The sequence below is a fragment of the Xenopus tropicalis genome, chromosome 3 (genome assembly GCF_000004195.4).
Source record: "Xenopus tropicalis strain Nigerian chromosome 3, UCB_Xtro_10.0, whole genome shotgun sequence".
Lineage (NCBI taxonomy): Eukaryota > Metazoa > Chordata > Amphibia > Anura > Pipidae > Xenopus > Xenopus tropicalis.
In genome coordinates this window covers 140960987-141198882 of record NC_030679.2, presented here as the reverse complement: position 1 = coordinate 141198882, position 237896 = coordinate 140960987, and the positions used below count along the sequence as shown (strand labels likewise).

General features: G+C 47.6%; 9 protein-coding genes and 1 pseudogene across 23 annotated transcripts; 7 read left to right on the top strand and 3 right to left on the bottom strand.

Annotated features, from left to right (window-relative positions):
- The first annotated feature begins 19961 nt into the window (after nt 1-19961).
- On the top strand, nt 19962-20059 carry LOC116409871 (annotated as a pseudogene).
- A 3209-nt stretch (nt 20060-23268) lies between these two features.
- nanos3 (nanos homolog 3) lies at nt 23269-24451 on the top strand. 2 transcript variants are annotated; one of them, XM_004919168.4, is made up of 2 exons: nt 23269-23745; nt 23821-24451. In XM_004919168.4, exons 1-2 carry the CDS (start codon nt 23329-23331, stop codon nt 24280-24282), a joined length of 879 nt encoding a protein of 292 aa, XP_004919225.1. In that variant the 5' UTR covers nt 23269-23328; the 3' UTR covers nt 24283-24451. The 2 variants fall into 2 exon arrangements, with proteins under 2 accessions (XP_004919225.1, XP_004919224.1); XM_004919167.4 differs by having other exon boundaries at nt 23269-24451.
- Nucleotides 24452-28759: 4308 nt separating this feature from the next.
- LOC100497605 (RpoE superfamily containing 100497605 [Provisional]) lies at nt 28760-46357 on the bottom strand. Its single transcript, XM_018092562.2, has 7 exons — nt 46274-46357; nt 42076-42107; nt 37216-37412; nt 34810-36735; nt 30702-30814; nt 30254-30325; nt 28760-29161 (listed from the first exon to the last, which is right to left on the bottom strand). Exons 2-7 carry the CDS (start codon nt 42095-42097, stop codon nt 29074-29076), a joined length of 2418 nt encoding a protein of 805 aa, XP_017948051.2. The 5' UTR covers nt 42098-42107; nt 46274-46357; the 3' UTR covers nt 28760-29073.
- Nucleotides 46358-46386: 29 nt separating this feature from the next.
- cc2d1a (coiled-coil and C2 domain containing 1A) lies at nt 46387-65022 on the top strand. Its single transcript, NM_001126913.1, is given in 30 exon segments — nt 46387-46531; nt 47974-48103; nt 48200-48300; nt 49154-49222; nt 49567-49698; nt 49802-50096; nt 50717-50835; nt 50922-50994; nt 51075-51143; nt 51272-51340; nt 52092-52222; nt 52894-52966; nt 53221-53372; nt 53613-53700; nt 54228-54400; nt 54496-54615; nt 56068-56126; nt 56707-56823; nt 57531-57604; nt 57722-57780; nt 58766-58817; nt 58895-58994; nt 60217-60307; nt 60842-60973; nt 61256-61308; nt 61389-61449; nt 61544-61670; nt 63008-63084; nt 63281-63328; nt 64556-65022. Coding segments are annotated over 30 exon segments (2922 nt in total). The 5' UTR covers nt 46387-46474; the 3' UTR covers nt 64577-65022.
- A 4703-nt stretch (nt 65023-69725) lies between these two features.
- Nucleotides 69726-86223, top strand: dcaf15 (DDB1 and CUL4 associated factor 15). The gene is made up of 13 exons (XM_031899471.1): nt 69726-69912; nt 71855-71952; nt 72805-72940; nt 73405-73511; nt 73625-73746; nt 73921-74079; nt 75182-75589; nt 76113-76204; nt 76305-76433; nt 76506-76591; nt 84159-84263; nt 85467-85582; nt 85698-86223. Exons 1-13 carry the CDS (start codon nt 69826-69828, stop codon nt 85751-85753), a joined length of 1701 nt encoding a protein of 566 aa, XP_031755331.1. The 5' UTR covers nt 69726-69825; the 3' UTR covers nt 85754-86223.
- Nucleotides 86224-92604: 6381 nt separating this feature from the next.
- On the bottom strand, nt 92605-111366 carry rfx1 (regulatory factor X1). 7 transcript variants are annotated; one of them, XM_031899466.1, is made up of 21 exons: nt 110905-111295; nt 107589-107779; nt 106458-106564; nt 105455-105538; nt 104989-105087; nt 104704-104769; nt 103887-103976; nt 102801-102895; nt 101141-101456; nt 100728-100909; nt 100479-100598; nt 99471-99586; nt 99279-99397; nt 99094-99194; nt 98852-99003; nt 98641-98738; nt 97180-97329; nt 96710-96918; nt 96212-96365; nt 95780-95825; nt 92605-94165 (listed from the first exon to the last, which is right to left on the bottom strand). In XM_031899466.1, the coding sequence occupies exons 2-21, from the start codon at nt 107755-107757 to the stop codon at nt 93999-94001; spliced, it is 2640 nt and encodes an 879-aa protein (XP_031755326.1). In that variant the 5' UTR covers nt 107758-107779; nt 110905-111295; the 3' UTR covers nt 92605-93998. The 7 variants fall into 7 exon arrangements, with proteins under 7 accessions (XP_031755326.1, XP_031755324.1, XP_031755329.1 ...); XM_031899464.1 differs by having other exon boundaries at nt 92605-94168; nt 110905-111293; XM_031899469.1 differs by having other exon boundaries at nt 92605-94168; nt 101366-101456; nt 110905-111291.
- A 13016-nt stretch (nt 111367-124382) lies between these two features.
- Nucleotides 124383-127857, top strand: rln3 (relaxin 3). 2 transcript variants are annotated; one of them, XM_012953479.3, is made up of 2 exons: nt 124383-124741; nt 127344-127857. In XM_012953479.3, exons 1-2 carry the CDS (start codon nt 124561-124563, stop codon nt 127625-127627), a joined length of 465 nt encoding a protein of 154 aa, XP_012808933.1. In that variant the 5' UTR covers nt 124383-124560; the 3' UTR covers nt 127628-127857. The 2 variants fall into 2 exon arrangements, with proteins under 2 accessions (XP_012808933.1, NP_001116073.1); NM_001122601.1 differs by having other exon boundaries at nt 124561-124741; nt 127332-127627.
- Nucleotides 127858-129681: 1824 nt separating this feature from the next.
- On the top strand, nt 129682-175809 carry il27ra (interleukin 27 receptor subunit alpha). 5 transcript variants are annotated; one of them, XM_031899461.1, is made up of 16 exons: nt 129682-129749; nt 154444-154894; nt 155276-155366; nt 155523-155640; nt 157974-158018; nt 164093-164259; nt 164439-164584; nt 168090-168246; nt 168390-168457; nt 170240-170426; nt 170510-170704; nt 170876-170977; nt 172786-172938; nt 173128-173274; nt 173732-173928; nt 175409-175809. In XM_031899461.1, exons 2-16 carry the CDS (start codon nt 154883-154885, stop codon nt 175547-175549), a joined length of 1926 nt encoding a protein of 641 aa, XP_031755321.1. In that variant the 5' UTR covers nt 129682-129749; nt 154444-154882; the 3' UTR covers nt 175550-175809. The 5 variants fall into 5 exon arrangements, with proteins under 5 accessions (XP_031755321.1, XP_031755322.1, XP_031755323.1 ...); XM_031899462.1 differs by lacking the exon at nt 129682-129749 and adding an exon at nt 151180-151335; XM_031899463.1 differs by lacking the exon at nt 129682-129749 and adding an exon at nt 151180-151522 and having other exon boundaries at nt 154562-154894.
- A 5374-nt stretch (nt 175810-181183) lies between these two features.
- Nucleotides 181184-213541, bottom strand: palm3 (paralemmin 3). Of its 3 annotated transcripts, XM_018092560.2 has the most exons (7): nt 213443-213541; nt 206257-206437; nt 188213-188264; nt 187331-187411; nt 186335-186456; nt 184668-184734; nt 181184-183083 (listed from the first exon to the last, which is right to left on the bottom strand). In XM_018092560.2, exons 2-7 carry the CDS (start codon nt 206343-206345, stop codon nt 181446-181448), a joined length of 2049 nt encoding a protein of 682 aa, XP_017948049.1. In that variant the 5' UTR covers nt 206346-206437; nt 213443-213541; the 3' UTR covers nt 181184-181445. The 3 variants fall into 3 exon arrangements, with proteins under 3 accessions (XP_017948049.1, XP_031755318.1, XP_002940662.1); XM_031899458.1 differs by lacking the exon at nt 213443-213541 and having other exon boundaries at nt 206370-206411; XM_002940616.5 differs by lacking the exons at nt 206257-206437; nt 213443-213541 and adding an exon at nt 205908-206083.
- Nucleotides 213542-225499: 11958 nt separating this feature from the next.
- Nucleotides 225500-237526, top strand: misp3 (MISP family member 3). Its single transcript, XM_031898246.1, has 4 exons — nt 225500-227441; nt 232276-232755; nt 236483-236562; nt 237176-237526. The coding sequence occupies exons 1-4, from the start codon at nt 225500-225502 to the stop codon at nt 237263-237265; spliced, it is 2592 nt and encodes an 863-aa protein (XP_031754106.1). The 3' UTR covers nt 237266-237526.
- Nucleotides 237527-237896: the final 370 nt, after the last annotated feature.

Genomic DNA, 237896 nt, shown 5'->3' with positions numbered 1-237896 from the left:
GTGACCTGCCCTATCGAGATCTGCCCGATTTCAGGTCCTTCGTTGGTGCCCATACACGGGCAGATAAGCTGCTGAATCGGTCTAAAGGACTGAAATTGGCAGCTAGAATTGGCCCGTGTATGGCCAGCTTTGGTCTGGAGGGGCGGAGTCAGCAGGTTTTATTGGCCTGTGTAGCTTGAAGACAAAGGACTAACTGCCCCTCAACAGTGCCATAGCTAAAGGTGCCCATACACGGGCCCATTCTAGCTGCCCATATCCATCCTAATTCAGCAGCTTATTGGCCCGTGTATGGGCACCACCGACGGCCCTCCCCGACCTACACCTGGCCTGAAATTGCCCTGTAACTGCACCGTCACTGTGACTCCCCACAACGTGACAGAGGGCCCGGAGACTGACCCCCACTGGTTGGGAGCGACTGCAGCTCTGCTTTCCCCAAGCAAATACCTGCTTTCCGCTTGCCCTTTAAATAGCTATCTAAAGTCAATATTTGAATAGTAATTTTAGATTCCTGCTGTTATACATAGTAGCTGAGGCTGAGAAAACACCCAGTGTACACGCTGAACCTTACACAAAGAACCCTATTTAAAGTAAATCATGACAAAATACTAGGGACACATCAGCAAATATTGGTAAATAGTAAAATCACTTCCCGCCGCCCCATCATGGCACAGGGCTACAGTGGCTACCTGGCCAGTACTGCAATGGCCTAACCAGTAAAATACCAGCTAGGGCCAGTATTACACATTTACTAGCAATGTAGCTGCTGGTAAAAGTGTAATAACTTGTCCTCCGCCCCCAACTCGCTTCCTATGCCCTCTCCCGGCTCCCTTTTTAGCCTGCCCCCTCCCTTTATTTAGGACCCATCAAAGTCATGCCCGCCTCCATTTAAATCACAGCTCCGCCCCCGATGTCACGGACCCACCCCCTGCTCTGTCCAGTAAAAAGATTGAGGTAAGGTAGCAACCCTACAGAGGCAGTGGCGGTTATATGAAAATGTGCATGCATTTCTATCAGTGGGAGCAGCCATGTTTGTGCTCGTAGGGTCACATCGCCATAGAAGGCCACAGAAGTCAATGTAAACGTAGGAAAGTCTGACAGCAGTTGAGTGACTACAGGCGGAGGGTCCCACCCTACGAGACAAGCACCTACTTCCCCCCCGACTTGCTAAGTTTAGGTCTGTACACTGGATATTACATCATTTAGACATTAGAAGCAATGGGAAACTCCAGCCTCTCAAAAACTGCTGATTTCCTTTATGAGTCATTAGTTTGGCCCAGTGGCCAACAGATTTCTATGCCCTCCCCCCCGCCCTTGGTGCTAATGACTGAATTAGATGCCATTAGCAGGAATGTGCCATCGGTTGTCGCCTCAGCCACTCTTGGCCGAGTTAGCAGCTTATTGGCCCATGTATTGGGCCATAATCACGGCCTTCACACCTGACTAGGGCTCGATAAGATATTAATAGGGAACTTGGGAAATGTTATTGGCCAATGGCCACATTGGGCTGTGGATGTGGCCATCTTTGAAAAGGGGCAAAGATCTGCCTGTTTTTAGCCTGCTTTAGGGGTAGACTGGTGGATTAGAAAGCAGCCAATCACAGTGAGTCCTGCCATTGCCAAGCGTTAGTGGGGACCTTAATGATAAGTTTGCCTTTGGCACTCCCTACATTCCATGACTTCATTGTGACTTCTAGGTGCATGTCATTCACTAAATGTCCCGTTTGTCGGCATTGTTACAGCATTCTGAGGAACACAATTATATGTTTCTTACACTCGTGTACAGGGCCAATGGAATATCATGATGCAATCATATCGAATAGTTTGTGCAATACGTATTTCTCCTGTAATGTAATGGTGTGGTAACATTCTCTGCATTCTGTATATTTCTGCACCCAGGAGGAGCGTCAGAGTGTACTGAGGGGATTAACCCAGCCTAAACTATGCTTATCATTACTGTAAACTCTATCCAACCTGCCAGGCTATAATATTCATAGTAACATAGTTGTTCAGGTTCAGTACTGTAAAGTCCACTTATCCTGCCAGGACTCAGTACTGTAAAGTCTATCCAACCTGCCAGGGTGTAACATTTCTAGTAACATAATTGTTCAGTACTGTAAAGCCTATCTAACTGGCCAGGGTGTAACTTTCATAGTAACATAGTTGTTCAGGTTCAGTACTGTAAAGCGTATATAACATGCCAGGGTGTAACATTCATAATAACTTAGTTGTTTAGGTTCAGTACTGTAAAGCCTATCTAACCTGTCAGGCTGTAATATTTATAGTAACATAGTTGTTCAGTTTTAGTAGTTCAGGTTTAGTACAGTCTACCTAAAAAGTCATGTATCCTGCTAGACTGTAATATTCATTGTAACATAGTTGTTCAGGTTCAGTACTGTAAAGTCTTATCTAACCTGCCAGGGTGTAATAATAATAGTAACATTGTAGTTCAGTTTCAGTAAAGTCCATTTATCCTGCCAGAACTCAGTACAGTAAAGCCTATCTAACTGGCCAGGGTGTAACTTTCATAATAACATAGTTGTTCATGTTCAGTACTGTAAAGCGTGTATAACCTGCCAGGGTGTAACATTCATAGTAACATAGTTGTTCAGTACTATAAAGCGTATATAACCTGCCAGGCTGTAACATTCATAGTAATATTGTCGTTAAGGTTAGTACTGTAATGTCTTACTGGCCACAGTGTAACATTCATAGGAACATAGTTGTTCAGGTTTGGTACTGTAAAGCATATAAATCCTGCCAGGGTGTAACATTAATAGTAATATAGTCGTTAAGGTTAGTACTATAATGTCTATCTTACTGGTCATGGTGTAACATTCATAGTAACATAGTTGTTCAGTACTGTAATGCTTATATAACCTGCCAGGGTGTAACATTCATAGTAATATAGTTGTTATGGTTAGTACTATAATGTCTATCGAACTGGCCATGGTGTAACATTCATAGGAACATAGTTGTTAAAGTTAATATTGTAATGTCTATCTTACTGGCCAGGGTGTAACATTCAAAGGAACATAGTTGTTCAGGTTCAGTACTGTAATGTCTATCTAACTGGCCAGGATGTAACATTCATAGGAACATAGTTGTTCAGGTTCAGTACTGTAATGTCTATCTAACTGGCCAGGGTGTAACATTCATAGGAACATAGTTGTTCAGGTTCAGTACTGTAATGTCTGTCTAACTGGCCAGGGTGTAACATTCATAGTAACATAGTTGTTTAGATTCAGTACTGTAATGTCTATCTAACTGGCCAGGGTGTAACATTCATAGTAACATAGTTGTTAAGGTAAGTACTGTAATGTCTATCTAACTGGCCAGGGTGTAACATTCATAGGAACATAGTTGTTCAGGTTCAGTACTGTAATGTCTATGTAACTGGCCAGGGTGTGACATTCATAGGAACATAGTTGTTAAGGTTCAGTACTGTAATGTCTATCTAACTGGCCAGGGTGTGACATTCATGGGAACCTAGTTGTTCAGGTTCAGTACTGTAATGCCTATCTAACTGGCCAAGGTGTAAAATTCATAGTAACATAGGTGTTCAGGTTCACTACTGTAAAGCGTATATAACCTGCCAGGGTGTAACATTCATAGTAACATAGTTGTTCAGGTTCAGTACTGTAATGTCGATCTAACTGGCCAGGGTGTAACATTCATAGTAACATAGTTGTTCAGGTTCAGTACTGTAATGTCTATCTAACTAGCCAGGGTGTAAAATTCATAGTAACATAGTTGTTCAGGTTCAGTACTGTAATGTCTGTCTAACTAGCCAGGGTGTAAAATTCATAGTAACATAGTTGTTCAGGTTCAGTACTGTAATGTCGATCTAACTGGCCAGGGTGTAACATTCATAGTAACATAGTTGTTCAGGTTCAGTACTGTAATGTCTATCTAACTAGCCAGGGTGTAAAATTCATAGTAACATAGTTGTTCAGGTTCAGTACTGTAATGTCTGTCTAACTAGCCAGGGTGTAAAATTCATAGTAACATAGTTGTTCAGGTTCAGTACTGTAATGTCTGTCTAACTAGCCAGGGTGTAACATCTATAGTAACATAGGTGTTCAGGTTCAGTACAGTCTGTCTAAGAAGTCACCTTCTGTAAGTCCTTGACATGAGTAGGGATTTCAGTTAAAAAACAACTAATCCTCAGGAAACGTTTCTCCACCAGAGCCAAAACACTGACAGGCTTTTGCCTGGAGCTGCTCTCCATGTTGGGACTCGTATATTTACATACAACACAAGGGTCCCAGTTCTTATTATGTGCTAGGGAAACTGGCTGGCTGGAGGTCATAGTGCCACCTACAGTAATAATATTGTTTTAGCTACCAGGGAAGTTGACTTATAACTAAAGCTAGCCAGACTCTGGACAAACTGGCCAAACTTCTGGTGGACCAACAATTAACAGTCCATTTGGCCAGTAGGGTTAAGGCCCCCATATACGTTGAGATTCGCTCGCTTGGTGAGGTCGCCAAGCGAGCGGATCTTCACCCGATATCCCCACCTACGGGTGGCCGATATTGGGGAGCGTGTAGGTAAGAAAAAAAATAATTTGATGGTTTGGCCGTGGGGCCAAACGAACAAATGATATTGGTGGCAATGGGGCAGTCGGTTCGGGGACCGCATCAACAAGCCGATGCGGTCCCCGATCCAACTGAATCTTTTAACCTGGCCGATCGATATCTGGCCAATTTTAGGCCAGATATCGGTCGGGCAGGCCCCTCGTTTCTGCCCTTACACAGGCCGATAAGCTGCCGAATCAGTCCAAGGAACCGATATCGGCAGCTACTATCGGCCCGTGTATGGGGACCTTAAAGGTTGCCATACTGGGACCAATTCTAGCTGCTGATATCGGTCTCTTAGACCAATTCAGCAACTTATCGGCCCGTGTAGGGGCACTAACGGCGGGCCTGCCCGACCGATATCTGGTCTGAAATCAGGCATATATCGCCCAGGCAGGTTAAAAAATTTCGTCTGATCGGGCCGGCATCAGCTCGTTGCTGCGGTCCCCAAACCGACTGCGCCTATTACCATCATTCTAATTCGACCGAATTAGCCGTAGGTGGGGATATCGGGAGAAGATCCGCTTGCTTGGCGACATCGCCATGGCCACCATATTTGGCCTCCTTAACTGTATGGGTCGGCCTGTGTATGGCCACTAACACAAAGACTAGCTAAAGAGGTTTGTAGCACTGCTGAAAAGACAGTATTCCCTTCAATCATAACACATCCAGCCCTGGCATTTCAAAGACAACAAGGCCCAAACACCACCACACCATATCCCCAATTAAAAGTGGCCCCTTTCTGGTATCTGCCAGAATATCCAGACTGCCAGCTAAGGCCTGACCACATTCCCAAGAACAGCAAAGCCAACAAGCCTAACGCCCCCATATTCCCACCTCCAGAATCACATCCCTGGCCTAGTAATGGAGAGAGAAGCCTTGATGTCAGCTTTCCTGATTATGTTGGCATTTGGAGGATGTTTTCTTTCCTCTCTCCGCAGCCAGAAGTGGATATCATCAGCTAATCCATCGTGCCTTTACTGGTTGTGTGGCACTGTGATTGGCCAAACCTAGATTTGCTATTTTCCCCTTGCTCTTGCCTAGAGAACGAGTGAATACATAGGAAATATTTCGTAGGAAAGGAATGCAGCTCTGCGGTCACTTTCATAGCTGCGCGCCCTTAGCGGAAAGTACGTTTAGTATCTGCATGAATGTGGGGGGATACGTGATTCCAGAATGAATCCCACTGTGTTTAAAGCCTGAGTCAAACAATGATCAAAGTATGTAGGGACATGCTCACAGACCTTTGAGCCCCCAGGGGAAACCAATTAGTTTCAGAGGGCCACAAATTACCCTCAGGGATCAATGATCTTCAATTAGTGGCTCTCCAGCTGTGGCTGGACTTCATCCATCATCCCACGACAGGCAAAGGCTGCAGGCCCCTGCTCAAGCCCAAGGGCCTGGCTAATGTTTCCTTGTCAACTCACTGTTCAGCCTACATCCTTTGCTACAAGGCTGGTTCTGGAGAGCTTTCAAGAGGAACTCGCCCTGACCAAGATGTTTCTTCTTATTCACAAAGAGCAGCATGAAGACCATGGGAGTGAGATGACTTCTAAAGGCAATAAGGAAAGTGTGAAGACCAAGCTTGGACCTCAAGTCAACCCAACCTTGGGTGTAGATTTTGTAATATGAAATATAATCAAAGGATTCATGGTAAAGGAGTCCTTGTACCTCTAAATTATATTTCCATGCATCTCTAGCAGCCATAGGGAAAGATTGAGATATAGGTGTGACCTATTTGAGGAAGAGAAGGAGCTTTCCAGAACCCTCAGTGATGTCTAGAAACCAACATGGACTTTCGTGTTTTTATCTAATAATTTTTCACATTTTGCCTACTCTGTGTTACTCCTGTAGACCACACATTGCCCTCATACCATTATACCTAGAACTTATGTTCTCTACCAGTGTGGAACCAGACTGGGTGGCAGTGGTTAGCAGAACTGGCAATACTGAAATCAGTATGTAGACATTTCCCCACCAAGGTACATCGTTTCTGTTGCTAATTTCAGTTTGAGACCTATGGCTAATGTTTCCTTGTCAACTCACTGTTCAGGCTACATCCTTAGCTAGAAGGCTGATTCTGGAGAGCTTTCAAGAGGAACTTGCCCTGACCAAGATGGTTCTTCTTATTCACAAAGAGCAGCATGAAGACCATGGGAGTTAGATGACTTATAAAGGCAATAAGGAAAGTGTGAAGACCAAGCTTGGGCCTCAAGTCAACCCAACCTTGGCTGTAGATCTTGTAATATGAAATTGTCAAATGTAACCAAAGGATGCATCTCCAGCAGCCATAGGGAAAGATAGAGATGTAGGTGTGACCTATTTGAGGAAGAGAAGAAGATGTCTGGAAACCAACATGGACTTTCATGTTTTTTATCTAATCACGTTGTTTTACATTTCCGTGTTACTCCTGTAGACCATATATTGCCTTCACTTTTAAAGCATACCATTATACCTAGAACTTCTGTTCTCTACCAGTGTGGAACCCGACTGGGTGGCAGTGGTTAGCAGAACTGGCAATACTGAAATCAGTATGTAGACATTTCCCCACCAAGGCACATTGTTTCTGTTGCTAATTTCAGTTTGTGACCTATCGCCACACCCAAGGCTCCTTCAGGCTGATATGGTTACAGGCACGGGTTCTCCTGGGGACTTGTCCAAGGACATGTCCAACACTATTGTGACTGATCTGCTGGGAGGCCCATTTATATGCTTGGTGACCTCGTACACGCTCCAACAAATACAAGTTCAATCAGGCCACACAAGGACAAATGTGGATCGTGTAGTTTATCTCCGAGTTTTGTCGTAGGTACTCGGCTCCAGGAAACAAAGTCACGTTGGCACTGGCCAAGTATAACGTTGTGTTTCTAGCTACATCAGGTTGGGTTTGAGTCTAATTGAGGGTGTTTAGAAATCCTAATAAACCTGCTGGAAAATAAATCCACCCAGTGGAGCTCAGGTTGCAGTGACTCACACCTATTCAAACCCCACGCTTATAATGGTGGAGATGGAAACACCTTTGAATGGCGTCAGTCTTAATCCGCACATTTTAATCCAGAGGAAAGTAATAACAGGGTAGGCCCTACCTGCCAGAACTCCGAGCTGCTAACTGGTGGGTATTTCCTCACAACTGGAAACATTTATCCGAATTAACAAAAAAAAGGAATGAACCCAGGAAAGCAAAATATTTCCTGGTCATTGTTCTCTTGTTTCTAGTGAAGTAAAGGTGAACTGTTATTGATACAAACTTGCATGAAGACTATAGCAGAGGCCATTGTGGGGGTCAGTTAAGGATCAGCCTAAGGGGGTGCTTGTTTTTTCCCCCTGGGCTTCAGTTTTGGCCCTACTAGAGGGCTGATGAACAAGACTAAAGATCTCATAGTTTCCCACAACGATGTTCAGATGAAGGCCACCCTATATGGTCCATAGCTTTATGCAGTTTCTAATTAAGTAGTCCGTACCACACCCTGAAGTTTTCCCCTGCAGGCAAGGTTGCACGACCAAAGCGATGCGTAGGCCTTTCCACCAGCGATTCGTATTGTTGCCAGTGAAAAAGGCATTTCGGAGAGATTAGTCACCTGCGGTAGCAGAGCCTTAGGCCAATGTCCCACGGAGCGATTAAGTCAGTGCTGCTCTGCAGGGTGGCAATTGTTTATTCATTGCTAGAAGAAGACCAAAGCCAAAAGGATAGGAAGACCATCCAAGCCAGCTGGACCTGCTTCACTGGCCACTGCTCAGAGTGAAGAAGTTACCCATACCCAAACAGCCCCCCAGCCCGCCCAATAAATAGTGAGTGTCTATGGCACCTTACAGCAGCCCCTCTGGCATTTGCCTGAACCCACAGATTGCCAGTCCGGGCCTGATTTTCAGTACACAGAGGCCCAAACAGCCCCCCCATAGGCCCAATAAATAGTGAGTGTCTATGACACCTTACAGCAGCCCCTCTGGCATTTGCCTGAACCCACAGATTGCCAGTCTGGGCCTGATTTTCAGTACACAGAGGCCCAAACAGCCCCCCATAGGCCCAATAAATAGTGACTGTCTATGGCACCTTACAGCAGCCCCTCTGGCTCAACCATTCAACATCCTTATTTCACCCTCCATCACTATAAAGGTTTCAGAGCGTATTTTGTACTCAAGCCAAGCCATTCAGAACACATTGCTTTCCAATAGCCCTATTTATTCCTTGCAAGAGTGAGTGAGCTTTGGACTTCCGTCCCTGTAATCTATATGACTATGGCGTGGGCGCAGTTATCCGCACTGATATGGAACCCATTGGCTGATTTAGCATAGAGTAACAGGGCCAGGAGGCGGGTAACAGGTGCTCTAAGCGCATTCTACTTCCACAGAAACATAGAAACAGCCTTGGATAGACAACAAGACAAATGTCACCTTGATGAACCAATTGGGACGGCTGTTGTTGGAGTGTATGTCTGGTTACTAAGTGACGGCAGCAGACTGTGGTCAGGAGTCAGGAAGTCATTGTGAGACCACAAGAGCGTCAGTAGCTCACTACAGATCATCGTTTCCCATCCCGGACCCCCCCCCTTCCCTTTACCCCAGGCACCCATTTCTGCAAACTGTCACCCATCTAAGAATCACTTCCCTTTTCTACAATAGATGTGGCAGATAGCAGGGTCTCGCAGAGCCTTACAGTGCGGTGTTCTGGACTTTTCTATTAAGTGCCCCTTGTGCCGATTTAGCGCCCCACCTTTCTGCGGTGCCAATGCATGGAGAATGCCTGGCGATGAGATAGCCGCAGATTTATTGGCCGGAGGGAAGTGCTTAGCTAAAACTGGCACATTTGGGGCTGACTCACGGCTGAGCAATGTGGCACGGAGTGACTCACTCCTTGGGTGGGGACACTACCCCCACCGGCCTCGCTCACAGACAAATAGTAACATAAGAGACCCACAAATACACACAGGCAGACAGGGCTAAGGCCATATGCATTTCAGCCATTTCTAAGCTCCCCGGCGGTTGCCAGAGCAGGATTTAACACTTTGTTATACGTCCCGAGAATGCTGTGGGCAACTGATCTATGCAACCAGCCCTGGAATGACAGGAGCCAGTTAACCTGCTAGGGCTGGGAAAGAAAGGCGCCCAAAGAACAGGGCCAACCTACCAGCTCCGCCATATTTTCTTTCTGCCTATGGTGGGGGGTTGCCCACTGGTGTCTATATAAAAAATGGGGCACCCCTTTCCTTTGTGATTGTTGCAGGCACATAACATGTGTCCAGGGTCAGACTGGGGTGTGCTAGGACCACAAAAGCTACTACCCAGGGGACCCCCACCCCCTCAGGGGCCCCTAAGCACCCTCTCATGCACCACCAGCCCCAAATCCCCCCCCCCCTGTAATTGTGGGAGGGCAGCAGGAATCAACAGGTGGGGGATCTGGTCTAGGCCAGGGCCCACCAGGTTTTTTCCCGGTGTCCCATCGGCCCACTTTGATCCTGCCTGTATTAGGCCTGGACTGGGATTCAAAATAGGCCCTGGCATTCCAAGTACACAGAGACCCAAACAGCCCCCCCAGCAGCCCAATAAATAGTGAGTGACTATGGCATCTTACAGCAGCCCCCCTGGCATTTGCCTGAACCCACAGATTGCCAGTCCGGGCCTGATTTTCAGTACACAGAGGCCCAAACAGCCCCCCCATAGGCCCAATAAATAGTGAGTGTCTATGGCACCTTACAGCAGCCCCTCTGGCATTTGCCTGAACCCACAGATTGCCAGTCCGGGCCTGATTTTCAGTACACAGAGGCCCAAACAGCCCCCCCATAGGCCCAATAACCTCTGGCATTTGCCTGAACCCACAGATTGCCAGTCCGGGCCTGATTTTCAGTATACAGAGACCCAAACAGCCCCCCCATAGGCCCAATAAATAGTGAGTGTCTATGGCACCTTACAGCAGCCCCTCTGGCATTTGCCTGAACCCACAGATTGCCAGTCTGGGCCTGATTTTCAGTACACAGAGGCCCAAACAGCCCCCCATAGGCCCAATAAATAGTGAGTGTCTATGGCACCTTACAGCAGCCCCTCTGGCATTTGCCTGAACCCACAGATTGCCAGTTTGGGCCTGATTTTCAGTACACAGAGGCCCAAACAGCCCCCCCATAGGCCAAATAAATAGTGACTCTCTATGGCACCTTACAGCAGCCCCTCTGGCATTTGCCTGAACCCACAGATTGCCAGTCCGGGCCTGAACTGTATCCCATGTGCTTATGGGGGGGGGGGGGGGCACACACAGCAGTAGCTGAATCAGTAAGCTCTTGCTATAGAGGCGATGCAACCGGACTCTTGTGCCTAAGGGGTCCCAGGAGCACCGGTAATTAGATCTTTTACCAAAGAAGAAAGGAAAAGCTCCTCTATAAAGAGGCATTTACACAATACCTTGTGCTGGGGGTGAAATTGTGCAGCTGGGGTGAAATTAAAGAGCAACTCCAACCCAAATACTAAAAAAACAAAACCTTATTCTAAGCAACTATCTGATACACATTCATTATTGATAACTCTCATTGGTCCCTGCCCCAGTGGAGCTTACACTCTAACCCCTATCACTCATTACAGGAGCCAGTTAACCTTCCAGGGCTCACGTATTCCCACCTGGATTTTTCCCCACATGTAGCACAAGAGCAAGGGTCTCCAAAATGATCTCAGTAACTGCGTTCTGTGGATCTGGCCAGTACTACACATCCATTGTATTCCCACTATTTTTATTCATCAGACATAAAGAGATGTGCTGTGTTCCAGTAAATCTGCCCTAGAATACGTGTAATTGCCATAATGTGCCATCTAGTGGCCACATTGGCAAATTGCAGTTGTTACTGTACCCGCTCATTTAGACTAGGAGCTGACTTTTTTTTTCTAGACTTAGTATGTTGCTATTCTGAAACAATTTGCAATTGGTCTTCATTTTTTTACTTATGTGTGTTATTTTAATGACTTAGCTTTTTATTCAGCAACTCTCCAGTTTGGAATTGTAGCAGCTATATGGTGGCTAGGGTCCGAATGACCCTAGCAACCAGGTATTGATTTGAATAAGAAACTGCACTATGAATAGAAGAGGGTGTGAATAGAGAGATAAGTAATGAAACTTAACAATAACAATTAAACTGTAGCCTAACAGAGCAATAGTTATGTGGCCGCCGGGGTCAGTGACCCCTATTTGAAAGCTGGAAAGATTCAGAAGAAGAGGGCAAATAATGTAAAAAACGATACTGGCGATTCTATAACATACTAACAATATTCAAACCTGTCCGATCGACTAAACGACCAATTGCCGTGGAAGGAAAATGATCGGGGATGATAGTAATATATATTATAAGCACTTGGAGGGGAGAGCGGGAATTGCCGGCGGACAGGGGGGTTTAGGTGGAAAATAACTGCTTGAAGTCATGGGATTTTCAACAGAAAATGAGTCAGAAGAATTAGTCACGGGGGGCGGGGTGCTGTGTGTGTGAAGATTAAAAAAAAAATGAGTCTATTAAAGGCACAAAACCAAATCCATAAGTGCATAAGGCATCTAGTGTAACGTTGCTGGCAGTTGGAGCGTGCATTACATGTATGTGGCCACAGGGGGAGCCCTGGCTTTGTTTCTGAGGATGTGAACACATACTTGTTGGGCACAGAGGTTCATAATGAATTTTAACCAGGCTCACTTAGCAATAAGGAGTTACTCACTTCAGTGGAAAAACCCATCAGTTAATAAAGCTTCTCCAGCAGAATCCTGCTGATGGCAGATCAGCAGATGGGCTGGCAGTGGGAGAGGGGGTGTGAGGGCCCCCTAGGGTAGCAGCCCCCGTGGGCCTCACACACCCCAGTCCGACCCAATTTCTGGGTCTGCTGCTGCATGAAGTGCCCACAGCAAAACAGCGCCACACTAGTGTAAAAGAGCAACTGCGCTGGCACAAGTGACATCACTACTTAATGATTATAATGTATGACATCACTACGCACTATTTATAAGAATACAGTTTACAATGTACCCATGGCTTACATACTATATAAAGCAGAAAAACGCTTATACTGCATTGAGGTCCCCATAAACGGGCCTTTTCTAGCTGCCGATATGGGTTCCTTAGACAGCTAATCGGCCCGTGTATGGGCACTACCGACGGGCCTGCCCGACCGATATCTGGCCGATTTCAGGCAGGTTAGAAAATCTAGTCGGATCGGGGACCACATAGGCTCGTTGATGCAGTCCCCGGACCAACTTTTCCTATGCCCCCAGGGCCAAACGATCGAATTATCCTGGATTCTCCCGATATCGCCCACCCGTAGGTGGGGATATCGGGAGAAGATCCGCTCGCTTGGTGACATCGCCAAGCGAATGGATCGGCCCGTGTATGGGGACCTTTACACAGATCCTTGATAGAGAAACCTGGGGGTACTTGTGGATAATAAACTTGGCTGTAGGGGTAGCTGTAGCTTAGGGGTATGGATTCCAAGGATAAAAGGGTCATTCTTTCCCGTTACAAATAATAATAAAAAACAGAAATACAAGAGTATTGTAGAACTGATACCTATATTGGCTAACAATAAAAATACATTGCAAGCTTTTGGAGCTCTAAGGCCCCTTTGTCAGGCAAAATACAAATGAAAACTGGAATGGCACAACATTTATACTGTTATTTAGATCAGAGAGAAGTGTTCAGGAGCAATAAATTAGGAAGTTACAGATAGATAGAGATAACTTGTGAAGATAATAACAGTAATTCATGTTTATTAGGGTGCGTTGTAAATAGCCCAGGGGTCTGGATTCAGTCAGGTCAGATAGTGGGGCATGAAACCTGACCCCAAATTAAGGCCCTGTCTTAAGGTCCCCATACACGGGCCAATTGTAGCTTCCGATATGGGTCCCTTAGACTGATTCGGCAGCTAATCGGCCCGTGTATGGGCACTACCGACGGCCAGATCTCAATCGGGCAGGTTAGAAAATCTAGTCGGATCGGGGACCGCATCGGCCCGTGTATGGGGACCTTTAATGTGTTGAATAACTCCATACATTTGAATCCATAGATCCTTCTTTCTCGTTCTGTTCCAAAGTTCCCTTTTAGAATTAACACCTTCATGTCCTAAAGCCTGTGCTCCTGATTGCAGAAGTGTTGTCCCACCGGTGTATCACACGCTTTGGTCTTGATCTTATGTCTGTGATTATTATTATTAACATTTATTTATAAAGCGCCAACATATCCCGCAGCGCTGTACAATAAGTGGGTTTCATACACTGGACATACAGAGTAACATATAAGGCAACCAATAACCGATACAAGAGGGGAAGAGAGCCCTGCCCAAAAGAGCTTACAATCTACAAGATTCATCCTTGTGTGTATCGATTGGGCAGGTTAAAAGATTTAGGGCCCGATTCACTAAAGTGCGATTTAACGTGCGCTATTTATAGCGTGCGCTAAAAATTTTATTGCGTCTTAATTTTCGCGATTTTTCGCACGATTCACTATAAGCATACTTGCGCTTTTTTACGCGCGGTATTTTATGCGATAGTTTTGTCGTGATAAATAGCATGCGCAGTATTTTCCGCATGCATGCTATTTATCGCATGCGCTAATTGTCGCGACATTACGCAAGCGACAACCGGCAGCATAAAACTGGCGACATTTTGCCCTGGGAGAGCACAGAGTGCTAGAGAGGTGCTGTGTAAATGTTTATTTGCAAAAAAAAAGCCCAAAAACCAATAAAAATATATATTGGCGTGTACGGCTAACATGGCGTGCGTTCATTTGCGCGACTATTTATATGCGGCTACAAGTGATGAAATGTTTCGCCAGGCATGGATTTGCAGTGAATTTTTGGACGTGTGGCGAATTTTTCTGCAGCAAATTTTTTCATGCGTTTCGCAAAACCATCCGCCAATGGCAAAACGCATAAAAAAACGCGAAAATTCCCCGCACATCCAAAAATTTGCTGCGAATCCATTCCTGCTGAAACATTTCATCACTTGTAGCCGCATAATGAACGCACGCCATGTTAGCTGTACACGTCAATACTTTCGTAAAAATTACTGTATTAAAAATGACCATTTCCCTGCAAACTGGCGGCTGCGTCACTCTGGGGGAAACACATACTTGAATAAATAGCACTGCAAAGTCCATATTTTATTGGCAAAAGCTCATTTACTGTACTTTTCTATAATTATTATACCTAGTAATGTATTTTGTGCGACTAAAGATTTACCTTTATAGTACTGTATATTTTGGCGACTAAATATCCACCGCTATAGTACTGTATAATATCGCGACTAAACATCCACCGCTATAGTACTGTATAATATCGCGACTAAAGATTCCCCGCTATAGTACTGTATAATATCGCGACTAAACATCCACCGCTATAGTACTGTATAATATCGCGACTAAAGATTCCCCGCTATAGTACTGTATAATATCGCAACTAAATATCCACCGCTATAGTACTGTATAATATCGCAACTAAACATCCACCGCTATAGTACTGTATAATATCGCGACTAAAGATTCCCCGCTATAGTACTGTATAATATCGCGACTAAACATCCACCGCTATAGTACTGTATAATATCACGACTAAATATCCACCGCTATAGTACTGTATAATATCGCAACTAAACATCCACCGCTATAGTACTGTATAATATCGCGACTAAACATCCACCGCTATAGTACTGTATAATATCGCGACTAAACATCCACCGCTATAGTACTGTATAATATCGCGACTAAATATCCACCGCTATAGTACTGTATAATATCGCAACTAAATATCCACCGCTATAGTACTGTATAATATCGCGACTAAACATCCACCGCTATAGTACTGTATAATATCGCGACTAAATATCCACCGCTATAGTACTGTATAATATCGCAACTAAACATCCACCGCTATAGTACTGTATAATATCGCGACTAAACATCCACCGCTATAGTACTGTATAATATCGCGACTAAACATCCACCGCTATAGTACTGTATAATATCGCGACTAAACATCCACCGCTATAGTACTGTATAATATCGCGACTAAATATCCACCGCTATAGTACTGTATAATATCGCGACTAAATATCCACCGCTATAGTACTGTATAATATCGCGACTAAACATCCACCGCTATAGTACTGTATAATATCGCGACTAAATATCCACCGCTATAGTACTGTATAATATCGCGACTAAACATCCACCGCTATAGTACTGTATAATATCGCGACTAAATATTCACCGCTATAGTACTGTATAATATCGCGACTAAACATCCACCGCTATAGTACTGTATAATATCGCGACTAAATATCCACCACTATAGTACTGTATAATATCGCGACTAAATATCCACCACTATAGTACTGTATAATATCGCGACTAAACATCCACCGCTATAGTACTGTATAATATCGCGACTAAACATCCACCGCTATAGTACTGTATAATATCGCGACTAAATATCCACCGCTATAGTACTGTATAATATCGCGACTAAATATCCACCGCTATAGTACTGTATAATATCGCGACTAAACATCCACCGCTATAGTACTGTATAATATCGCGACTAAATATTCACCGCTATAGTACTGTATAATATCGCGACTAAACATCCACCGCTATAGTACTGTATAATATCGCGACTAAATATCCACCACTATAGTACTGTATAATATCGCGACTAAATATCCACCACTATAGTACTGTATAATATCGCGACTAAATATCCACCGCTATAGTACTGTAGAATATTGTGACTAAATTTTTACCACTATTGTACTGTATATTTTGGCGACTAAATTTTTTACCACTATAGGATTGTATATTAGTAGCGAAATTCCATACATGCCAAGACTTTAGTGAAATTTCGTAAAAAGACACAGAATTGAATAAATAACACTGTAAGTCCATATTTTATTGCCAAAACCTCATTTACTGTACATTTCTGTAATTTTTCGCCTGCCTGTAGTAGGAGTTAATTTTCGCATAGCCTAATGCGATATTTAGCGCGCCTAAGTTATAGTGAATCATGCGATCGTATTCTTTTCAACACATGCATTAAAACTAGCGCATGCGGTCGCGCAAGAAATCTGGCCGATTTCAGGCCAGATATCGGTCGGACAGGCCCATTGGTAGTGCCTGTACACGGGCCGATTAGCTGCCGAATTGGTCTAAGGGACCCATATCGGCAGCTAGAATTGGCCCGTGTAGGGGCACCTTAAGAGCCTGGCTAAAAACAATTGATTTTTTATTTTGATGTGGAAGGAAACTGTCCCACCTAAGATATGCTGGACGGCCTGTTGGATTTTGGTATAGAGATGTTTGTATGATTCCATTTTTGATGTATATAGTGGTATCCAGGGAATTGATGTGTGAAGAGGAATGGTTAAGTGTAAGGTTAATGGTGGGATGAAATTGGTTGAATCTGGTGGAATGTCAATAGTTCCATTTCTGATGCTGTCCATATTATAAGTACCGTATGTCATCTATATACCGTAAATAGGTCGACGGTCTGGTGTTGCAGGAAGCCAGGAAATGTTCTTCTAACTAAGCCATAAACAAGTTTGCATGCTGAGGTGCCATTTTGCTTCCCATAGCACTTCCCATCAGTTGGAGGTATATGGCATCTCCCAATGAGAAGTAGTTGTGTGTTAGTATAAATCTGATTGGCTGTAAAGTTGCCATTGTGGGTATATGAGATTTTTCAAGGAAATACTGGTAGGCTGCAATACCATCTTCATGTGGTATGTTGGTATAAAGAGACTCCACATCCATGGTAGCAAGGATGGTGCCCTATGGAAGTGGACCTATGGTAGCCATGGTAGTTTAAAAGGTCAGTGGTGTCCAGTATGAAACTGGATGTTCTCTTGACAATTGGCTTCAAAATGTTTTCTACCCAGCAAGATATGCCCTCAGTTAATGTTCCAATACCAGAGATGATGGGTCATCCTGGGTTCCCTTCCTTATGTATTTTGGGTAAAGGTCCCCATACACGGGCCGATTCTAGCTGCCGATATTGGTCCCTTAGACTGATTCGGCAGCTAATCGGCCCATGTATGGGCACTACCGACGGGCCTGCCCGACCGATATCTGGCCTGAAATCATCCAGATCTCGATCCGGCAGGTTAGAAAATCTAGTCGGATCGGGGGCTGCATCGGCTCGCATCTGATGCGGTCCCCGGACCGACTTTTGCTAAGCCCGTCATTATAATTCAATCGTTTGGCCCCAGGGCAAGTTTCTTTGTATATTTATGAGTTGGATCCTCTTCCAGCCTTTTATAATATGTGGTGTTAGACAATTGTCTGTTGGCTTCTTTTATGTAATTGGTTGTGTCCAATATTACCACAGCACCCCCTTTATCAGCTGGTTTGATTATCAAGTCTTTGTTGGTGTTCAAAGCCCATATAGCATTTTTCTCCTGGATACCGATATTGTAAAGCTGGCCATACACGGGCAGATCCGCTCGCTTGGCGATGTCGCCAAGTGAGCGGATCTTCACCCGATATCCCCACCTACGGGTGGGCGATATCGGGGAGGCATGTAGGCGAATTCAATCCTTTGGCCCTGGGGCCAAACGATCGAATTCTGCACGCGGCAATGGGGCAGTCGGTTCGGGGACCACATTGGCTCGTTGATGCGGTCCCTGAACCGACTGCCCCATTGCCGCGTGCAGATCCGACTGGATTTTCTAACCTGGCCGATCGATATCTGGCCAATTTCAGGCCAGATATCGGTCGGCCAGGCCCCTCGTTTCTGCCCCTACACGGGCCGATAAGCTGCCGAGTCGGTCCAAGGGACCCATATCGGCAGCTTCTATCGGCCCGTGTATGGGGGCCTTAAGTCAACTTCCTTTGCTTGGCTAGTATATTACATATAACTCTAACTCTCTCTGATCTAACAGTATAAATGTTGTGCCATTCCAGTTTGTATTTTGCCTGACGAAGGGGCCCAAAGCTGGCCATACACGCACTGATAACCTAGTTTCGTACGATATTCGGTGTGTGTATGGCATGTCGGTGAGTCGACCGATATCGCAGGATGCTGCTGACTCACCGATCAGGCCGGTTAAAAGATTTTGATTGGGCGCCATAGAAGGCGCCTAAGCAAAATCTGCCGTCAGGGCTGAATCAGCAGAAGGAGGTAGAAATCCTATTGTTTCTACCTCCTTATCTGCCGTTTCAGTCCTGAACGGTAGTGTTTTGTGATTTCCCGTTACAAGACACAGGTAAGGCCCAATCTAGTTCCTTTTACCCAAAGAAAAAAAGAAGCCCCAGACTGTGATGTCTTCCTCTTGCTAATTGTATCTAAAAAGCAGTAATTAAGAGATTAAAGAAATTGAGTGACCAGAAAAGGAAATATGGTCCAGAGAGTGGGGCTGAGATGTAAGGATTGTAAGGAGTGGGCCCTTGGCACCTCAGCCCGACACTGCTCAGCACATTGGTACCACTGCTGGCGTCGGCGCATCTCCCCCCATCACGGCTGCAAGTAGGAAGCGTAGTATGTGGTAGGGTTGAGGGGGTTTGATGTTGGCCCGGTGGGCCCCGGACACCCCAGTCAAACCCTGCTACCATTGGCACGTGCAGCTGGGCACTACAATGTTACATACATAGTTACATAGGGTTGAAAAAAGACCAGTGTCCATCAAGTTCAACCCATCCAAGTAAACCCAGCACACCTAACCCACACCTACCAATCTATACACTCACATACATAAACTATAAATACAACCACTAGTACTAACTGTAGGTATTAGTATCACAATAGCCTTGGATATTCTGATTGATCAAGAACTCATCCAGGCCCCTCTTAAAGGACTCGCGAGTCTTTTTCGGTGATTTCCGGAAATCGCCCTGCCGCGTCTGCCATCCCGCCGGCGACTTACATGTTCGCCGGTGGGATGGCAGGGGTAGGCAACTCGGGGAGATTAGTCGCCCGCGGCAAAACTCCCTGTTCGCGGGCGACTAATCTCCCCGAGTTGCCTACCCCTGCCATCCCACCGGCGAACATTCTGTGAGAGCAGATGGTTAGTTATCACTATCTGGGCAATGTTTGTTCTTTGATAGGAACATCCAAGCTTGCAGGAACCGCACCCTGACTCAGGCTGATACTGACCCAGCCATCTGATCCCGTACTGTGACAGTTAGTTTTTTATTTCGATGATAACTGCCCTTAAAAGCAAATGCCAGGGAACTGATTGTTATTCATTATATATTCTGCAGGGCTTCACAGAGATTATACAATGAAGCTTACAATCTAAGGGCCCTACCACATTTATCAGGAGCCAATTAACCTGCCTATTATTCTGTGGCTCCTTCCCTAGCACCCTTCTATAAATGATATGCTATTATGCAATTGTGCCCAGGGCATGGCATGGATATTGACTTTGGGTAGGGAAAGAGTTTGCTCCGCTTCTCGGCCTTTTGGCTAAGATCAAGTGTAGTATCTGTTCGAAGCATGGGGGGGATGCGTCCTAGCTAAAGGATGCATAGAGGAAAATCCCCCTACTGCCGAGGCAGAGAGGCACTTGATCCTCTGGCCAGAGGGCCGGATTGCATATTGAGCCTGAGTTGAAGTGCCCCAGGCCTTGCGAACCTGGGGCAGGTCACTGCACTTTTATGAATTTTACCCTACCCCTATTTATTTTTCACGCACTTTTACACTTTTGCACTTACTAGGATTGGGTGCTTACCCCTCGGGGCTGCACTAATCCAGGGGAGGGATGTGTGGCCTTTTGGCTCCTTCTCTCCCTGAAACCGGCCCCTGGAGCGGGCGCAAATCGTTGATGGGACTTCTTCGGAGGTCCACTGGTGTCCGGACCTCTTCTCGGCTTCGGCTGGGAGGGGGATGGATAAAGGGGCTCCCCTAGCTTTGCGGCGAAGGGAGTCCGAAGACCCTTGCCTCCTGCTGTGCCTTTTGGCCGGGGAGGTCGGGGATAAAGGGGTCCACCGTAGCCTTCGGGTGAAAGTGGACCTGAAGACTCCTTTTCTATGCTGCGCCTTTTGGCCGGTAGTCTCGGGGTTTTTGCAGACTAAGTCTCTTTTGAGACTAAGTCACAGGCACCCTACTGCACTATGTGTTGCACTTTATTGTGAGCACTTTTTTTGCACTGGGTGTAACTTAAAGCACGCTCAGGCTTAAGGAAAAAAAAAAAAAAAAGAGTTTGCTCCGTCTGGCCAGAATATTCCTTTGGACAAATGATAGATTAGAAATGATTCATTGTTACACAGTAATTGTTTCTTTTAGTCCCCCAGCTATTGATAAACTGCATCTCTCAACACCCCCTCAACAGAGGCCTTCAGGCTCTGGGTCCAAGTTGGCAGCTTTAATCGCTCATGTATGACCAATACAGCAATTTAAGCCTTGCCCAACTGGGTTTTTACACTTACCCTGATCTTGCCCAGTTATTTGGTCAGGCAGGCAGGGATTCAAAATAGGCCCAGGCATTTCAAGTACACAGAGACCCAAACAGCCCCTCTGGCATTTGCCTGAACCCACAGATTGCCAGTCCGGCCCTGATTTTCAGTACACAGAGGCCCAAACAGCCCCCCATAGGCCCAATAAATAGTGAGTGTCTATGTCACCTTACAGCAGCCCCTCTGGCATTTGCCTGAACCCACAGATTGCCAGTCCGGGCCTGATTTTCAGTACCCAGAGGCCCAAACAGCCCCCCAGCCCAATAAATAGTGACTGTCTATGGCACCTTACAGCAGCCCCTCTGGCATTTGCCTGAACCCACAGATTGCCAGTCTGGGCCTGATTTTTATTACACAGAGGCCCAAACAGCCCCCCAGCCCAATAAATAGTGACTGTCTATGGCACCTTACAGCAGCCCCTCTGGCATTTGCCTGAACCCACAGATTGCCAGTCTGGGCCAGATACATGGGCCGATAAGATAAGCAACAGTTTATGCAACTACCCTTTCCTAGGTTTATGCAGCCCACACTCTGGCAAGGAAGGTGTTAATAGGAAAAAAGATAGGGCTTAATACTAAGCAGTCTGAATGGGGTGAGGTTAGTATGGAATGTGCTTGCAAGGAAGGGTCTGGAAGGCAACAGGTTGACACCATACAGCCTGAGAAGGATGGGGTTAAAACTGTCTCATTTGGAAGGAAAGTGCTGTTAGAGAAGGGGTTAATACCATGCACTATAAAGTTACGGTCCGCTCGTTTAGCAAGGTCCCCAAATAAGTAGATCTTCTCCCGATACCCCCACCCAAGGTGAGTGCTTTAGAGCCAAATGATCTAATTAAAATGGCGGGCATAGACGCCATTGGACCAAGGACTTTCCAATCTGATGGGAAAATCAGACCTGCCTAATTGAGATCTAGTCAATATAAGGATAGATGACAGTCAGGTAGGCATGTTGGGGTGCCCATACACGGGCAGATAAACTGCCCCTATTGAGATAGGATTAGTAGTGTCTGCTCTGGCAGGATAGGCATTAGTATTGTCTGGACTAGTGTAGCAGGACAGGAGTTAATAAAGCCCATTGTCTCCTCTTGGCTTTTCTCACCATACTCTGCCATGTCATTCTCAGTCTACTGTACCATTTATTGCCCCCCCCCCCCCCATCTCTCCTTTTCTAATCATGCTGTCTCCCACCTTGCCCTGCTCTCTCCCACCTCACCTATCAGCAGCTGGCAGTGTTGGGAGCTGCAGTTCAGCAGCATCTGCATAGCAGCAGGTTAGTTTTCTCTGGTATAAGGGCTGTGAGTGGGAAGCACCACAGGTCAGCCAGCACTTGTGATTGGTCTTCAGATTTTCAGTAACTTATTGCTGGTTCCAGGAGACCCACAGTCCTCTGCTACCAGGGGTGCACAGTGCTCTGATTCCAGGAGACCCTCAGTCCTTTGGTTCTAGGAGACCCACAGTGCTCTAGTTCCAAGAGTCTCTGAGTCCTCTGGTTCTAGAAGACCCACAGTGCTCTAGTTCCAAGAGTCCCTCAGTCCTCTGGTTCTAGGAGACCCACCGTGCTCTGGTTCCAGGAGTCCCTCAGTCCTCTGGTTCTAGGAGACCCACCGTGCTCTGGTTCCAGGAGTCCCTCAGTCCTCTGGTTCTAGGAGACCCACAGTGCTCTGGTTCCAGGAGACCCTCAGTCCTCTGGTTCTAGGAGACCCACAGTGCTCTGATTCCAGGAAACCCATGAATCCATGGAAATACCCTGGACATGGGAAAAACTTTAACAGAGGGCGAGACGCACACAAGATGGCGACAGTTGGTAAAATGGCAGCAACAGGTCAGTATGGTGACAATAAGACAAGATGGCGACCGTAACAATTTATATCACTGACTCCAAACCTGCAGCCATTGAGTTTCTGAATTACTCACCAAAAAAATTACAAAACAAAATGGATATACTAATGTATATTTCTATTATAGCACTTTAGTAAAGTAGAAGTATATCTATATATATAATATATTATTATGCAGGAGAACCATGAATAATAAGGGTCACAACGTGGATTGTCCCACTATAAGGGTGTTGCTTACAGACAGCACGTACCTGGCAGAGACAGGTTAAAAAGTAAAAAGTTTTCAGTATCCTACACACCCCCCCACCCCCAACTGGTCTCTCCCCTCCAGACAGGTCTGTCCCTATCATTGACTGGCTAAAAGTATATTGTTTGAACCCTCTGGGAGGAGTGACTGTGGGTGATGGAAGGAGGGGACAATAAAAGAGCAGCCCAGAGCTAAAGCTGGGGTTAGACGGCTGCAGACCCCCGAGAGAATCACTTCTACTCCTTGACCCCTCGTGCCAAAAGCAGGAGACACTATGAGTTCCTTCAGCATTTGGAAGGATTACCTTGGCCTGAATGCCCTGGTGAGACAGTTGGCACTAGAGGAGACTGCCGCAGATCCTGAGGTGCCAAGCACTGGGGCAGAGACAGAGGTGCCCATGCATGACAGACCGCAAGAGGTGCCATGGAGAGGCAGAGAGATGCCAAGGGGTGGCACAGAGACAGAGGTGCCCATGCATGACAAACAGCAAGAGGTGCCATGGAGAGGCAGAGAGATGCCAAGGGGTGGCACAGAGACAGAGGTGCCCATGCATGACAGACAGCAAGAGGTACCATGGAGAGGCAGAAAGATGCCAAGGGGTGGCACAGAGACAGAGGTGCCCATGCATGCCAGACAGCAAGAGGTGCCATGGAGAGGCAGAGAGATGCCAAGGGGTGGCACAGAGAAAGAGGTGCCCATGCATGCCAGACAGCAAGAGGTGCCATGGAGAGGCAGAGAGATGCCAAGGGGTGGCACAGAGAAAGAGATGCCCGTGCATGAACATAGGAGAGGCAGAGAGCAAGAAGTGCTAAGGAGCGGCACAAAGAAAGTGGTGCCAAGGAGTGGCAGTGAGGAGGAGGTACCAAGTAGCCGTGGAGACTGCCAAACAGACAGTACAAGGCTGTTTGCATCAAGAAAACCAACCCTCCAAGCACGTGGACGGGACCAAGCTACGGTATCCCCGGTGTCAGAAGAGTCCGTCGCAGGGTGCACTTTCTGCAAGCATAACGGAGAGTCCAAGCACATATACAGCAAGCACAGCCTGAAGGATAAACAAGGCCGGGTGGTGTGCCCCATCCTGCGCAATTATGTGTGCTCCCAGTGTGGCGCCACCGGGGATACCGCTCACACTCGCCGCTTCTGCCCACTCACCCAAAAGGACTATTGCTCTGTGTATCAGGGCACTCTGCGCAATGCGGCCGGTAAGAAGAACAACAGAAAGGACTGAGGAGGGGTTGGCAAGGCCTGGGTACCCTGAGCACTGAGAGACATTATATTAATAATATGGTTCCTGTTACAGACTTCTAGTTATTGCTCTGTGACTTCTGCTCTGTCTCAGTTACCGTTGCACTTTTCTTGTTATTTTATTTTTGTTCAGTAAAAGTTTTAATATTTCAGCCTGAGAATCCGTTATTCTGTGGGTCAGTCCCAGGAGAACTAAGGGAAAGGTAAAATAAAACTGTATTTATATGTAAGGGTTAATATTACGTGCCTAGCACCCTTCTATAAATGATAAGGTTTTATGCAATTATGCCCAGGGCATGGATATTGGCTAAGTTTTGGGTAGGAGAAGAGTTTGACTCTGGTTCCTGTCTGGCAAGAACATTCCTTTGGTTACAGTATAGATTACAAATGATTCATTGCTATACAGTGAATAGTAGATTTGTTTCTTGTATTCCTGATAGGCCAGGCCCCTAATTGTTGATAAATTGCTGGTAGGGGATGCTGGGATTTGTATTTTAACAACCAGAGGACTGCAGGCAGAGCATCCCTGTTTCTTTAATTTCTTTGGAGCCCCAGTTTTTGTACATTGTTCTGGGACCTCTCTTTTCTATGTCCTGCCCTGGGTTTATTTGTATTTGTTATATTTCATGGTATAAGTTGCCTTAGCTCATAACAAGGTTACAGATATATAGAAACATTGGGGTAACAGTCACCCAGCTATAGTTCCAGGGGTACCCAGGGCACAAATAAGCACTCACCCCAAATCCCCCCCTAACTGGCCTTCAGGCTGGGCCCCCTTAGCCCATAACAAGGTTACAGATATATAGAAACATTGGGGTAACAGTCACCCTGCTATAGTTCCAGGGGTACCCAGGGCACAAATAAGCACTCACCCCAAATCCCCCCCTAACTGGCCTTCAGGCTGGGCCCCCTTAGCCCATAACAAGGTTACAGATATATAGAAACATTGGGGTAACAGTCACCCTGCTATAGTTCCAGGGGTACCCAGGGCACAAATAATCCCTCACCCCAAATCCCCCCTAACTGACCTTCAGGCTGGGCCCCCTTAGCCCATAACAAGGTTACAGATATATAGAAACATTGGGGTAACAGTCACCCTGCTATAGTTCCAGGGGTACCCAGGGCACAAATAAGCACTCACCCCAAATCTCCCCCTAACTGGCCTTCAGGCTGGGCCCCCTTAGCCCATAACAAGGTTACAGATATATAGAAACATTGGGGTAACAGTCACCCTGCTATAGTTCCAGGGGTACCCAGGGCACAAATAAGCCCTTACCCCAGATCCCCCCTAACTGACCTTCAGGCTGGGCCCCCTTAGCCCATAACAAGGTTACAGATATATAGAAACATTGGGGTAACAGTCACCCTGCTATAGTTCCAGGGGTACCCAGGGCACAAATAAGCACTCACCCCAAATCCCCCCCTAACTGGCCTTCAGGCTGGGCCCCCTTAGCCCATAACAAGGTTACAGATATATAGAAACATTGGGGTAACAGTCACCCTGCTATAGTTCCAGGGGTACCCAGGGCACAAATAAGCCCTCACCCCAAATCCCCCCTAACTGACCTTCAGGCTGGGCCCCCTTAGCCCATAACAAGGTTACAGATATATAGAAACATTGGGGTAACAGTCACCCTGCTATAGTTCCAGGGGTACCCAGGGCACAAATAAGCACTCACCCCAAATCTCCCCCTAACTGGCCTTCAGGCTGGGCCCCCTTAGCCCATAACAAGGTTACAGATATATAGAAACATTGGGGTAACAGTCACCCTGCTATAGTTCCAGGGGTACCCAGGGCACAAATAAGCCCTTACCCCAGATCCCCCCTAACTGACCTTCAGGCTGGGCCCCCTTAGCCCATAACAAGGTTACAGATATATAGAAACATTGGGGTAACAGTCACCCTGCTAAAGTTCCAGGGGTACCCAGGGCACAAATAAGCACTCACCTCAAATCCCCCCCTAACTGGCCTTCAGGCTGGGCCCCCTTAGCCCATAACAAGGTTACAGATATATAGAAACATTGGGGTAACAGTCACCCTGCTATAGTTCCAGGGGTACCCAGGGCACAAATAAGCACTCACCCCAAATCCCCCCTAACTGGCCTTCAGGCTGGGCCCCCTTAGCCCATAACAAGGTTACAGATATATAGAAACATTGGGGTAACAGTCACCCTGCTATAGTTCCAGGGGTACCCAGGGCACAAATAAGCACTCACCCCAAATCCCCCCCTAACTGGCCTTCAGGCTGGGCCCCCTTAGCCCATAACAAGGTTACAGATATATAGAAACATTGGGGTAACAGTCACCCTGCTATAGTTCCAGGGTACCCAGGGCACAAATAAGCACTCACCCCAAATCCCCCCCTAACTGGCCTTCAGGCTGGGCCCCCTTAGCACATAACAAGGTTACAGATATATAGAAACATTGGGGTAACAGTCACCCTGTTATAGTTCCAGGGGTACCCAGGGCACAAATAAGCACTCACCCCAAATCCCCCCCTAACTGGCCTTCAGGCTGGGCCCCCTTAGCCCATAACAAGGTTACAGATATATAGAAACATTGGGGTAACAGTCACCCTGCTATAGTTCCAGGGGTACCCAGGGCACAAATAAGCACTCACCCCAAATCCCCCCCTAACTGGCCTTCAGGCTGGGCCCCCTTAGCCCATAACAAGGTTACAGATATATAGAAACATTGGGGTAACAGTCACCCTGCTATAGTTCCAGGGGTACCCAGGGCACAAATAAGCACTCACCCCAAATCCCCCCCTAACTGGCCTTCAGGCTGGGCCCCCTTAGCTCATAACAAAATTACAGATATGATTATAATTTGTGGAAGCAAATAAAACATCAAGGGACCGATCATTTCTTAAATGTACTGTCCCTCATTTAAGGGGTGGTTCTCCTTTATGTAAAGTTGTAGTATGTTATAGAATGTCCCATTCTTAGCAACTATGCAATTGGTCTTCATGATTTATTGTTTATAGTTTTTGAATTATTTGCCTTTCCTTTCTGACTCTTTCCAACTTTAAAATGAGATTCACTGACCCCGGCAGCTAAAACCGATTGCTTTGTGAAGCTACATTGTTGTTATTGTTACTGTTACTTTTTATTAGTTAGCTTTCTATTTAGGCCCTCCTTTATTCATAGTCTCATCTCTTGTTCAAACGACTGCCTGGTTGCTAGGGTAAATTGTGCCATAGCAACCAGATAGTTTCTAAATTACCAAACTGGAGAGCTGCTGAACAAAACTCTAAATCACTGAAAAACCATAAAAAATAAACAATGAAGACCAAATTTATCACGCATGTATAATGAACTTTACTGTAGTCACTTAAAGACAGTATATGCAAGTAGGATAAGGGGTTAATAGGGAAACTAGGGGTTAATAACACGCAATCTGAATGGGATGGGTTAGTACTGTATATGCTTGAAAGGAAGGTTCTGGAAGGTGGTGGTGGTGTTAGAACTGCATGTTATTGTCTGGTCTGCTAGAGAGAAGGTTAATTATATGCAGCCTGATTGAAATGGGATTAGTAGTGTCTGTTTGGGCAGGTTAGGGTTTAGTATTGCCTGTTCTGGTCTGGCAGGGGAGGGGTTAATGCTGTATAGATTCTTGTCTCCTCTTGTCTGCCATTTCATCCTGTATCTCCTTAATCCTGTTCTCTTCCCTCCTCATCCTTCAGCTGCTGGGGGTGCTGGGAGCTGTAGTTCAGCAATCTACATCAGGGCTGGAACTAGGGGTAGGCAAAAGGGGCAGCTGCCTAGGGCGCAACGATTGGGGAGCACCAGGCAGGAGCCTCTCTTGCCTACCCCTAGTCTGTGCTCCGTTTTCCGTTTTTGCGCGTAATGACAAGCGGTGGGGGCAATTAACTATATATGTAATCAGCATTCTGTGACAGGCAGATGATCCCCAGGCAGTAAAGACCCTCGTTGCTTGCCAGAAAAAAACCTCAGTCACTATCTGAGCCAGTGTGCCAGTAAGTCATAGAGGTACATTTCAGGGAAAGCCCTGTTGTGCTTTAATTAGTCTTAGAGAAATGATTCACTTTAAAGTTCCTACAAATTGTTCATATATTTTACTAAAATAAGCAGGTTTTTTCAATGCAGGACATTTTTTTTTTGCAGGCTGTGTCCTGCAACATCTAATTTACCTAATTTAGCAGCTCCCAGTAGGTATCAGAATAGCACACAATAGTAAGAAATCCAAGTCCGGCTTGGGACTCCTCCAGTTACATGGGAGTAGGAGAAACAATAGGTTAGCTGAAAGCAGTTCTAATGTGTAGCGCTGGCTGAAAGCTCAGACTCAGGCACAATGCACTGAAATGGCGCCTACACATCAATATTACAGCTAAAAATACATTGTTGGTTCAAGAATAAAATGTTAAAGTGAATTATTTGCTGTGTAACAGTGTCATTTAGAAATAAAAAGTACCCCATAAAAATCATGACAGTATCCCTTTAAGGTAACTGAACTCTTTAGTGATGAAATTGGGGTTTAGATCCAGGAGCTACACCTGCATTTGCACCCCCTACTCCCTCTTAAATACGCCATTGATTCTCATTGCCTACTGATTGGCCTTTTTTACTGTTACATTGTTTTTGAACTTTTTAATGAAAGGATTCAATAAGACATACAACGAATAGTCTAATTGCAAACTAAGGCAAACAAATAAATAACCGAAAGGTGAACGATACGCGTCTTACAATTTAGAATAGAACGTAATGTAAATGAACAAATACGAAGTGAAATACCACGACTTTCCCTCAGGTGTTACATGTCCCTGCGTCTCTTTCCTCCTGAAAGTGTTGCTTTCCCTTTCCTCTGCCTCAGGTCCCGATGTATAGTCATAATCAGCCGGCTACAGGAATGAGACAGTGTGTTCTTATGTGATTCTTGAATAAAGTCAAAGTTAATGTGACCATGAAACAAGACTAGAGGACATTAATTAGTGCTCATTTCATTATTCCAGGTGGTGGGAATAAAAAGATACAAGGGGAATAAAAGCTGCTGACTCTGCCCTTCTGGACCTAGTTGGCAGCTTATTGGCCCACGTATAGTACCAGCCTATAGGCCCATGTAACCAATATATGACCAAAAATCAGATATTGATTGGGCATATTCAATTTTGCCATGGGATTGAGGATCACATTTGATTGATGATGCGGTTCTTGTCCAAACTGCCTGTTTAGCAGCAGTTATGATTCTCAAGGGGGGCATATTGGTGAAAGATCCACTCGTTTGGCAGTCTTGCAACGAGCAGATCTTAACGTGTATGGGCAGCTTAAAGGTCCCCATACACGGGCCGATCCGCTCGCTTGGCGATGTCGCCAAGCGAGCGGATCTTCTCCCGATATCCCCCACCTATGGGTGGGCGAAATCGGGAGAATCCAGGCTAATGCAATTGTTTGGCCCTGGGGCCAAACAATCGAATTATAACAACGGGTATAGGCAAAGTTGGTCCGGGGACCACATCAACGAGCCAATGTGGTCCCCGATCTGACTAGATTTTTTAACCTGCCCGATCGATATCTGCCTGGTTTCCGGCCAGATATCGATCAGGTGGGCCCGTCAGTAGTGCCCATACACGTCCCGATTAGCTGCCGAATTGGTCTAAAGGACCGATATCGGCAGCTAGAATCGGCCGTGTATGGGGACATTTACGCTAGTGCCACAGGGGGCTGATTCTTTGCCTACATATTAACTGAGAAAGGCATGTTTCTCAGGCTTTATACTGATTTATTCAGGCCCTTAAGGACTTCTTTTGTGGCAAAAACTAAATTTTTTTAATGCCAACCTTATCAATAAAAGGCATTGTTTGCTCTATCCATAGGCTCATTACTGGTTTTCACAATAATAACTCACCACTAAAATCTTAATATGTTTTTCAGCCCCCAATGAATTTCAAATTCAGTATGTATTCATATAATGACCCCCTGTGCCTCTTCCTTACTTGAGATTTGACAGCTCGAAGATCAGTCCCTGCACAACAGGAGAAGCATCTTCTTCCCTGTCTTCCTCCTTTCTGTTAGAGATACATACAGCAAAAATAATTAGTGATAATTAGGTGCTATGTATTCTTTGTTCATTAAATATATCTGTATATTACTATAAACTGGTTTTGAACTAAACACATCCCCCTTCCAATGGTTTGGTGTTTCCCTCTCCTTTTGCTAATCAATAGGACCCTTCTTTGCGGTTCATTGGGCTTATCCATTCACCAAGCTTTGGGTGGTTATAGAAGGAAGGAAACAAAAATAATACACTGTATAATAAAACACTGACCAATCTCCAGTTTAATTATGACGGTATGAGATCCCTTACCTGGAAAACCCCAGGTCTCAAACTTTCTAGATAAAAGAACCTGTTACCACCTGTAGGATGATACAATAACTACTCACTCTGCATCACTCCCTGGTTTTACAGCACCAAAGGTTGGAAGAGACCCAGCTTCACAATGATTTCCTTGGCTACAGTGAGTGCTTGTTACCAAAATAGACTCCTTCTTTATGTTCTACAAATAAAAAAAATATAGTTATATGCAATGCTTTATTAACGGCAAATGGGGACAAAATAAAACAATACAAATAACAATAGAGGGCGCTAAACAGTTTAGTACTAGAGATCATTGCCCGCCTCAACAAACATTCTCAGTGAGCTTTTATTATGTGTGAAGAAAGTACAGGATTTGTATGGGGCGGACACTGGGCAGATAAGTACAAATCCTAGCTTTTTCTTTAGTTTTACATTACTAAGCATATCCATAGCCCAACTCCCCCTTGTCCAAGGCCCAGCCAGTAAAAGTCCAGTCTGATAAATGCCTTGATGATTTGCTTCACTACACAACTGTTATGTGCCCTGTTTTATTGCTGTGTCTGGCACTGCCTTCTAAATTACTTAAGTGCTATTCCTTGATCAGATAACCAGGAATAGGTGTAAATCTACTTATGCCTGTGGTGCATGCTGTCCTTAGGAAATTAGTTGTGCCCTAAATTATGTCACTGGGGGGGGGGGGGGGGGGAAGAAACTGATAAATGAGTTGCAACTCGCAGCAATTAAAGCATCTGGGAGGCTATTTGCTGCCCCTTCAAGCACTCTGGAACCGATGTGCCCAAGCCCTTTGAGAGAGAACACCTCTCTGACCTGTACTGGGTCTCCAGTCCACACATGCTCAGTCACATTGGTCAACATACACGCTAGATGCAAATTTATATCACAGAAGGGGGTCAGATAAGACCAGGGTTGGACTGGGGGGTGAAGGGCCCACCGGGTCTACTGCCCCAGGGGCCCTGCAGGTGCCCCCCACCCAACGTCCTCCCCCGAGTGCATCAGGACAGGAGTGGCCGGGCAGGGGGATCGCCGCAAGGGTCGGGTCTGGGTCGCCGGGGCCCACCGGGATTTTTCCCGGTGTCCCGGCGAGCCAGTCCGACCCTGGATAAGGCTTATAGTGGACGTGGTTGGGAGCAAATATTTCCCTTCAAATATGGCTGCTGTACCCACAGGCCAATATAGCAGTCCTGTGATAAAGCAGTTAATTTAACCACTATGTTTATGGGAGTTTTCTTTTCCACTCACTGTGGGAGGAAACTAAAGCACTGTATGAAATCCACACAAACATGGGAAGAACATATAGACTCCATATAGTGCCCTATAATGCAATGCTAACCCTCTGTGCCAAAATAAGAAGTCCATGATACCTAAGAAAAAGTAGACCCTTTATCTTAATCAGCTAGGGGTCTATATGTTGGGCACCTCCAACCGGAAACCATACGCCCCATCAAGAGTGCTCCTTCAAGGCATCTTGATTCTGATTACCCTTGTATCCCCTGCACCCAACTAGGCAGGAACATGCACAGTAAACTCAGTAAAAATACTACACTGCCAAGATAGTGGCACTACACAGTGATTGAGCTCAATGGATCGTGCCTAAGAAATTGGCACCTCCAGTGGAAGTTGCCTGCAGGAGGAAAGTTTGCGCAACTTTGGAATACTGAATGATGGCCTTTCATCCTAGTGTCACACAAGGCACCATATGGATGGATCAGGGAGTTATCTGTCGGTATATTCTTCGTGTAAAGCGATTTCTTCCCACACTTCAAAAACACACACACGTTGATAGGTTAATTGGAACCTGATAAAGTTGACCATTGTGTACCTGTGAGAGGGACCATTTAGGGCAAAGACACACACAGCGATTAGTAGTCACGGCGACTAATCCACACAGCGGTGCAATTAGTCGCAGCGAGTTTCATAATATTCTGTGGCAGTAAAGTAGCCACTATTAGTCGCTAAAAGGGGTGAGACACACAAAGCTACTAGTAGCGGCTACTAAAATAGACAAAGCTGATCATTTACTGATAATAGAAGTCAATAGAAGTCACCTGTGGAAAGCCCTTCACGTGGCTTCAGTTTCTGAAGTCTTTGGATTACCGGTGGAAAGCCTTTTCGTAGCGGTTACTTGCCCGCAATAGCAGAGATCTATCGCAGGCAAGTAACTCCCTTGGACCGATTCGGCAGCTAATCGGCCCGTGTATGGGCAGAACAGAGCGGCCTGGCCGACCGATATCTGGCCTGAAATTGGCCAGATCTCGATCGGCCAGGTTATAAAATCCAGTCGGATCGGGGGCCCCATCGGCTCGTTGTTGTGGTCCCCGAACCGACTGCCCCATGGCCGCAAATGTAATCCGATCGTTTGGCCCCAGGGCCAAACGATCGGATTATTTTTTTTTAAAGCCACTTGCTACCCGATATCGCCCACCCGTAGGTGGGGATATTGGGTGAAGATCCGCTCGCTTGGCGACATCGCCAAGCGAGCGGATCTTATAGTGTATGGGGACCTTTAGGCCAATGACACAGGAGATTAGTCGCCCAACCCCACAATTAATCTTCTTTAGCAGTAATGTCCTCTGAATGCTCTCCCACCGGCGACAATGTAAATTGTAATGGAAAAACATATGCATCGTTGCCTCATGAGGATAAGCTGCCTAATTGGTCTAAAGAACCCCAATGGGCATCTTAAATCTGCCTGTGTATGGCCACCTTTGTGTACATTGCAAGTTAAATAATTACCACATATAATGAACACTTGAATTGCTGACTTACTGGTCTTTATCTATTTCATAGAAATAAAGCAAGCATGATAAGGGACATGATAGATGTACTTTTTAACAAGCAAGAACAATGGGTGTTGGGCAACCCTACTTCATTTACAATTACATTTCTATTCTACAATGCACAGGTATTGTGGGTGTGCAAGGGTTAATAGCCAACAATCCCCTGGGTTTTTTATCTTTGTGAAGTAGAGCAATGACTCTAAAATCACTGAGGGGGTGCAAAATATTAGGTACCCCCCTCCAGGGTAATTTTAATAGCTTACCTGATACCCCAGGCCAGGGCTCCTGTGCTTTTGTGTTAGCACAATGGAGCAATCTTTATTATTATTAACATGTAGTTATAAAGCGCCATCTTCTTCAGCCCAACACGTGCAGTAAAAAAACTGTTTTTTTGTTCAAAGGCAGGCTTTTCAGGAAGGAAGAAGCAGAAGAAGTTTAGCCCCCCTATTAGTATAACTTTGCTTCCCCTTTAATAGTGTTTATTGGGATAATTAAGGGGTGGTTCAATTTTTAGTTAAATATTAGTATGTTATAAAATGGCCAATTCTAAGCTATTTCAGTTGGTTTTCATTATTTATAGTTTTATTTGTCCTCTTCATCTTTCAAATAGGGGTCAATGACCATTGTAGCCAAAAAACTATTGCTCCCTGAAACTACAGTTTAATTGTTATTGTTACTTTTTAGTACAGGTATAGGACCCATTATCCAGAATGCTCGGGACCAAGGGTATTCCGGATAAGGGGTCTTTCCGTAATTTGGATCTCAATACCTTAAGTCTACTAAAAAATCAATAAAACATTAATTAAACCCAATAGGATTGTTTTGCATCCAATAAGGATTAATTATATCTTAGTTGGAATCAATTACAAGGTTCTGTTTTATTTCTACATAGAAAAAGGAAATCCGTTTTAAAATTCTGAATTATTTGATTAAAATGGAGTCTATGGGAGACGGGCATTCCGTAATTCGGAGCTTTCTGGATAACGGGTTTCCGGATAAGGGGTCCGATACCTGTACTTATTTTTCTATTCAGGCCCTCTCCTATTCATATATCAGTCTTTTATTCAAACCACACCCTGGTTGCTAAGGTCATGTGGATCCTAGCAACCAAAAAGCTGCTGAAACTCCAAATGGGAGAGCTGCTAAACAAAAACTGTAATAATTAAAAAAACTACGAATAATAAAAAATAAAGACCAATTGCAAATTGTCTCAGAATATTACTCTCTACTACAACATACTAAAAGTTGAACAAGCCCCTTAAAGTGACCAGAATCACAATTATCAGAGAATAAGTGGCACATGTTGAGTTCACAAGCCCTGTTGCTGGTTTAATGAGCCCATCTGGGGATGTTTATAAGACATAGAGGTACATTTCAGAACAATAATAATAACTACCTGTTCGGGTTCATACAAACTTTCATCCAGTGCTATCAAAAGCTGACTGTCTGGGAAATCATGTTCTCTTCCTGACACTGGAGACTGGGAAGGCCGGACTACTAAATGTGATTGGTGAGATATGCACCCTGGGGCATGTGGTGTTAGATTTGAAGAATCGCACCCCTCTTTTGAGTCTTCTAGAGCTAATTGGTTGAGTATTAGCTCTGAACTTATTGCCTCTGAATGGGTACTTTTCATTCTTGAGGGCTGGAATGACTCTGTGAGTTCCATCTGGAAGTTCTCCTTTGGTATATGTTTATTGTGCCCTGCAGAATCATGGTCATATCGTTCTGAGTTGCCCTTTTGTAACCGCCCTTTTGGAATATTTTCTTGTAAATGATTATTCTGCCACTCTAACTGTGAGGCATGGCCTTGTAACTGGCAGTCTTTCCCATGTAACTGAGAAGAGACCTCTAAATTGTGCCCTTCTAATTGGGTGATATTTTTCTGTAACTTAGTATCATGGTGCAGGGATGGCTCTTGTAACTGGGCACTTGGCTGCTGAAAGTGAGGATTGTGGCCCTGAACAATGGGACCCTCTACATTCATCTGCAACTGGTTATCCCTTTCTTGTGAACAAGATTTCATTCTTCGTAAGGAGTGAAATTGGGGGTCATTTATATTTTCTGGATTATCTTGTTTTTGCACTTTAGGGTTTTGCCATAGTGAATTCTGGCCAAGTCCCGGTAATAAGGGATTCTCTGTGTGTATGCGAGGCTCTGCACACTGTAACTGAAAATCTTCTTTCTGTAGTGCGGGATCCTGACCCTGTAAATGCTGACCCTCTATATGTAATTCAGGATTCTGGGATAAGGGATCCAGATGGCAGAATTGAGGTTCCTGACTGTGTAACAGAGAGTTATTTTCTTGTAACTCAGAATCAAGTTTATTTAACCTGGGATCATTTTGTTGCAAGGTGTAATCATTGGTAAGTGGGTTGCCCCCCTTTATTTCTAACTGGGGTTCCTGCCACTGTAAATCCTGCCTTTGCAAGTTGAGATCCTGTTCACATACAGATGGCTGCGGATCCAAGTCCTTGTCTTGTAATGTGGGATAAGGCTCGTGTAACTCAGAATCCTTCAGATATAATTTCTCATTCTTCTTTTGTGAATCCTGCAAGAACGGATCAAGTCCTTGCACTGGGGGAATGCTCCTTAGCGAATCAGAAGTTGCTTCTTGGAAACGTATATCCTGGTTCTCCAAAGGACAACTGGGAAAGTGGTGGTTTAAGTCACTTTGTGAGGGGGAATCTTGTTTTTGCATTTGTAAAACATCTCTTTGGAATAAAGTGGCCTGCTCTTTTAATGGAGATTCATTTTCACAGCCTACAGGTTCATGCTTTGCTATTGTCTCACATACATCTTCTTGTAATTGCTCATAATTAAAATCTTCTCTGGCAAGAATCTGTACTGTGCTGGTCATAGCCCCGTCCTGTTCCCCAGAATTCCACCCAGCAGCATCCCTTTCTTCACAGTAGCCATTGGTTATACCAGTAGTCTCACTTGTATGGCTCTCCCTGCACTGGTGTTCCTCAACAGGAGGGGCTGTTATTTGCCCACCCACAGCTACAGGAACCAACAAAATGTCTATCGTCTTGGAACAGAGCATACCATTGACCAGTAAAATTGTATGTTCTTCCCTAACTGGTGATGTGGGTTTAGAAGTATGCATTATGGTGTCAATGGAATTAATCCCAACAGAATCGTGCTCTGTAATAATAGATGGCTGACTAGTGTCTTTCTCCACTTCTTCATGTGCCACTGTGCTGTTTTCCACATTAGTACCTGGTATATCTATGTGCGTGAAGGTTGAGCTCAGTGGAGGGCTAAAAGATAGTTGCTGCTGCTCCAGAAGTGAAGCATCCATCACGCATGAAGACTGCTCCTAGGATAAGAACAGAATTTATTATCAACTTGATAATGTGCCCCTCAGACTTAAGGTCCCCATACACGCTGAGATCCGCTCGCTTGGCGAGATCGCCAAGCAAGCTGATCTGCACCCGATATCCTCACCTACGGGTGGGCGATATCGGGGAGCGTGTAGTTAAAAAAAAAATAATTCAATTATATCGAATTATACTGGTGGCAAGGGGCAGTCGGTTCCGTAGGATCGGGGACCGCATCGGCTCGTTGATGCGGTCCCCGATCCTACGGAATTTTCTAACCTGGCCGATCGAGATCTGGCCAATTTCAGGCCAGATATCGGTCGGCCAGGCCCCCTTGTTTCTGCCCCTACACGGGCAGATAAGCTGCCGAATCGGTCCAAGAGACCCATATCGGCAGCTACAATCTGCCCGTGGGGACCTTTAGATGCACAAAATGACCCCTGTGAATGAGCAACAATTTTTTAAATGAAAAAACTTACCAAGACCACTGGAGGACCATCTATCTGTGAAGTGTCTGGCATTTGCACGCCTTGCAGTGAATTGCCCGTAAATGAGATACTTGGACTCTCAGTGTCAGAATTTTGTAGCTTTGGATCAGTCCTAGGGTTGCAGAAGCGCTGCTTTGGGGGATTCCAGCCTCTGTTGCCTTGCTTGTTCCTTCTCTCAATCCCAGATCCTGCCACATAACAGTAATGGTTACAAAAACACAATCCAGTGCAAACCAGTGCAGCAGTGTGCCAGAAGTGCACGCAAAATGAATAAGAGAAACATGAACCCCAATTTGCACCTAGAAAGAAATGCAGCTTTACAAATACAAATATTTGACTGTATGTATATGATTCTGTTTTATGTTAAATAAATAAATATATTAAATAAAGGATGAAAGGTACAAGGGCTCATTGACTAGGGATGCATTGAATCCAGGAGTCAGCCAAGATTCCTGGCTGAACTGAATCTGAATCCTTCACGTGACGAGGGAAGCAGTTACAATGTTGAGAAGGCTAGTTTTAGCGGTGTCTGTCTTTTAATTTCTCTGCTGTTCTCATTGCATTCTCCACCTAGCAGCAGCATTTAGAATAATTGATAAATATTAATATTGACATTTTCTAGCTTGTGTTAAAAATTATAATTTGATAAGGAGAACAATGGGAAGGGAGCAAGATAGCAGCTCCCAGTAGGTATCAGAATAGCACTCAATAGTAAGAAATCCAAGTCCGGCTTGGGACTCCTCCAGTTACATGGGAGTAGGAGAAACAATAGGTTAGCTGAAAGCAGTTCTAATGTGTAGCGCTGGCTCCTTCAGTTTTTAAACTACTGATATGATGAATTTATTAGAAACAATAAGATATCTGCTAAGAAATAAAGTCAGTGAGCAAAAAAGAGTCACTCGACATTTCTTTGATCAGTTATCAGATCAACATCACATGTTTAGTTCCTCTAAAATTATAAGGTGTTAATTCTGAAAGGGAACTTTGAAACGGAACGAGAAAGGAAGATCTATGAATTCAAATGTGTGGAGTTATTCAACACATTAAGTCAGGGCCTTAATTTGGGGTCAAGTTTCATGTCACACTATCTGACCTGACTGAATCCAGACCCCTGGGCTATTTACAACGCACCCTAATAAACATGAATTACTGTTATTATCTTCACAAGTTATCTCTATCTATCTGTAACTTCCTAATTTATTGCTCCTGAACACTTCTCTCTGATCTAAATAACAGTATAAATGTTGTGCCATTCCAGTTTTCATTTGTATTTTGCCTGACAAAGGGGCCTTAGAGCTCCAAAAGCTTGCAATGTATTTTTATTGTTAGCCAATATAGGTATCAGTTCTACAATACTCTTGTATTTCTGTTTTTATTTTTGAAAGCTCAGACTCAGGCACACTTTACGGCTGCGCTGCAAGTTGGAGTGATACCCCCCCTCCCCCCCAGCAGCCGATCAGCAGAACAATGGGAAGGGAGCAAGATAGCAGCTCCCAGTAGGTATCAGAATAGCACTCAATAGTAAGAAATCCAAGTCCGGCTTGGGACTCCTCCAGTTACATGGGAGTAGGAGAAACAATAGGTTAGCTGAAAACAGTTCTAATGTGTAGCGCTGGCTCCTTCTGAAAGCTCAGACTCAGGCACACTTTACTGCTGCACTGCAAGTTGGAGTGATATCCCCCCCCCCCCCAGCAGCCGATCAGCAGAAAAATGGGAAGGGAGCAAGATAGCAGCTCCCAGTAGGTATCAGAATAGCACTCAGTAGTAAGAAATCCAAGTCCGGCTTGGGACTCTTCCAGTTACATGGGAGTAGGAGAAGCAATAGGTTAGCTGAAAGCAGTTCTAATGTGTGGCGCCGGCTCCTTCTGAAAGCTCAGACTCAGTCACACTTTACTGCTGCGCTGCAAGTTGGAGTGATATCCCCCCCCCTCACCCCCAGCAGCCGATCAGCAGAACAATGGGAAGGGAGCAAGATAGCAGCTCCCAGTAGGTATCAGAATAGCACTCAATAGTAAGAAATCGAAGTCTGGCTTGGGACTCCTCCAGTTACATGGGAGTAGGAGAAACAATAGGTTAGCTGAAAGCAGTTCTAATGTGTAGCGCTGGCTCCTTCTGAAAGCTCAGACTCAGGCACACTTTACTGCTGTGCTGCAAGTTGGAGTGATATCCCCCCTTCAACCCCAGCAGCCCATCAGCAGAACAATAGGAAAGGAGCAAGAAAGCAGCTCCCAGTAGGTATCATAAAAGCACTCAATAGTAAGAAATCCAAGTCTGGCTTGGGACTCCTCCAGTTACATGGGAGTAGGAGAAACAATAGTTTAGCTGAAAGCAGTTCTAATGTGTAGCGCTGGCTAAAAGCTCAGACTCAGGCACAATGCACTGAGATGGCGCCTACACACCAATATTACAGCTACAAATACATTTGTTGGTTCAAGAATAAAAGTTTAAATGGCAGGGAATTATTTGCTATGTAACAGTGTCACTTAGAAATAAAAAGTATCCCTTTAAGGGCCAATGCCCAAAACTTTGGACTTTTTTTCCTTCGATTTGTGCCTGTGTGTTATGCACTGATATAAATTGCAAGTACTATGGTGCAGGGACTTCCTTTCTACTTAATCTGTTTATATTTATACTTATATATTATTATGATAGTCCTCCCTGTGTGTACTTTTCTATACTGTAGAATCTTACAGCGCTGCGTATCCTAGTAGTGCTTTATAAATAATGTTATACATACATAAATACAGTTTTTAAACTACTGATATGATGAATTTATTAGAAACAATAAGATATCTGCTAAGAAATAAAGTCAGTGAGCAAAAAAGAGTCACTCGACATTTCTTTGATCAGTTATCAGATCAACATCACATGTTTAGTTCCTCTAAAATTATAAGGTGTTAATTCTGAAAGGGAACTTTGAAACGGAACGAGAAAGGAAGATCTATGAATTTTGGGTCAAGTTTCATGTCACACTATCTGACCTGACTGAATCCAGACCCCTGGGCTATTTACAACCCACCCTAATAAACATGAATTACTGTTATTACCTTCACTAGTTATCTCTATCTATCTGTAACTTCCTAATTTATTGCTCCTGAACACTTCTCTCTGATCTAAATAACAGTATAAATGTTGTGCCATTCCAGTTTTCATTTGTATTTTGCCTGACAAAGGGGCCTTAGGGCTCCAAAAGCTTGCAATGTATTTTTATTGTTAGCCAATATAGGTATCAGTTCTACAATACTCTTGTATTTCTGTTTTTATTTTTGACACTGGCTAACACGGTACTACAGTTTTTGTTTTGTTAGTTCCTCAAGAAATTAATTTTGGGTTTAGTGTTATCAGTGGGTCAAAATGACCAGCAGGTGGTGCTGTAGTTCAGTTTTGATGGCTGCCCCCATAGGCCCAATAAATAGTGACTGTCTACTATGACATCTTACAGAAGCCCCCTGGCCCTTCCAGTCCGGGCCTGATTTTCAGTACACAGAGGCCCAAACAGCCCCCCATAGGCCCAATAAATAGTGAGTGTCTATGGCACCTTACAGCAGCCCCTCTGGAATTTGCCTGAACCCACAGATTGCCAGCCCTGGCCTGATTTTCAGTACACAGAGGCCCAAACAGCCCCCCATAGGCCCAATAAATAGGGACTGTCTATGGCACCTTACAGCAGCCCCTCTGGAATTTGCCTGAACCCACAGATTGCCAGTCCGGGCCTGATTTTCAGTACACAGAGACCCAAACAGCCCCCCATAGGCCCAATAAATAGTGACTGTCTATGGCATCTTACAGCAGCCCCTCCGGCATTTGCCTGAACCCACAGATTGCCAGCCCTGGCCTGATTTTCAGTACACAGAGGCCCAAACAGCCCCCCATAGGCCCAGTAAATAGTGACTGTCTATGGCACCTTACAGGAGCCCCTCTGGCATTTGCCAGAACCCACAGATTGCCAGTCTGGGCCTGATTTTCAGTACACAGAGGCCCAAACAGCCCCCCATAGGCCCAATAAATAGTGAGTGACTATGGCACCTTACAGCAGCCCCTCTGGCATTTGCCTGAACCCACAGATTGCCAGTCTGGGCCTGATTTTCAGTACACAGAGGCCCAAACAGCCCCCCATAGGCCCAATAAATAGTGAGTGACTATGGCACCTTACAGCAGCCCCTCTGGCATTTGCCAGAACCCACAGATTGCCAGTCTGGACCTGATTTCCAGTACACAGAGGCCCAAACAGCCCCCCCCATAGGCCCAATAAATAGTGAGTGACTATGGCACCTTACAGCAGCCCCTCTGGCATTTGCCTGAACCCACAGATTGCCAGTCCGGGCCTGATTTTCAGTACACAGAGGCCCAAACAGCCCCCCCATAGGCCCAATAAATAGTGAGTGACTATGGCACCTTACAGAAGCCCCTCTGGCATTTGGCAGAACCCACAGATTGCCAGTACGGGCCTGGCTACCGTCACGGTACCTCTATGGTTTCCTCAGTGACATTTTCACGCCAAACACCGGAACTGACCTGAGCAAACACCAGATTTAATGGTAGACAGCAAAGTGCATGGGCACTATTTAGATGAATTATTTTAATTTTACCTGCAGTTAAAAATGTAGACATTAATTCTTTTTTTTGGGGGGGGGCTAAAATGATTTTGCTGTGGGGCCAGCATGTACCTTCAATCTCCAGCACTTCCGATTCATGGTAACCAGGCGAGTACTGGCAGTTTGATCGCTACCACCAGTAGCAGTGATCAAAATGCCACCTTTGCTATTGCCATAGCCATTAGGTTATCACCATGTTGCATGGATAGGACACAGATTATCATTGCACAAGTAGTATGCACAGATGGATTCTCACTTTGGTCTTTTTTTCTCTTCATTCTTTAAAACCTGAAAAATAATTGGAAAAAAATGTGAATGTTAACATTTTATAAAGCTCCTTAATGTAAAATTAGCATTTTACATGATGCAGGCAGTGATAATATTAAAATAGCAATAGTGCTCTCTGCTAGTCCTTCGCGGAACCAATTTCCAACCTGACCAGGACCTGAGGCCCGGACCTGCATTTCTATCCACTTGGACCCACTGCCTTTCCCACTGGGGGGCAAATTAACCCTTTGTGGGCATGGGATGGTGGCAGGATACCATTAGTTAAATTAATAGAAACAGAAGTGCTGTTGCTGCAAACCGGAAGTGAGATTTTAAAAAAAGTTGTAAAAAGGGGTAAAATATAGATAATATGAAATAATAATAAGAAATATGAATAAAAATAAGAAATATAGATAAGAACCGCAACCCGCATCTGGAAATCCTACCCAAAACCCGCAGGGTAACCTTTTTTCTTGTGGGTAACCCGCGGGTACCTGACCTGCTGCAGCAGTGCTTTATAAATAAAGATATAAATACATACATACATACTCTCTGCACTAGCCTAGCCCCTCCTTGGCTCTGTAGGAGAGTAAAAAAGGCAAGTGTGTAAGCAAGGGGGTAAACAAGGCAGCATCAGGAAACCCACCTCAGTGTGCTATGGGGGCCATAATTGCCCCTGTTTTTTTTTTTTTTAAACAATTTGATTTTCTATTCTGTCTCTGCCGGATGAAAAATATGTACAAAAGTATTGTACCTAATTATGTTACCTGCCTATTACAGTATGTTGGCACACCTTGTAATTACCAGAACTGCCTATTTAAACCACTCCTATCTGCCAACACAGGTGCCACTACATCATACAACTGCCAGGTATGCTTGTCCACCCCTTTAATACTAGCCATATATTGAATCCCCATCCTGCATGGTTAATAAGCAATTAATACAGATCCTCGTGCTGCATGGCTGCACATATATCAGTTCAGTCAGCATGCAACTAAATTAATTGCTAATTAGCCATGCAGGATGTGGATTCAATTTGTGGCTGGTATTAAGGAATGCACCGAATCCAGGATTCGGTTCGGTTTTCGGCCAGGATTCGGCAGGATTCGGATTTGAATCCGAAAAAGCATGTGACTTTTGTCACGTAAACACGGAAGTTTAGATTTGGTTCGTTATTTGGGTAATTTCTATCTAACATAGGGCCGAAACCAGGGGTAGGCAGAAGAGGTAAGGGCCTAAGGTGCAACGGTGTGCTAGGGATGTATCTCTTCTATCTTTCTACCCCTAGTCTGGGCCCTCAGCCCCCTCCCAAAACTTTCCGTTATCACCCCACATGCATGGTGCCAGAGGTCCACATGCGTGGAACCCAAGGTGCCCTCATCCCCCCCCCCAAAACTCTGTGTTGTCACCCCACATGCGTGGAGCCCAAGGTGGCCGGACGGATATCGGCTACACATGCCTGCACCCGAGCGTATTCAATGCTTCCCAGTATAGACACAAGTAGAAGTTTTTTCAAGCGTAGGGGCGTATACTCTGCAAGCGTTTTTTGGCTTGCCGAGAATATACAACATGTGACATTAGCCTTATTGTACAGTGGAGGTCATAAAGTGCAATTAGACTTTTCCCAAACTTAAGGGGGCCCTGATTAGGGGCACAACCTAGCCTATTTAAACCACTCCTATCACTGCCAACACAGGTGCCACTATATCATACAACTGCCAGGTATGGTTGTCCTCTCACCCCTTTAATACCAGCCACATATTGAATCCCCATCCTGCATGGTTAAAGGAACAGTAACACCAAAAAATGAAAGTGTATAAAAGTAATTCCAATATAATGTGCTTTTGCCCTGCACTCTGATACAACTGGTGTGTTTAAATCAATACAAAAGTTTTTTAGTGAAAAAAACAAACATTTATTGGCTCAGAAGATTTAACACAAATTCAAAAAAACATAAGCCATACTATACCACAGTGGAAAGGAAAACCCAGTGCCTCATGGTACCCACTCTCCTTCCTAACGCGTTTCGCACCATTGGGTGCTTCATCAGAGGAAGTCTCTCCTCTGATGAAGCACCCAATGGTGCGAAACGCGTTAGGAAGGAGAGTGGGTACCATGAGGCACTGGGTTTTCCTTTCCACTGTGGTATAGTATGGCTTATGTTTTTTTGAATTTGTGTTAAATCTTCTGAGCCAATAAATGTTTGTTTTTTTCACTAAAAAACTTTTGTATTGATTTAAATTATTTAACATTCAGGACCTTTTGGTGAATTTAACTTAAGTTTTTCTGCTCAATTTATTTTTTCTTAATTACTAATTTAAAACTGGTGTGTTTGCCTCAGAAAGCCTATTAGGGTGAAGACACACACAGCTACTAGTAGCAGCTACTTGTAGTGGCTACTAAAACAGACAATGCTGATTATTTACTTATAATGAGGCAATTCTCAGTATTGTCTATGGCAGGGGATTTTCTGGGGTTTAGTAGCCGTGACAAGTACCTGCTACTAGTAGCTCTGTGTGTCTTCACCCTTATAGTTTATATAAACAAGCTGCCCTGTAGTCATTCAAAGGAGATAAAGCACAGGTTACATAGCAGATAACAAACAAACGCCCATTATAATCTATAGAGTTTACCTGTAATCTGCTATGTAACCTGTGCCTTTTCTCCTTTGAATGGCTAAACAGTAACTTGTTTATATAAACTATAGCATACCTCCCAACATTTGAAAAATGAAAAGAGGGAGCAAAAGGCAATTTTTTTGACCACGCCCACTTTGTGGCCACGACCAATTGCCACACCCCATTTTTAAAATAGTTAAAATAGTGCCCACGATGGCCCAATAGACAGCACCCCCATACAGTGCCCCCTATACACAGTGCCCCATTTGCCCCCATAAACAGTACCCCCCCATAGACAGTGCCCCCAATTGACCCCATAGACCATGCCCTCAATTGCCCCACAGACAGTAGCCCCCATAGAAAGTACCCTCCATACACAATGCCCCCATAGAAAGTGACCCATACACAGTACCCCCCATACACAGTGCCCCCATTCACATTTCCCCCCATACACAGTAGCCCTCCTTACACAGTGCCCCCCCATACAGTGCCCCCCATACACAGTAGCCCTCCCATACACAGTAGCCCTCCTTACACAGTGCCCCCCCATACACAGTGCCCCCCATACACAGTAGCCCTCCCATACACAGTAGCCCTCCTTACACAGTGCCCCCCCATACACAGTGCCCCCCATACACAGTAGCCCTCCCATACACAGTAGCCCTCTTTACAAAGTGCCCCCCTTACACAGTGCCCCCTATACACAGTAGCCCTCCTTACACAGTGCCCCCCATACACAGTACCCCCCCATACACAGTACCCCCCCATACACAGAGCCCCCCATACACAGAAGCCCTCCTTACACAGTGTCCCCCCATACACAGAGCCCCCCAATTGCCCCCATAGAGAGTACCTTTAATAGAAAATTCCCCCATACATAGCGGCCCCCATAGATTTCTTGCGGCTCCTGCTCCTTATTCGGCTCCTCGTACGGCGGCAACAGGACCTTTTTGTTAAGGTTGCGCCCGTGCGTATGTGTGACGTCACACGTACGCAACCTTATAAAAGGAACTGTCGCCGCCGTACGAGGAGCCAAATAAGGAGCAGGAGCCGCAAGAAGAGAAGGAGCCGGAGCGCGTCCCGCTGGCCTGGATAGTTTAATGAATGTTCTGCATTTCCGTAATGCGGGACATTCATTGAACAATCCAGAACAGCGGGACGCGCTGTAAAAACCGGGACTGTACCGCGAAAAGTGGTACAGTTGGGGGGTATGCTATAGTAGGTATACTGAGGCAAACACACCAGCTGTATCAGAGTGCAGGGCAAAAGCACATTATATTGGAATTACTTTCATTTTTTGGTGTTACTGTCCCTTTAATGCCATTATAACATTAACAAGGTAGAACAACAACAAAGTCATTTCTAGTTACTGCACTGACCAATTTTTTAACATTCTGAAGCCCCAATTCAGCTTTCCCACATGCTATAAATGAAGCATGTCTGAGAGAGATACTGGAGCGTTAATATGCTATATGTGAATTAAAGCTAATTGTACAAAGCAGCTATGGCTAATGTGGAGGTGTTTAGACGAGCCCCCTGCATATAACCCCCAGCGCTGTTCTCAGATACCATTCGCTCGATGGAAATTGCAATTTTCCCGCCCAAAGCCGCAGAGACCGTCGGAACGATCGGAATGCGGAAGTGCGCGTTGCATGGCGGGAGTTGTAGTTCCCCCGCTGTCACGTCAGATGCGGACGCGGAAGTGTTATGGTTACAGCAGAGCTGCCTTCTCAGTCGGGATAATCGGATTGTATCTCTGCTGGGGCAGCCATGAGCGGTCGGAAAGAAGTCCGTGGGGGAGGAAAAGGGGCTCCGGCGGCCAAGAGGGTGAGAATCAATGTTATTCCTGTGTTTCATTTATACACAGATTTTTACTTCTGCTGTAGTTTTTGGGTCAATGGGTGAAACAAGCAGGCTCCATGACTAATACAACTCCCTGATATACAAAGTTCCTGGTTGCTATGGGTTACTACACAAGTGGCCAAAATCAATTTATACCGTCCCAAATCCCTTCTGTACAGCAACTAGAATAGCAGTGCCCGACCTGCCCCGTCCCTCCTGCCCCGTCCCTCCTGCCCCGTCCCTCCTGCCCCATCCCTCCTGCCCCTTCCCTCCTGCCCCTTCCCTCCTGCCCCGTCCCTCCTGCCCCTTCCCTCCTGCCCCGTCCCTCCTGCCCCGTCCCTCCTGCCCCTTCCCTCCTGCCCCGTCCCTCCTGCCCCGTCCCTCCTGCAGTGCCCAACCTGCCACGTCCCTCCTGCCCCGTCCCTCCTGCAGTGCCCAACCTGCCACGTCCCTCCTTCCCCGTCCCTCCTTCCCCGTCCCTCCTTCCCCGTCCCTCCTTCCCCGTCCCTCCTGCCCCGTCCCTCCTGCCCCGTCCCTCCTGCCCCTTCCCTCCTGCCCCATCCCTCCTGCCCCGTCCCTCCTGCAGTGCCCAACCTGCCCCGTCCCTCCTGCCCCGTCCCTCCTGCCCCGTCCCTCCTGCCCCGTCCCTCCTGCCCCGTCCCTCCTGCCCCTTCCCTCCTGCCCCGTCCCTCCTGCCCCGTCCCACCTGCAGTGCCCAACCTGCCACGTCCCTCCTGCCCCGTCCCTCCTGCAGTGCCCAACCTGCCACGTCCCTCCTGCCCCGTCCCTCCTGCAGTGCCCAACCTGCCACGTCCCTCCTGCCCCGTCCCTCCTGCCCCGTCCCTCCTGCCCCGTCCCTCCTGCAGTGCCCAACCTGCCCCGTCCCTCCTGCCCCTTCCCTCCTGCAGTGCCCAACCTGCCCCGTCCCTCCTGCCCCGTCCCTCCTGCAGTGCCCAACCTGCCACGTCCCTCCCGCCCCGTCCCTCCCGCCCCGTCCCTCCCGCCCCGTCCCTTCCGCCCCGTCCCTTCCCTCCCGCCCCGTCTCTTCCCTCCCGCCCCGTCCCTCTCGCCCAAACGATGGAAAAAATGTGTACTGTATTTTTCTTCATAGAAAAATAAGTCATCCCCTGAAAATAAGACCTAGTGCATATTTTGGAGCTTAAAAAAATATAAGACAGTGTCTTATTTTCGGGGAAACACGGTATTTAGGATTACCCAATGGCACAAACTAGTTAAAAAGTATATTTATATGAAAATGGTTTATTTAGATGAAGCAGGGATTTACATATGAGCTGTTTATGCAATATATTTTATAGAGACCTACATTGTTTGGGGTATAGTTTTCCTTTAATTAATACAGTAAACAAATAAAGTTTGATCCTTTTATTTATGTATCAATGGGCAAAGCTTTCTCTTGCTTCCTGCAGCCCCCTTTCCTGCTGGGAGGCTTCCCCACCGATGACGACGATATTGAGGACGATGGAAGTTTGGAAGCAGAACTTCTGGCTCTGACTGGTGGCCATCAATCTAAGGGCAAGGAAAAGCCAAAAGGGAAATGTGAGTGCAGAACTTATACATAAGAATAAAGGATAATAATAATGTAATGCAGAATTGGTGGCTGATAGTCCTTCTCATATGATTTCCTTTCTCAAGCCCCTTTGCCTATGGAGGCTATTGAAAAGATGGCAGCTCTGTGTATGCAGGACATCGAGGATGATGATGGAGAAGAACTGGATGACGATGAAGACTTGTTGGTAAGGCCACTGCATGTTATTCCTACCTGTATTAGGGTGAAGGCACACAGAGCTACTAGTAGCAGCTACTTTTTCATGGCTACTAAACTCTAGAAAATACCCTGCCATAGAGAATACTGAGAATTGCCTCTGCTAAAACACACGAGGTAGAGGCAATTATCTTTAAATAATCCGCATTGTCTGCTTCAGTAGCCACCACAAGTAGCTGCTACTAGTAGCTCAGTGTGTGTTCACCCTTAGGGTAAAGACAAATAGAGCTATTAGTAGCAGCTACTTGTTACAGCTACTCCTATGTAATTGGAGGAGTCCCAAGCCGGACTTGGATTTCTTACTGTTGAGTGCTATTCTGATACCTACTGGGAGCTGCTATCTTGCTCTCCTTTCCCATTGTTCTGCTGATAGGCTGCTGGGGGTGAGGGGGAGGGGATATCACTCCAACTTGCAGCGCAGCAGTAAAGTGTGCTTGAGTCTGAGCTTTCAGAAGGAGCCAGCGCTACACATTAGAACTGCTTTCAGCTAACCTATTGTTTCTCCTACTCCCATGTAACTGGAGGAGTCCCAAGCCGGACTTGGATTTCTTACTATTGAATGCTATTCTGATACCTACTGGGAGTTTCTATCTTGCTCCCTTCCCATTGTTCTGCTGATCGGCTGCTGGGGGTGAGGGGGGGGGATATCACTCCAACTTGCAGCACAGCAGTAAAGTGAGACTGAAGTTTATCAGAACACAGGTCACATGGCTTTGGCACCCTAGGACATGAAGAATATGGCTAGCCCCATGGGAAAAACAGATTACAATGCAGGATTCTGCACGGTTTTCCTTTAATGATCTCTCACTATAATTCTGTTGCAGGCAGAGTTGGATGAGGTCTTGGGAGATGAAGTTGAAGAGAAGCCCAAGGTTGCAGCCCCTCCTCCACAGGTCAGGTTATAGTTTATTAAATACTATTTCAATATTTCTCTGATTATTAATCATTTCACCTGTTTATTTTATTATTGTTATTAGTCGTTCCCACATTCAAGTCTTATCTCTCCATCCTTCCTGGCTTTATACATAAAGCATGGCCTCCTTCTCCCTGCTAGGTCTAGTTCCTTGCTCTTCTTTCCTTTCGTCATATCATAGCTTGGCCTCTTTCTCATGATGGGATTTGGATTTTGCCCTTATTCTGTTGTGTGGATCTTTTTCTTTGTCCTTATCCCTAACTGTCTATATACGCTGTTCATCCCACCCTTTGCTTCATGCTCACCATTTACAACCTTCTTCAGGCCGCCCCATCTTCCGAAAGGGGGATGGAGGGTACACTGACTGAGCGTTTGGCAATGTACAAAGATGCTCTAACTAATGCCAAACAAGGAGGAGAATCGAGCAAAGCCAGGAGATATGAGAGAGGTGTAAAGGTGAGATATGTTTCAGGGTGGATAAATAAGTCACTTACGGCAGTGGGTGCAAGTGAAACTTCACTAGTGTGTATGCAGACTTATCCTCTCCTCTCTCCCACAGACATTAGAAGACTTGATCCGTTCGGTTCAGAAGGGCAAATCTGTATCTCCAGAGGACATTCCTCCTCCAGTGGCTGTTGGAAAAACAGAGAATGCGCCAGTTACTGCTCCAGCTGCACCCTTGTTAGATCAGCCCCTAAAACCTCAGCCAGTGTCTCCCGTGCTCCAGGGGCCCCCTAAGCCCCATGCACCCCTAAGGCCACCTCCCCAGGTGCCTGCTAAACCTCAGACGCTTCCAAAACCTGTGAGCTCACCAGCAGCAGTACCATTACCTGCTCCCGCTGCCCCAAGCCCAGGTCAGCCATGACACTTTTGTGTGGAAGGGTGGTGGTGCATTATATTGGAGGGGTGGAGGTTGGAGATAGGTTAGATCTGTTGGTTAAGGTGCCTATATCGGTCCTTTAGACCAATGCGGCAGCTTATCTGCCTTTGTATGGGCACCAACAAAGGACCTACCTGAGAAATCGTCCAGATCTCGATTGGGCAGATATGATTTTTCTGTCTGATCGGGGACAGCATTGGCTTGTTGATGCCGTCTCTGATCCAACGGCACCTATGCCCACCGTTTTCATTTGATCATTTGACCTGTGGGTGGGCATATAGGAAAAAGATCCGCTCGTTTGTTGAACTTGCCAAGCGAGTGGATCTTCCAGTGTATGCCCACCTTTAGCCATACACATATAAGATTTTTAAGGCTATGGGGCAGTTTTATCAAATTGTGAAGCTCACCACAGAATAACCCATTTTTTATTCCTGTATTCATCAAATGGCGGACTGCAACTTTCATTCACTGATAAATACGCTTCTAAAAATCCCATAGGAACTTATAAAGAGTGGGTGATTTTTTCTGTGGTGAACTCTTATCTCACATTTTGATAAACCTGCCCTCACTTGATCATGTTCCCTGTCCCCACAGGGTCAGATGAAGACAGGGCACGAGTCCTGGAACGCCAGAGAGAATATAAACTGGCAGCTCTTCAGCAAAAGCGTGAGGGGGACACGGAAACGGCAAGCAAGTACTACCGCATCGCCAAGGTAACCCTCCCGAATATTCAATCTCCGAGTCTCTTTCCCTCATAATCACAAAACTCTAAAATGAATTTCCTTTTTTTCAACTGCAGTCCCTGGATCCAATGCTTTCGGCAATGGACTCTGGTGATAAAGTGGATATAAAAAGCCTCCCCCCGCCACCAGGTAACAACAGAAGAAACCTGCTAGAGGGATTTGCTGATCTCAGCCAATCAGCATTTGACATTGTGTAACTTCTCTTGCAGACAAGATGCTGGTAAATAAACCATTGGCAGCTCCAACTTCTGAAAATGCCATGCACACTACATCCTCAGGTAAATGTTGCATCCTTCTTGTTCCATACACTGGTCTGAAGCTAATAATTTCCTGGTTAATGTTCCTTTTCAGGCATCTCTGGTCTGCATACTTCTGCCTACATAACTTTTCTTAACTTCTCTTACAGACAAGTTGCCTGTCAATAAACCAGTAGTTGCCCTGTCTCCTGTCAATACAGGTCCCTCTCCATCATCAGGTGAGTGCTAGAACCTTCTCAGCCCTGCACATTGACAGAATGCATATAATGGAACCCAAAAATCAAATTTAATCAGGTAGTTTACCTTTAGATTTACTTGTAGTATGATGTAGATATTTATATTCTGAGCCAATTTGCAGTTGGTTTATATTTTTAAACAATAATAATTTTATCAATTATTTTCAACAATAATAATTGTAATAATATATATTATTAATTGGGGGTTTTGAGTTATTTAGCTGCTCTCCATTTTGGAATATTAGCAGCTTTCTGGATGCTAGGATCCAGGCAATCATGCATTTATTTATACCTTAATTATATCCACGGCCGGCCACTGTGTTGGGCCGCACAGGGCAGGATTAAGAAAGGGAGGGCCAGATTGATGGGCAGTGTGAATATGTGATAAACAAGGTACAAACTATAGTCACATTGACAGGACTAGGCCCTGATTTCATTATCTCTTCCATTTTTTCTTTTCTTAAAAACTCAATACATATGGTTTAATTACTCCTGAAAACACTATTATACCTTTAGTTTCCTTTGAAGTGGCAATGTTGATTTTGATGTGTATTAATAATGTATGTAAGTGTGGTTACTGATTCAGAGTGTTGTCTGAACTGCCATTGCCTTACACTTCCCCACGATCCTCCTGTTGTTTTATAATCTTTTTATTCCATGTTTGTGTTATTGTTTTGGATTGTCTTATCCTTTCTGCATGTTGGCTTAGTTATGTCATTATCCTGTTCTACAGATCTCCCTCCACCCCCACGAGACACCCTAGAAGCTCTGCAGCAGAGGATGGATCGATACCGCAGTGCAGCAGAGCAGGCAAAGGGCAAGGGAGATGACCGCAAAGCGCGCATGCATGAACGTATTGTGAAGGTAATGGACTCACAGGGACATGGGACATGTCAACGGCAAAAATTATTTTTTGCCTAATAAAAGAAAACATAATTCTAAACAACTTTCCAATATGAGTTAATTAAATATTATTGGTGCTTTTAAAGTTATTTGTAATTGCTATTGAAAGCAGCATTTGCTGAACTCCTGGCTGTTTCTTTTTAAACAATGTTGCAAAGCTCAGTCTCCTTCAGCAAGTGAGGTCTGTCAGGCTTCTGCCTTGTTTTATATGCCAGAGCCACCGGGCAGGGAAAAGAAAAGGACAGGCAAGCACTGCTTTTAATAGCAATTATATATACAAATAACTCAAAAACCAATCATTACAAATATGCAATGAATGTATATGGCAAAGTTGCTTAGAATGCTGTTTTATGGCAACCTTTAGGCTTGCTTGCACAGTATGTTGAAGTGGTAGTTTACCTTAAATGTAGCTTTCTATTCAGCAGCTTCCCAATTTGGTATTTCAGCAACTATCTGGTTGCTAGGGTTTTGTTTACCCTAGCAACCAGGCAGTGGTTTGAATAAGCAAATGGAGTAAGTGTAGTAGAGGGACCGAATAGAAAGATAAGTAATAAAAGACAACTGACCAGACTGTCAGTTGGGTTTTGTATGCTGATATTTCTGAATATGTAATATGTTTTGTCTCATCACAGCAATACCAGGATGCCATCCGCAGCCACAAAGCAGGGAAAGCGGTGAATCTGGCAGAGCTTCCTGTTCCACCAGGTGGGTTTAGTGAGCCCATAAGGTGTCTGTTTGCAGCCAGATTTGGGGATGGACTTTTCAGGATTGGTCGCTGTAGCATTATTTGTTCTGTTTATCCCATGCATCTATCCCAGCCATATCATTAATATAATTTTTGGCCAATCACATATTACCGGAGGCATCGGCACAATTTCCCACAGCCATGGGACTCTTTTTTTTGTGATTTAAGTTGGGTATTAGAACTTCTTTTTTTTTTTTTCTTTTTCCTTTCATAGGATTTCCTCCAATTCAAGGATCTGACCCATCAGCACAGGAGCAAAGCATTGTGGGAGTTTTGGAGACAGCCATGAGGCTGGCCAATCAGAAAGAAGGAGATGGCGACGACGACAGTGACGAAGAGGGTGAAAAGCCGACAGAGCCACAGAAGGTCTGTTTGTCATAATCTTCTCTCTGTGCTGATCTTTCACTGATGCTGATGAGGTTTGCATGAATGTATGTGGGGAAATGGAAGCCTATTATGGGGTTTATCTTTTTATAGGTAAATGTGAATTTAAAGTCACAGTGACTACAAGTTTTCTGCTCAGCTTCCTCCACCAGCACTGGTCCTGCTATTGACCTTCATTATATCCTATTGAGCTCTAAAATCTTGTCTTATGTCTCATTTCAGCTTTCTCCACATCCCAGGCCAGCAGGACAACCTCCGCAGGCAGCACCCAAGGCTACCCCTTCTAAGAGTCCCAAAATGTCTGGAAAAGGTGTGTGTTGCAGTTCATCCACATTCTCCTTCATTTACTTCTCTGGTTTTTCCCCCTTTGATTCCTTCTTCTCTGTTACTTCTTATGATGTAAAGGTTCGTATACCTCTATTTTTAACTCTTGTTTGACGCAAGCAAGGAGTGAATAGGGGGAAACAAGAAGTGAATTTTGACAAAAGTACTTTTAAAGGAGAAGGAAAGGCTAATAAAGAGTTAATCCCAAGCTACAGGCATACCTTCAGTTCTCTCAATAGTGCCCTTAAGTCTCCCCATATTTCGCCTTCTAAAATGACCAGAAGCCTCATAATTGGCTCAGATAACACATTCCTAACGGAGGGGGAGTTCTTAGCATTCTTATGGGAGGGGGGAGCATGAGAGAGGAGAGAGCTGTGCAGACTCGGGCACAGGAAAAAAGGAGACAAGAAATCCTGTGTTTCTTTTGATAGAGGACTTTCTGTGAGTGCTTATGGCTGTATTTACATAGACCTTTCTGGTAAAGCTTACTTCTCACCCTGTGTTCTCTTGTAGCACAACAGCAGCTTGACTTTCTGGAGGGAAGACGGAAGCAGCTTCTGGCCGCTGCCCTTCGCTCCAAACAACAGCGCGACCTAGAGGGGGCCAAGAATTTCCTTCGCCAATCCAAGGGCCTGGACCCCATGATAGAAGCAGCGCGCGGAGGATTGCCCGTAGATATCACCAAGGTAACAGTGGTCCTGACTCAGAAGCCCCACGCGGCTCTGTCTGCACAATATTCTCTCTTCAGACCCCGACTGATTTCCGATGCTGATTTTCTCAGGTTCCTCCTGCACCCATAAATGAAGCGGATTTCAGCCTGGATCAGCAGAGGAGAGGGGGAGGAAGTCTCAACACTGAGAAGTACCAACAACTGATGGAAAAATTAAAAGAACAACATGAGGTAAGGTGAGCTTTGCAATAGGTCCCAGGCCAGAATGTTCCCATTATGTAGGGATGCACCAAATCCAGGATTCGGTTCAGGATTCAGCCAAGATTCGGCCTTTTTCAGAAGGATTCAGAATTGAATCCATGCCTCTGGCCAATCTGAATTCTTAAAATCATGTGATTGCACCGAATCCACTATTTTTGGATTCGGCTGAACCCCAAATCCTTTTGTAAACAGGGGCGCTTCTGCCATGAGGCGAGTTGAGAAACTCGCCTCAGGCGGCAGAAGCGCCCCAGTTACAAGGGGCGGCAAAAAGCCGCTCCTGGTAACTTTAAGAGCCGAATTTCCGGTTTTTAAACAGGAAATTCAGCTCTTCTAGTGCAGAGAGCGCAATTGCGCTCTCTGCACTAGCGATCAGACCGCCCCCGGACCCGCTCCTGCGCTGGGGAGCGGGGGGGGGGTGGCATCCAGGAGGGGCCCAAACGCCCCTGTTTGTAAAAGATTTGGTTGAATACCGAACCAAATCCAAATCCTAATTCACATATGTAAATTAGGATAAGGAAGGGTTAAAGAAAAATCATGTGATTTTAAAGATTTGGTTTCGTTTCAGCCAGGAGCGTGGATTTGGCTGAATCCAAGTCCTGCTGAAAATGGCCGAATCCCGAACCAAATTCTTGATTCAGTACATCCCTAACATAATATTTAGTTTGGTATTCAGCCAAATCTTGCACAATGGCTCCAGAGGGAAAATTACACATACAGAAAAATATATATGTATGTATGTATGTATGTAGGTATACATATAAAGCGCCACAAGGGTACGCAGCGCTGTACAATCTTACAATATACACAGTTACACACAGGGAGGACAAGTGTTATAATAAATACAATAAATAAATATATAAATACACAGGGAGTAAGTGCCATGTGGTATGAGACACAGTAGGAAGGAGGTCCCTGCCACATAGAGCTTACAGTCTAAGTGGTATATATAGTAATCAAACCCCTTCCCTGCCTTAATTAAAAGCAATCAATGTATAACACATCATTAACCCTACCACATTGACTGACAAGTTGCATATATACAGCTCTAATACTATTTCAATAAAGAGTCATGATATGAAACATCCACATTATGGGGTTGCATAGAATGGAGTTATTAAAACAAAAAAAAGCAATAGATAAACAATCAGTCTATAAAGCAAATACCACATATAGAATTTAAACATGACAAGTCACAACATACTGTAATTAAGGGAGGGGCGGGGTTTGATTACTATATATACTGCCTGTATGTGTAATTTCCCCCCTGGAGCCTATGATTAAGGGCTGATTAAGCATGAAACGCGTTAGGCAAGCTTTATGGGGTGGCTACTGTTTTTAATGGATTCATATATTTTAACTAACATATTGAGTAGTATTTAATAGCAATGCCCAACTGACCCCAGCTTTCTGTCTCTCTCGCAGATGTGCGTGTCTTATTCCAGGCAATTCACTCACTTGGGAAACATCACCGAAACGGCAAAGTAGGTTCTCACTAAAGCCTTCTGCCTGCTTTCTCCTTGTCATCCTCAATTCTGTATTTTAGTGTTCAGTGTTGTTCCATTACAGCGGTAATTCACCCTTAACTTCACTTTTAGTATCATGTAGACTAGAGAGTGAGAGATGATTTTGCAATTGGTCTTCGTTTTTTATTTGTTGTGGTTTTTGAATCATTTAGCTTTTTGTTCAGCAGCTCTCCAGCTTGGAATTTCAGTAGCAATTTGGTTGCTAGGGTCAAATTTATCCTAGATACCAGGAAGTTGCTTGGATGAGAGACTGGAATATATATTCTAGGGGGACTGAATAGAGAGATCAGTAATAAAAAAAAAAAGTAGTACTAACAATAAAATTGGAGCCTCAGAGAGGTTTTATGGCTGCCTGGGTCAGTGACCCCCATTTGAGAGCTAAAATGGTTCATTGTGAGTAAAAAAAAATTGATTTATGAACCATTAATTAATAATGAATGAACTGTCTTTTTCTGTTATTCCTCCTCCAATAGGATAATTACATAGGAATACTAATTTTGTGTGTGTGATTTCCTTTGTGCTCTCTCTCGCCCCCTAGGTATGAGAAGTTAGCAGAGGAGTGCATGAAGTACATTGAATTGCTGAAGCAGGCTCATTCCAGGGGTCTCCCTGTGCCTGGCTATCACTTTGAAGAGAGAACTATTAACATCATGAAGTGAGTATGAACATTCCCTGCCCTGGGCTCTTGCCTGATATCTTGTATGTCATGTCACTTCCAGTCTCGCATGTCTGTGGGTCGGGTGGTAACCCATTGAAGGTGCAATCTGTGTAGCGAGTCTTGGGAAGGGCCATAGCAGGGTGGTAGGTGCAGGTTGGGTAGCAGGTCTGGGGAGGGGCCATAGCAGGGTGGTAGGTGCAGGTTGGGTAGCAGGTCTGGGGAGTGGCCATAGCAGGGCGGAGGGTGCAGGTTGGGTAGCGGGTCTGGGGAAGGGACATAGCAGGGTGGTGGGGTGCATGCTCTTTAGCTGCCTATCTGCCCATTTTGGTTGCATGCTCTTTAGCTGCCCATCTGCCCATTTTGGTTGCATGCTCTTTAGCTGCCCATCTGCCCATGTTGGGTGCATGCTCTTTAGCTTCCCATCTGCCCATGTTGGGTGCATGCTCTCTAGTTGCCCATCTGCCCATGTTGGGTGCATGCTCTCTAGTTGCCCATCTGCCCATGTTGGGTGCATGCTCTCTAGTTGCCCATCTGCCCATGTTAGGTGCATGGTCTTTAGCCGCCCATCTGCCCATGTTGGGTGCAGCTCTTTAGCCGCCCATCTGCCCATTTTGGTTAGAAGGTGCATTTAGTGGGCTTGGTCTAATGATTCTTATACCTTAGCTGCTTGATAGAATTTATCTCCCTTACTTCCCCCCATATAGGATCTTCCCAGAGCTCAGCAGTTCGGATCTGGTTGTGATCGTAGCCAAAGCAGTCAACCTGCCAATACCCTCAGGTACTTACTCTCTCTATTTTTTTTTTGGGGGGGGGGGCTGTTTATGTTTCACACACATTTTTTTTTCTTCTAAACTCTCCTCCCTGATCCCTGTCTCACCCCTCACTGTATTTTCAGGATCATCCCCCCATGATATGGACACTTTTGTTCGCTTTGAGTTTGCCTATCCCAGTATGGTGAGAGGGGAGCACGGAATGGATTGGTGGGGAGTGGTGTATAAAATATAGAGCTGGTTCTCTAGAGCACATTGCGTTGTACCTGCAGCACGCTTTTATCTCTCATGTCTGTCCCTCATGTTCTCCAGCGATAAATATTCTGGCACTTAAAGGGATACTGTCATGATATTTATGGGGCACTTTTTATTTCTAAATGACACTGTTACACAGCAAATAATTCCCTCTGCCATTTAACCTTTTATACTTGAACCAACAAATGTATTTGTAGCTGTAATATTGGTGTGTAGGCGCCATCTCAGTGCATTGTGCCTGAGTCTGAGCTTTCAGCCAGCGCTACACATTAGAACTGCTTTCAGCTAACCTATTGTTTCTCCTACTCCCATGTAACTGGAGGAGTCCCAAGCCGGACTTTTATTTCTTACTATTGAGTGCTATTCTGATACCTACTGGGAGCTGCTATCTTGCTCCCTTCCCATTGTTCTTTTGATCAGCTGCTGGGAGGGGTGGGATATCCAAGGTCACATGGCTGTGGCACACTGGGAAATGAAGAAGCTACCTTGGCACTTCTTTTCTTCTCGCCATTCGCTGATACTGCTCACAGATCCATCCTGTTGATCCAGTCCTATAAGTAGAGCTTCTGTTAACCTCTCCAACCACCCTGTATGTTTGTTAGAGAAGAAATACTACTCCCAAAATCCCACCGAAGTCCTTTGATAGGGGGCAGTGCTGTTCAGGCATCGGCCCAACAGGCAGCGAGGGTCTTTCATTTCATCAGACTCATTTGTCCAGGTTCTATGATGCTACATCTGTGTTTATCAGTTTGCCCTGCTTCTCATTCAGCCATTGCTTTGATTGGCCACATTCATTGCAATGCTGAACTGCATTTCCATGCCCTGTATTTTCCATGCTGCTCTGTGCAACCTTCTGTCGGCTCTGCACCTAGTTGGCTGTGCCTTGGATAACGTTGCCTTGTCTCCTATTCCAGGAGGAGGCCCAGAAGGACAAAACAAATGTGATAAAGAGCAGCAATTCCCCAGGTGAGAGTGCTACAGGTACAGGCACACTGGCGCACAGTCAGGAGGAGATATTTAATGCTGTGTCTTTCTAATTGCAGTGTTTAAGGAGAAATTCACACTACATATAAACCGAAATCACAGGGGTCTCAAGAGAGCTATCCAAGCGAAGGGGATCAAATTTGAGATCATTCAGAAGGGGTAATTATTCACCAATGCACTGTGTCTGTGTGTCCAAGGCTTTTATTCCAGGCACTTGATTGTAAGCTCTTTTGGGCAGGGCTCTCTTCACCTCCTGTATCGGTTATTGATTGCTTTATATGTTACTCTGTATGTCCAATGTATGAAACCCACTTATTGTACAGCGCTGCGGGATATGTTGGCGCTTTATAAATAAATGTTAATAATAATCATCAGGGCTGAGCTGCAGGGATCATGTGGCTATGCCCATTCCCCATGGCTCCTTTTCCATGTTATCACCATTGTCAGGGCTGAGCTGCAAGGATCATGTGGCCTTTTCCCATAGCTTCTATTCCAGGTCGGTGCCATTGTCAGGGCTGAGCTGTAGGGCTTCCCATTGTTTCTGTATCATGCAGACATCTTCTGTAGATGTGACTGTTGTACAGGTATGGGATCCCTTAATTACGGAAAGGCCATTTCCCATAGACTCCATTATAAGTAAATAATTCTAATTTTTAAAAATGAATTCCCTTTTCTCTGTAATAATAAAACAGTACCTGTACTTGATCCCAACTAAGATATAATTACCCCTTATTGGGGCAGAACAGCCCTATTGGGTTTATTTAATGGTTAAATGATTCCCTTTTCTCTGTAATAATAAAACAGTACCTGTACTTGATCCCAACTAAGATATAATTACCCCTTATTGGGGGCAGAACAGCCCTATTGGGTTTATTTAATGGTTAAATGATTCCCTTTTCTCTGTAATAATAAAACAGTACCTGTACTTGATCCCAACTAAGATATAATTACCCCTTATTGGGGGCAGAACAGCCCTATTGGGTTTATTTCATGGTTAAATGATTCCCTTTTCTCTGTAATAATAAAACAGTACCTGTACTTGATCCCAACTAAGATATAATTACCCCTTATTGGGGGCAGAACAGTCCTATTGGGTTTATTTAGTATTTAAATTATTTTTAGTAGACTTAAGTTATGGAGATCCTTTATTCAGAAAACCCCAGGTCCCGAGCATTCTGGATAACAGGTCTCATACCTGTATATATATTCTGTCCCAATCAATTTCCACTGTCAGGGCTGAGCTGCAGAGATCCTGTGACTATGCCAGTAGGTTCTGATTTTGTTAGTCACCCCTGAATAGCAGTGTATCCGGAGCTTATAGTGTTTGTGTGCATTGCACTATATTTCACCCAGTTCAATAACTTTGTGACTATGTCACCAGGGGTCTTTTTAAGTCAGACCGTCTGCTGGGGACTTCACTTCTCAAACTGGAAGCTCTGGAGGGCAGCTGCGAAATCCGGGACATAATGGAGGTACTTGCCATGTCCGTGATGCTGGTTTATATTGCCTTGTCTGCCCCTTTAAGGTGACCATACACGTGAAGATCCGCTCGCCTGGCGAGGTCGCCAAGCGAGCGGATCTTCTCCTGATATCCCCACCTATGGGTGGGGGCCAAACGATCGAATTATATTGGCAGCAATGGGGCAGTTGGTTTGGGGACCGCATCAACGAGCCGATGTGGTCCCCAATCCGACTAAATCTTTTAACCTGCCCAATCGATATCTGGCCAATTTCAGGCCAGATATCGGTCGGGTATGGCCGTCGTTTCTGCCCCTACACGGGCCGATAAGCTGCCGAATCGGTCAAAGGGACCCATATCGGCAGCTACAATCGGCCCTATATGGCCACCTTTACTCCTGTTACCTTTTTATCATTATTCCTCCTCTCATCCTTATTCTGCTTTGCCCTTGACCTCTCTTTACTGCATTACTGTGCATCTCCTGCACCCCCAGGCTTTCTCCTTCTTTCTCTGCTCACTGTTGTGTGACAGGATATTTCTCCCTCAGGTGATGGACGGTCGCAAAACCACAGGGGGAAAGCTAGAGGTGATCGTCAGAATCCGGGAGCCCCTCTCATCGCAACAGCTCAGCAGCACCACTGAGAAATGGCTGGTTATAGACCCCATCACCTTGCCTCCGGTAATATGGCCGTAACTGTAATCCTTTTACAAACACACCCTTATTATAAATCCTATAGTCATTTGTGTATCAATAAATACAGGACACTTGTTAAGAAAAAAATGTGCAAAATCTATTTAAAGCCCATTTAGCAAACCCAACGCGTTTCAGCCCCCAAGGGCCAAAACGAGATGGGTTTGTTAAACAGCTTTGAATAAAGCTGGTGCGCCATCCTAGAACTTGTGTCTTTTGTATATTAATAATGTCTGTAGCCTGAACCCCTCATTGATTGCTTTTTCGCAGGTATCTGCTCCAAAACCTAAACAGACAGCTCCAGTAAAACCCACAGGCGGAAGGTGAGTGCGGTGATGTTATGAGTTTGCATTGCGGCCCCATATACACACACAGACACTCACCTCCCTCTCCTATGTTTCAGCACACAGAATCTTCACAGTCTGACTGTTCTGGCATACGAGAAGGAGAAACTGGAGAAAAAGGTCAGTGTTTCTGCGCCGGACCTGGAACCAGAACCATGAACTTCCTCTCTCCCCTTGTTCCCCACTGAGTCCATCTTTCTCTCTCCCGGACCAGATGCATTCGTACAAGCAGCAGCACCGTGCAGCCCCTGATGACCTCGTTGGGCAGATTAATGATATTACCCGGCGCAGCCAGCAACAAATACAGTTTTTGAGGCAAGGTGGACCTTCAGCTCGAGCCGGTGAGAGGAGACCGTGTACCCTGATGTTCCTGTATTCCCCATTCTGTCTCCAAACAATCACTTTTTCTCATTGCAGCTAGGGTTGTTATCTTTTTTTCTTTTATTACTGACTTTAGGTTGGGGGGACGCAGGTAGTAACATCACTTGGGGGCGTGAAAATAGCCATGTTAGGCCAGTGATCCCCAACCAGTTGCTCAGGGGCAACACATTTCTCACCAACCCCTTGGATGTTGCCCCCAGTGGCCTCAAATCAGGGGCTTATTTCTGAATTCCTTATTATTATTTATAAAGCGGCAACATATCCCGCAGTGCTGTACAATAAGTGGGCTACATACATTGGACATACAGAGTAACATATAAAGCAATCAGTAACCGATACAAGAGCTGAAGAGAGCCCTGCCCAAAAGAGCTTACAATCTACAAGGAGAAAGGGTTGAGACACAAGGTGTGGGTTGCATAAAAACTATTTGTACTGCCAAACAGAGTCTCCTATAGGCTGCCAGTCCACATAAGGGCTACCAGTTAACCAATCACGGCCCAGTGAACTTTTTTTAATGCTCGTGTTGCTCCCCGGCTCTTTTTACAATTGAATGTGGCTCACGAGTATAAAAGGTTGGGGATCCCTGTGTTAGGCAGAGGAATGGGTGGATGGGGGGGAATAGGCGGGGCAGAAGCTGGTCTTTATATAAAAGGGAGGTATCTGTGGCAGAGAGAGTTGGGGAAGGTAGGGATTATAGAAAGGGTTGCCACCCTTAGGCTGATGCCACACCAGGCGTATGGCGCCATACGCTCCTTCCTGTGCCTGCACGTGAATGAATGAGACTTTGCATTCTCTTGCGTTTTTATGCAGATATCGGCTACATGTGCCTGCACCCGAGCGTATTCCATTCATTCCGGGTAGGGGGCATATGGTGCGTATGGCGCATATTTTCGTCAAGCGGTTTTTAGCTTGCCGAAAATATACACCATACGCCTGGTGTTGCATCAGCCTTACAAAATTACCGGAAGCTATATTGCTGCTAAATCTGTGGCATCGACCCTAGCTGGCAGTTTGGTCAGATACTGGCTGGGTGGCAACCCTGATTGCTGCAAACAATTTCCTTACTGTATCTCCCATTTTCATTTCCAATCACAGTCTTTTTTAGGCCTCAGTCCCCAAGTCTCTTGTAGCTTCTGCACTCTCTCTCCAGTACCTTCATATCTCCATCTTGTTGGTTTTGCCCTTGGCCAACCAAGTTATTCCCTCCTGATGTCCATTATTCCCTCCCCCTTTAGCCTCCCCACCATCTATATACTTCTGCCTGCCCCCTTTTTAACCCTGTGCCCCTCTCTCTCAGAATATGTGCGCCAGCTGGAACGCTACCTTCAGTTTTATGGGGACGCTGCACGGCGCCTCGGACAGGAGGGGAATAGGGTAAGTGATGGTACTTGGCTGCCAACCAATCATTTGTTTATAAATGTTTTCCAATGGATTTTCAAGATAAGTAAATCAAGTTTACGCCCCTGTAGAGATGCTTTGTGACTGTACTCATATTTAGAACGTATTTCCCCTTTATTAAGGCATGAAACATTTCCTGTGCCTCATTTATAACGTTCTTTTGTTTTCTTAGGAGGCGGCCAAAGATGCACTATACAAGAGGACTCTCGTAACCAGTGAGGTGCGTAGCCTGAGGTCAGAGCATTTTTAGACGGGAAACAGATCTAAACCTTCCTCTAGCCAATCACAACATTCTTAAACCAGTCATAGGTTTAAATAATTCAGTACACATTCAGAGGACTATTAAAAGGGGCGTGTACCTAACCATATACCTGTATGGCAGAAGCTTAGGTTCCTGATGCAGGAAGCATCTCCTGATGTGGGTCACTGACTGGTTGCTAAGCTACACTGCACCCTAGCAACCAGATAGCTGCTAAAACGCCAAATTAGAGAGCTGCTGAACAAAAAGGCAAAGTATTAGTATTAGAATAGTGATGTGCAGGTCGAACTCCTCCTGGCCCTAATCCGTCCAGTTCCAGCCCCAAACCCTACCCTACCCGACAAGTCCCCTCTATTGATAGACCCAAGCTGGACCTGCCCATCTCTGACATCACGATAGGGGCAGGGCAGGCACGCTGCTATAAACTGAACTATCCAGAAGCCGTCAGTCTTAGGTCGTGGGTAGGGAGAGCGGAAGGAAGAGTTCAACCCAAACTTACCTGCCACTTTCAAAGGGTGTGGTTTACCTGTGGGTCGGGCGGGTTTGGGCCGGCCCGCACATCACTATATTACAACTAAAGGTTAATTTAAAGGTGAACCACCCCTTGAAGATAACAAAAGCGATTAATCTGAGCTGAGGAAGGTCCCTCCTGTTACACATTCATGATATTAGAAGTGTAAAACTGCTCATATCATGAAAATATTGAATGTAAATTTAAAAGAGCATTCTCACATTAAGTTATATAACTGGGTATATGTGAAAAAGGCATTACAATGGCCACAGATCTAGCAGCCAATCAGAAAACTATTATAATAGGCACAGGGCTTGACCACCCTGGAGCCAATAAGAGCATTAGACTGACCTCTATCCAATCGGAGCAGTAGAATGTTCTTTTTTTCAAGCATCTAAAGAACAATGCAAAGGAAAATCATATGAAAGGAAGTGCATATCATTTGTTTTTATCTTTATTTAGCATTACAATGGCCACAGATCTAGCAGCCAATCAGAAAACTATTATAATAGGCACAGGTCTTGACCACCCTGTAGCCAATTAGAGTGTTAGACTGACCTCTATCCAATCGGAGCAGTAGAATGTTCTTTTTTTCAAGCATCTAAAGAACAATGCAAAGGAAAATCATATGAAAGGAAGTGCATATCATTGGTTTTTATCTTTATTTTGGGTCACAGCTGCATAAATTTAATCAATGAAGGATGTTACCGTTGGCATGACGATGGATAATGATTCTGGTGCCTTACTGCTTCTATATCGAATCACTCCTCCATACTTGCTGCTGCCTTTCCTGCCTTCGCCGCCTCTGTCGCCGTCTCATATGGAGCGTTGGACAATCAGAACCAGTTCAGAACTTTATGACTGATACTGACAAAACACTACCAAAGAAACCAGCATTGTGAGTGCGCGTAGGTGACCCGTCTGTGCGCTTAGTTTTGAGTGTGAGTGTGAGCCGCTGTCCCCTCCCCTCGTTTGCTGTGTGTGTGCCTCAATCCCAAGTCGTAACACCAGCACCATAACCGCTTCATTGTGCTCCCCGTATGCGATTGAGTGCAATCCTGCTTGGGATGGGAACGGTTGGGTTTGAGAAACAAATGGGGATTTTGTTATTAGAGACTGAGAATAAAGAACTTTAAATGGTTAACACCCCGGCCAAGGGAGCTGTCATTTTAACCCTCCCATAGCCATGTTAATGTCTGTGCCTGTGCCTGTGTCTGTTATGGTACATATATAAATATACATTTCCTTGTATATTCTATGTGCCGGTCTGTCATTTAACATAACTAACTTCATGTGCTCAGTGTATGTCTGCATAGTGGTGCCTCGGGAAGATGGGGTTCTAGGGGCTGGCAGTGGGGGCTATTATTTGTATCTGAACCCTTCGGCAGATGTATTAAGGTGGCCATACATTGTAAGATTTGCTTGTTTGTTGGGATCCACGAATGAGCAGATCTTTCCCCTATATGGCCACCTAAGGTAGGTGATATTGGGCTAATTTGGCCCTAGGGTCAAATGATCACATTGCAATGACAGAGGTAGGAGTGGTCAGAGCAAGGACTGCATCAGTAAGCCGATGTGTTCCCCAAATCAACTAAAAAATCAAACCTGCCGATCGACACTGGTTGATTTTTGGCCAGATGTTGGTCAGTAGGGCCATCAGGGGTCCCCATACAGGGGCAGATAAGCTGCTGAATCGGGGGTCCCCATACAGGGGCAGATAAGCTGCTGAATCGGGGGTCCCCATACAGGGGCAGATAAGCTGCTGAATCGGGGGTCCCCATACAGGGGCAGATAAGCTGCTGAATCGGGGGTCCCCATACAGGGGCAGATAAGCTGCTGAATCGGGGGTCCCCATACAGGGGCAGATAAGCTGCTGAATCGGGGGTCCCCATACAGGGGCAGATAAGCTGCTGAATCGGTCAAGCCTTTAGAAAAAAGAAAGCCAACAGTTGCACCTAGGGTCCCTGCACAGGACCCCTTTGCCAACCACACCAATCAGATACCCCCCAAAGTAGGCTCTGCCCCCAATACCAGCAGGTTGGCAGCTGGCATATCTGGCTGCTAGACTTGCTGCCCCTTGCTCTTTGTTAATATCAGGCTTCTATTCTCCTTGCAGTCCTTTTCCAATATGCTGTCTAGTTGCTAGGGTCACTAATCCTACCTACCAGATTAGGGCCATCAGTGCCAGAATAATGACCAGGAAGAAGCTTAAAATGGCCCAATGCTATATTAGGTTACTGGCGTGAATAAGGCAGCACAGAAAGATCAAAGACCAACTGCAATCAGACCACAAGTATACTCTTGCTAGGGATACGGAAAATGAACTACCTCAGACACGTATCTGTATACACTACATCATGTTGTTGTACTACAACTCCCAGTATCCCTTCTGATTGTTGTAGTTCTGCAGCCTCCAGGGACTAGTTTGCCGCGCCGTCACTCCACACCCAGCAAAAGGGAAATGTAAATATAACCTACAGTAACTGATCATTTATATAAATAAACTGATGCACTAAGACTGTTAGAATATATATACGATTCATAGGTGCTGTAGGGCACAGCTGGAATATATTTATATATGGATAATTATAATAAATACATTCGGTAGAAACTACCTGTATATTGTGCACTGGCAATTGGTGTTTATAAAGGTTTTTTGCCAACCCAAGATTCCTTTCAGTATCTTTGTTTAGTAGACCAGGCCAAACCTAGTAAATGCCTACCAGGCAGCACGACGGCATGCCAAAGCCCCCAAATCATCACATGGTCGGTGCTGGTTTTGGGCACTTGGCCAGCTGAAATACAATAACTAAGAATGCGTAAACCAGGTAACTTTTTAAACGGGGCCAATTCATGGTCCCTCGGACTGTTGGGGGGCTGGACTATAAGTTGGCCTATCACTGGCAGTGGCCCCTAAATACTCACAGCTGGGCCAAGCCACAAAAAAAATCTTCGGAAAGGGCCCCCCACCCACTCGCAAATAAATACTGCTCTCCTACCCGAGAGCCAGCGGGGAGTGGTAAGTATTGGGGAGGGGGTTACGAGTGATGTGCTGGGGCAGAGGAGAACGCCAAACGCAGGTACTAGCTAGGGAGGAGGCAGCAGGGGTGGGGGGCCGGGTAAATAACTGTGGGGCCGTATCTGGCCCGTGGGCCGTAGTTTGAGGACCCCTGGCGTAAACCTTCCTGTGACATCAGCAATGGGGATCTGATGAACCAGCCATGGCCGAGCGCCTCTCCCACTGAGATAGACAGATATACTGGTAAGTAATGGGCATAAAACCCACAGTCCTTTTTCATTCACTGTGAGTGTGCCAGCTGGAGAAAATGGCAGGGACCGTAAAGGGACTGTTAACCTATTAAGGACTCTGCTCCAGAAGGCAGACTGGCATGGAAGTGTAAATATTCACCTTTTGAAAAAATAGTTTTAGGCAAGAAGCTGCTGCACCCCAGGCAGGGTACCCAGGCAGGGTACCAAGGGACAGTCATCAGGGGATCAGGGCCTTTTGGCTCAAAGCCCAACCACTTTGTTGGAATTCTATGTGCATTGGAACTGGGGCGATATAAATAGGCGTGCAAAGTATAAATGGTACTTAGGCAAAAACCTGCACCCTACCTAATGCCCCATGAAAGATACCCACAGATGGCCCTAGTGGGCATCTTTCATGGGGCATTTCTAGGGTTTGAGGCCCAGCCCTGATGCCAATGTTAATAAAACAAAGCAGATAGGAAGGCCAGTATTTTATCAGAAGACTCTTATTTAGGTTTAGTCCTCTGGTCCTGCAAGTAGTTCAGGCCCTGATAATATAATAGAACACTTTATATACAGTGAGACATAGCAATACCATACCCAGTGGGACGCTATTCCCCTGCACGCTACTGAGCATGCTCAGGCCCAGACTGGCAATCTGTGGGTTCAGGCAAATGCCAGAGGGGCTGCTGTAAGGTGCCATAGACACTCACTATTTATTGGGCCTATGGGGGGGGCTGTTTGGGCCTCTGTGTACTGAAAATCAGGCCCAGACTGGCAATCTGTGGGTTCAGGCAAATGCCAGAGGGGCTGCTGTAAGATGCCATAGACAGTCACTATTTATTGGGCTGGTGGGGGGGGGGCTGTTTGGGCCTCTGTGTACTGAAAATCAGACCCAGACTGGCAATCTGTGGGTTCAGGCAAATGCCAGAGGGTTTGCTGTAAGGTGCCATAGTCACTCACTATTTATTGGGCCTATGGGGGGGCTGTTTGGGCCTCTGTGTACTGAAAATCAGGCCCAGACTGGCAATCTGTGGGTTCAGGCAAATGCCAGAGGGTTTGCTGTAAGGTGCCATAGTCACTCACTATTTATTGGGCCTATGGGGGGGCTGTTTGGGCCTCTGTGTACTGAAAATCAGGCCCAGACTGGCAATCTGTGGGTTCAGGCAAATGCCAGAGGGGCTGCTATAAGGTGCCATAGACACTCACTATTTATTGGGCTGCTGGGGGGGCTGTTTGTCTCTGTGTACTTCGAATGCCAGGGCCTATTATGAGTCCCAGTTCAGACCTGGGCACGCTCCTGTGCTGCCAGCCCATTGACTAAACACAAGGCAAAGCTCACTGGCAGTTATGTAATACAAGTCGGAGAGTTACTGGTGGTAATGCCCTGTAGCCCAATTTCTTAACCTTGAGACAAACATTGCAGGACTACAACTCCCAGCATGCTTTGACCCTATCTTGAAGCCTTCTGGGAGCTGTAGTCCAGCAACATATAGCGACCCAAGGTTCAGCGATGGATTCCTTTATACTCTATAACCCAGCAAGGGTGGATCAGCTTGCACTTATACACACTGTATATACAGAAGCAGAAATCCCAGGAAGATGTATTACAGGGAAAGAGAAACTGCCCCCAAGTCTCAGATGCTGGGCACCATATGGGCAAGTGTATTCCCCTAACCAGTCCCATGGGGGCCCCTTAGTAACCCATGTGGGCCCCTTAGTAACCCATGTGGGCCCCTTAGTAACCCATGTGGGCCCCTTAGTAACCCCGTGGGCCCCTTAGTAACCCATGTGGGCCCCTTAGTAACCCCGTGGGCCCCTTAGTAACCCATGTGGGCCCCTTAGTAACCCATGTGGGCCCCTTAGTAACCCATGTGGGCCCCTTAGTAACCCATGTGGGCCCCTTAGTAACCCAGTGGGCCCCTTAGTAACCCATGTGGGCCCCTTAGTAACCCATGTGGGCCCCTTAGTAACCCATGTGGGCCCCTTAGTAACCCATGTGGGCCCCTTAGTAACCCATGTAACCCATGTGGGCCCCTTAGTAACCCCGTGGGCCCCTTAGTAACCCATGTGGGCCCCTTAGTAACCCCGTGGGCCCCTTAGTAACCCATGTGGGCCCCTTAGTAACCCATGTGGGCCCCTTAGTAACCCATGTGGGCCCCTTAGTAACCCATGTGGGCCCCTTAGTAACCATGTGTGACTGTAAGAAGCACACAGGTGGGCCACTATGTGGAACATTCCTATATAACAGCTGACAGGAGGAGAGTTGCTTATTAAAGGGTAAGTTAACCCCCATAGACATACACTTTTGCTCAGTGTGAGCACAATAACTGGGACACAGGGTTTGGGTTGGAAATCTATTCAGCTCTTTTCATTACAAATCCGTATTCTTATGTTTTGCTATAATTAAGCACAAAGGGAACTATTTGTTTCTATTGAAAGTGCATTTCTTGTTCCCCCGAGTGGGTCCCGCACTCAACTGTCCCTGAGGTGCAGCGCATTAGGACTGGTCTCCATGGTAACTGTTTCCCCTGGGCCTCTGCGCATTCCTATTGGCTGTTAGTTTATCCAAGAGGGCGAAGGGGCGGTTTGACAGCGAGTTAGTTTGACCAATCAGAAAGCGACGTAGGAGGAGCCGTGGCCTGGCCGGAAGAGGGGGTGTGGTTTGTTGCCGGAAGCGAAGGCACCGGCGGAGGAGATGGCGCCGAGCTCGAAATCCGAGCGGGGCGGGAACCGGAAATGGGGCCCGAGGGACCATGTAATAAGGCAGTTGGACCGAGTTAAGGTACCCGAAGTACAAGGGCTTGGGCTGGGGAACCTTCAGTCGCTGTGAGGCGAGTGGGGCAGGGGCAGCTATGGGACTCACTGGGCGCAAAGTGGCTGCTGTTAGTCTTCTGCTGAGTGAATGGCAGTCTGAGCTGTAGGGCACAATGCCCAGGCAAGGTGGGGTTGGCTTAATAACCAGTGTAAGCACTGCGGGCCCCTAGCAATGTGTGAGGCCCAGGGGTCTGAGGGGGAAAAAATAATTACAGGAATCAGACATGTTTATACTGTAGCACTGCTGCCTGCAACTCCCAGCTCCCCCCGTCTGTCAGGGCTGGGGATAGGCAAGTGCTAGAGTCAGGGCTGGGGATAGGCAAGTGCTAGAGTCAGGGCTGGGGATAGGCAAGTGCTAGAGTCAGGGCTGGGGATAGGCAAGTGCTAGAGTCAGGGCTGGGGATAGGCAAGTGCTAGAGTCAGGGCTGGGGATAGGCAAGTGCTAGAGTCAGGGCTGGGGATAGGCAAGTGCTAGAGTCAGGGCTGGGGATAGGCAAGTGCTAGAGTCAGGGCTGGGGATAGGCAAGTGCTAGAGTCAGGGCTGGGGATAGGCAAGTGCTAGAGTCAGGGTGTGGGGACAATACAATAACCAGGGGGGGGGCAACCTGCCAATGTTTGGGTGCTGGGAGTTGTACTGGAGGATAAGACATTGCATTAAAAAAAGTAAAAAATAAATAAATACATACACACAATAAGTATATACCGCCCCTTATGGGAGAAGCATGGTTTGTGTTGCTCTTGAGGCGGCACAGGGCTGTCCAACTGTTGGAGGATACTGGGAGTTGTAGTTTCATACCCATCAGAGGGCTGCAGATAGGATTATAGATAATTGCCCAGCTGAGACGCCTTTTGTTTTGGGTGAAGAGACCCCCCGTCAGGCACCGGGTCCCCAGCAAGTTCCCTTAATGTGGGGCAGGGGCACATACGTGGAATAATGCTGAGCTAAAGCCCCCTTCCCCCCAGCAGTGGTGCCACACGTGAGCTGTACAAATAGGGACCAACGATGCAGCCTGCCTTGTACCCTCCCGTTACCTTTCCCTGTCTCTCCTGTGCCATGTCACCCCTGCTTGTGTGTATTCTAGTGCCTTGTTTTACTGCTCGCTCTTGTTGCAGTTGGTCGCACTCCATGCTAGCGTGTGTTAGTGTATGTGCAGAAGGACATGGGTGCTGTGTACATCTAATGTTGGAAACTAGGGGTGCTACTATATTGTAAGTTTGTTCTAAAGAGGCTTATAGAGTGCTTAGTGTGCAGGGGGTTCCCTAAAATAAATATATATTTCATAATGTGAGAGTGTTACCCCCTGAGTAGAGTGGGGGGGGGGGGGCTACAAACAGGAGCTTGTTGGAAATACAACATGTTGGATCTGTTATCCAGAATGATTGGGGCCTGGGGTTTTCCTAATATGGATCTCTATACCTCTCATATAAATCCAGTGTATTGCCACCAAGAGGATCAAGGTATTGTTTAATTATTACAGAGAGGAAAGGAATTCATTTTTAAAAATGAGAATGATTTGCTTCCAATGGAGTCTGTGGGAGATGGGCCTCCTGTAACTTGGAGCTTTTTGGATAAGGGCTTTCTGGATAAGGGATCCCATATATTAAGACCAGCCTGAAGAGCACTATTTGTTTTACTTCTGCGTAGATAGGTCCTATTTAGACTTCATGGAAACGGCACCCTTAGTGGCCTGAGATAGTCAGGGATATATTACCAGGGCCTGTTCCAGTATAGAATGGTGCACACTCAGTGTTTGAGCCAATACTCCCAGTATCCTATGAGCAGCCCAACTGGTGGGGGATATTAGCCTACAAGCCGATGCTGTAAATATGTCTCTCTTCCCAGTGAGTGAGCTGATAGGAATGAGCCTGCTGGGCTGTCTCTTACAGTGACTCTCCTTTCCTTTCTCCAGATCACAGGTCAGTTGTCTCCGCGTCTGTTCCGGAAGCTTCCTCCCCGACTTTGCGTATCTCTGCGTAAGATTGTGGATGAGGAATTCCTGCAGAAGGGGTAAATGTTTGCCTGTATTATTGGGTTAAGGTGACTTTTAGTTTGTTATAGAATGGCCTATTCCTAGCAACTTAGCAATTAGTCTTCATTATTTATAGTTTTTTAATTATGTGGCCTCCTCTTCTAAAGTTTTACAGTTTTCAAATGAGGGTCGCTGACCCCGGTAGCCAATAAACTATTGCTCTGTGAGGCTTAAATTTGTAATGTTCATTTTTATTCAGTCCTATTCTCTCCTATTCATATTACAGTCTCTCATTCAAACCACTGCCTGATTGCTAAGGTAAACAAGACCCTAGCAACCATTTGCTAATATTCCAAGCAGAAGCTCTGCTGAACAAAAAAAGCTAAACTCAAAAGCCACAAAAAATAAAATATGAAGACCATCTGTAAATTGTCTATGTCATACTCAAAGTTAATTCAAAGGTGAACAACCCCTTTAATACTATTATTATTGAATCTGTTTTCTGTATTGATATAGTGCCACACATTTTCCGCAGCGCTTTACGGAGATTATACATTATTCCTATCAGTCCCTGGCCCAGTGGAGCTTACAATCTAAGGTCCCCTAATCATGAGCCAATTAACCTGCCTGTGTGTTTTTGGAGTATGGGAGCAAACCAGAGTACCTGGAAGGAACCAACGGGGGAATGGGGGACTTCAAGTAACAACTACTTACAAAAGCAGCCATATCAGGGAAAGACCATGGACATGACCTATAGGGAGCTTTTAATGTACATTCATATTTTGAGAAGTTGTTATATTTGTGTCAGTATCACTTTAAGAAAAAGTGATTGCTGTTCTGTCTCTTCTTCCTATTGGTTCTCGCAGTAAGTCTGTGTTTCCTTCCTCCAGTCACATCTTCCTGGGTTTCTCCAAGTGCGGCCGCTTTGTGCTCTCCTACACGAGCGATTTCCTGGATGACTATTTCTCCTCCTTCTCCTATCATCTGTACTGGTGGCAGTTCAACGTTCACAGCAAACTGCGCCTGGTGAGTTACATGCTCCATAGCCGACCCGCCGTATACTAAGCATTTCTGTACATACCTGGAGTAGACTAGAGGCAGATCCGGCCTCTGCTCACAGCAATACGGCTTCAACAAGTTGCATTTTAACATCTGCTTCTGGGCTGCTCTCTTTCCCATGGTCAATCCAGGGGCAGAGCTTATTAATAAGGGTTCACATGGGAAACAGAGCATCCCCGGGGCAGGACTTACAAAAAAAACAGGGCTTTGTATGCTGATAACTACTTGGGGAGCGTTGACTCAGCAGCCCAGGGGTGAGTAAAAATTGGGGGTACGTTATATTTCCTTATTGGCCACAACAGGCACCGGGAAACACATTGTTGCCACAGAAGCAAAAAGACCTTGGATGTGTAAAATCAGTGGCGCGGGCGCATTCTGTTCCTTCTACCTGTGGCAAATAAAGGGTTAATCGAGCAATGCTTCCTTCCCAGGTACGACAGGTGCGCCTGTTCCAAGATGAGGAGATTTACAGCGACCTTTTCCTGCACGTGTGCGAGTGGCCCAGCGACAGCTCCAAGGTTATAGTATTTGGGTTCAAGTAAGTTTGATTTATGCGTTGTCATAACCTGGCCACGCCCCCACGCTGCCCTTGTGTTCCGCCCACCTGAATGCGTCGGGTTAATTTTGTCTATCCCCCCCCCCCCATTTCAGCACCTCTGGGAACGGGATGCTAATGAACATGATGAGCGATGAGAATCACCGCGATATTTATATCAGCACCGTGTCTGCGCCACCTACCTCCCCCTGCACAGACTGCAAAGAGTCACAGATAGGTACGTAGCCTCCTTATTTCCTTTGCTGTAGCTGTTTTTGAACTACAACCCCCAGCAGCCCCCTGGCAGCCATTTGTAGTTCAACAACAGACAGTGGCCCACTGATTGGACATTCCCGCAGCCAATCCCTTGCAGTGGTGCCTGTGGCTGATTAGTGTATCTGTTCCCCTGTAGGCTCCTGTCTCTCACACAGCTTTATGCTCCACACCAAGTACCAAGTCGTCTACCCATTCCCCACCTTCCAGCCGGCGTTCCAGCTGAAAAAGGATAATGTTGTTCTTCTGAATACCAGCTTCTCGCTCGTGGCCTGTGCCATATCTGTGCATTCAGCAGGTAATTGCTGCCAGCCGGCACCCCCATAATTGGGTAACAGTCTTCCTCCTATGAATCATGTGTCCCCTTGCACATTAACTTGTACTTTGGGCACTAGTTCCCTAGTCCAGCGACCAATTAGATTTTTGCTTTCGTTATTCTCAGCTAACTACGAATTAGTTGCTAGTCCAGGGCATGATCTTACCCACCTTACTACATATGCCCTGTGATTGCTCTAGGTATTATGTATCTGTATATAATATATACAGATACATAATACCTAGAGCAATCACAGAGTTGCTATATATACAGTTTACCCTTAGTAGTGTTACTTTAAGGCGAGGGGAAGTCATTTAGGCATTTTACTGCCAATAGATTCATCACAATAGTGCCACCTAGAACCCTATATTCTGCAGAAAGCTTTACCATACCTAAATAAACAGCCCTAGAAGCTCCCTCAGTTTGTTTAAGCAGCTGCCATTTTAGCTTGGTCTCAGTAGCTTCCTGCTACAGCTCAGATCATACATTCTTATGGGAGGAGTAGTAAATTCTTATGGGAGGGGGAGCAGGAGAAGGGAGAGAGCTGTGCAGACTTGGGCCCCTGGAATAAAGGATATTTCTGAGAGAGGAAGTCCGACACAGAAGAACATGTATACACAAAAGTAGACAAGAACTCCTGTGTCAGCCTGACTGACATCTAGGCTAACATTGGCCAGATCTCGATCAGGCAGGTTTGATTTCCCGTCAGATTGGCCCATCGGCGCCTATGCCCTCTGGTTTATTTTGATTAGCCCGATATCGCCCACCTGAGGCAGGTTTATTGGAAGAAGATCCGAGCGGATCTTACAGTGAATGGCCACCTTAAGGGTCCTAGGCCTAGAGCAACAGCCAAAATTGTCTAAGCGGTGGCATTAGCTCCCCTACCTGCCGTGCACGTAGTTACCTCACAGATCCGAGAGGCCCATGGTAGGGATAGGGTGGGAGACACTTGTGGCACTAAAAGGGGTTGGGGGATAATATATAAGTGGCAAGCTGGCTATATATTAGGGCAAAACAAGGTATAACACCCCCCCCCCCACCAGTAAGTAAGACCCCTGTCTCACTGATTTTTTCCATATTTCAGGAGAGGCGGAACCCAACCAAATACTATACAGCAAACAGAGCCAACCGCACAGACACCCCAGCTGCTCTTTCCCCTCCAGCCCCAGCACCCTCTCCCCCAGCAACCACTCGCCCCTTCCCTCCCCTACCCCACCCGGGACACCGCCGGCCGTCACTCGCGCCCGAGAGTTCGTGGCTGGCATCTTCCGCCGCGCCAGAGAAGCTTCCGGCGTCGAGTTGCAGGATAAGGGCGAGAGTCCTGGCACAAGCCGAGAGAGTCCCCCCCGAGCCTCATTCCCAGACTCCCCGGTGTGTCATCGTCCTTCCAGTGAGGGGGCGACACGCTCCTCCAGCCACCCTGAAGAGCCAAGCTACGTGAATTACACGCGGTTCCGGTATATCTTGGGGGAGGCAACGGAATCTGATAGCGGTGAGAATTTTAGCAGGGGTTGGTTGGGTATGGGGGGGGGGTCACTGTTGGAGGGGGGGGGTCACTGTCGGAGAGGGGAGAGGTCACTGTCGGAGAGGGGGGGTCACTGTCGGAGGGGGTGGGGGTCACTGTTGGAGAGGGTGGGGGTCACTGTTGGAGAGGGTGGGGGTCACTGTTGGAGAGAGTGGGGGTCACTGTTGGAGAGAGTGGGGGTCACTGTTGGAGAGGGTGGGGGTCACTGTTGGAGAGGGTGGGGGTCACTGTTGGAGAGGGTGGGGGTCACTGTTGGAGAGGGTGGGGGTCACTGTTGGAGAGGGTGGGGGTCACTGTTGGAGAGGGTGGGGGTCACTGTTGGAGGGGGTGGGGGTCACTGTTGGAGGGGGGGTCACCGTTGGAGAAGGGCGAGGTCAGCGTTGGGGGGGTCACATTTGGAGAGTGGGGGCTTCACTGTTGGAGAGGGGGGGTCATCGTTGGAGGAGGGGGGGTCACCGTTGGAGGGGTCACTGACGCTGTCCCTTTGCAGAGTGCGAGGATGACAAGATATCGCTGCCTTTCCTGGTAACTGATATAAAGGGGAATCACTTGAAGCCCCTGAATGAGAAGTCTTCCTTCCAGGTAACACTGGGCTCTGCTGCGCTCCCTTCTCTTACCCCCCCCCCCCCCCCCCCATGGGGCTTATTTCTCATTTACCCGCTTGGCTCTGACCCATACGCAGGGGCAGCACCTCAGCGTGGAGCAGCTGACGCTGGATTTCGAATATGTCATCAACGAAGTGATAAGGAACGATGCCTCCTGGTCCCGCCAGTTCTGCTCCTTTAGTGACTACGATATTGTTATACTGGAGGTGAGAGAGCGCGTCCTGCATTAACCCTAGCACTGCCATCTGTTTCTCTGTTAACCCTCTCCTCTCCTTCAGATGTGTCCTGAGACCAACAAAGTGATAATAAATATTGGCCTCCTTCTGCTTGCATTCCCGGCCCCAGAGGAAGAGGGGCAGCTCAGGTCAGTGAAAATAATGTGGCTTTGTCTGAGGGCTGTTCCTGCTGAATTGTGCTTAGTACAGGGGAAATTTTTGTTTATTGAGTTCTTGCATCCTAATACAATAAAGCTTAAAATAACATAACAAATAAGCAAAAGCATTAAATAGATTTACATGCAGTAAACATAATTAGCTTATCCTATAAACGTATCCGCTTGCTCTGTGGGCAACTGTACAAATGTTACAAAGCTGATGTATAGTTGCACCTGAGCTATACAACGCTGCTCAATTTCCAACTTTAACTCAACTTCAATGAGCGGCTCAGCCTGGCTGGGTGCCACTCTACTATAAACAACTATATACACAAAACATGGCTCTGACTCCAGGAAGGCAAAAGATTGGGCTACTCACCTAAAACTGTATGAAGCCCCATCAGAAAAATACGACGAAGGCAAAAATCTAAGGGGGGTGAAAAGAACTAGCCCAACACCAAAGAGACATCAGAATTAGCAAGAGACTCACGGTGGGTCAAACTGAATGCCCCTCCACAGACCCTTCCACCTTGCTTCATCCATCCTTTGTCTCTCCAAAGAGCGTATCTTCCCGAGCTCACCCAGTACCATATCCACCACCACTGGACAGGGGAGGACTTCACGCCTGAGAGAAACCTTGCACCGTGTGTTCCAGGTGTAAAAGCGGACAACAGAGCTGACTAAGAAAAGAGTGCCCAAATCATACCCCCTGTGTCGCTTGAATGCCCCATAGGCCCACTCCTGGTAATTACAACCAGAGAGGCAAGGAATGCCCAAGGCAGCAGAGACTTGTTTGTAAACATCTATGTTAAAGGGGCACTGAAGCAAGAAGTGGTCCATCGTTTCCACTTCCCCAGAGCATTCCTCTCGTGGGCAGTCACGGTCATCAGTGCGTCTGTACTTCAGATTCCCATTAACATAGAGCTTCCCGTGGAAGGAGCGCCAGACGACATCCCTGAGCTTCGGGGGAACCCTTGGGGAATTGACTAAAGAGAGCCCTGATCTCAACACCTCGTCTGGACAGTCTTTCAGGGCCAGTGATGCATGAAAGTAGGAACCCAAGACTCTCCTATCGATGTCCCTTCTTGGAGAAGCCCTGATCTCCCCAACAGACACACACCACCGCCTCATCACCTTCAGACTCACGGCAACATAAGGCGGGAGAGGGGCATGAGGAGCACGCACGCTCTTTACCAAGCCGCCTCTCTTCCAACACTCAAGAAAAGGAAGGGCCCAAACTCTGAAGATCTCCACCCACAAAGGAGGCTTCTCCAACAGGAGGTTGTTATAGTTATACTTAATAAAGGTGTTCACGAAGAACACAACGGGGTTCACCATACCGAGACCCCCCTCCTTCCTTTGTAGGTAGGTAATATTTCTTTTGATGAGGTTTGTCTTATTCCCCCATAACAGTTGGAAGAAGAGACCTTTGATCTTAACGTAGAAAGCTTCTGGCAAAAGGCACACATGGCTGAGATACAAAAAGATTGGAATCGGGTAGGTTTTGATAAGATCCACCCTTTCTCTGAGGGTAAATTTCAACCCTTTCCACCGGTTCACCAGAACAGATGCGGTTTCCAACTTGCCCTCCCAAATTTGCTTGGCATAATCGCCATGGCCAAATTCGATACCAAGAATTTTAATTTTGGGCTGGGCCACTGGGAAGACATCCGGAAGATCGAAGGCAGGATCTCCCTTCCCCATCCAGAAAGTTTTGCACTTATTCTGATTAATCAAGGACCCAGAGGCCCTTGAGTAGTCCCTTAGCACCCGTGCCACAGTCTCTGCCTCCTCCCCACTAGACACGACTACTGTGACATCGTCTGCATAAGCGGAGACCTTCAGGGCCCTCCCGGGAGACAGAGGAACCCCTGCTAATGCATCGCACTCTATCCGCCTTATGAGGGGATCAATGGCAAATACATAAAGCAAAGGGCTCAAAGGACAGCCCTGTCGGACCCCAGAAGAAACCCCAAAGCTCTCCCCGGACCAACCATTCACAAGTGGGAAACTCTCGGCCCCTTTATACAAAATCTTTAGCCAATTAACAAATTTACCCGGAAGACCGTACCTGTCAAGGAGCAACCAGAGATACTCGTGGTTTACCCTATCAAAAGCCTTTGACTGATCCAAAGTCAGCAGATACTTACCCCACTCGCAGATCCTGCACCGCTCTAGGACCTCCCGGATGCCAAGGACAGCGGAAAAGGTGCTGCGGCCCTTCACTGTGCAGTGCTGAGAGGGGGAAAGAAGCCTTTCTGCAAAAGGAAAAAGGCGGTTGAACATGACCTTTGCCAGAATCTTTCGGTCTGTATTGAGAAGAGCGATGGGGCGCCAGTTCTCAACCTTAGACTGGTCCAAACCCTTGGTGAGGAGAATAAGAGCTGAGTGTCTCATAGAGGGAGGGAGTAGGCCCTCTTCCAGGGTGCTATTGAATACCTCTGTGAGACGAGGGGCCAGGACATCAACAAACTGTTTATAAAATTCGGCTGTGAAACCGTCAGGCCCTGGAGACTTTTTGAGGCCTAAGCCTTCAATTGCCTTCCTGACCTCCTCAACTCCAATCTCACACTCCAATTCGTCAAAAGAAATATTCTCATCTTGCAGAATAGGGGTCTCTTCCAGAAAGGAAGACATACTGGCCCGGGAGAGCCCCTGCCCCTTCAGGAGTTTAGCATAGTAGTTCTTAACAACTCTGAGAATACCAGGGACCGAAGTCTCTAGCACCCCAGCCTCATTTTGCAAGCCGTGTATGGACTTGCGGGAAAACACTTCCCGGCAGTTTTGGTAAGGGTCGGGCGAGTGGTGCTTCCCGTAGTCCCTCTCCAAAACCAGGGAAGAGTACCTGTCATACTGATACTCCTTCATGAGGGCACGGACCCTGGCAACTTCCCCACCTTGGGCCCCATCAGACACCAGTCTGTCTAACTTTCTCCTGAGAGATTGGTAGGCACGATCTTTATCAATTTGTATCTTGTTTGCTAGGCCTCGAAAGAGTCCTGCTGCCCTCTTTTTGACCATCTCCCACCACTCCGCCTTAGTGTTGCACAGATCTAATAAGGATTCCTGAGCCTGAAAGAACTCCCTGAAGGACTGATTTACACACTCCTCCCCCAGGAGGGCCGAATTCAGGCGCCAAAGACCCCTTCCCCTCTGAGGGGACTCTGAAACATTCAAGGACACACTCACCATACAGTGATCGGAGAACTCCACGGCTGTCACCTCAGGAGGAGACACTATGAAGTCCTGTTTAACAAAAAACCTGTCTATCCTACTTCTACATGTTCCTCTATAAAAAGTGAAACCCGTGCGGTCAGGGAAGTGGCGAATGTGCACATCCTCTAGGCCGGCCTGACTAACTATGCTATTCAGGTAAATGCTATCGTAGCCCAGCCGACCTGCGGCACCTCCCCTATCCATAGGCCTAGTCACGGTGTTAAAGTCACCGCCAAAAATTATCGGCCGGGCTGTAAAAAGAAAGGGCTTAATCCTGCTAAACAGGTCCCTCCTCGCCTTTAGGGTCTGAGGACCGTACACATTAATAAGGCGAAGATTCTGCCCATTCAGCAGGACGTCTAAGACCATACATCTGCCCATCTCTACCTCAATCACCCGTTTGACTGTTACCTTACTGGTCTTAAAAAGGACCGCCACTCCGCTGTACATCTCGGCCGCAAGAGACCAGTAAGAAGGACCGTGCACCCATTCCTTCTTGGCCCTATGGAGCACCTGAAGATTGCATAATCTGGTCTCTTGCAAAAATAAAATGTCTGCCTCAACTCGGGAGAGAAAAAAGAAGGCCGTGTCTCTTGCACCTACAGACTTAACGCTCGCGACATTAATGGTCACGACGCGTATCGGAGGGGGAACAGCCATTTACAGGGTGATTAAGATGAGGAGGTTTCCACCCTCCTTTTTACCTTCCTATCATCGTCAGAGCATTCCCTCTTTGCAGAGAGACCAGATGGAAGCTTTTCAGCTTCAGCCGGACTTATGTACTCAAATTCCGAAGAGGAAGAGTTGGCGTTATCAGACCGTGCCAGCTCCCTGTTTAGCTCCTCCTCCTCCTCCAACTCTGCCCTCTCCCCCCAAGATAAAGGAGCAAATCTGTTTACAGATAAAGGAAAGGGATCAGCCCCCTCCTTTGCATGGGCACCCTCTGCCCTTTCCTCTTTCTTCCTGTGATTCCCCCCACTCGAGTTGGTAGCCTTTTGTTTGGCCAAGGTGGCTTTCTGGGGTTCGCCTACTTTAACCCAATCCCCCAATGTGTTGTTAGCCACACTAGGCCGCTCAGAAGGGGGGGTCTCCTGAACTACCCTTTGGGACATTAGTGACCGTCCACTAGGTTGCCCTCTCCCTCTGCCCCTTCCCCGTGTTGCCCTAACGGATGTGAAGGACTGCGGGGCCTGGGAAGACTGCAGGGCCCGGGAAGACTGTGGGGCCTGGGAAGACTGCAGGGCCCGGGAAGACTGTGGGGCCTGGGAAGACTGCGGGGCCCGGGAAGGCTGGGGGCCCTGGGGAGGCTGGGGGCCCTGGGGAGGCTGAGATGAATTATGGGGGATGAACGGGTCAGGATCAGGCACAGGCTGAGCTTCCCCAACCACCTGACCCTGTGTGGCCTCGGACTCCAGCACCCCCATTTCCTTGCGGTATTCCTCCTCAATGCTTTGCCACGACATAGGACAGGAACCATACGCATGGCCGAGCTCTCCGCACAAGTTGCACCGGATACTTTTGGGACAGTGCTTTGCCACATGACCTACGCCAAGGCACATGGCGCATTTCAGTACATCGCAACTAATACTGAAATGCCTGGTGGAGCCGCACTTCCAACATTCCCTGGGCTGCCCGGGATAAAAGCAGCAGACTAAATCCCGGCCAATGTATGCGGAGCTGGGGATGTGCTGGGTGACATTGCCTACAGTGCGTAGGCGCACCTTAGCCTGCCAGCCCCCCGTCCATATCCCCCTGTACCCAAAGTCCCTCTCCAGCTCCCCTATCACATCCCCATACCTTCTCAGCCAGATCTTAAGGTCTGCGGGGGGGATGGACTCGTTCTCTATGAGAATGGTGACCTTGCAGACCCCAGGCCTAGACACGGGCACTGCCCGAAACCCCTCCCACATCCCTGTGGCATCCCTAAACTTTTCCCAGAACTCGTCTAGCTCCTGGGGCCTCATGAAGCTGATGGTATAATCTTTGAACACTTTGTTATGCACAAAACAATAAATATCATTTGCAGTGAAGCCCATATCACAGATCTTATCAACAACAATATTTCCTTCAGGCAAGGGACCCTCCCCCTCCCACTGCAACCGCACCACATTCCTGCGCCTCCCCGAGTCTGCGGGGTAGATCCTCCCACGTCGGGGGTAATTCCCCACTGCAGGTTTGTCACTCACACGCGCCCCACTCACTGCCACCTTCGCCACATTCACACTGCCAGGCCCTTTAGCCTTGCCACGGACAATATTAGCAAAGCTTTGGCCACTCACTCCCGCCACCTCATTCACTGCACTCACACCCGCCGCTGTGGCATTAACTGCACCAGTTGGGTCATTCACCCCTGCACCCACAGCTCTTGTACCTGCACCCACAGCACTTGTACCTGCACCCACAGGTCTCGTACCTGCACCCACAGCACTTGTATCTGCACCCACATTCACCTCTTGCACAACAGCATTTGACCCTTGCACAGTTGGACCCGAGCCCCCCAACACTTTCCCCCCACACACATTTACACCCACAGAATTCACATTCCCAGTGCACTCACCAGCCTCAGGCAGTCGCTCACCGATCCCCTCACTGCAGTCACGCCCACGCACACTTGCACCATTGGAAATGGCAGCAGTTGGAATTGCTGAACTACAAGAGTCCGCTGCAGAGTCTTTTGCAGCCGCCTTCTTCCTGCCAGATTTAGGAGCAGGCTTGGTCTCCTTCTTCTTGTTTCCCTTTCGCTGTTCCTCCTGCTGCTCAGCGACTGCAGCTTTGCCTTTATGGTTCCGCTCCGAGTTGTTCCCATCACAACTGGCTTTTTCCTGGTCTGGGAGAGACACAGTAGTGGATGTAGTGGCCTCTGGCTGCTGTGAGATGTCACCCTCAGGGCCCGCTTGTTGTTCTGCACCGATGTTTGCAGCAGTGTGGCAAACTGACTCCCTTTCAGCCATTTTCTGCGCCGGCTGCCCTGCATTCCTCCCAGATGGCAGATTCTCACTTTTCCCTGCTGCAGCCACATTGGCATTTGCTTTTTGTGCCCAACTGGCCAACGCAGCAGGGGCTGACTGCACCCCAACATCCTCAGCTGACTGAGGGGCAGCCTGGGAGACACCCATAGACATGGGCTGATTTTGGGGTGAGGGCAGGACAGGGAAATCAGATTCTGTGTAGACAAAGCTACTTACTTCCAGCTGCTGTTTCTTTTCCTTTGCTTTCACCTTTTCCTTGGGGTCAATATCATCAATTTCTTCCAAAGAAAAGATCATTTTTTGCGGCCTCAGGGAGCAAGGAGACTCCACCTGCCTGATCTCCCTTAGGAGGCCCGGTGTACCTGAGGGGGTACCAGTGGGGGTACCAGTAGGAGTGCCAGTGGGTGTTCCTTGGCACTTTGGAGCTGGCCGGTTTGGCTGGAGGGCCCCAGAGCTTTCAGGCTCCTCATCGCTGGACACCTCAGTAATGGCTCTGCTTCTCAGCGATGCCCTGTATTTTTCCTCCTGGCGCCTCTGCTCCATCTCCCGGAACCGCTCGGCATTATCAAACGATTCTTTTACCGCACCGATTCCCTTGCCAAGGAAGTCCAGCTCCCGCTCCAGAGTGCGCTGCTTGTCACACAGGGCAGCAATCTCTACCTTCTTGCGGGGCCGGGCCAGACTGTAGGCCTTAGCGCACTCATACCTCTTGGTCTTTATTAGAGATTTCAGAGCCGCAAGCTCAGCCCTTTCCTCCTTAAACTTCTGAATTCCCTTGGCCAGATTTTCCTGGAATCCCGGTTCATGCGGCAGCATATCAGGGTTAAACCCCGCAACTTGCACTGGGGACTCCGCTTGGGGCCCCTCAGAAACTCCTCCTTCTGCAGAAGCACCCCGAGGCCTAGGTGACTCAGATGAGGCCTGGGGCTTTCCTGGATCAGCATCCTTGGGCGCACCACACCCTCCAGGGCTACAATTGCTCAACGAGCACCACACAAACTGCGATCAGCACCCAGCAGCACACACGGTCAGGTGAGCACTAGTGGGCGGTTCCTGCTGAATTGTGCTTAGTACAGGGGAATCCCTATGCTGCCATAGTTTTATGGTATCTCTCTGTACAGGCTATGAGCAAACTTAGGGGGCTGTTCCTGCTGAATTGTGCTTAGTACAGGGGAATCCCTATGTGCCATATTGTTATGGTATATCTCTGTACAGGCTATGGGTGAGACTATGCTGACAGATTAGGCCATGTTCAGTAAACACTAAGGCATAGCTTACCTGTATTTATATGTTTTATTTACCAAGCTAGAAACATTCTTTCTTATTGGTTGGCACAACACCCCATTCACTCTGATTGATCTGTCACTTCTCAGGCCCAAGACCTATCACACCAGTCTGAAAGTGGCGTGGGATTTGCACACCGGGATCTTCAGCACCCTCAGTGTGGGCGACCTAACCGAGGTCAAAGGCCAAACAAGGTGAATCAACCTGTACTGTTGTCATGTGACTGCCCATGGGTCATTTACTGATACATTAACCATTAAATAAACCCAATAGGGCTGTTCTGCCCCCAATAAGGGGTAATTATATCTTAGTTGGGATCAAGTACAGGTACTGTTTTATTATTACAGGGAAAAGGGAATCATTTAACCATGAAATAAACCCAATAGGGCTGTTCTGCCCCCAATAAGGGGTAATTATATCTTAGTTGGGATCAAGTACAGGTACTGTTTTATTATTACAGAGAAAAGGGAATCATTTAACCATTAAATAAACCCAATAGGGCTGTTCTGCCCCCAATAAGGGGTAATTATATCTTAGTTGGGATCAAATACAGGTACTGTTTTATTATTACAGAGAAAAGGGAATCATTTAACCATTAAATAAACCCAATAGGGCTGTTCTGCCCCCAATAAGGGGTAATTATATCTTAGTTGGGATCAAGTACAGGTACTGTTTTATTATTACAGAGAAAAGGGAATCATTTAACCATTAAATAAACCCAATAGGGCTGTTCTGCCCCCAATAAGGGGTAATTATATCTTAGTTGGGATCAAGTACGGGTACTGTTTTATTATTACAGAGAAAAGGGAATCATTTAACCATGAAATAAACCCAATAGGGCTGTTCTGCCCCCAATAAGGGGTAATTATATCTTAGTTGGGATCAAGTACAGGTACTGTTTTATTATTACAGAGAAAAGGGAATCATTTAACCATGAAATAAACCCAATAGGGCTGTTCTGCCCCCAATAAGGGGTAATTATATCTTAGTTGGGATCAAGTACAGGTACTGTTTTATTATTACAGAGAAAAGGGAATCATTTAACCATGAAATAAACCCAATAGGGCTGTTCTGCCCCCAATAAGGGGTAATTATATCTTAGTTGGGATCAAGTACAGGTACTGTTTTATTATTACAGAGAAAAGGGAATCATTTAACCATTAAATAAACCCAATAGGGCTGTTCTGCCCCCAATAAGGGGTAATTATATCTTAGTTGGGATCAAGTACAGGTATTTCATTTAAACATGAAATAAATGGGGTCTCTGGGAGACGGGCTTTCCATAATTTGGAATTTTTTGGATAACGGGTTTCCAGATAACAGATCCCATACCTGTACTGATATTGTACAGGTATTGGAAAGTCGCTTAGAATTATATTCCCCCCCTTTCCCCCCAGCGGCAGCGTGTGGAGCTCCTATCGGAAAAGCTGCGTTGACACCGTTATGAAATGGTTGGTCCCAGAGAGCAGTGTGCGATATGTGAATCGAATGACCAATGAGGCTCTTCATAAAGGTGGGTGGAGCTTAAATGAAGGAAATGTGGGTGGGGGGTAAGGATGAAGCGACTTTAGAATGAATGATCATGTGACTTACTGATTTGCCCCCCTGTTGTCCCTCTGCCCCCCCAGGCTGCTCCCTCAAGGTGCTGGCGGATAGTTTACGATACACTTGGATTGTGCTGTAACCCGCCGCCGGCGTGCGATTGGCCAAACACTACCTCTGCGCAAGTCTCCCGGTGCATCTCGTTACGGATCCGGCGGCAGGAGGTCCCTAGCCCCTCCCCCGTTACGCTGCCATACACAGACTTGCCCCTCCCCCCCTCACATCGCCATTCAGAACGAGGGCCGGGAAGCTGCTTTTTCGCAAGGATTTTGCACACCCTGTAACAGGATATGGAAAGGGTTAAAGCCTGGGGGTGGGCGGGGCCTGTAAATGTTTCCTGTGGAGGTTTATTTAACTCTTTTCCTGCTGCGGGGCCTGATCTGTGGCAGTGTCCTTATTATTTTTGTCTGACTAGAACAAAGCAAAGTTATTTTTTAACAGCATGTGTATATAGAATGTCCCCCCCCCCCCCCCCCCCCCCCGTCTGTTATTGTTCCGCGCAACTGCCGCTTCCTGTTTGTGAAAATAATAAAAACTTGTCATTTCAGATAATGCGTTGCACATCCCAACCAAGGGGCAGAATCGGGTCCAACAAGACCCTATTTGTTCTGCTCATGTTGAACTGGGGCGCTGCGGCTGTGTGGGCTTTGGTATTTCATGCAGAACAGTCAAAGTATTTTTATTTTACTCTCAGCCCCGCCTTCTCAGCCTTTCAGACCAATCAAACTTAGTGCAATTGTTGGATGGTTCCGTGTAACTGAGCTTAGATATATGGGCACGGGTTGGATGGTTCCGTGTAACTGAGCTTAGATATATGGGCAAGGGTTGGATGGTTCCGTGTAACTGCCCTTAGATATATGGGCAAGGGTTGGATGGTTCCGTGTAACTGAGCTTAGATATATGGGCATGGGTTGGATGGTTCCGTGTAACTGAGCTTAGATATATGGGCAAGGGTTGGATGGTTCCGTGTAACTGCCCTTAGATATATGGGCAAGGGTTGGATGGTTCCGTGTAACTGCCCTTAGATATATGGGCAAGGGTTGGATGGTTCCGTGTAACTGAGCTTAGATATATGGGCAAGGGTTGGATGGTTCCATGTAACTGAGCTTAGATATATGGGCAAGGGTGGGATGGTTCCGTGTTATTCAGCTTAGATATATGGGCATGGGTTGGATGGTTCCGTGTAACTGAGCTTAGATATATGGGCAAGGGTTGGATGGTTCCATGTAACTGAGCTTAGATATATGGGCAAGGGTGGGATGGTTCCGTGTTATTCAGCTTAGATATGTGGGCATGGGTTGGATGGTTCCGTGTAACTGAGCTTAGATATATGGGCAAGGGTTGGATGGTTCCGTGTAACTGAGCTTAGATATATGGGCAAGGGTTGGATGGTTCAGTGTAACTGAGCTTAGATATATGGGCAAGGGTTGGATGGTTCCGTGTAACTGAGCTTAGATATATGGGCATGGGTTGGATGGTTCCGTGTAACTGAGCTTAGATATATGGGCAAGGGTTGGATGGTTCAGTGTAACTGAGCTTAGATATATGGGCAAGTGTTGGATGGTTCCGTGTTACTGAGCTTAGATATATGGGCAAGGGTTGGATGGTTCAGTGTAACTGAGCTTAGATATATGGGCAAGTGTTGGATGGTTCCGTGTAACTGCCCTTAGATATATGGGCAAGTGTTGGATGGTTCCGTGTAACTGCGCTTAGATATATGGGCAAGTGTTGGATGGTTCCGTGTAACTGAGCTTAGATATATGGGCATGGGTTGGATGGTTCCGTGTAACTGAGTTTAGATATATGGGCAAGGGTTGGATGGTTCCGTGTAACTGCCCTTAGATATATGGGCAAGGGTTGGATGGTTCCGTGTAACTGCGCTTAGATATATGGGCAAGGGTTGGATGGTTCCGTGTAACTGAGCTTAGATATATGGGCAAGGGTTGGATGGTTCCATGTAACTGAGCTTAGATATATGGGCAAGGGTGGGATGGTTCCGTGTTATTCAGCTTAGATATATGGGCATGGGTTGGATGGTTCCGTGTAACTGAGCTTAGATATATGGGCAAGGGTTGGATGGTTCCATGTAACTGAGCTTAGATATATGGGCAAGGGTGGGATGGTTCCGTGTTATTCAGCTTAGATATGTGGGCATGGGTTGGATGGTTCCGTGTAACTGAGCTTAGATATATGGGCAAGGGTTGGATGGTTCCGTGTAACTGAGCTTAGATATATGGGCAAGGGTTGGATGGTTCAGTGTAACTGAGCTTAGATATATGGGCAAGGGTTGGATGGTTCCGTGTAACTGAGCTTAGATATATGGGCATGGGTTGGATGGTTCCGTGTAACTGAGCTTAGATATATGGGCAAGGGTTGGATGGTTCAGTGTAACTGAGCTTAGATATATGGGCAAGTGTTGGATGGTTCCGTGTTACTGAGCTTAGATATATGGGCAAGGGTTGGATGGTTCAGTGTAACTGAGCTTAGATATATGGGCAAGTGTTGGATGGTTCCGTGTAACTGCCCTTAGATATATGGGCAAGTGTTGGATGGTTCCGTGTAACTGCGCTTAGATATATGGGCAAGTGTTGGATGGTTCCGTGTAACTGCCCTTAGATATATGGGCAAGTGTTGGATGGTTCCGTGTAACTGCCCTTAGATATATGGGCATGGGTTGGATGGTTCCGTGTAACTGAGCTTAGATATATGGGCATGGGTTGGATGGTTCCGTGTAACTGAGTTTAGATATATGGGCAAGTGTTGGATGGTTCAGTGCAACTGCCCTTAGATATATGGGTGGGACGGTTCCATATTATTGAGCGGTGATTTAGAACTTCTGAGCTCTCTAACTCCAACCTATTTAGACAGATCTGAATCATTAATTTGTGAGTGTTCACCTTACACCTCAGTCGTGGAACCCAATATGTATGCACCCCAAGGCTTGGGGGCCCAGTAGGCCCTGAGCTGCTAGATCACAGGGTGCCAGCATGTAACACATAGACCTTATTAGGCCAATGGCACACGTGTGTATGGTGCCAGCCACTTGAGTTGCTTGAGGTGGTGGGCCCTCATGGAGTAAACCGGTACCAGTCCCTTTTTGTGGAATCAAGTGTGAAACCTTCACTTAACCGTGACCCATCTGTTAATAAAAGGAAGGGGGGGAGTAGGAAGGATGTTCCCACCTCAGTCCTAATCCTCTCATTGGCTCTTGGGAACTGTCACAACACAATGAGGATTATGGGGGTGCTGTGAGTGTGGAACTGGGGTGGGCTGTAGGCCTGAGGAACCCATCCATGGTACTGTTACACACCTTCCCCAAGGTTTCCACCTGGGATCCCCAACAGTCTCTGAGAGTAAATGATTGAGGGACCGAGTGTGTGAATCCCAGGGACTGAGGGCTCTCAAGGGCTGCCATTCAGTTTAGGGGTTCAGGCTTTGAGAATGGTATCTGAGTTCCCTCATGATGAGGGTTCGGGGATAGACGCCCTCTAGAGACGATACGGGGTGGGTTCAGGGACAGACGCCCTCTAGAGACGATACGGGGTGGGTTCGGGGACAGACTCCCTCTAGAGACGATACGGGGAGGGTTCGAGGATAGACGACCTCTAGAGACGATACGGGGAGGGTTCGAGGATAGACGACCTCTAGAGACGATACGGGGAGGATTCGGGTATAGACTCCCTCTAGAGATGATACGGGGAGGGTTCGGGGATAGACGCCCTCTAGAGACGATACGGGGAGGGTTCGGGCATAGACGCCCTCTAGAGACGATACGGGGAGGGTTCGGGGACGGACGCCCTCTAGAGACGATACGGGGAGGGTTCGGGGACGGACGCCCTCTAGAGACGATACGGGGAGGGTTCGGGGACGGACGCCCTCTAGAGAAGATACGGGGAGGGTTCGGGGACGGGACGCCCTCTAGAGACGATACGGGGAGGGTTCGGGGACGGACGCCCTCTAGAGACGATACGGGGAGGGTTCGGGACGGACGCCCTCTAGAGACGATACGGGGAGGGTTCGGGGACGGACGCCCTCTAGAGACGATACGGGGAGGGTTCGGGGACGGACGCCCTCTAGAGACGATACGGGGAGGGTTCGGGGACAGACGTCCTCTAGAGCCGATAAGAGGAGGGTTCGGGGATAGACGCCCTCTAGAGATGATTCGGGGATAGACGCCCTCTAGAGACGATACGGGGAGGGTTCGGGGATGGACGCCCTCTAGAGACGATTCGGGGACAGACGCCCTCTACAGACGATACGGGGAGGGTTCGGGGACAGACGCCCTCTACAGACGATACGGGGAGGGTTCGGGGATAGACGCCCTCTAGAGACGATACGGGGAGGGTTCGAGGATAGACGACCTCTAGAGACGATACGGGGAGGGTTCGAGGATAGACGACCTCTAGAGACGATACGGGGAGGGTTCGGGTATAGACTCCCTCTAGAGATGATACGGGGAGGGTTCGGGGATAGACGCCCTCTAGAGACGATACGGGGAGGGTTCGGGGACAGACGCCCTCTAGAGACGATACGGGGAGGGTTCGGAGATAGACGCCCTCTAGAGACGATACGGGGAGGGTTCGGGGATAGACGCCCTCTAGAGACGATACGGGGAGGGTTCAGGGACAGACACCCTCTAGAGACAATACGGGGAGGGTTCGGGGACAGACGCCCTCTAGAGAGGGTTCGGGGACAGACGCCCTCTAGAGAGGGTTCGGGGACAGACGCCCAGGGTTCGGGGATAGACGCCCTCTAGAGACGATACGGGGAGGGTTCGGGGATAGACGCCCTCTAGAGACGATACGGGGAGGGTTCGGGGACAGACGTCCTCTAGAGCCGATACGGGGAGGGTTCGGGGATAGACGCCCTCTAGAGATGATTTGGGGATAGACGCCCTCTAGAGACGATACGGGGAGGGTTCGGGGACAGACGCCCTCTAGAGACGGTTCGGGGACAGACACCCTCTAGAGACGATACGGGGAGGGTTCGGGGACAGACGCCCTCTACAGACGATACGGGGAGGGTTCGGGGACAGACGCCCTCTAGAGAGGGTTCGGGGACAGACACCCAGGGTTCGGGGATAGACGCCCTCTAGAGACGATACGGGGAGGGTTCGACGATAGACGCCCTCTAGAGACGATACAGGGAGGGTTCGGGGACAGACGTCCTCTAGAGCCAATACGGGGAGGGTTCGGGGATAGACGCCCTCTAGAGACGATACGGGGAGGGTTCGGGGAGGGACACCCTCTAGAGACGATACGGGGAGGGTTCGGGGACAGATGCCCTCTACAGACGATACGGGGAGGGTTCGGGGACAGATGCCCTCTACAGACGATACGGGGAGGGTTCGGGGACAGACGCCCTCTAGAGACGATACGGGGAGGGTTCGGGGACGGACGCCCTCTAGAGACGATACGGGGAGGGTTCGGGGACGGACGTCCTCTAGAGCCGATACGGGGAGGGTTCGGGGACAGACGCCCTCTAGAGACGATACGGGGAGGGTTCGGGAATAGACGCCCTCTAGAGACGATACGGGGAGGGTTCGAGGATAGACGACCTCTAGAGACGATACAGGGAGGGTTCGGGGATAGACGCCCTCTAGAGACGATACGGGGAGGGTTCGATGATAGACGACCTCTAGAGACGATACGGGGAGGGTTTGGGGATAGACGCCCTCTAGAGATATATATAATTATGCTCTAATATTTTACTGATACGGGGGGGGGGGGCAGCAGCACTCTACACTGCACTGTAGGATAGGAACCAATCAGCAGCTAGCCTGACCTGATAGGGAACTGAAGCCTGTCTGTGCTTGTGTGACTGCATTGGCTACTCCCCTCCTACTGTGATTCTGGCCTTCATTTGAAACCCAGACAGGGACCTGAGAGGATCTATAGGGAGCGCCAATAAAGGGGCCATTGTTACAGAAAGGGTTAATGTTTAGCCCAAAGGGAAACCAGCACCTTGTATTATTCATAATTGCCTACAGGATGAGAGTGGTGATTCCTTTTGTCTTTTTAAAACCATTTGTCTTTTTAAAACAGACAGTGTATCTTGGGGGGGAGCCATGGTCAAAGTTTTTACTGCCCCCCATCTTTCCATCTTGGGATAAATTACATAAAATCTGTCTGTGGTTGGCAGATAAACATTGTACATTCTGAATAAGGGGTTGTTCAACTTTTAGTTACCGTATATACTCGAGTATAAGCCGAGTTTTTCAGCACCAAAGTGTGCTGAAAAATGAACCCTCAGCTTATACTCGAGTCCCTCCAACTAGTACCCTCTGCTACCTGATTCCCTGTGTGCTCTTCTGTGCTCCGCTCCTTCCTGGTTCCTTGCCCCGCCCCCTGGCGTGACCTCACACGCTCCCTGCTTTCAGCTCCAGTGTCTGTGTCTAATGGGGAAGGGGAGCCTTTAGATAAGATTGATAGATCCTAATTTTATTGGAATTTATTTGATTACTGAAACTTAGCAGTAGCTGCTGCATTTCCCACCCTAGGCTTATACTCGAGTCGATAAGTTTTTCCAGTTTTCTTAGGTAAAATTAGGTACCTCGGCTTATACTCGAGGATATACGGTAACTATCAGTATGATTTAAAGAGTAATATTCCGAGACAATTTGCAATTGGTCTTCATTTTTTATTATGGTTTTTTTTCATTTCACTTTTTCTTTAGCAGCTCTCCAGTTTTGGAACTTCAGCAGTTATATGGTTGCTAGGGTTCAAACTACCTTAGCAACCAGGGAGTGGTTTGAACGAGAGACTGATATAGTTATAGCAGAGGAACTGCCGAACAGAAAAATAAAACTGGAGCCTCACGGAGCAATCGGCTTTTGGCTGCCGGGGTCAGTGACCCCCATTTGAAAGTTGGAAAGAGTTGGAAGAGGAAGGCAAATAATTTAAAAACTATAACAAAATAAATGAGGAAGACCAATTGAAATAATTAATCCCTTTAATGGCCAAGTCCCAAAATAAATCAATAGTGGCTGTAATTCCCACCCTTTCTGAACTGGGAATGTTTGTGCAGACCACTCAGGACCTGTACATGGGGGGGGGGGGGGTTCTATGAAAGCTGATTGGAGCACATTCCAGGCCCCTCCCCCTGTTCCCATGCCAGGGCAGGCCTATGCAAGGGACTAGGGGGCAAGAGACAGTTACCTACCAACTGCAATGAGACCATTGGTCAGCGCAGTACAGAACACAGCAAAATTTATTGTGTTATTTAAGAAATACTACAAAAGGTTAGAAAAGCGCTCAGGTGTCCTTCCCTCTGTGCTCCTCCTCTTCCTGCGCTCCCCCTTCCCTCTGTGCTCCTCCTCTTCCTGCGCTCCCCCTTCCCTCTGTGCTCCTCCTCTTCCTGCGCTCCCCCTTCCCTCTGTGCTCCTCCTCTTCCTGCGCTCCCCCTTCCCTCTCTGCTCCTCCTCTTCCTGCGCTCCCCCTTCCCTCTCTGCTCCTCCTCTTCCTGCGCTCCCCCTTCCCTCTCTGCTCCTCCTCTTCCTGCGCTCCCCCTTCCCTCTCTGCTCCTCCTCTTCCTGCGCTCCCCTTCCCGTTCTCACCCCACAGCACTGACACAAAACTAAGCTTTAAAGCAGTTTGGTTGATCCCACATACAGAAGGGTCCCTCAGTACAGATGCTTATAGGACAGTTGGCTGGACAGACAGACGGGTAAAGGCCATAATGCGGGGGGGGGGAGGGGGCCGCAGCCACATCACAACATCCAATAATCAACAACTTCTTCAGGGGTGAGAATGATGCCCGGCGAGTGCGGACTGGCGGGGGAGCGTGACGGTGACACGGCGGGACTGGAATCTGGTTAAGGCATTGGACGAGACTGATGTATTGTTGCTGTGCAGGATCTGATTGGTTCTCGCCCCGCGGTGCTGATGCAGCAAGTTCAGATTTGGCAGCGCTTGGGTTCCGCGTTACAGCAATGGCACTGGGGTAATGCTGGTGACTTGGGCAAGCTTGGCCACCCCGGGAGATGCAGTCCTATTGATATAGATTTCTGTATATATACACACATATATATATATCATAGCCACGTAGAGCAAGGGTTGCTACGGAGACAGTCCCATGACTACACAATCCATAGGCCAGTGTGGCAGTATAATGTTCGTGGGTGCAAATGTGGTTATGGGCGTATACACCAATGCACACCATGACGAGACTGATTGGCACAATGTGAGCCTCTGTGTGCCCCATCCAGGCGGGTATCTGCCCTTGGGAAACAAGCAAGCTCTGCAGCTAGCAGATTCTCTCAGCGGGAAGCTCAGTAGCGCCCCCGGAACCACAAGGCTTTGGTGCTGATTGGGCGGGCGGTTGGCCGGTTAGGAGGTCGGAGGCACCTGTACAAAGATTGCTTGGGAGTCGCTCCTTGCCAGCTTAGCGGGAGGCTCCAGCGAATCAGAACCCAAAGCACCGGAGGGGTCACTCATGGTGAGGGGCAAGTCATGAGTCAGATCTTCATCGCTCTCATCCTCCTCCTCCTCTTCTTCTTCTGTTTAAAAGGTACATTAGTAATGGCACAGCAGTCAGTACATACAGAGTGCAAAGTGGCATCAGGGCAAGGGCATTTATATCTATCTGCAACTGTATTTGCACTGGAGTTAAAGGGGAAGTATACCCATTTTTGAAGGCTGTATGTTCCATTTATTTTCCCAGAAGCCACAGTGGAACAGCTGTAGGGGGGTGGGTTGTTGTTTCGGTGTCTGTGGGACATGCTATATGGCAGCTCCTACTCACTGACATAATCGGGAAGCTAGACCAAACTTTTACATTTAGCTTACAACCTGGGAATGTTTTGGCATTAACGCAATGAAATCACACACACACACACTCTCTCTCTCTGTCTGTCTCTCTCTCTGTGTCTGTCTCTCTCTGTGTCTGTCTCTCTCTCTGTGTCTGTCTCTCTCTCTGTGTCTGTCTCTCTCTGTGTCTGTCTCTCTCTGTGTCTGTCTCTCTCTGTGTCTCTCTCTCTCTCTGTGTCTCTCTCTGTGTCTCTCTGTCTCTCTCTGTGTCTCTCTCTGTCTGTCTCTCTCTGTCTGTCTCTCTCTGTCTGTCTCTCTCTGTCTGTCTCTCTCTCTGTCTCTCTCTCTGTCTCTCTCTCTGTCTGTCTCTCTGTCTGTCTCTTTCTCTCTCTCTGTCTGTCTGTCTCTCTCTCTGTCTGTCTCTCTCTCTCATAGAGACAGGCAGGAAAGCACAAACCCACACACCCCAAGATGGCACCGTGCAGCCCACACACCCCAAGATGGCACCGTGCAGCCCACACACCCCAAGATGGCACCGTGCAGCCCACACACCCCAAGATGGCACCGTGCAGCCCACACACCCCAAGATGGCACCGTGCAGCCCACACACCCCAAGATGGCACCGTGCAGCCCACACACCCCAAGATGGCACCGTGCAGCCCACACACCCCAAGATGGCACCGTGCAGCCCACACACCCCAAGATGGCACCGTGCAGCCCACACACCCCAAGATGGCACCGTGCAGCCCACACACCCCAAGATGGCACCGTGCAGCCCACACACCCCAAGATGGCACCGTGCAACCCAAACACACCCCAAGATGGCACCGTGCAGCCCACACACCCCAAGATGGCACCGTGCAGCCCACACACCCCAAGATGGCACCGTGCAACCCAAACACACCCCAAGATGGCACCGTGCAGCCCACACACCCCAAGATGGCACCGTGCAGCCCACACACCCCAAGATGGCACCGTGCAGCCCACACACCCCAAGATGGCACCGTGCAGCCCACACAGCACAAGATGGCACCGTGCAGCCCACACAGCACAAGATGGCACCGTGCAGCCCACACAGCCCAAGATGGCACCGTGCAGCCCACACACACCCCAAGATGGCACCGTGCAGCCCACACACCCCAAGATGGCACCGTGCAGCCCACACACCCCAAGATGGCACCGTGCAGCCCACACACCCCAAGATGGCACCGTGCAGCCCACACAGCACAAGATGGCACCGTGCAGCCCACACACCCCAAGATGGCACCGTGCAGCCCACACAGCACAAGATGGCACCGTGCAGCCCACACACAAAGGGACGGCACAGAGATACCAGTGATACAAGGAACTGGTGCATTTACCTTTGTCTTGGTCCAGTGTGCGCAATGCGTTGCCCGGGTTTGCAAACTGCAGAATAAATAGATACAAATCTCATTACTGTCCCCCATTATATACTCGCCGCTCCGATACCAAGGGAATTAGCTCCTCTCGTGAGAGTCACACAGAACCTGGGTCAGTGCTATCTGTGGGTTCTGACTCTGGGTTACCCATAGCCGCCATTCAGCACATCTCTCTGTGCAGTTGGTCCCTCCCATACAGAACCTGGGTCAGTGCTATCTGTGGGTTCTGACTCTGGGTTACCCATAGCCGCCATTCAGCACATCTCTCTGTGCAGTTGGACCCTCCCATACAGAACCTGGGTCAGTGCTATCTGTGGGTTCTGACTCTGGGTTACCCATAGCCGCCATTCAGCGCATCTCTCTGTCCCTCCCAGCCCTGATTGTTGCACTCACCTCCCCCATGACAGCGATTGGTGTCTCCCCGCGAGCCTGTGCCACGCGGTGCTCTATCAGGTAGTACATGTACTCGTCGTACAACAGCCGGATCAGGTGGAAAGACCCAAAACTGGCGGCGCTGCGGAGGGTCAGATCCCTTATCACCATGGAGCTGGGGGTTGGAGGGAAATAGAAATACATGGATGTCATCTGTGTGCCACTGAGTTTGCATAGCCCACTCCTCTGAGGTCCAACATACATACAGTATTATATATATATATATATATATATATGTTTCGGCTGCCACTGCAGCCTTTCTCTTTGAAACGTTAGATGTAACTTTGTAAGTAAAATAAATTTTGTTTTTCTTAAGTCCTGTGAGTGCGTTACCTTCCATTTTTGTACACATTTTGCATGTCTTGGACTGCACCCAGGCAATTATGATTGCCTTATCGTGAGTGCCTGTTACACCACTGAGGAGTTCTAATATATATATATATATGCACAATGGCGCACCTGTAGAAGGACCACTTCAGTAGGAAGAGTTTGGCCGCCTTGGGAAATCCTGGGCTCCCCTGGTAAGGTTTCAGCACCTGGGAGACGACACTATCCAGCCACTCTGCCCATTGCTCTAGGGAGCTCTGCTGCTGTAGCGTCAGCTTGAAGTCCTGCTCCAGCCTCTGTACCACCCGGTCTGCACAGCGGCACACCCACGAGGCTTGTTCCTGAGGAAGGGGGCAAGGAAACAAACATGGAGGGGAACCGAGGGGGAGAGATATTCTTACAAGGGCCTATTAGAGGAGGAGTTACAGATATGAGGGCAGGGTATATTAGAGGAGGAGGAGTTACAGGTATGAGGGCAGGGTATATTAGAGGAGGAGGCGTTACAGATATGAGGGCAGGGTATATTAGAGGAGGAGGAGTTACAGGTATGAGGGCAGGGTATATTACAGGAGGAAGTGTATGAGGAGAGGCTGTACGGTTACCTGCACGTTGGTGAAATCCACACGGTTGAGATCGCTGAGCATTTGGTTGATCTGGGCAGTGTTCTGCAGCACGGCGCGGGCAGCCTGAGCAAGGTGATTCAGAGACGTGTATCGCCGCAATGTCTGGGCAAAGGCACTTGCAGCGCTGGCCTAATAGGTGCAACAGGGAAGAGAATGTCACTGGCCAGAAAACAAAGGGTTAAACATTGCCATTGGGGAGCCCTTGACTAACTCCTAGCAACAGTTCAACCTCAGACACATACTGGGGGCTTCTCCCATGCACAGACTGTGCTCCCCTCTGAAATAAAGAGCAACTGTTGTGTCCAGGTTGAACTACCCACTGCTGAGCACTCCTCCTGGGCAATGCTTTATGCCTTCTCCCCAGCCAGCCCAGCCTATGGGTGAGTGTGTATGCTCTGTAGTAGGCATATCAGCCTATCGTGTAAAACTCTGCATTCCTTAGGAGAGCCAATGAGCTTGTCACAACCTGACATAGGGGGCACACAGGGCCTGTGTATGAGAGTCAGTGAATCGGTCCCATAATCCAACATGCACAGGCTCTGTGTGCCCCCTATGAGAATCAGTGAATCAGTCCCATAATCCAACATACACAGGCTCTGTGTGCCCCCTATAAGAGTCAGTAAATCAGTCCCATAATCCAACATACACAGGCTCTGTGTGCCCCCTATGAGAGTCAGTAAATCAGTCCCATAACCCAACATACACAGGCTCTGTGCGCCCCCTATGAGAGTCAGTAAATCAGTCCCATAATCCAACATACACAGGCTCTGTGTGCCCCCTATGAGAATCAGTGAATCAGTCCCATAATCCAACATACACAGGCTCTGTGTGCCCCCTATGAGAATCAGTGAATAAGTCCCATAATCCAACATACACAGGCTCTGTGTGCCTCCTATGAGAGTCAGTAAATCAGTCCCATAATCCAACATACACAGGCTCTGTGTGCCCCCTATGAGAGTCAGTAAATCAGTCCCATAATCCAACATACACAGGCTCTGTGTGCCCCCTATGAGAGTCAGTAAATCAGTCCCATAATCCAACATACACAGGCTCTGTGTGCCCCCTATGAGAATCAGTGAATAAGTCCCATAATCCAACATACACAGGCTCTGTGTGCCTCCTATGAGAGTCAGTAAATCAGTCCCATAATCCAACATACACAGGCTCTGTGTGCCCCCTATGAGAGTCAGTAAATCAATCCCATAATCCAACATACACAGGCTCTGTGTGCCCCCTATGAGAGTCAGTGAATCAGTCCCATAATCCAACATACACAGGCTCTGTGTGCCCCCTATGAGAGTCAGTGAATCAGTCCCATAATCCAACATACACAGGCTCTGTGTGACCTGGAGAGTCAGTCCCATAACATACAGCTTGTGTGCTCTTTGTGAGAGCCTCAGTCGCTTGAGCAGTCGCTTACAGGCAAGAGACACTTCCTACCTTAACCCGCACCATCTCCTCGGGTATGTTCATCATGGCGCTCGTCAGCCAGCTCTCCAGGCTCTTGGCAAAGTTGCGAATAGCTTGTGTCAGGGCACCTGAGGGAATACGAGGTCCCTGTGTGAGTGCCATAAGCCATACAGTTGGTGAGCCCAGCATGCACCTCTAGAAGGGTGTGTGTATAAGTTTGGGGAGGGGGAGTTGCACTTACTTGGTATGGGGCGCAGTACATCTGGGATGAGCGTTTCCACCAGAACCTGATAGAGGAGATGATCACAGTCTCTGCTCCATTTAAGCAATGGCTCATACTTGGAGAGCAGCACTAGGCAGTCCTTGGGCAGCCGCTTCTCTGCTTCATCGTCTCTGGAGAGAATGAGGGGAACACACAGGGTAACCTCCTGGCAATGCCCTGCTACGGTACAGCTCCCACTACGGGCTCACATTGGTACTTACATTGTGCTGTCGCTGTGCTGCGTCTGGTTGAACCTCCAAAAGGTTTTCCACAGGGTCTCTACCAAGGTGAACTGCAAATTCACAACCACATCCACTATAGCCTGTGAAATAAAATGGCCGTTAGTAAACTGTCGGCTGACCCTGGGCACCGAGGCGGCACTGTAGCTAAGGCATATGCTGGTTACCTCGCAGTGCTCCCTGTACAGTAACTGGAAAGCCTTCACATTGGCCAGAGTCACGCCATCAGGGAGCGGCTTCCCCTGCAAATCCATCTCTGCAAACTCTGGAAGTGTCTTTGAAGCATCTGCAAGAGAGGGAGAGGTAAAAGGGGACAGGCCAAATAAAGCCAAGCTCATAGCCGACCTTGGGCAACCTACCTAAAAACTGCTGGTACTGCTGCACCTGAGCGCTGATGTCAGACAGACCCGACGCTTGCTGCTGGGAGCCCCCCACCCCGTTACTCATACCTTCCATCTTCTGCACGGTTTTTAGCCTGGGAAAGAAAGAGCTTTCCAATTATTCAGCATTTGGACAGTTATTTGCAAATGGCTACAGTTTAACATGATGAAGACATGATGAAGACGTGAAGATATTTTGAGACAGTTTGCAATTAGTCTTCATTTTCTATTTTTTTGTGGGTTTTTAGTTACTTAGCATTTTGTTCTGAAGCACTCAAGTATGGTACTTCTGCAGCTATCTGGTTGCTAAGGTCTTTTTTTACCCTAGTAACCAGTCACTGGTTAGGCACCGGACCTAAACACGCAGAAATGACATCATGTGTTCCTATGTCGCAGAGGTGACGTCACTCCTGCAGTGTGACCTGGCCCCCTGTTCCCTTTACCTCCCCAGCTCCATCGCCAGATTTCCTAAGGAAATTTGGGGTGGCGGCTGGAGGCATATTTAAATTTTATTTAAAAATGAGATATCTAATGTATAGGCACTTGAGCACCCCCCTAAAGCCTTAGGCACAGGCCCTGAGGAGAAGGCCCGAATAAGAAGTAATAGAAGAATAGAAATAATAAGTAGCAAGAAAGATGAAATTGGGGTCTCACAGTGCCATCGTTTTTTTGGCTGTAGGGTCGGTGACCCCTATTTGAAAGCTGGAAAGAGACCAAAAAGGAAGACAAACAATGAAAAGAAACATAAAAAATATTATATTATATTATATATATATATATATATATATAATGAAGACCAATTGCAAAGTTGCTAACAACAGAACTTCTATAAGGGAAATAAGGGAAAATGCCATAATACTACAAGTAGCTTCAGGGGGTACACACTGCATGCCAAGGGTCTGTGGGGGGGTGCACAACCTTCAAGCACAGGCAAATGGCTTGGAAGTGTGAGAGAAATGGAAGTTGGGTGAAAGCTGGGACTACAACCTCTGTTTCTGGGAGAAGGGCTGCTGGCGCATAGCGAGGTGCTGCTGGTCCTCCATCAGGCGCAGAAGTGGGGAGCTGGCTTTGATTCGCAGGCCGTAATAGTGGTACTTAGAGTTCCCCCTGCAGGATACAAATAACAGCACTCAGTAACATATACAGAACACGGCTCTTTCTATAGATGAACACAGGACTGTGTATAGGGAACACAGACTGTGCACTGGCTCTGCCTAGGGACACTGTCTCGCTCACCTCGTGCCCAGTCGGCGGGTTCTCAGGCCCATGAAGACCGAGCGGATGAGCTTCCCGAAAGAGGCGGCATTTACAGGCTCCAGTTTTTGCTCCTGGCAGTGCAGTAAGTAGTGGCAGTACAGGGTGCTGCGGGGCAGGCTCACCCCCTCTGCCGTCTCGTAGTTATCAAGCAGCCACTGTACCTGTGGGACAAGGTGAGACACCGTTAGGGGCAGGGTGGCACAACAGCAGCAGGGCAGGAAGCAATGGAATGGGAGAGGATTGGATAGAGTGATGTATTGAACTAACAGGGGGATGAACAGCTGTACCAAACTCTCTCAGGACACAATAGTCCACACATTTATTATGGGGAATAGGAGGCAGAGACGTTGATGACGAAGAAGGGGCACACAGACGAGTGAGAGTGGCCTCACCGTGGCTGGCGAGGCACGTGTGGTATGAGAGTAGGACTGGGTAGAGCTGCCCATGATAAATCCACCCTGGATAACGTAGGTCCCCGTTCCTGATCCACTACCACCTCCTCCAGTTCCACCTGAGGCCGCGGACTGGGTGGTGTTGGTGAGAATCTGCCCCCCAGACACATACATGGGCACCGATGGGCTGCTGGCCAAAGCTGGGGATGAGGTGGGAGAGCTGACCTGCCCTGTGGCTCCCTGCGCCTCGTAGTATGTAGATCCCGTAGCCTGGGTGTAAAGGGGAGTCTCGGTGTAGGGGTAGGACCCTGATCGGCTGCAGGAACACAAAAATACACCAATCAATCGTCCGCATTAGAATAAATAGACACAGTGCTTGCTGCTGCGGAGTGCAGCCATGTCCAGCCATTAAATGAGTATGATACCTGTACAGCAAGTAGGCCAATGTCTATAGCCAACCTGCGGTACATTTGTACAACTCCCAGCATGCCCAACAATGACAGCAATGGTGTTCTATTAGCATCACAGCAATGTGCACAACTATTTCCCCAAAGGCTAATAGAACATTAGGCATTTTCCTCTGACCTCTGCCAGCTGCTAAGAGCACACATTATTGGCTGAAATGTAGTCATGGGAGGTGGCTGCCAGTCAAATCACCATCAGGCGGAATGCTTAGTGTGCCATTAGCCAGAGGGTACTAAGTTTGGCATTCAGGGTTTCCCCAAATGGTTCTTAAAGGAACAGTAACACATAAATATTTAAATACCTTATACTCCACAAAACATCTCTAATAATAGGCCTAGCCTTTCCCCCTTGCCTTTTTTAAATGCTTCATGTAGAATTTTAGTTACGAGCTGCTCCATAGCAGCACGGTGAAAAGGTGACGGATGCTTGAATTCCTGTGTGCACTGACCCGGAAGCTGTCTTCGCATCAGAGGACCTTCAGCACTTTTTATCAGCGCCTGTAGTTTAAATTTATGTTTCTATTTCTTCAGACAGTTTAGGGGGTAATGTTGCGGTCATAAATTTAAACAAAGAAGCATAAGTGCCGAAGGTCCTCCAATGCAAAGACAACTTCCCGGTCAGTGCACACAGGAATTCAAGCACCCGTCGCCTTTTTGCCGTGCTGCTATGGAGCAGTTCCTAACTAAAATTCTACATGAAACATTTAAAAAAGGCAAGGGGGGAAAGGCTAGGCCTATTATTAGAGATGTCTTGTGGCGTATAAGGTATTTAAATACCTTATAGGCAGCATTGGATCGGAGCCAATACGGTCCCCAGTCCGTTGGAAAGATCAAACCTGCCCGATCGAGATCTGGCCGATTTCAGGTCAGATGTTGGTCGGGGAGGCCTGTGGTTCTTGCCCATACACGGGCAGATAAGCTGACAAATGGGTCTAAAGGACCAATATCGCCAGCTAATATCGGCCCGTGTTTGGGCACCTTAAGGCTGGCATTCAGGGCTTTAACTGATGGTTTCAGGCTTGGTAGTACGGGTTTATTAGGGTTGGTTTATACAGATATACTTAATGATTTTAGCACTGACATTTAGGGATTTCTAGCATAGTATATTTATGGTTTTACAGAACGATTTTAGGTTTGGTATTGGTTACAATGCAAACACGTGTGAGTGTACAGATGCAGCTTTATGTCACACTTACATGGTGCTGCCAGTGTATGTGGCGTCGGTTCCCTCCACATATTGCACCTGGCTGGGGTATACGTGTTGCACCGGGACTTGCTGCAGCTGCTGAACCTTAGAGCAGAAGAGAGAATACTGGTTATACACAGCATGCTCCCATCAAACATGGAGGATTATCTTCTAGGGACCCAGAAAGATGGAAACAGACTAATAAAGGATAAAATGTACAGGTTGAAGATAAAAGATGCAGACTGGTGGACAGTATTAAAGGAACAGTAACACCAAAAAAGTAAAGTATATCAAAGTAATTAGAATATAATGTACTGCTGCCCTGCCCTGGTACAACTGTGTGTTTGCTACAGAAAGTTTATATAAACAAAGCTGCTGTGTAGCCCCGGGGGCAGCCATTCAGAGGAGAGGCACAGGTTACATAGCAGATAACAGATAAAACACTATTGTATTCTACAGAGCTTATCTGCTATGTAACCTGTGCCTTTTCTCCTTTTTCCAGTTTGAATGGCTGCTCCCGGGGCTACACAGCAGTTTGATTATATAAACTATATTTTGTAGCAAACACACAACTTTTACCAGTACATTATATTTTAATTACTCTCATGAACTTTCATATTTTGGTGTTACTGTTTCTTTAAGGACAGATATAAAAAAAAAAAACAAAAAAAAACCCCATAACATTTCTGGGGGTTTAATTGCCTTTTATATAGATTGTAAGCTCTATGGGGCAGGGACCTCCTTCCTCTTGTGTCCTCGACTCTTAACTTATTGCAGCTGTATTTATCTTGTTTATTATTATCTTATTAACACCCTGTTTGTATGAATGTATCCTACTGTACAGTGCTGCGTACATAAGTAGCGCTTTATAAATAAAGATATACATACATACATACATACATACATACATACATACATACTCTACTAATGAAATGTCCACTAATACATACAAAACCATCCCATACTCAGTTTAGCCCAGCTGAAGCTGGACTCTCCGCAGTCCCTCCTTTGCACCTCCCTACCTATTCCCAGCCAACACACACAGTTCTGACTCCGCAAACATGCACTCGTGGTCTTGCGCAGACCCTGAAAGTACCTCGGCTGCCCCTTGGACATGCTGAAGAGCCTGGACTGTCAGCTGATGAACGGGGGAGGATTTCTGAGGATTCGCTTGTACGACCGATCGCTGTGAGGGAAGGAGAGAAGAGCCAAATAAGAACAAAATGAAGACTGCACAGTGCTAATGGGTGGCCAGGTACAGAGAAGCACAAGTATGAGATAATAACCAATCAGACTCCAACTAACATACTAAAGCCATGCATTTCAGTTTGAGCCTCAGAATAAGGGCTAACATTAGCTCTCCTTGACTTTTTTTTACGGATATTAGCAGTTTTACACTACTATTACTAGTTTTACACTACTAACTTTGAGCTGCTTTGCCTGGGCCAACAGAGGGTTAAACAGAGGGTGCAGACAACACTCCTACTGTGATTTAATGGAACACCCTGCATTCCATTGGCCTAAGGTGGCTTTAACTTGAGAAGGAAATAGGGAACTTTCAATTGGGGGTGCACTGAATCCACTATTTTGGGATTCGGCTGAACCCTGAATCCTTCTTGAAAGATTAGTCTGAATGTAAATTAAGCCACAAAGAACCGCGTGTGTAAAATTCAATTTTCGTGTTTATGTGACAAAAAGTCACATCATGTTAAGGATTCGGTTCGGCCAGGACCATGGATTCCGCTGAATCCGAATCCTGCTGCAAAAGGCGAATTCCCAACCGAATCCTGGATTTGGTGCATCCCTAGGTTCAATCAAACATAGGGGTGAAGTCAGGAGGCTAAGGCGTATTTTTACAGGAACAGGGTGGGCAATGAGAATGGTTCAGGTGCAGGGGGGGGTTGGTTGCTCACCTCTTGTTGCGTTCCGTGGAGCTGCAATGGCTGGGCTTGTCCTGCCTTCAGAGATGGGCTGTCCCCCTGGAACACAAATAAGCTTTATACCCTTATGTACCCACAAAGAATTCTTATAGAATCCCCAAGAGCTCTAATATGCAATCAGGCACCCTGGGATTCCTACAGTGAGACTGAGCTAATAGAGGTGCCATGACAAAAAGCAGCTTTATACCCCCAACTACTAGCCCTTTTACTCCCCAGGGAGCTATCTCCCAGGGACCCCACTGTGTAGATTGTACTCACATCAGGAGGGGAGTGTGCTGGCTGCTGCTGCACTGTGTGTACTGTTAGGGAGACCTGTGCTGCCTTAGTGCCCTGAGGGGAGCTCTGCACCACCAGCCGCTGACAGAGAATAGAAAGGAGAATCTGAAGTTAGAGGAGAGTAAGACCCCTGTGCAGTGGCGAGATATATATATATATTTACATACATACATACAGCATGGGGTGGAGGGGGGATTACACAATAACCAAGGTCTGCCCTGTGGAGTCACTGGGCAGGTCTGCAATGCAGTGCAAAGCCACTGCGCAATGGGAAATGGCTCTGAAACATGCGAATAAGTGCCGGCAAACTCCACGATTTCAGTTTCATTTGGGGATATACTGACAGGTGGTGTTTCTTTACACAAATACGGCATGCAAAGCACTGCAGGCCCTTCCAGAATGGATGGGAAGAGAGGTGAGAGCGCATCATGGGATGTAGGTGACATACTTGCTGGGGTACCGATGATCCAGCCAGCTGCAGAGGGGAGACTGCAGTGACCTTGGGCTGCACCCTTGCTTGGACCAGCAGCCTCTGTGTGCGTGAAGAGACAGATTTAGAGACAGCAGAGAGCAAGCAGCCCGCAGGAGAGATTGCAAGAGAAAGAAAAGGAGGCTCAGTGAAAGCCTAACAGAAAGGAACAACATGCAAGAGAGATTATTGGGGGGCAGAGCAGCAGGCAGAGGAATGAATGAGCCGCAGAGCGTGCAGGGGCTTGAGCACAACAAACCCACAGGTATGGTACAGAATGGCCAATTCTAAGCAACTTCTCAATTAGTCTTCATTATTCATTATTTATAGTTTTTTAATTATTATTCTTTCCAGCTTTCAAATGGGGATCACTGACCCCACAGACAAAAACTATTGCTCTGCAAGGCTACTATTTTATTGTTATTGTTACTTTTTATACCTGATTTTTTCAACTTAAGTCCTCTCTTGTCCATATATCAGTCTCTCATTTAAACCAATCCCTGGTTGCTAAGGTAATTTGATTTTTAGCAACCAGATATCGGCTAAAACTCCAGACTGGAGAAAGATGCTGAACAAAAAATAAAATAACTAAAAAAAAAAAACTACAAATAATGAAAAAAGAAGAGCAATTAATGTACTCTCTACTTCATACTAAAAGCCAACTGAAAGGTTGACAACCCCTTTAAAAAGGAGGGAGCAACAATGTTGGGGGGCAAGGAAATATGAGGGAAAGACAGATCATTGGACTTGGTTGGCAGAACAGGCATGGCACACAAACTAGGGGAAAGCCATGGGCATACCCCACAACAAATCCCCTTCTCCAATATGGCATGGTAATGGGGCACAGAGACAGCTAACAATAGGGGAGACACACAATAACTAATAGACAGAGAGCATATAAAGCATAAAGCAGGGATACCCCACCTTATGGGGGCCTTATATACACATCTCTGCACCCCAATTTCTGCCCTTGCATCAGTACCTGCTGTGCTGCTTGCACTTGCTGTACCACCTGTGTCGGCACCCCGGTTGTGGGTGTGGGGGTTCCCCCTGGGCTGAGTTCCCCGTCACTGCCTCTCACGGACCCTTCTGTGTGGGGATAAAGAAGGCAGAATATTAGGCTGATAGTAGCAGTCAGTAGCCACAGTCCTAATGTACTGTCTCTAGTTACATTGCAGGGATCCCCAACCATTTATACCCACAAGCCATATTTTAATGGAAACAGTGTTGGGGAGCAACACAAGCATGAAAAAGATTCCTGGGGGGTAACAATAAGAGTTATAATTGGCTACTTAATAGCCCTTATGTGGACTGGCAGCCTATAGAAGGCTCTATTTGGCATTATACACATTTTTTATGCAGCCAAAACTTGCCTCCTTACCAGAAATTAAAAAATAAGCACCTATTTGAGGCCACTGGGAGCAACATCCAAATGGGAATGGGAACAAAGAGGAGAAATAGATGGAAGAATAGATGCTTGCATGTAAATAAAAGACACTAGAGGTGGCCATACACGCACTGATAATATCGTACGAAACCTCGTTTCGTACGATATTCGGTGCGTGTATGGTATGTCGGCGAGTCGACTGATATCGCAGGAAACTGCTGATATCGGCCGACTCGCCGATCGGACCAGTTTGAAAATTTTGATCGGGCGCCATAGAAGGCGCCTGACCAAAATTCTCCCTTCAGCGCTGAATCGGCAGAAGGAGGTAGAAATCCTATTGTTTCTACCTCCTTACCTGCCGATTCAGCCCTGAATGGTGTGTGGCACATCTGACCGATGGTCGCACGAAACATCGTCAGATCGCCATGTGTATGGCAAGCTTAAGAGAATAAAGAGGTTGGGTGAGGAAAGGAGGAAAAATAGATTGGAGAGTGGGCCTATGGTATAAGGTTTTCTGGTGGGCCCCTGAGGGCCCAGTCAGAAACTGGCACCATATGTTTGGGAAACTTGAGCCCCATTCACACGCTGTTGTACTGCAACTCACAGCCTGCCATGTTTGCACACAAGCGAGACAACATCCTTCCTGCCCCCACTATATAACATGCAGGCCCTTGGGCAGTGGCCCTTCCTGTTTGTTTGTGCTGCTGCAGTTTGTAGGATACGCACCCGAAACGGTCACTACAATGTACTGCTGCGCAGAGGGAGTCTGGGCTCCTGACGCCTGGGAACTGCCGGAGGGGGTGACTTGCAGTTCTGCCACATACTGCTGCGGGGTGCCCTGCGTGGCGGCAGGGGCAGCTGCCTGGAGCTCTGTCACGTAGGCTTGAGTCGCCATTATGGGTGCTACCCAGGTGGAGCTAAAAAAACAAAAAAGAGGATCACAAATGAGCTTTTAAATGATCACTTCCATGTATCCATTATCTGGCATAATGAACAAAAGAACTCTTCTTTTAAGGGTGCCGACACACAGAGCTACTAGTAGCAGCTACTTGTCACGGCTACTAAAACAGACAATGCTGATCATTTACTGATAACTGTCTCTACGTGTGTTTTAGCAGAGGCAATTCTCAGTATTGTCTATGGCAGGGGATTTTCTGGGGTTTAGTAGCCGTGACAAGTAGCTGCTACTAAGTTGCTCTGTGTGTCTTCACCCTAAGAGTATCTGCAGCAGCACTGGGCTACTGTTCCCATACAGAGGGCCACTTATCCACCATTTTACATGTTTATGGGGGCCAGGAAATAAAAAGACAACACTGACACCCAAAGAGGTCAGTGAGGCTCTGCCGGCCATAGCAATATCTCCAGTTGGACAGACTTAATCTAGAAGAAGCTGGAAACGTTTTTCCAAAAAAATAAAAAACACAATGTTAACACACTTTATATGCTGGTGTCAGAGTTCCTTTAATGGGAAGAAATGAAGGAAAAAAACACAGCCCTGTTTATTAGTTCCAGTTAAACAAAGGTGCGGCTTGCAGTCTTTCCCTTATCCAACTGTAAGCCTCCAGGCTAAAGGTTGTGAGTGTCAATGCCTCTATACAGGTATGGGACCTGTTATCCAGAATGCTCGAGACCTGGGGTTTTCCAGATAAGGGATCTTCCCATAATTTGCATACTTACTAAAAAATAATTTAAATAGTAATTAAACCCAATAGGATTGGTTTTGGCTCCAATAAGGATTAATTATATTTTAGTTGGGATCAAGTACAGGTACTGTTTTATTATTACAGAGAAAAGGGAATCATTTAACCATTAAATAACCCCAATAGGGCTGTTCTGCCCCCAATAAGGGGTAATTATATCTTAGTTGGGATCAAGTACAGGTACTGTTTTATTATTACAGAGAAAAGGGAATCATTTAACCATGAAATAAACCCAATAGGGCTGTTCTGCCCCAATAAGGGGTAATTATATCTTAGTTAGGATCAAGTACAGGTACTGTTTTATTATTACAGAGAAAAGGGAATCATTTAACCATTAAATAACCCCAATAGGGCTGTTCTGCCCCCAATAAGGGGTAATTATATCTTAGTTGGGATCAAGTACAGGTACTGTTTTATTATTACAGAGAAAAGGGAATCATTTAACCATGAAATAAACCCAATAGGGCTGTTCTGCCCCAATAAGGGGTAATTATATCTTAGTTGGGATCAAGTACAGGTACTGTTTTATTATTACAGAGAAAAGGGAATCATTTAACCATTAAATAACCCCAATAGGGCTGTTCTGCCCCCAATAAGGGGTAATTATATCTTAGTTGGGATCAAGTACAGGTACTGTTTTATTATTACAGAGAAAAGGGAATCATTTAACCATGAAATAACCCCAATAGGGCTGTTCTGCCCCAATAAGGGGTAAGTATATCTTAGTTGGGATCAAGTACAGGTACTGTTTTATTATTACAGAGAAAAGGGAATCATTTAACCATTAAATAAACCCAATAGGGCTGTTCTGCCCCCAATAAGGGGTAATTATATCTTAGTTGGGATCAAGTACAGGTACTGTTTTATTATTACAGAGAAAAGGGAATCATTTAACCATTAAATAAACCCAATAGGGCTGTTCTGCCCCAATAAGGGGTAATTATATCTTAGTTGGGATCAAGTACAGGTACTGTTTTATTATTACAGAGAAAAGGGAATCATTTAACCATGAAATAAACCCAATAGGGCTGTTCTGCCCCCAATAAGGGGTAATTATATCTTAGTTGGGATCAAGTACAGGTACTGTTTTATTATTACAGAGAAAAGGGAATCATTTAACCATTAAATAAACCCAATAGGGCTGTTCTGCCCCAATAAGGGGTAATTATATCTTAGTTGGGATCAAGTACAAGCTACTGTCCTATTATAACAGACAATAAGGAAATCATTTTTAAAAATGCTAATTATTATATTAAGGGCTCTGGTACACGGGGAGATTAGTCGCCCGCGGCAAAACTCCCTGCTCGCGGGCGACTAATCTCCCCGAGTTGCCTTCCCTCTGCCATCCCACCGGCGAACATGTAAGTCGCCGGTGGGATGGCAGACGCGGCGGGGCGATTTCGGGAAATCGCCGAAAAAGCCTCGCGAGTCTTTTTCGGCGATTTGCGCGAAATCGCGCCGCCGCGTCTGCCATCCCGCCGGCGACTTACATGTTCGCCGGTGGGATGGCAGAGGGAAGGCAACTCGGGGAGATTAGTCGCCCGCGAGCAGGGAGTTTTGCTGCGGGCGACTAATCTCCCCGTGTACCAGAGCCCTAAAGTGGAGTTTATGGGAAATAATCCAGAACTTTCTGGATAATTGATTTCCAGATAATGGGTCCCATACCTTCATGGGAATCAGGCAGTGAAACATACATTGGAACAGGGCCCCTAAGTCAGTGAGGGCAGCCTATTATCTCCCATATATAACTGTATATAATGATTTACCAGCAATCTCTATCTCTATACCAAGTGTATGACAGATTTAGGGCCAGTGTGAGAGATCAAGGGGCCTCAGAAAGAGTTTATTTCATAGGGGAAAGTAACTTGTAACCCTCCAGTTCTTTTAAAACTACAACTCCCATAATGCTAGTTGCCATGTAGGGCAGCAGGCTGGATACTATTGATTGGTACGGCAAGGGAATGTAGCCAATCTTATATAAATGCAGAACCAACACTGATCAGTCTGTTTATTCTACTCCCCCCCCCCCGCATTGCTCCCACTTGGTACCCTCTCAGCGCCACACCCACCTATTGGTTTCACCCAACCGCCAATCGAACTGGTAACCATAGCCACCGTTCTATTCCCTCCCCATCCATTTCCATAGCGACGCGCAGCCCGCAACCTCTCTCCCGCTCACAGCAGGCGCCGCCATTTTGAAAAGGGGGCGGAGGGTGGAAAGACCGTTTGACGTAGCCATAACGACCGAGGGTCACCCGTTCCCCCTCCGCCATAAACCCCTCAGTAAAACACATGCGCGTCTAGTCCGCTCTCTTGTCGTTGTCGAACGACTGCTCACTCACCAAAGCACACGGCTTCACTTCAGCGTCACACCTCGGGTAGTGCCCCGTTCCGCAAGGAAGTGATTTGTACACAAATAATAACGGGACGGGTTGCCCGTTAGTTGAAGGTGGGCCAGGGGGGGGTCCCGAGTTGCTGGTCGTTGTTGTTGTTGATTCTTGTTGCCGGGGTTCTTGTCGCCACGACTACCGTGGCTATGGCCGCTCCGTCCCTCACCCGGGCAACTGTTGCTACCGACCCTCCCCCTTCACTGAAGTCGTCAGTAAAGGTCCGAGAAGCAGCGGATCAATTGGTTACTGTTGACGTCCATCAATAGAGAGCAAAGCTCTAATTGGATGGCAAAAACGTCTGTCAGATATGTGGGCGGTCGTAATAGGGGCTCGGCCGTTCCCTGTAGGAAAGCGTACATGTCATTCTGCAGGGAAATTGTTGTCATTGGTTACATGGCCAAGTAGTATCGGCCCTCTTGATACCATGGAAACCGCTGCCGCCTCTCAACCGCTGATTGGGTTACTGGGATTCCTGTCAGATCCCCATTCGTTAGAAGGAGCTGTCAATTACACAAGGGCGTGTCGGTTGGGGGCACTACGCATGTGCTTGGCGCAGGGGAAACTGGGAAATGTAGGAACCATAGTAACCGGAAAAGCGTCTAGAATTACACGAAAGTGCGGGCAGAGGCCTGAAACTCATTTTGTTGACTTAGTTGCCCTTTATATGCCAAACTAGCAAAGTGTGTTGAATTATTTACTGGCCAGAACCCTAGAGAAATACTGTCATGGGAAAACATGTTGACATAAGTTAATAGAGCTTCTCCAGCAGAATCCTGCATTGTAATCTGTTTATTTTCGAAAACACAGATTTTTTTATGTTTAATTTAGAAATGTCACATGGGGCTAGCCAAATTCTTTATTTCCTAGGGTGTCACAGCCATATGACCTGTGCTCTGATAAACTTCAGTCACACTTTACTGCTGTGCTGCAAGTTGGAGTGAGATTCCCCCCCCCCCACCCCCCCAGCAGCCGATCAGCAGATCAGCAGATCAATGGGAAGGGAGCAAGATAGCAGCTCCCAGTAGGTATCAGAATAGCACTCAATAGTAAGAAATCCAAGTCTGGCTTGGGACTCCTCCAGTTACATGGGAGTAGGAGAAACAATAGGTTAGCTGAAAGCAGTTCTAATGTGTAGCGCTGGCTGAAAGCTCAGACTCAGGCACACTTTACTGCTGCGCTGCAAGTTGGAGTGATATCCCCCCCTCCCCCCCAGCAGCCGATCAGCAGAACAATGGGAAGGGAGCAAGATAGCAGCTCCCAGTAGGTATCAGAATAGCACTCAATAGTAAGAAATCCAAGTCCGGCTTGGGACTCCTCCAGTTACATGGGAGTAGGAGAAACAAAAGGTTAGCTGAAAGCAGTTCTAATGTGTAGCGCTGGCTGAAAGCTCAGACTCAGTCACACTTTACTGCTGCGCTGCAAGTTGGAGTGATATCCCCCCTCCCCCCCAGCAGCCGATCAGCAGAACAATGGGAAGGGAGCAAGATAGCAGCTCCCAGTAGGTATCAGAATAGCACTCAATAGTAAGAAATCCAAGTCCGGCTTGGGACGCCTCCAGTTACATGGGAGTAGGAGAAACAATAGGTTAGCTGAAAGCAGTTCTAATGTGTAGCGCTGGCTGAAAGCTCAGACTCAGGCACAATGCACTGAGATGGCGCCTACACACCAATATTACAGCTACAAATACATTTGTTGGTTCAAGAATAAAAGGTTAAATGGAGGGAATTATTTGCTGTGTAACAGTGTCATTTAGAAATACAAAGTACCCCATAAAAATCATGACAGTATCCTACTGAAAACATTGTCACCGAGCATCATTTTTCTGGCAAAGACAGTAAAATACTGGCCAGGTGGTACCCCTATATAGTACTTAGCAGGACCCTCCCCCACCAGGGGCCCCAGATATTAGCCTGCTGGTCACTGCACCCTGAGTGGGGGCCTTGCCAACAAGCAAAATGGGGCCCTGGTGAAAAAAAAGCTCATGCTATGCTCAGACCCCCTAGGAACAGTTATAACAAAGCCAGGCCCGCTCCACCACGTGCCCAACCCTATTTCCAACCCATAAATTGTTCTTTTCCATTTCTGCAACGGTGGGAGGGGGGCCTGTTACTGTGAGGGATTAAAATCAGGGAGACTCCGGATAAAGACCTGTAAGTTGACGTGTGTGCACTGATGGCGGCCATGGCTGGATTACTATCACCCTGATGAGAGGGGGTTACTTGACATCTCACCAGCACTCAAATAAGCCAATGTCATACCTCCCAACATATTGAAAACGGAAAGAGGGACAAAAATAAATTGCAAATTCATTTGGCCACGCCCATTTTTGCGACCACACCCCCTAAATACCACTCCCATTTGACTAAATTTGGCAGGTTATTTAAAATTTGAACACATTTCTGGGGGTTTTGGGGTCCTGTTTTATGTGTTATTACAGTTTTGCTGAAAAAGGTGAAATTGCCCTTTAAGCTGCAAGTCTCGGTTCCCCCAAGAGACCTGTTTAGCTTATTAGTTACAATTGTATCTCAGTGCAGGGGGGGCTCTTTACCTTTCTGGGCTCTGCCAAAAGCTACTTATTTAATTAAATGTGAGAAACAATGTATCCAAGTGCCAGGGGACTCTCGTTAAGATTTCTGGGCTCTGCCAAAAGCTACTTTTAATTAAATTTGTATCTTTTTTAGCTTCAGAGCAGAAGATCAAAGGGAAATGAGGGACTTTTCAGTAAGAATCCGGGACTGCGGTTTGGGCTGTCAAAAGAGGGACTGTCCTGCGAAAATCGGGACAGTTGGGAGGTATGCAATGTTAAAGTACCGCTATGGAGTCTATGGGAGATGGCCTTTCTGGAGCTTTTTGGATAATAAGCTTCTTATAGGGATCCCATACTTTTACTAGAAATGGCCCTAGATATTACCACAGTATTTCAGGGCTTTGTGGCCAGGGCATAACTGCGAGTAAAGGCCTGGAATGGGATTCAGGCCCTGGCATTCCAAGTAGGCACACAGGCCCAAACAGCCCCCCATAGGCCCAATAAATAGTGAGTGTCTATGGCACCTTACAGCAGCCCCTCTGGCATTTGCCTGAACCCACAGATTGCCAGTCCAGGCCTGATTTTCAGTACACAGAGGCCCAAACAGCCCCCCCAGCAGCCCAATAAATAGTGAGTGTCTATGGCACCTTACAGCAGCCCCTCTGGCATTTGCCTGAACCCACAGATTGCCAGTCTGGGCCTGATTTTCAGTACACAGAGGCCCAAACAGCCCCCCATAGGCCCAATAAATAGTGAGTGACTATGGCACCTTACAGCAGCCCCTCTGGCATTTGCCTGAACCCACAGATTGCCAGTCTGGGCCTGATTTTCAGTACACAGAGGCCCAAACAGCCCCCCCATAGGCCCAATAAATAGTGAGTGTCTATGGCACCTTACAGCAGCCCCTCTGGCATTTGCCTGAACCCACAGATTGCCAGTCCGGGCCTGATTTTCAGTACACAGAGGCCCAAACAGCCCCCCCATAGGCCCAATAAATAGTGACTGTCTATGGCACCTTACAGCAGCCCCTCTGGCATTTGCCTGAACCCACAGATTGCCAGTCCGGGCCTGATTTTCAGTACACAGAGGCCCAAACAGCCCCCCATAGGCCCAATAAATAGTGAGTGTCTGTGGCACCTTACAGCAGCCCCTCTGGCATTTGCCTGAACCCACAGATTGCCAGTCTGGGCCTGATTTTCAGTACACAGAGGCCCAAACAGCCCCCCATAGGCCCAATAAATAGTGAGTGTCTATGGCACCTTACAGCAGCCCCTCTGGCATTTGCCTGAACCCACAGATTGCCAGTCTGGGCCTGACTGTGCCTGGAAATACACTACAGGAAGTTGGTATCTATCAGTAAGTCACGGTAGAAATTACTACAGATTTCTTTAGTAAATGCCAGACATTTGTGGAAACAAGTTTATTCAAATATTAAAATAAAATAAAAAACACTTTTAGTGCACTTTTTACCCTGAAAACCATCAGTATGGTTGCTCTGCAATGAACGGGAGCTGACAGGGCGCTTCCCCATAGGCTGAATACAAAACAAAGCACCTTGAAGCAGCCTAGATATATTTACTGAGTGATATTGGCTCTTTAGGGCATATTTCTAGTAATTTCTGCGGCTATTTCACACCTTTTTGGCTTCAAAGTGAATGCTGAGCGCAGGAAAGTGTCTGTAAGCGTTATTGCCTGGTGGGCTCACTATTTATAGCCCCCCGGGGCTCTTTGTTCTCCTTGCCGGGGAGCGACACACGCAGAGACACACACACTTCCTACACTCGTATCATGCACATAATCTGTGCCGCTACTCCCACAGTAGAAATTATACTTACTGGTTTTACTTACTATGGTTGTTGGCCACCGACCAGCAGTGCTTGTAGCTTCTCCATTTTGTTTGGTTGACCATTTTCAGCCTTAGGGCAATAAGGTTCTACTCCCAGACAGTGGCCAAGTAGCCATCTTGATAGGAACAGGGTCGGACTGGGGGGTGCAAGGCCCCAGAGGCCCTGCAGGTGCCCCCGCCAGCCGCGTCCCCTAATCCCCCCGCAGGGGCCCCCACCCGACATCCTCCCCTGAGTGCAGGTAAGTTTAACACGTCAGGGGAGGAATGGTTGAGCAGGGGGATCGCCGGCATGGGTCGGGACTGGGCCGCAGAGAGAAAAATCCGACCCTGAACCTTCCTAAATAACCCTTTGTGTCCTGCTGCAGCTCACTGAGAGAGGTTTGTCCTCCATAGGTAGGACAGGAAGAAACACCTCCGCCCTATCTGTTCCACTGTCCTTCCATGTCCTACCTTGGGCAATATTTGGTACTTTAGGGTGTATGTTTATGATAAATGTCAGCAAATTCATTGGGGGAATAGGCCCAGACTGGCAAGAAATGTTCTTGTGAGCAAACTCTCCTGTCCTTGTTGCTTAACTGTGGCAGTTCCATTCGGATCAGAACAGACAACATGATAGTTGTCCAAACATGGTGGGATGAAGAGCCAGAAAACGACTGAATTAGCCGATATCGCTCACCCCTAGGTGGGGATATCGGAAGAAGATCCGCTCACTTGGTGACCTTGCCAAGGGAGCGGATCTTAGCATGTATGGCCGCCTTTACATGGGTCATGGATCTAATAGATCTGTTTGCCTCCCAGGAAAGTAAGGATGATGTATGATGTAGATGGATGTATGTATGATGTAGAGAGTGCTATTCTGAGACAATTTGCAATTGGTCTTCATTTTTTATTATTATTTAAATTTTTGTTCAGCAGCTCTCCAGTGTGGAGTTTCAACAGCTATCTGGTTGCTAGGGTCCATATTACCTTAGCAACCTGGGAGTGGTTTGAATGGGAAATTGATATATTTATGTTGAGGACACACGGAGCTACTAGTAGCAGCTACTTATCATGGCTACTAAAACAGACAATGCTGATCATTTACAGATAGCTGTCCCTACATGTGTTTTAGCAGCGGCAATTCTCAGTATTGTCTATAGCAGGGGATTTTCTGTGGTTTAGTAGCCGAGACAAGTAGCTGCTACTAAGTAGCTCTGTGTGTCTTTGCCCTTATAGGAGAGGACGTGAATAGAAACATTTGTTATATAAAGTAACAATAGCAATAGAACTGGAGCCTCACAGAGCAATAGTTTTTGGCTGCCGGGGGCAGTGACCCCCATTTGAAAGCTGGAAAGAGTTGGAAGAAGTAAGCAAATAATTTGAAAAACTATAAGACATAAACAATGAAGACCAATTGAAAAGTTGCTTAAAATTGGCCATTCTGTAACATACTAAAGGTAAACCAACCCTTTAAGCTGCTAATCCTATAGACAGATTCAGCAGCTTATCTGCCTGTGTATGGGGCCCTACCTGACAAAAATCAGCCAGGTGTCGATTGGGTGGGTTTATTTGGATCAGGGAAGTAATTGGCTCATTGATGCGGTCCTCACTCTGCACGTTCCTATCTGTTATTGTCATTCAATAGTTTGGCCCTAAGGCCAACTGAATTAGCCCGATATCGCCCACCTTAGCATATCCGAGAAAGATCAACTTGTTTGGTGATTGTGCCAAACAAGAAAATCTTATAATGTATGGCTGCCATTAACCTATAGCAGGGCTGTCCCACTGGCGGCCGGCGGCCCGCGGCCCCCCTCTGTCTGGCCCCCCACCTGTCTGGCTGCTGTGACTGCTTACCTTTGTGTAAGCTTTAAATAGTATCAGTACTGAGATTAACTGGCCCCCTACACTGTTCACACCTCAGATTCAGGCTGAAAACCCCTGTATTTTTAAACACGCAAGCCCCTGTGTTTTTCACACCTTTTAGTGTCTGCATTGTTCATCCCCTGCATTGGTCACACCTCAGGCCTAGGCTGTAAGCACCCACATTGTCACCCTGTTCACACCTCAGGAGAAGTGGAGCTGTGCTGCTGTGCCAGCATTGTGTCACTGCCTGTATGCTGCCTGTGTATGCCATACTCTGCCTGCCCTATGCTGCCTGTGTGTGCCATACTCTGCCTGCCCTATGCTGCCTGTGTGTGCCATACTCTGCCTGCCCTACCCTGCCTGTGTGTGCCATACTCTGCCTGCCCTATGCTGCTTGTGTGTGCCATACTCTGCCTTCCATATGCTGCCTGTGTGTGCCATACTCTGCCTGCCCTACCCTGCCTATATGTGCCATACTCTGCCTGCCCTACCCTGCCTGTGTGTGCCATTCTCTGCCTGCCCTATGCTGCCTGTGTGTGCCATACTTTGCCTGCCCTACCCTGCCTGTGTGTGCCATACTCTGCCTGCCCTATGCTGCTTGTGTGTGCCATACTCTGCCTGCCCTATGCTGCCTGTGTGTGCCATACTCTGCCTGCCCTATGCTGCCTGTGTGTGCCATACTCTGCCTGTCCTATGCTGCCTGTGTGTGCCATACTCTGCCTGCCCTATGCTGCCTGTGTGTGCCTTACTCTGCCTGCTCTATGCTGCCTGTGGGAGGTGAACCTGGCAGGGGTTTGTTCTGGAAGTTTGTCAGCATTTGGAAATAGCCATTAAATGGTCCCTAAGGTGTGTAATTATATGCTGGGGGTTGCTGTGCTATCCACAGGGGAGGAGGCATATGGATTTAGGGGATGGTCTTAAAAGCTCTTACATGGGTGTGCTTTAAAGTGGGTGCGGTTTAAAAAAGGGGAGTGTTAAAAATTGGCTTCCATTATCGGCCCTTCACCATGTAGGCTAGATAAATTGTGGCCCTCGGTACCACAGAAGTTGGGCAGCACTGGCCTATAGCAATTTCATCTTATTCACAGAATCCCTCAAATCCCACGAAGTGAGCCTAGTTACCCCGACTCTGATCCTTATTGGCCAAGGGGGACATGGTTTTCGATGCAGATGAAATGCCTGATTAAGCTTTTTAGCTGGCGGGACCCGTCTGTCCACGGGGGTGGGGGGGTAGCTACCGCATATACTCGAGTTTAAGCCGAGGGTGTCTTTTTAAGCACATTTTTGTGCTCAAAAACTTGGCTTATACTCGAGTATATACGGTACTTGTGTCAAATGGTGCTCCGTGCACTTTCCTATAGTTGTGCTCAGCGCTGCTCAGTTGCAGTTGAGACAATGTTAGGTTTTTATTCTTTTGCAGTTTTTGATTTATTTTTATTTTATTTTTGTTGATCAGCTCTCCAATTTGGAATTTCAGCAGCAGCAGCCGATATCTGGTTGCTAGGGTCCAATTTAACCTAGCAACCGGGCAGTGGTTTGAAAGACAGATAGAAATATGAGTAGAGGAGGGAAATAGAAAGATAAGTAATAAAAGGTGACGATAAAAATAAAATTGGAGCCTCACAGAGCAATCATTTTTGGCTCGGGGACCTGGAAAGCTGGAAAGCGGAAGAAAGAGAAGGCAAATAATTCAAAAACGATAACAAATAATGAAGACCAATTGAAAAGTTTCTACTAAAAGTTAAGCTGAAAGGGGACCTTTCGTGAAACCATGAAACCCTAATGCATTGAAAAATCTGAGCTGTCAATCATTTTTAATTACAATTACTTTCATTTTCCATTTAGCACTTCCTAGATATCACCTAGATGCCAAATGCATACAATTTCAGGGGGATACAAAGCTTTGCCTTAATAATACTGTACACAAAATGGCACCGGCCTGCTGGCTGTGACTGTAAAGGGGAAAAACATCAAATAGTTTATACGGTATAAGTAACGTTTATTTTGCTCAAATAAAATGATAAAAGGAAAAGGATTTGGAATAATTTTTTAGGGTGACAGGTTCCCCTTGAAGATGAACCCACCCCTGTAATAGACTGATGAAGGTGTGTGCAAAGCATTATGGGAACTGGAGTCTCAGCGAGGGCAGATAATAGCAAGGGGCAGACTGGCGCTACCTTCAGATGCTTGGAATATATATACAATTATATACATACCGTATTTTTCGCCGTATAAGATGGGAAAAGTTGGTGCGTCTTATATGGCGAACTGCGTCTTCCTCTATGTGCCGCAGCTCTCTGCTGCATCCTCGCTTTTATAAGGTTGCGCCCGTGCCTACTGACGTCACACACACAGGCGCAACCTTATAAAAGCACAGAAGCAGCTGGGAGCCGCGGCACAGAGAGGAAGACATCATGGGAGCCGGAGGCCACTGAGGGGAGGTTAGGGGGGAAATGGAAGGTGCTTGGGGGGGCCCTGGGGGAAGCTGAAGAATGCTGGGGGTGCCGTGGGGGAGCTGGAGGATGCTTGGAGGCCCTGGGGGAAGCTGAAGGATACTTGGGGGGCCCTGTGGGAAGCTGAAGGATACTTGGGGGGGCCCTGGGGGAAGCTGAAGGATACTTGGGGGGGCCCTGGGGGAAGCTGAAAGGATACTTGGGGGGCCCTGGGGGAAGCTGAAGGATACTTGGGGGGGCCCTGGGGGAAGCTGAAGGATACTTGGGGGGGCCCTGGGGGAAGCTGAAGGATACTTGGGGGGGCCCTGGGGGAGCTGGAGGATGCTTGGAGGCCCTGGGGGACTCTGAAGGATACTTGGGGGGGGCCCTGTGGGAAGCTGAAGGATACTTGGGGGGGCCCTGGGGGAAGCTGAAGGATACTTGGGGGGGCCCTGGGGGAAGCTGAAAGGATACTTGGGGGGCCCTGGGGGAAGCTGAAGGATACTTGGGGGGGCCCTGGGGGAAGCTGAAGGATACTTGGGGGGGCCCTGGGGGAGCTGGAGGATGCTTGGAGGCCCTGGGGGACTCTGAAGGATACTTGGGGGGGGCCCTGTGGGAAGCTGAAGGATACTTGGGGGGGCCCTGGGGGAAGCTGAAGGATACTTGGGGGGGCCCTGGGGGAAGCTGAAGGATACTTGGGGGGGCCTGGGGGAAGCTGAATGATACTTGGGGGGGCCCTGGGGGAAGCTGAAGGATACTTGGGGGGGCCCTGGGGGAAGCTGAAGGATACTTGGGGGGGCCTGGGGGAAGCTGAATGATACTTGGGGGGGCCCTGGGTTGATATAAAATATTTTACTACAGTATTTGGTTCAGAATCTTTTTTCTCTAGATTTTCCTCCTTTAAAATTGGGTGCGTCTTATATTCCGGAGCGTCTTATAGGGCGAAAAATACGGTATATATTGAATGTATATTTGCTTACAACCCTTTTACGTTTAGCTCTGCAGGCAGCATATAATAAGGAGAAAGAGGAGGCTCCATGTTTATGGGGGCACAATGCCATGCTATAATATATATTACAGGTTTTACTGCCCACGCCATCATCTTAGCATCCATTTTATGACTTGCCATTGTGTCCCGACACCGTCACCTATTGTATTGTGTCCCCATTGTGACGTCGACTCTCATTAGTATTGTAATTAGCACATTCAGGAGCCATTGTTTTTTTTTTTTTGGGCCTCAGGGGCGTCCGCTGGTTAAATGTCCCTGTGCGGCTATTAGCCACCGCGTCAAAGATAGGATCCCAGCGGTGACAGATGGAGCCTTTTGTCATGAAAATGTTAGGGCAGCGAGGAGCAGGGATGGCGGCGCTATCAGTGGCTGTTCGATCCTATCACTCGCCCGCTGACATTATACCAGACAAAGGACGCCGTGTCCCGGCGAGGAAAGCTAATGGAATAGAGATTAGCAAAGTTCAGGCCGTGCAAATAGATTTGTATAACAATTCCGTAATGATAATGAGCGCTGCTCCGAATTGCGCCCGTACGTAAATGCGTATCCATTCCGAAAGATCAGCTGCGATCTGTAATCGCCGTAGCAGCGCAACGGGCATAAAGGGTAACCGAGAAAAACCGGCAGGAACTCCGGATAAACAAAACGTCTTGAGTAGCTGAAAACCAGTATAGTGTATTTAAACTTACACATAATGCTATAAAGCCTGACGCGTTTCGTACCTAAAACAGTCATAGGCTGAATAACAATCCACAAACACATATTATTTAAAGCAAAAATAGGCAATTGTATTGCAAGGAGGTTGACCAATCGCAACGTACATATAATTAAAGTTACGGTACGAAACGCGTAAGGCATTATGGCATTATGTGTACGTTTAAATGAACTATACTGGTTTTACTTCAACTTGTTGAGCACCCAGACCCTCCACCACCACAAAGAGTTCTACCTAATTCACCGAGTACTCGGTTTTCTTTATTTTTTGGATCTTTCCATATATATTGCAACAGGGTAACTTAGCACAGGGGCCACATTCTCTGCTAAGCACAGGGGCCACATTCTCTGCTAAGCACAGGGGCCACATTCTCAGCTAAGCACAGGGGCCTCATTCTCCGCTAAGCACAGGGGCCACATTCTCCGTTAAGCACAGGGGCCACAGTCTCTGCTAAGCACAGGGGCCACAGTCTCCGCTAAGCACAGGGGCCACATTCTCTGCTAAGCACAGGGGCCACATTCTCCGCTAAGCACAGGGGCCACAGTCTCTGCTAAGCACAGGGGCCACAGTCTCCGCTAAGCACAGGGGCCACATTCTCTGCTAAGCACAGGGGCCACATTCTCTGCTAAGCACAGGGGCCACAGTCTCCGCTAAGCACAGGGGCCACATTCTCCGCTAAGCACAGGGGCCACAGTCTCCGCTAAGCACAGGGGCCACAGTCTCCGCTAAGCACAGGGGCCACATTCTCCGCTAAGCACAGGGGCCACATTCTCCGCTAAGCACAGGGGCCACATTCTCAGCTAAGCACAGGGGCCACATTCTCAGCTAAGCACAGGGGCCACATTCTCTGCTAAGCACAGGGGCCACATTCTCTGCTAAGCACAGGGGCCACATTCTCTGCTAAGCACAGGGGCCACATTCTCTGCTAAGCACAGGGGCCACATTCTTTGCTAAGCACAGGGGCCACATTCTCTGCTAAGCACAGGGGCCACATTCTCTGCTAAGCACAGGGGCCACATTCTCAGCTAAGCACAGGGGCCACATTCTCAGCTAAGCACAGGGGCCACATTCTCTGCTAAGCACAGGGGCCACATTCTCAGCTAAGCACAGGGGCCACATTCTCTGCTAAGCACAGGGGCCACAGTCTCCGCTAAGCACAGGGGCCACATTCTCAGCTAAGCACAGGGGCCACATTCTCTGCTAAGCACAGGGGCCACATTCTCCGCTAAGCACAGGGGCCACATTCTCAGCTAAGCACAGGGGCCACATTCTCAGCTAAGCACAGGGGCCACATTCTCAGCTAAGCACAGGGGCCACATTCTCAGCTAAGCACAGGGGCCACATTCTCTGCTAAGCACAGGGGCCACATTCTCTGCTAAGCACAGGGGCCACATTCTCAGCTAAGCACAGGGGCCACATTCTCAGCTAAGCACAGGGGCCACATTCTCCGCTAAGCACAGGGGGTGTCGCACCTTGCCCACTCAAGCGAATGGGAGACAGAAGCGTGGGGGTCATGTGGTTCTCTGAAGGCAGAGAATATACCCCTCGTGCCACAGCCCTTATACACAGTGCTAATATTAGCACAACAATCAGTGGCGTAGAGGAAGCAGACGCGGCGGGGGGGGGGGGGGCCCTGGGTACAGGGGGGGAGGGCGCAGGGTCAGCTTCCTCTACGCCACTTTTCTACAAAGAAAATATACGTGCCCACTGCTTTCCTGAGCCGGCCCAACACACGCGGGCATGGAGCGGGGATTGTTTGCGTGGGGGCCTGGCAGCACTTCGTTACGCCGCTGACAATAATACCCAGAACTCAACCTCCTTTGCTAAAGTACCTGCTCCCTAATGAGAATAAAATCATTCCTACAGAGCCGGGGTCCGACTGCCCTGCCAGGGTACCGGGCACCTTCCTGGTGGGCCCAGGCCTGAGAGAAGTCCCATTAACCCTTACTTATTCCCACCATTAGCCTATATACCCTTTATATGCCATTCAGTGCCAAGGCCCGGTTCCACTCACGCCATCAGCACGCAGCAAGCATTGATCAGTGTGTTCAACATGTGAAGCTAATTTAGCTCTGGAGTCAGACTGATACAAATGGATGAGGGTTTGCCTTGGCGTTGGAGTTGGGGGCCATTCCAACCACTTATACTTACATAGGAGGGCCATTGTAGCATGGGGGGGGGGGGCAACTGTGTTGGCCCACCTATCTAGGGCAGGGTCATACTCAAGCATACACAGGAGTCACCTACCTGGGAACCCTCGGCAGTGGTAGAGACACCAGGACTTACCAGAGTAATAAACTTCATATAGGGCTTTGCCCTAAGGGTGCAGGGACACGGCGGGGACATCTTGGGGAGTGCGGGGCCCCTGGTTCGGCAGCCCCAGTGGGCCCTGCACCCCCCCAGTCCAACCCTGTGTGCATCATAGTACTTAGATTGTAAGCTCTACGGGGCAGGAAGCTCCTTCCTACTGTGTCTCATATCACATGGCACTTACTCCCTGTGCATTTATATTATTATATATATATATTTATTGTATTTATTCTAACACTTGTCCTCCCTGTGTGTAATTGTGTATATTGTAAGATTGTACAGCGCTGCGTACCCTTGTGGCACTTTATAAATAAAGTTATACATATAACAAATGCAAAGCTATTGGCTGAGCCCACTCATACAGACTCCTTGCAGATAGAGCCCTGGCTGGAATCAAACTTAAGACCCCAATGCTACATTGATCTCCCCCTCCCCCCAAATCACTAGGGGCAGTTATGGTCACCTCCACCTGATTCTAATAATAATGCGCCCCTAGTGGCCAAACTGCCAGGAGCAATGGTAGAATACCTGCTTGCCTTACTAAGCAGTTACTTTTGCGCAGGGACATGGGAGAAGCATTAGCACATACATTACTTTTTCTACCCGCCATGGGGGTCGCTATAAAGTCCCCCCTTGAGTCACTCGCCATACGCACAGATTTTGTACTTGTGGGGGTAGTTTACTGGGAAGTGATGCTCTGAGGGTGTCAGGGTGATGGCACCCAGTGACGAGCCTGGAATAATTGCTGCCTTATTATGCTGCAGAAAGGTTATCTCTCCTCTCAGAGGCTGCTCCGGGGAGGGGGGGCACCGAGTAGGGTCCTTATCTCCCCGCTCAGGCCCCCACGGTCAGCTTATAAGTGGACGGTCAGCAGCCACTGGGATTCACTTTCCTCGCTCACTGCCTGCCCAGTAAGAGCCTGGCATCATGCAGCGCGTGGCTCCCGCCCTTCTCGTGGTCCTGTGGCTCCTAGCCTGGCACAGCGGCACCCAGGCCACCAGCAGAGTCCCCACGTTTGGGGTGAAGCTCTGCGGCCGAGAGTTCATACGAGCCGTTATCTTCACATGTGGGGGTTCCCGGTGGAGAAGAAACGAGGCTCTGCAAGCAGGTAGGGGGTCTTACACAACTTCCTAAGGGGGTTATTGGGCGTGGGCAAAACTGTACCCAAAATCAGATAGAGCCCAGGGCAGACCTGCTTCCTACAGGGTTCATCCCTTTCTTCGAAACAATGTAGCAGAAGTCAATTCTCCTCCAGGTATGTTATTTCAGGAGTCACAATCAGCAGTGCAGAGAAGTGAAAATGGGAAATTGGGAAGTTGCTCAGAATGATATTTTCTTTCATTAGGTTCCCCTTTAAACATCCACTACCGTCCAATCATAATGTGAGTTTCATTGTTTTGTAGGGGGTCAAACCACCCATTTTGGGGGCTGTGACTGGTGAGGTGCAGCCCAAAGAGATGTCGCAGTTTTCATTTTTTTCACATTTCTTTTTTTTTGCCATTAGATATTGTGCTACTTGCCCTTTACCCTGGCAAAGGTACGACCAACGCCTTAGATTCTACCAACTCAGGGTTTTGTTTAGATTGGCAAGATTGATAGGCACCAGCATTTAAAGGGTTAAAAGCGCTCCAGCTTCCTATGTGCAGGATAAATATTGCAATGAAAGTGTTCTGGCAGCTTGAGAGTTAAGAGGGCAACCAACTTTTGGACTGGCACCCCTGACGCCCTGTAGATAGGGTGGGCTGCTGTACAAGGGTCAGTACCCGCTGCCCCAGCAACATTGCCCCCTAAGAGCAGCGTTGCCCACGGTTTAGTGCCCCCAACTGTAGGCAGTGCTGTATGCAGAGCAATGAGCCCCTTGCTAAGCCTGCTTAGACTCCCCCCCAGACATGCATTTGGTACGTTCCACCTGGAGCTCCCAGCATGCTCAGCCAGGGGAGGCTGCCTTATCTACCCCCTACTCCCACTGAGATATAACACGGGCTCCTGTTAGTGATATGGTAATAGTAACAATCAGAGCCTTTGTGTGCAGCTATTTAATGAGGAGATCTGTATCGGGGGCTCAGGGTGGGTTAGGTAGATAACACTTGTGTGCAGCTGTTTGTTTGTGATTGTGCGCCCACACTCAGCGCTTTGTCCGGTGCATCAATCTGGATATTAGAAGTCACTGAGGGGTTCTGTGCCCATATAAAGGCACAAGGCTGCAGGCTGAGTTATACAGGGAACTCTGAGTATCACTCATGTATTATAAGGGATAATGTACCCCCTACTGTAAATGATAAGGATATTAGCAGTCACTGAGGGGTTCTGTGCCCATATAAAGGCACAAGGCTGCAGGCTGAGTTATACAGGGAACTCTGAGTATCACTCATGTATTATAAGGCATAATGTACCCCCTACTGTAAATGATAAGGATATTAGCAGTCACTGAGGGGTTCTGTGCCCATATAAAGGCACAAGGCTGCAGGCTGAGTTATACAGGGAACTCTGAGTATCACTCATGTATTATAAGGGATAATGTACCCCCTACTGTAAATGATAAGGATATTAGCAGTCACTGAGGGGTTCTGTGCCCATATAAAGGCACAAGGCTGCAGGCTGAGTTATACAGGGAACTCTGAGTATCACTCATGTATTATAAGGGATAATGTACCCCCTACTGTAAATGATAAGGATATTAGCAGGCACTGAGGGGTTCTGTGCCCATATAAAGGCACAAGGCTGCAGGCTGAGTTATACAGGGAACTCTGAGTATCACTCATGTATTATAAGGGATAATGTACCCCCTACTGTAAATGATAAGGATATTAGCAGTCACTGAGGGGTTCTGTGCCCATATAAAGGCACAAGGCTGCAGGCTGAGTTATACAGGGAACTCTGAGTATCACTCATGTATTATAAGGGATAATGTACCCCCTACTGTAAATGATAAGGATATTAGCAGTCACTGAGGGGTTCTGTGCCCATATAAAGGCACAAGGCTGCAGGCTGAGTTATACAGGGAACTCTGAGTATCACTCATGTATTATAAGGGATAATGTACCCCCTACTGTAAATGATAAGGATATTAGCAGTCACTGAGGGGTTCTGTGCCCATATAAAGGCACAAGGCTGCAGGCTGAGTTATACAGGGAACTCTGAGTATCACTCATGTATTATAAGGCATAATGTACCCCCTACTGTAAATGATAAGGATATTAGCAGTCACTGAGGGGTTCTGTGCCCATATAAAGGCACAAGGCTGCAGGCTGAGTTATACAGGGAACTCTGAGTATCACTCATGTATTATAAGGGATAATGTACCCCCTACTGTAAATGATAAGGATATTAGCAGTCACTGAGGGGTTCTGTGCCCATATAAAGGCACAAGGCTGCAGGCTGAGTTATACAGGGAACTCTGAGTATCACTCATGTATTATAAGGGATAATGTACCCCCTACTGTAAATGATAAGGATATTAGCAGTCACTGAGGGGTTCTGTGCCCATATAAAGGCACAAGGCTGCAGGCTGAGTTATACAGGGAACTCTGAGTATCACTCATGTATTATAAGGGATAATGTACCCCCTACTGTAAATGATAAGGATATTAGCAGTCACTGAGGGTTATTAACATTAATATCAGGATGCTTTTGCCTCTAGTCTGTCTGTACACTAAATAAAAATAAACAATACTGGGGGCATCTCTTTGCACCCCCAGCTTCTCTTGTAGGGGAGCCTGCTGAAGTCTTTGGAAACTTGGTCTCTCCCGATGTGAATTCCGATGAGGAGGACGTGCTGAGTGAATGGGCGAGCAGCCTGCGTCCCCACAACAACGACATTGACTATGGCAGCGTGCAGAGTTGGCGAGATACCGCGGGGGGCAGGCACGGCATGGCAGCAGCAGAGGACGCCCTGAGGGGGGTGGAGAGGAGAGGGAGGGAAGCCGCGTTGGGATTATCAAATACTTGTTGCAAATGGGGGTGTAGCAAGAGCCAGATTAGCTCCTTGTGTTGAATGGGAGCCGAGTCACTGGGGTGGGGGGCAGTGTGGGGGGAGATTGGGTCATTGGTCTGTAACTGGGTCATGTACGTGTGTAGAACAGAAATCCCTATTGTTAGTGTGTGAGTGTGAGTGAATGAGTGAGTGTGAGTGAGTATTGGTTATGCGCAGGGGCACAGCCCAGGGTATCTGGGGCACGTGAGTGTTATCAGTATGTATATATATAATACATTTTCAACCCCGTATTCTGCTTGTTTCTTTCTTTTCTACATGTATTGATTTAATATGGAAGGAACCATTGTACATGGGTTTATTGGGCTGGGAATCTAGGGGAGCACTTTAGGCTCCCAGAGTGGGGGTGCTACTCCCGGGTGGCGGGCACAGCCAGCAGGGGGCCCCGTTGCAAATATAGTGTAAGGGACACAGGAGCAAGGAAGTCCTGGGCCCATAGAGCTTACAATCTAAGTGTGTGGGTAACTTCCAGGCACAGAGAGAAGTGCTGCTAAGGCTGTTCAAGTGCTTCGAGAGGCTGAGGGAGAGTTCCTGGTGGAGAAACATAAGGAATGAATTCCATAGGGGCAGAAAGGGAAAGCAGAGGGGCAATAGGGGATATGGGCGCTGTGAAAAGATGGCGGCTCTGAAAGAAATGGAGAAGGAGACCCAGAAAATTTGGAGGCACAGGGAAGATGCAGTGAGAGCAGGAGGAATGAAGCACTTTGTGAGGGACGGGAGGGGGGACAATAAGGACAGGGTTGGCCTGTGCCCACTGTTCTTCTGGGCAGAATGGCTAATGGGCACTAAAGGATTCGCCCGTGGGAACTTGTCAGTATTAACAAAGGAGGATTCTCATTTGCCCAAAGTGACCTGCCCAGGGTGCAGTAATGCATCAGGTATCATAGGGCCCCATATTACTAAATTACCAGGTTCCACCCCCTCAGGGGCCCCCAGTTATTAACTCATTGGTTACCTTTGCCCCAGGAGGAGGGCCCTGAAAGCAAGTAGAATGGGGCTAGAAACAAAATGGCGCATGTACTTATGACCACGCCCCCTGATCAACACCAGGCACACACCATTATGCCAAACCCCACCCATAATCCAGCCAAGCTCCTCCCATTCTCCACAAACCCTGTCCATGCCTGTAATTCACACTATTACATTGTTTCGGCCCCAAGGGGCCCCTGACTGCAGTACTCCCTGTACTCTCCTATTGGCAACGCTGCTGCTAAGCCTCCATTGTCTACAAAATGGAACAATGGTAAAACACGGGTTAAATGGCAGTTGTCTAGGTGCTTGGTATCGGATCCAGCAGAGGGGACTGGTTAAAGGGGCAGTACACCTTTAAGTTAATTTTTAGTATGTTATAGAATGGCCAATTTTAAGCAGCTTTTCAACCGGTCTTCATTATTTGTTTTTAAATTATTTGCCTTCTTCTTCTGACTCTTTCCAGCTTTTATATGGGGGGGTCACTGACCCCGGCAGCCAAAACCTATTGGTCTGAGAGGCAACAGTTTTATTATTATTGTTATTTCATTTTAGTTATTTTTCTATTCAGTCCCTCTATTCTTATACCAGTCTCTCATTCAAACCACTCCCTGGATGCTAAGGAAATTTGGATCCTAGCAACCAGATTGTCTTAGAATCTCCCTCCTATTTACTCACAGATTATAACTCACTAAGGTGTAGCCGGACTTGGATTTCTTACTATTGAGTGCTATTCTGATACCTACTGGGAGCTGCTATCTTGCTCCCTTCCCATTGTTCTGCTGATCGGCTGCTGGGGGGGGGGGGGGGATATCACTCCAACTTGCAGTGCAGCAGTAAAGTGTGTCTGTATGAAGATCATCAGTCACGTGAATGGTGGAACCTATAAAACTAAGAATATGTTTAGCCCCACATCAATTTTTAAAATGAAATACAAAAGAAAATCTGTTTGCTCTATAAAAAAACACTACAATGCAGGATTCTGCTGGAGAAGACTGCTGTAATGCAGGGGACTGACTTATTGCCCAGTCAGCAGCAGAAAATGCATTGGTGGTTCAACCATTGCTCAGGACAGAGCCCTCCCCCCTTTACTTCATGAAGCAGTGCCGGTAGAAGGCAGAGCAGGAAGCACTGGGAAGAACTCGCGGTGCAGCAGGTAGGAACAGCAACATGGGCAGGAACAGCAACATAGGCAGGAACAGCAGCATGGGCAGGAACAGCAGCATGGGCAGGAACAGCAGCATGGGCAGGAACAGCAGCATGGGCAGGAACAGCAGCATGGGCAGGAACAGCAGCATGGGCAGGAACAGCAGCATGGGTAGGAACAGCAATGGGCAGGAACAGCATGGGCAGGAACAGCAACATGGGCAGGAACAGCAACATGGGCAGGAACAGCAGCATGGGCAGGAACAGCAACATGGCAGGAACAGCAACATGGGCAGGAACAGCAGCATGGGCAGGAACAGCAACATGGCAGGAACAGCAGCATGGGCAGGAACAGCAGCATGGGCAGGAACAGCAACATGGGCAGAACAGCAAACATGGGCAGGAACAGCAACATGGGCAGGAACAGCAGCATGGGCAGGAAAGCAACCATGGGCAGGAACAGCAACATGGGCAGGAACAGCAGCATGGGCAGGAACAGCAACATGGGCAGGAACAGCAACATGGCAGGAACAGCAGCATGGGCAGGAACAGCAGCATGGGCAGGAACAGCAACATGGGCAGCAACATGGCAGGAACATGGCAGAACAGCAACATGGGCAGGAACAGCAACATGGGCAGGAACAGCAACATGGGCAGGAACAGCAGCATGGGCAGGAACAGCAACATGGGCAGGAACAGCAGCATGGGCAGGAACAGCAGCATGGGCAGGAACAGCAACATGGGCAGGAACAGCAACATGGGCAGGAACAGCAGCATGGGCAGGAACAGCAGCATGGGCAGGAACAGCAGCATGGGCAGGAACAGCAGCATGGGCAGGAACAGCAACATGGGCAGGAACAGCAACATGGGCAGGAACAGCAACATGGGCAGGAACAGCAACATGGGCAGGAACAGCAACATGGGCAGGAACAGCAGCATGGGCAGGAACAGCAACATGGGCAGGAACAGCAGCATGGGCAGGAACAGCAGCATGGGCAGGAACAGCAGCATGGGCAGGAACAGCAACATGGGCAGGAAACAGCATGGGCAGGAACAGCATGGGCAGGAACAGCAGATGGGCAGGAACAGCAACATGGGCAGGAACAGCAGCATGGGCAGGAACAGCAGCATGGGCAGGAACAGCAACATGGGCAGGAACAGCAACATGGGCAGGAACAGCAACATGGGCAGGAACAGCAGCATGGGCAGGAACAGCAGCATGGGCAGGAACAGCAACATGGGCAGGAACAGCAGCATGGGCAGGAACAGCAACATGGGCAGGAACAGCATGGGCAGGAACAGCAACATGGGCAGGAACAGCAGCATGGGCAGGAACAGCAACATGGGCAGGAACAGCAGCATGGGCAGGAACAGCAACATGGGCAGGAACAGCATGGGCAGGAACAGCATGGGCAGGAACAGCAGCATGGGCAGGAACAGCAACATGGGCAGGAACAGCAACATGGGCAGGAACAGCAACATGGGCAGGAACAGCAGCATGGGCAGGAACAGCAACATGGGCAGGAACAGCAGCATGGGCAGGAACAGCAGCATGGGCAGGCAGCAGGACAGCAGCATGGGCAGGAACAGCAGCATGGGCAGGCAGGAACAGCATGGGCAGGAACAGCAGCATTGGCAGGAACAGCAGCATGGGCAGGAACAGCATGGGCAGGAACAGCAGCATGGGCAGGAACAGCATGGGCAGGAACAGCAGCATGGGCAGGAACAGCATGGGCAGGAACAGCAGAATGGGCAGGAACAGCAGCATGGGCAGGAGCAGCAACATGGGCAGGAACAGCAACATGGGCAGGAACAGCAACATGGGCAGGAACAGCAGCATGGGCAGGAACAGCAACATGGGCAGGAACAGCAACATGGGCAGGAACAGCAGCATGGGCAGGAACAGCAGCATGGGCAGGAACAGCAACATGGGCAGGAACAGCAACATGGGCAGGACAGCAACATGCAGAAGCCATGGGCAGGAACAGCAGCATGGGCAGGAACAGCAACATGGGCAGGAACAGCACATGGGCAGGAACAGCAAATGGGCAGGAACAGCAGCATGGGCAGGAACATGGGCAGGACAGCAGCATGGGCAGGAACAGCGCATGGGCAGGACAGCAACATGGGCCAGGAACAGCAGCATGGGAGGAACAGCAACATGGGCAGGAACAGCAGCATGGGCAGGAACAGCAACATGGGCAGGAACCAGCAGCATGGGCAGGAACAGCAGCATGGGCAGGAACAGCAACATGGGCAGGAACAGCAGCATGGGCAGGAACAGCAGCATGGGCAGGAACAGCAACATGGGCAGGAACAGCAGCATGGGCAGGAAACAGCATGGGCAGGAACAGCATGGGCAGGAACAGCATGGGCAGGAACAGCAACATGGGCAGGAACAGCAGCATGGGCAGGAACAGCATGGGCAGGAACAGCATGGGCAGGAACAGCATGGGCAGGAACAGCAGCATGGGCAGGAACAGCATGGGCAGGAACAGCAAATGGGCAGGAACAGCAGCATGGGCAGGAACAGCAGCATGGGCAGGAACAGCAGCATGGGCAGGAACAGCATGGGCAGGAACAGCAGCATGGGCAAGGAACAGCAGCATGGGCCAGGAACAGCAGCATGGGCAGGAACAGCAACATGGGCAGGAACAGCAGCATGGGCAGGAACAGGCAGCATGGGCAGGAACAGCCAGCATGGGCAGGAACAGCAGCATGGGCAGGACAGCAGCATGGGCAGGAACAGCATGGGCAGGAACAGCAACATGGGCAGGAACAGCAACATGGGCAGGAACAGCAGCATGGGCAGGAACAGCAGCATGGGCAGGAACAGCATGGGCAGGAACAGCAGCATGGGCAGGAACAGCAGCATGGGCAGGAACAGCATGGGCAGGAACAGCAGCATGGGCAGGAACAGCATGGGCAGGAACAGCAGCATGGGCAGGAACAGCAGCATGGGCAGGAACAGCAACATGGGCAGGAACAGCATGGAGGGGGCGGGAGGGGGCCCAGTAGCATAGCCCACACCCAGGCCCGGTTTGGCTTAGTTAAGTTACTGAAAGATGCTTATACTGTTTAGATAAAAATTAAGAGCTTTTTACTATGTGACAAGTACGTGGTGTTAAACTGTAACTTACACATGTTCTAGTGACTAGCCCGGATCATCAGCCTTGATGCAATACAGATAACGTTCCAATATATATATATATATTTCTAATGCACACACACCATGTATATATGTCTGTTTAGCTTGGTTGGTTAGTCATTTAGAGAAACTGCTCATGCAGACAGAGCTCAGAGTCAGTTCCAAATTCCTTTTTGTTATGTTAGTTGAGCAAAAGAAACTTTAATTACACTATATAAATTATTTCAATTTTGTTTCCTTCAGTCATGGAATTCAAAATCATACAAGCAGGTAGACGCCATTTTGTGGACCCCATTATCAAGACAAGCTTTGAAGCGCCCCAAAATCTTATCTTTGCCCCATGCTCATGTAGAGGATACACAATTATAGGGGGGCAGGGGAATGTAAGGAGGGCAGAAACATCTAGGAAGCACCAAATGGAAAGTGAAAGTACTTTATTGCCCCACCACCCTGAGGTTTAGGGCGGGGCAGGAAATATATGATTGACAACTCTGATTTTTTAAATACATTTTTAACTCATATGGGTTTTAATTAAAAAAAAACAGTTTGGGAAAGGACTTTTATTGTACAGCTTTTATGTGGGGGTGACTGGCCCCCATTAAGGGCATTTTGATTCCCCTACGAGCACGGAAACAATTTAAATTAATAAAATCCAGGATTCGGTTTGGGATTCGGCCAATATTTTTTAGCAGGATCCTTAAGATCATGTGACTTTTTGTCTTTTTTTTTTTTTTTAATTTTTATTTTTATTGAGTTTTAACAGATATCCAACTTTGACAGTAGCATCGATTAACAGTAAATGCTTGCAAATTGTTATCATATTAACAGAGTGTTGATCATTTATAACCGCTTAATACAAACTAAAGCCCATGTTTGAGTTATCGGTCCGCTGTCTACTGTCCTCAGTAACTAATTATTGATAACAAGTTGGGCAAATATTGGGGAGAGGAAAAGAGGGGGAGATTCAGGCAGTACTATTTCACTCTAAGATCCATTTATTTGTCCTTTATAGATAGTTAGGAGGAAGAGGTAGTAAATATTCTCATATATCATAGCAAAGTTATATCTTTATGGTCCGTATTGCAAACCCCTGTCTGTATCTGAATAACTATAAGTATGGCACGACTAACTTCCTGGCTTGGCAGAAGACTCTCTTTTTATACACATAGTTAGGATAGTCATAGTCAAGTAAGCCACGGATAACAGCCCAGCTTGGAGGAGGGGCAGCATGACCCAGGCCCAACCCATGCCGGAGCCCAATAGGTGGGTTTAAGTGAGTGGGAAGGGTTAGGCTGGGGGGAGGAGTAGGTGGCCATCTTTAGTGTGAGGCAGGGTGAACTTGCAACCATTTTGTGGATGCAAGCAGGAAAGAAAAGTTCCCCACCCGCCCTCCCTAGGAAAGGGGGTGGTATTCTGGTCTGGGGTTTGTTGTTTTTCTAGTTGTCACAAGTGTGGCCAATGAGGGCCGGGGTACACAAGTTATAGTTAGTTAGTAGGGTAAACAGGCAAATTGGGGGTAAGAAATTTTAGAAGGGTATTTGTCACAGCATTAGGCGGGCCCTTGTCAGTCTGCCGGGTAAATATTTGGGCCGGTAAGAGAGGCTTACCTTGGTGGGATGGTGTAACCCCTAAGGTGGGTGGCCATTATTGCAGATGTATTGCAGGGGAAATGCTAAAAGGTGATGGCGGGGGGCTCCCAGTAAGGTGGAGTCTCTTTTGTAAGTACGGTTTGGCGGCCTATCCTCTGGGCTAGGAGGCTTTACGGCTGGAGGATAGTGCTTCAGGTAAGGAGGGGCAGACTGACAGGGGCTCAAGTTATCATGATGTTGTATGTTATGTAATATTTATAATGTTTAATATGTTTTGTTATAAATGATGTAAATGATGACTTGTATACTATTAAATTGTGATGTTTGGAATTGTATTGCTAAAAATTAATAAAGCTGTGGCCGGTATCATTCCAAGATGCTATTGTGTCACGCATTTTATTGGTTAGTAAGTTTAGCGTAAGGTTGCTGTGGATGATGCCTGGGTCATGTTCGGTTATCTACAAATGTGGACCAGAGACGCCATACAGCCCAGTGTTTCTGCCTCGCCTCATATGTTTCTGCATGTATTTCCTCGAATTTTCGTATGTCTTCCATTTCTGAGATCCATTCTGCAATTGTGGGTAGTAGTTTTGTTTTCCATTTGCGAGGAATTATGAGTTTGGCTGCATTTAGGGCGAACTGGTTTAAAGATTTTTTGTAGTGGGTAATGGAATGATTGTTATGGTGAAGGAGGATTGAAGCTGGGTCTTTTTCCAGTTTCATTTGTAGCTTGTTGTTGCATATATCTATTATCTCATTCCAGAATTTCTGTATTTCTGCACAGTCCCAAAATATATGTAGCATTGTTCCGGCGGATTGTTCGCATCGCCAGCATACGTTTAACACGTTTGGGAATATTTTATTTAGTTTAACTGGAGTTTTGTACCAGTTGGTGAGAATTTTATAGCTGTTCTCTAAAATCCTACAGCTTCTTTGTCCAGTAGTTGACTTCTTGGTTATTTCTTCAAGTTCTTGTTCTGTGAATGTTTTATCCAGAGTTTTCCCCCATTTTGCAAAATGTGGTAGTTTTGTTAGTGGGATAGCTGCTTGTTCTAAGAGAATTTGGTATATTGATGATATGTTGCGTAGAGGAGGTTGCTGATGTCGGCACAAATTCTCGAACTTAGTGTAGATTTGGTCTCCCGTGATGTTTTTGAGTATCGGAGAAGTAAAACTTCGCAGCTGTTGATATGTAAAGTAATCGGATGTTGTGAGTAGGGATGTAGCGAACTGTTCGCCGGCGAACTAATTCGCGCGAACATCGGGTGTTCGCGAACGCGGAAGTTCGCGAACTTTCGGCGTATGTTCGCCATTTGGGTTCGCCTTAGCTGGCGCGAAATTTTGACCTCTCACCCCAAACCAGCAGATACATGGCAGCCAATCAGGCAGCTCTCCCTTCTGGGCCACCCCCCCCCCCTTGGACCACTCCCTTCCATATATAAACCGAAGCCCAGCAGCCATTTTACATTTTGCCTGTGTGTGCTTGAAGAGATAGTGTAGGGAGAGAGCTGTGATTGATTTGAGGGATAGTTTAAGTAGGTTTTCTGGCTAGTAATCTACTTTCTACTGCTCTGTATTTGTGTGGGGAGAGGAGCTGTGCATTCATTTGAGGGAGAGTTTAAGTAGGATTTCTGGCTAGTAATCTACTACTGCTCTGTATTTGTGTGGGTAGAGGAGCTGTGCATTCATTTCAGGGAGAGTTTAAGTAGTTTTTCTGGCTAGTAATCTACTTTCTACTGCTCTGTATTTGTGTGTGGAGAGAGCTGTGTATTGATTTGATGGAGAGTTTAAGTAGGTTTTCTGGCTAGTAATCTACTTTCTACTGCTCTGTATATTTTGTCTAAATAACAATTTGTCTAAATAACAATAATAATTCCGTGTCCAGAAACACAACCTGAGTGACGGTTTTCCACCAGCAATAATATATTCCGTATCCACTACTGTATACGTTGCCCTTGCAGGCCTTGTTGCCCGGTGTCTGCAACCAAGTGCCACCTAGCTGTGTGAGCTTTTTCACAATCTGTCTAAATAACAATAATAATTCCGTGTCCAGAAACATCACCCAAGTTGTTGTTGTTTTGTAAAAATAAAAAAAATGCCAGGCAAAGGCAGGCCGCCACGCAGAGGCACTAGGGGCCGTGCTGCTATGATATCCTGTGGCCCTAGGAAATTGCCCAGTTTTCCGAAGGCACTTACCCTGAACTCCCAAAATGCTGAAGAGGTAGTTGACTGGCTTACACAGCACACCCCATCCTCTACTGTTTCTAACTTTGCCACAACATCCTCATCCTCCTCTGCTATGGGCACCCCACCTACCACTTCCTCCACCACCGCCGCCCCTTCTTCAATTATAGGGGGGCAGGGGAATGTAAGGAGGGCAGAAACATCTAGGAAGCACCAAATGGAAAGTGAAAGTACTTTATTGCCCCACCTCCCTGAGGTTTAGGGTGGGGCAGGCAATATATGATTGACAACTCTGATTTTTTAAATACATTTTTAACTCATATGGGTTTTAATTAAAAAAAACAGTTTGGGAAAGGACTTTTATTGTACAGCTTTTATGTGGGGGTGACTGGCCCCCATTAAGGGCCCAACACCCACTTAGGTACAACTGCTATGCGAAGGCACATGAACGCCAAACACAAAGCACTATGGGAGCAACACCTCAAAGGCAGCAGCCAAACGCTAAGCCACCCTCCTTCTGCTCCAGCATCTTACTGCTCTACCTCTGCTGTCCTTGACCCGTCTCAACCACCCTCCACTCCGCCTTCCAGTTCCTGCTCATCTGCCCCCAGCCAAGTTTCTGTGAGGGCCATGTTTGAGCGTAAGAAACCAATGCCTCCGAGTCATCCCCTTGCCCGGCGTCTGACAGCTGGATTGTCTGCACTCTTAGCCCGCCAGCTTTTACCATACCAGCTGGTGGACTCTGAGGCTTTCCACCAATTTGTAGCAATTGGGACACCGCAGTGGAAGGTACCCAGCCGCAATTTTTTTTCACAGAAGGGAATACCACACCTGTACCAGCATGTGCAGAGCCAAATCACCTCATCTCTGTCATTTAGTGTTGGGGCAAAGGTCCATATGACTACTGACACATGGTCCTCCAAGCATGGTCAGGGCAGGTATGTCCTACACTGCCCACTGGGTGAACCTGGTGATGGCTGGGAAGCAGGGAATAGGTGGTTCAACAACAGTGGAGTTGGTGTCACCGCCACGGGTTGCATGCGGGTCTGCCACCACCTCTACTCCTCCTTTGCTGTCTAACTCGTCTTCTAAGTCGTCTTCTAACTCGTCTTCTAACTCGTCTTCTAACTTGGCTTCTTCCTCCTCTGCTGCTGTGTCCTCCTCCACACCTGTGCACCCCCAGCTCCACATAGGCTATTCGACGTGCCAGGTACGCCATTGTCATGCTGTCTTGGGCATGACGTGCCTGGAAAGTAGAAACCATACCGGATCTGTACTCCTGTCATCTCTGCACTCACAGGCCGATCGGTGGCTGACCCCACACCAACTGAAAATTGGAAAAGTGGTGTGTGACAACGGAAGCAATCTGTTGGCAGCACTGAGACTGGGCAATTTAACACATGTGCCCTGCATGGCACATGTTTTAAATTTGATAGTCCAACGGTTTGTCTCGAAGTACCCAGGATTGCAGGACATTCTCAGGCAGTCCAGGAAGGTGTCTGGCCATTTCAGACGTTCCTACACAGCCATGGCACGCCTTGCTGACATTCAGCGGCGGCACAACTTGCCAGTCAGGCGTTTAATTTGCGACAGCCAGACTCGCTGGAATTCCACGCTAATGATGTTTGAACGTCTGCTGCAACAACAAAGAGCCATCAATGAATACCTATTTGAACTGGGTGGTAGGACTGGATCTGCAGAGCTGGGGATTTTTTTCCCCCGTTACTGGGTGCTTATGCACGACGCCTGCAGGCTGATGCGCCCTTTTGACGAGGTCACAAATATGGTTAGTCGCACTGAAGGCACCATCAGCGACCTAATACCCTTTGCTTTTTTTCTTGAGCGTGCCGTGCGACGAGTGACAAATGACGCTGTAGACCAGTGTGACCAAGAGCCTGATTTCTGGGCGGAATCACCAGAACGTTCCCAGGCACCTGCTGCAACGCAGGGAGAGGTGTCAGAAGCGGAGTCAGAGGAGGAAGGTGGCTTTGTGGAGGCAGAAGACCAACAGGAGCAGGCTTCCCAGGGGGCTTGTGGTCACCTTTTGTGGAGCCCTGGTCTTGTACGTGGCTGGGGGAGGAGACGGTGGTGGATGAGGACGTAGTCCTTGATAACGAGGAAGGGGAGATGGATACCTCTGCATCCAACCTTGTGAGAATGGGGTCTTTCATGCTGTCATGCCTGTTGAAGGACCCCCGTATCAAGAGGCTTAAGGAGAAGGACCTGTACTGGGTGGCAACGCTACTAGACCCTCGTTACAAACATAAAGTGGCAGAAATGTTACCAACGTACCACAAGTCCGAAAGGATGCTGCATTTCCAAACCAGCCTGCAAAACATGTTGTACAATTCTTTTAAGGGTGATGTCACTCCACATTCCAGGGGCAGAGGTGCCGGTAATCCTCCCACGAGCACACCTGCAAGGACAATGCACTTTGGCCACTCTGTAACGTCAGACATGCAAAGTTTTTTCAGTCCAAGGCAGCGCCAGGACCCTTCTGGATCCACCCTCAGAGAACGCCTCGACCGGCAGGTAGCGGACTACCTGGCATTAACTGCAGATATTGACACTCTGAGGAGCGATGAACCCTTGGACTACTGGGTGCGCAGGCTTGATCTGTGGCCAGAGCTGTCACAATTTGCCATAAATCTGTTGTCTTGCCCTGCCTCAAGTGTCCTCTCAGAAAGGACCTTTAGTGCAGCAGGAGGGATTGTAACTGAGAAGAGAACTCGCCTAGGTCACAAAAGTGTTGATTACCTGACCTTTATTAAAATGAATGAGGCATGGATCTCGGAGGGTTACTGCACGCCGGAAGACTTGTTCTGACTGCCCATGCAGCTGTCCTTCTCTGCACGCCGCTTGACACCACACACAGCTGTCCTTTAGCGTCCTCCTCCACCACCGTACAAACTAGGGTGCAAATCCTACTGGCTTAATTGTAAGCCAAACTTTTTGGACAGGTAAATCCTGAATTTTTCTCTCTTCTACTCTTCTGTGCTTGTCACTCTATCTGAGTTCTTTGAAAGGGTTTTGCTGGGGCATGGTTATTATACCATCTAGCTTTGATGTTTTTAATGTCTTCTGTGCTTGTTGTCACCCTATCTTAGTTCTTTGAAAAGGTTTGCCTGGGGCATGGTTATGATACCATCTATCTAAGATATTTTTTCTGTCTTCTGTGCTTGGTACGCTATCTTCGATTTTTTAAAGGTTCTGCCTCAGGATTGGTTATGATACCATCTATCTAACATATTTTTTCTGTCCTCTGTGCTTCAAAGGCTGCAACAAAAAAACCATAATTTTTTAGGAATGTACACATTCCTGATTTTTCAGGGTTCTGCAACAGCGGCAAAATCGTATCTTTTATGGTCACCACAGGTGATCGAAAAGGTAGGACAAAACTGGGCCCACACTGCAGAATCAGTGTTTTTTGGTTCACTTCACTGTACATTGAATTACCTCTGCCTGACCGTGCATGTGCGGTGACTGCTAAACACACCACTACAGAAATATTCCCACCGACGGGACGAACGTCCTGGAGGTGACAAGCAACTAGTAAAAACTAATATTCGCACACTTGACGGTATCATTAAAGCTTTTTGCGTTTTTTTTCGTTGCAGTAAACGCGGCGTTTTGTCTTTGCGTGTGAACCGGCCGTAACCTTTACACGACTTGATTGGAATGTAGATGCCAGACTTTTTAAAGCAGTTTATTACATAAGTTTAGGAATGTAGTGTGTTTTCTCCCCTTAACAGCACAAAACGCAACGCTGTGTTAACAACGTATTTTTCAGAGAAATTTTTGCCCTTGATCCCCCTCCTGCATGTCACTGTCCAGGTCGTGGCACCCTTTAAACAACTTTAAAATCAGTTTTCTGGCCAGAAATGGCTTTTCTAGGTTTTAAAGTTCGCCTTCCCATTGAAGTCTATGGGGTTCGCAAAGTTCGCGAACGTTCGCACTTTTCGGCGAAAGTTCGCGAACGGGTTCGCGAACATATTTTTTTAGGTTCGCTACATCCCTAGTTGTGAGTGCGAAAGTCCGTTTAATCTGATCCCATCCGGGAAGTATCCCTTTGGGGCATATTTGAAATATTTGTAAGATTGAACCTTGTTTCCAATTAGTAAGATAGCCCGTTTGGAGACCTGGAGGAAAATCTGGATTATGTATCAGAGGGGTGAGTAATGAATTGGGGGATATTAGGTTTGACCGGTGTTTTAGAGAGTCCCAGATGGTTAAAGCATAGGTTAACAATGGGTGTTTGACTGCCGAGATCATCCTTTTACCAGGAGATAGCCATGGGAGAAGTTTCAGCGGTTGAGTTGTATATGATTGCTCAATAGATATCCATGCTTTGAGGTGATTGTAGTAAGTCCAGTCTAGTAAATGATGCAGTACACATGCTTGGTGGTATAGTTGAAAATTAGGCAGTCCTGTTCCACCGTTTAGTTTGGTTTGTTGCAAAGTAGATTGACGGATCCGTGGTGATTTATTATTCCAGACAAATTTTGTGATTCATTTATTCAGTGTGGGAAAAAATTCTGTTGGAGGTTTCATTGGGAGAGATTGAAATATATATAGTAGTCTAGGAAGTACATTCATTTTGAGAGTATTTATTCTGCCAAACCAGGATAGTGTATTATTAGACCATCTATTTAAATCCTGTTTTATTTCCTGGATTATAGTGCTATGATTAATACGGACCCAGTCTGTGTAATTTGTGGTCAAGATGATGCCTATATAGGTCAGTTTGTCTTTGGACCATTGAAATGGGAATTTTTCTGTCAAAAGCGTCACCGTTGTGGTCGGAAGACTGATGTTTAGAGCGCTTGATTTATCATAATTGATCTTAAAGTCGCTAAGTTGGTTATATTTGTTTATTTCCTTCAGTAAGTTTGGCAAGGAGATCAGAGCTTGGGTGAGTGTAAAAAGTAAATCATCTGCGTAAGCACAAATTTTGTATTGTGTGTTGTTTATAGTCAAACCATTGATGTTGGGATTTTGGCGGATATGGGCGAGGAATGGTTCGAAGGTCAGAACAAAGAGGAGTGGGGAAAGTGGACAGCCCTGTCTTGTTCCATTCTTGAGGGAGATATAATCTGAGAGAGAATTATTTATTTTTAGTCGGGCTGTGGGATTTGAATAGAGCGATGTTATCCATTTTAAGGTATTAGGGCCAAGTGACTTTTTGTCTTAAGTCCCAGGCTCCCCAGCTGCACCCACCCCCCCTAAAAAGTAGGAGGTGGAGCCAGACAAGAATCGTACGAAAGTGCCTTCCCGGAGATGCATTGTAGGAGCCCCAAGGATATCGGCAGATACACAATACAAGCGCAGATTTAATTGTTATCCTACAAATTATGGGGGCGATAATTCAGAGCCACTCCACATTATAGCCCCACCCCTCCACATTATAACCCTGCCCATTTTTGGTCCCAAAATTGTGGCAACTCTATTCCAGATAAGGAACAATGGTGTAGGTGAGGGGCCAAGTCAGTGCAGAAATTAAACCTCTTTTAACCCATTCAGGTCTAGTGTAATGCCAGATTCCTACACCCGTTGTCTTACATTGTTCATGGTGCCAAAAACGCCTGGTCTGGCTTTTCAGATCCCCTTTATAGGAAAACTATACCCCCAGAATGAATAGGTAACAAACAGATAGTTTATATAATGTTAAGTGACCTATTAAAGAATCTCCCCAAACTGGAATATATATATCAGTAAATATTGCCCTTTTACATCCTTTCCCTTGAGCCGCCATTTTGGCTGACAGGAAGTGATGCAGCTCTAACTGTAACAGGAAGTAGTGTGGGAGCAAAAGGCAGAAGGTAGAACAAAGGGTAGTGGATACACTTGCCCAGGGTCGGACTGGGGGGGGTGTAGGGCCCAGCGGGGCTACCGCCACAGGGGTCCCGCACATCCGCGTCCCCCACCTCACTAAACCTAACCCCCACAGGGCCCCCTCCCCTGAGTGTGCATAAGGGAAACGTGTCAGGGGAGGCCGGGGGAGCAGCAACAGGCATCGGGTCTGGGCCGCCGAGGCCAATGGGTTTTTTCCTGGTTTTTCGGTGGCCCAGTCTGACCCTGCACTTGCCAAAATGAGAATGACCCCAACATTTCGGCACTGAAAGCCTTTCTCAAGGGGAATCCTGAGGAAAAATAAAAAAAATTAATAGTCGATAATGCCATAAGGCTTAAACTTTGCTACGTTCTAGTAACCAATAGTATCCAATCATGTCCATCTATGATACTAAGTTAATACTAAGGTGAAACTTCCCCTTTAAGCAGAAGATCAAAGAAGATTGCTGCTGTTATATATTATTATATCAAAATAATGCAGGAAATATTGTGAGAGGTGAGGGCAAAGCATTTTATTACCAGATCTGCATTCAGTGGAGGGACCTTTCCTTATCTCTGTGCAACATGGACACTGGGGGAACGATTAGCACAGGGCATTGAGCATGTTTTCCTACAAGATATCATTTAACTGGATTAACCCTGCCCTTATAGTGATACACGGATACGCACAGCAACTATCAGAATCTTGTGAAAGAGAAGGTAATTTACTAAGAGACACATTTAGTGTTGCAGGGAGTGCACTTATAGATATCATAATCTTTAGTAGCAGTGGGATAATAGCCTCTGGGAAGGGACTGTGACTGTGGGATAGCAGGTATAGTAGGGAGAGATGGTGCCTATAGTAGCAGTGGGGGGATAATAGCCTCTGGGAAGGGACTGGGGCTGTGGGATAGCAGGTATAGTAGGGAGAGATGGTGCCTATAGTAGCAGTGGGGGGATAATAGCCTCTGGGAAGGGACTGGGGCTGTGGGATAGCAGGTATAGTAGGGAGAGATGGTGCCTATAGTAGCAGTGGGGGGGATAATAGCCTCTGGGAAGGGACTGTGACTGTGGGATAGCAGGTATAGTAGGGAGAGATGGTGCCTATAGTAGCAGTGGGGGTATAATAGCCTCTGGGAAGGGACTGGGGCTGTGGGATAGCAGGTATAGTAGGGAGAGATGGTGCCTATAGTAGCAGTGGGGGGATAATAGCCTCTGGGAAGGGACTGGGGCTGTGGGATAGCAGGTATAGTAGGGAGAGATGGTGCCTATAGTAGCAGTGGGGGGATAATAGCCTCTGGGAAGGGACTGTGGCTGTGGGATAGCAGGTATAGTAGGGAGAGATGGTGCCTATAGTAGCAGTGGGGGGGATAATAGCCTCTGGGAAGGGACTGGGGCTGTGGGATAGCAGGTATAGTAGGGAGAGATGGTGCCTATAGTAGCAGTGGGATAATAGTCTCTGGGAAGGGACTGGGGCTGTGGGATAGCAGGTATAGTAGGGAGAGATGGTGCCTATAGTAGCAGTGGGGGGATAATAGCCTCTGGGAAGGGACTGGGGCTGTGGGATAGCAGGTATAGTAGGGAGAGATGGTGCCTATAGTAGCAGTGGGGGGGATAATAGCCTCTGGGAAGGGACTGTGACTGTGGGATAGCAGGTATAGTAGGGAGAGATGGTGCCTATAGTAGCAGTGGGGGGATAATAGCCTCTGGGAAGGGACTGGGGCTGTGGGATAGCAGGTATAGTAGGGAGAGATGGTGCCTATAGTAGCAGTGGGGGGATAATAGCCTCTGGGAAGGGACTGGGGCTGTGGGATAGCAGGTATAGTAGGGAGAGATGGTGCCTATAGTAGCAGTGGGGGGATAATAGCCTCTGGGAAGGGACTGGGGCTGTGGGATAGCAGGTATAGTAGGGAGAGATGGTGCCTATAGTAGCAGTGGGATAATAGCCTCTGGGAAGGGACTGGGGCTGTGGGATAGCAGGTATAGTAGGGAGAGATGGTGCCTATAGTAGCAGTGGGGGGATAATAGCCTCTGGGAAGGGACTGGGGCTGTGGGATAGCAGGCATAGTAGGGAGAGATGGTGCCTATAGTAGCAGTGGGGGATAATAGCCTCTGGGAAGGGACTGGGGCTGTGGGATAGCAGGTATAGTAGGGAGAGATGGTGCCTATAGTAGCAGTGGGGGGATAATAGCCTCTGGGAAGGGACTGGGGCTGTGGGATAGCAGGTATAGTAGGGAGAGATGGTGCCTATAGTAGCAGTGGGGGGATAATAGCCTCTGGGAAGGGACTGGGGCTGTGGGATAGCAGGTATAGTAGGGAGAGATGGTGCCTATAGTAGCAGTGGGGGATAATAGCCTCTGGGAAGGGACTGGGGCTGTGGGATAGCAGGTATAGTAGGGAGAGATGGTGCCTATAGTAGCAGTGGGGGGGATAATAGCCTCTGGGAAGGGACTGGGGCTGTGGGATAGCAGGTATAGTAGGGAGAGATGGTGCCTATAGTAGCAGTGGGGGGATAATAGCCTCTGGGAAGGGACTGTGACTGTGGGATAGCAGGTATAGTAGGGAGAGATGGTGCCTATAGTAGCAGTGGGGGGATAATAGCCTCTGGGAAGGGACTGGGGCTGTGGGATAGCAGGTATAGTAGGGAGAGATGGTGCCTATAGTAGCAGTGGGGGGATAATAGCCTCTGGGAAGGGACTGGGGCTGTGGGATAGCAGGTATAGTAGGGAGAGATGGTGCCTATAGTAGCAGTGGGGGGATAATAGCCTCTGGGAAGGGACTGGGGCTGTGGGATAGCAGGTATAGTAGGGAGAGATGGTGCCTATAGTAGCAGTGGGGGATAATAGCCTCTGGGAAGGGCCTGGGGCTGTGGGATAGCAGGTATAGTAGGGAGAGATGGTGCCTATAGTAGCAGAGGGGGGATAATAGCCTCTGGGAAGGGACTGTGACTGTGGGATAGCAGGTATAGTAGGGAGAGATGGTGCCTATAGTAGCAGTGGGGGATAATAGCCTCTGGGAAGGGACTGTGACTGTGGGATAGCAGGTATAGTAGGGAGAGATGGTGCCTATAGTAGCAGTGGGGGGATAATAGCCTCTGGGAAGGGACTGGGGCTGTGGGATAGCAGGTATAGTAGGGAGAGATGGTGCCTATAGTAGCAGTGGGGGGATAATAGCCTCTGGGAAGGGACTGGGGCTGTGGATAGCAGGTATAGTAGGGAGAGATGGTGCCTATAGTAGCAGTGGGGGGATAATAGCCTCTGGGAAGGGACTGGGGCTGTGGGATAGCAGGTATAGTAGGGAGAGATGGTGCCTATAGTAGCAGTGGGGGGATAATAGCCTCTGGGAAGGGACTGGGGCTGTGGGATAGCAGGTATAGTAGGGAGAGATGGTGCCTATAGTAGCAGTGGGATAATAGCCTCTGGGAAGGGACTGGGGCTGTGGGATAGCAGGTATAGTAGGGAGAGATGGTGCCTATAGTAGCAGTGGGATAATAGCCTCTGGGAAGGGACTGGGGCTGGGGGATAGCAGGTATAGTAGGGAGAGATGGTGCCTATAGTAGCAGTGGGGGGATAATAGCCTCTGGGAAGGGACTGGGGCTGTGGGATAGCAGGTATAGTAGGGAGAGATGGTGCCTATAGTAGCAGTGGGATAATAGCCTCTGGGAAGGGACTGGGGCTGTGGGATAGCAGGTATAGTAGGGAGAGATGGTGCCTATAGTAGCAGTGGGGGGATAATAGCCTCTGGGAAGGGACTGGGGCTGTGGGATAGCAGGTATAGTAGGGAGAGATGGTGCCTATAGTAGCAGTGGGGGGATAATAGCCTCTGGGAAGGGACTGGGGCTGTGGGATAGCAGGTATAGTAGGGAGAGATGGTGCCTATAGTAGCAGTGGGGGGATAATAGCCTCTGGGAAGGGACTGGGGCTGTAGGATAGCAGGTATAGTAGGGAGAGATGGTGCCTATAGTAGCAGTGGGGGGATAATAGCCTCTGGGAAGGGACTGGGGCTGTGGGATAGCAGGTATAGTAGGGAGAGATGGTGCCTATAGTAGCAGTGGAGGGATAATAGCCTCTGGGAAGGGACTGGGGCTGTAGGATAGCAGGTATAGTAGGGAGAGATGGTGCCTATAGTAGCAGTGGGGGGATAATAGCCTCTGGGAAGGAACTGGGGCTGTGGGATAGCAGGTATAGTAGGGAGAGATGGTGCCTATAGTAGCAGTGGGGGGATAATAGCCTCTGGGAAGGGACTGGGGCTGTGGGATAGCAGGTATAGTAGGGAGAGATGGTGCCTATAGTAGCAGTGGGGGGATAATAGCCTCTGGGAAGGGACTGGGGCTGTGGGATAGCAGGTATAGTAGGGAGAGATGGCGCCTATAGTAGCAGTGGGGGGGATAATAGCCTCTGGGAAGGAACTGGGGCTGTGGGATAGCAGGTATAGTAGGGAGAGATGGTGCCTATAGTAGCAGTGGGGGGATAATAGCCTCTGGGAAGGGACTGGGGCTGTGGGATAGCAGGTATAGTAGGGAGAGATGGTGCCTATAGTAGCAGTGGGGGGATAATAGCCTCTGGGAAGGGACTGGGGCTGTGGGATAGCAGGTATAGTAGGGAGAGATGGTGCCTATAGTAGCAGTGGGGGGATAATAGCCTCTGGGAAGGGACTGGGGCTGTGGGATAGCAGGTATAGTAGGGAGAGATGGTGCCTATAGTAGCAGTGGAGGGATAATAGCCTCTGGGAAGGGACTGGGGCTGTAGGATAGCAGGTATAGTAGGGAGAGATGGTGCCTATAGTAGCAGTGGGGGGGATAATAGCCTCTGGGAAGGAACTGGGGCTGTGGGATAGCAGGTATAGTAGGGAGAGATGGTGCCTATAGTAGCAGTGGGGGGATAATAGCCTCTGGGAAGGGACTGGGGCTGTGGGATAGCAGGTATAGTAGGGAGAGATGGTGCCTATAGTAGCAGTGGGGGGATAATAGCCTCTGGGAAGGGACTGGGGCTGTGGGATAGCAGGTATAGTAGGGAGAGATGGCGCCTATAGTAGCAGTGGGGGGATAATAGCCTCTGGGAAGGGACTGGGGCTGTAGGATAGCAGGTATAGTAGGGAGAGATGGTGCCTATAGTAGCAGTGGGGGGATAATAGCCTCTGGGAAGGGACTGGGGCTGTGGGATAGCAGGTATAGTAGGGAGAGATGGTGCCTATAGTAGCAGTGGGGGGATAATAGCCTCTGGGAAGGGACTGGGGCTGTGGGATAGCAGGTATAGTAGGGAGAGATGGTGCCTATAGTAGCAGTGGAGGGATAATAGCCTCTGGGAAGGGACTGGGGCTGTAGGATAGCAGGTATAGTAGGGAGAGATGGTGCCTATAGTAGCAGTGGGGGGATAATAGCCTCTGGGAAGGAACTGGGGCTGTGGGATAGCAGGTATAGTAGGGAGAGATGGTGCCTATAGTAGCAGTGGGGGGATAATAGCCTCTGGGAAGGGACTGGGGCTGTGGGATAGCAGGTATAGTAGGGAGAGATGGTGCCTATAGTAGCAGTGGGGGGATAATAGCCTCTGGGAAGGGACTGGGGCTGTGGGATAGCAGGTATAGTAGGGAGAGATGGCGCCTATAGTAGCAGTGGGGGGGATAATAGCCTCTGGGAAGGGACTGGGGCTGTGGGATAGCAGGTATAGTAGGGAGAGATGGTGCCTATAGTAGCAGTGGGGGGATAATAGCCTCTGGGAAGGGACTGGGGCTGTGGGATAGCAGGTATAGTAGGGAGAGATGGTGCCTATAGTAGCAGTGGGGGGATAATAGCCTCTGGGAAGGGACTGGGGCTGTGGGATAGCAGGTATAGTAGGGAGAGATGGTGCCTATAGTAGCAGTGGGGGGATAATAGCCTCTGGGAAGGGACTGGGGCTGTGGATAGCAGGTATAGTAGGGAGAGATGGTGCCTATAGTAGCAGTGGAGGGATAATAGCCTCTGGGAAGGGACTGGGGCTGTAGGATAGCAGGTATAGTAGGGAGAGATGGTGCCTATAGTAGCAGTGGGGGGATAATAGCCTCTGGGAAGGAACTGGGGCTGTGGGATAGCAGGTATAGTAGGGAGAGATGGTGCCTATAGTAGCAGTGGGGGGATAATAGCCTCTGGGAAGGGACTGGGGCTGTGGGATAGCAGGTATAGTAGGGAGAGATGGTGCCTATAGTAGCAGTGGGGGGATAATAGCCTCTGGGAAGGGACTGGGGCTGTGGGATAGCAGGTATAGTAGGGAGAGATGGCGCCTATAGTAGCAGTGGGGGGGATAATAGCCTCTGGGAAGGGACTGGGGCTGTGGGATAGCAGGTATAGTAGGGAGAGATTGTGCCTATAGTAGCAGTGGGATAATAGCCTCTGGGAAGGGACTGGGGCTGTGGGATAGCAGGTATAGTAGGGAGAGATGGTGCCTATAGTAGCAGTGGGGGGATAATAGCCTCTGGGAAGGGACTGGGGCTGTGGGATAGCAGGTATAGTAGGGAGAGATTGTGCCTATAGTAGCAGTGGGGGGATAATAGCCTCTGGGAAGGGACTGGGGCTGTGGGATAGCAGGTATAGTAGGGAGAGATTGTGCCTATAGTAGCAGTGGGGGGATAATAGCCTCTGGGAAGGGACTGGGGCTGTGGGATAGCAGGTATAGTAGGGAGAGATGGTGCCTATAGTAAGCAGTGGGATAATAGCCTCTGGGAAGGGACTGGGGCTGTGGGATAGCAGGTATAGTAGGGAGAGATGGTGCCTATAGTAGCAATGGGATAATAGCCTCTGGGAAGGGACTGGGGCTGTGGGATAGCAGGTATAGTAGGGAGAGATGGTGCCTATAGTAGCAGTGGGGGGATAATAGCCTCTGGGAAGGGACTGGGGCTGTGGGATAGCAGGTATAGTAGGGAGAGATGGTGCCTATAGTAGCAGTGGGGGGATAATAGCCTCTGGGAAGGGACTGGGGCTGTGGGATAGCAGGTATAGTAGGGAGAGATGGCGCCTATAGTAGCAGTGGGGGGGATAATAGCCTCTGGGAAGGAACTGGGGCTGTGGGATAGCAGGTATAGTAGGGAGAGATGGTGCCTATAGTAGCAGTGGGGGGATAATAGCCTCTGGGAAGGGACTGGGGCTGTGGGATAGCAGGTATAGTAGGGAGAGATGGTGCCTATAGTAGCAGTGGGGGGATAATAGCCTCTGGGAAGGGACTGGGGCTGTGGGATAGCAGGTATAGTAGGGAGAGATGGTGCCTATAGTAGCAGTGGGGGGATAATAGCCTCTGGGAAGGGACTGGGGCTGTGGGATAGCAGGTATAGTAGGGAGAGATGGTGCCTATAGTAGCAGTGGAGGGATAATAGCCTCTGGGAAGGGACTGGGGCTGTAGGATAGCAGGTATAGTAGGGAGAGATGGTGCCTATAGTAGCAGTGGGGGGATAATAGCCTCTGGGAAGGAACTGGGGCTGTGGGATAGCAGGTATAGTAGGGAGAGATGGTGCCTATAGTAGCAGTGGGGGGATAATAGCCTCTGGGAAGGGACTGGGGCTGTGGGATAGCAGGTATAGTAGGGAGAGATGGTGCCTATAGTAGCAGTGGGGGGATAATAGCCTCTGGGAAGGGACTGGGGCTGTGGGATAGCAGGTATAGTAGGGAGAGATGGCGCCTATAGTAGCAGTGGGGGGGATAATAGCCTCTGGGAAGGGACTGGGGCTGTGGGATAGCAGGTATAGTAGGGAGAGATTGTGCCTATAGTAGCAGTGGGATAATAGCCTCTGGGAAGGGACTGGGGCTGTGGGATAGCAGGTATAGTAGGGAGAGATGGTGCCTATAGTAGCAGTGGGGGGATAATAGCCTCTGGGAAGGGACTGGGGCTGTGGGATAGCAGGTATAGTAGGGAGAGATTGTGCCTATAGTAGCAGTGGGGGGATAATAGCCTCTGGGAAGGGACTGGGGCTGTGGGATAGCAGGTATAGTAGGGAGAGATTGTGCCTATAGTAGCAGTGGGGGGGATAATAGCCTCTGGGAAGGGACTGGGGCTGTGGGATAGCAGGTATAGTAGGGAGAGATGGTGCCTATAGTAGCAGTGGGATAATAGCCTCTGGGAAGGGACTGGGGCTGTGGGATAGCAGGTATAGTAGGGAGAGATGGTGCCTATAGTAGCAATGGGATAATAGCCTCTGGGAAGGGACTGGGGCTGTGGGATAGCAGGTATAGTAGGGAGAGATGGTGCCTATAGTAGCAGTGGGGGGATAATAGCCTCTGGGAAGGGACTGTGGCTGTGGGATAGCAGGTATAGTAGGGAGAGATGGTGCCTATAGTAGCAGTGGGGGGATAATAGCCTCTGGGAAGGGACTGGGGCTGTGGGATAGCAGGTATAGTAGGGAGAGATGGCGCCTATAGTAGCAGTGGGGGGATAATAGCCTCTGGGAAGGGACTGGGGCTGTGGGATAGCAGGTATAGTAGGGAGAGATGGTGCCTATAGTAGCAGTGGGGGGATAATAGCCTCTGGGAAGGGACTGGGGCTGTGGGATAGCAGGTATAGTAGGGAGAGATGGTGCCTATAGTAGCAGTGGCCGAGGATGTTTGTGCTGCTCTGAGTCAGAAGCCAACAATACATATCATTGTGCAATAATTGGGAAATGAATCGGGAATGAAGTCATGGAATGAGGGGGGGATGACTCTGATTTGGCACAGACTGTCTCTGTTCGGAATGTACAATATACAGTGCAGAGGGGGCAGAGTTACAGGGTTTTGCTTATTGATTTGTAGGGAAACCCCTGATTTCGTGCAGATACACCGAGAGGGGCAGCAGGAGAGAGAGACAAGCAGGGCGAGGGGTAGTTGATGAGAGAGAGTCATAGACAAAGTAAGTAAATTGGAAAGGAGAAAACATGAGAGAGAGAAGTGCAAGAGAGTGACAGTCTGCACACGGAACAGGAAGTAAAGTGTAAGAGAGAGAGGGGGCGGTAGAGAAAGAGAGGGGCAGAGAGACAGTAACTGAGTGAATCAGTCCCCGCAGGACTTGCACAGGACTAACGCTGCCCTGCACGCAGGTAAGGCATGTATATCCCACAATGCACTGGACATCCAGCCCAGTGAGCGAGAGCGGCAGCCATAGGAATAGAGTGTTACAGCTCAGGCTCTTAAGGGAGGTGCTACACGCAGCATAGTGTTATGGTATCTCTCTGTACAGGCTATGAGCAAACTTAGGGGGCTGTTCCTGCTGAATTGTGCTTAGTACAGGGGAATCCCTATGTGCCATAGTTTTATGGTATCTCTCTGTACAGGCTATGAGCAAACTTAGGGGGCTGTTCCTGCTGAATTGTGCTTAGTACAGGGGAATCCCTATGTGCCATAGTTTTATGGTCTCTCTCTGTACAGGCTATGAGCAAACTTAGGGGGCTGCTCCTGCTGAATTGTGCTTAGTACAGGGGAATCCCTATGCTGCCATAGTTTTATGGTCTCTCTCTGTGCAGGCTATGAGCAAACTTAGGGGGCTGTTCCTGCTGAATTGTGCTTAGTACAGGGGAATCCCTATGTGCCATAGTTTTATGGTCTCTCTCTGTACAGGCTATGAGCAAACTTAGGGGGCTGTTCCTGCTGAATTGTGCTTAGTACAGGGGGATCCCTATGCTGCCATAGTTTTATGGTATCTCTCTGTACAGGCTATGAGCAAACTTAGGGGGCTGTTCCTACTGAATTGTGCTTAGTACAGGGGAATCCCTATGTGCCATAGTTTTATGGTATCTCTCTGTACAGGCTACGAGCAAACTTAGGGGGCTGTTCCTGCTGAATTGTGCTTAGTACAGGGGGATCCCTATGCTGCCATAGTTTTATGGTATCTCTCTGTACAGGCTATGAGCAAACTTAGGGGGCTGTTCCTGCTGAATTGTGCTTAGTACAGGGGAATCCCTATGCTGCCATAGTTTTATGGCCTCTCTCTGTGCAGGATAAGAGAATATAGGGGAGCCTCGCTTGCTACGGGAGTTCCATTTGCAGCCCCGTTTGACTGGCTAGGACCCCATCGATGACTTGAGGACGGACATTTGGGCTGCTGTCATTTTGTAACATTTATTCTACCTCCGTGTGTGTGTGGCGCAACTCAGTGCGGAGATGCGGTGACGCCCCGTTAGCGCTACACCACACCCCTTCTGATTTATCATAATAGAATTATAATACAATAGGAGGCCTAGGAAAGAATTGGCTAAGCCAATAGCATGTTGTATAAGTGAAGAGAAACTGGTGATTGCCCCAGAATGGCAGGGATCACTTCTTACTAAACGTTGGACAGGAGGCAGACTTCCCCTTTAGGTTTCATTTCCAGAGGCTGCCTGGCTGGTAGCGAGAGCAAACGCAACTGGGAACTGTGCTGTATGAGCCCAAAAAGGTTTTCATGCAATTCAGTCATGTAAGTGCGCCCCCTACTGATCGACTTTGCACACATTTATATCAGGTAGAAATATTATTTCTTATGAAACAATGGGCAAATTTGCACCTGGGCAGTAGGCTCATTGCAACCAATCAGGGATTAGCTGTTCTTTACCAGCTGCAAGTAGAACAATGAAAGCAAACATCTGATTCGTTGCCAAGGCTAATTGCACAGGTGCAAATCTGTCCAGTGTTGATGAAAGTGTCACAGAACCCCCCAGTGACTTCCACTATCCTTATCATTTACAGTAGGGGGTACATTATCCTTTATAATACATGAGCGATACTCAGAGTTCCCTGTATAACTCAGCCTGCAGCCTTGTGCCTTTATATGGGGGGCACAGAACCCCTCAGTGACTGCTAATATCCTTATCATTTACAGTAGGGGGTACATTATCCCTTATAATACATGAGTGATACCCAGAGTTCCCTGTATAACTCAGCCTGCAGCCTTGTGCCTTTATATGGGCACAGAACCCCTCAGTGACTGCTAATATCCTTATCATTTACAGTAGGGGGTACATTATCCCGTATAATACATGAGTGATACTCAGAGTTCCCTGTATAACTCAGCCTGCAGCCTTGTGCCTTTATATGGGCACAGAACCCCTCAGTGACTGCTAATATCCTTATCATTTACAGTAGGGGGTACATTATCCCTTATAATACATGAGTGATACTCAGAGTTCCCTGTATAACTCAGCCTGCAGCCTTGTGCCTTTATATGGGCACAGAACCCCTCAGTGACTGCTAATATCCTTATCATTTACAGTAGGGGGTACATTATCCCTTATAATACATGAGTGATACTCAGAGTTCCCTGTATAACTCAGCCTGCAGCCTTGTGCCTTTATATGGGCACAGAACCCCTCAGTGACTGCTAATATCCTTATCATTTACAGTAGGGGGTACATTATCCCTTATAATACATGAGTGATACTCAGAGTTCCCTGTATAACTCAGCCTGCAGCCTTGTGCCTTTATATGGGGGGCACAGAACCCCTCAGTGACTGCTAATATCCTTATCATTTACAGTAGGGGGTACATTATCCCTTATAATACATGAGTGATACTCAGAGTTCCCTGTATAATTCAGCCTGCAGCCTTGTGCCTTTATATGGGCACAGAACCCCTCAGTGACTGCTAATATCCTTATCATTTACAGTAGGGGGTACATTATCCCTTATAATACATGAGTGATACTCAGAGTTCCCTGTATAACTCAGCCTGCAGCCTTGTGCCTTTATATGGGCACAGAACCCCTCAGTGACTGCTAATATCCTTATCATTTACAGTAGGGGGTACATTATCCCTTATAATACATGAGTGATACTCAGAGTTCCCTGTATAACTCAGCCTGCAGCCTTGTGCCTTTATATGGGCACAGAACCCCTCAGTGACTGCTAATATCCTTATCATTTACAGTAGGGGGTACATTATTTTCAGTAGTTACTATGTACCCCTTCTAACAGAACTACTCAAATCACAGGAATGCTTTAATAAAGTAAATGAGATCCCCAGCGTTACATTTTCTCGTTCTTCCCAGCAGGGGTATCACTTGGAATGAAACTTCTATCCTGCCCAATGAATATCCTGCCTGAAGATCAAATCCATTAATCCCTGTTTCCGACAATGATGTGCTTCCCTCTTCCTCTCTGTACTAGAACTGCTCTCAACACGCAATGAGCGACGCTACAATGCAGCCTGTATCCATGGCGATGCTGAACACAGTTACATGCTGAGAGCAGCATTCTGGAAGGCACAGTAACATTTCATTCCTGAATTGGGGACATATACATACAGAAAGTAAGAGGAAGTATCATAGAGTTGGAGGACCTCCACCACTTCTACCATAGAGAACCTGGAAATACTGGATGGGTACATAACTGGAATATGTCTTGCTAGTGGAAATGTTGGAAATTCCTATAAGGGACATTTACAACTTCCTTTTTGGAGCATTCTCCGCCCACCCCTGATCCAGGCCTATGGAAATGCAGGTATGTCCGACACACTGATACCTATTAGAGCACAGGGTATGAGGGTCCATTTCCTCTGCCGCCATCTTGCTCAGCTCATTGGAGCTGCTACTGTAAAGATAACTGTGCATGTATTGTCCAGTTTGGCCAGCTGTGTGTAGGGTTGCCACCATTGTGGTACCAGCTGATCTTGAATGGGGGGGCAGGCAATGGCGGGGGGGGGGGGGGGGGGGCGATGATACAAGGTAGGTGGGAATGGGGCGGCCATGTCAGGGAGAATTGCCTTATGGGAGGTGTGCTATAGGGTGTCCAGGAGCGAATAGGGAGTGGACTGAAGTTCAATCCTGGTAAATATATATATATAGTAGAATTCCTTGTAACCCAAGTGTGTGCCAATTACAGGTGCATGATGGGATATCATTCTGGCATCGGATTAAGATCTTAACCTACAAATTCCTCGCCCTCGTCCTTCTGATTTCCTCAGGGTCTAGAGGTGAGTATTCAGCCAGAGCTGTCAGAACCCCCCTGCCCAGGTTGGTTGTTCCCAGAATGATCCAGCTGCTGAGGGGGCCGGGGTTTGGGCAAGTTTGGGGCTTGGTGGCTCTGGAGGTCCCATGAAGGTGGCACATGCTTTTATTCTATTTTCCAGGGACTGGTGACATTTGCAGACTCTGCTGCCACATCCAAGGACTAAAGCACAATTTAAACTGCAGCTGGGAGAGTCAGTCCCACACGGAGCACACCCTGTACGTGCTGCGCCTGAAAAAGTACGTGTGGAATATCTATATATTTATGTATATACACCCAAGCATTGTATATCTATAGATCTACTTACGCTCACAAGCAAATAGGACTCTGACCTGACCGGCACTGGAGCTTCTACTTGTTGGAAGTGCAGGGGTGGGGCTTTTACTTGTTGGAAGTGCAGGGGTGGAGCTTCTACTTGTTGGAAGTGCAGGGGTGGGGCTTTTACTTGTTGGAAGTGCAGGGGTGGGGCTTTTACTTGTTGGAAGTGCAGGGATGGGGCTTTTACTTGTTGGAAGTGCAGGAGTGGGGCTTTCACTTGTTGGAAGTGCAGGGGTGGGGCTTTCACTTGTTGGAAGTGCAGGGGTGGAGCTTTTACTTGTTGGAAGTGCAGGGGTGGGGCTTTTACTTGTTGGAAGTGCAGAGGTGGAGCTTTCACTTGTTGGAAGTGCAGGGGTGGGGCTTTTACTTGTTGGAAGTGCAGGGGTGGAGCTTTTACTTGTTGGAAGTGCAGGGGTGGGGCTTTTACTTGTTGGAAGTGCAGGGGTGGGGCTTTCACTTGTTGGAAGTGTAGGGGTGGGGCTTTCACTTGTTGGAGGTGCAGAGGTGGGGCTTTTACTTGTTGGAAGTGCAGGGGTGGGGCTTTCACTTGTTGGAAGTGCAGGGGTGGGGCTTTCACTTGTTGGAGGTGCAGAGGTGGGGCTTTCACTTGTTGGAAGTGCAGGGGTTGGGCTTTCACTTGTTGGAGGTGCAGGAGTGGGGCTTTTACTTGTTGGAATTGCAGGGGTGGGGCTTTTACTTTTTGGAAGTGCAGGGGTGGGGCTTTCACTTGTTGGAAGTGCAGGGGTGGGGCTTTCACTTGTTGGAAGTGCAGGGGTGGGGCTTTCATATGCTCAAAGTGCACAATGAGCTGACTCTAGGAGGGACTGGGCTTGGTTTTGCTGGGAGTACATTATTTAGGCTTCTACAAACTGTAATTTCAAGGGTCCTGCTTGCTCTGGCTGCGATTGCAGGGGGCTGGATCACCAGTTGCAGGTAGTAAAGGTCTGGGCATTTCTGAGAATGCACTTATTGTGCCTTCAGTAGCTGGGAGTGCATATCTGTAGTCTCCGCCAGCAGTGAATGGCATTACTGGGTGCTTGGGGTAGGGCACGGTTAGGATCTTCAGTTTGTAAGGAGACCATGGTTTGAGTGCTTGGGGTAGGGCACGGTTAGGATCTTCAGTTTGTAAGGAGACCATAGTTTGGGTGCTTGGGGTAGGGCACGGTTAGGACCTTCAGTTTGTAAGGAGACCATGGTTTGGGTGCTTGGGGTAGGGCACGGTTAGGACCTTCAGTTTGTAAGGAGACCATGGTTTGGGTGCTTGGGGTAGGGCACGGTTAGGACCTTCAGTTTGTAAGGAGACCATGGTTTGAGTGCTTGGGGTAGGGCACGGTTAGAACCTTCAGTTTGTAAGGAGACCATGGTTTGGGTGCTTGGGGTAGAGCACGGTTAGAACCTTCAGTTTGTAAGGAGACCATGGTTTGGGTGCTTGGGGTAGGGCACGGTTAGGACCTTCAGTTTGTAAGGAGACCATGGTTTGGGTGCTTGGGGTAGGGCACGGTTAGGACCTTCAGTTTGTAAGGAGACCATGGTCTGAGTGCTTGGGGTAGGGCACGGTTAGGACCTTCAGTTTGTAAGGAGACCATGGTTTGGGTGCTTGGGGTAGGGCACGGTTAGGACCTTCAGTTTGTAAGGAGACCATGGTTTGGGTGCTTGGGGTAGGGCACGGTTAGGACCTTCAGTTTGTAAGGAGACCATGGTTTGGGTGCTTGGGGTAGGGCACGGTTAGAACCTTCAGTTTGTAAGGAGACCATGGTTTGGGTGCTTGGGGTAGGGCACGGTTAGGGCCTTCAGTTTGTAAGGAGACCATGGTTTGGCTGCTTGGGGTAGGGCACGGTTAGGACCTTCAGTTTGTAAGGAGACCATGGTTTGGGTGCTTGGGGTAGGGCACGGTTAGAACCTTCAGTTTGTAAGGAGACCAAGGTTTGGGTGCTTGGGGTAGGGCACGGTTAGGACCTTCAGTTTGTAAGGAGACCATGGTTTGGGTGCTTGGGGTAGGGCACGGTTAGGGCCTTCAGTTTGTAAGGAGACCATGGTTTGGGTGCTTGGGGTAGGGCATGGTTAGGACCTTCAGTTTGTAAGGAGACCATGGTTTGGGTGCTTGGGGTAGGGCACGGTTAGGACCTTCATATTGTAAGGAGACCATGGTTTGGCTGCTTGGTTCCTGGGAGTGCAAGACCTTAGCAACTCAGGGTGAGGCACTTTCATTGTTTTGAACTCTATAAAGCAGATATCAACATCTTGTTTTTTTTAGGCAAAGCTGTGGGCTTGGAAGCAGCCAAACTGACTGCCCGGATAGGTAAGTTACTATTTGTGTGTGTTCTGATTTATGTTGCCAGTTAGGGCGGGTAAGGGCAACTAGTCTAATCTTTAACTAAAAGGGTTAGAGCCAATCAGAAGATTACAATGGCTGTAACTCAAACTGTACCAAGTCAACTGGAATGGAAGCAGCCACAGAATGTGTGGGAATAACTCCTCTGTATGAAGCCAACTCAATTAACTATATATGTGCTAAATACTTTATTTGGCCTTTAATACAAACCCAAACCTGTGCTGAGCTTGTTAAACACTATGTAGGTCATACAGAGGCTTATGGCTTCCTCCTGTGGTTTCTTGCTATTAGTTGCAAAGTTGCACAGATCATTAGGTGATGATATCCCATATTATCATACCGGTGATCTGGTTTAACCTATTGAATAGCACAGGGTGCAAATTTGCTATTTGTCAGTTTCCTACATTAACCAACCCGGCGCCGTCCTTCCTTTATAATAAACCAGTAAAAGCGAAGAACTCATTGGTTGTTACTTTCATGGTTGCATAATCTGTTAATGTGCCAAGATCTGTCCAAACAATGCAATGGTCCATCCACAACTCCACCCACTTTCCACTAGCCCAGCCCCTTTTTAAACTCAGCATAGACTGTCCCTGGAACAGATTTTCACCTGGACAGGTACAAGTGCCTATGGGTCAGTGTCGGACTGGGGACCTTTGGGCCCATTAAAGGACCTGCGCTTAAGGGACCCCAGCCCCAACTGACCTATACCATTGGCACCCGCACCAGTGGTTTCTCCCATTATCCCAGTGGACCAGTCCAACTCTGTATGGTGCTCAGTACATTTCAACATTTCAGATTTTAAAAAAAGTGAAGAGAAATAACATAAAACAATAAAAAGAGAATAAAACCACCTAAAGAAATTGATGGGCAAACTTAAAAAGAAACACACATAGGGCTTGTTATTCTTTAGTTTGCTCACCAGGGGGCAGTGCTTTCCTTTTGCAGTGCTCAGCTAAATGAAATCTCCCAAATCCCCCAAATGAATGGCTCTAATGCACCACAAAACCAGGATCAAATCCCATGTCCAACCTCAAATAGGTGCTGGGTCCCTAGTGCTGGAAAGAATAACTATTTTTTAACAGAACCGGCCCGTCACCGTGCCTGCCGCTTTTCCACTGACTGCCAACCACACTCCACATTATTTCACCCTCAGGGCATCTCCTTGGTTTGTAGGCGCCTAAGAATTCTTCTAATAAAATAACAGCTACCACAGAGAAAGGAGGGAGGGGGGGCGGTGCCATGGGTGCAACCGCAGCGCCAGGTTACAGTGTATTTGGTACCTGTGGGTTTTGGGCAGGTTACCTGTGTATGTATGTATGTATATCTTTATTTATAAAATGCTACTTATGTACACAACACTGTACAGTAGAACAACAGATTAATACAAACAGGGGGTTATTAAGATAATAATAGATAATACAAAGTATAACAATAAATACAAGATACAGTTGCAATAAGTTAAGAATCAAAGAGACAAGAGGATGATGGTTCTTGCCCCATAGAGCTTACAATCTATATACTCCCCATGAAGTAGATGTAATGGCAGACACAATAGAGAGTTATAGGGGAAAAGTTGGATGCCTTTTCGCCAAATAACACATATAAGGTCACTGATGTGTATAAAGTACAGTTGTTTGTGGGGGGGTTATATTCCCTGCGTGCCCCAGAGCTAACCATTTACTCACCCTGCACTCACACATCAGTTGCTACTTTAAAGGGAAACTATAACAATCTAGGTCTCTATAAAAATATATTGCATAAACAGCTCATATGTAAAACCTGCTTCATCTAAATAAACCATTTTCATACAAATATACTTTTTAACTAGTATGTGCCATTGGGTAATCCTAAATAGGAAACTGCCATTTTAAGTACTAAGGGCCGCCCCCTGGGATCATAGGAGTCACAGTGCACACAAACAAGCCAAGGAACACATACATGCTAGGCCCCATCAGCCAATGAATGGGCAGAGTTCTGCCGTTTGCTCCCACACTACTTCCTGTTACAGTTAGAGCTGCATCACTTCCTGTCAGCTGATCTCTGAGGGAGCACACAGCCCATCACAAAATGGCGGCTCAAGGGAAAGGATGTAAAAGGGCAATATTTACTGATATATATATTCCAGTTTGGGGAGATTATTTAATAGGCCACTTAATATGATATAAACTATCTGTTGGTTACGTATTCATTCTGGGGGTGTAGTTTGCCTTTAAGTTGCACCAGTCACATGTTGTGGGCAGTGACGGCGCTTCCAGTTGCTGCCAAAGGGAAATGACTTGGAGGGATGGCCGGTGTTTTGATGACGCCTCATGGGCTGCAGCCCGTAACAAAGGAGGGAAATCTGGAAATATGTGAGAGCAAACAAGAGACAAAGCACCGGTGGCACAGAGACAGACACGGAGACAGACACAGAGACAGGCACGGAGACAGACACAGACACAGAGACAGACACAGAGACAGGCACGGAGACAGACACAGACACAGAGACAGACACGGAGACAGACACAGAGACAGGCACGGAGACAGACACAGACACAGAGACAGACACAGAGACAGACACAGAGACAGACACAGAGACAGGCACGGAGACAGGCACGGAGACAGACACAGAGACAGACACGGAGACAGACACAGAGACAGACACAGAGACAGGCACGGAGACAGACACAGAGACAGGCACGGAGACAGACACAGAGACAGGCACGGAGACAGACACAGAGACAGACACGGAGACAGACACAGAGACAGGCACGGAGACAGACACGGAGACAGGCACGGAGACAGGCACGGAGACAGACACAGAGACAGACACAGAGACAGACACGGAGACAGACACGGAGACAGCAAAACCAAGACACGGCCAACAACATCACAAAGTCTCATTATCCAAGTGTAAATATTATGTGTGCGACTCCAGCCACTATATCCTGTTATACTCAGACACCCCCCCTTACTATACTCTGTTATACTCAGACACCCCCCCTTACTATACTCTGTTATACTCAGACACACCCCCTTACTATACTCTGTTATACTCAGACACACCCCCTTACTATACTCTGTTATACTCAGACACACCCCCTTACTATACTCTGTTATACTCAGATACCCCCCCCTTACTATACTCTGTTATACTCAGACACCCCCCCTTACTATACTCTGTTATACTCAGATACCCCCCCCTTACTATACTCTGTTATACTCAGACACACCCCCTTACTATACTCTGTTATACTCAGACACCCCCCTTACTATACTCTGTTATACTCAGACACACCCCCTTACTATACTCTGTTATACTCAGACACCCCCCCTTACTATACTCTGTTATACTCAGACACACCCCCTTACTATACTCTGTTATACTCAGACACACCCCCTTACTATACTCTGTTATACTCAGACACACCCCCTTACTATACTCTGTTATACTCAGACACACCCCCTTACTATACTCTGTTATACTCAGACACACCCCCTTACTATACTCTGTTATACTCAGACACACCCCCTTACTATACTTGGTTATACTCAGACACGCCCCCTTACTATACTCTGTTATACTCAGACACACCCCCTTACTATACTCCGTTATACTCAGACACACCCCCTTACTATACTTGGTTATACTCAGACACGCCCCCTTACTATACTCTGTTATACTCAGACACACCCCCTTACTATACTCTGTTATACTCAGACACCCCCCCTTACTATACTCTGTTATACTCAGACACCCCCCCTTACTATACTCTGTTATACTCAGACACCCCCCCTTACTATACTCTGTTATACTCAGACACCCCCCCTTACTATACTCTGTTATACTCAGACACCCCCCCTTACTATACTCTGTTATACTCAGACACCCCCCCTTACTATACTCCGTTATACTCAGACACACCCCCTTACTATACTTGGTTATACTCAGACACGCCCCCTTACTATATTCGGTTATACTCAGACACGCCCGCTTACTATACTCTGTTATACTCAGACACGCCCCCTTACTATACTCTGTTATACTCAGACACGCCCCCTTACTATACTCGGTTATACTCAGACACGCCCTCATACTATACTCTGTTATACTCAGACACGCCCCCTTACTATACTCTGTTATACTCTGACACGCCCCCTTACTATACTCGGTTATACTCAGACACCCCCCTTACTATACTCTGTTATACTCAGACACGCCCCCTTACTATACTCGATTATACTCAGACACGCCCCCTTACTATACTCGGTTATACTCAGACACGTCCCCTTACTATACTCTGTTATACTCAGACACGCCCCCTTACTATACTCTGTTATACTCAGACACGCCCTGTTACTATACTCGGTTATACTCAGACACACCCCCTTACTATACTTGGTTATACTCAGACACGCCCCCTTACTATACTCGATTATACTCAGACACGCCCCCTTACTATACTCGATTATACTCAGACACGCCCCCTTACTATACTCGGTTATACTCAGACACGTCCCCTTACTATACTCTGTTATACTCAGACACGCCCTGTTACTATACTCGGTTATACTCAGACACGCCCCCTTACTATACTCGATTATACTCAGACACGCCCCCTTACTATACTCGGTTATACTCAGACACACCTCCTTACTATACTCGATTATACTCAGACACGCCCCCTTACTATACTCGGTTATACTCAGACACGCCCCCTTACTATACTCGGTTATACTCAGACACGCCCCCTTACTATACTCGGTTATACTCAGCCATGCCCCCTTACTATACTCGGTTAAACTCAGACACGCCCTCATACTATACTCTGTTATACTCAGACACGCCCTCATACTATACTCGATTATACTCAGACACGCCCCCTTACTATACTCTGTTATACTCAGACACGCCCCCTTACTATACTCGGTTATACTCAGCCATGCCCCCTTACTATACTCGGTTATACTCAGACACGCCCTCATACTATACTCGGTTATACTCAGACACGCCCCCTTACTATACTCGGGTATACTCAGACACACCCCCTTACTATACTCGATTATACTCAGACACGCCCCCTTACTATACTCGGTTATACTCAGACACGCCCTCATACTATACTCTGTTATACTCAGACACGCCCTCATACTATACTCGATTATACTCAGACACGCCCCCTTACTATACTCTGTTATACTCAGACACGCCCCCTTACTATACTCGGGTGTACTCAGACACACCCCCTTACTATACTCGATTATACTCAGACACGCCCCCTTACTATACTCGGTTATACTCAGACACGCCCTCATACTATACTCTGTTATACTCAGACACGCCCTCATACTATACTCGATTATACTCAGACACGCCCCCTTACTATACTCTGTTATACTCAGACACGCCCCCTTACTATACTCGGTTATGTTCAACCCCCCTCTTACTAAATGCTATTATGCTCCCTTTACTGTCTCTAAGTGGGATTTTTTCTTCATAAATCAGAACTGGGGGTATTATTTGGAGGTGTGTCCCCATAGGAGCTTGCAATCTCTTATGCAATTAAATATAACGCTGAATGAGAACATGAGCAGCCACAGGGCGTGTAGGGCCGACCACATCCTGTATCTGTTGCACGGGGGGAAGCGTGAGGTGACGCACACACACACAGAGCTCTGAGAGGCATTTCCGGTACTGCTGCTGGGTTACAGCTCCTCAATCTGTTGGGGGGGGGGGTGATCTATCTAGGGGGGCTTATATTAGGGGGGCCATATACATTAGGCCCTGGGATTCTTCTGGAGATACAACAGGGGGCTGTAACCTGGGCACATGTTAGGGGACCCCTATCCCGATGTGGGGGGGGGCTCAGTCAGACCCTGGTTTGAAGTCCAGAATGGCAGACCAGGTGTGGATGGATCCTGTACAGAGTATAGGGGAATCAGGGCGGTGTCTGGGTGTAACTGGGAGTGGCTATGCTGGATGAAGGGGTGTGACCAAAAATGACCACTTATTTTCAACCATGTTTACCCTAACCTCACCTCACCCTTTTCCCCCTCAGCCACCTGTCTATTCCTTCCCTACTGAACTTTACAGCCCCCGTGGGGCAGAACTGGCTGCTCATACCCAGGAAAAATCTGGTCAAGTTTTACCCATATCACCTTCGGCTGACGGCTGGGGGCAAAGAAGTGCAACTGAACCTCACGTACGACGTCAATGGAGAGAATGGTATGGAGAACCGCTGGCGCATTGGGTCTGTTCAGCTTGTGCTTCTGTAGCCTTTGCTGAACTACAACTCTTACCCTAGGTATTCTTGCTGAGGGTTGCAGTCCAACAACAGGGTAAATTTGACCCTAGCAACCAGAGAGCTACTGAAATTATTGTTCATCCGCCATCTTGTTTCCTAGTGCTCCTTGAGCCGCCGGAGATCACTGCTGTTGAGTCTGAAGAAGACAACATTGTAGAGGTGAAGTGGAGAAACCAGGAACACGTGAGTGATGAGCAGAAGGTGGAACTGAGGTACCGGATGGTGGGAGCCGCCAACTGGACGGAGGTGGGTTTGTACTGGTGAGACAGCCGGTCAGTGGGAGGTGTGGCAGTTCTGAAGGGGGAGGGTCTCCCATGTGTCTCTAGGGGGGAGTTAGAACTTGGCTGCGCTTCCAACAAATGAGATACAAAGGGCAATTTTATACTTTAGCCCTTGTGCCTTTCCTGCTTTATTAAAATGAGGGTCACTCTAAGCAGTGCCACTAGGGGGGGATAGTGTCACTATGAGCAGTGCCACTAGGGGGGGATAGTGTCACTATGAGCAGTGCCACTAGGGGGGGATAGTGTCACTATGAGCAGTGCCACTAGGGGGGGATAGTGTCACTATGAGCAGTGCCAGTAGAGGGGATAGTGTCACTATGAGCAGTGTCAGTAGGGGGTATAGTGTCACTATGAGCAGTGCCAGTAGGGGGGGATAGTGTCACTTTAAGCAGTGTCAGTAGGGGGGATAGTGTCACTATGAGCAGTGCCAGTAGGGGGGGATAGTGTCACTCTAAGCAGTGTCAGTAGGGGGGATAGTGTCACTATGAGCAGTGCCAGTAGGGGGGGATAGTGTCACTCTAAGCAGTGTCAGTAGGGGGGATAGTGTCACTATGAGCAGTGCCAGTAGGGGGGATAGTGTCACTATGAGCAGTGCCAGTAGGGGGGGATAGTGTCACTTTAAGCAGTGCCAGTAGGGGGGGAGAGTGTCACTCTAAGCAGTGCCAGTAGGGGGGGATAGTGTTACTCAAGGCAGTGCCAGTATGGGGGGATAGTGTCACTCTAAGCAGTGCCGGTAGGGGGGGATAGTGTCACTATGAGCATGCTGGTGGGGGGGATAGTGTCACTATGAGCAGTGCTAGTAGAGGGGATAGTGTCACTCTAAGCAGTGCCAGTAGGGGGGGATAGTGTCACTATGAGCAGTGCCAGTAGGGGGGGATAGTGTCACTATGAGCAGTGCTGGTGGGGGGGGGATAGAGTCACTATGAGCATGCTGGTGGGGGGGATAGAGTCACTATGAGCATGCTGGTGGGGGGGATAGTGTCACTATGAGCAGTGCTAGTAGAGGGGATAGTGTCACTATGAGCAGTGCCAGTAGGGGGGGATAGTGTCACTATGAGCAGTGCTGGTGGGGGGGGGGATAGAGTCACTATGAGCATGCTGGTGGGGGGGATAGTGTCACTATGAGCAGTGCTAGTAGAGGGGATAGTGTCACTATGAGCAGTGCCAGTAGAGGGGGATAGTGTCACTCTAAGCAGTGCCAGTAGGGGGGGATAGTGTCACTATGAGCAGTGCTGGTGGGGGGGATAGTGTCACTATGAGCAGTGCCGGTAGGGGGGGATAGTGTCACTATGAGCAGTGCTAGTAGAGGGGATATTGTCACTCTAAGCAGTGCCAGTAGGGGGGGATAGTGTCACTATGAGCAGTGCTAGTAGAGGGGATAGTGTCACTCTAAGCAGTGCCAGTAGGGGGGGATAGTGTCACTATGAGCAGTGCTAGTAGAGGGGATAGTGTCACTCTAAGCAGTGCCAGTAGGGGGGATAGTGTCACTATGAGCAGTGCTGGTGGGGGGGATAGTGTCACTATGAGCAGTGCTAGTAGGGGGAATAGTGTCACTATGAGCAGTGCCAGTAGGGGGGGGATAGTGTCACTATGAGCAGTGCCAGTAGGGGGGGGGATAGTGTCACTATGAGCAGTGCCAGTAGGGGGGGGGATAGTGTCACTATGAGCAGTGCTGGTGGGGGGATAGTGTCACTATGAGCAGTGCTAGTAGGGGGAATAGTGTCACTATGTGCAGTGCCAGTCGGGGGGGATAGTGTCACTATGAGCAGTGCCAGTAGGGGGGGATAGTGTCACTATGAGCAGTGCCAGTAGGGGGGATAGTGTCACTATGAGCAGTGCCAGTAGGGGGGGATAGTGTCACTATGACCAGTGCCAGTAGGGGGTATAGTGTCACTATAAGCAGTGCCGATGGGAGGGGATAGTGTCACTATGAGCAGTGCCAATAGGGGGGATAGTGTCACTATGAGCAGTGCCAGTAGGGGGGGATAGTGTCACTATGAGCAGTGCCAGTAGAGGGGATAGTGTCACTATGAGCAGTGCCAGTAGGGGGGGATAGTGTCACTATGAGCAGTGCCAGTAGGGGGGATAGTGTCACTATGAGCAGGGCCGGTGGGGGATAGTGTCACTATGAGCAGTGCCAGTAGGGGGGGGATAGTGTCACTATGAGCAGTGCCAGTAGGGGGGGATAGTGTCACTATGAGCAGTGCCAGTAGGGGGGGATAGTGTCACTATGAGCAGTGCCAGTAGGGGGGGGGATAGTGTCACTATGAGCAGTGCTGGTGGGGGGATAGTGTCACTATGAGCAGTGCTAGTAGGGGGAATAGTGTCACTATGTGCAGTGCCAGTAGGGGGGGATAGTGTCACTATGAGCAGTGCCAGTAGGGGGGGATAGTGTCACTATGAGCAGTGCCAGTAGGGGGGATAGTGTCACTATGAGCAGTGCCAGTAGGGGGGGATAGTGTCACTATGACCAGTGCCAGTAGGGGGTATAGTGTCACTATAAGCAGTGCCGATGGGAGGGGATAGTGTCACTATGAGCAGTGCCAATAGGGGGGATAGTGTCACTATGAGCAGTGCCAGTAGGGGGGGATAGTGTCACTATGAGCAGTGCCAGTAGAGGGGATAGTGTCACTATGAGCAGTGCCAGTAGGGGGGGATAGTGTCACTATGAGCAGTGCCAGTAGGGGGGATAGTGTCACTATGAGCAGGGCCGGTGGGGGGATAGTGTCACTATGAGCAGTGCCAGTAGGGGGGATAGTGTCACTATGAGCAGTGCCAGTAGGGGGGATAGTGTCACTATGAGCAGTGCCAGTAGGGGGGATAGTGTCACTATGAGCAGGGCCGGTGGGGGGATAGTGTCACTATGAGCAGTGCCAGTAGGGGGGATAGTGTCACTATGAGCAGTGCCAGTAGGGGGGATAGTGTCACTATGAGCAGGGCCGGTGGGGGGATAGTGTCACTATGAGCAGTGCCAGTAGGGGGGATAGTGTCACTATGAGCAGTGCCAGTAGGGGGGATAGTGTCACTATGAGCAGTGCCAGTAGGGGGGATAGTGTCACTATGAGCAGGGCCGGTGGGGGGATAGTGTCACTATGAGCAGTGCCAGTAGGGGGGATAGTGTCACTATGAGCAGTGCCAGTAGGGGGGATAGTGTCACTATGAGCAGGGCCGGTGGGGGGATAGTGTCACTATGAGCAGTGCCAGTAGAGGGGATAGTGTCACTATGAGCAGTGCTGGTGGGGGGGATAGTGTCACTATGAGCAGTGCTGGTGGGGGGGATAGTGTCACTATGAGCAGTGCCAGTAGGGAGGGATAGTGTCACTATGAGCAGTGCCAGTAGGGAGGGATAGTGTCACTATCAGCAGTGCCGATGGGGGGTGGGGGAGGGGGGGTGGCTCAGTGTCACTCTAAACAGATCATGGCAGCTACCAACCTTTTACCAATGTGTCTCACTTATTTCTCTGGCTCAGGTTCCCAATAACAAACTGGAACCGGGCTCCTGTGAACTGACTGACCTGGAACCCTATGTGGAGTACAAGCTCCAGATCCGTTATGTGGCAGATGGTTCCAGTAGTAAGAAGGGCAGCAGATGGAGCGAAACACTAACATTCTGCACTCCAGATCAAGGTGAGATCCAGATGGCCCCCCTCAGTTATCGCCTGAGCTAGAAAGAATGTTCCTTTTGGGCTATATCTATTGGCCAACACTGAATTCCTACACTGTATCCTGTGTCTCCATACAATCTGGCTCATACCCTTGTGTTGTCCTAGTGCCCTGTGGCCTTCTAGATGTCTGGCGAAGTACGGAGAAGCCACCATTTTTGCTCATCCAATGGAAGGTACAAATTGCATCAGTTTGTGTAGGGGGCTTGGGAGGGTGGTGGCACTCCTAACCCTGTGTAGGTGGCTTGGGAGGGTGGTGGCACCCCTAACCCTGTGTAGGTGGCTTGGGAGGGTGGTGGCATAGCTAACCCTGTGTAGGGGGCTTGGGAGGGTGGTGGCATAGCTAACCCTGTGTAGGTGGCTTGGGAAGGTGGTGGCATAGCTAACCCTGTGTAGGGGGCTTGGGAGGGTGGTGGCACAGCTAACCCTGTGTAGGTGGCTTGGGAGGGTGGTGGCACCCCTAACCCTGTGTAGGTGGCTTGGGAGGGTGGTGGCATAGCTAACCCTGTGTAGGTGGCTTGGGAGGGTGGTGGCATAGCTAACCCTGTGTAGGGGGCTTGGGAGGGTGGTGGCACCCCTAACCCTGTGTAGGTGGCTTGGGAGGGTGGTGGCACCCCTAACCCTGTGTAGGTGGCTTGGGAGGGTGGTGGCATAGCTAACCCTGTGTAGGGGGCTTGGGAGGGTGGTGGCACCCCTAACCCTGTGTAGGTGACTTGGGAGGGTGGTGGCACCCCTAACCCTGTGTAGGTGGCTTGGGAGGGTGGTGGCATAGCTAACCCTGTGTAGGGGGCTTGGGAGGGTGGTGGCATAGCTAACCCTGTGTAGGGGGCTTGGGAGGGTGGTGGCACCCCTAACCCTGTGTAGGGGGCTTGGGAGGGTGGTGGCACCCCTAACCCTGTGTAGGGGGCTTGGGAGGGTGGTGGCATAGCTAACCCTGTGTAGGTGGCTTGGGAGGGTGGTGGCATAGCTAACCCTGTGTAGGGGGCTTGGGAGGGTGGTGGCATAGCTAACCCTGTGTAGGTGGCTTGGGAGGGTGGTGGCATAGCTAACCCTGTGTAGGTGGCTTGGGAGGGTGGTGGCACCCCTAACCCTGTGTAGGTGGCTTGGGAGGGTGGTGGCATAGCTAACCCTGTGTAGGCGGCTTGGGAGGGTGGTGGCATAGCTAACCCTGTGTAGGTGGCTTGGGAGTTTGGTGGCACCCCTAACCCTGTGTAGGTGGCTTGGGAGGGTGGTGGCATAGCTAACCCTGTGTAGGTGGCTTGGGAGGGTGGTGGCATAGCTAACCCTGTGTAGGGGGCTTGGGAGGGTGGTGGCACCCCTAACCCTGTGTAGGTGGCTTGGGAGGGTGGTGGCATAGCTAACCCTGTGTAGGCGGCTTGGGAGGGTGGTGGCATAGCTAACCCTGTGTAGGTGGCTTGGGAGTTTGGTGGCACCCCTAACCCTGTGTAGGTGGCTTGGGAGGGTGGTGGCATAGCTAACCCTGTGTAGGTGGCTTGGGAGGGTGGTGGCATAGCTAACCCTGTGTAGGGGGCTTGGGAGGGTGGTGGCACCCCTAACCCTGTGTAGGTGGCTTGGGAGGGTGGTGGCATAGCTAACCCTGTGTAGGGGGCTTGGGAGGGTGGTGGCACCGCTAACCCTGTGTAGGGGGCTTGGGAGGGTGGTGGCATAGCTAACCCTGTGTAGGGGGCTTGGGAGGGTGGTGGCATAGCTAACCCTGTGTAGGTGGCTTGGGAGGGTGGTGGCATAGCTAACCCTGTGTAGTTGGCTTGGGAGGGTGGTGGCATAGCTAACCCTGTGTAGGTGGCTTGGGAGGGTGGTGGCATAGCTAACCCTGCCATTAGTGCCCATGGGTGGGGGGTGGCATTGCCCAGACTGAGGTGATGTATGAGACTCTGTTATTGATGCAGGGGGGTCAGTTCTGTACCCTCTTTTTTGCTGACTCTGCATTTCTCATCCAGCCATTGGGCACCACCAGGGGTAAAATCTTGGGCTACAATGTGACCTATACTGATGGCGGCCAGGCTAATAGCGCGGAGGCACAGTGCTGTCACATCAAGCTGCCGGCTGGGGCCACGGATATCTGCGTCAGCCCCAGAAACCAGCACGGACTTGGCTATGGCAGCTGTGTCACACCCCCCTGCTCAGGTACCCACCCCCTCCCAGATATCTGCCCCCCATTAGTAAGTGCTTTAATCAAGCTTCTAATGAGAATAACGCTCTTCTTGCAGAACCGGCCCCTCCCTCAGGTATTAAAGTTTGGGCCGACGGGTCTGGAGGTATTAAGGTATCAGGGGTAGCGACATTGCCCCCTCCCAAAGATCCTCACTCGTACCTGGTTGAGTGGAAGGAACTCACATTAGCCAGAAACCCATTCCTGAATTGGACCAGGTTCCGAGCAACCAATCAAAACTTTACTCTGCCAGGTGAGTAACCAGTCACTGCTGACCCCTGTAAAAGATGCACAGCCAATGAGCTCCTAGCTGCACTCTGCCCCCCCATCCACCTAAGGTCCAACCACACCTTTATATACCCAAGGGGCATTAATGGAAACCCCTTTTCTCCCTCATCCCCATTTTCTACCTCTCTGTCCCCAGGTGACTTTGCCCCTTTTGCCCCATACGGCGTGGCTGTGTTTGCCCTTTACCAGAACAGCTGTGCGGGAGTCGTATCCACTGTTGTGTACAGCCAGGAGAATGGTAAGAGGACGGGGATTGGGCTGTGGGGCAAAAAAACGGGATAAGGGGAACAAATGTGGCCCTACACAATGTCAAGGTCAAACTGGGCTTCTACCATCCTCTGGCCCTCCAATAACAGGGATGAAGGGGTAGGTTGGGGTCCTGTCTGGGGGGCCCATTTACAGAGGGGGACTGAAAAGACTCCGTTGTAGTGATGAGCGAAAAATTCGCTGAAAAATTTGCGAATCTTTTAAAAGATTCGCGAAACGGCGAAAAATGTTGCACTTCAAAACAATTGTCGTCCGCGGCTATTCTTTCTTCACCCATTGCTACTCTTTTGTCGCCCGTGGCTATTCTTTCGTCGCCTGCGGCTATTCTTTCTTCACCCGCGGCTATTCTTTCGTCGCCCGTTGCTACTCTTTTTTCGCCTGTGGCTATTCTTTCGTCGCCCGTTGCTACTCTTTTGTCGCCCGTTGCTATTCTTTCGTCGCCCGTTGCTACTCTTTTTTCGCCCGTGGCTATTCTTTCGTCGCCCGTTGCTACTCTTTTGTCGCCCGTTGCTACTCTTTTGTCGCCCGTTGCTACTCTTTTGTCGCCCGTTGCTACTCTTTTGTCGCCCGTTGCTACTCTTTTGTCGCCCGTGGCTATTCTTTCGTCGCCTGCGGCTATTCTTTCTTCACCCGCGGCTATTCTTTCGTCGCCCGTTGCTACTCTTTTTTCGCCTGTGGCTATTCTTTCGTCGCCCGTTGCTACTCTTTTGTCGCCCGTTGCTATTCTTTCGTCGCCCGTTGCTACTCTTTTTTCGCCCGTGGCTATTCTTTCGTCGCCCGTTGCTACTCTTTTGTCGCCCGTTGCTATTCTTTCGTCGCCCGTTGCTACTCTTTTGTCGCCCGTTGCTATTCTTTCGTCGCCCGTTGCTACTCTTTTGTCGCCCGTTGCTATTCTTTCGTCGCCCGTTGCTACTCTTTTGTCGCCCGTTGCTATTCTTTCGTCGCCCGTTGCTACTCTTTTGTCGCCCGTTGCTATTCTTTCGTCGCCCGTTGCTACTCTTTTGTCGCCCGTTGCTATTCTTTCGTCGCCCGTTGCTACTCTTTTGTCGCCCGTTGCTATTCTTTCGTCGCCCGTTGCTACTCTTTTGTCGCCCGTTGCTATTCTTTCGTCGCCCGTTGCTACTCTTTTTTCGCCCGTGGCTATTCTTTCGTCGCCGCGGCTATTCTTTTGTCGCCCATTGCTATTCTTTCGTCGCCCGTTGCTATTCTTTCGTCGCCCGTTGCTACTCTTTTTTCGCCCGTGGCTATTCTTTCGTCGCCCGTTGCTATTCTTTCGTCGCCTGTTACTATTCTTTCGTCGCCCGTTGCTACTCTTTTTTCGCCCGTTGCTATTCTTTCGCCCGTTGCTACTCTTTCGTCGCCCGTTGCTATTCTTTCGTCGCCTGTTGCTATTCTTTCGTCGCCCGTTGCTACTCTTTTGTCGCCCGTTGCTATTCTTTCGTCGCAAATTTTTTCATCCATTTCGTGAAACAATCCGCCAATGGTGAAACGCGGAAACTCGCCACGAATCCCTGCCTGGCAAAACATTTCGCCCATCACTACTCCGTTGTCCATAACTGAGAGGTGGGTGGCTTGCTGGGGTGTGAGGTGGGGCAGGTGTGGGGGTGATGGTGGCCCTATAACAGGGGCCTGTCAGGAGAGGGCTGCAATCATCAGCATCAGCCTGCCCCATAGATATTGGTCAGGTTAGCCATTGAGTCCAGCGGCCCGTGTGAGGCCAGCTTTATGTATTAGTCTTCCTCCTCCATCTCCCTTTTCCTATTCTCTCTTGTAAAACAGCACCCTCTGCTGGCCCCAACGTCTCCATACGCCTGATATCCTCCGCGGAAGCACATATATCATGGGACGAGGTACCACTTCCGAACAGGAGAGGAAACATTACTGGTTACACCATCTACCTGAACAGCTCGGAACATTCTCGGCAGAAATCAGGTGCCAAGCAGGGGGAGGAATGTAGAAACAAGGGCAGAGTCTAGTAACCCATGGCAACCAATCAGATGTTGTTATCAAACAGTAGACCAATAAATGATTGGCTGCTATGGGTTACTGTAGCTGTAGCCTATAAATACTTCTGTCAAGTGTGTGAGGTGGTAACTCATCTTCTGCCTTTTTGATTGTTAGCTCTGTGGTCCAGGTCTGTGTTTGCTCATGGTAGGAATGATTGCGTCTCTGGCTTATCACCGGACACCGCATATACTGTATGGATGACGGCATGGACAAGGGCAGGGGAAGGACCCCTGGGCAGTATCAGGAAGTTTCGGACAACAGGTACATTTATGGCGATACCCCAATATATCGTCTATGGGGAAGAAAGATTTTTTTGGGGGTCTGGGGGTTGGGTTGTAGTTCAACTACAGCTTGCAGGTTACCCATCTCTGTCATTAGGAATGATGCTCTTCTCTTCTGGCTTCCTTGGGGGTGGGGGGGTTATGTAATACCAAGGAGTGGCAAACCATGTTAGCAAATGAGATGTTTTCCTTCAACCAAGTGGTTGCTATGGGTTACAGGACTGGGGCAAACTTTGCTGATGTTGTTACCGAACCCTAGTGGCGGAACTACAGCATCTTCAGCTCTTGGGGTGGGGCTGGGAAAGGCTGTAAATTGCAATTCTCTGATATATATAACCCCCTATCTCCCCCATAAGGGTCCCCAGTCTTTCAACCCTTTTTCTGTAGCTCCGCCCTCAGCCACGCCCTTACAATTCACTCTTTATGTGGGCCTACAGGTCGTACCTACAATCCGCTGGTCATCATCATCATTGTTGTACTGACCGTGTTCTTCCTGCTGCTGGCCATCCTATTCTCCCTCTGGACCAAGCGGGTGCTGCGCAAATGGTTCTGGCCCAGAATCCCCATCCCCAACCTGGAGAACAATGCGGAACTCAGCAGGATCCAGAACAACAATAACTGGGACCTGGAACAGGTACAGTACCCCCTCCCCCCTGACAATGGCTGCTGGGCCAGAACCCAGGACCTGTTATACTGGGATGGTTCCAAGTCCGACTCACTAAGAGGCAGTTGAGGGGAGCTGCAGTCTATGGAAGTGACTGGGAATCCAGATAAACATAGTATAATATATATGATAGTATGTTATAGAATTAATAATTCTAAGCAACTTTTCAATTGGTCTTCATTATTTATTACTTATAGTTTTTAACTTATTTGCCTTCTTCTTCCAACTCTTTGCAGCTTTCAAATGGGGGGTCAGTGACCCCGGCAGCAAACAACTATTTTTTTTTCCAGTTTTATTATTTTTTTTTCTATTCAGGCCCTCTCCTATTCATATATCAGTCTTTCATTCAAACCACTCCCTGGTCGCTAAGGTCATTTGAATCCTAGCAACCAGATAGCTGTTCTAACTCCAAACTGGAGAGCTGCTGAACAATTACTGAAATCATTTTTTTCATTATTTGTAGTTTTTTAATGAAGACCAATTGCAAATTGTCTTGGAATAATACTCTACATCATACCAAAAGGTTGACAACCCCATTAATTACCCTAGAATGAAGCCAAACTGGATCAGAACCACGTCACGGTGTTCATTACCGATTGTAATTACGGCGCTGCCGGGCCGCCCTGTGCCGAATTAGAGACCAATTGCTCAGTTCCCATGTAAAGCCGCTCTAAATATAGATGTATTGTGCTGCACCGCAACAGTCCCAATTAAAGAGTGATTATGGCAGCCTTATCTCTCATTTCCCCTATACTTACACTAAATGGTACCATACAGCCCGGTGTCCCTTAATGAGGTTAATTGAGCGACTGGCAGCGTGCCCTGTACCAGAAGGGCAAATGTACGGGCTCATTGCCACGTGTTAAATAAATCCCTGTAATTAAACGCCCAGACTGTGGCTACAATACGGTTTTGTAAGATCAGCTGATGCGGCAGCCATGTCGGATTCCTGTTGTGCCCACTCCAGCACATTCCTACACCCCCATTGCTGATTCATCCCATTCATTGTCCCAGCTTGTCAGGCTGAGCACGAGGCAAAGCAGGTACAGTGCACTACAGTAAGGATCTGGGGGGGGGGGGGGGGGGGGCAAATGTGCCTTCCAGGAAATGGGCAATATTTCCATAAAATGAAACATTAACAGTTGGGGGTGTGGCTTACTTTGCTCCTCCCACACAGATTGCTTTGCGGCAAAGTCTGTAGGCACAACGCTGCACCTTCTCCCCCCATACCAAGTTGCACAGTGCAGCCCTGTACCTAGCATTTGGCATAAACATGGTAAATACAAGGATTCCCTACCACCTTGCAACCACCGGCACGTGAGGCTTATGTGTTCTGAATGACATTCATACTAACCCCCCCCCCGGCAGTAACCAGATAGGTGACCAGTACCTGATTGCTGTAATTCTATTGCCCAGTAAGTGACGTGTATATCTGACTGCTTTCCAACAGGAGAACCCCAACACACCCATCGCCATCGTGGAGGAGATTGAGCCCCCAACGTGTCCTCCAAGACCTCAGCAGGGGACCTTTACATCTGGATATGAAAAACATTTTCTCCCCACCCAAGAAGAGGTGATGGGTCTCTGGTGACCAGGGGGGCAGTTTTTTCCTACTCAAAGACTTGCTGAGAGGCCCTAGTGGAGAAGCTCTCAATGGAGATCTGGCCAAGGGGCAGGAGAGTGGACTGGGCTTAGTGGACTGAACTGCTGAGGACCTTGATCCCAACAAAGCTATTAGGAGTTCTCTAAGCAGGCGCAGATCCCACCACAAGGAAGCAGAGTTGGGTCCATCGTAACAAGGAAGCAGAGTTGGGTCCATCTGAACACGGAAGCAGAGTTGGGTCCATCTGAACACGGAAGCAGAGTTGGGTCCATCTGAACACGGAAGCAGAGTTGGGTCCATCTGAACAAGGGAGCAGAGTTGGGTCCATCTGAACAAGGGAGCAGAGTTGGGTCCATCTGAACAAGGAAGCAGAGTTGAGTCCATCTGAACAAGGAAGCAGAGTTGGGTCCATCTGAACAAGGGAGCAGAGTTGGGTCCATCTGAACAAGGGAGCAGAGTTGGGTCCATCTGAACAAGGGAGCAGAGTTGGGTCCATCTGAACAAGGAAGCAGAGTTGGGTCCATCGTAACAAGGAAGCAGAGTTGGGTCCATCTGAACACGGAAGCAGAGTTGGGTCCATCTGAACACGGAAGCAGAGTTGGGTCCATCTGAACAAGGAAGCAGAGTTGGGTCCATCGTAACAAGGAAGCAGAGTTGGGTCCATCTGAACACGGAAGCAGAGTTGGGTCCATCTGAACACGGAAGCAGAGTTGGGTCCATCTGAACACGGAAGCAGAGTTGGGTCCATCTGAACACGGAAGCAGAGTTGGGTCCATCGTAACAAGGAAGCAGAGTTGGGTCCATCGTAACAAGGAAGCAGAGTTGGGTCCATCGTAACAAGGAAGCAGAGTTGGGTCCATCTGAACAAAGAAGCAGAGTTGGGTCCATCTGAACACGGAAGCAGAGTTGGGTCCATCTGAACACGGAAGCAGAGTTGGGTCCATCGTAACAAGGAAGCAGAGTTGGGTCCATCGTAACAAGGAAGCAGAGTTGGGTCCATCGTAACAAGGAAGCAGAGTTGGGTCCATCGTAACAAGGAAGCAGAGTTGGGTCCATCTGAACAAGGAAGCAGAGTTGGGTCCATCTGAACAAGGAAGCAGAGTTGGGTCCATCTGAACACAGAAGCAGAGGTGGGTCCATCTGAACAAGGAAGCAAAGTTGGGTCCATCTGAACACGGAAGCAGAGTTGGGCCCATCTGAACAAGGAAGCAGAGTTGGGTCCATCTGAACAAGGGAGCAGAGTTGGGTCCATCTGAACAAGGGAGCAGAGTTGGGTCCATCTGAACACGGAAGCAGAGTTGGGTCCATCTGAACAAGGGAGCAGAGTTGGGTCCATCTGAACAAGGGAGCAGAGTTGGGTCCATCTGAACAAGGGAGCAGAGTTGGGTCCATCTGAACAAGGAAGCAGAGTTGGGTCCATCTGAACAAGGGAGCAGAGTTGGGTCCATCTGAACAAGGGAGCAGAGTTGGGTCCATCTGAACACGGAAGCAGAGTTGGGTCCATCTGAACAAGGGAGCAGAGTTGGGTCCATCTGAACAAGGAAGCAGAGTTGGGTCCATCTGAACAAGGGAGCAGAGTTGGGCCCATCTGAACAAGGAAGCAGAGTTGGGTCCATCTGAACAAGGAAGCAGAGTTGGGGCCATCTGAACAAGGAAGCAGAGTTGAGTCCATCTGAACAAGGAAGCAGAGTTGGGTCCATCTGAACAAGGGAGCAGAGTTGGGTCCATCTGAACAAGGGAGCAGAGTTGGGTCCATCTGAACAAGGAAGCAGAGTTGGGTCCATCGTAACAAGGAAGCAGAGTTGGGTCCATCGTAACAATGAAGCAGAGTTGGGTCCATCTTAACAAGGAAGCAGAGTTGGGTCCATCTTAACAAGGAAGCAGAGTTGGGTCCATCGTAACAAGGAAGCAGAGTTGGGTCCATCTGAACAAGGAAGCAGAGTTGGGTCCATCTGAACAAGGAAGCAGAGTTGGGTCCATCTGAACAAGGAAGCAGAGTTGGGTCCATCTGAACAAGGAAGCAGAGTTGGGTCCATCTGAACAAGGAAGCAGAGTTGGGTCCATCTTAACAAGGAAGCAGAGTTGGGTCCATCTGAACAAAGAAATTCTTCTTTGTTCAGATGGACCCAACTCTGCTTCCTAGTTACGATGGACCCAACTCTGCTTCCGTGTTCAGATGGACCCAACTCTGCTTAGATGGACTTTTTGGACTTAGATGGACTTTTTGGCCAAGTTTTGAAGAGTCACTAGGCTGGGACTTTTGACCAGGATGGCCCTGCAAGAGGTTTGTATGGCCCTAGTATGGCTCCAGTGCATGACAATCATATTAGTGCTTAGTACTTCTCTCCCACGGTGATGAGCCAGGCGTGGCCCAGAGACACGGGAATACTCAGGTCAGAGGGTAGCCAATTGGAATGACTTTATAGGAGAATAAGCCATTACACGCTGCACTCTGTATATTCTCTATGTGATTTTTGTACAAAGTTGTAATAAAACCCATTTTGTAAGTTTCTGTCTCTGTATTCCATTAACATAATCATATTAATCATTAGTTACTCAGGGGTTGGGCATAAAAACACTCCCATGGCAACCCCAGAGCAGTGCCAGCCAACCAGAATGGGGAATGGGGGGGGGCATAATTAGTAGGGTGGTCCCTGTTATATCAGAAGGGGTCTCCCATCCCCAGCAATTTCCCTCCTTGTCAGGCAGATTTCTCCCATTGTGAATGTGAAGAGGGGTGGGGCAAATGTAGCGGCACCCAGAGGGAGGGGTAAGTTGTATTTGCAGTGGGGAAAAAGCAACAACATTTTGGGTGGTGCAGAAGCAGCACCTGCAAGGGTTAATATCCACTACAAGCTCAGTATAGAAGCCTATAGTTTGCCTTTAACAACTGTGTGTATGGTTACCCAGTACCTGGAGAGGCTCTATTGGCCCTATAATAACTGGTGAGGCCCTATTTGCCCTATAAGAATACTTGGTGAGGCCCTATTTGCCCTATAAGAATACTTGGTGAGGCCCTATTTGCCCTATAAGAATACTTGGTGAGGCTCTATTTGCCCTATAAGAATACCCGGTGAGGCTCTATTTGCCCTATAAGAATACTTGGTGAGGCTCTATTTGCCCTATAAGAATACCTGGTGAGGCTCTATTTGCCCTATAAGAATACCTGGTGAGGCTCTATTTGCCCTATAAGAATAACTGGTGAGGCTCTATTTGCCCTATAAGAATACCTGGTGAGGCTCTATTTGCCCTATAAGAATAACTGGTGAGGCTCTGTTTGCCCTATAAGAATACCTGGTGAGGCTCTATTTGCCCTATAAGAATAACTGGTGAGGCTCTATTTGCCCTATAAGAATAACTGGTGAGGCTCTATTTGCCCTATAAGAATAACTGGTGAGGCTCTATGTGCCCTATAAGAATAACTGGTGAGGCTCTATTTGCCCTATAAGAATAACTGGTGAGGCTCTATTTGCCCTATAAGAATAACTGGTGAGGCTCTTTTTGCCCTATATGAATAACTGGTGAGGCTCTATTTGCCCTATAAGAATACTTGGTGAGGCTCTATTTGCCCTATAAGAATACCTGGTGAGGCTCTATTTGCCCTATAAGAATACTTGGTGAGGCTCTATTTGCCCTATAAGAATACTTGGTGAGGCTCTATTTGCCCTATAAGAATACCTGGTGAGGCTCTATTTGCCCTATAAGAATAACTGGTGAGGCTCTATTTGCCCTATAAGAATACCTGGTGAGGCTCTATTTGCCCTATAAGAATACCTGGTGAGGCTCTATTTGCCCTATAAGAATACCTGGTGAGGCTTTTTTTGCCCTATAAGAATAACTGGTGAGGCTCTATTTGCCCTATAAGAATACTTGGTAAGGCTCTATTTGCCCTATAATAACTGGTGAGGCTCTATTTGCCCTATAAGAATACCTGGTGAGGCCCTATTTGCCTTATAAGAATACCTGGTGAGGCTCTAGTTGCCCTATAAGAATACCTGGTGAGGCTCTATTTGCCCTAGAAGAATAACTGGTGAGGCCCTATTTGCCCTATAAGAATACTTGGTGAGGCTCTATTTGCCCTATAAGAATACCTGGTGAGGCTCTATTTGCCCTATAAGAATACCTGGTGAGGCTCTATTTGCCCTATAAGAATAACTGGTGAGGCTCTATTTGCCCTATAAGAATAACTGGTGAGGCTCTATTTGCCCTATAAGAATACCTGGTGAGGCTTTTTTTGCCCTATAAGAATAACTGGTGAGGCTCTATTTGCCCTATAAGAATACTTGGTAAGGCTCTATTTGCCCTATAAGAATACCTGGTGATGCTCTATTTGCCCTATAAGAATAACTGGTGAGGCCCTATTTGCCCTATAAGAATACTTGGTGAGGCTCTATTTGCCCTATAAGAATAACTGGTGAGGCCCTATTTGCCCTATAAGAATACCTGGTGAGGCTCTATTTGCCCTATAAGAATAACTGGTGAGGCTCTATTTGCCCTATAAGAATACCTGGTGAGGCTCTATTTGCCCTATAAGAATAACTGGTGAGGCCCTATTTGCCCTATAAGAATACTTGGTGAGGCTCTATTTGCCCTATAAGAATAACTGGTGAGGCCCTATTTGCCCTATAAGAATACCTGGTGAGGCTCTATTTGCCCTATAAGAATACCTGGTGAGGCTCTATTTGCCCTATAAGAATAACTGGTGAGGCTCTATTTGCCCTATAAGAATAACTGGTGAGGCTCTTTTTGCCCTATATGAATAACTGGTGAGGCTCTATTTGCCCTATAAGAATACTTGGTGAGGCTCTATTTGCCCTATAAGAATACCTGGTGAGGCTCTATTTGCCCTATAAGAATACTTGGTGATGCTCTTTTTGCCCTATAATAACTGGTGAGGCCCTATAAGAATACCTGGTGAGGCTCTATTTGCCCTATAAGAATACCTGGTGAGGCTCTATTTGCCCTATAAGAATACCTGATGAGGCTCTATTTGCCCTATAAGAATAACTGGTGAGGCTTTTTTTGCCCTATAAGAATAACTGGTGAGGCTCTATTTGCCCTATAAGAATACCTGGTGAGGCTCTATTTGCCCTATAATAACTGGTGAGGCCCTATAAGAATACCTGTTGAGGCTCTATTTGCCCTATAAGAATACCTGGTGAGCCTCTATTTGCCCTATAAGAATAACTGGTGAGGCTTTTTTTGCCCTATAAGAATAACTGGTGAGGCTCTATTTGCCCTATAACAATACTTGGTGAGGCTCTATTTGCCCTATAACAATACTTGGTGAGGCTCTATTTGCCCTATAAGAATAACTGGTGAGGCTCTATTTGCCCTATAAGCATACTTGGTGAGGCTCTATTTGCCCTATAAGAATACTTGGTAAGGCTCTATTTGCCCTATAAGAATACTTGGTAAGGCTCTATTTGCCCTATAAGAATAGCTGGTGAGGCTCTATTTGCCCTATAAGAATACCTGGTGAGGTCCTATTTGCCCTATAAGAATACCTGGTGAGGCTCTATTTGCCCTATAAGAATGCTTGGTGAGACTCTTCTTCATGCCATTAATGTAAGCGTAAGCCTTAAGGCCAAGGCCCCTTTGAATTAATAATGAAAAACACTATTTAACATAAAATATAGTAACTTTTTATTCTCTTACACTGTGGAACATACAGTTATTGCCTGTGTTACTATTGCCTCATTATAACCCCTGTGAATGTTGTTCTGGGACTGTCACTAGCTGTGCCCCCCCCATTATGGAATAGTCCTTACAACGACACCACCTGTACATAAAAACCAGACAAGCTGCCAGATTGAGTCAGGAACTCATTGTCGCCCTCTAATGGCTTCGATATCTATCTTTTGCATAATACTGAAGAGGAAGCTCACATGACCACGCAACAGTGGCATGACTTCTTCTTCACGCGCCGGTCTTCCTCTGGTGGCGTTGCAGTGTTGCCTCCTTGTGCCTGTTGGCTATCAGTCCCTTGTGACTTCTGAAGAAGGGGTTGGGATTCAGGGGAAGAGTTGCCTTCTGCACTGCTGGACTGTGGAAGGGTGCTGGGTGCTGGCTCAGAGGAGGAGGACTTCTGCATAACCTCTGGATCCGATTGATCCTTCTTCAGGTCGGGAATGAACACAGACTGGCACATAGTCTCTTGGATCTGTTCTGTTAATGGCAGTGATGGACTCTCTTCCAAACTCTTAGACATCAGCAGTGACTGCTTAATCATATCGGTGTTCAGCAGGTCTGATAACTCATCCAGGGCTACAGACTTAGAAGTCTCTTCAGTACTCTCCTGGTTCTGTTCCATAGACAGTAGGGTAGAGACGGATATTAGGCCTGTTAAAGATGACGCCTCGCTTTCAAATTCATGGGATAGATCTGGTTTCTGAGTGTGTTCTAGATCTTTCTCTGGCAGTGCTGAGCCTTGGTCTTGGTTCTGTGCATTTGACAATGACATGTAGCCGTGATTTTGGTCTTCTGATGTAATTACGGGCTTTTGATTTTCACTTGGACCATCATGGACCTCATGGACTGTTGATACAGATTCGCTGTGCTGGTCGAGTTTTTCGTCTTGGGCCAATGATACCGATTCTTCTTCTGTTGGCTCACTTGATGAAGAAAAGAGTTCTTGGCCTTGTGTTTGGTCAGTGGTAACATGTTCTTGACTGTGATCTTGCTTTGTGTGTACCAATTCAGAAACGTGGTCTGTGGTTTGTGTTTTACTCTCTAATGCTTTCTGTTGTGGAATGTCAGTTGGCAGTTTTGCTTCAGTCTGGTTCTGGCTGTGATCAGATGTACTCTGGTTTTGGATCTGTACTGAAACATTCTCTAAGGGGTTAATTTCAAGGGTTTTTTCTGTTACCAGGTATTTATCCAGATGTCCCAGATTTGGGTTTTCATTCTGCTGATCCTGAATTATATGTTCTAGGATTCCATGATGTTCATCTTGATTCTTCTCAGTCTTTTCTTGGTCCTGATGTTCCTGGGTATTTTCAAGATGTTGTACAGTATGGTGCTGGATTGTTCCAGGTTCTAGGTTTTGCTTTTCATGTTCCATAGTCACTTCAGTTACCAAGTATCTATCCAGATGTTGCAGATTTGGGTTTTCAAGCTGCTGACCTTGGGTTAGATATTCTAGGATACCATCTTGTCCATCCTGATTCTTCTTAGTATGTTCTTGGTCAAGATGTGCCTGGTTCTTTTCAAGATGTTGCACAGTTTGGTTTTGGACTGGATGTTCCGGGCTTAGCTTTTCATGTTCCTGGTTTAGATCTGCTGATTCAACCTTCTGGTGTTCTATGTCCTGGTGTTCCACATTCAGCTCTAGGTTTGCTTTGTTTTCAGCTGGTATGGCCTGACCTGTTCCTGAGTCTTGACCCAACGTGTGATCTTCCTTTGTTGCCTGTTCTTCATGGATAATCCCATGAGAGTCTTTTGCTTGACCTGTGGACACTTCTTTAGCACCTCCTGTTTGACCTCCTTCCTTCTGGATTTTTTCACCATTCACGAATGGCGCCTGGAACAAAAAGTATATTATTGTGAATTTATTGTGATAAGAAACAACCTCCCACACCTATATTTATACATATATTTTTTAATTCCACTGAGCATGCTCATCTTGTGCTGTAAGAGGAAAAGGTTCTAGGAGCACCCGCAGCATTGAACATGATAAGAACAGCTTATTTCCAATTTTATGCAGACCTTAACGGGTATATAATATAAAAAGGAAGGCTACAGAATTAAACAAGAGGATTAGAGAGGGCCCTGATCACAAGAGCTTACAGTCTAAAGGAATGTGGAACTCATGGCATGTTGAGCATTTGAAAAAGTCCAACTGTTTGTCTGTTCAAACGGTACTGGCATTTTCTGTTGGCCCTACAGTGGCAATCCCATGACTCCCTGACCCCCTGGCCAACATCTGACTCAGCATGTTCCGGACCGCACAGACCCATTGCATTGGAATTTTGGGACTGCTGAAGGGGGGGGGGTGATTAGATGGCTCTATGGTGGCAATCCCATGACTCCCTATGGGCAGCATTCTGACCCCCTGGCCAACATCTGACTCAGCATGTTCCAGACCGCACAGACCCATTGCACTGGAACTGCTGAAGGAGGGGGTGATTAGATGGCTCTATGGTGGCAATCCCATGACTCCCTATGGGCAGCATTCTGACCCCCTGGCCAACATCTGACTCAGCATGTTCTAGACCTCACAGACCCATTGCACTGGAACTCTGGGACTGCTGAAGGAGAGGGTGATTAGATGAACTCATCTGTGATGTGAAGCCTGTGGGTTCCACCTCAGTGACAGAGGAACATTCTGTACAAGTTGTAACTCCTTTGTGATCCTCCATCCATTACACGGGAGCACGTGGGTAGCCCCTGCCACAGGAATGCCTTTGTGTTCCGCCACACGTGCTCAGGGGCCATGATTCACTGACTATTCTACTCCCTCGTTGCCTGGCTCTGTCCCTGATCACTAAATCATTCAAGGGCAATATAAACCATATACAGAATTCTGTGCACAGACTCACCTTGTCCGGCAGCCCTAGGCCAGTTCAAGCTCACTTGGGGGCCCAACATATGGCCCCCAACTCTTAACAAGTTTGTAAACATATGAAAACATTGCTATATTAGTCTTTTGATTGTACTTAATCAATATATCTAGGAGTATATAGGAGAGAAAGTAGGCATTCTCCCCAAATCTGTCCCTAACTGGCCTTGAAGTTGGAACGTCCAACCAAATTCTCCCTGCTGCCCTAGGCACATATCTAACCTTTTTAGCCCCTCAACCCTCAAACCTTATTGAAAATGATTGGCTTTGGATACATTGACAAGATTAGGACTCCCCTGGGCCTCTCAGAAAAGGTAAGTATTACAACATGCACATTCCAGCAAAGCCAACAGGCTGAGGGGCGGTGCTGTTCAACGCCTAACAGTTATGTTATCCAAATACAAAATGGCGCCACCAGAATTCTGCCGCAGGTTTTTCATTTACAAGGTTTTCCTTCTCTGAAAGCTAGTTATATAGTAACTGATTCTGACAAAAAAACAACCCCCCACCCCATGCAAGATGAACCTTTTGCACTTGACTTGTTACCTGAATTGTTTTTGCCTCAGGCGGCACTGCCATTGGGTTCTCTAAGCGCAGCAGCTGCATCTGGAGGCTGAGGAGGGAAGAGAAATGCGTCAGGGAGGAATCTATTAAATGGGATTATGTAATAAACCAATAAGATGTTTGTTTTTAAACAGGTGGCAGTAAATGCTACCTGCTGATTGGTTGCTGTGGGTTACTGCTCCTGGGGGAAAGAGCAGAACCTGCACATATACACATGTGAAGCAGAAAAACCCAAATCCTCAACCAGGACCGGACTGGCAATCTGTGGGTTCAGGCAAATGCCAGAGGGGCTGCTGTAAGGTGCCATAGACACTCACTATTTATTGGGCCTATGGGGGGCTGTTTGGGCCTCTGTGTACTGAAAATCAGGGCCGGACTGGCAATCTGTGGGTTCAGGCAAATGCCAGAGGGGCTGCTGTAAGGTGTCATAGACACTCACTATTTATTGGGCCTATGGGGGGCTGTTTGGGCCTCTGTGTACTGAAAATCAGGCCAGACTGGCAATCTGTGGGTTCAGGCAAATGCCAGAGGGGCTGCTGTAAGGTGCCATAGACACTCACTATTTATTGGGCTGCTGGGGGGGGCTGTTTGGGCCTCTGTGTACTGAAAATCAGGCCCAGACTGGCAATCTGTGGGTTCAGGCAAATGCCAGAGAGGCTGCTGTAAGGTGCCATAGACACTCACTATTTATTGGGCCTATGGGGGGCTGTTTGGGCCTCTGGGTACTGAAAATCAGGCCAGACTGGCAATCTGTGGGTTCAGGCAAATGCCAGAGGGGCTGCTGTAAGGTGCCATAGACACTCACTATTTATTGGGCTGCTGGGGGGGGGGCTGTTTGGGCCTCTGTGTACTGAAAATCAGGCCCAGACTGGCAATCTGTGGGTTCAGGCAAATGCCAGAGAGGCTGCTGTAAGGTGCCATAGACACTCACTATTTATTGGGCCTATGGGGGGCTGTTTGGGCCTCTGTGTACTGAAAATCAGGCCCAGACTGGCAATCTGTGGGTTCAGGCAAATGCCAGAGGGGCTGCTGTAAGGTGCCATAGTCACTCACTATTTATTGGGCCTATGGGGGGCTGTTTGGGCCTCTGTGTACTGAAAATCAGGCCCAGACTGGCAATCTGTGGGTTCAGGCAAATGCCAGAGGGGCTGCTGTAAGGTGCCATAGACACTCACTATTTATTGGGCTGCTGGGGGGGGCTGTTTGGGCCTCTGTGTACTGAAAATCAGGCCCAGACTGGCAATCTGTGGGTTCAGGCAAATGCCAGAGAGGCTGCTGTAAGGTGCCATAGACACTCACTATTTATTGGGCCTATGGGGGGCTGTTTGGGCCTCTATGTACTGAAAATCAGGCCCAGACTGGCAATCTGTGGGTTCAGGCAAATGCCAGAGGGGCTGCTGTAAGGTGCCATAGACACTCACTATTTATTGGGCCTATGGGGGGCTGTTTGGGCCTCTGTGTACTGAAAATCAGGCCCGGACTGGCAATCTGTGGGTTCAGGCAAATGCCAGAGGGGCTGCTGTAAGGTGCCATAGACACTCACTATTGGGCTGCAGGGGGGCTGTTTGGGCCTCTGTGTATTTGAAATGCCAGGGCCTATATTGACTCCCAGCCCAGGCCTGTCCCCACACACAGACCCCAGGGCTCACCTCTCTAGTTCCTTCTCCAGCTGCTGTATTTTACTCTCTGTCTGGAAGAGCGGATTGTCCATTTCAGCCCCAGGAGAGGGAACCACTCCATCCATCAGCCATCGCTCTCGCAGGGATTTCCTCTGGGAATAGGGGGAGAAGCCAAATTATTATTGTGGCTATTCTTCTCTTTCTGCATCATTTGAGATCCTGGCAGGGGAGGAGGGACTAAAACATTGATGTTACAAATTGTAACAACTTCTCCACAGCTTACAGACAGCCTGCAAGAACTACATAACCCACAATGCATTGCACTCTAATGTTCCTTTCCTTATTGACATCACGTGTGCAGGGAATTGTGGGATTGGGAGGATGCAGGCTGAAGGCAGGGTGAGGACAGGCGACTACAGATACATTCTATTTGAGTCACAAAGCCAGACCAGCACCGGGCGGGGCTTAGGGAACTGTTCCAAACCATATTATTACATCAAACATTATAAAAAGCTGCATATTTTGAATAGATGTATATTGCAAAGTTGCTTGAAATGATGTTTATTTTAAAAAAAACTAAAAGTATGCCTATAAATAAGTGCGCCAACAGGCACGAAATGCGTTAGGCTTATCCCTTGTCCTAATAAGCGAGCTTTTAACTGTATCTTTACTCATTTTGACTTTTTACTTCAGGGGAACTGACACTTACAATTTTTCCCTAATTGTTTCTCACATTACTCACTCACACACTGGGGGGAATTGTGGGTTTCCTGTGTTGCTGTTAGTAGCCTGTCATGTATAACAATTGAACATTTATTACATTTATATCCTGGTCACCGCTCATATTTATCCCCCTGATTCGTTTTTGGGTTTCCCTGCGTCAGTAGGTGGAAGTGCAAAGAGTTGTTGATGTTGTGATGCAAGCGCTGCGCTCTTGTGAATGTCAATGAGCCCCAGGGTATTTGCTTTTTTCCCCAGGTGTATATATTGGCTGAGAGGTGAGTGTATGCAATGCCGCATTCTTACCTTTAGTTGCTGCAGGCTGATTCTCTTCTGCTCCAGCTCCCTCTGAGTTCTCTCCACCTCTGATAGGATATTGCGCCTTTCCTAATCAAGGAACAGCGAATAAGACTCTTAAGGGCAAGATTACTTTCTCCCAATGGTCCCCTCTCCCTGTATTGTATCTGTGTCCCTCTGTATATTAGAGTGTAAGCTCTGCAGGGCAGGATTCCCTTCTCCCAATGGTTCCCTCTCCCTGTATTGTATCTGTGCCCCTCTGTATATTAGAGTGTAAGCTCTGCAGGGCAGGATTCCCTTCTCCCAATGGTTCCCTCTCCCTGTATTGTATCTGTGCCCCTCTGTATATTAGAGTGTAAGCTCTGCAGGACAGGATTCCCTTCTCCCAATGGTTCCCTCTCCCTGTATTGTATCTGTGTCCCTCTGTAAATTAGAGTGTAAGCTCTGCAGGGCAGGATTCCCTTCTCCCAATGGTTCCCTCTCCCTGTATTGTATCTGTGTCCCTCTGTATATTAGAGTGTAAGCTCTGCAGGGCAGGATTCCCTTCTCCCAATGGTTCCCTCTCCCTGTATTGTATCTGTGTCCCTCTGTATATTAGAGTGTAAGCTCTGCAGGGCAGGATTCCCTTCTCCCAATGGTTCCCTCTCCCTGTATTGTATCTGTGTCCCTCTGTATATTAGAGTGTAAGCTCTGCAGGGCAGGATTCCCTTCTCCCAATGGTTCCCTCTCCCTGTATTGTATCTGTGTCCCTCTGTATATTAGAGTGTAAGCTCTGCAGGGCAGGATTCCCTTCTCCCAATGGTTCCCTCTCCCTGTATTGTATCTGTGTCCCTCTGTATATTAGCTGTGCCTCCCCCTATACTGTATGTGCCTCAGAGCAATCAAACATACTGTGATTTCATGAAGGCGCCGGCTGAACGTCTGACTCTCCCCCATGCTGACACTGTAAAGAGAAAGAAATAGGATTTAGGAGACAGATCTGCACTGTGTTGCACTATAAACCACAAGGGGGACCTGAAGGTTTTCTGTGACCCATCTGCCCTGGTTTAAATAGGAGAGGCCCATTGATTTTTAGATTGTAAATTCTTCTGGACAAGGCCCTCTATTTCCTGTGTACATAAATGATTGCATGTATGTACCCTACGCAATATATAGTTATAACTGTCCATAACTCCACTTTAAAGGGGAACTTAAGACTTTTATTCTGTTCTAAGCCCCCTCCCACTATACATTCATTGCACATTAACCATGGCTTTAACATCATCTGTAAATGTCATTGCTATTGAAAGCAGTATCTGTTTGTATTCTCTGCACTGCTAGTTCTGACTCTTGAAAAGGCAGACCTGGAAGAGAACTGTTTCAAGGGTTAAACCCAGGAAACAAAGTGTGGAGTTTCCCATTAAGCAATCTGTACAGTGAGAACAGACAGAACATTTTCTGCTCATAAAATCACTGAAATTCTTGTGTGCAGTTAGTCAGCTCTAAAGGCCGGGCAGGCAGGAAGGCCAGGCTGGAAATCACAGCTGCCAACCGGTTCCAGAGGCAGAATTCCTCTCTGGAAGGTCACTCAGACTCTCCCCACCACAGTGCTGTGTTATCTGCCTGTTGTTTGTGTAGCACAATAAGGGGTTAAAGCTGTGCTGCAGGTCAGGTGATCCTGCACGGCCCATACACCTGAGGAATGTGGGGCACACACTGCTCATTTGACCTTGGGGCACAAAGCCACATCCAGTCACATGTGCAGAACTCTTTCACACTGACCAATCAGGCGCTGCCCCAATATCCACAGTCCCCTACAGTCCTCAAACTGGGTGCCAGCTTATACATACCCACACTGGCCTGGCACACTCCCACTATATATATATATATAGAAAAAGGCTGAGGCACACACTTATAGGGATTACAACCTGGGTGCAAATCAGATAAACAATGTAAATATGTAAAAAATGCTGATGCACACCAGGAAAATGTAATAAAAAAAAGATACTTATTTTATTTAGATCGACGTTTCAGTCCTCACCCAAAATATATATATCATCAAACCATTATACAATTAGCTATACCTCCCAACATTTGAAAAATGAAAAGAGGGACAAAAAGATTTGGCGCGCGCAGCGCGGCAATTTTTTTGACCACGCCCCCTTTTGTGGTCACGCCCCAATTACCACACCCCATTTTAAAAAAAATACCCCTTTTATATAGATCAAATGGCGGGAGCAGACGAAAATGTGCTATACCCTCATACTGAACGACCTAAGTACCAGTTTTTCCCCCCATACACAGTAGCCCCCCATACACAGTAGCCCCCCCATACACAGTAGCCCGCCCCATACACAGTAGCCCCCCCATACACAGTAGCCCGCCCCATACACAGTAGCCCGCCCCATACACAGTAGCCCCCCCATACACAGTAGCCCCCCATACACAGTACCCCCATACACAGTACCATCCAATACACAGTAGCCCCCAATACACAGTAGTCTCCCATACACAGTACCCCCCATACACAGTGCCCCCATACACAGTGCCCCCATACACAGTGCCCCCTATACACAGTAGCCCCCTATACACAGTGTCCCCCAATACACAGTGCCCCCCAATACACAGTGCCCCCTATCACAGTAGCCCCCTATACACAGTGTCCCCCTATCACAGTAGCTCCCTATCACAGTAGCACCCTATATACAGTGTCCCCCTATCACAGTAGCCCCTTATCACAGTAGCCCCCTATCACAGTACCTCCCATAGGCGCTCCGCCTTCTTCTGCTGCTTCATTATGCCTCTCCTTGTGCAGCACGACAGGTCCTTTTATAACGTTGCGCCCGTGCGTAATGACATCACACCTACAGGCGCAACCTTATAAAAGGGACTGTCGCGCTGCACAAGGAGAGGCATAACGAAGCTGCAGACTAAGCGTGAACATCCGGCACAGCAAGCGCATCCCGCTGTGCCGGATAGTTCCATGAATGCGGGACATTCATGGAACTATCCGGGACAGCGGGACACGCCATAAAAAGCGGGACTGTCCCCCGAAAAGCGGGACAGTTGGGGGGTATGAATTAGCCAATACTATTGTGTATGTGCAAATTCAAACGGGCCAATGCCTGGCGCATTTGGGGCGGTACCTTTTGGTTAATACACCGTTTCATAGCATTTGTGCCGGAGGAAACCGCTTGCGTTTAGTATATACTGCTCCCCAGGGAAAGGCGGATACACCAATGGCTGCTCCAAATGGCCCTCACTGCCAGTGACATGACAAGGGAGAGCGCGGGGTGAGGTATTTGCTCAGTAAATAGACCATGGCATGCCTGACTGTCATCACTACCTGTCAGGGGCTCAGGGGAGTTTGCACAATGCGCTGCACAAAGATGTCAAAAGAGAGGAATCCTCCCAAAACAAACAGCGCAGGTGAATGCAGTTGAGTTGCAGGGACACAGGAATCTGGGCCGGTTTGCAATGAAAGCAAATGTCCAAATGTTGCGATTGTTAGAAAGAAAGAACTTTCTCTGGTTTCGGGAAGCCATTCGGTGATTTCCAGGTACATTTTGGCGCCAGGCCCGTGTGTCACGTGACATGGGCGGAGCCGCACCTACTACACATGATATATCTGATAAGATTGTTTCAGTGTATACATGAATAAAGGTGTAAAATGAATATTGTTGAATCACTTTGTCTGTATATGGGCCAGACAGGCTCTGTGTGTTCTGCTCATACCCTTTACAAAGAGATACCATACAACTATGGTAGCATAGGGATTCCCCTGTACTAAGCACAATTCAGCAGGAACAGCCCCCTAAGTTTGCTCATAGCCTGTACAGAGAGATACCATACAACTATGGTAGCATAGGGATTCCCCTGTACAAAGCACAATTCAGCAGGAACAGCCCCCTAAGTTTGCTCATAGCCTGTACAGAGAGATACCATACAACTATGGTAGCATAGGGATTCCCCTGTACTAAGCACAATTCAGCAGGAACAGCCCCCTAAGTTTGCTCATAGCCTGTACAGAGAGATACCATAAAACTATGGCAGCATAGGGATTCCCCTGTACTAAGCACAATTCAGTAGGAACAGCCCCCTAAGTTTGCTCATAGCCTGTACAGAGAGATACCATAAAACTATGGCAGCATAGGGATTCCCCTGTACTAAGCACAATTCAGTAGGAACAGCTCCTAAAGCTGGCAATGTCGCCAAGCGAGCGGATCTTCTCTGACTGGATTTTCTAACCTGGCCGATCGATATCTGGCCAATTTCAGGGCAGGCCCGTCAGTAGTGCCCCTACATGGGCCGATAAGCTGCCGAATCGGTCCAAGGGACCCATAACGGCAGCTTTAATCGGCCCGTGTATGGGGACCTTTAGTTTGCTCATTGGGCTAAAGGAAATCTGTAGTTGTACCATGACTGACAATTTGTAATGTGTACATAAGGACACTGACAGCAAATTGCATCGACACCCATAACAATGCTGCATGTCTGTAGAGTCCACCACCAGTACTGACTGTTCCCATGTCCTGCTTGTCCTCCCCATCCCACCCAGTTCTGCTTTGGGGAGGTAGGGTCTCCATCTTGAAGAATTATAAACGGGAATTTTTAGGGTAATAATGTCTATAATAATAGGAAGAGCCCGGTTTCTCAATCCTGACAATAGAGTGGCCATGGGGAATCCCTTGCTGTGACTGTAACCTTAACGATAATTATCTGCAGAGGCAAATGACTCCTCGTGCCGTATCAGCAGCAATCTGACACCTAACACCTTCAGTCTGCTTGGCATTTACTCATTCCTCTGATTTGGTTTCATTAGCTCCTGAGCACATTACATCCTACCCTCTAGTTTCACTGGCACTCTGTAGGGGGCACTGTGTATGGGGGGGCACTGTGTATGGGGGGGCTACTGTGTATGGGGGGCACTGTGTATGGGGGGGCTACTGTGTATGGGGGGCACTGTGTATGGGGGGGCACTGTGTATGGGGGGGCACTGTGTATGGGGGGCACTGTGTATGGGGGGCACTGTGTATGGGGGACACTGTGTATGGGGGACACTGTGCATGGGGGGCACTGTGCATGGGGGGTACTGTTGAAAGGGGGTACTGTGCATGGGGGGTACTGTGTATGGGGGGTACTGTGTATTGGAGGTACTGTCTATGGGGGCAATTGGGGGCACTGTGTATGGGGGGTACTGTCTATGGGGGCACTGTGTATGGGGGGTACTGTCTATGGGGCAATTCGAGGCACTTTATATGGGGGCACTGTGTATTGGGGGGCAATACTGGTACATAGTTATAACTCACTTATAACTGACTGCCTTCTCTCTATATTTGTATTTTATATGTAGGAGTTGCTATATTGTTTTCCTTAGGTTGTACAGTATGAGGCTATAGCACATTTGCGTCTGATCCCACCATTTCAACTATATAAAAGGAGTATTTTTGGGGAAAAAAAGGGGTGGGGTGGTAATTGGGGCGTGGCAATAAATGTGGGTGTGGTCAAAAAATTGCCACGCTGTGCGCACCAAATCTTTTTGTCCCTCTTTTCATTTTTCAAATGTTGGGAGGTATGCTATTTGAGTGTTTCACAGAGACTTGGTATTGTTTTTGGCGTTTTGTAGCCTTGACAAAACAAGGCCATTAAGGCCATTGTCCTTAAGTGCTGCTGGACATGGACCCTCCTACAAAACAGATAAAGCTCTGCTGTGTTTGGGATTAGCCGGCCTTTACATTGCAAAGTTGTATAAACAAGAAGTTAAAGACAAAACAAAGTAAGACAATGCTTAAGGTTCCCCATGCTTCCTTGCCAGGGACAGCGAGTGTAGCTGGACCATTTCATTTCAGGCGGGGGGGGGGGGGGGGGGGGGTACCTGGAAAGCACAGGGTCAGGTCGCTCCTTGAAAGACAGAGATAGGAGGCCAAAAGGTTAAAGGGAGTTCCTCAGTGCCTCTCCCTTGGGGCCTATAGATAAGCTAAATGGGTCAGGATAAGCATAGCCAGTGGCTGGGATCTTCCTTATCCATAGGGCCTGGGCACAGGTTCTAGGCCTAAAGCTGGCCAAACAAAAACAATTTGCTTTTTTTGGTTATCCAGCACTATCACATATTCCTAAAACAAATAGCAGCTTTCACCTGGCAGCCATTTTCCCTATGACACATCATCAGTGACATTTACATCTGCAAACAGCACACATGTGCTGTAAAGTTCATGTAATCAAGAATGCAGGCTTACATAGGCACATGTGTGCTATAAAGTTCATGCAATCAAGAATGCAGGCTTACAATGGCAGAATTTAACTTACTTAAAAAGTTCTGGTTGAGCACTATAATGATTAAGCTGAGCTCAGGAGAGGTAGTTAGGAGAAAAAAATAGGAGTAAACAGCTATAGAGTTTCTATGGGAACCAGAGATGCAATTTCTTCATTGGCTGCCTGTATTTTTAGCTGTAATATTGGTGTGTAGGCGCCATCTCAGTGCATTGTGCCTAAGTCTGAGCTTTCAGCCAGCGCTACACATTAGAACTGCTTTCAGCTAACCTATTGTTTCTCCTACTCCCATGTAACTGGAGGAGTCCCAAGCCGGACTTGGATTTCTTACTATTGAGTGCTATTCTGATACCTACTGGGAGCTGCTATCTTGCTCCCTTCCCATTGTTCTGCTGATCGGCTGCTGGGTGGGGGGGGGGGGGGGATATCACTCCAATTTGCAGCACAGCAGTAAAGTGTGACTGAACTTTATCAGATTTGTATGATTGATATTGGTGTGTATATGTCCAGCTTAAAAAACAAACAGCTGTCTACTCCATCTTGAACCCACATGTGGTTCACACCATAGAAGGCAATTAAACCAATTTTAGGTAGCTCAGTCACAAATGTTAACATGAAAAAACAAGCCTTTTAGGCGAGCTGTTACTTGTCCCCAGTGCTGTAAATTCTTTTATAGCTTTCCTAATGATGGTGTTGACAGACAGGTTGGTATTTTAGATCTGGGAGACAGCTTAATCATTCTCTGCTATTACAACTGAAATCCCTTGAAGTAAGATTAACAAAACAATAGCAACTGCTACTTGTAGGAATATCAATAGGAACACTAAAACTAAAGGTGGCCATACACCTTCAGATCCGCTTGTTTGTCGGCATCTTCTCCCGATGTCCCCCACCTACGGGTGGGCGATATCAGGAGAATCCAGGCTAATTCGGTCGTTTGGCCCTGGGGCCGAATTATAACGACGGGTATAGGCAAAGTCGGTTCGGGGGCCGCATCAATGAGCCGATGTGTTCCCTGATCTGACTACATTTTTTAACCTGCCTGATTGATATCTGCCCGATTTCAGGCCAGATATCGGTCAGGCAGGCCCGTCGTTGCTGCCCCTACATGGGCCGATAAGCTGCTAACTCGGGACGGATAAAAGGGACCGATATCGGCAGCTACAATCGGCCTGTGTATGGCCACCTTAACTCTGGCCATAGAGACAATGGCTGCCATCTAGGCCACTCTGAACTGAGTCAGCAGATTACTGGCTCTTGTATGTAGGTATAATGATGGACAGTCGAACCAATAACGTGTTAGGGATAGGCCAACTACCTGGCAGGTTTGAAAATCCTATTGGCAAGGTTGCATAAAAACCAGGTTTACCACCAACTAGAGCCTCCTGTAGGCTGACAATGCTCACAGGGTCTACCAAATAGCCAATGACAGCCCATATTTGGCACCCCCATGAAGCTTTTCCATGCTTGTGTTGTTCTCCAATTCTTTTTACATTTTAATGTGGCTCATAGGTAAAAAAAGGTTGGGGACCCCTGCTCTAGTGGATGCTGCAGTAATAATCTTAATTATCCACCTTCCCATTCAAAATGTTATAGTTTGTTAGTATGTTCCCTTAATCTAATTTACACTCGCGTCTTCTAATAGATCTCTTAAGGTGGCCACACACGTGGCGATTTCCGATCTTTCGTGCGACCTCCTGGGATATTGGTCGACTCGCCGACTTGCCATACACGAACCGAATATTGTACGAAACGAGGTTTTGTACGATATTATCGGTGCGTATATGGCCAGCTTTAGGCTGAGTCTCACACTAGAACAGAAGCATTTGATTTTAATTGGGGGAAATGTTAGACTAAGGTAGCATTAAGTCTGGTCTAACAAACCGAAAATATTTTCCACTGGTAACAATAGGAGTCGCCGGTGGAAATCCCTTTGCATCGCTTTGTTTTTCGAAGTAGTGCAAAGTTGCCTGCAGGAGGAAACTTTGCAGGACTTTGGATTACCGAGGCGAAGGGCTTTCCAACGGTGATTCCTATTGTTGCCGATGGAAAGCCTTTTCGGAGCAATTTGTCGCCCACAATAGCAGAGATCTAAACCGCTCTGTGGGTTCTTACCTGATTGAGAACATAATTTAACATTTCAAAAACGTAAAAAAAATATCCCAGATATGGGGAATAAATTTTAGGCATGAAAATGCATTTCACAACCAACTACCTTCACCCTCTGATCACCATCAGATTCTTGGCCACAAAACCCTTTACCCACATGCCTTGGTTTGAATGGACATTGGCTCCATTACATGGCAATGCCTACTGGAAAACACTACATTCTATTGGCACATATGTTCATTACCGAGTATCTCATCTGAGGCTCTGTCCCGTGCCTGACCTCCCAGGAGATATTGATTGCAGAATTTATATTGATCGCACCATCTGGCACTTGCTTACTCTTCACTTTAGGGCTAATGCACCAGAGCTCCTACATCTGCACATTATTATCAGTCTTCTATTACATTAAGGTAATTAACGTCCACCCCATGCCTTTTTCATGTATCCACCTTCCTTTCTCATCACGTGTTCTTACCATTTCCCCCATAGTATGACAGAGTAGCAGCCTCCCTAAGGCTTGGATCTTGGCTAGTTACTATTTTCAGTCTGAATATTGTGTTCTGGTAAACTGATAACCTCCTGTGCGTCCCGGCATCACTTCTGTTCATGCTCTTTCTTCCCCACCCACTTCTCCTTTTGTCTACGATCTTGTTGTCTCCACGTCTTGAGTGCCAAATTCTCACAAACTTCTGAAACCTAAACCTAAACATAATGACCACAAAGATCATGATATTTCCGCATACTCATTTGGTTACATGTGTGAGTTAACTTGTGAATTCCCGAGCGCTGCTGTTCATATCAAATTGACAGATAGGACCTGTTTTCTCCAAAAATCGATGGCTTTAGCCTAGTAACCATCACAGGGAAGGGATTATTATTAACATTTATTTATAAGTGGATTTCATACATTGGACATACAGAGTAAAGGTGCCCATACACGTGAAGATTCGCTCGCTTGGTGAGGCCGCCAAGCGAGCGGATCTTCACCCGATATCCCCACCTACGGGTGGGCGATATCGGGGAACATGTAGGCTAATTTGATCGTTTGGCCCTGGGGCCAAGTGATTGAATTATAATGGCAGCAATTGGGCAGTCGGTTCGGGGACCGCATCAACGAGCCGATGCGGTCCCCGATCGACTTAAGCTGGCCATACACGCACCGATACTATCGTACGAAACCTCCTTTCGTACGATATTCGGTGCGTGTATGGCATGTCGGCGAGTCGACCGATATCGCAGGAAGCTGCTGATTTGAGGCCAGATATCGGTCGGGCATGCCCCTCGTTCCTGCCCCTTCACGGGCCGATAAGCTGCCGAATCTGTCCAAGGGACCCATGTCGACAGCTACAATCGGCCCGTGTATGGCCACCTTTACATATAAAGCAACCAATAACCAATACAAGAGGTGAACAGAGCCCTGCCCAAAAGAGCTTACAATCTACAAGGAGAAAGGGTTGAGACACGTGGTGTGGGAATGGGCAAGATCAGAGTTAAACAACGTGAGAGTGGGGCACAGATTATTGCTTTTAGCAGCACATTGAGGTTATGTTAAGCTAAATAAGGGGAAACTTCTCTAAATAAATACGTTTTTAGAGATCTCTTGAAGGCAGAGAGATTGGGAGAAAGTCTGACAGTTTGTGGGAGCGAATTCCAGAGAAATGGGGCAGCCCTTGCAAAGGCTTGAATGCGAGCGTGTGAGGAGGGAATGAGAGAGGAGTTGGGGAGCAAGTCAGTAGGGGGGTAACAAGCGGGTTGGATGGTACCTAGAGATAAGTTCAGAGATGTAGGGTGGGGCAGAATTATGAACTGCTTTGAATGTGAGAGTCAGGAGTTTGAATTGCAGGTTTAATTTAAGGTAACGTTGGGACATCCAAGTGGAGATAGCGGACAGGCAGGAAGAGACACGAGTTAGAAGCATCTCATACTTGGGTTAAAATGCTTGTGCCTACATGGAATACATAAGTACTGGTGCCAACCCTCAAGGGCTTTGTAACACAGCAGGGCAGGTACTGATCCAGGTGAGTACTAATCATGTGAGCTCTACCTATGTTCTATGTTACATGGATTCTGAATTGCTAACAAATAGAGCTTGTCATATACAGACCTCAATGGTTAGACATCACAAAGAGAGTGTGTAGAATGGATTGCTTGTGTGGTCATTAGCCGGCAGGCAATAGCAAAATGTGCCTAAAAAACTCCTGTGCAGAATAGAATGAATTTAAGGGGTTACCTGTAGATTTTGAAGAACCAGTCATGGTAACAAAAGGACAGGGTTGTCTTTAGTGGAAATCTTTCCCTACTTCCGCCATTTTGCTCTATCCTACTATCTACCCACTGTACCCCTACTCCTTTACTGGGCCAAGATGCCCTTCTTGAGACCTCTGTATGCCTATATATTGGGGAGAGGCACTACACAGGCAGTGCAAACATGGAACCACAAATGACCCTGCCTTACCGTAAATCTGTTTTCTCCCAGAATCTCTGGCTTTGTTCTACCTATAACCTAACACTTGACCTATATAACTTTTCTTGCTACTTCAGCTTTTTTTGTTGCAACTCATTATAAAGTACTGCCAGTCTCTCCCTAGCTTTTCAAGTCTATCCAGGCATGTCCCAGCATTGCCCAATCCAATCTGATTCTGGCACGTATCCTGAATTATCAGTATACAGACAATAATTTATCATCCTGTCAGAGGGTATAACTACAGCACATCCCATATTTTATACTGAGAAAACCCAAAGGAATTGTACGCAGTGAACCCGCAAGACAGAAGAGACAAAGGGAGTGTAGGCCTTTAATGGACGTTTCCAATCAGAGGCTGAGGAATGCAAGATCTGGCTTCTGATATAAAAGGCCGAAGGCAAAGCAAGTTCCTGTCAGGTGTCCGTGACTTAGTACTACTAGAACTAAATCGGTCACGTGACTTTTGAGTCAATAAACACCTTATTGTATTTGACACCCTTACTTTCCCTATCATGACCTTTGCTGTCTGCCTGCTTGTTGTGTCTCTCCCAGTGTGAGGAATGAGCTTGGAGACCAGCAGCAGACTCAGTAGGGCACTGCCTGTTATTCCATGTGTAGAGAAGGGATATTGGGGCAGCGGCACTGCTGCCATGGCTATGGATGTGATTGGTGCCTACACATGGCACTTACACATCATCTTAGGCACAAAATGCGTCAGGTTTTGCCCTTTGAGAGATCATATTATGTTGCCAGTTTTCCACCTAAAGGTCCCCATACACGGGCTGATTCTAGCTGCTGATATCAGTCCCTTAGACCGATTCGGCAGCTAATCGGCCCGTGTATGGGCACTACTGACGGGCCTGCCCGACTGATATCTGATCTGAAATCGGGCAGATCTCGATCGGGCAGGTTAGAAAATCTAGTTGGATCGGCGACCGCGTCGGCTCGTTTATGCGGTCCCCGGTCCGACTTTTCCTATGCCCTGGAGCCAAACGATCGAATTAGCCTGGATTCTCCCGATATCGCCCACCCATAGGTGTATGGGGACCTTTATTTTGTGCCAATGTTTGCAAATGATCCTGAGCAGATTCCAACCAGAAATATTTTGACAATTTTTAGCCAGATCTATTGAACATAATCCCATATTTATCCACCCATGTGTACCCAGATCATAATTTTATTTTATTTTCTGTTATTTATATAGCGCTGACACATTTCCATAGCACTTTATGGAGATTATTCATCATCCACATCAGTCCCTGCCCCAGAGGAGCTTACAATCTAAGGTCCCTATCTCACGCGCTATTTCGTCTGGAGCCAGTTAACCTGCCTGTATGTTTTTGGAGTGTTGGAGGAAACCCACGCAGATACAGGAAGAACATACAAACTCCTTGTAGAGTCCGGGCCAGGATTAAACGTAGGACCCCAGCATTGCAAGATTGTAAGCTCTTTTTGTAGATTGTAAGCTCTTTTGGGCAGGGCCCTCTTCACCTCTTGTATCGGTTATTGATTGCTTTATATGTTACTCTGTATGTCCAATGTACGTAACCCACTTATTGTACAGCGCTGCGGAATATGTTGGCGCTTTATAAATAAATGTTAATGTAATGTAATGTAATTGCAAGGCAGAAGTGCTACTCACTAAAGGCCCCCATACACGTTGAGATCGCCAAGCGAGTGGATCTTCACCCGATATCCCCACCTACGGGTGGGCGATATCGGGGAGTGTGAAGGTGAAAAAAAAATAATTTGATCGTTTGGCCCTGGGGCCAAACTATCTAATTATATTGGTGTCAATGGGGCAGTCGGTTCGACTGAATTTTCTAACCTGGCCGATCGATATCTGGCCAATTTCAGGCCAGATATCGGTCGGGCAGGCCCCTCGTTTCTGCCCCTACACGGGCCGATAAGCTGCTGAATCGGTCCAAGGGACCCATATCGGCAGCTACTATCGCCCCTTGTATGGGGACCTTAAGCCACCATGCTACCCATATTTGCTGTAACTTAAATAGATTCAATGCAAGGCCTTTATACACATGTGTTATCTACAGCTCCACTTAGAACAAGGGGTCGGAGATAAAACCATATACCAGGGATCCCCAAACTTTTTTACACACTGAGATGTAGAAAGTGTCGGTGAGCCACACAAGCATCAAACACGTTCTTTGGGGATGCAAAATAAGGGCTGTGATTGGCTATTGGGTAGCCCCATGTGGGTTGCTGGCCTGCAGTCTCTGTGTCTCCAAGCCAGAAATATAAAAATGGGCACCTACTTTGAGATGAATGGGATGGGGAACAATATGTTGCTCCTGAAACACTGGTTGGGGATCACTGCTATACAATAAAAGCAAGCTTCAATGACATGTTAAATATAGAAATGACCAGTACATATATTTAAATACACCTAGGAGGGTCACAAACAACATGGCAGTTCCCTTACACAAAGAAGCAAGCTACACGTGATTCCAGGGATTATTTAAGACCATTTCAGACAAGACATGTGTTCTTATGAAATGTTTTATATGTCTGATTCAAAGAGGTAGTAAATGCTCAGTTTAACATAGGATTGGTTGGTTAGTATATGGCATACAGTATGTTAGCATATGTGCTTTTATTGCTCTTTACAAGGTCCACTCAGCAGGTAAGCGGAGGTTTCACAGCAAGGATCAGCCCTATATAATACTAATAAACCAAATATCTATATAACTGGGGCTTTACCTGTTCTTTGAGTAAGGATAGCCGGAAGATAAACTCAAGTTATGTACAGGATATATATATATATATATATATATATAATTTCCTTTTTTGAAACACATAAAGCTGCTGCAGTGTGTGTTTGTGTACATATAAACACACATTCACAGGCACGCACCCATTGAATTCTGCACAGATGTGCCCACAACAAATCACTTTTCTTAGAATTCTTGTAGTAACAACATTCCTGAGAGGAGGAGGGGAGAGGGCCCCAGAGGAACGAAGCCAACTGGGAGCAAAGGGGGATAGAGGATGGAGGGCTGTGATGGAGACAGACAGGAGGGGTAGGAATTTTATCTCTGACCTCAGAAACAGAACATCTTGTAAATACTCCACATACCAACAATACCTATGACAATGATCGTATCAATAGCGTGACTGCTATAGCAATAGCAGTATTGGGGAGCTCAACCCTCTGTTAACTTACCCAAACGGGTATCAGGTGCAAATACTGGAAGAACCTCACCTTGCATGGGGGTCAATATCCAACAGCAAAAAAATCCAGTAGCACACTGAAGATGTAAATCGTGAAAAAATTGTATTTATGTATGTGCTACTGGATTTTTTTGCTAGCGTGACTGCTATAGTCATGCCGATACTAGGATTCTGCAGGCCTGAAATGTCAGCCATTTATACAATTGCACACATTGGATATAATGCAGAGATGCTGATTAGCAATATTTCTCTCTATTGGGAGTAATCTAACCTGGAGGCGCCTACACGGCAACAGTATAGTAATAATGCTGGGTACTTGCCTAGGAGAGCTTACAGTCTAGGTTTTGATAAAAAAAAAAAATGTTTGCCCAGGGTCACAAGAACCTAACGCTGGAATTAAACCCAACATTATGCCATTAAATAGTACTATACTCGCCTAACCGCTCCTCCCAGTAGGAACAACACCTCAAAAACCACTCTATTTGTATTATTAAAGGTGTAATAACTCTAATCAGTGGCAAAACTATTATTATTATTATTATTAACATTTATTTATAAAGTGTCAACATATTCCGCAGCATTGTACTATAGAGGAAGCATTCCCCATGGTAGCAGGGGGGGTGTAAGGGGCTGTTCATTTTGGCCCCTCAGAATATTTTTTACTGGGCAGGGGGCCTGGAGTAGTGTTGTGCTACTGTACTTCTAATCAGTACTAACAGTGATACAGTACTTCCCAGCTGGTGTAACTGTACTACTGTACTTCTAATCAGTACTAACAGTGATACAGTACTTCCCAGCTGGTGTAACTGTACTACTGTACTTCTAATCAGTACTAACAGTGATACAGTACTTCCCAGCTGGTGTAACTGTACTACTGTACTTCTAATCAGTACTAACAGTGATACAGTACTTCCCAGCTGGTGTAACTGTACTACTGTACTTCTAATCAGTACTAACAGTGATACAGTACTTCTCCGCTGGTGTAACTGTGCTACTGTACTTCTAATCAGTACTAACAGTGATACAGTACTTCCCAGCTGGTGTAACTGTGCTACTGTACTTCTAATCAGTACTAACAGTGATACAGTACTTCCCAGCTGGTGTAACTGTGCTACTGTACTTCTAATCAGTACTAACAGTGATACAGTACTTCCCAGCTGGTGTAACTGTACTACTGTACTTCTAATCAGTACTAACAGTGATACAGTACTTCCCAGCTGGTGTAACTGTACTACTGTACTTCTAATCAGTACTAACAGTGATACAGTACTTCTCCGCTGGTGTAACTGTGCTACTGTACTTCTAATCAGTACTAACAGTGATACAGTACTTCCCAGCTGGTGTAACTGTACTACTGTACTTCTAATCAGTACTAACATTGATACAGTACTTCCCAGCTGGTGTAACTGTGCTACTGTACTTCTAATAAGTACTAACATTGATACAGTACTTCCCAGCTGGTGTAACTGTGTTACTGTACTTCTAATCAGTACTAACAGTGATACAGTACTTCTCAGCTGGTGTAACTGTGCTACTGTACTTCTAATAAGTACTAACATTGATACAGTACTTCCCAGCTGGTGTAACTGTGTTACTGTACTTCTAATCAGTACTAACAGTGATACAGTACTTCCCAGCTGGTGTAACTGTGCTACTGTACTTCTAATCAGTACTAACAGTGATACAGTACTTCCCAGCTGGTGTAACTGTGCTACTGTACTTCTAATAAGTACTAACATTGATACAGAACTTCCCAGCTGGTGTAACTGTGCTACTGTACTTCTAATAAGTACTAACATTGATACAGTACTTCCCAGCTGGTGTAACTGTGTTACTGTACTTCTAATAAGTACTAACAGTGATACAGTACTTCCCAGCTGGTGTAACTGTGTTACTTTACTTCTAATCAGTACTAACAGTGATACAGTACTTCTCAGCTGGTGTAACTGTGCTACTGTACTTCTAATCAGTACTAACAGTGATACAGTACTTCCCAGCTGGTGTAACTGTGCTGCTGTACTTCTAATTAGTACTAGCAGTGATACAGTACTTCCCAGCTGATGTAACTGTGCTACTGTACTTCTAATCAGTACTAACAGTGATACAGTACTTCTCCGCTGGTGTAACTGTGCTACTGTACTTCTAATCAGTACTAACAGTGATACAGTACTTCCCAGCTGGTGTAACTGTACTTTTAATCAGTACTAACAGTGATACAGTACTTCTCCGCTGGTGTAACTGTGCTACTGTACTTCTAATCAGTACTAACAGTGATACAGTACTTCCCAGCTGGTGTAACTGTGCTACTGTACTTTTAATCAGTACTAACAGTGATACAGTACTTCTCCGCTGGTGTAACTGTGCTACTGTACTTCTAATCAGTACTAACAGTGATACAGTACTTCCCAGCTGGTGTAACTGTACTTTTAATCAGTACTAACAGTGATACAGTACTTCTCCGCTGGTGTAACTGTGCTACTGTACTTCTAATCAGTACTAACAGTGATACAGTACTTCCCAGCTGGTGTAACTGTACTTTTAACCAGTACTAACAGTGATACAGTACTTCTCCGCTGGTGTAACTGTGCTACTGTACTTCTAATCAGTACTAACAGTGATACAGTACTTCCCAGCTGGTGTAACTGTGCTACTGTACTTTTAATCAGTACTAACAGTGATACAGTACTTCTCCGCTGGTGTAACTGTGCTACTGTACTTCTAATCAGTACTAACAGTGATACAGTACTTCCCAGCTGGTGTAACTGTGCTACTGTACTTCTAATCAGTACTAACAGTGATACAGTACTTCCCAGCTGGTGTAACTGTGCTACTGTACTTCTAATCAGTACTAACAGTGATACAGTACTTCCCAGCTGATGTAACTGTGCTACTGTACTTCTAATCAGTACTAACAGTGATACAGTACTTCCCAGCTGGTGTAACTGTACTTCTAATCAGTACTAACAGTGATACAGTACTTCCCAGCTGGTGTAACTGTGCTACTGTACTTCTAATCAGTACTAACATTGATACAGTACTTCCCAGCTGGTGTAACTGTGTTACTGTACTTCTAATCAGTACTAACAGTGATACAGTACTTCTCAGCTGGTGTAACTGTGCTACTGTACTTCTAATAAGTACTAACATTGATACAGTACTTCCCAGCTGGTGTAACTGTGCTACTGTACTTCTAATCAGTACTAACATTGATACAGTACTTCCCAGCTGGTGTAACTGTGTTACTGTACTTCTAATCAGTACTAACAGTGATACAGTACTTCTCAGCTGGTGTAACTGTGCTACTGTACTTCTAATAAGTACTAACATTGATACAGTACTTCCCAGCTGGTGTAACTGTGCTACTGTACTTCTAGTCAGTACTAACATTGATACAGTACTTCCCAGCTGGTGTAACTGTGTTACTGTACTTCTAATCAGTACTAACAGTGATACAGTACTTCTCAGCTGGTGTAACTGTGCTACTGTACTTCTAATAAGTACTAACATTGATACAGTACTTCCCAGCTGGTGTAACTGTGCTACTGTACTTCTAGTCAGTACTAACAGTGATACAGTACTTCCCAGCTGGTGTAACTGTACTTCTAATCAGTACTAACAGTGATACAGTACTTCCCAGCTGGTGTAACTGTACTTCTAATCAGTACTAACAGTGATACAGTACTTTCCAGTTGGTGTAACTGTACTTCTAATTGGTACTTACTATAATACAGTACTTCTCAGCTGGTGTAACTGTACTTCTAATCGGTACTTACTATAACACAGTACTTCTCAGCTGGTGTAACTGTACTTCTAATCGGTACTTACTGTACTATAACACAGTACTTCTCAGCTGGTGTAACTGTACTTCTAATCAGTACTAACAGTGATACAGTACTTCCCAGTTGGTGTAACTGTACTTCTAATTGGTACTTACTATAACACAGTACTTCTCAGCTGGTGTAACTGTACTTCTAATCGGTACTTACTGTACTATAACACAGTACTTCTCAGCTGGTGTAACTGTACTTCTAATCGGTACTTACTATAAACAGTGCTTCTCGGCAGGCGTAGCTGTTGTGCTGTATCACTGGGATATGGAAGGGCTCTGCAGTATAAATTTGATACTGTATTTCTCAGCAGCACTTGGGTACTGAGTGCAGCGATGCAACTGATGGATGAGTGTTTGGCACACAATTATTTTCCTATGATCCTGTTTACAAATAATTTATGTTGCCTTTATTTAGCCGCCCACTCAGCCCCCCAAACGCCCTGCACCTGACTTACAGCACAAATCATAACACAGAAAGTTCTTAACATCAGTTTCTTTTTTAAGAATTTTACCCCCCACGTTCTTTCCCAATTCATATCTTGCTGAATGTACCCTCTCTCTTTATCTTATCCCCATCACACCCCCATACCCATTTGTCAAGCACAACTCTACCCCCATCCCAATGCACCACAACATCCTTCTTAACTTCCTTCACGCCTGCACTTAGCCTCCCTGCAGACCCCCCCCCTTTCAATTTAACCCCCACAAATGTCTTTTTATAGGCAGTTCACCCCAATTTATCTCACCTCAGTCAGGTGACAAGGGTCTCACCCTGTTCCTCTGGAGTCGGTGACAGCTGTAGGTCAGCCCCCCTCGCCTTGTCACACTCTCACCCTTCCTGTTGTGTCACATACACACACAGTGTGCAGGGACCCGGCTGTGTTTGTGTGTGTGTGTGTGAGAGAGAGGGAGAGAGAGAGGGGAGGGGGAGCCACAGGGCGGGGAGTCAAAGGTGGAGGGGGGAGGAGGTGATACCTGAGCTTGCCTCACCGGTTTTGCAGAGGGAAGGACAGGGAGGCAGCCCGAATAATTAAGGGCCATAAATTCTGCATGGGTGCTAAGATAATACAGCAAAGATGTCAAACCTAGGCTCACCGTCGGATAAGAACTACAATTCCCACGATCTTCAACCTGTCAGTAGTCAGTGGAGGATGCTGGGAGCTGTAGTACTTACAGGGGACCATGAATTTGTATTAGACCAGATGTACCGTTTATTGCAATGGGCATATACGTTCCAGACGGAAACCAGTATTTCATTTCAGCTTTCATCTGTCTCCTACAGGTAAATGAATGAAAGCAAATTAGTTACACATATTGGACAAATTTGCCCTGAGTTAGTAAATAAGCCCCAATGGTCCTCTCAGAGGATGTTTGCTTTGCTGTTTTTCAGCAGACCTGAGGCAACTATATTCATCTTGCACAACTAATATCCTTATCACAAAGCGGTGGGAAACCACAGGAAATAAGAAGTGCAAAGTAACATTGCTTACTCTCACTGCTCCTCAGCAACAACTGAAGTGCCACAGGTTGGACTATACCAGGGTCGGACTGGACCGGTTGATATCAGGAAAAAACCTGATGGGCCCTGGCCAGAACCATTCACTGCTGGGCACTCCGGGTTGCCACCTTTTTTCCAGACTAATACTGGCCTGTGGGTGGGGGTCAGGACAGTAACGTTACTGGCAGGCCCGGATTTGTTCCTCTAGCCCCCTAAGACCAGCAGCCCACTGCACCCCACTACACCCCTTCCACTGCTCATGCGCCCCTAACTGGCAAGCTGTGGGTTCAGGCAAATGCCAGAGGGGCTGCTGTAAGGTGCCATAGTCACTCACTATTTATTGGGCCTATGGGGGGGCTGTTTGGGCCTCTGTGTACTGAAAATCAGGCCCAGACTGGCAATCTGTGGGTTCAGGCAAATGCCAGAGGGGCTGCTGTAAGATGCCATAGTCACTCACTATTTATTGGGCCTATGGGGGGGCTGTTTGGGCCTCTGTGTACTGAAAATCAGGCCCAGACTGGCAATCTGTGGGTTCAGGCAAATGCCAGAGGGGCTGCTGTAAGGTGCCATAGACACTCACTATTTATTGGGCCTATGGGGGGCTGTTTGGGCCTCTGTGTACTGAAAATCAGGCCCAGACTGGCAATCTGTGGGATCAGGCAAATGCCAGAGGGGCTGCTGTAAGGTGCCATAGACACTCACTATTTATTGGGCCTATGGGGGGGCTGTTTGGGCCTCTGTGTACTGAAAAATCAGGCCCGGACTGGCAATCTGTGGGATCAGGCAAATGCCAGAGGGGCTGCTGTAAGGTGCCATAGACACTCACTATTTATTGGGCCTATGGGGGGCTGTTTGGGCCTCTGTGTACTGAAAATCAGGCCCGGACTGGCAATCTGTGGGATCAGGCAAATGCCAGAGGGGCTGCTGTAAGGTGCCATAGACACTCACTATTTATTGGGCCTAGGGGGGGCTGTTTGGGCTTCTGTGTACTGAAAATCAGGCCCGGACTGGCAATCTGTGGGTTCAGGCAAATGCCAGAGGGGCTGCTGTAAGGTGCCATAGACACTCACTATTTATTGGGCCTATGGGGGGCTGTTTGGGCTTCTGTGTACTGAAAATCAGGCCCGGACTGGCAATCTGTGGGTTCAGGCAAATGCCAGAGGGGCTGCTGTAAGGTGCCATAGACACTCACTATTTATTGGGCCTATGGGGGGGCTGTTTGGGCCTCTGTGTACTGAAAATCAGGCCCGGACTGGCAATCTGTGGGTTCAGGCAATTGCCAGAGGGGCTGCTGTAAGGTGCCATAGACACTCACTATTTATTGGGCCTATGGGGGGCTGTTTGGGCCTCTGTGTGCTGAAAATGCCAGGTGGAAACCCTATCCATTACCATCTTGTCCCACTGTCACAACAGCTCAGTATAACCGAGGACCCCAAATCATGGCAGTGAGTAGCAGAGCTGGGCCAAGAGGCATGGGTGCCTGCATGTTTGCCACCAATACCCCACCCCTAGATTTGCAGCTTGGTTTATTCCCTCACTGCCAATAGCCAACCCCCAAGCTCACCGCACCACTTCCTGACCCACTTGCCAATCCCCACCACCCCCAGGCCAGATTTCCTCCCTGCTTGCCACCCAACCTACCTTACACTTGCTCCAGCACTGTAATACAAGCAGTTATGCCAAAGGCTATACATAGGGTCCCAGCGCCCCCTGCTGCCTACCCCCAGTTCTGCCAATGGTGACTAGGGCCTCATTTTGTTTAACCCATCTCTACTTACCTTTCTAAGCCCCCCACAAAAAATTATTAGCATTAAAAAGGTTACTGAGCCCCATAGGCCCCAAATTTTCTTTTTCACAGATATATATTGGTGCGTTGCATCATTTAGAAGCACTGCTTGGCCCCTGGGTCACATGTTAAAGGGGTTGTTTTTAAGTTCCTTTTAGTTTGATGTAGAGAGTGATATTCTGAGACAATTTGCAATTGGTTTTCGTTTTTTCTTTTTTAGTTTGTTTCATTCACTTCAGGAGCTCTCCAGTCCGGCGTTTCAGCAGCTATTTGGTTGCTAGGGTCCAAGTTACCTTAACAACCAGGAAGAGGTTTGGATGAGAGACTGTTATATGAATAGGAAAGGGGCTGAATAGGACAATAACAATTGTAGCCTCACGGAGCAATAGTTTTTGGCTGCCAGGGTCAGTGACCCCCATTTCAAAGCTGCAAAGAGTTAGAAGAAGAAGGCAAATAATTAAAAAACTATAACAAATACATAATGAAGACCAATTGAAAAGTTGCTTAGAATTGGCCATTCCATAATACTAAAAGTTAACTTATAGGTGAACCCACCCCTTTAACATTAACCGACTACAGTTTCTTGGTACTTTGGTCAATAATTCACAGCTTGGGCTAAAAACCCCCTTAAGATGACGGGGTACAGGCAATGAGAAAAAAAGTGAATAGGGGGGGGGGTAGGAAAGAGCGAGAAGGCAGCAGAAAAAGGAAGAGCGTGACAGTGAGAGAGAGAATGGTGGTGTGTGTGTGCGAGGAAGGAAGGAAGGCGGAGGCGAGGGGCCGGGGGAATAGACAGAGCTGGATTAAGTTGCCCTGCATTATTCATCTCTTCTCGGCTATTGATCCCCCCACCCCAACCTCCTCTTGACTTTGCAGCACCCGGGGACCAAAAGTGGCCCAGGGGCATTGGGCAGAATGAGACACACAGACAATAGTGGCGTTTTGTCCCTGCCAGCCACAAGAAAAGGCAGGCTGATGCCAGTCTCTGGGGGACGGCGCAGGCCAGACGGATCTGGCACATTCCTGCCAGCCCCATGGAATATTAAACCGGCTCATTATGGGAAATGATTAACATTAGCGCTGCTTAATGGCGGTGCAGAGATGGTAACGTCCTATTTCAGGACATGCTGCAGGCTGCAGTGAATTCTGTAATACCATGCAATAAAGTCTAAACTAAAAGTGAACTGGCCTGTATTCTGGCACAAGGGTTAGAGTCCTGGGTTCAATTCCAGCCTGGGAACTATCTGCATGTATGTTCTCCTTGTGTCTGTGTGGGTTTCCTCTGGGTACTCCGATTTCCCCCCCACACCTTAGTGCGAGTGAATGTGATAGGACTTTTAGATTGTAAGCTCCAATGGGGCAGGGACTGATGGAAATGATAGCTGCAGAATATGATGGTGCTAAAAAATAAAGGTATTTCCACTATTTCCAGATTCGGCCGAACCCCGAATCCTTTGTAAGAGTTTTGGCCAATAACAAACCGAATCCTAATCCGTGTTTATGTGACAAAAAGTCATGTGGTTTTAAGGATTTGGATTCGGTTCGGCCAGGAGTGTGAATTCGGGCGAATCTTGGCCAAATCCCGAGCCCAATCAAGGATTTAGTGCATCCCTAACAATAATGGTCTGTGTGGGACATGTAATTAAAACCTGTTTGTGGCAGCCTTTATCAGAGTGTCCCACCAATAGCCCCCCAGTGTTTAAAGGGGCTGTTTACCTGTAAATTAACTTTAAGTGTCATGTAGACATTGATATTCTAAGGTAATTTGCAATTGGTCTTCATTTCTTATTTTGAGTGTTTTTTCAGTTATTTAGCGTTTTGTACAACTAATTTCCAGTTTAATATTTCAGCAGCTAATTGGTTGCTAGGGTCTTATTTACCTTAGCAACCAGACAGCGGTTTGAATATGTGTAGTAGAGGGCTGGGGTAATAATATAAGCAATGAAAAGTAACAATAACAATAACACTGTAGCCTCACAGAGCAATAGCTTTAACATACAGGAGGTCAGTGACCCCCGTTTGAAAGCTGGAAAGGGTCAGAAGAAGAAGGCAATTCATTGAAAAACTATATCAACTAGATAATGAAAACCTATTGTAAAGTTGCTATGAATAAGCTATTCTATAAGATACTAAAGGTTAACGGGAAGGTAAACCACCTATTTGAATGCTACTCCCAGTCCTGACAAGGTGGGGCCCCCTAGTAATCCGGCTGGTGTCATGCTGGCATCTGGTTACCGCAGTCAGCAAGCCACAAGCAGGACAAAAACAGGCAACTCTATCTGTACCAAGCAGCCCCCCCCCTGGCATTAACTGTATACTGATGTAGGTACACCTGTTCTGCTCATTACACTGGCTGGATCACTATTACAAGTCACCAATACATACCTCCCAACATTTGAAAAATGTAAAGAGGGGCAAAAAGAAGCGCATAGTTGGCAAAATGTTTTGACCACACCCATTTTTTGTGACCACTCCCCCGAAATACCACTCCCATTTGACAAAAGTTGGCAGGTTATTTAAAGTTTGAACACATTTCTGGGGGTTTTGGAGTTATTACAGTTTTGCTAATGCAGGTGAAATTGCCCTTTAAGCTGCGAGTCTTAGTTCCCCCAAGAGACCTGTTTAGCTTATTAGTTACAGTTCTCAGCGCAGGGGGTGAGTTTCTGGGCTCTCTGCCAAAAGCTACTTATCTAATTAAGTTTGAGAAACGTTGTATCTTTTTTGGCGTTCAGCGCAGGAGATCAAAGGGAAATGAGGGACTTTTCAGTAAGATTTAGGGTCTGCGGGTTGAGCTGTCAAAATCAGGACTGTCCTGCGAAAATCTGGACAGTTGGGTGTTATGCAATGTTTGCATCCCAGGTATTGCAGTTGTATTGTTATTGTTATTTTTCATTTCTTATCTTTCTGTTTAAGCCCTCCTTTATTCATATTTATATAAATGCAATACAATACAAAATCAATTCGAAAGTACAAGGAGAAGCAACTAAGCCAATAAAGGGAATGCATTTTGTTAAATGAGTAAAAGGCATTTTCAGGAGCTTTGTTGCCCACAACAGCACAACTGCCCCATGAGTGACACATCTCCTTATGTATGATTATCTAAATAGATCCCAGAAGCTCCCAACTCTACCCTAATATACAGACATCAGGGAAACTTACCACTCCCATCACTCTTAGGGCATCTACCATTTTCTGACTTTTATGCACTCCTATCAGCAGTGTGCTGCTGGGTTGAAATCCAACACAATTCTTATTTATTTCTATGTAAGTGGCATTCCTATTCATAGGGCTCCCCCTACAGGTAACAGCCATTCCTAGAGGCAATACTGAAAATATTGTTTATTACACAATTACACCAATTTGGTATATAACCAGTGTCGGACTGGGACCCCAGGGGCCCACCAGAAAACCTTGGACCATAGGCCCACTTTCTAAACTATTATTCCTCCTCTCCTCCCTCAACCTCTTTATTATCCAGGTCTCTTTTCTCTATGCTTCCATCTCATTTTCCCATACAGAAATAGGGAATGAGCATGCAAATCGTTAGAAGCAAGAGGGCCCACTGACACCTGGGCCCACCGGGAGTTTTCCTGGTATCCTGGTGGGCCAGGCCGACACTGTATATATCATACCTCCCAACATTCGAAAAATGAAAAGAGGGACAAAAAGATTTGGCGCGCACAGCGCGGCAATTTTTTGACCACGCCCCCTTTTGTGGCCACGCCCCAATTACCACACCCTTTAAAAAAAAAATACTCCTTTTATATAGATGAAATGGCGGGATCAGACGCAAATGTGCTATACCCTCATACTGTACTACCTAAGTTATACGTGAGTTATAACTATGTACCAGTTTTGCCCCCCCATACACAGGTGCCCCCCCCACACATTAGCCCCGCCATACACAGGTGCCCCCCATACAGAGTAGCCCCCCCATACACAGGTGCCCCCCATACAGAGTATCCACCCCCATACAGAGTATCCCCCCCATACACAGGTGCCCCTCCATACAGAGTATCCCCCCCCCATACACAGGTGCCCCCCCATACAGAGTATCCCCCCCCATACACAGGTGCCCCCCCATACAGAGTATCCCCCCCCATACACAGGTGCCCCCATACAGAGTATCCCCCCCATACACAGGTGCCCCCCCATACAGAGTATCCCCCCCCATACACAGGTGCCCCCCCATACAGAGTATCCCCCCCATACACAGGTGCCCCCCCATACAGAGTATCCCCCCCATACACAGGTGCCCCCCCATACAGAGTATCCCCCCCCATACACAGGTGCCCCCCCATACAGAGTATCCCCCCATACACAGGTGCCCCCCCATACACAGGTGCCCCCCCATACAGAGTATCCCCCCCATACACAGGTGCCCCCCCATACACAGGTGCCCCCCATACAGAGTATCCCCCCCATACACAGTAGCCCCCCCATACACAGGTGCCCCCATACAGAGTAGCCCCCATACACAGGTGCCCCCATACAGAGTAGCCCCCCATACACAGGTGCCCCCATACAGAGTAGCCCCCATCATACACATGTGCCCCCATACATGCTGCTGGCTGCACGTTAGTCCTCCTCTTCAGCGTCTCCTCTATATGCGGCTCCTTGTTCGGCGGAGCCAGGCCTTTTATAAGGTTGCGCCCGTGCGTGCGTGTGACGTCAATACGCACAGGCGCAACCTTATAAAAGGCCTGGCTCCGCCGAAGGAGCCGCATATAGAGGAGACGCTGAAGAGGAGGACTAACGTGCAGCCAGCGCGTCCCGCTGTCGGGATAGTTCCATGAATGTCCCGCATTACGGAAATGCGGGACATTTATGGAACTATCCGGGACAGCGGGACGCGCTGCCAAAACCGGGACTGTCCCGCGGAAAGCGGGACAGTTGGGCGGTATGATATATCATTGCAGCACAGATATTTGCTGTTAAAATGAACCTGGAATTTCAGATGGAGAGACAACTTTACTACCCTGCATAAATGTACTTACCCATCATTCGCTTCCAATTAGCCACAGGGTAATTCAATTCACTGAGACACTTGTTAGAGGCCTCACCCACTGCTACCTGAAGCTGTCACATTATATAACCGAATCTAAAAACAAACACCAAGATAAGAGAAACATCTGATATAAAATAGTTGTTACAGGCCCCTCTCACTTACCCATTGTTCTGCGTTTATATGTCACATGGTATAAGTGTATCTGTCAGATGGAAACCCACCTAGATATGGGGAACCCCTCATATAAACTACTTGTTACAGGCCCCTCCCACTTACCCATCATTCTGTGTGTGTGTGTCACATGGTATAAGTGTATCTGTGAGGTGAAACCCACCTAGATATGGGGAACCCCTCATATAAACTACTTGTTACAGGCTCCTCCCACTTACCCATCATTCTGTGTGTGTGTGTCACATGGTATAAGTGTATCTGTGAGGTGAAACCTGCCTAGATATGGGGAACCCCTCATATAAACTACTTGTTACAGGCTCCTCCCACTTACCCATCATTCTGTGTGTATGTGTCACATGGTATAAGTGTATCTGTGAGGTGAAACCCACCTAGATATGGGGAACCCCTCATATAAACTACTTGTTACAGGCCCCTCCCACTTACCCATCATTCTGTGTGTATGTGTCACATGGTATAAGTGTATCTGTGAGGTGAAACCCACCTAGATATGGGGAACCCCTCATATAAACTACTTGTTACTGACCCCTCATTCTGTGTGTATGTGTCACATGATATAAATGTATCTGTGAGGTGCAAATCCACCTAGATTTGAAGCACACCATAAATACTACTTGTTACAGGCTCCTCCCACTTTCCCATCATTCTGTGTGTATGCATCAGATTGTTTAAATGTTTTTATGAGGTGAAACCTAACTAGAAAAATCAGTTTGTATAAATTACATTACATGATATAGCTGCAACGTGTGTGTAGACGCTCAATGCCTGTCGTAACATGGTCAATTGTGGCACCACTTTAGAACTGTAGAATTGCCAGTGTTCCTTCCTGAATGTATTGAGCGTTCCATACAGAGCGTGTCCTTCTAAGTGCCTAGCTGTTATTCTCTGGAAGACGTGGTTATGGCGGCCATGTTAGGGCTCTGCTGTAAGTTAATGACTGATATCAAGGTGCCCGCATTCTGATAGGGAATCCATCTTTTTTTCTCAAGAGGCCATGCAAATTCAGTTCTGGGAAGTACTTTATCAGCCTTAGTAACGAGGGAATACCGTTTGCCCTCAGCGCTGGCACCAGAATAGGCTGTAGTGCTGGAATGAGAAGATAAATGAGAATAGCAACGTTTATGCAGAGAAGGCTAACTGCTTAAAGGTGGCCATACACGCACCGATATTATCGTACGAAACCTCGTTTCGTACGATAATCGGTGCGTGTATGGCATGTCGGCGAGTCGACCGATATCGCAGGAAGCTGCTGATATCGGACGACTCGCCGATCGGACCAGTTTGAAAATTTTGATCGGGCGCCATGGAAGGCGCCTGACCAAAATTCTCCCTTCAGAGCTGAATCGGCAGAAGGAGGTAGAAATCCTATTGTTTCTACCTCCTTACCTGCCGATTCAGCCCTGAATGGTGTGTGGCGGATCTTACGATGTTTCGTGCGACCGATGGTCGTACGAAACATCGTCAGATCGCCACGTGTATGGCCACCTTAATGTAAGAGAAAACATCCAGGGCCATGCTGAGCCACACTCGCACAGGTAGGAAACTAGAAAGTGGGACACAGCGTTACCCACTGCTCTTAGTGCAGCAGGAAGACTTTGACCACAGCCACCAAATACCATGACCAAAAAAAACATTAAAAAAACCACACACGTCAGTAAGATTACTGCATAAATGGGCAATGAAAAACTCCATTAAGCCTAGACAAGCTAGTACAGGTATGGGATCCCTTATCCGGAAACCCGTTATCCAGAAATCTTTGAATTACGGAAAGCCCATCTCCCATAGACTCCATTTTAATCAAATAATTCAAATAATTTCAAAAACTGATTTTCTTTTTCTCTGTAATAATAAAACAGTACCTTGTAATTGATCCCAACTAAGATATAATTACCCCTTATTGGGGGCAGAACAGCCCTATTGGGTTTATTTAATGGTTAAATGATTCCCTTTTCTCTGTAATAATAAAACAGTACCTGTACTTGATCCCAACTAAGATATAATTACCCCTTATTGGGGGCAGAACAGCCCTATTGGGTTTATTTAATGGTTAAATGATTCCCTTTTCTCTGTAATAATAAAACAGTACCTGTACTTGATCCCAACTAAGATATAATTACCCCTTATTGGGGGCAGAACAGCCCTATTGGGTTTATATCATGGTTAAATGATTCCCTTTTCTCTGTAATAATAAAACAGTACCTGTAATTGATCCCAACTAAGATATAATTACCCCTTATTGGGGCAGAACAGTCCTATTGGGTTTATTTCATGGTTAAATGATTCCCTTTTCTCTGTAATAATAAAACAGTAACTGTACTTGATCCCAACTAAGATATAATTACCCCTTATTGGGGGCAGAACAGCCCTATTGGGTTTATTTAATGGTTAAATGATTCCCTTTTCTCTGTAATAATAAAACAGTACTTGTACTTGATCCCAACTAAGATATAATTACCCCTTATTGGGGGCAGAACAGCCCTATTGGGTTTATTTCATGGTTAAATGATTCCCTTTTCTCTGTAATAATAAAACAGTACTTGTACTTGATCCCAACTAAGATATAATTACCCCTTATTGGGGGCAGAACAGCCCTATTGGGTTTATTTCATGGTTAAATGATTCCCTTTTCTCTGTAATAATAAAACAGTACCTTGTAACTGATCCCAATTAAGATATAAATAATCCTTATTGGATGCAAAACAATCCTATTTGGTTTAATGTTTTATTGATTTTTTAGTAGACTTAAGGTATGGAGATCCAAATTACACTGAATAAATGGACAAATTTAAAGCATTACCTCACTTACACTTACTTACACACCGAATACCTCTTTCCCAGCGCTCCCATGTTGCTTGTCTCCAGTCGGGCCCCATACACAGGCCAATAAGCTACAGAATCTGGAGGGACCGGGATGACGGCTTTTAAGGGCCTTCCCCCTGAATGTTTACATAAAGTTCAGCATAGCAAATAGAAAATTGGTTAAAAAATTACTTTCTTCATGTGGTGAAGGTACTACCATTGTGAAGCCCCTAAAAGCAATTAACTAAAAGTTTAACCTAAAGTTTCAAGGACTTCAAATATGTCACTGGGGGTCACCATCTTGGAAAGTGTCCCCAACTCAGTGGGCTCTGGGCAGCTGTTAAGAAGCTGAGCTTAGGGGTCATAGCACAGAGAATGTGCTGGGAATCAGCAGAAAAGAAGATAGGGGGCTACTGGGCATCTTTGGGGGCACAGATCTTAGCAAAGAAGCCCAAAACATAATATACAACAATTCTGTGCTACTTCTTTATTTAGGCTTTAGTTCTCCTTTAAGTTGTGTTTGGGTGGAGTCTCTCTTTAATAAAATATCCTTTTCCACAGGTGACTATAGAGGTAAGGGGTAAGCAGATAACTACATAGGTAATCATACAGGCAGGGTTAGGCAAAGATACTGCAATACAGGTGATTATACAGGTAGGTGGGTAAAGATAAGTATATACATGTGAGGGTAAGTGCACAGAGTTACATACAGGCCATTGTACTGGCAGGGGTGACGTAAAGGTCCAGTTATACAGGTAATTATAAAGGCAGTGGGCAGGAAGGTAGATAGGGGTATGTAAAGTATTAGACAGGAGAGATAAGGTACATATACTGCAAGTCATTATTCAGTGGAGAAATTCTTTCTAGGTAAAGGTGAGTTCCCTGCTAGTGATGGGAAGGTATGTGTGTAGTACCATGTGTGTGTCCCACAGGTAAGCATTTGCACAGGTGAGTGAGCGGCACGGCTGCCCTTCTGTGTCCTCAGTACCAGGCAGTCACAACCAGTCCCTAAGTGATACAATCAGCTCATTGTGCCACAGCCGCAGCCACGGGACATTCTCAAGGTGACAGCGTGAGAGAGGGGATCGAGCAGGAACAGCAAGGTAAGTGCTACACAAGCTCTGAGCCGCACTTAGCCAAGTTACTGGGAGTTGTCTGAATGGGGGGGCAGTGTGAGGGAATAGTGAATAAGCACTGACTGGGGGGAGAAGTGCAGGAGGGCAGTGTGAGGGAATAGTGAATAAGCACTGACTGGGGGGAGAAGTGCAGGAGGGCAGTGTGAGGGAATAGTGAATAAGCACTGACTGGGGGGAGAAGGGCAGGGGGGCAGTGTGAATAGTGAATAAGCACTGACTGGGGGGAGAAGGGCAGGGGGGCAGTGTGAGGGAATAGTGAATAAGCACTGACTGGGGGGAGAAGGGCAGGGGGGCAGTGTAAGGGAATAGTGAATAAGCACTGACTGGGGGGAGAAGTGCAGGGGGGCAGTGTGAGGGAATAGTGAATAAGCACTGACTGGGGGGAGAAGGGCAGGGGGGCAGTGTAAGGGAATAGTGAATAAGCACGGACTGGGGGGAGAAGTGCAGGGGGGCAGTGTGAGGGAATAGTGAATAAGCACGGACTGGGGGGAGAAGGGCAGGGGGGCAGTGTGAGGGAATAGTGAATAAGCACTGACTAGGGGGAGAAGTGTAGGGGGGCAGTGTGAGGGAATAGTGAATAAGCACTGATTGGGGGAGAAGGGCAGGGGGGCAGTGTGAGGGAATAGTGAATAAGCACTGACTAGGGGGAGAAGTGTAGGGGGGCAGTGTGAGGGAATAGTGAATAAGCACTGACTGGGGGGAGAAGGGCAGGGGGGCAGTGTGAGGGAATAGTGAATAAGCACTGACTGGGGGGAGAAGTGCAGGGGGGCAGTGTGAGGGAATAGTGAATAAGCACTGATTGGGGGGGCGAAGGGCAGTGTGAGGGAATAGTGAATAAGCACTGACTGGGGGGGCGAAGGGCAGTGTGAGGGAATAGTGAATAAGCACTGACTGGGGGGAGAAGGGCAGGGGGGCAGTGTGAGGGAATAGTGAATAAGCACTGACTGGGGGGAGAAGGGCAGGGGGGCAGTGTGAGGGAATAGTGAATAAGCACTGACTGGGGGGAGAAGGGCAGGGGGGCAGTGTGAGGGAATAGTGAATAAGCACTGACTGGGGGGAGAAGGGCAGGGGGGCAGTGTGAGGGAATAGTGAATAAGCACTGACTGGGGGGAGAAGGGCAGTGTGAGGGAATAGTGAATAAGCACTGACTGGGGGGAGAAGGGCAGGGGGGCAGTGTGAGGGAATAGTGAATAAGCACTGACTGGGGGGAGAAAGGCAGGGGGGCAGTGTGAGGGAATAGTGAATAAGCACTGACTGGGGGAGAAGGGCAGTGTGAGGGAATAGTGAATAAGCACTGACTGGGGGGAGAAGGGCAGAGGGGCAGTGTGAGGGAATAGTGAATAAGCACTGACTGGGGGGAGAAGTGCAGGGGGGCAGTGTGAGGGAATAGTGAATAAGCACTGACTGGGGGGAGAAGGGCAGGGGGCAGTGTGAGGGAATAGTGAATAAGCACGGACTGGGGGGAGAAGGGCAGGGGGGGCAGTGTGAGGGAATAGTGAATATCACTGGCTGGGGGAGAAGGGCAGGGGGGCAGTGTGAGGGAATAGTGAATAAGCACTGACTGGGGGGAGAAGGGCAGGGGGGCAGTGTGAGGGAATAGTGAATAAGCACTGGCTGGGGGAAGGAGGGCAGGGGGGCAGTGTGAGTTAATTTTTAGTACGTTATAGAATGGCCAATTCTAAGCATATTTTCAATTGGTCTTCATTATTTACTTTTTATAGTTTTTAATTTGTCTTCTTCTTCTGACTCTTTCCAACTTTTAAATCAGGCTCGCTGACCCCAGCAGTGATTTTTGCTTTTTTTGACTGATTTTTCTATTCAGGTTCTCTCCAATTCATACACCAGCCTCTCATTAAACCACTCTCTGGTTTCTAAGGTCATTGAAACCCTAGTAACAAGATACCTGCTAAAATTCCTGGAGAGTTCCAACTGTAATGCTGCTGAACAAAAAGTGAAATAATAAAATTGCAAATTGTTTCAGAGCGGGAGCACAGCTCAGAAAGGCAGGGGGCACATTGGGGGGGGGGGGGTACTGACAGCAGCGGGCTCTCCCATGGGTGGCACAGGTCCCATTCTTAGGAACAGGGAGAGCAGCAAACAGGAAAGGGCACTTTGAGGTCTCCTTGAGAGCCCCATGAGAGCCCCATGAGTGCGTCATAAGTTTTAAAGGACAAGTAAAACTATTAAAAGGGTCACCCTACTGCTCCATTGGATTTCCAAAAGGGACTCTGTACCTCTGCGCAGTGGGAATGGGAAGAGCCATGGCTGGTCACAACCGGTCAGAAGCATTAACCCCCCCCCCGAAGGCTCTAATTATGGGGGTCATTTATTAAAGGGGTAGTTCACCTTCATATTAACTCTTAGTATGTTATAGAATGAGCCATTCTTAGCAACCTTTCAATTGGTCTTCATTTTTATTGATTTTTTTGCCTCTTTCTTCCAAATCTTTCTGGTTTTGTAAATGGGGGTCACTGACCCCGGCAGCCAAAAGAACTATTTCTCTGTGTGGCTACAATTTTATTATTAATATATTTTGTTACTTATTTTATTACTTATCTCTTTATTCTGGCCTCTCTAATTCCTATTGCAATGTCTCACTCACAACACTGCTTGCAGGGTCGGACTGGGGGGTGCAGGGTCCACTGGGGCTCCCGCCCCAGGGGCCCTGCAGGTGCCCCCACTGGCCGCGTCCCCTGACCCCCTCTAACCCCCCCCGCGCAGGGTCCCCCACCCGACGTCCTCCCCTGCAAGTAAGTTTAACGCGTCGGGGGGGGGGGAACGGTCGGGCAGGGGGAGCACTGGCAAACGTCGGGTCTGGGATGCCGGGGCCCACCGGGATTTTTCCTGGTGTCCCGGCGGGCCAGTCTGACCCTGACTGCTTGGTTACTAGGGTAATTTGGACCCTAGCAACCCGATAGCTGCTGAAATTTCAGACTGGAGAGCTGCCTAATAAATCAAAAACACCAAAAAAAAAGACCAATTGCAAACTGTCAGAATATCGCTCTCTACATCATCCTAAAAATTAGTTTAAATGTGAACACAGAAACATCCTACAGGAGAAACTGTGAGGGATAATATCTATTTAAAGGGAAACTGTACATAGTGGGGCAGGTTTGGCTGTACCAAGTCACTGGGTGGGGGGGGGGGCACTGTTGTAGGTGTAAATATTTGGTGCCTGTGTGTATGTACTTGCCATGTTTAGGGTTCCCGTGTTAATGAGTGTTTTGGTGTGAGAGGCAGCAGGGGATAAACAGGACTTACACTGAGGAGCAGTGACTCTGAGTACATAGGTGCTGGTTAATAAATACTCTCCCCCCCCCTGGAACTGACCCTGGGTCATTGGGTCTTCTAATGTAGTGTGGCCACTTGGCTGCTATCTGCACCTTATCCCTAGGGGAGAGGTAAGGGATACAGGGAGGCAGGGATGGGAATAGGCCCCTGATACACGCTAACGTATATTCTCTTCTCCGCAGCGCATACAAGGGAAAGGTCCATTCACATCCAACACCAGGTAAGAGTTTTGCTTCAGCTCCAATGACAAAGTTCCCCTTACACAACGGCCCTTGCTGTGCATGCCTTGCAGTGCATCCTGGGAGTTGTAGTTTAGCCGTGGAAGGGGCAGTAGGGTAATAGTTTCCCATTGCCGCCCTGAAATATTTGATCATACGTTTCGATACTGCTGCAACCAATGCTCTGGGAAGGAGAGGGTTAAAGGAACAGTAACACCAAAAAATGAAAGAGCTTTAATAAAAATATAATGTACTATTGCCCTGCATTGGTCAAAATGGTGTGTTTGCTACAGAAACACTACTATAGTTTATATAAATACGCTGCCTTTGTAGCCATTATGGTTCCAAAGCAGATAACAGATAAGCTCTGTAGAATATAATGGTGTTTTATATGACATGTGCCTTTTCTCCTTTGAATGGCTACACAGCTGCTTTGTTTGTATTAATATAGTAGTATAGCGGCAAACACACAACTGTGGGGCAACAGTACATTATATTGTAATTATTTCTATACACTTTTTTGGTGTTACTTTTCCTTTAATGTAGAGGGGCTGGCCTGGGTATGTCCAGGAGTTCAACAGCTGATCTGGCCAATCGGTCATTCACCGCTTTAAAAATGCAGTTTTGAGAGTGATCAACAGAGGGCGCTACAGGCAACTACAAATGTAATTGCATAACTAGAAGGGAGGGAATCAAAGTTCATTACAGTAATCACAGCAGCGATGATAGGGGCCCCCCGAGTACAGCAACATGTCATATGCCCAGGGTCACGGGGACTCCCACCAGGGCCGCTACATTAATGGCTGATCCCCCAACCTCTAGGCTCTTAAGAGCAACAACACACAGTTAGGGGGAGGGAACCATAGGGAGAATGCATCCTGTCCTGCAGAGCTTACACTCTAATATACAGAGGGACACAGATACAATACAGGGAGAGGGAACCATTGGGAGAAGGGAATCCTGCCCTGCAGAGCTTACACTCTAATATACAGAGGGGCACAGATACAATACAGGGGGAGGGAACCATTGGGAGAAGGGAATCCTGTCCTGCAGAGCTTACACTCTAATATACAGAGGGACACAGATACAATACAGGGAGAGGGAACCATTGGGAGAAGGGAATCCTGCCCTGCAGAGCTTACACTCTAATATACAGAGGGGCACAGATACAATACAGGGGGAGGGAACCATTGGGAGAAGGGAATCCTGTCCTGCAGAGCTTACACTCTAATATACAGAGGGACACAGATACAATACAGGGAGAGGGAACCATTGGGAGAAGGGAATCCTGCCCTGCAGAGCTTACACTCTAATATACAGAGGGGCACAGATACAATACAGGGGGAGGGAACCATAGGGAGAATGCATCCTGTCCTGCAGAGCTTACACTCTAATATACAGAGGGACACAGATACAATACAGGGAGAGGGAACCATTGGGAGAAGGGAATCCTGTCCTGCAGAGCTTACACTCTAATATACAAAGGGGCACAGATACAATACAGGGGGAGGGAACCATAGGGAGAATGCATCCTGTCCTGCAGAGCTTACACTCTAATATACAGAGGGACACAGATACAATACAGGGAGAGGGAACCATAGGGAGAATGCATCCTGTCCTGCAGAGCTTACACTCTAATATACAGAGGGGCACAGATACAATACAGGGAGAGGGAACCATTGGTAGAAGGGAATCCTGTCCTGCAGAGCTTACACTCTAATATACAGTGGGGCACAGATACAATACAGGGAGAGGGAACCATTGAGAGAAGGGAATCCTGCCCTGCAGAGCTTACACTCTAATATACAGAGGGACACAGATACAATACAGGGAGAGGGAACCATTGGGAGAAGGGAATCCTGCCCCGCAGAGCTTACACTCTAATATACAGAGGGACACAGATACAATACAGGGAGAGGGAACCATTGGGAGAATGCATCCTGTCCTGCAGAGCTTACACTCTAATATACAAAGGGGCACAGATACAATACAGGGGGAGGGAACCATAGGGAGAATGCATCCTGTCCTGCAGAGCTTACACTCTAATATACAAAGGGACACAGATACAATACAGGGAGAGGGAACCATAGGGAGAATGCATCCTGTCCTGCAGAGCTTACACTCTAATATACAGAGGGGCACAGATACAATACAGGGAGAGGGAACCATTGGTAGAAGGGAATCCTGTCCTGCAGAGCTTACACTCTAATATACAGTGGGGCACAGATACAATACAGGGAGAGGGAACCATTGAGAGAAGGGAATCCTGCCCTGCAGAGCTTACACTCTAATATACAGAGGGACACAGATACAATACAGGGAGAGGGAACCATTGGGAGAAGGGAATCCTGCCCCGCAGAGCTTACACTCTAATATACAGAGGGACACAGATACAATACAGGGAGAGGGAACCATTGGGAGAATGCATCCTGTCCTGCAGAGCTTACACTCTAATATACAAAGGGGCACAGATACAATACAGGGGGAGGGAACCATAGGGAGAATGCATCCTGTCCTGCAGAGCTTACACTCTAATATACAGAGGGACACAGATACAATACAGGGAGAGGGAACCATAGGGAGAATGCATCCTGTCCTGCAGAGCTTACACTCTAATATACAGAGGGGCACAGATACAATACAGGGAGAGGGAACCATTGGTAGAAGGGAATCCTGTCCTGCAGAGCTTACACTCTAATATACAGTGGGGCACAGATACAATACAGGGAGAGGAAACCATTGAGAGAAGGGAATCCTGCCCTGCAGAGCTTACACTCTAATATACAGAGGGACACAGATACAATACAGGGAGAGGGAACCATTGGGAGAAGGGAATCCTGTCCTGCAGAGCTTACACTCTAATATACAGAGGGGCACAGATACAATACAGGGAGAGGGAACCATTGGGAGAAGGGAATCCTGTCCTGCAGAGCTTACACTCTAATATACAGAGGGGCACAGATACAATACAGGGAGAGGGAACCATTGGGAGAAGGGAATCCTGTCCTGCAGAGCTTACACTCTAATATACAGAGGGGCACAGATACAATACAGGGAGAGGGAACCATTGGGAGAAGGGAATCCTGTCCTGCAGAGCTTACACTCTAATATACAGAGGGGCACAGATACAATACAGGGAGAGGGAACCATTGGGAGAAGGGAATCCTGCCCCGCAGAGCTTACACTCTAATATACAGAGGGGCACAGATACAATACAGGGAGAGGGAACCATTGGGAGAAGGGAATCCTGCCCTGCAGAGCTTACACTCTAATATACAGAGGGGCACAGATACAATACAGGGAGAGGGAACCATTGGGAGAAGGGAATCCTGCCCCGCAGAGCTTACACTCTAATATACAGAGGGGCACAGATACAATACAGAGAGAGGGAACCATTGGGAGAAGGGAATCCTGCCCTGCAGAGCTTACACTCTAATATACAGAGGGACACAGATACAATACAGGGAGAGGGAACCATTGGGAGAAGGGAATCCTGCCCTGCAGAGCTTACACTCTAATATACAGTGGGGCACAGATACAATACAGGGAGAGGGAACCATTGAGAGAAGGGAATCCTGCCCTGCAGAGCTTACACTCTAATATACAGAGGGGCACAGATACAATACAGGGAGAGGGAACCATTGGGAGAAGGGAATCCTGCCCCGCAGAGCTTACACTCTAATATACAGAGGGGCACAGATACAATACAGGGAGAGGGAACCATTGGGAGAAGGGAATCCTGCCCCGCAGAGCTTACACTCTAATATACAGAGGGGCACAGATACAATACAGAGAGAGGGAACCATTGGGAGAAGGGAATCCTGCCCTGCAGAGCTTACACTCTAATATACAGAGGGACACAGATACAATACAGGGAGAGGGAACCATTGGGAGAAGGGAATCCTGCCCTGCAGAGCTTACACTCTAATATACAGAGTGACACAGATACAATACAGGGAGAGGGAACCATTGGGAGAAGGGAATCCTGCCCTGCAGAGCTTACACTCTAATATACAGAGGGAAAGGATGGCATCAATACATCAATGCTCTCTCGTCCAACTGGATTCAGATATAGGACCAGTAGGCAGCCTGTAAGGCCCCATAACCAGCCCAATAATGGCTGGGACTGGGCAGCTTTATACAATTTTCAATGGATTTAATGTAAATGTAATTGTTATAGAAAGCAGCATTTCTTCATCCTTTTCGCATCTCTGGCTCTGACTGTTGCAACAATGTAGTGCACATCAGTTCTCCTCCAGGCCTGTTAGGCTACCGGCTTCTGCTACATTGTTTTGGGAGTCAGAAACATATTATTATTATTAACAATAACAATAATTATACAGTGTTTTGATATATAAATATATTTACTACTTGTATTTGTGATTCGCCCCTACAGTTTTATCCACCCCCCTCATGGAATCAGAGCAGTTAATATCTCTGGATCTCTGTCCAACCCCAACCTCCCACCTCATAGACATCTCAGGTGAGACTGTGCCTGAAGAGCAATCCTCAAAGTGCTTTCTACAGACTGGGCAGGTGGGGGCGCCAGTGTCACAGCCAGCTCCAGTTACAGAGCAGGAGACAGCAGTGGGGCAAGTGAAGGAACAAGATACACCTGCAGAGGGAACAGGAGAGGAGACAGAGGGGGCAGTTTCAGATGAACAAGTGGCTGCAGGGGGTGCAAATTTAGATTCACAGGTGATAGGGGAGGAAGGGCCCGGGGTACCTGAGCCGCTCATACACCTACATACAGAGGGTCCAGTTGCAGAGGAGGCAGAGCCCACCCTACAGGTAACAGGGGAGAATGGGGTAACTGAGCAGCTCATACAGGTGCATACAGGGGGTCTAGAGGCAGAGCCCACCCTACAGGTAACAGGGGAGAATGGGGTAACTGAGCAGCTCATACAGGTGCATACAGGGGGTCTAGAGGCAGAGCCCACCCTACAGGTAACAGGGGAGAGTGGGGTAACTGAGCAGCTCATACAGGTGCATACAGGGGGTCTAGAGGCAGAGCCCACCCTACAGGTAACAGGGGAGAGTGGGGTAACTGAGCAGCTCATACAGGTGCATACAGGGGGTCTAGAGGCAGAGCCCACCCTACAGGTAACAGGGGAGAGTGGGGTAACTGAGCAGCTCATACAGGTGCATACAGGGGGTCTAGAGGCAGAGCCCACCCTACAGGTAACAGGGGAGAGTGGGGTAACTGAGCAGCTCATACAGGTGCATACAGGGGGTCTAGAGGCAGAGGAGGCAGAGCCCACCCTACAGGTAACAGGGGAGAGTGGGGTAACTGAGCAGCTCATACAGGTGCATACAGGGGGTATAGAGGCAGAGCCCACCCTACAGGTAACAGGGGAGAGTGGGGTAACTGAGCAGCTCATACAGGTGCATACAGGGGGTCTAGAGGCAGAGGAGGCAGAGCCCACCCTACAGGTAACAGGGGAGAGTGGGGTAACTGAGCAGCTCATACAGGTGCATACAGGGGGTATAGAGGCAGAGCCCACCCTACAGGTAACAGGGGAGAGTGGGGTAACTGAGCAGCTCATACAGGTGCATACAGGGGGTATAGAGGCAGAGCCCACCCTACAGGTAACAGGGGAGAGTGGGGTAACTGAGCAGCTCATACAGGTGCATACAGGGGGTCTAGAGGCAGAGCCCACCCTACAGGTAACAGGGGAGAGTGGGGTAACTGAGCAGCTCATACAGGTGCATACAGGGGGTCTAGAGGCAGAGGAGGCAGAGCCCACCCTACAGGTGACGGGGGAGGAAGGGACAGTCAAGGTGGGAACAGATGGAAAGGCGAGTGACTCAAGTGAGGAAGCTGAGAAAGAGGTGACACCTAATCCCTGTGCCGGCCCTTGCTGGGAGGGGACAGTAGAGTGCCCTGACGCCTGCCGGGAGAGGGAGTGCACCCATAGAGAGGTGAAGACAGACCCAACTGGGCAGGGAGACACTCACACTGGGACCGAGAGGAGACAGTGCCACAGCACAGCAGCCATGAAAGAGAGGGAGATCCAGGTAGAGGAGGATGCACCCATCTTTGAGACCCCCATAGAGAGGGAGATCCGGTTGGCTATGGAGAGAGAGCAGATGCTCCGGCAGGAGAGGGGTATCAGTGCCCCGGTGGGGCAGCCGGAGCTGGTGGAGGTGCGCAGGAAAGTGATAGTGGGGGAGCAGCTGGCAGGAGTGGGCAAGGAGCGCCAGCTGGCGGGGGCACAGATGCTCCGAGACATCCAGCAGGAGAGCCGCAGGGAGCAGGACCTGGTGGAGCTGGGGAAGGTGATGGGGACCTACGATCGGGGGCAGCAGCAGGAGGTGTACGAGAAGAAGATGCTGTTCGAGAGCATGGTTACAGGTCTGTCTCTCTTACATGTCTCTCTGTGACTGTTACATGTCTCTCTGTCACTGTTACATGTCTCTCTGTCACTGTCACATGTCCCTCTGTCACTGTTACATGTCTCTCTGTCTGTCACATGTCCCTCTGTCTGTCACTCTTACATGTCTCTCTGTCTGTCTCTCTTACAGTCCCTCTGTCTGTCACTCTTACAGTCCCTGTCTGTCACATGTCCCTCTGTCTGTCACTCTTACATGTCTCTCTGTCACTCTTACATGTCTCTCTGTCTGTCACTGTTACATGTCTCTCTGTCACTGTTACATGTCTCTCTGTCTGTCACATGTCCCTCTGTCTGTCACTCTTACAGTCTCTCTGTCACTCTTACATGTCTCTCTGTCTGTCACTCTTACATGTCTCTCTGTCACTGTTACATGTCTCTCTGTCTGTCACATGTCCCTCTGTCTGTCACTCTTACAGTCTCTCTGTCACATGTCCCTCTGTCTGTCACTCTTACATGTCCCTCTGTCACTGTTACATGTCCCTCTGTCTGTCACTCTTACATGTCTCTCTGTCACTCTTACATTTCCCTCTGTCTGTTACCTGATCTCTGCCTTGTCACTTTCCCCTGCAACTGTCACCTGCGCCACTCTTCCCTCCTCACCTTTCTTCTTTCTCCATGACTTTCTCCATCCCCTGGCTCCTAGCAACAGCAGCCCCCCTGCTAGTGACATCTCTGCCATATAAACCACTCTTTTATACCAGCATCCCCTACAGCAGCCCCCCTGCTAGTGACATCTCTGCCATATAAACTGCTCTTTTATACCAGCATCCCCTACAGCAGCCCCCCTGCTAGTGACATCTCTGCCATATAAACTGCTCTTTTATACCAGCAACCCCTACAGCAGCCCCCCTGCTAGTGACATCTCTGCCATATAAACTGCTCTTTTATACCAGCAACCCCTACAGCAGCCCCCCTGCTAGTGACATCTCTGCCATATAAACTGCTATTTGCTACCCAGGGGCGTAACTACAGAGTATTCTATGTTGATAGAATAGGTCAACTTTAGGGCCCCCAAATTGCTGTGGGGGAGAATGACAACTAGTTACGCCGCTGCTTATACCAACAACCCCTACAGCATTTGTTTCATAAAGGTACTTTGCTAAGCAACACTTTTATACTAGCAGCCCCTACAGCAACCCAGGACCTGTTCCCCAGTTCTACTCTAACTGTTACTCAGGAACAAAGGGAAACATATTTGACACTAGCCCTGGGCTACCGGGGACCTGTCATTAGTTGCCCAACTGCAGCTTGACATATAACCGGACATTGCAGTTTAGCAACATGCCCGTCCTTGATCTACAGCCCTTGTATTGCATCCTAAGGCTATCCTCCTGTTTCCTACACAGATTCCTTCATTGTTCAGGTTTCTGACTCCCACACCCAGATTCCAACCCCTGTCCCCACATCTCTTTATCAACTCTTTTGGTGAGACTGCCCAATGGGAGGATCTCTGCCCGGTCTGACCACTCACATACTGGGTGCCAGACAGCTCAATGTGGGGGTGCCCAACCTCAAGCTGGATCTCCCTATTTATATAAACTGGGTTGACTCCATAAAATCTGATGATAACATTATCTAATTGCACCAATTCTAACTGGGGCTCCCAGTTAGGGGGGGCTCAGCTTGACAATTTGGGGTGAATATGTATTTGCTCTCCTACATTTTATATCAGGACAGATATTATTAGGGGCGCCAAATTGTGTGACACTCCCAATGACCATGGTATTAGTCAGAAATGGTAGCCATCAGAGTCATTGGGGGTATTTAAAGAAAGCAGCAAAATAGCTGTGGTACAGACCATATTAAAGCTTCATACTGGCCCCAGCCTGGGGTGGGGGGTTCACAACTGGAGTAACTGCATGGCAGGTCCAGACTGGGATTTAAAATAGGCCCTGGCATTCCAAGTACGCAGAGGCCCAAACAGCCCCCCATAGGCCCAATAAATACTGAGTGTCTATGGCACCTTACAGCAGCCCCTCTGGCATTTGCCTGAACCCACAGATTGCCAGTCCGGCCTGATTTTCAGTACACAGAGGCCCAAACAGCCCCCCATAGGCCCAATAAATAGTGAGTGTCTATGGCACCTTACAGCAGCCCCTCTGGCATTTACCTGAACCCACAGATTGCCAGTCCGGGCCTGATTTTCAGTACCCAGAGGCCCAAACAGCCCCCCCCCCCATAGGCCCAATAAATAGTGAGTGTCTATGGCACCTTACAGCAGCCCCTCTGGCATTTGCCTGAACCCACAGATTGCCAGTCCGGGCCTGATTTTCAGTACACAGAGGCCCAAACAGCCCCCCCATAGGCCCAATAAATAGTGAGTGTCAATGGCACCTTACAGCAGCCCCCCTGGCATTTGCCTGAACCCACAGATTGCCAGTCCGGACCTGCTGCATGTTGCCTGACAACACCTCAGTGATTTTGGTTTATGTTCTCCTGTAAAATGCCAAAATGTGCCCCCATAGCAGCCTATTTTACCTTTTTGTACCAATTCTTCACATTGAATTGTTTATTTTGAATGAATTGATATAATTGGGTGTATTTTGGACTGGAAGTTGCAGGCATGGCAATGGAAGGTGTTATACCGCTGAGTGCCCTCCCTGGAATGCCGATTAAGGCAAACTAACCCATGACGTCAGCCAGCAATAACACTTAGAAGTTCCATAGGGAGCGGCTCTGCGCTTATAACCCTATTGTATTTCCCAGCTGCTGCCTCAATTCTCTGCTCAATTTGTTCTCATGTCAACCCAGCCCTCTCCTTAACCCCCCCCCCCCCCCTCAGCTGCTCTATTGCCCCCCCCAGAGGCAATGGTAGTTTCCATGCCTGTGCTGTTTCCCTGCCTCTCTCTCCTTATCTGCAGATCTGGGCTTTGTGCCGTTGCTACACAGATCCTGAGCCGCCCAAGCTGCCATTCTACTCACCCCCCCAGTGTTTCCTCACCTGTAACCCAACACTCTCCCTCTCTCCCTGCTAATAGCCAAGAAAGGGAAAGTCAAGGAACCTTATGCTCATGAAACTGTTTTACTCCACCTGTCAATTACCTGAACTGTTTCCTCCTCTACACTCCTGTAAGTGGCTTGTCCCTCCTGCTTAACCTGTTACTCCCCCTATATACAGTTGGACTATTCCTGTAGTACAGGATATTCCCAAAGCAGTCCCCCAAGTAGCCAAAGCAGTACCTGGCACCCTGGGCATATTCTAATCTGCCATTACTGGGGTGGAAAGTGCTGTTACCCAGCATTCCAGCATCAAAGCAGACCCAGCAAAAATTTGGCAGGGAGAGAGGAGCATATAGTACAGGGCAGGACTGTTGCTTACAATGGGGGGTCAGATAGGATCTGTGCCACTGTGACAGAATGCTCTGTTATACAGATAGCTAGAATCTCAGCCATAAAGCAGGGCAGGACTGCTGCTCACAATGGGGGGATCAGATAGGATCTGTGCCACTGTGACAGAATGCTCTGTTATACAGATAGCTAGAATCTCAGCCATAAAGCAGGGCAGGACTGCTGCTCACAATGGGGGGGATCAGATAGGATCTGTGCCACTGTGACAGAATGCTCTGTTATACAGATAGCTAGAATCTCAGCCATAAAGCAGGGCAGGACTGCTGCTCACAATGGGGGGGATCAGATAGGATCTGTGCCACTGTGACAGAATGCTCTGTTATACAGATAACTAGAATCTCAGCCATAAAGCAGGGCAGGACTGCTGCTTACAATGGGGGGATCAGATAGGATCTGTGCCACTGTGACAGAATGCTCTGTTATACAGATAGCTAGAATCTCAGCCATAAAGCAGGGCAGGACTGCTGCTTACAATGGGGGGGGATCAGATAGGATCTGTGCCACTGTGACAGAATGCTCTGTTATACAGATAGCTAGAATCTCAGCCATAAAGCAGGGCAGGACTGCTGCTTACAATGGGGGGATCAGATAGGATCTGTGCCACTGTGACAGAATGCTCTGTTATACAGATAGCTAGAATCTCAGCCATAAAGCAGGGCAGGACTGCTGCTTACAATGGGGGGATCAGATAGGATCTGTGCCACTGTGACAGAATGCTCTGTTATACAGATAGCTAGAATCTCAGCCATAAAGCAGGGCAGGACTGCTGCTTACAATGGGGGGGATCAGATAGGATCTGTGCCACTGTGACAGAATGCTCTGTTATACAGATAGCTAGAATCTCAGCCATAAAGCAGGGCAGGACTGCTGCTTACAATGGGGGGATCAGATAGGATCTGTGCCACTGTGACAGAATGCTCTGTTATACAGATAGCTAGAATCTCAGCCATAAAGCAGGCAGGACTGCTGCTTACAATGGGGGGGATCAGATAGGATCTGTGCCACTGTGACAGAATGCTCTGTTATACAGATAGCTAGAATCTCAGCCATAAAGCAGGGCAGGACTGCTGCTTACAATGGGGGGGATCAGATAGGATCTGTGCCACTGTGACAGAATGCTCTGTTATACAGAGAGCTAGAATCTCAGCCATAAAGCAGGGCAGGACTGCTGCTTACAATGGGGGGATCAGATAGGATCTGTGCCACTGTGACAGAATGCTCTGTTATACAGATAGCTAGAATCTCAGCCATAAAGCAGGGCAGGACTGCTGCTTACAATGGGGGGATCAGATAGGATCTGTGCCACTGTGACAGAATGCTCTGTTATACAGATAGCTAGAATCTCAGCCATAAATACAGAATAAATGTGTAAATGAGTAAACTTTTGAGTTACTATAGGATTGTAATTAATCAATTGTAATTACCACCTACCTAATGTTCTTACAGTGCCCTCGGAATCTCCCATCAAGAAGAGGCAAAGTGAGTCCCCAGATTTCCTGGAGCCCGAGTTTGCTGAATTTGTGCTCCTAGATGGCCCTACCATTGTGGCACCAGAAGCTTCCAATGTTGAGGTTAAAAAAGGACCTTCATTTGCGGAGGCCAATGGAAGCAATGTTATCCTCATAGAGCACAGTTCCCTTCTCTGCCGACCTGCATCGGTCAGCCCCCTAGACTCACCCCCTGTGGTTCCAACCCCACCATCTTCCATCCGGGCAGAATCTCCGGCCCCGGCTGCAGGGAGCCCCTACTTCATGCTCAACTCCCCCAGCCCTCGCTCTCTGCTGGAGAGAGAAATCGAAGAGGTGCAGCAGAGGGAGAAAGAACTGAAAAGGCAACGGAGTAGCATTTATGGGAAGGAGGCCCTGGAGATTCCCATAAAGGCACAGGAGAATCGAGAGGACATAATGTCTGGGGAATATCAACCAGGTGAGACCAGAACCTTCACAGAGTCAGAGACAATGGTGCAGATCATGTAAACTGAAGAGTCAATAGGGCACAAAGGAATAAAGGTGGCCACCTCGGATCTTCTCCTGATATCCCTACCTACGGGTGGCCGATAACGGGCTAATTCAGTCTAGAACGACGGGTATAGGCGCAGTTGGTTCAGGGACCGCATCAATGAGCCGATGCGGTCCCCAATCCAACTAAATTTTTAAACCTGCCTGATCGATATCTGGCCAATTTCAGGTTAGATATCGGTTGGCAGGCCTGTTGTTAGTGCCCATACACGGGCCGATTAGCTGCTGAGACAATCTTAGGGACCCATATCAGCAGCTAGAATTGGCCCGTGTATGGGACAGAAGGTTCACCTTTTGGCACCACTTCATTTCAACATAAAGAAAGAGAGGCTGGCCAGTAGGGCAGGAGATGCCACCATTAAAGGGGTTGGTCATCTTTAAATTCACTTTTAATATAATGTAGAAAGTGCTATTCTGAAAAAATTTGCAATTGGTTTTCATTTTTTTATTATTTGAGGTTTTTAAATGATTTAGCTTTTTGTTCAGCAGCTCTCCAGCTTGGAATTTCAGCTGCTATCTGCTTGCTAGGGTCCAACCTAGGCTAGCAACCAGACCAGTGTGTTGAAAGAGAGACAGGAATATGAATAGAGGAGGGCCTAAATAGAAAGATAGGTAAAAAGTAACAACAACAATCAAGTAGTAGCTTTACAGAGCAATAGTTTTTTGGCTGAAATGGAAAGCAATTCAGAAACGATAAAAAAACAGTGAAGACCAATGGAAAAGTTGCTAAGAACAGGCCATTCTATAACATAACCTGAAGGTGAACTACCTCTTTATATATAGTTGTGCAGTGGGCTTTGTAATGCTGAAACATGTCAATAGCTGCACTGTCCCACACTGCCTATTGAAATAAATGTGAGTGGGTATGGATGAGAATAAGCCCCGGTTCCACAGCCCTCATGGAGAATAGGCCCACTATCTAAACAAGGTTATTAGGCAAATCAGTGATATCTCAGGTGTGACACAAGGGCCCGGGGCACATACGTCCAGCATTATGTGGGATAAAATAGCAGAAGTACTTAATAATGGAACGGCCATCGTGCCCAAGAGAATAATGCTGCAACAGCAGCGGCTTTGTGCGGGGTAATAAAATGGGAGGGGAGCAGTTTCATAGCCGCAATAAAAGCAGTAGCTCCAAGTATGTGATAATAAATAACATCGGTGTGACTAGGAGCACCAGTCCGGGCATGGCAGGGAGCATCCCAGGCAAGTGGTGGAAAGGAGATATAAGCACCAGCAATGGAGGGGGTTCTGTCATGAGTTAGGTAATGGAATACCTTACCTAAAGTGGAGGTAATGGCTTAGTCTGGTCTATTGAAATCTTATACCATTCATGACAGTTGTACCGTGCAAGCCATAACTAAACAGCACCGCACTTTGGCTTCCGGTTCCAACACCAGAACTGTTCTACTTAATATTGTTAGTTACACCCTGTCTGTGTCATATGCACACATTTAGTAAATAGCCCTTAATTAAAGCCCTTAAAAGCAGCAGCAGTCATTACGGCTAAGCATAGGGTTGGGCTGGGCTGGCGGGGAAAAACCTGAAGGGGCCCTGCTGACCCAGAACCAATCCCCATATAAAGGGATAATGTACCCCCTACTGTAAATGATAAGGATATTAGCAGTCACTGAGGGGTTCTGTGACCATATAAAGGCACAAGGCTGCAGGCTGAGTTATACAGGGAACTCTGAGTATCACTCATGTATTATAAGGGATAATGTACCCCCTACTGTAAATGATAAGGATATTAGCAGTCACTGAGGGGTTCTGTGCCCCCCATATAAAGGCACAAGGCTGCAGGCTGAGTTATACAGGGAACTCTGAGTATCACTCATGTATTATAAGGGATAATGTACCCCCTACTGTAAATGATAAGGATATTAGCAGTCACTGAGGGGTTCTGTGCCCATATAAAGGCACAAGGCTGCAGGCTGAGTTATACAGGGAACTCTGAGTATCACTCATGTATTATAAGGGATAATGTACCCCCTACTGTAAATGATAAGGATATTAGCAGTCACTGAGGGGTTCTGTGCCCATATAAAGGCACAAGGCTGCAGGCTGAGTTATACAGGGAACTCTGAGTATCACTCATGTATTATAAGGGATAATGTACCCCCTACTGTAAATGATAAGGATATTAGCAGTCACTGAGGGGTTCTGTGGCTATATAAAAGAATGAGACATCACAAAGCACTATTGATAATATCTAAAAGCACTGTTAATAAGGATATATGTTAAAGGTATGTGTTATTTACATGCTTATATATACATGGTATTCTGGCCAAAGGGACCCCTTGTAGACTGAGGTGCTCTGTGCCTGCCCTAACACTGTCAAACACACAAAAAGGACTTTGACACTAGGGTGGTGATTCTCTATCTGTGGGGCTATTCAACTAGGGGGGCTCCATGAGTGGAATTATGGGCCAGCTGTATTACATGCTTAATCCTGGAAGTAGCTTAAACCTCTAGCATGGTGAATGCTCCAATTATGTCTTTATATTTTCTATGGGGGCCTAAAGCCAAACACTCCAAAAGTACCTACTTAATGGTTACACACCCTTGGGTCCTGAATAGATCAGAGATGTGACCAGTTAGGGTGAGAGTTGGGGAGATGCCAGTTTGCTCCCCTAGATACCCCTGGACTAGCAGCTTGAGGGTCTATTAGAGTGAGATTTTGTATCAATACTTATTTTATTGGAACTAAATGGGACCTCACTAAAGGTTTGGCCTTGAAGTGGGAGTAGGGTTGCTGGTTCGGTGTTGACCCAAACAGTTCGGCGTTTTTATAAGGCCTATCGGGTCTCAACTGTCTGTTTGGCTTTCAGAGTTGTGAAACCCGAACAATAATCTGGCCAATAAATGAAAAACAAATATTAAGATACTCACCTCAATATGGCTTAGTTATCATCAAGTAGAGTTAATTTCTTATCATTACAGACAGTGTCGGACTGGTGTGCCAAGGGCCCCCAGAAACCTTAGACCTTTGGCCCACTCTCCCCTTCCCTGTTCACTTACCTTCTTTAGTCTCTTAATTACTTCTTTTTACTATTATCTATCCATTCCTCCATTCCTTCTGTTTCTTCTCATGTAGAATTGAGTAATGGCCATGCTAAAGGCATGCAAGGCAACTGGTTGGGTGAGCAGAGGGGCCCACTGGGAGTTCTCCTGGTATCCTGGTGGGCCAGTCCGACTCTGATTACAGAAACAACAAAAAACACAAATCAATTAATTGCCATTTTTTTAAACTTAGCATTGCTGTATTTCAAAGCTTTCTGAATAACTGATTTCTGTATAATAGATCCCATAACTTTGGATTTACTTTTCATTAGACAAAATATAGAGATAGGGTTCCCACCTGTGTGGTTTTGAACCGGACATCCCAATTTTTCAAAGGGCTGCCCAGTTCAAAACTTTCTTTCCAGTTTAAAACACTGAGAAAACCAGATAGAAATCCAGCCAATTGGATCTAATGATGTAATAACCCCACTTTGGCATCATAATCCCACTGACATCATTCACTGTGACCATAAGTGGGACCCTAAGTGGGAGCTTGATCCCCACTTACCCAACACCCAATAAGCTGCTTATTATTTTATTCTTATTCTGTATTGTGTGTTTATTGCTCACAGAGCGGCCCAGCTGGAGAAAACTGGAAGTTAACTGGCCCCCAAACCAAGAAGCGTCTGAGAATGGTCTAGAATATGAGCAGGTAATGGGCACAGACTGGCAGTGGCACTGCTATTGTATTGTGTGCTGTGTATACATTGTTGTGGGGTGTGAGTTTGCTGTGTATACATGTTTAGCAGTTGTACAGTGAGTGTTTGAGTCTGAGACAGGGTCGGAATGGGCATGGTGGGACACTGGGGGTGCTGTGTGCGCTCTCTGACCCAGGCACCCCTGCCCCATACCCCCGATCAGGGCCACCAATAGGGTTGCCACCTGTCCTGCTTTGACTAAGGCAGCCCCTTTAAAATCCAGGCTGTCCGAGTCAAAACATCATGCCCAGTTATGAAAACCAGGCAGAAACCCTCAGGATTGACCCTGACGGACGCAATAGCCCTGCCCCGACATCATCATGTGACATGCAACATCAGCACGTGATGACATTGCATGATGACATCAGCGGTTTAAAACCCGGCAAAGGTGGCAACCCTAGCAACGCGACGGTGAGGGGTGTGGAGGTTTGCAACTGGGAGGGGAAGGTCTGCGACTGGGGTGGGGGGGGCTCCTGAGGTGATAGCCCCAGTGGGCCCCCGGACACCCCAGTCCGACCCTGGTTTGAGACGATGCAGAATAAGACTTTAGACAATCTCTCCCCACAGGTCAAAGAAAGTGCTCCCCTTCGTAGACAACGCAGCCTTCTCATTCAGAGCTGGGAATCTGGCAACCCAACCCCTCGGGATGAGCAGTAGAAAGGACCGCACATACAGCTGCACTGACTATCTTGTTTTGTCTGGAATCCTACTATCCCTGTAGACTTTTTGAGAAAAAAAAAATGACACTGCCCCTTTCTTCCTGTTTGTCTCTGACATCACTGCTGCACATGACATCATTACATGACATCATCGAGGCACACTTTGGGCATCTGGCTCCACCTGCTGCACTACATTATCAGTATCTAATCTGCCAATCAAACTTTTTGTAATCTATAATAAAGCTAATTTTTAAATAAATTATTCAATATTCCTCTGGGTTGGGACTGAGTTGGGGGAGGCTAGGGTAGGGTGGGGGAGTGGGTGGGGCTCACTGGGCAGATTTGCACATGGTAACCCATAGCAACTAATCAGTGATTATATTTTTACAGCCAACTGAAGGTTTAGCAATAAAAGCTGAATTCTGATTGGTTGTCATGGGTTACTGCCCAGGTGTAAATGTGCCCAATGTTTATAAATGACCCCCCCAATGTCAGCTGTCAGCAATGGTCCCAGGTACCCAGACTGAGGCTGGAAATGGGTCTAACTAGAATAAGGATAGGTACAGGGTGTTTTTGTGGGGGCAGTAATAGGGAATGGGCAGGTACAGGACTGTTATAAGGGAAGGGCC

Coding starts and splice junctions, on each gene's coding strand:
- nanos3 (XM_004919167.4), top strand. CDS start 23,329: ATGAGTTCCTTCAGCATTTGGAAGGATTACCTTGGCCTGAATGCCCTG.
- LOC100497605 (XM_018092562.2), bottom strand. CDS start 42,097: ATGAAGAGAAAAAAAGACCAAA. Junction 36,736..37,215: donor ATGGTCCTCCAGTGGTCTTG/GTAAGTTTTTTC, acceptor TTCTTATCCTAG/GAGCAGTCTTCATGCGTGAT. Junction 30,815..34,809: donor GTTTGTATGAACCCGAACAG/GTAGTTATTATT, acceptor TTTTATTTGTAG/AACATAAAGAAGGAGTCTAT.
- dcaf15 (XM_031899471.1), top strand. CDS start 69,826: ATGGCGCCGAGCTCGAAATCCGAGCGGGGCGGGAACCGGAAATGGGGC. Junction 76,434..76,505: donor ACGATATTGTTATACTGGAG/GTGAGAGAGCGC, acceptor CCTCTCCTTCAG/ATGTGTCCTGAGACCAACAA. Junction 76,592..84,158: donor GAGGAAGAGGGGCAGCTCAG/GTCAGTGAAAAT, acceptor GTCACTTCTCAG/GCCCAAGACCTATCACACCA.
- rfx1 (XM_031899464.1), bottom strand. CDS start 107,757: ATGGCGACTCAAGCCTACGTGACAGAGCTCCAGGCAGCTGCCCCTGCC. Junction 104,770..104,988: donor CAGCACACTCCCCTCCTGAT/GTGAGTACAATC, acceptor TTTGTGTTCCAG/GGGGACAGCCCATCTCTGAA. Junction 94,169..95,779: donor CACACTGGACCAAGACAAAG/GTAAATGCACCA, acceptor CCTTTTAAACAG/AAGAAGAAGAGGAGGAGGAG.
- rln3 (NM_001122601.1), top strand. CDS start 124,561: ATGCAGCGCGTGGCTCCCGCCCTTCTCGTGGTCCTGTGGCTCCTAGCC. Junction 124,742..127,331: donor AAACGAGGCTCTGCAAGCAG/GTAGGGGGTCTT, acceptor TTGCACCCCCAG/CTTCTCTTGTAGGGGAGCCT.
- il27ra (XM_031899461.1), top strand. Junction 158,019..164,092: donor CAAACTGACTGCCCGGATAG/GTAAGTTACTAT, acceptor TTTCCCCCTCAG/CCACCTGTCTATTCCTTCCC. Junction 164,260..164,438: donor CGACGTCAATGGAGAGAATG/GTATGGAGAACC, acceptor CTTGTTTCCTAG/TGCTCCTTGAGCCGCCGGAG.
- palm3 (XM_018092560.2), bottom strand. CDS start 206,345: ATGGTCCCCTGTAAGTACTACAGCTCCCAGCATCCTCCACTGACTACT. Junction 186,457..187,330: donor TCAGCCTGCAGCAACTAAAG/GTAAGAATGCGG, acceptor CCCTATTCCCAG/AGGAAATCCCTGCGAGAGCG. Junction 183,084..184,667: donor CTGAGGCAAAAACAATTCAG/GTAACAAGTCAA, acceptor TTTTTGTTCCAG/GCGCCATTCGTGAATGGTGA.
- misp3 (XM_031898246.1), top strand. CDS start 225,500: ATGGAATCAGAGCAGTTAATATCTCTGGATCTCTGTCCAACCCCAACC. Junction 227,442..232,275: donor GTTCGAGAGCATGGTTACAG/GTCTGTCTCTCT, acceptor ATGTTCTTACAG/TGCCCTCGGAATCTCCCATC. Junction 236,563..237,175: donor ATGGTCTAGAATATGAGCAG/GTAATGGGCACA, acceptor CTCTCCCCACAG/GTCAAAGAAAGTGCTCCCCT.